This window comes from Danaus plexippus, chromosome 12, assembly GCF_018135715.1.
Source record: "Danaus plexippus chromosome 12, MEX_DaPlex, whole genome shotgun sequence".
Lineage (NCBI taxonomy): Eukaryota > Metazoa > Arthropoda > Insecta > Lepidoptera > Nymphalidae > Danaus > Danaus plexippus.
In genome coordinates, this window is record NC_083545.1 from 2860825 (window position 1) to 3122116 (window position 261292).

At 32.8% G+C, this 261292-nt stretch overlaps 18 protein-coding genes, 3 long non-coding RNA genes and 4 other non-coding genes across 36 annotated transcripts; 14 read left to right on the plus strand and 11 right to left on the minus strand.

Annotated features, from left to right (window-relative positions):
- Positions 1 to 1697: 1697 nt before the first annotated feature.
- LOC133319106 (uncharacterized) lies at positions 1698 to 2649 on the plus strand. The gene is made up of 2 exons (XR_009752811.1): positions 1698 to 1818; positions 2065 to 2649. It is a non-coding gene; the product is annotated as an uncharacterized LOC133319106 (long non-coding RNA).
- An 87-nt stretch (positions 2650 to 2736) lies between these two features.
- On the minus strand, positions 2737 to 2809 carry Trnat-ugu (transfer RNA threonine (anticodon UGU)). Its single transcript has one exon. It is a non-coding gene; the product is annotated as a tRNA-Thr (tRNA).
- A 25030-nt stretch (positions 2810 to 27839) lies between these two features.
- On the minus strand, positions 27840 to 39397 carry LOC116772658 (cubilin homolog). The gene has a single exon (XM_032664908.2). It carries the CDS (start codon positions 39383 to 39385, stop codon positions 28163 to 28165), a length of 11223 nt encoding a protein of 3740 aa, XP_032520799.2. The 5' UTR covers positions 39386 to 39397; the 3' UTR covers positions 27840 to 28162.
- A 14120-nt stretch (positions 39398 to 53517) lies between these two features.
- On the plus strand, positions 53518 to 58065 carry LOC116772439 (protein extra-macrochaetae). The gene is made up of 2 exons (XM_032664635.2): positions 53518 to 53991; positions 56744 to 58065. Exons 1-2 carry the CDS (start codon positions 53611 to 53613, stop codon positions 56783 to 56785), a joined length of 423 nt encoding a protein of 140 aa, XP_032520526.1. The 5' UTR covers positions 53518 to 53610; the 3' UTR covers positions 56786 to 58065.
- A 705-nt stretch (positions 58066 to 58770) lies between these two features.
- Positions 58771 to 58843, minus strand: Trnar-acg (transfer RNA arginine (anticodon ACG)). Its single transcript has one exon. It is a non-coding gene; the product is annotated as a tRNA-Arg (tRNA).
- A 5963-nt stretch (positions 58844 to 64806) lies between these two features.
- On the plus strand, positions 64807 to 64888 carry Trnas-aga (transfer RNA serine (anticodon AGA)). Its single transcript has one exon. It is a non-coding gene; the product is annotated as a tRNA-Ser (tRNA).
- A 5449-nt stretch (positions 64889 to 70337) lies between these two features.
- Positions 70338 to 70410, plus strand: Trnar-acg (transfer RNA arginine (anticodon ACG)). The gene has a single exon. It is a non-coding gene; the product is annotated as a tRNA-Arg (tRNA).
- Positions 70411 to 95455: 25045 nt separating this feature from the next.
- LOC116772258 (splicing factor 3B subunit 3) lies at positions 95456 to 103157 on the plus strand. Of its 2 annotated transcripts, XM_032664361.2 has the most exons (17): positions 95460 to 95621; positions 95873 to 96119; positions 96383 to 96553; positions 96652 to 96846; positions 97056 to 97530; positions 97812 to 97969; positions 98051 to 98227; positions 98649 to 98956; positions 99232 to 99387; positions 99568 to 99752; positions 99941 to 100107; positions 100418 to 100622; positions 100815 to 100954; positions 101305 to 101528; positions 101631 to 102078; positions 102258 to 102532; positions 102973 to 103157. In XM_032664361.2, exons 2-17 carry the CDS (start codon positions 95894 to 95896, stop codon positions 103111 to 103113), a joined length of 3651 nt encoding a protein of 1216 aa, XP_032520252.1. In that variant the 5' UTR covers positions 95460 to 95621; positions 95873 to 95893; the 3' UTR covers positions 103114 to 103157. The 2 variants fall into 2 exon arrangements, with proteins under 2 accessions (XP_032520253.1, XP_032520252.1); XM_032664362.2 differs by lacking the exons at positions 99232 to 99387; positions 99568 to 99752; positions 99941 to 100107; ... (4 more) ...; positions 102258 to 102532; positions 102973 to 103157 and adding an exon at positions 98484 to 98531 and having other exon boundaries at positions 95456 to 95621; positions 98649 to 98787.
- On the minus strand, positions 100478 to 101402 carry LOC133319081 (uncharacterized). Its single transcript, XR_009752780.1, has 2 exons — positions 101273 to 101402; positions 100478 to 101102 (listed from the first exon to the last, which is right to left on the minus strand). It is a non-coding gene; the product is annotated as an uncharacterized LOC133319081 (long non-coding RNA).
- A 1220-nt stretch (positions 103158 to 104377) lies between the features above and the next one.
- Positions 104378 to 111950, plus strand: LOC116772607 (intersectin-1). Of its 2 annotated transcripts, none has more exons than XM_032664840.2 (5): positions 104378 to 104735; positions 107790 to 108186; positions 108742 to 108895; positions 110136 to 110287; positions 110389 to 111950. In XM_032664840.2, the coding sequence occupies exons 1-5, from the start codon at positions 104603 to 104605 to the stop codon at positions 111947 to 111949; spliced, it is 2397 nt and encodes a 798-aa protein (XP_032520731.2). In that variant the 5' UTR covers positions 104378 to 104602; the 3' UTR covers position 111950. The 2 variants fall into 2 exon arrangements, with proteins under 2 accessions (XP_032520731.2, XP_061378289.1); XM_061522305.1 differs by lacking the exon at positions 104378 to 104735 and adding an exon at positions 104795 to 104942.
- A 220-nt stretch (positions 111951 to 112170) lies between these two features.
- On the plus strand, positions 112171 to 113575 carry LOC116772374 (uncharacterized). The gene is made up of 4 exons (XM_032664542.2): positions 112171 to 112331; positions 112402 to 112652; positions 112923 to 113077; positions 113192 to 113575. Exons 1-4 carry the CDS (start codon positions 112188 to 112190, stop codon positions 113401 to 113403), a joined length of 762 nt encoding a protein of 253 aa, XP_032520433.2. The 5' UTR covers positions 112171 to 112187; the 3' UTR covers positions 113404 to 113575.
- A 616-nt stretch (positions 113576 to 114191) lies between these two features.
- LOC116772373 (triadin-like) lies at positions 114192 to 117688 on the minus strand. Its single transcript, XM_032664541.2, has 5 exons — positions 117355 to 117688; positions 116645 to 117127; positions 116388 to 116528; positions 116061 to 116163; positions 114192 to 115979 (listed from the first exon to the last, which is right to left on the minus strand). The coding sequence occupies exons 1-5, from the start codon at positions 117544 to 117546 to the stop codon at positions 115918 to 115920; spliced, it is 981 nt and encodes a 326-aa protein (XP_032520432.1). The 5' UTR covers positions 117547 to 117688; the 3' UTR covers positions 114192 to 115917.
- Positions 117689 to 118297: 609 nt separating this feature from the next.
- LOC116772768 (uncharacterized protein C7orf50 homolog) lies at positions 118298 to 119129 on the plus strand. Its single transcript, XM_032665064.2, has one exon. The coding sequence runs from the start codon at positions 118444 to 118446 to the stop codon at positions 119125 to 119127; it is 684 nt and encodes a 227-aa protein (XP_032520955.2). The 5' UTR covers positions 118298 to 118443; the 3' UTR covers positions 119128 to 119129.
- Positions 119130 to 119131: 2 nt separating this feature from the next.
- On the minus strand, positions 119132 to 120063 carry LOC116772769 (thioredoxin, mitochondrial). Its single transcript, XM_032665065.2, has 2 exons — positions 119764 to 120063; positions 119132 to 119483 (listed from the first exon to the last, which is right to left on the minus strand). The coding sequence occupies exons 1-2, from the start codon at positions 119943 to 119945 to the stop codon at positions 119219 to 119221; spliced, it is 447 nt and encodes a 148-aa protein (XP_032520956.2). The 5' UTR covers positions 119946 to 120063; the 3' UTR covers positions 119132 to 119218.
- Positions 120064 to 120707: 644 nt separating this feature from the next.
- On the plus strand, positions 120708 to 125599 carry LOC116772767 (eukaryotic translation initiation factor 3 subunit L). The gene is made up of 10 exons (XM_032665062.2): positions 120708 to 120847; positions 121090 to 121185; positions 121254 to 121418; positions 121777 to 122000; positions 122253 to 122385; positions 122986 to 123126; positions 123469 to 123756; positions 123992 to 124177; positions 124768 to 125001; positions 125385 to 125599. The coding sequence occupies exons 1-10, from the start codon at positions 120812 to 120814 to the stop codon at positions 125517 to 125519; spliced, it is 1638 nt and encodes a 545-aa protein (XP_032520953.1). The 5' UTR covers positions 120708 to 120811; the 3' UTR covers positions 125520 to 125599.
- On the minus strand, positions 125521 to 128402 carry LOC116772766 (pentatricopeptide repeat-containing protein 1, mitochondrial). Its single transcript, XM_032665061.2, has 4 exons — positions 126614 to 128402; positions 126370 to 126539; positions 125977 to 126148; positions 125521 to 125852 (listed from the first exon to the last, which is right to left on the minus strand). Exons 1-4 carry the CDS (start codon positions 128159 to 128161, stop codon positions 125610 to 125612), a joined length of 2133 nt encoding a protein of 710 aa, XP_032520952.2. The 5' UTR covers positions 128162 to 128402; the 3' UTR covers positions 125521 to 125609.
- Positions 128403 to 128651: 249 nt separating this feature from the next.
- On the plus strand, positions 128652 to 131811 carry LOC116772370 (glutamate-rich WD repeat-containing protein 1). The gene is made up of 7 exons (XM_032664538.2): positions 128652 to 129051; positions 129129 to 129288; positions 129397 to 129615; positions 130049 to 130185; positions 130253 to 130407; positions 130990 to 131207; positions 131651 to 131811. The coding sequence occupies exons 1-7, from the start codon at positions 128741 to 128743 to the stop codon at positions 131786 to 131788; spliced, it is 1338 nt and encodes a 445-aa protein (XP_032520429.1). The 5' UTR covers positions 128652 to 128740; the 3' UTR covers positions 131789 to 131811.
- Positions 131619 to 135604, minus strand: LOC116772369 (mismatch repair endonuclease PMS2). Its single transcript, XM_032664537.2, has 8 exons — positions 135392 to 135604; positions 135086 to 135245; positions 134871 to 135014; positions 134512 to 134713; positions 132970 to 134421; positions 132436 to 132634; positions 132208 to 132357; positions 131619 to 131956 (listed from the first exon to the last, which is right to left on the minus strand). Exons 1-8 carry the CDS (start codon positions 135476 to 135478, stop codon positions 131888 to 131890), a joined length of 2463 nt encoding a protein of 820 aa, XP_032520428.2. The 5' UTR covers positions 135479 to 135604; the 3' UTR covers positions 131619 to 131887.
- A 398-nt stretch (positions 135605 to 136002) lies between these two features.
- On the plus strand, positions 136003 to 141139 carry LOC116772476 (WW domain-binding protein 2). Of its 3 annotated transcripts, none has more exons than XM_032664681.2 (7): positions 136003 to 136172; positions 136793 to 136967; positions 137440 to 137599; positions 138592 to 138722; positions 139011 to 139263; positions 139442 to 139485; positions 139611 to 139671. In XM_032664681.2, exons 1-6 carry the CDS (start codon positions 136117 to 136119, stop codon positions 139444 to 139446), a joined length of 780 nt encoding a protein of 259 aa, XP_032520572.1. In that variant the 5' UTR covers positions 136003 to 136116; the 3' UTR covers positions 139447 to 139485; positions 139611 to 139671. The 3 variants fall into 3 exon arrangements, with proteins under 3 accessions (XP_032520572.1, XP_061378245.1, XP_032520571.1); XM_061522261.1 differs by lacking the exon at positions 139442 to 139485 and adding an exon at positions 140146 to 141139 and having other exon boundaries at positions 136004 to 136172; positions 139011 to 139134; positions 139611 to 139690; XM_032664680.2 differs by lacking the exon at positions 139442 to 139485 and adding an exon at positions 140146 to 141139 and having other exon boundaries at positions 136005 to 136172; positions 139611 to 139690.
- A 242-nt stretch (positions 141140 to 141381) lies between these two features.
- LOC116772483 (uncharacterized) lies at positions 141382 to 143149 on the plus strand. The gene is made up of 3 exons (XR_004353657.2): positions 141382 to 141541; positions 142272 to 142755; positions 143039 to 143149. It is a non-coding gene; the product is annotated as an uncharacterized LOC116772483 (long non-coding RNA).
- An 8101-nt stretch (positions 143150 to 151250) lies between these two features.
- On the minus strand, positions 151251 to 154864 carry LOC116772655 (thyroglobulin-like). The gene is made up of 7 exons (XM_032664905.2): positions 154607 to 154864; positions 154259 to 154355; positions 153971 to 154047; positions 153411 to 153596; positions 152913 to 153084; positions 152762 to 152841; positions 151251 to 151944 (listed from the first exon to the last, which is right to left on the minus strand). Exons 1-7 carry the CDS (start codon positions 154812 to 154814, stop codon positions 151751 to 151753), a joined length of 1014 nt encoding a protein of 337 aa, XP_032520796.2. The 5' UTR covers positions 154815 to 154864; the 3' UTR covers positions 151251 to 151750.
- Positions 153752 to 174430, plus strand: LOC116772653 (uncharacterized). Of its 6 annotated transcripts, none has more exons than XM_032664901.2 (22): positions 153752 to 153943; positions 155401 to 156976; positions 161912 to 162141; positions 162903 to 163060; positions 163877 to 163897; positions 164024 to 164149; positions 164522 to 164780; positions 164991 to 165079; positions 165450 to 165628; positions 165829 to 165965; positions 166442 to 166593; positions 166900 to 167005; positions 167509 to 167661; positions 168043 to 168198; positions 168798 to 168909; positions 169009 to 169339; positions 169481 to 169727; positions 169980 to 170072; positions 170300 to 170393; positions 171089 to 171241; positions 171818 to 171993; positions 172593 to 174430. In XM_032664901.2, the coding sequence occupies exons 1-22, from the start codon at positions 153908 to 153910 to the stop codon at positions 172827 to 172829; spliced, it is 4821 nt and encodes a 1606-aa protein (XP_032520792.2). In that variant the 5' UTR covers positions 153752 to 153907; the 3' UTR covers positions 172830 to 174430. The 6 variants fall into 6 exon arrangements, with proteins under 6 accessions (XP_032520792.2, XP_032520794.2, XP_032520790.2 ...); XM_032664899.2 differs by having other exon boundaries at positions 153753 to 153943; positions 171794 to 171993; XM_032664903.2 differs by lacking the exon at positions 171089 to 171241.
- A 501-nt stretch (positions 174431 to 174931) lies between these two features.
- Positions 174932 to 176463, minus strand: LOC116772636 (p21-activated protein kinase-interacting protein 1-like). The gene is made up of 3 exons (XM_032664874.2): positions 176304 to 176463; positions 175938 to 176229; positions 174932 to 175715 (listed from the first exon to the last, which is right to left on the minus strand). Exons 1-3 carry the CDS (start codon positions 176370 to 176372, stop codon positions 174946 to 174948), a joined length of 1131 nt encoding a protein of 376 aa, XP_032520765.2. The 5' UTR covers positions 176373 to 176463; the 3' UTR covers positions 174932 to 174945.
- A 237-nt stretch (positions 176464 to 176700) lies between these two features.
- On the plus strand, positions 176701 to 184307 carry LOC116772606 (uncharacterized). 2 transcript variants are annotated; one of them, XM_061522282.1, is made up of 9 exons: positions 176701 to 176842; positions 176911 to 177209; positions 177313 to 177475; positions 178531 to 178702; positions 180465 to 180575; positions 180848 to 181025; positions 181248 to 181489; positions 181785 to 181881; positions 182076 to 184307. In XM_061522282.1, the coding sequence occupies exons 2-9, from the start codon at positions 176971 to 176973 to the stop codon at positions 182125 to 182127; spliced, it is 1254 nt and encodes a 417-aa protein (XP_061378266.1). In that variant the 5' UTR covers positions 176701 to 176842; positions 176911 to 176970; the 3' UTR covers positions 182128 to 184307. The 2 variants fall into 2 exon arrangements, with proteins under 2 accessions (XP_061378266.1, XP_061378265.1); XM_061522281.1 differs by having other exon boundaries at positions 176935 to 177209.
- Positions 184308 to 185769: 1462 nt separating this feature from the next.
- On the minus strand, positions 185770 to 221820 carry LOC116772506 (protein-L-histidine N-pros-methyltransferase). 2 transcript variants are annotated; one of them, XM_032664723.2, is made up of 5 exons: positions 221713 to 221820; positions 208002 to 208192; positions 186993 to 187211; positions 186484 to 186659; positions 185770 to 186055 (listed from the first exon to the last, which is right to left on the minus strand). In XM_032664723.2, exons 1-5 carry the CDS (start codon positions 221761 to 221763, stop codon positions 185850 to 185852), a joined length of 843 nt encoding a protein of 280 aa, XP_032520614.2. In that variant the 5' UTR covers positions 221764 to 221820; the 3' UTR covers positions 185770 to 185849. The 2 variants fall into 2 exon arrangements, with proteins under 2 accessions (XP_032520614.2, XP_032520613.2); XM_032664722.2 differs by lacking the exon at positions 221713 to 221820 and adding an exon at positions 220155 to 220676.
- Positions 221821 to 261292: the final 39472 nt, after the last annotated feature.

Genomic DNA, 261292 nt, shown 5'->3' on the forward strand with positions numbered 1-261292 from the left:
AATTTTTAAGCTGTCCCCGCATGCTGACAACATTAAGATTTCGATCAACCCAGTCATTATATTATTATGTTGGTAATTAATTTTGTAAATATATTCGCGTTTATATCATTATCTCAATATTTTAATTTAAAAGAAATATGTAATATCTATTTATCAGAACCAGTATTGTTCTTACATGACTATAATACGTTACCCACTGTTTATGAATTTCATCAATGCATATTTTAAGATGACTATTAAAGATAAAATAATTTATGTTGTATGATAAATTATTCACGTAATTTTCTATCTGGTTTTTAAAACTTTTAATCGTTCTGCAAAATATTTGAGATATTTTTATACTTCACATGTACATACCTTATTTTAATTATATAATTATTTAAGCGGGATATAAATTTCTGACAAGTGATTAACTATTTAGTAGAAGTATTTTAATTGCCATAAAACTCTTAACACTCAGTACACCTGGACAATTTAATTTGTCTGTTTAAGATTACTAAATGTATATTTATGATAGAATAACAAGCTCTATATTTAAACGGTTACTGTCCAAAAACGCTTGCCTAATTAATTTCTTAGAATTTGTTATGTGTTTAACAAGTTTCATTATAGAGGTGTCACATTTAACGTTTTTTAAACTCTACTCTACCTACGTGTGTACTCTACCTATGTGTGTACTCTACCTATGTAACCTCTGTGTTATACTTAGTAGCTATTGGTATACAGTATGTAAATAATATTATAAGTCCGGTTTATTTTGTTACATATATAATATTATATATTAAATTAATTAAAAAATTACAAAATTCAAGTCTTTCAAGCCATGCCTCACTTTAAACTTCCAGCCTATTCTATTCTACTTTATTCTCATCTTCATTACGTAATATTAAATAAGAAATTCATAGATTATAATTCATATAACTATTTAGTACAATAAGAAAGAAAGTGTCTACAATCTTGACATTCGCAGAGACGACTTGTCCACAATAACAACTTAACAAAATATGTTATCTTGTTATTATATTAAAAGAATTAAGTCAGCTGGGTTTTTACCAGCAACTGGTTTGCAAAATCTGCCGGTATTCGGCGTTAGACGGTTCCGCGTTTGGCGACGGCCGGCCAAGGAATGTTGTAAGGAATTAATCTTATTTAGAACCTCCAGCTGTTGATAAAAACTTAGTTATCGCTAGGCGAATACCTGTTTTTTATTGTTATTATTAGTAATACGTATTAGTTTTGATATTCAAAAGATTTATGTAGGTGAATTTATTTATATGTGACGTTGTGAGTGCTCTTTAATAGTAAATAATTATCGGGATTTTCTAAAATAATATATTAAATTTAAATATAGGGTTATTTCTGTATGTGCCTACAGTATTACTGAGAGCAATGTAGAAATTAATAAATCTTAAGAATAAACAACAACTAACTAAATTGTTATCAAAGTCTATGACTTATTTTGAATTAAATATATCAAACAATACACAAACTCTATTTGTTTTGCTTTATCTAAACATTGTTCACATTTTAACTACAAAGTTACTTTATAAGTTATTGCTATGCTATAAGTAATATCTTAAGAATATCATAGTTCTTGGTAAAGTCATGCCGGTTAAGAAAATTAATAAAAGAAATACCATGTCCGAAAGTAGTAGCCTCGGCGACGATGAGGCGGCCGCACACCTGCGACTGCGCATCTCAACGACCGCGAACAATTTTAACGCTTATGACCACTGTATAGAGTTAATAATCGGAAGACCAACGTGGATACTCTCATTACGAATCACGGATGTAACAAACAAATGTATTCAAAACTCTGTGAGTTTACTAGCAAAGACTGCTTTATGTTCAATTTTTTTCTTTCTTAGTGACCATACAATGAAATGTAATGGTTTCTGCTGTATCTTTTTGTTTTTATATCATTGGTTAAAGCTGCATTATAAAGAATAACATGCTTTTATAAAGACCTTTACGAATTGTATTTTCGAATTAAGAGACAGGAAGGATTTACACGTGTTGGTTACATCCTTTCACTTATGCTAAAGCAAAACTTTCTGTTCTCAGCCATTACCAGAAACTTCACTAGATGGCGCTGTATCCTTCATTCCTCGAAAACGAATTTGTTCATCCATAATTTCTATTTATAATGCAAAAATAAACTTTTTAAATAATTAAACACATACTTTTTAAATCTATCTCGTTTTTCTTATAGACATGTATAAATTTTAAGTCAATTAAAAATGTTTGGCAATATAAAAAAATATTATAAATTTAAAATTCTGAATCACGCTATAGAAGTTTTTTCAACAATCTGTATATATAGACAGCTACTTTGGGTTTCAATGGGAGTTCCATCCAGTTCAGCTTTCGGGGTTACATACGAATCTTCTATGGTTCTCTTCACCCTGTGGAAAGTCCCCGGAGACAAGGCGGAAAGCGTCACACCGTGAAGGTGCAGGCCGGTGCGGCGTCGTAGGGTAGGTCGACCTGCGCGATGTCGCTCCGTAGCGTTGCTCAGAGCACAGGGAATGTTGAGAGGACTCTGTCCATAACCAAATGGGGCTTACTCGGAACGGAACTTCTACTTTTTGGACACAAATTTTTGTATAATATCAAATTGACCTACTATAAAAACAAATGAATATTTTTCTTACTTGTAACTTAAAATATTTTTTTATATACTTTTATTTGAAGAAAAAATAAAGAGTGACTAATAAAAACATAGTTTATATTAATTGCCTCCAGAGAGATTTGAACTCTCGACCCCTGGTTTACAAGACCAGTGCTCTAACCCCTGAGCTATGGAGGCCTCGTTCACGTTGTCTGAATTATCAAATGGAACATTTTATAACCCTACTAAAACACAATTGGATATTATTTTAGATAGAAATGATAATTTAGATTATTTTTAGTATATCAACCGAATGCACTACACAGATAACAATTTTTAAAATAAAATGTGATTTTATAAATTAAGTTATCGAGATTTCAATACGTCCATATATTATTTTTGCTAAAGATTTTGCAAGTTTAAATTAATTTTCTATTAAGTCCCCATGCTTGATATAATTCCTAACTATTTATTAGAAGAATATTTTAGAATTATTAGAATTTTTTCCCTTTGCTTCTGTTATTAAAAAACATTTTAATATGAGCATTTATTTGTAAATAATTTAAATATTTTTGTGTGTATATTTCAATTCAATATAGATGCAATTTATTAATTCTGGCGCTTACGTAATACTATTTGGAAAACACACCGCGTGCTTGCGGTCGACTAATGTATATGCAAGCATCGAGGTGTGAACAATTTGCAATTAATCTGCATTTCTCATTTAAATCCTGTGTACATAATATATAAATAAATAAATAATTATACTATATACCTAAGCGATTTTATTTTAAAAATAAAGTAATTTAAAAACTGCTTTAATTTGTATTTATTTTTCATAATTTTATTTATTATTTTGTTTTATCTTAGTGTACAATGTATCTTTAACGTGACATCCTGAGTTTCGTAATAATTCTATATATCTCCAATGGACATATAAAGATTTATGGATGAGATAAGTCCGAACCTTAGTCCGCAGTTTGACAAACTGACTCAGCGTTAACAACGCTACTATGCGCTAACAGTTTTAGAGTTTTTGTTGGAATATGATAATATAAACTTAAGTTACATGTAAATCCGTGAAAAAAGGTAGTTTTATTTTGATATTACGACTTATTACTAAACATTCTGTCAACAAACCAAATCTTTGCTTCCATAATGGCGTTTAAAAATTATTTTTTTTGAAATTATATCTGTGAAATAAACGCAATTAACATCTGTTGTACGCAGACTTTTGATTTTAACACAGCTAGCAGCAGATAGCCGGTAGTGAAAAGGTTTTTACTAAAGGACATGTCACTGCATGTCTTGGAAACGTACCTAACTTGGTAAGAGCTGGCAACCATTAAAACTTACCATATACGCTATAAGCTGTACCAGAGACTAAATTAAATTTTGCAGACTAAAATAAACGTTGTTTATTTGTATGTACGTAAACAAAAAAGTATAAATAGGTATGTATATAAATTTAATTTGATTTATTAATAGAAAGTAATACTTAAAGTAATCGTAACGGATATGCGGGTTTTATAATTGGTGTAAAATATTATCATATATCATCTGTGAAGTTGTTAATGCCAGTTAATTATTGTCTGTTGACAACCGTGACAAAAACGTCGAAAGATTTAAATTAACGGTAAAAATTTAACGACTCATAGAGTAAAATAAGTGAGACAGGTTTAAGGAGTCCATTATATTTGAAATTATTATAATAGATTTGCTGCTAATTATTTTTTTTTTAGTTTTGATCTTTTTAATTATATGAGTATAAATTTTTGTTGACGTCTACAAATAAGAGTTATTGATATAGTTCCATACACGTAAAGACTTAAAATTATTGTGTGCGTAAACTTATGATATAATAATGTTAGAAAAAAATGTTTTGCAATATATTTTTTTTTAAACATTCTCGTATTTTTTCTTATAAATCTACAATTTTGGAATGTTTAATTCGTTTAACGTTTCGAGTAACTTAAATATAACTGTATTTCATTATAATTATTTCAAAGTGATCTCCTTTCAGTGTTGGACGTTATTCCACTTACGGTAACGATCCGATACCAATTTACCGTAAGCCGATAATTTATTTCACTCATTACTTTTTTTTTATTTACTTTATAAGATTTTAATTGACGTTTACTGATTGCTGTCTTGTTATTAACAGTACCGAGGGCAACGTTCTGCGAATGGTTCATTATCGTTTTAATTTGTAATGCAAAATTAAAATGACGCAATTGATAATTATTGATGATTATCTATGACGCAAAATAGAAAAAGAGAAAGAAAAACATTCTTAATTCGAATGGATATAAATTTATTCTAAACATGATTTTTTTTTTTATATTACAATTCTTAAAAAAGTTTGTATATTCTTAATTCTCCTGCAGACTGACGTTAATAAGACCTGCTTTATAACAGGAAGGAGGGTCGTTAATAAGGAAGCGATTCGTTAGGTCTATTACAAATATTTATGTAAGTAATATATGAATTATGATAATTTTCAACGATTAGTTGTGCTTACGATACACATATACATATTTACCAGAAGGAGATAACATATGATATATACTTTTAAAACATTATTAAACAAACTAACATAATATATATTTCAAGTACTAGGTAATGATGAAATAAGGAACAATTATAAGTTACGGCAATGGTTCCTTGAGATTGATCAATGATTTAAATTGACATATCCTTAAGATGTTTAAATTTCGTCTTCGTGATAAGATTTAAGTCATCATCGTCGTCGTCATCATCAGTCATCGTTGACTACAAATTATTTATATATTAGTATTTAATGATCTGTCACTAATACAAGAATTAGGTATGAAAATAAATCCTTTTGTTTTTTTTTTAATTATTCCCTTTTTTGTCGAAGCTCATAAGTCCTGATATGTCGAAGCTCATAAGAAAAGATCTGGCCACCAGAACCAAAATCGATTAAGAAGATGCAAGTAAATAAATATTTAAATGGTACTAATTAAATTGTAACTTAACGTCTTTATTTTGTCTTTTTTTACATTGGGTGTTTGGAAATAATTGACGGATTTAAGCACACTTTAATTATAAGTCTCAATATACGTTCAGAAAAACGGCTGAAGAACTAAAACATTATCTTACAGTAGGAGGAAAATATATGTAGTGTGTATTATTATTAAGCAATGAAAACAACCAGTAAAATGTACTTTAAAAAAAAAAACGTTTTAAAAAGACTAGTTATATCAAATAGTAAAAGCGTTTAATTTAGTGGTTAATTTTTTTTATAAAGTTATGCGAAAAAATTTCCTAGTACTTAAAAAGAAACTCCAGATGCAAACAAAGTTTAATTTTTTTAACTGCCTTTAATACATTTCATTTTAGTTAAATATCTGGGTTTATTATATCAGATATCCGCATATTATCTGACGGACAATTTATACTTTCTTTGATCGACGCTGTTCCAATAATCACAAACGAGTCGGATTTCAGTAACATAAAAAATATAATAAGCATACATCAATATTATCCCAGTGTTGTGATACGAAAAGCCTCCTTTCTTTGATTCCTTTACGTGTCAAAGCCGCATAAAACCTGAAAATGTTATGTTATTTTTCGTATTCAAATATATAACTACAGATACATTATTTGTGGCCTTCATAGCGAGCGTGAAACGTTTAATTCTACATGAATTGCTTTTAAACCGACCAACCGGTCACAGTAACTTGTCGTCCATATGCCAAAGGTTCGGAGCGATTTTACTCTTGACGTGTGCGCTGCGGCGTGACCAAGATTCGGTTACCGTCTGACGCCGTATCATCTTACATTCCATGGAATACCTTGGCGGCGTTATCCCTTTAAAGTGGGTGTGCAAACATCTAAGAGTATAAGTAATTGTGGCATAACAATGTCGGCTGTAAGATTTGATATGTTGCGGCGAGTGCCAGCTGTAGCGAGTATCGATTTATAACGTCCTTTTTTAAATAAATACTCTTTGGTCATGTCAATTTCTTTTATCGTATATAAATCCTTTTTAGTGTGAAACTAGTAAAATCAATCGGTAGGTATGCTGCGTTATAATTTATTCCAATAGAACAACCTTAAAGAATTTCGTTGTAATTAATCAAAGCAAGCACGTTTAATAGTTTTACAATGAACCGCATACAATATTTTTGTTTTTTTCTCTCAACTTCCTTGAAACATTTTATTAATGTCCCACTTAAATATTTAAATAGTCACAATTATTATTATTCAAAAAAAAAATAAAAGTTTCAGAGAAAATTGCATAAACATGTGTGTATAATTTCACTTGTCGTAATCTATACATGATAAAGTTCTTTGAAAAAATAAAAAATAAATATTAAATTCTCCTTTATATTTCAAATGCATTCTAAAACCATGATAATTCTTCTTTAAAGTTATTCTCAGCGATCAGCGAGCTTACCAAGATATGGATTCTGAATCATCTACAACTCTAGCTTGAGTTTGCATTATATACACACGAATCGTTCGCCGTTTCTCATTTTATAATCTACGTTAATATTATAACATGCTTAGATTTATGAGTGATAGTATGACCATGCAAACTCGAGGTAAAGAACCTTACTCCGGAGTTAAAATGCGAGTCACTAAACAGCATTTTGAGGAAATTTGTTTCATAACTTTGTTAAAATTTAAAGATTTTTTAACTTTACCGAGATTTAAATATTAATTTAACATTCAATAGAAAAACGCTCAAATATTTAAATTTTTATTGATGCAAAATGAGGTTAATAGAAAAATAAATAAATATCCTAAATACATAACATTCGGTTTTGATGTACTTAGTTTATTTAGAATAATTAAGATACAAAAAAATTATAACCTTATTCTAATACTAAATTCAAAAATTTATTACAGTTGAAAAAATAAATGTAAAAAGTTACGATTGCTCTTTGACCTAAATAAAATTGTTAAGTGTCCCAATTGTCTGCGCGGGCGCAGATTATTGCGGCTCGTTCATATTTGAATAGATTACATGCATCAACGCCATTTCCGGTGGTCCATTCACACGGACACCCTCGCTTTCAATTGATGTCATGCGACTTGTTTTATGGTAATTATATATAAAAAAAATAACAGGGTGACTTTGATTCATTATGTATGATTCCGTGTGAATTAAACAAAATATTGTAATTCGATCAATATCTTGATTTAACTGACACGTAAACCATTAAACGGTCTAATTAAATAGATCTTATTCCGTCTATGGCTACCGATCCGGTCTAGGCGTCTTTTTTCAATCATAAGGTATCTCGGTTATATTGATAGCACTTACACGGTTTTAATGCAGGAACTGGTTTGCGATGAGCGGGGGCGTGAGAGTGTCCAGTGGAGGGATATTCTCATCGCTAACTTCACCACACCTGCACTCACAAAAGGACAACCTTGGTCATACCTATCTGCAAGTTCAGACAAGTCGTCCAAGCAGTACTCGATATTTAATCGAAATGATATTTTTGTATTTTTATTCGTTCGGCATTATATCTCAGTCCTTTGCTTTATGTGTATAAAAAAAACAACGGTGGTTTGCACACGTCACCTAAAATATTTTGGGTTAATTATCTGACCACACAACGTATATTGCACGAAATCACGATCGGAGGATAATATTTTCAACATATAATTAAGAATCATATTGAAAATTTAAGGAATATTTATACAGAACCAGTCTCTGTTTACCGTAAACCTAACGGTTCGAGCTCCATTGGAATGAGTTACTTGTACAGAGGGTGGGAATAATATCTAGATCCATTTTTAATGCACAATATTCAGAAAAGAAATATATAACTTAAAAAATAAACAGAATAAGAAAAAGTGCTTGATTCTCCTTGAATTTTGTTTTTATCTTTTCTTCTATTGTGCAGTCAAATTAAACCTTAATTCCTGTCTAGTAGGCTTTTTACAGGATTTGCACTGACATCTCTAGTTAGTGAGGCAATCTAAACAATTATCCCATATTCACACTTTCGAACATAAAAAATCAACAGACAAATATAAACGCAACAATGGAATAACATCTCCAGAACCAGATGGAAAAGAAATCAGTTCATATTCAGTGATGTTGTGCAATTAATGGACGAAAATTTATATTGGTTCACTTAAGTATTACGAGCATTAATTTGCATAGATAAAAAGATTGATCGATGAATAGTCATACATATGATGCCAATACTGACTGTTGTCGTGGGAACCGCGGGCAGGTGTAGGTTTTATTATCTAAGTGATGAAGAAAATTCTGCCTGTTTATTTCACATTAACAATTTTTGAGATGAACGCTAAAAGATCATAATCGAATAGATTTTCACGTGTCTTGAGCTACAGGCTTTATATAATTTTCAAAAAAAGTAAAAGTCATAATTATTTTAATAAGGTTAAGTCGCAAAAAGTGTTGATACTTTTTAACTAGCTGTTCATTTCAATTTTTTTTTGTCTTATATTGTACAGCCAATATAACAAACAATACGAAGTCTTTATATCCAGTCCAAACGATACAATATACTCACCTTTACCAAACATTACTCTAGACCAATGGAAAGACAGACGACAATAGAGACAAAAAAAAGAATTAAAGGCTTATGTATGTCACTTGAACAAGCATGAGCCTCTAACATGTTGTTATTTTGACATCACAAAATGACACTTTAATTTATATATATGTATATACTTAGAGTAAAAATTTCATAAAATCATTTAATATAAAATCCATTATGGAAATACAGCTATGTTTTGAGACCTTTATATAATTATAGCAAATAATAAAAGTTGTGTTTCAAACTGGTTTCATTTGTTGGTTGTGCTTATATGATCTTGTAAAGGTCAAGTAATTGGTGCAAAGAAACGAGTACACTTATTATATTAATTTACGATCAAAAGAATTATCATAAGATGATTGGTACATATAATATAATATTATAAAAAATATCCAAATCAAATGTTTTATTTGAATAAGTATTTTTGAATATAAAATACGTAAACAATGTAAAGGATATTAAAACTATTAAAATATATCTTTAAAAAGTATGCATATCTGTAAATCTAAATGTCGATAGATAGTGTACGTAAAGGCTGTGTTTTTGCCTACGAGACTAACCACAGCTATAAAAAAATACATCCTGGTCCGGAGGCTCTAAAAGATTGCAAATGAATAAAAAAGGCATTGATTGTGTAACAAACGTGAGAACGGCGAACAGGTGCGTCGCCTGAGGAAATCTTAAGCGGCTTCTGTTGGTACATTAATATTATATAATATTAATAACTCAGTTCATTTATCGAAACCAGCTACCGTTTAATATTATCGTAATAAAATATTAATTAAATATAATCCAATCGTTTTATAATAACGTTGCTATTTTATGTGAAATATGTCCCATTTAACCTTGTTCTAACGTGTTTTTTTGTATCGCGTTATTAAAGTGCTATTTAAATAACAGTAATTGTAAGATAAATTTATAATTCTAGTTCACAATTATCTGCCAGAGTCTGGCGGAAATCGTGAGAATCTTCAACAGGTGTTCTAAGAGCAATTATATTGTTTCTATCATAATTTTACCGAGTCTGATATTATGTGAGAATTAAATGTTCTGTGATCTCAAAACACTTTTACCGAAGACTAAAACATCATACTCTTAATTCTTAATATCCTATGTTTTGCAAAACTCGCCCTCTTTCATATAATTGAATTAGTTTTAGATCGTAAAATTTTAAATTTTGTAACAAAAGATATGTAAAGATATGTTTAAATTGAAAATTATGATTAAGATAAAAAATATACATATTTTGATAATTTTATTACAAAGAATAATTTTTAATTTATTTCATTATAAATGCAAATTTCAAAAAGGTATCGTAAAAATAATTATTAGCGAGATAATAAGGAACGTAAAATAATGTATTTCGATTATTTCGTAGCGTATTTTCAAATCAAATATAAATAAGACTCGAGCTTATTTAATTAAACACTTAATATACTTAATTAAAATTAATAAATTACTGAATGTTTTTAATTTCATTTAACCCGGAATATTTAATTATGTAAAATATCTTTGACTTTCTTAATATTATTCGTGTATTAAATAAAAGCGTAAAGAAATTATAACTCGGAATAAAATAACTGAGATTGGATGTAAGCGGACAATTATTTATAGATATATTATTATTTATACACTGCACATGCAATAATGCAAAGATAGTGAATGACTTCTTACATAGAATAAATATATCAAGTATGACATTTTATTTTTAGTCTGTATTCTTAATTTAAGTTTGCATAGAAACGAAAAACACTACATACGTAATGTCAACAGTGTCTCATTTTTAAATATTCACACTTTGTAGTATTATAAGTTATTGAATGACGAACGTAAAACGCTTCGTGTGTAGCGTAAAGATGCAAACTTGTGCTAAGCATACAGAAAACGTTAAGCAAACTATAAAACTGCGAAGTGATTGTACGAGAATCCGTGGGAATCTAGGCAGGTGACGTTGACGGCGCGGCGCCTGGGCACGTCATGAGTCTTTTTAGCATATTTAATTAAACTTCCTCATACATATAATTGACCAGATAAAATATTTTTCTTTATACATACATATATTTATTATGTGCTCTTTTATTTTTATCATTTATCGTATATTAGCTATCGGTATAATGTCTTTCATGATCTTAGTTGTGAGATAATAATGACGCCAATGTTTTATTGTTTATTTGTAAACACCGACATGATTTACTGCTCACACTGGGTAGCTGTAAATACGTAGGCTATAATATACAAACGGAACCCAATTCATGTCTAGAACTTACTGTTGTTATATTTTATAAATACTCTTTTATAATCTTATCTGAAACTTTCGCGAGTATTAATTTAAATAATAATCATGTTTTCGGATTTACTACGCGTTTTTTAGTATTCTAAACTACATAGTACATACTCCCGACGTGGGACATTTTCATCTCGTCTGTCCGTGGTCACGGTTGCTAAAAAGTAACCAAAACGTCGGAAGTATGTGGTTTAAAATTAAAAAAAAAATACGCGGAGTAAATCTATGATCGTTTCAATTAACAATTCTTTTATTACAACATGATTTAAAAAAATATTTGATTTTAAATCCACTATTTTAAAGTATGGCTGCTAACATAGTGTTAAGGTATAACCAACCTTTTTTTAAATCTACTTACTCTGTTGTTTTGTTTATGAGACGGTATTTGAAAAGAAAATAGATGACATCTTATAAAAGATATATTACTCGGTTCCATCTAGAAAATTTTAATACGTTTTTAAAATTATTAAAAATTGGAGTTTTTCTCTGTCAAATAATAAAACTCTTTAGTTGCCTAAAAGTGCCAGAATGAAATAAGTACTACATTGAGATATTTATATTCAATTGTATAGTTATTTTAATTATAACTTTTCTATTATAAAAACTGGTAAAGTATAACATATTTCAAAACCAATTCGAATCCAATGTTTTGAATTCAAAGTTTAAATGTTGAATCTATCAACGGCCGCACACAGCTCTATTAATAATTTAACAATTTTCACGTGAACCAAATCCCGTTCAGTTTCCACTGTAACACCGTCTGTTTGTACTGAAAATACATTTACTGTCAGATGTTTGATAGCTGTGTTTTAATGGAGTTGGAAAAACAGTTTCAAGTAAATCACCAGCCAGATGTAATTCGGTAGCTATGGATGTTTTTAAGTTCGTATTTATTGAGTCTCGTGTTCAAACTTTACGATGTTGTGCGGCGTCGTGTTGAAAAACCGACGTTTTATCTCTGTATCGATGGAATGAGATAAATTTGTTGTTTAAATCGTCGGTACTAAACGTGTTTACCGTCAAAGTTGAGGTTTTGGTAATGACGGGAATGCTATGTGAAAGTCGCCCAGATTCTGGTATTAAATATAGCAATTACAGCGATAATCACTCCAAAGTGACTCATTAACTTAACTTGGATGTTAATTTTGAGTCACAACCGGCTACCGTTTACCGTTCGCTCGGACGACATTTGCACGGATACCGTTAACAGAAATTGTGCAACCAACACATCGCCATTTCAAAAACATCTTAAAATATGTGTTTTAAACTTCTTGTAGTCGATAAACAAATGTTGTCACACTTTTAAATATACATATACATATTTAAAAGCTAATAAAACTAATGTAAAGGAAGGTTAAATGGAAACGTGAATAATTCTACAATTATAGAAGTAATATACTTTAAAACTGCTTTATAGTATGCCTGTTCTTTCACAAAAACAGCTAATTGAACAGTTTTTTATAGCAACTTGCTGTTTAGCTTACATTAATTAATTTATTGGCACATCTGACTTATAAACGGTGGCCGAATTAAGTTGCAAGAGCGATTCGTTGTAAAATTAAATATAAATAAAACATAGAAGTTGTGATTGGAATGCCTTGTTGGGTGATGTGTAAATTTTTTTGGAAAAATCATTATAACGAGTTAATTTTACGCAACGTTGGTAGCTTCAATGGTCCGTAGCGATTAAAGTCATCGGTATACAAAACCACGGATATCCTATGACGTTCACCCAACAAATGTGGGAAATCTATAAAAATCCCTATCAGATGACCAATTCAATGATTAGACAAATCTAAATTAAACTAAGTTTTTTTTTATACTACGCGATTGTTATTATTTTATATCTCCACAATCCCGACGTTTAGGTTCCTTTACAGCAATCGTAATCACGGGCAGACAAGATTAAGTCTCTTTCCCTCCTCTTTCATTTAAATGTGTACATGCGATAATCTTAGATTTCATTATTTAGGCAAACCTTTCTGTATATATACATTATTTACTTCATTACTTATTATATAAAGCATTCATACATAAATATTCATGTGTCTTAATGACAATAAAATGAACCAAGCTGTATCTTGTATACCTAGTCCTTAAAATAAATTCATTTATTATTCATAATAAATTCATTAAAAATCTAATTTCAACTTGTACCATTTAAGTATGTTTTACTATGGTATGTGACTCGTTTCATATTTTATCGGCTGCCTTCAAACCAAACCTACCAACTGAATTATAAATCTCTTTTTTTTTCTTTTTTCCGTTATGCAATATGGACGTAGGAAATAAACCAAACGTGTTCCGTGTGTAAAGTACCGCTGGTCGACGGTCGTACCATTTCTCCCTAATTTCATAAAACACAATTGCACTTACATTTGTGTTAGACATACTGCACCAAACAGAAGGTAACAATAGCAAGCACAGATGTGCTATCGCAGCTGCCCAGACGTAGGTCAACAGCTTTAGCAGTGTTCTGCGTTCATAGTTACTTTGATTTAATAATAATTGAACATAAATATTACGTTTCTTTGGTTAAAGAACAAAGTTATCTTAAATTAAATTATATAAAAAATTAAAATTTAATTCCATGATTCTCATATTTCATAATATTTTGATATATATTAGATTCAGTTTTTTTTTAATTCATGGAATATTCTACTAGTTACGCACACAGAGGAATCTTTTTTCTTTTTTTTTTTTAGGCAAAGGTTCTCTGATTCAGCCATTCCAAGACCAAATCTTAATGAATTCATAAATCGGCAGCGTTGACACAATAATAAAATCGAAGTCGGAATCAACGTATTTTAGCATCTGTCGTGAGCAGCCGCCAGTGACATGTGCGAGTAAAACAAAACCTACCCCTCACTGCTGAGGGGTGAGATTCCCTCTACCAGGTGAGTCAAAACTACACATATGTTGCCACGTGTAGGGAACCCCTTTACAGGTGGCTGTATGAATGAACTCATTGTCGACCCATCCATTGAAAACAGCGACGTTCCGCGCAACTTTTGGCGGCAATTCTCATTCATAATACTTTGTTTATGTTCGGTTACTCTCTTTATATTTACCGTTCATTAACGTATAAACAAACATTTGTCTGTAAAATAGTTATCTTTGAAGTTGAATTGTTTCATTTATGCATTGAGTTTTGAGATTTTTGAGATAGTGACGTATGTAAATTTTTTTTCCTACACGACAATTTCCTTAAACTGCTTCATGTACATTTATTACATGACGAAAACATTGAACTTTAAGTATGCCACGAAACGGAGTATGAAGAAATGTAAATATAAGAACTATTCCCATGATTAAGATTCCCCAAGAATTATTACGTTGTTCCCCCAAACAGGTGCTTCGTGATTAAGGTCAAGGAGTTCCCAGTGGAATGGGTCAACGATTGCACCTTGGTTCCGTACCCGACGGACCATGGATGACCGTTGTGATAAAAACAGCTTCTACACTCTAACGATCAGAAGTAATGCTTCAAGGTGCAATGATTTTAATATAAATATTAAGCAAACTATTTAATATCTTGTTACTGGGTAGATATTAATTCGATATTTACGAATGCTATATAAAATTAATAATGCTAATTTTATTTTCCAGAAACTCAGTAATTACAACATCATTACAGGATACGGGAGTCACAACTGTTTCCTCATTAGCGGCGTCCAATCGACGCTTCCGTCACGAGCATTTTATGTATTCTACAGATGGACTGACGACATTTATTATTTAAAAAAAAAAGCTACTTCATATTTAATTGAAAGAAAGCTAAATATTCCTTTTTAATTGAAAGAACGTATTCAAATTAAATATGTCCAAAAATTTTTTTCAATCTTGTTGTTTCGAAAACTAATTTTTTTTTCGTATTCGTTTATTGTTTTATCACATTTAAATATCCTGTTGCGTAATTCTAAGTATTTCGAAAATAACTTTCCGTTTATAGAGAATTGACAGTAATGAGAGAGGTTATCAACAGTACAATCATTTATCCAAACAAATTGTTGAATATAAACTAAGTATTGCTTTAATTAAATAAAGTCCATTCGATTAATTGCTCTTGGATCTGAAGAATTTAAACGAATCTTTCTTTTCGAGTTTAGAGACACGACTTGTAAAACAAAAAAAAAAAAACACCAAAAAAATGTGATTCATATGTGACTGATACATACCTTTTTCCTTATTTGTGAGTAATCAAGGGTTAGGGAATATAATTGCAATGGAGAATATTACAAATAATACATTGCCTAAATAAGAAAGAGAAGCGAATTAAAAAAAAAATTTTGAATGTTAAATAAATTCAAATTTTTTTAGGTTACTTTTTTTGTAATCCATACATTTACTACCTAAGATTTTTCCATCCGATTTGAATGCTTTTCAAATACCTAGCGACAGTAAGAAGCGAGCTTTGTATAGCTCTGTATACAAAACAAGTTTATTTCTCAATTTAAGTCCAAGTCTTAAAATAATGTTACACTCGAATTTATTTTAAACGAAAAAAATAATTTTTATCCTTACTTATATTTTCAGACTTCGATAATGCGAAGAACCTACTTTTGTGTTCAAATTTAACACCTCCTTGTTTGAATCGGTTAAAAACTATGACATTTACAGCCTGAGATCAAGAATTCGCGATATTTACGATCTAATACCGCGCGTGACCGCGGTTCGTGAGCCAGGTGCGCGGACTCCTAATTGGCGCATTCCCAGACACCGGCGCGTAATTGGCCATCGTTTACAGAAATTACGCTCTGATTGGCCGATATAAATGTCAACGCAATGTTCGCTACTTGAAAATTGGTTTATGAATGTTTTAATTGACATTAACCAATAATATAAATAAAAAAAAAGTATTTCATAGATAGTGAAACAAACATATGCATTTATATAAGAATCAGACTGACTGTTTATTTATAGTGATATGATATAAATAAAATAACAGACAATAATACAGATTATAGAAACATAGAAAACTGCTGTCGTAAAAAAAAGACCATAGACAAAAAAATCTCACCACATACATAAATACCATAAACCAATTGTAACGATACAATAATTTTCACAACCGCGTCGTTATAAATAACATAAGTTATCCAGATAAGGATACAGATAATAAAAAAAATCGTTAAGAAAAAATCAGTTGTCCGTTTACATCGTGTTCATTTGCCATGAATCCTGTGATTCGCTTTTTACTCCAACCGGTCATTCACCAAAAATCACTAGAGCGAAAATGAAAGAATGAATAAAAAGGTGTGGCAAGGAATCACGCTATATAGACACCCTACACTAAGACACAATCGTGATTGCTTGAGTCAGTAAAGAACGAAGGCCAAGGAATTGTGGTGGGTGGCCACCCTTGCAGGAAATTTATGTGATTTAAAAGCAAATTACAAATAATTATTAAAATAATAATATATAAAAGAACTTCATCAGACAGCCGTTAAAATTTATTGTATTATTTTTTTTAATACCAACTTCATTAATATTGAAATAGGCATTGAAAGATTAAAACGAAGAACAATTATATTTCAAGGGTTCCTCTTATAAAGAAATAAATAATGTACAATTTTAAGATGAGTGAGTGCTGTCGGTCAAAAAAAAAGTTCGTAACCATAGGATGTGATTTGGATATCTCAATCACATCTTTAATATCACGATATGCAAGTCGACTAATGTCTGAAGGAAATTATTAACGCATACAACAATTTCATATTAGTTCCGCCTTCATGATACCCGCCATTAAAGTCTCGTTTGTGTCGATAAGCATAATAAGTTATTGCACGATTTTATAACAAATAAAAACAACAAATATTGTCTTTATTTTCTCTTAACATTTGAATATAAATAATAATAGTGAAAGTTTAACTGTTAAACATTACCAAAACCGGATCTCATATTAAATTTATATGCAAATGAAATTATTAAAAAGGATTAATAGAAATTAACAAAAGATTTTCGAATGCTCGAATCTATTTTAAAATACTGGGACCTAACAAAAATACAATAACAGTTGTTTTAAAAATATATTTTTTTTGAATTACGAATAAACTAAGTTAAACCCACAGAGTAAAATCTGTCACAAACATATATTTTTTTTACCTGTCTCATAACGAAGTTCACGAGCTGTATATGCAGCACGTATATTTTAAAGGTAATAAAGGAAAAATTATCATCACATCTAATTCCCATCTAGAAAGCAGTTCCAAAACCTCAAGATGCATCTCCAAAAGCGTCATCTCAGGTCTTTTCGTTATTTGTTATTCGGCTTTAACGCTTACGATTAAAAAGTTTAATAATACGTGACAGCAAAATAAAAAGTGTCTTAATTCAATACCAAGATGTCAGATTTTTTTTTCACTATTATTAGGAACTACATATATTTTTTGTCTGTGACTCCAAATGAGTTAAAAATAATTTATATTCAATATATTTCCCTTCACGATTTAGCCATCCTGATTAGTCTGGACAAACAATAATTATATCACCCCAAAAGTGTTCAAGTGGCTCCGAAACCAGTTTCCCAGCGACTTTGGTCAGCACTTCGAGAATGCAATAAGAGAAAAAACTTAAAGCCGACTCCTGGCTTCAGAAAACAAAAGGCTTTGTTAGGTTCCAAGTATCCGCAGTATTGCGTTACGGAATTCTATAACTAATCGAAATACTCATTGTTTTTCGAAATCTGATTAGGCCTTTTGTTTGACGGGCCCTTGATTTGCTGCCGAGGCTTTCAAGTTTTTTGCATTAGTATGATTTATAGCCGAATTGACTAATGTATAAAATCTAATTCCTTTGTTACCGTTTGATTTATTTCGTCTATATTGAATTTCGTCCGATCTTTGTTTTATGAATTTTGCAACTGTACGTACCTACATAGTTTTAATTTAATTTATCAAAATGTAAATTGAGTAATATTAGATTTGACAGTTCTAATTTAACTGTCTCTATTATATGGCAACTTTAATTAGATCTGTCTGGAGTATAATAACTGCATAGGTTCATTATAATTGTTTGAACAACATGACTTTGATTAATTAATAGTTTAAATTTCAGACGTTTCCTTGCGAATTAATATCGATTATTTTATATTAAAGTATTGGTATAAAAAAAACCCTCGCCTCAAACGAATATAACATGTAAACAGCTCTTTGGACTGTACGATAAGTAAACAGTAAACATAATAAATTGTTCAATTAAACCGCTAACAAACAGCTGTTTTATCGAGATGAATGGAGGATGGCGCCTCGCGGGTTATCACGGGTCGCAGCTGTCTGATAGTGACACAGTGGCGTACAGTTCCATAGATTTCGTAATAATATATGTACATTATAAACGATAATTGATGAAAAATTTAAGGAAAACACTCAGATCATAATGAGATCTAAGACTATCGCGGTATTCATTTAAATAAAATTAATATTTTCGGATTACTATGCGTATTTTATTATTTTAAAACTACATACTCCCGACGTCTCGTTTTGCGGACTTTGTAACAACCGTGATCACAACAGCCACAATAAAATAACGTGCAGCTATCCCAAAATATTACTTTATTCTCACAGATCATACATTTTTATACCACGCTTTTTGTTGTATTTTAAATTCATACATCGAATTCATTTTTCAAATAACAATAAATTTCTCCAAAGTCAATTTCATTATTAAAAAAATAGCAAAGCATTTACATCATTACTAATCCTACTAAGTAGTTCGAATTATGAAGATTGTTTCTAACTATCAAGTGTGTACGCTCTCGGTTTGTCGTAACTCAGCTAGCAGCTATACCATCTCATTGATAACTAACGGGAAATCAGTATGTTTAGCTTCGCTGTTAAGTAATCGGCAGGTGACACTGTAACCAGAAACCCATTCATAAACTAGCTTGACTGTATAAAAATATCTTTCATTGATAATATGTTTAATCAATGGCCGTGTTAATGTATTCTGCGTTTTATGTAATAACTGGTTTTTTAAGTTATCACTTGAAACCATTACGAAATATAACATTTGTACAATGTTTTTTTTAAATCGATTCAATTCGAATCATTTGTTTATTCATATAAAGGTTGCAAAGTAATCTGACACAACCTTAACTATTGTTATTGTTTATACGAGAATTTTTTAATTAGAAGATTTAGTGAAATATTTCGTTACTTCGGAGAAAATAAAATCTCTTTGAATTCAATTTATAAAGAAAATCGTTAACAATACAATACAAAGTTAAAATCTCTATCAATCACGCATACTTACTTATAATTTTAGTATGTTTGTAAAACCGTATCCTGCTATTTATTGTGGATACGTATAGTTACTGTCATGTACCAAAGTCGTATTAACTAAAACCTACGGTCCATAGAAAGTGTATGATAATCAAAAATAATCTAAGTACCTACTAATTATTTGCTAAAAATAAAAACAATATTAATTGATATCGTATATTATAGCTATTGAAACAAGTTCGACGGCGCCAGTGTTCTGAGCAGCTGCTGTTTGCGGTAATGTATCTAACACGACAATACCGTTGTGTGACCCAATTACCCCGTTTTTAGAATCGTCAGAGGCGTCACGTTCCACGTCTAGTTGCAATCTGCAGTTGCATAAACTAGTTAACTATGCGGGCTTGTATATGGAACCATGTCTACTTTTACCACTTACGTGTTATGGCTTTCCATTAAGAACATATTTTCATCACTTTTACGATATCCCGATGTTTAAAATACAAATATTAATCAAGATCAGTCGTTCATTTTTATCCATAGCGATCGTCATTACATACGTCCATACGCAAATCACTTGGAAAATACCTGTATTAGAAATAAAAAATCTTTTTTACTGTTTACATATTCATCTTAAATCTGTTTGTGCTCTTCACGTTGAATTAATTTATTTGATAGAGATAATTTATATCAAAGTAAATAGTTATCTCGGTTATCATTGATATATCACAATCATAATGTCCTTGACGTCTTAGTTTTTATGATTTTAAACACAGAGTTCTTAAAAACGATCATTACCTAATACCTGGTTTTTGCAACTGCTCTTTCTTGTGGAACGGACAATATTATTTTATTATGTCTTGAAGAATATTAATTATGTATATTTATATATACTGATACTAACTTGTACACACACACATATATATATTTATATGTGTGTGTAATTTAAAATTTGAATTTCTAATAACATTAATACATTCTTGAAAAGCCCTTTTTGATGCCCTTTAAGATCATTTACAAGACTTATAATTAACATAATTGAAGCCGAAATCTCGTTATTTTTGTTAATTTTTTAATAAATTATGTTACAAATGAATATATTTCAGAAACAAACCATTAATTTCCATCGAATATAAATTTAAAACCAAATAAGGCTTCTTGAGAGCCTTGAAAACATATATATTTTTTCATTGCCTAACCGCTTAATGTACCGCTTTAAATACGAATACTTTTATACAAGAATTGAAATTTTAAATGCATAGAAGGATAGATGTGTAAATATTGGTAACGTTTTCGATCTATACTTGTAAAAAAAATCAATCAACTTTATTTTGTAATCATAGTCATTCCCTAAACATTGTTTGACGTGGCCATGTCTTGATTGCTAGTTATGAATTCAAATCGTTTAAGTGTATATAAAACATATTAATTACTTACCCACTAACAGTGACGTAAGTCTCATAGAATTCGCTTCCGAAGGTATTTAATTATACTTAGATATTAAAGTTCATGAAACACGATAAACTTGCATAGTAACTAAACAACAGCGGGGACAAAAGCAACTGTTTACGAAACGCACACGTGTTCGCGAAGATTGACTTGAAACATGTTTGTAGCTATCCTATTTTTTTGTTGTTTGACCTGTTTTCGATGTTAAATATTTAACGCAATGTTGCACATTGTTTTTACTTTACAAATCAAATTACATTTCTTGTTGTCGTCGATATTTTTATAAATAAATAGTGATACGGATGTCATTTTTTTTCTTTTCTATTTATGGGATAGTCAATATAAATGAAACCAAATATTTGTATATCAATCGTAATTCGTATTACGGTGATATTGTTAGGTAATTTTCCTAACCGTGTATTTTAATGCTTGTATTGTATATACCACACTAATGTGCTCTACCGCTATAATATTTTTGAGATTGGCTCATGTACCAATACATCAAAGTCGTAATAAATGCCTGTCATGTATTTCGATACGAGCCATTAATTAATTCAGCTCATCGCTTCGATTGAATAAAAATGTGTATATTTTGTAACAAAATACCATCGGTATATCGAGGAATTTTTATTGCTCTGTATTTTGTTATTTTGTATACAATGGTTCATCAAATAATAAGGTTGTCCTCAATTGTGACGTCAAAACTTCAAACAGCGCTAGTACAGTAAGATCTTTAGTTGCGGATCTGTGATTTTTGATTTCGCTCTCTTTTACTACTTTTACGATACATTTTATAGAATGGAAAGTGTTGTGAATATTTGTTTCTGCTCTTTCAAGCTTTGACTGCTGAGAAAATTATCACTAAATGTCAAAGAAGACTAAGTTAATGGTTATTAAAAATATTTATCGATCTTTTCAGAATTATGTATCTAAATATGAAATATTTTATAGTGTATATTATGCATTGTATGTCAATAAACTCGAGTGTTACAAATAGGATGACCTGAAAATAATCCCAAATAAAATGGCCCTTAGCACTTACATAACAACATTTGAATACTCCAGATAGCATGAATGCATGACGAATCTTAATATTTTTTGTATATAACCTTTCTTTGTTTTTTAACACCATCATATTATTACATCTACGTAATATAATTTCAATGATAACATCGCTTAAGTCAAGCAATACGATCAATTATACGTATGTTAATACTCGGTATGAGCGTCAGAAACTCATTTACTATAAGCGAGAATAAACCATAGACAAGCACTGCATTAATAGGTCCGCCTTTAATAAATATTGTTACATTTAAAGTATAATCTTATAATAACATAATATGCTTGAAGGATGAGAAACAATGGCGATATAGAGACTTTATATGATCTCGTTATTAGTCCTTGAATAAAACATGTTACGATTTTATGGCTACTTTACACCAGACTATCAGAGGTTATCATACTCAACTGCCAACTCGAACGAATGAATGAACGAATGAAGTATAGGTAAACCCTTCGGTCTAGTTGGTATAAATACAAAATAAATTATTAAAATCATTCATTGGTCTTCTTGAAAATTTGACGATTGGATTTTTTTTTTACCCGCAGGCGAACTCAAGGCTTTTCTTTTAAGCTCGATAAGTGGTTCGAAGCTGACTAATTATTCCTTATCTCTAATTTGTTTTGCCAAAACTAATGTTTGGAGGCGATGAAATCTGTCCTTTCTTAAGTGATTTCGTCATATTCGAAGTGTTAAAAAATGTTTGACATGTGTCGGCTCGTAAAACTTTATTTTTATGGCAAAATATATTCAATTTTAAACGGTGTCGGTGGGAACATAAGGCGTTTCCGTGGAGATATGGCAGATATTAAAATTTACAAAAAAAGGTTTATCTTAGAATAATACATTTATTGGTATGTATTAAGTCGATTACTTTTATTTTAACAGAAAATAAAACAAGTAATTTTTTCATATAAATATTTTAGAATAAAAAACCAATATGACATTTTTTAATACCACAGACACACTTCTTAAAGTGGATTCAAATTACAAAAGAAAAAATGGAACAAAGGGTTATTCAACGAGAACCCATAAAATTATGTTGTATAAATTATGATATTCCTACAAACAATCGCTTGTCCTAGTATCGAAGTGAGAGGAAACTTCGTAATTAGGACTGAGTTGTAAAATAACCATCAAACATGGTCGACATGATGAGTGTGTCGTTGTAAAATACGAAACAACTATACTGTAAGCCATAAAAAATATAATTGTTCTTTAAATTTATGACAGTAAGAACTAAAATTATTTCAAGGGATTGTAATTTTAATGTGTGAGGTGGTTTATGCGTAAAATCCTCGACCGTCCATAAATTACTTGCTGCATGACAGAGAACGTTGTTGCAAGAATTTTTACGATCGAAAACATCGGCAATATGATTAACTTAGTCATTTTTAAGGTCAGCAGGTGTTTCTGTTTCAGACTGACATAAAAAATAGATTATAACATTTTTTGACTCCACAAAACAGACAGGACTAAGACGGTAGAGATGCTTTAGAATCCATAACAGAAAATTAACAAAAAATATTATAAGCAGTTCAAAAATTCATTACGAATACATAAAATATTAAAATGCTTTATTTCTCATAAAGGTATAACTACTTTATAATAATTAGAAAACATTTATATAGACGTAGAATACTCGTGGAAACCACAATCTCAATTGGTATTTTTGAAGCGATCGTAACAAGGCTTTTGGGACATAAATAAAACATAATTTACAATCTCAAAGACAGATCGCTATCAGATTTGAAGCCAGTCGTGTTCCAATGACACCTCTATTTATAGGACCAACATCGATATTATTTGGAAATATTCAAACAACGGAACGAGACAGATAAAAAATACTTTTACAGAGTATTGCGACATTATAAATCAATTCAACGATAAAAGAATATATAATTTTTTAAAAAGGAAAAGTAAAATTTCTGTAATGTTTATATATTTTACAGTCTTATATATTGAAGTCACAGAATATTGTTTTTATTTATTTCTTAGGAATGAATGAAAAAAAACTTTACAATTGATACGTATTAATATTATCGTTCACTTATTGTAAATTAACTTTGGGGTGTTTTACAGAAATTAATTCAAATAAATCAACACGTATTCTGTAATACTGTAATAAAAAAGAGAGACAAAACTTCTCAGCATTCCATGGATTCAACGTGCGGGTACCGGGTCCATAACCGTACATTATATTTATTAAATCGTAAATTAATGTAAAACTTAGATCGCCATCACTAGCGGATAATACAATACTTTACAATTCCTTCCGTAACACTGCACTGTGTTTTTATAGACATAATATAGACGCCTTATTCCGTAGACAAGGTATCTTTTATCTGACCTTATAGTTACCCTGTCTGAAGAAGGTTTTACCTTTGCTGGCTATACTTTTAGCGAACTCCATTTATAGTTAGCGCCATAGAAATCAATAACATATAAAAGCAACAACTTCAGACGTTAAGAAATCGCTGAAGTAAGTATTAATTAATTTTTAATTTATATTCGCTTTTTAATTTAACTGTCAAATTCTTAAAATATATTTTGCAAGAAGCATTTATAGAATTAATGATTTTTTTAAATATTTTTAATACGACTGTAAATCATCAGAAAGACAAAAATCATATGATAAAGAAGAAACATGTAATAACTTTAATACACAATTTCAATCATAAACAATGAGTAGCTTAGTTCAGATACAATGTAATTATGCCAGTGCTTATTATCTTAGGTTTGCTTCTTTTGGTTGGACGGCTCGCAAAAAGAGTTTCCCTGCGTCATCAAAAAAAAAAAATGTTTGCTTATTTTGAAATACATTTTAATTAATTACGTTATTTATGTAATTAATTACAGTCACTTCAGAAAATCATATCAACGATGTTATCGAGATACGAGCCTTTCTTTTGTAACAGTGTCGTATCACGTACGAGCAGCAAAAAGTTCGTAATTGGCAAAAGAAAAAAATTCAATAAATTTTCGTCGTTAAATTTCATTGTGTCTTCATAAATTTAATGTTTTTAAAACGACGGAAAGCTTTTGAAATTACTTAAGTATGTCAAATTAAAACAAATGGAGTTTAAACAGTATTTGGTTGAAATTGTTTCGGCTAAGAAGTTAGTTTTTTTATTGCTCTTAGTAGCAGCAGCTCTGAGAATTTATTACGCACTAGATTACATCATAAAACTTGATACTTCCAAGACAGATTGGAAAGAGTTTTGATAGACGGAGAGACAACACATAGATGCTTTTATAGATCCGTTATATCAAACAAGGAAGAGAAGAAGCTAAGTTAAAAGAAGTCCATTTGATGAACATTGTTTGCTCCATTTAAAATTAATTTCAATAATCAATTAATCATGTGAATATCTTGTATTTATTATATTAATTATATAAATCAAGCAATGACTAATAAGTCATGATTATATGATACTAATCTATCAAACAGGCATCTTAAGTCGTGTGACTCAGCGATCACTCGCGGCATTAGATTTGGTAACACACATACGTCATGGCGTGGTATTCGCTGTAATATAGATCCTTGTTAGCACACCTTCGGTATTTCAATCCACGTCGCTGGACATTTTAATAACGATAAATGTAGGCGAGGGCGGACGCCTGCACAGCTGCTTGGACACGTGCGACAACCTCCAGAGACCTCACGATCCAGCTATCACGATCGTAAAACATCCTGCATATGTTCATTAATGCTTGCTTTGTTCTTGTTTTGGGATTTATTTCATTTTATAAAATAGAATGTCAGTTTGTTTTTTTTTTTTATATAGCAGTTTTTTTTTATAAATTATTCGAACCGAATTTAACTTATCATATATAATTGTGTAGTGTAATTATTGAACTTGAAATGCTATTAATGCAAATGTTATGTTACCAAAGATTTTCGTTTTTTATATATATATTAATGATGTAAAGAATGAAACTTTGGAATAAATCGAAAGGGCGTGGGTCGAAGGTCGGAGCCACAATCGCGTTACTTTATCAAGTTACAAATTCATTCAACAGCTGGCTCTGTCAAAACAGTATTTGGATCGGACTTCACTAAATACATCAAAATGTTTTTAAATTCTTCGCAATTGTATCTTACTTGTAAAAAATATATATAATAATTGTACTATAATTATCTGTATGACTATTTTTCCGTTTAAAAAAAAGCTTAGTAGGACAAACAACTCGTGAAAAATAACAAACGGTTTCAATACTATCACTACTGTCCATGTATATACTATAAAAATATTATTATCAAATTCAAATGAGCTTAAACGAGTATATTTGTAATATAAATTAACATAGAACTGGTGCTGATTATGTTAACGTGAACGTGAAGACTATTCGGTGTACGTTAAAGACGACCCAGCATAGTGTTAGAACCAGACAGCGTCATGTTTACTAACAGGGAGATCTAAATACGCCTGCGACTGCTCAAACCACCACGTGTCCTGACAGTAAGCAGAGCGCTATTTACGTTACATGTCATCCAATGATGCTTTACAGCTTCGGCCTGATGTTAAAGACACGACATATTTTTAGGACAGTTATATGTCATTATATATTAACAGAAAAAAAAGACTAAAGAAAATATTGTAATACGTTATGCGACTGCAAATATATATGTATATAGGTGTCATCACAGGAATCCATAATTTAATAGTTTAGTAGAAGCCATTGGTAAATACAAACATATTGTAATGCGGTCATTGAGATCAGCTCCTTTGCTAAAATGTTAATCCGGAAGCACGTGTCCTGCTTTACATATGACGATAACAATAGAATATGGTTCTGTTAATATTGTATGCGTTGCGTCATTTATTTTGATGGACGCCATTATACACTAAAAATTGTTGATAGAATTTTAGTTTCAATATTGCTATGAAAGGTAAACATTAAAAGACCTACCTACATTCATTTTCTTCGTTATCAAAGAAGGTTAATAATATACAATAAAAAAATAAAGCGTACAAAACGATCAAGCCAATTTAACTAAACATATATATTTATACTTTTAATTCCTATAACAAAATCTGTTAACAAAAAACTACTCAGTTTAAATATAATATTCTCTGTTCGTGTATCGTCGGCGAGAATAAAGCGAAGTTATCAAGATGTCAACGGCTATTGTCTGTTGACTTCATTGAGCGTGCTCAATCATATCAAAAACAGCAACCCTTAGACGTGACGGAGATCGCAACGATTGCTAAGTATTGTCATGACAAGAATTGCGTCATTCGAAGATCGTTTACATCATCATTTAACTATATTATTTAATATTTTTCAAGACAGAAGCGTAGATTTACCCGTTTTAATTTTTCTATTGCTTTAATATAGCCAAGGAAGGGAGAAGTTAAAGTAAAACATATTTACGTTATGACCAGAAAAGTATTACAACTTTTTTAATCAAGACGATTATTATGCTTTCTTTTCGTAACGAGCCGAGTGACTGATAATGATGGTACTTTAAGTTACATATTTTTAAGTTGACAATAGTTTTTTTTTAATTCACACGTAAATGTAACATAAAAGGGTTTAATTAAATGTAATATTTTCTCGAGTTCGATCATAAAGTGAAATTTCTGAAGTAAAATTAAAACAATGATATCTGCAGCTTAACATGCAATTGTTTATTGTGTACATAGTATTGTTATACATTAAAAAGAATATTTGTAAACTTTTACTAGTATTATAAGCAAGAACATACTCATACCTTAAATATATATTAATACTAAATGTATACTAAACAACAATGAAAACTTATAAGCGGAAGTAACAAGGAGGCTTACAATACATATATATACTCCTTAAGTAGTTTACAGAATTTATTCTTAATATTAACACAGTTTCATAGTTTTTAATTTCTTACTTTTTAAATGTCATAAATCTACAGCTATTCGTAAATTTCATAATGCATAGCAAGAGCTTAATATAACAAAGAAGGAAAGCACTATCCTTCAATTCCTTGCCTTCGATTACGATCTAAATGATACCAACAAAGTTCGCGGCCCAACCAGTACCACCATTATTCATGGTAGTTGTAAAAACTATTTTCACATAATTATTTGGACTCGTATAGTCAGCTGGAGTTTCTTCACAGAAAGAAGATATCGTATTACCCTCTTTATCTACAAGACGTAAATAATTTTGTTCGCAAGCCCTACCTAGATCGAATTCTGTGAAATGCAAATACAATCGTGTATTGGATGGCGTTTCTAGCTCCCATTCACAAGTAGCTTTTCTTCTGTACGTGTCCGGATGGAGCGGACTTGTAACCCTTCCTATTTCATTATGTATATAACCCCCACATCCCCTACCTTTGTTCGTAGCGACATATATTAAATCAAAATTCACAGCCTCCTGATCCGCCATATGATTATGTAGAAGCAAATATCTCCCCGTCGTGAACATTTGTGTCACATCTGGATAATCCATCGTTATTTTATATAGAAGAGGTGAACTCTTATCTTTACCGTCAATAATATCCAAGTAAACATTATCATTTGTGTAAGCGGGAGAGATTGATATGAAATAAATTGTTATTGTATAGTTTTCTGGAACTGTTATTAAAGTATAACAGTCTGTGTCCGCGTCACTATCTATTTCTGTTGTTCTAATTATTCGTCCCTGTAATTCCGTATAGTTTCTCCCACAGAATCCAGCAAATGATACCTCTAGTTCTACCCCGCGATGCACTGCTGTAGTTCCAGCTGAAGTTTGTAAATGTATATTTATATTTGAAGTAATGTAATAGTCTAATGATTTTTTTGAACCACACAGTACTATCTCTTTTGGGAACGCTAATGTAGATTCAAACAAATAAGCACTAACGAATATGTTGTCGTTTGGAGAGGCAATAATTAAATCTTTCCCAAAAGTTACATTTGGATGTTGCGTTTCTCCGGTAATAATGATTTTGTCTTTGTCACATTCCGCGTTTTCATTGCTAGCTTCAATATCTAAGTTGTTTATTCTTATATGAACAGATGAGAATGAGCTTCCCGTATCAAAAAAGTAATTACAATGAATGCCACGAGGAATTAAACCTTTGTCATATCCTGGTGACTTTACCCGTTGCATTTTATTTGATACTGTATACACAGATTGTCCACACACAGATGGTTCAGATGTCAACATAATTTCAAATCCAGAACTTTGTATATCGCCATCAGTTGAAAATCTTATACTTAATACATTTCTCGATGAGAAAATTTGTGGTGGCATACTATGTCCACAGTATTTACCTATTAATAGACTTGTTGGATTAAGACCATCTCTAAATTCTAAAATATCACAATCACATTTGTCATATCCTAATTCTGTTTGATTAACATTAGCACAAGGGGCTACGTGGAAGGATGTAAATTCTACTTTAATTACTTTATCAATTGGTGCTTTAATAGTCCAATGACATTCTAAATAATTTTCATACACTGGACTGTTATTGAAAAGTGGGGTTTTTAAAATATGCTGACGGGAAGTGTTTAAGTTAATCATACCACCACACCCTACAGCCTCAGAATATGTAAATAGTACTTCTGCTTTAAAACCCCTATAATTAAGATAGCTGTCAGAAATAAACTGAAACACCATGCTATTTTCATTGCTCTTAAGGATAGTGGTGGTATTAACATGGCCACATAACAATGCTATGCGTTTAGAAGAATTGATTTGTGCTCCATTATATACTGCTATGTAATCACTATAACATTCATACGAGCTTTCTAAATCTATATAAAGGATATTGACAACGACAAGTTTGTCTTTCGGAGCTTCAATCAACCAAGTACAGTTACTGTTGTCACCGTAATTATCTGACATTCCTGATGTTAAAGTAGTCGGCTCCCTTACAATCCCCCCGCAGTTATAAAGCGAGTAAGACATTTTGAACCCTTTCCGTTGACCAAATAAATCTGTTTTAAATGAAACTTTGACACTATCGTAAATTTGTAACGGTGCAGGTTTTTCTTTACCACAATAAACACCATAGAAATAGTTATTATCACTTTGATGTTCCATAGTTATATTATCATACTCACATTCTGGGTAAGACCCTTCGAGTTCAAAGTCTAAAAATTGTATTATTATTTTTTCAGATGGAGCCACTATTTCATATTGGCAGTTTAAAGACGGATAATATTTATTGGGATATCCAGGACTATACAAAAATCCTTCCTTCGGTTTTGCTTCGAGTCTTCCCCCACAAATTGAAGTCCACTGTGCTTTAAAGCCCTCTAAATTTATTGAAGCATCTGTTCTAAAAACAACTTTCATTTTATTGTATGTTGAATTAAATTTAGGAGGAAGAAGACGGCCACATAGTCTGCTCATTTCCTTATATTCATTTTCTATCCAGTCGTAAATTATGATGGCATCTTTGGTGCAGTTCGTTGTATCCTCGATCACAAATCGGTCAATAAATTGTAGTGATACTCTATAGCCAGTTTCAGCCTCAATTTCCCAAACACATTCTTGGTTTTCACGGTAACTTTTAGGATAGTTTGGCGATGAAAATACTCGGTCGAATTGTGTTAGCAAACCACCACAAATATATGTGATAATAGTTGGTATCAGTTTAAAGTTTGTATTGTTTTGTGGCTTTGAATAATATTGAATATACAAATGAGAAAATGCTGTAACAAGTGGACTTTCCTGCATTTTATTTTTACAATAATCTCCTATAACGGGCGAAGTTTCAGTAATTCCTTCTCTAATTTGTAAATATTCGTCAGAACAGTCTAAAGTAAAGGTGCCTTCCAGTTTTAAACTAATTCTAATTCCAGAAGGTGATTTAAGAATCCAGGCACAATTAATATCATCTTTATGGGACAATGGAATATTTAGAACGGTATTACTTGTTTCAACAGCATGTATTAATCCTCCACATGGTTGCAATTTCCAATCAAGATCAAAGGTGATGGGATTGCGCGCATATTGAGTTGCCTTTATATCCATATTCAATGCAGGTATTCGATAGGTCAACTGAGAATGTTTTCCGCAAATATTGCGTATAAATAATGAGCCTAAAGTACGCGAATCCAATACATTTGAAATAATATTAAGTTTAGAATCCGAATAACGACAAATTGCTCCAGCTGATGAAGACATATTAATTGACAAATATATACTACCAAATGAAGTAGAATTTGTAAGCGATTGAAGAAAATCATTGTACTTCCAAGAACAATCATACGATCTATCTAAGTTAGGAAATGTCAAATGGCCTTGAATGCCACTCAATCTTCCACCACATAAAGATGGTTCATCTGAACTAAACCTAGCTTTAAAACGATGTTTCGTTTTAGAAATTGGACCCATCCATACATAAAAAGAGAGTCTATTTCCTGTAGACTCGAAAACGGGAGCTGCTGTTGATAAATTTTTCTCATCGAAATATCCCCCTAAAGAATGCGTAAAAGATAAATCATTTAAGATTCCTAAATTATGATTAGGATCAAAATCTAGAAGTTCTAATCGAATTCTTCGATTTATATTTGGTGTGGTAATGTCCCATTGACAATATAGTAAAGAGGTTTCTATTGGATAGCCTGGAGTAGTTATAAAACCTTCAGAAGCTGTAATGCTTCCACCACAAGATGGACGCGACGAATTGAAAGTTAATTTGAAACCTCGGCTTTCGCCTGTATATGTCCAAGGGCTCGGTTTACCCATATGTAACTTAACAATAACTTTATTACTTAAGGTTTCAATAGGATTTATACTTTCATATGTACCATCATTGCAAATGTTTCTTAAACCCACACTAGCGGTTCCATTATATGAAATTGGTTCTTCAATAGAAACTTTGGTTTGACATGGTTTTTCTGATTCAGGGAGATCAAAATCTTTAAATTCTAACAAAATAACGTGCCTTTCTTTAGATATTATTGTCCACTGACAAACAGAACCTGGAGAAAGAATTAACATATGAGGATATCCTGGAGAAGTTAGCTGTCCTTTTTCAGCTACAATGGTACCTCCGCAAACATCTATAGTTACGTTAGCTTTAAATCCATTTCTGGGTTCGGGTGTTTGTGTCGAATATCTAATGAACATAGTATTACTGGTTGTTTTTATAGTTCCAGGATCTTTGCAAAAACGACCTTTCGATAAAGAAAGTTCAGAAGACCCATCTCTTATTTCTACAAGCTCAAACTGGCACTGATTCGAACTTTCTAAATCAAATCTATCCATGAAATCAATTCTTAAAATCTCTCCTGGTGGCCCAGTAAATATCCAAATGCATTCGGTGTAGGGTACAGGTATTGAAGGATAATTGGGCGAATTAATTATTTCCCACGAATGGTCACTGTCCAGTATAGATGTTCCTCCGCATTCTACATTTAATTCTTCATACTGCAGTTTAAATGTTTGAGAATTACCTTTCGAACCCACAATAGTTTTAACTGTATTGTAAGTTATGTGTATTGCATTTGAAGAGGAAATAATATCACTCATATTTTCATGTGAATAACCACAATATTTTCCTAAAATTGGTGATTCTACACTTTCTCCATTTCTTAATAATACATACGTATTACACTCATTGCTATTATTAATGTGAAAATTAAGGAAGTTAGCTTTAATGGTGCGTCCAGGGCGCACTTTTACTGTCCAGTTACATTTTAATTTATAATTATGATTGTTCTGTATTGTACCGTAATCAAGTGAAGTGACTTCAACAATCCCGGAGGGATTTTCTATCGTACCACCGCATTCAGACTTTACAATAGCTTGAAATCCTTTGCGTGAAGAATATCCATCACTCTTAAAAATTACCTTCAAATAAGACAAAGAATTCATTTTATTAGTCTCAAAATCAGAGAGGCATACATTTTCGTGAATAGGTTGCCATTGTAATCCATTTTTAGACGAATAGATCGATAGATAATCAGCAAAACAGCTTGGAGTTTGTTCCAGATCGATCTCCTTAAATGATAAAGTCAAATGATGTCCAGGTGTAGTTTTAAATATCCATTCGCAATTCAAATCTGAGTCGTAAGGATTAGGAAAATTCGGAGAATTAAAAATAAAATTACTTTGTGGTGTTACAGTTTTAGTCTGATTTAAACCACAATTAATTTTATTATGTGAAGTGGAATCAGGTATAGTCCTAGCCGATTGTGCCCATCGGATATGGAAAAGTGAACCTATACTTGAACTGTCTAATACTAGTTTTATATAGACAACATTTGAAGTTGTTTGTAAGTTACGGTTCTCGTTTTTATAAACTCCACATAATTCACTTAAGAGCGGAGCTTCATCATCATACCCATCATATATTCTTAATTCACTTGAGCATTTGTCGTTATGCCTCGGTATTTCTAAGTCATCAATTACTATAGAAATTGTAGTAGACCCCTCCGTTAAAATACGCCAAGAAAATTCACCACTTCCTTCATATTGCAAAGGATAAAATGGTGAACTAATTTGGCCACTTTGTTTTCCGGTAATTTCATTGCCATGAAGGAACCCATAGTGGAGAAGAAATCCTCTAGAAGGGCTTTTATTACTACTATGAAATTTAATATAAAGTTTTGTTCCCGTCGTCGTATTTGATGGGATTTCTTTGCCACAGTAAACTGCTAAGAGTTCACCTCCGCCATTATTTTCTCGTATTTCTAAGTAGTCTTCATTACAATTTTCAGAATAAACTAAGTCAAATGTTTCAAATGTAATATATACCTTATTTCCAGGTGAGGTACTTAAAGTCCATTCACAGTCGGCATTAGTTGGGTATGATAAGGGATAGTTGGGAGAGGCAACCGATCCTTCTTCTGATGTCAATTCAGCTCCACACGATGTTTCCAAAGAAGAATAGTGTGCCAAAAACTTTCCATTAATCATATCGGTATATGTACCAAGCTGTACTGTGAGTGCTGAACCACGACTAACAATTGTTGGAGGCACTTTGCTACCACAGAACTCATCTATTAATGGCGCTTTGTCATCATTACCATCAAACACTCTTAAATATGATGATGGACAATTTCTGTTTGTCACAATATCAGAATTTTTTGATAAAGATATATGCTTTATCGTTAATTTTACCTTTTCACTGTTTTTCGGGGCAAGAATAGTCCAGGTGCAATTCTGATTATTACGACTGATATATTCGTTATTTGTAATAACGCCGTCTGTGTTAGCAATAATTGTTGCTCCACATGTCATTGTGAAATTAGCTTTAAATCCTTTGGCAGAACCATATGAATCAGTAATAAATTGAACGAGTATATACGGCTGATTCGACATAATCGTAGAACGATTCCAACCAGGACAAAGAAGGTGCGAAAAATTGGTGTTAAATATATTTTCACTATCATATATTTTAATGAAGTCTCCGCAATATCCATTATCATCCGAGGGATGGTCATCTTCAGCAGAATACAAGTCAAAATCAGTAAACTCTAACTTTATTCTATGATATTTAGGTACTGATATAATCCACAAACAGTCCAAATTATTGTCATAATTTTTGGGGTAATTCTTTGAATGAATCATACCAGATGGGGCAACAATGCTTCCCCCACAGCCACCACTTACCGATTTGAACTGTGATTTGAAATAAACGTCATGTAACGTAGAGTGCTTTATTAGCCTAATAAACATGTAGTTTGATGTTGCTTCTAGTATAATTTTTTGTCGATGGCAAAATTTTGATAGTAGAGGAAAATCAGCGCTTTGACCATTATATACCTCAATGGCGTCATCGGTGCAATTTCGTGATTCTAGCATATAAAACTCTGAAAATGATATTGAGACTGCTGTTCCCAATGGTGTTTCTATAGTCCATTCGCATTCTATTTCTCCCGAAGAACTTAATGCTCTATCAAAGAACAACGAACCTGAAGCTTTCTGAATATATCCACCGCAGCCAAAACTCAACCATTCCAAACGAAATCCTTTGTGAGGAAAGGGTGATGTAGATACAAACTTAATCTGCACAGAATTCTTTTCGGAAGTAATAAGCCGCGGCATAATAGTCCCACATAATTTTGGACCGAATTTTTCTTCTGATGTCTCTTTTACTTGAAGATAATCCGCGCTGCATGGATCAGTACTACGTATTCTATTATACGGTCGAAAAATTCTGTAGAAAGGTCTAGAAATTGGACTGAATAAATCAAAATTCGTAAAGGTGATATTTATTTTATTTCCTTTTGGCACCGTGATTGTCCAAAGGCAATTAGAGTTTATTGGATACTTATTAGGATATCCTGGACTTTCAATCACACCATAGGGGCCACTGACATTGTTATTGCATATAGTATGATAATTTAATAAAAAGCCTTTTTTTGTTATTAAAATATCGGATCTAAACTTTATAAAAGCATAGTTGTGACTAGTCATAATATCGTTTAAAGGAGTTATTTTGTGGCAGAATCTTCCAAAACTATGTGAATTACTATCTCGACCGTCGAATATTTCTAGGTAATCGTCTGTACAGCGTTCACTATGTTCTAGATCTAAATCGCTAAAACTAATTGCAATACGTGAACCACTACTAGTAACAATACGATAAAAACACTCTGAATTTTCGTTATAATTTTGTGGATAATTAGGAGAAGCTATCATACCTTGGATACTAGTCAATGTGCCTCCACAACCAAGGATTGTGCCATCCCATTCGATTTTAAAACCTTTGCCAGATAAATAAAAATCAGAGTGAAAATGAATATAAATATTATTAGCAGTTGAAACAACGCGTTTAGATTTATAATAACCACAAATTTTAGCAATTAATGGAGATTGTTCAGAAGATCCGTCTCTTATTAGAAGATAGTCCCCTAAATCACAGTTGTCCCGAATAGGTCGTTCTAAATCAAAATCGGTTATATTAATAAAAATTTGCTGGCCCTTCGGTACACTTATTTTCCAAGTACAGTCACGATTAGATTCATAACTATGAGGCCAACCTGGCGAATATATAAAACCATGAGATTTAACGTATAGTCCACCACAATGAGTTTTTTCGTCTATTAATGAGTATGAAACTGAAAAGCCGGTTCCAGAAACTGTACTATCGGAAATAAAATTAATTCGAAGACGATTTGATGAAGTTGTTAAGGCCGGAGGGAGCGTATCGCCACAGTATCTACCTAATATGTTTTCATCATTATTGTTATCTAACTCAATGAGTTCCACATAATCACTGTTACAGTCAACCATATCTTCGAGATCGAATCTATTCCAGCTTAATTTAATGTGCATTCCTTCAGGGGCAACTACTATCCAGGTACATGATTGATTAACAGTGTACGAAAGATTTTCATCTACGGGATAATTTATAATACCAGTAGCTTCTTTATAGATACCTCCACATTTTATATTTATTGTGGTATAATTAGCATAAAAACCTCTGCCGGTTATACTCATATCTGAATTAAATTTTATATACATGTAATTATATGTTGATGTTTGTATAGGCGGCGTCGATTCCGCTCCTCCACAATATTTCCCAAGTAGAGTAGAATTGACAGTAGGCCCGTCCCGTATTTCAACATGGTCATATAGGCAATGATAATATCGATTATCTTCAATGTCAAAATCTTGAAATGTTAAAACTATCGCTTTTCCCGGAGTGGTATTAATAAAATATTCGCAAACAGTCTGCTTAGGGTAACTAAATGGATATCCGGGAGACTTTATTATTCCACTATCCCCAACAATTGTCTTTCCGCAAAGTGCTTCATATTTAATTTTAAATCCTCCAGAAGACGTAGTTATATCACTTTTGAATAAAAGGAATAACTCATTTGTAGTAGATGTGTACGTTTTTGGATATATGTTACCACAAAATTTTCCAACGAGTGGAGCCTCCAATGATGAACCGTCAAATACTTTCAAAAAGTCGTATCTACACGAAGACGATTTTTCTAAGCTAAAAGTTGTAAATGTAAGTTTAATTTTTGTATCTTGTCTTGTCTTAATTCTGTATTCGCACAATAAATTGTTTAAATAGGCTCCATCAAAAGAAGGTGAAACTATTTCTCCTCTATCCGTGGTATAGAAACCGCCACAACCAGGAACTCCTTCAATAGGGGCGTAAACTATTTGGAAGCCATAACCATTACTAGTAGCGTCTGAATGAAAATGTATAAGCATTTCAGAACTAGATGACTGTATCGGTTCTGGTTGGCTCGAATTACAATATTTATTAATAAGTGGATCACTTGTACTTTCACCATCATATATCGCTATATAATCAAAACTGCAATTAACATGCACTTCAATGTCAAGTTGGAAAAAATGTAATTGAATTCTTTTGCCCAGGGTTGTAGATAAATGCCAATAGCAATCTCGATTAGGGGGGTATTTACCAGGTGATCCAGGTGAACTTATTCTTCCATGCTTACTAGCGTCTACTTCCCCCCCACAGACAGGTGGTATACTGGTCCAATGTAAAGCAAACCCTTCTTTGGCTACAGAATGATCTGATCTAAACCAAAAGTATAAATTGTTATGACTCGATATTATATTGCCACCGTTTGGAAAAGTATTTCCACAAAAGCGCCCAATGAGCTGATTAGCTGAGCTTCGTCCATCGTGAATTTGTACAAAATCAAAATAACATTCCGAATCCGCTTCTATATCAAATTTACTAAAAGTAACATTTATAACTTTATCGGGTAAGGTGTGTATTACCCATGCACATCGGGCGTTATGCTTATAGGTTGTATTTGTTAAAGGATATACGATACTACCTTCTTCAGAATCAAGAACTCCACCACATGGTTGGGAGTGAATTTGACACAGTATTCCTGAATATAAAGCAGAACACTCGCATCTATATCCTCTAGATATTTTTTCATCTGGTCTACAAGTTCCACCATTTTGACATGGATTACTGGAACACAAATTACTCAGCCTCTCGCAATGAGCTCCGGCATACCCTTGCAAACATATGCAGGTATAACCTTCATTCAGTTCATGGCAGTGGCCGTGTTCGCCACATGGATTGCTTCCACAATTTTGCGTACTATTATCATTTGTTTTAATATAGCACCCTCGTAGACCAACGCCATCGCCTTCCATTCCATAAGGACATACACATTGTGCAATTTGAGAACTCGACATGGGATGTTCAATGCACTGGGCAGACGGATGACAACCACCACGATTAATTGCACATGAACCTCTCCAAACGCATGTAACACCATCTCCTTGAAAGCCAGGTGGACATGAACCACAAATCCGTGAACCAATGGTATTGTGACAAGTCACCATAGGATTTGTACTACAACCACCGTTTAATGTAAGACATTCGTCAATATCATGACAGACATACCCATCGCCTTCATAACCAACTGGACACTGTCCACATTTAAATGAACCAGGCAAATTTATACATTCTACTTTTGGATTTGCTGAACAACGTGGCGTTTGACCGGACGCGCACTCATCGACATCAGTGAGGCAAGCAACACTAGTTCCGTTTGTAGTCCAACCTTGATTACAAAAACACTTGATACCTTCTCCCGTTGTAACAGAAACACACGTTCCATGGCCGCACATTTCATAGTCCCCACCGGTGCAATCTTTAGCTTTTCTCGTACAATCCAGTCCATACCAGCCGGGTCTACACAGACACTCATATGATCCCGGTTTGTTGATACAAGTCGCTCCATTCTGACAACCTAAGTCAGTTCCTGCGTAATTACGACATTCGTTTACATCTTCATTACAACTAGCGCCTTTCCAGTTTGATGGACACAAACAGTAAAAACCATTTGCTAGATTTAGACAAGTTCCGCCATTTTCACACGGATGTGATTGACATTGGTCTTTATTTTTATTATTTACCGACAGTTCCAAAGCTCGTATTCTATTCTTCAAATTATTAAATCTCCGTGTCAAATAGGTAATATTAAGTTGCACATTATTTTGAAAATCATTTCGTTTTTCCATACTTTCTCTATTAATTATGTCATTGTTTTTATTGAAATTACTCTGTTCGTCTTTATTTCCGGTCGACACTAAATAAGCGCTGTATTTCGATATATTTTTCAAAGCGTTAATATTTAAATCGTCTAAATAAATGACAGATTTAGGACCGTTTGTTTTTAGGTAAATGTTTCTATCGTAAGCCGATTCAAATATAAGATCACCGTTTTCGGATTTGATTTTTGGACGTTCATCATAGGTTTCACAGTTAACAATCACAAACCACAACACCAATAAGTAATGCAATCGTACGGCGGACATTGTCCACTCGATTCCCGGTTGTGCACTGATTCGAGGTATACGATGTGTTAGCTAAACCAACATCATCAAACGTTGTACCAGACACAGGGGGCGTACTAGCGATAATTTTACCATTTATTCCTAAACGAGGGCCATATGGATATCTGTTCAAATATTTTTTATCAGACTAGTTGGGAGCTGTGACTCTGTTTAATTATAAAATTTATCATCAATATATTTTAAAGTATCAATGTCTGTAAGTTTTATACAGATGGATTTATTTTTTTTTATCCTATAAGTAAAGACTTTATAATATTCAAGTTATTGTATATTTTGTGGAAAGAATTTAAGAAAGCTGAAACTAACCTTTTTCGGATAAACTACGCGTTTTTTTTTTTTTAAACTACATAATCCCGACGTTTCGGTTACTTTTCAGCAACCGTGATCACGGGCAGACGAGATGTGAATGTCTGTCAGTTGGTCCTTAGGTGATAAATAACAAGGAAACGTCAGGATTATGTAGTTTTTTTTAAATAATAAAAATCCGAGTAGTTTATCCGAAAAATATTAGTTTCATTTAAATGAATGAAACTCGCGAAAATCTTAGAACTCATTATTTGAGAAAGCTACCATAACCCGGAATAAATCTACAGTGTTTATTGTCATTAATAGTTGTATATAAATGTGAATCAATCCAAAAGTCGAGGCGACAGATACATAATGCGTATATGAGTTGTAGAGTAATATATAATTTTTATTTTGTTCTTACTATTAAGATTCAAACATTAAATTATTAAGTTTATATATATAAAAAAAAGATTAATGCTTACCATGATATTTTCACTTTTAAAATATGTACAATGAATTTATGATTTAGGCTAAGAACATAGGGTATATATTGTAAAGTAAAATATGTTATTAAAACTGAAATTCATTAAGTAAAACTAAACAGTTTTAATTATAATAAAACAAAAAAAAAAACGATTATGTTGACAATAATATTTTATTTACATATAAATATTATATTCATTAAAATTCTATACAAGCGAAACAGTACAGGAATCTATATAATTCATGCTGAGTAGAGATTTTATATTGAATCTTATATAAGGAAATTTAAATAACAAAAGTAAAGTCTATATAAAGATTAGTTACTAATTAGGAATATCCAATAGACACCTCATGATTATTTCGACACCAGAAACAGCTTTATGATATTTGTGTACGTAATACTAATCAAAGGACTTTATTAAGATGGATCGTTTGTATATTAGCGAACAGTCACGTGGTAGCAATCTGGATAGCACGTGGCAGTATAGCAGTCGCTGAAGCTGAATGAGAGGCCTGTTCAGTCCACATTTGATACGCACATGCTCAGCTTATCTTAGCACATGGCCTCAGCTTGAGTGCAGTTTTGCGACTGGTACACCCAAATCTTTGTGATCGTTTGGAAATTAAGTTTTAAAGCAAAACAAATTAAACAAGTTCACGTGAACGATCCAAACATCAATATTAAAGGTATTATAGATTAATACAAAGTAATTTAATGCACGGATTCTTCGAAGTAATATTTTATGTCATAATAATATTATGACATTATAACCATTGGAGTATGCGTAATGCTTTTAATATTGCGAATTATACTCATATGCAAACAGGACACGGCGACTTCGTCCGCCGGATGCCGCTAGTCTATCATTATATTTAGCAGAAGGCTTTATAGCGTCATTAGTATTCGTACCTACCAATACCGCTACGATACCATTATAAATATTATACTCTTAATAATTTTCATTTATATACCGTTGTGATGAATTTAAAGCCATAAAACCTCTCTTAATATTTTCAATTCAAGTAAAACAACATTAGGTATTTGAAAATAAACTAATACACTTATGAATTACGTATATTTAAATGATACAAACATATTATAAATCAAATTACATTTTTCCGACACAGTGATTACCAAATATTTTGTTTGTTATAAATTACCTACACTTTTCACAATTAATAAATTTAATAGATCGTAAGCTAAATAAAATACGTCTTCACACATATACGTAGGTATATATACTATTGATTACAACATAATTAACTTAAAAAGAGGTTTTATTGCCATACATTTTGTATATTTAATTTTTAATAATATTAATTATTTATTCTGTTTGTTCACACAAAATTCAATAAGGAATGTAACAAATTCGACTTCAAACAGGAATAAAACTAATCTAGTGTCCGCATTGTTATATTTAACAATCAATGGAACATGCATGTATGTAAGCTTGAACAAGTTAACTTCTATTCTAGGTTAATAATTTCCGCCGACATGACGAACGCTGTCACCACTACTACATTATACATTTCCATAATACATAGAAAACAATATTGCTGTAAATACTTTTCTAAGTTGCGACCAACTCACATCTGCATAACAGATTCAATACTCCAAAATCCTGCAATCCAGATGTACGGGATAACTCATTATATTAATTGAGGAGTCTTTATTGAAGCCAACCCAAAACAAAAGACGACTTTCCATGAAGTCCCATTCAAAATTCACATGATACGAACAACCTTAAGTGATGCTAATTATCGTAAATGACACAAAATTTTAATCCAACAACGAACCCATACGTACATCCGCTTACCTGATTTCCGTGAACGACACCACGTGCACGCAGCTGAGATGGGCACGTGTGGACAGACGATTTACATTTGCTATATTCACCATTGTTATGTCAACATGATATTCATTCAAGACAATTTATAAATTAAAATATATATATATATATATATATATTAATAACAGTAATTTTTTTTTATTCATTTATAATCATCATCTGGTCACTTACTGAGCGTTATAAGCTAAGAAATAAAGTCGTTTATATGAAAAAAAAACGTGTCATTTTTAATTTCAGGTTCTTTATTATCTCGGTAATCCATTGTGCATTGATTTTATAAGTTGATATCGTATCGCCGGGAAATCTCATTAGTCAGATAGCTTCCAGGACACTTAACGCGCATCTGTCATCATAACAATATTTGTTTGCGATAAATCCAAAATGAAAACTAGTTTAAATATGCCATATTTCTAAATCTACGTGTCATGTACAGTTTCGAAAATTTCATTATTACCATATAAAACAAATCAATCTATACGAATTGTTGAAATTTCGTTAATATTATAGAAAACTATCAATTTACGCTCGAATAGTCTAAAAGCTTAAATCACATCTAAATCAAAATCTTTAAAAATATTAATTGATTATAATACCCAGAACTCTTTGCAAAATCCAAAATAAATAGTTCTGACTTTACAATACATTAAACACTTCGGTGACATTTATTCTACTGTTTTACATAATATACACATGATATTATAGAAATAATAATTAAAATCACAACTTCATATACATAAATTCAAATAATTCTATATTTCTAGATAAAACATTTACATAATTATTATAATTTACATTAGAAACTTTTTAAATAGAATCATAAACATTAAGCCGAAGCCCCAAAAGCTATCGGTGCGAATATCCAAAGAGGTCCAATACCGTAAAGACAATACAAGACATCGGCATCACTGGGTCCATCAGTAGCGTGATAGCAGTAGGTGGTGAAACAATCTGCCGCACAGATTTGCCGACAAATGTGTGTTTCCTCACACGTGCACCGGTGTGGGAACGTTTGCGACGCACATGGCGTAGATAACAAGTAACGACTGATTTTATGAAATGTTTTACAACTAGCGTATAGCTTTCTAAAGAAAGGTGATCGCCAAATGTGACGGCCAGAACGGTTCCGCTGAAGTCAACAGTCGTTAAAACGTCATAAAGGGGATTACTGAATTTCCTTGTTCTAGTAATGCAATTAAAATATATCTTATCTTGTTACACAGAACAGAAATACGAATACAGACACTGATCAACATCGATAATTTGATTATGAAAACTCGCGTTCGAATAAATTAAATATTCTTTAACTATACTTAAATGTTGGCATATAATTTCCATAAGGTGATTAGGCGATTACTATGAAATCAGAATATTATTAACATATTTATTTTATATCTCTATATATATTTGAATAAAATAATAAATATTTATATTTTAAAATTGTATTTTGAATGTTTTTTAAATTACAATTATTTGCATTACCTATAGCCAACAAAAAAAAAAAAATGTATGTTGTTTATAATTTCTTATAATCAGAATGATTACTATTCTAAATTTAAATGTACCGCGTACTCAGAAATAAGACGGTAATAAATGATGTCCACCATCTATACAAGTAAAGCCGTCATGATCATACATAGTTAAGTGTTTGACAAAACGTAACACTATATTTGAACAACCGGTTCCTCGTACGACGCATTATATTAAATTATGCAAGCAATCAAAACCTTTTCTACAACTCACCCTACTAAGAACGCAATTTTTCATAACATTGTTCGATCATTCGTTATTTCATCAAACGAGATGGACCTGACAATTTTCTGTCAGGGCTGGCACCGTTTACTATTCTAGAATATGAAAATAATTACTAAAGTAATATTTTATACGATGATGTGTCTTTTATTCCTGGAATTTTTATTTGGGAATAAATTTTTCATAATTAATGTCAGAGATACTAATTACTTTATATCTGAAATAAATTATTTTTAATTACACGCCAAGATAAGATTATCCAGAATTAAAGGTCTTTTTAATGTTAATGGTTCGGTATAGCAACGATATCGAGATGTATACAATCTTTGCTTAAATTTCGTATGTCTGTCTGTGTTATGGTCAAAAGTAATCCTCAACATCCGGACTAGAATAGGCTAGGCTTAATTTAATGGGACTTTTACTATATTGTAAGACTATGTATAGATTAATTAGTGGTATCGTGCAATGGCTATTCCTGCCAGGAGAGCGTTCCTAAAGAGAATAAGGAAACAAAGTTGCGCTGAAGAGCTGCTAGGTGAATTGTATTCTACTTCTACGTCAGGAATATGAGTTTTTATGTTAAAGATAAGCCTCCAAAACTTCTATAATTCCTTATAACATTTACTTCTGTTAAATTAAATGAATATTTTACTACTACATACATAGTAATAAAAAAGGCGCAGTTCAAAATACACATCCCTAATAATAATTGTCTTTAATAGTATTAACCGAAGTGTGAGTCAATGAATATTTTTATCCTTTAGTGAAACGGGTCCAGGAGAGTTGTGACGAACTAAGAAGCGACAGTCGTATCCATATTCGTGCCAACCAATGTTAAACCTTAACCATCGGCGATAAGACTTAATCATAATATTTCACAGATTCTGTGAAATGATCAAAGAAAAAAATACATTAAGAGCTTGGGATACAGCATATAATTCCTTGTCAGGCATAAAATCAAACAAAAGACGAAAGTCATCAAAACAGTGGAGCTAACAAGATGTGCGGAATAAATTCGTTTCTTAGCCGATTCTTATGCAAATATTGACGCAATGTTGCAATCATTAATCAGTCAAAATGGCGAGGGTGATACGTCCGCTTCCAGAGCTGAAGTAAAAACGTGAATTAGGATTGATTACTACAACACACGTGTGACTTATATGTCGATCGAGATTATTGACTTAGCAAATTACGTCAAAGACTACACAAGGATTAAAAGTGGAAACACTATAAGTTTAATAAAACATGATTTTTAAAAATAATATAATAAGGTAAAAATGTTGTTGTATTAATGGTAATTAATTATTTTCTCATACTAACGCCATCTATATAATGTATAACATTCGTTTTATGGAAAATAATCATTAATATAGCTTTTGGATGTTTATAAGTTTAGTATTAAGTTAATTTGACTGAACATTTTTATTATTATAATCCAAAGCATTAAAAATTGCTTAATTTCTTTTGGTCGTTATAATATGTAAAAATTTTAAGGATCCAGGTTTAGTTTAAGTATCCTGTATCTCCATAAAGTGACTTCAAACTTCTGTTAAATGTGGGACGAATAATATACGTATTTGATGTGTAGAGACAACTTAATACCTACTAATTTGTAGACACATTTACTAAAGCGACGTTTCCTAAATATTTATCTAACTTTTGCTTGATTTCTTTTCATCTTCTCTAAGTCGACCAATATGCTTGATGGGACCGTCCACCAAAAATAAAATACGACCAAACACAATAGTTCACATAGATCCTGGCAAGTTCCCTGGCTGTATTTATAAAGGTATCTGCTGAATAAATTCCCTGGCCAATTTATTCAGCGTTTACTTTTCCATCACATGAAAGCGCTTTTAAAATTATGTAAAGCGGTTTTATCTCATTAATATGTATTGTAATTTCAGCAGAATATGCTGAATTGTAAGGAAATATTCTAGCAGGACTGCCGTATGACGATTAACAGACGAGATTCGTCGACGTCCAACCAAACCAGTAGGTACGATTTTTACATCTGTAACAACAATATGAACCTGAAACCACTCATTATATATTATTTGGTAATTTGGTAATTTAGATTCTGTTGATAAATGTTGTACCACACAATATTAATAAAATTCCCTATTAACAATAAGAACAAAATTCAAATAAAATATACCGCTTGTTAATCAGGGAACGTTAGAAACGTTTAGGTTATATTTTTCCCGTTTATTGACTTGTGTCTATTTTTCACGATGATTGCAAACACCGCTTGTTTCCATAGTAAATATTTACAAATGCTATTTATGAATAATTAAATCATAGGACATACATAGATATCTCTTGGAAGTTTAAAAATACATTTTTCCATTCAATTATTGGTTGTTTTATTACAGAAATATAATTAAAATTAATTTCAAAAATGTATCAGATTTAGTTATCATTATCTTTATCTTATATAATTCTTTATATAATTCTACATGTAAACGGCTTTTTAGTGATGTATGACAATTTATATGTTTAAATGAAACTAATATTTTTCGGATGTACTACGCGGATTTTTATTATTTAAAAAACTACATAATCCCGACGTTTCGGTTACTTTTCAGCAACCGTGATCACGGGCGGACGAGATGTATAATTTATATGTGTCCATGCAAATTCTTGTAACGTTTTTTTTAATATTAAAAGGAAACAAACAAACTACACATTTTTAGTGTTGACACTTTGCTGAGTTAAAAAAAACCAATCATTACTTCAAATGGAATAACTACATTATAAAAAGAAATGAGTCAGTAAAAATTCAAAAAGGCTTTTTATATGGCGTTAATCTGCCATTATCCATAGTGTGACTTCGCAATTCCACTTTCAGTATATTAAAGTAGACAAACAATGAGCTATTGACGATTTTAGCAGAACTTTAACGAATGATTAAGAAACAGTTAAGATTCCAGATAAAGTAACAATGTCGTCTTTTGATTAAATACGTCCATATAAGAACGTTCTCACCGATCGCGCTTAAATCCCACCTGTTTGATAAACAAGATAAATCCAAATTAACAACCAGTGTGGTAAGTCCTTAGTTAAAATTTTCACGCTATATACGGAGATTTGAAGTTTTTTCATTCAGAAATATTCGCTCATTATAGAATTAACGTAAGTTTATTAGTATCGACATAAGCATCGTATGTAATGTACAAACTTGGCCCATCATAGGGATTCAATGAAAATGTATGCGTCAGTTGTCTTTGACTGTTACCATATTAAACACCTCTACGTATTTGATCTTAAAATTTTATTATAAGACTGCAATTTTGTTATGTTAATAATAATTTAATAAGGACATTCTATCATTTTATTCTAAACTATGATTAGGTTTTCATTAAAATAAAAAAGAATTATATAAGGAATTCTATTAATTCAAGTACCATATTGCTATTTTTATTTATTTATTTTTTAAACTTTCAAATTGTTTGTTGACGAAGATTTCACATCTAACTTTAAAAGAAATAATATTAGAACGTGAGAAATATTATCGATTATAACTTAGCCGTACTTGGATGTTTATTCTAAGAATAAGTATGCTTTTAAAGGCGGAGTTTATTACGTAATTGATAAAATTATAGCTCTGTAACGCCCTTGTTTGTAATACGGGAGCATTTAGCGGATAGTTGGTTTAAAAAGTTAGTTTGTTAGGGTGTTCGCATAAGCAGCTGTGACAGCTGCGTGTATGTGAAAAGCAGAACTCACAGATTCACAGACGACACGGGGTTAGGGCACTAGACGCCACCTTTGCCTGTGCTTTATGGATTTTCTAGAAATTTCAATCAGTGAGAACATAATTATATACTTATAATGTACAGACATATTCAAAGTTCTTAGAGTCTAACCCGCCATATCATTACGAGAGCTGTATAAAATATTTAAATTTATTAAAAATATTACAAACTATTATAATGATTATAATTTAACACGAAACTTAAACCAGAGCAATATAAACACGACTCTGAAACACCAAACAAATGCTTTATATGGAGGCAAAGTGAAAAAAGTGAACAAATAAACCAATAGCGTTAACAATAGTAGCGTATCACATCATCTACACTTAGGGTCGCGGATAATTGAAGCCAGAGGTCTAAGGGCGTTTCTTTCACCAAAAAAAAAAAAAAACCGACATCATAAAGCCCTTATAAGCAATAAACGAATCAAGATATCGGCGCCAACGGCACCTGGCTTTCTCTAACCATTTTGTATTTCAAGAACTACTCGAAATATTAATGACGCTTATACTCCATTGGTTCCGCATATTGCGAAATATTCAATGCAGCTATTGTGTTATTCCTTTTTAATTTCAATACATTCCACTAATACGGGTGGAATATAATAATAATATGTATAATATTTACAATATAATAACAATTAAAACTCAAGTTTTAGGTAAAAAAATTTTATATTATTAAAATTATTTAATGATATATGTATGTAATTCATCATAGATAGGTACATAGAGTTGTATCTTGTGTTGGATTAAAATTAATCTGTCTATAACCGTGTCTCAGTGTCGTACAATAATTCGTTTGTTCCATCACGGACCCCATATCTTTAACCTATTTACGAATCATAATCCAATGTCCATTCATGCCGACAACGAATGAGCAAAACGAATCCATCTAATAGCCCTATAGTTCCTTTATCAGACCCGAGTTAAGTGCCTCCACAATGGAGGCAGCTCCCACGCCGTGTCACAACACCCTAAACACATTTAACCAACTAACAATGACCCCGAAATATATAATTATTGGTATAAAATGTACTGTAGGACGATTTATCAGAGATCTCAGTATGCTGTTTATGTAAGCCGGGACTGCGTACCCCGCTATAATAATGATTCAATCCGTGTCGATCCCCGACATTCATTATTGTAACTATTGTGGGAAAATCGGCAAAGTTTTTATAATAAATCTGTGAGAGTTTTGTATTATTCTCATATATATTCTCTTTGTTGAAAGGCTTGTGTAAAATATTTTTGTAAACACTCTCAATAACAATTGCGAAAGAATTCGTAACAATAAAAATCCTGCTAAAAGCTCGTCTGGTAGGAATATGTTTGTTAGTTCGCACAATGAATGCACACGTGAAAAATTTGGAAGCAATAAGACGAGATCTTAAAATGAATTTCTTACTTTTTTGACATCTCTTAGACCTTAAAGCGCATCTCGTCAGCTATGGATACATATAAATATATTTTGTTGGTATCTGAAACTAACTATGTATGTGAATAACATGCCTTGAAAGAATAATTTGTTATGTAAAATATATTTCATATTACAAATTTGTTTATAAATACTCAAAAAATCGTTGATTTAAGTTGATAGTAAAACTTGAGTAAATTTACTTGGATTAAATTTTATTAAATGTAAAAAAAAAGACTGAATAACGAATGACTAATACTTGTATATATAATGTAATAGCTTTTACCACCCTCGGCCACACGGAAAGAAAAATTTTAAAACGGTCACGTGACCGCCACGTGTTAGTCCCCCTCCCCCTCCCTCCCTAGGATTCATTACGCGATTGCTGGGTATTTGTTCACAGCACGCGCACGCGAGCGCACGTCTGCATTATTAAATGCCTTTTACGCTTATTGCAAATTAATCCCCCCCGCCTACATTGTAAGCATGCTATTAATACTAGTCATGGTCATAAAGAATATATCTGATAAGGAATCGCTTTATAATTATATTAAAATTTTTATAATTAAGTGAAAACCGAACATTGGCCATTGTATTTTACATTAAATCTTCATTGGAACCGTGAATTCCGTAACTAATTGCATTAAAAGGTAATAAAATAGGTTTTGTTGTTTCTTTGAAGGACTTCTTTTTAGTAACACACACATACCGTAACATTATTTTCAATGTTAAAGATTTTAAATAAAAACATTAACGTAGATGTGATTTATTTTTTGTTATACATATAAATATATTTTTTGATACAAATTATACAGGTGTTCACTTAAGTGTGCAGATTGTATGAACTGACTTGATAGAATCAGGATCATATTGTCACAGAAGGTAGAAGTAGTCGAGATAATACAGCTGCGTTTGGTTTCAGGAGTCCTTCTTCTTTCAAAATTACAATAAAGCTCGTGGTGACAACACATCGCGAGCAATAGTTATAGTCGGTCATAAAAGACACCAGACAACTGAGTTATTTGTCGCTGTATAACAAAAAATATATCTTGACAAAAAAATATATATAGATAACTAGAAGTTATCATGTTATTAAATAAAACATATATAAATACATTAAAATGTTCCTCAATTAACCTTATTTTTGATGATTTAAGTTTGATCTAACAGTGTAATGTTATATTTTTAATTTTTATAACTCTTTACCATCCTCGCCCTAATGGAATGCGCGTGCGCATACTATCAGACCATCGCCATTATCCCGGCGACCTCTGACCCACGGCCGGCTTCCCACGCGAGCCTGCTCGGATTCACACGAGACCACAAACCTTCCCATCAGAACGTATTGTTGTTTTATATTGTAAAGGAATTTTAAGAATGTTTTTCTACTGTACATAAATGAACAAACTCTAAAAAAAAGCATGCATAATTTGGTTAATGCTAAGGTCTATAGGTATATAACATTTATATATAATTTCTATTTATATTTAACGTGTGTTGGGGCGTCGCGTATGTGATGTATATAAGTACACGCGCCGCCACGTGCCGGAAAAGCGAGTAATGAGCCCGCACCTGCAAGCTACGAATTAAGGGATTTCTCGCGCCCTCCCGTGGGACCGGGACACGGTATCGACTTGTCAATAAAGACACGAGGCCATAACGGTCAACCAATGTTATCAGAACTGTATGGCTTCGAGACTGAATTATTTATTAGAACACTCCAATAACATTAATGGATGAAATAAATATAAGGGTTTCAGTTTTTTGAGGTCGTTATGAAAATTGAATTTAATAATACATATAATAACCTTACACATAGAACTAAAGTAGATTTTAGTACAAGATATATATCTTTTTGTTATTAAAATTTTGTTTTAATTATACTCTAAGTATTACAGGAATTCGTTTAAATCTGGACATACCAATTAATTATCCAATCTCTAGATACTGAATGCTGTGATCAAAAGCTTAAATTGACAAAAAAAACAATGGTATATCGAATTGCAATCAATCAGGGTGTATCAGACGATGGGAGCGGCACGCGCTCGGCACTCCCACGACGGGCTAACAGGGGGTAAGTATGTAAGCATACCGCCCTTATAATGAACCTCCGTACTATTAAACTTTTACGAACAAAGAACGCTTACAAGTTGGAAGCATTACTGCGTTTGGACTCGTTAATTACTTGTTTTATTAATTTCATCACAAGAACTATGATTGCTGCGCTACATCATAGGAATAAGAAGGACTCCGAGTAAAACACGCGGATAAATATGTTTTTGCTGTAATATTGAAAGTATTCGAAGTTAACAGCAAAGTATGTAGATTGTAGTACGTCGTCTGCAGCTTTTTCTAGAAGATAAACAATTGTACCGCTGTTTGAAATCGGTCAGCCGGTTTTGGGGATCGCAAAGGTAATGTCATTGTTACATCAATACGTTGTACGCTGGTATTGTAACGCATTACCATAAACTTATCATTTCTATGTCAATAAACGACCGATACGTGCCTGTTTCAGTGCGTTTGAAAGATTTCACACTTGAATTATTCAAAAGACAATTTACACCTGCGGGAACAATAATATTCGACGGCAAAAGTTTTTATAACTGCCCTCAACAAAAACACCTTACGAATTGTCTTTGTTACCGATTTTTTTTTTATTATTGTCTCCGGTACTAAGTTACCTGTTCTAAAACAAAAATTTGTAACAAATTGCACTGCAAGGTGCTTTAGATCCGAGATTTGCTGTCGACAAAGACTCCCGTACGTGAGTGGACAATGAATATCCGTTTTTTTTTATATTTCCATGTAAACACGTCTAAAATTCGGTGAGAACTTATGTAAACAATATATTTATCGCTTTTTCAAGACTCATTTTTATAATTAATTGTTTAAACATTTTCATATAATGTAAAATGTTAGCAACTTAGAACAAAATCAATAAGATTCAGAACATTCCCGTCATTCATATATTATATCATAATTCTCCTAATAAACATAATTATCTTAACGATTCACTTTAACATAACTAATGTTATAATTGAATATTAATAAAAACTATTTATTTAATAGTGTATTTGTTAAATAATGACCAGAACCTTTCAAATAAAGCAATTTACTACCTGAGTTCGTTACGAGCCAAGGTGACTTTTTGCTTATGTTTTTTACAATCACAGTTATAACACCGAGGCGGTCAAATCGAAGTTTAAATATAACTTTTAAAATGCCGTTAAAGTTTTTTTTTATGTATCGAATAAAATGAAAGCTTGTAACTTTTCAATTGCCTTAATCTAATTGAATGTAATTATATTAAGTAATAACTTCCATTGTTTAAATAAAGTAAATTATTAATCATTCATTGCTTCTAATGGCAATTTTTTGTTGATAGAAATATTTTCATTTACACAATAAAATTAATCTAATAGTTTTTATAGAACCCCTAGTAATCGAGTGATAAGAAGCCTCTAATAACGATTTTATATGTAACGCTAATGAGAACTTCTTGTAATTAATATTATACATAAATCATTATAAAATAATATGTACAAATATAATTGAATCACGAATCTAGATTACCTGTTACCTGCTAGCTGTTAGTTTACTTTACCTGTTATTTCAGCCTCCATACCTGACGATGCGACAAGTGAATGCCGACACGTACGACTATTGTTACCCCATACGGTTCACAAAGGTCTCGATATTTATAGTTTCATTATATGTTATAAAATATTGAACAGGAATTAAATTGAATTCTCGCCATATATTCAAAAAGGGTTTAAAAAAAAAAACATTTTCGTTGAACAACTTTTTATTTGCTAAGATAAATATATACGTATTTACTCAATTATAAACTCTTATCCAAGGGTAGTAAGTTATAATTTATTATCTTAACATAATAAATAGTCACTCCGGATATAGTGCTAACAATATGAGATTTATGTTTTTGACTATTCTTTCCTACATCGACAAAGATCTACAAAACTTAAGTAAATGACAACTAGAAGAGTTATCTCGATTTAAACCTTGATACTAAACGTGTTAAACAAAGTTATTGCTAAAACCTTTAGTGACGTAGAAAAAACCTGTTAGTATTTAATTAATTTATAACTGCTCCCTGCAAGCGCCATCACACTAGCGAAGTTATTTCATTAAATATTCATGAGTAAGTATAAACGCTGTTTTCTACATTCTGTACAATAATTAATAATCGTTATTGACTATTTATATTTCTTATAACCAGCAACAAATTTATATTATTTATTGAAACCGTCGTATATATAACAAACTATTCTTATATTTTTAATACCAAAAGAGAGTAGTAATTAAGAAAAATATAAACAAAAAAGCTCAGGACAAAACAATAAAGGACAGTTTGTAACACAAGCGCAACGGCCTTAAACAGGGCCGCCCAGAGCAAGGCAGACGCCACCGTCTCACCACGCAACGCCGCCATGGGAAAATCAGGCTCTACCGCCCCCTTCCGCGCGGCCATTGGTCCACCAGGACCGCCCCGCGTCCCACCGGTGCCTATAAATACGACGCCGGGCCGCGCATCTCCTCATTCCACTCTAGCCGCTCGCTCGGAGGTACGTGTCGTGCCGTGTTACTCGTATCATACCAGTGTTCGTGTTTTGTGATCATCACGATGAAAGCCATAACGGCGATGTGTGCGACCGGAGCCTCCGTGCCGGCGATCGCCAGCGGACGTGTTCAGAGACACCGAGACGGCGAAAACGCTGAGATACAGATGTATCTCTCGAAATTACAAGACCTCGTGCCTTTCATGCCAAAAAATAGGCGCATCTCTAAGTTAGAAGTCATCCAGCATGTCATTGACTACATCTGTGACCTGCAATCAGCTCTGGAAAATCATCCAGCGGTTGGACAGTTCGAAGCCGAGGCAGCTCTAGCGCCGACTTGTACTTCTCCGCCAAAACCGCGTCGCAGGCCTCTCGGACCTCGCCCAGCTCCCAATACAATCCTCCCGACTGACAAAGCTGTACCTTCACATCATTCAAATCACACGGTAAGTGTTATTTACTATGTATCCAATAGATATGAAATCATACATTTCATGTTTATACATTTTAAAGTCACGGATAACCCTCGTATTTTATTCCTTAAAGTTTTTAAAATTCTCTATTAACTTTACTCGAATAGAGTATTGCATAAAAAGTTAATGAAATCGTTCGAGTCAGTGTTTTTGCGGCGCACACCTGCGTGTTTCGCAAGCGCGGGAAGGTAAAAGTGGAGATGTTGGATTTTCGCAATCTACATCGACGCACGATCTACATTGTAAACATAATTTTTAAACTAAACAAAATGTAAACAGAATTACAACAGAAATTGAATCTGCATAGGCAAAACATATTTTCCGTAACATTTTGAACGAAATAGTCGAATACGTGTTAATCTGATGTAATAGAATAGTTACGATCTAGACCGCTACTCAACATGCGTGACGGCTGTTTTGAATTTCAGCCTTGAAGTACGGCCACCTGCGCCGGCGCCGCTTAAACTATCATGTACTGATACATAATCTGAATATTCAAGACATTCGTAGCTCGCTTAGCATTCCGATTGACACCTGCGCCAGCTATTATTACCTTATCTCCATGTTATCTTCGGACTGCGGAGGGTTAAACTATCTAGACTATAAATGCACTGGTCTGTAGCTGGATGGCATTGAGTGCGCGGCAGCCGGCAGGTGCATCCCAAAGGATTTATTTAAACGCCTTGTGTCTACAAGCCACCGGCGTAATGCTCGCTCGTTAATACTTGATCGTGCCACGTAAATTTTAATCATTGCCAGTTCTTAGAAACGAGGGAAATGTTTAATCAGACGTGATTTAAGTAGCAAATGTTACTGTCTAGAATTTACTGCCATGACACTCACAAATTCTATGCATCTGCTAAAATTTTAATTTATTACCTTGTTTTCGATAACACGGCCAGGTACACTGACTATTTCTATGAGTATAATTTCCCTCTGACAAACTATAAGCAGCAACCAAACAAAAGCATTTACATATGTGTTGATCGTATTATTTACAAATAGACCGCCTCCGTTATGTAGGAACTGTAGGAATGTTGTCTAATTTAACCACATATCTGAATAAAATTATAAATTATTCATCTAACAAGGACATTCGGCGTCAACTTGATACTTTTCTGACAGCCTGTATTAATTTGTCGTATAAAAAATTACGAGCTATAAACAGCCTCGGGCTTTTCGTGCTGGAATTCCCAGTTCCACTGTGGGTCGTGAGACGGCATTTCACGGCGCTATCGAGAGAGGCATCGAACGCTGTGTGCCACAAACCTCAGTCACGAACATACACCACGCCGACTATAACAATTCAAAATACGCGGCAGTAAATTGTACCTCGCAGCTGACTGCCCCAGGGAACTCACGACTACGAGATGTATCGACGTGTCAGTCAAACGATGAGAACACATCTATTATTATGTTTGCTTTCATCACGTCCGATACTGCCATACTAAGATTTCAATATTAAATATGCTGCGTCGTGATAGTTTATAATCTCTTATATCAACATAATCACGGCCATACAACTGTTAACTTCTCACTTTAGTTATAATAAACAGTTGACTGTCAATGAATACGAATAAGTGTGTAATCTCTCACCCCTCCTATTAACAAACACACACCCTTCAATTAGCTGCATAAGTAAAATATTAAAGATAAATGTTGTTTGTGAAATTATTGTAATCAATATTGAGGCATTGGATTTCTGAAGTAATTTTAAATAAAATAAAGAATGGAATTGAGCGATGCCTAGCTTAGTGCTTAACTTAACCGGATTACTAGTGCGCCTACGCGTAATTTCATCGTTCAAGAGATAATAATTCCGCCAGGTGTCTCCGCCCACACTCGCCGCTCGCCTGCTCCTCTGAATATTTTAGCCTCTAACTTACGCATAAATCGCGAATGTGAAAGTTTTACGATTATATTTACGATTCTCGCAACCAATATACCGTATGAACATCATGGAGACAATACGTCTCTACCGCAAGGCATCTCCGGAGATCTGTAAAGTTCTGCACACGTGCAATGTTTTCGCCGATCGCTTGGATTCCATCGACTATCAATCGAGGCCATTGTGCGGGTAACGGTCTCTCACAGCTGCGTATGAGCACACGTGACGGCGCCGGTGGCCGATAGCTAAATAAATGCAACGCACCTATTCATTATTCGGCCGACAATGCTCCTCACATAAAGGCATTTCACGTGTTCAGTCTCGCAAAGTCCCGATCCGTTCGGGACATGTGCGCTCTCCCTTCGGTATGTCTGTATATAGGGTTTGGCCACGTGCGAGTTCAGCTGGATCGCGGGTGTCCACGGACGGGAAGCTGTAATCTAACGCTCATCCGTACTGAGAACTCGGTACGGTACGAAGGTGATAGGCCATTAAGAGTATAGAACTCGGACTACAACACTAGACCTTTGACCTCCGCTAATGAATTAATATTGTGTTGACATCACATATGTCGGTGACAGATGGCCGGACGCGGGCGGGATCTTCATACGCCACACCCGACATACTGCTGTAGTAATCGGCATCATGATTGCTAGTTATAATGATCGTGACGAGGGTTATAATTGGCTTGTCCCTAATAAATTGAAACATTTTACAAACAACGCCATCACGTGATATTCTTTTACTATCCTTTCATAGCTGTCATATAATACTTAAATATATTATGTTTTGTATTAATATTCTTTTAATTAAATTGGAATTATCTTCTTGTTACAGACGCCGGAGAAACAGGACCAACCGGACAGGTCGACGTGCTAAGTGTTTGCTAGGTTAAAGAACATTTTTATTAATGGACATCAAGTATACCTCGAGGTGCGCGGCGCGCTCTGTAGGTTCGAACTGTGCTAGAAAGCTCCACAAGGGAGCCTCCAGGTCCAGTGAACATCATCTCGTGATGATATCCTAAGCACGATCTCGTTAAGATCATTATGTTTATTTAATTATTTGATGGCATTACGCTAAGACTTGAGCATTGCAATGCAATCGACCGCATCCCAGCGCGCCCCGGCCGGCTGGTCGCTGGCGAGGCGCCCTGGTGACGGATTGTTTGTTATAATGTTAATGTATAAAGCTTTATTAGTTATTAATGTAGGTCGGTGTACGTGAACATGTCTGTAAATAATGTTGAGTGGTTCGCGACATCTTATCTTTCTTAACTACGTGGAACAATTCTAATGGAAATGCAATAAATTTGTCATGAACATAGTTTGATTTGTATTATGTTCTGTGAAAAGATTTCTTTTTTTTTTTCTTTATAATTCGCTTCTAGTATTTTAGTTTTAAAACGATGCTTCCATTTATATCAAAGAAGTGAATCAATTTAAAGTTGATTTACCTATATAGCTTTATTTTAAGTTAATTTCATGAGTGTGATTATGCATGGCGATTTTGTTGCTCTTATAGATTATAAAGAATATATAAGTAAGTGCTAAACGTAATATTACATTTTAACTAATTTATCAGACTGCGTTTAGTACGAACATGTAAATAGTGTATTTAAAAAAAAAAAATTATATACAAGAATAAAAAAAAAATTAGCAAAAATTATCAAATTTGAGACACTTTATGATTTTATATTGAATATAAGGTGAAAATGCTTTAATTATCTTATATGATTCTTATTAATTGTATTATGATTTTAAACAGACTGTTATAGTTATAATTATTTTGGGATGTAGCGGCAACGAATGTACATACAAATAGCTATGTATTACAGTAAACACAAATAGATTATGTAAACCAGGGCCCGTTAAACAATAGCGTACTTTAGTCATAGTAACATAAATCTTGGCAAGATTCTAATACACGGATGAATTAAGAAGACATCTTTAAATACGCGTGTGTGTACCAGCATTGTTTAACGTGCTCTCGTTGGTCACGTGATCGTTCAATCGATCACGTTTTTGGCAGCTTATTGCATTATATTACATCTTACTGATTTTTCATTTTGTAAATCTTAAATCTCGTTTAATTAAATCGCACTGATTCTTTGTATATGGTACCGACGGACGAAACAGTAAATAAAACATTATTACATATTTATTTCTTTTATTTATAAAACGAATACGTATTGTGTATGCGATGTCGTAATTTGAAGTTACTTGTTTGGGAGAATTACTTCAAAAGTGTAATTCATTTAAAAAAAATAAGCTAACATAGCTATTTAAAAATAGCATTAACATAGCTATTTAAAAATAATTAAAGTAATTGATACTTTTATGTAAATAAAACTTTATTTATGTAATTATTCAAAATATATTTAAAATATATATATATGATAAAACATTATACTAAGAAGTAATCGAATATTCAATTATAAAGAACTAGTTACTTTCAGTTTAAACTATATTGTATTTCTAGAAATTAAATTATAAAACTTTTCGTACGTTCCTTTAAAGAGAAAGGAAGAATAATCGTGAAACCAATACGGAACCATCACTCGATTGCATCAGACAATTATCGCCGCTACAATATTTGATCAGGTGCGTTCATGAGACTCATTTCTCAACGCTATATTCAAATACAAACTCAAATACAACATAACAAAGCTTAATTTAATTTAAACAACATCAACATATGACATTTTATTTATGTTGCACCTTATATCTTAAGAAATAAGTATTAAAATTAACTTGACTTATTTAATTTCTTTCTCTTTGAGAGTGTTATTTAATTATTACTCGTATAATAAAAAAGTTAAAAAAATAAATAAATATAATTTAGCAAAACAAATAATATTCACGCGACCCTGCCAGGATTCGAACCTGGAATCTTCTGATCCGTAGTCAGACGCGTTATCCGTTGCGCCACAGGGCCAATGTGTGTCAATGTAAATGTAAAATTCATTTGAGACTAGTTTAATTACAATGTAATATATATGTTAACTCCTGCGCAGGTCCCCAAAGACAGTTAACTTAAAGGCAAAAAAAGTTTATGATTTTATAACTAGTACATATATTTCAACCTTGCTTTATATATATATATATATATATAATTTGTGTTAACAGATAACCTATTTGTATATAACATTTATTATAGTATATACAACCGGTTACATACCGTCACATAAGTGTAAAGGAACCGAAACTTTGCTGAATTAAGATAAGCTATCAATGATAAGGCTAATGCGATTACACAGGTGTACTCGACTTGGTGCGAGTTTAGTTCATACGGTGCTTATTACGATATTTTTAATACAGGGTGTTACAATTTTTAACACGATTTATAAATTTACACAAAATATATGTATGTATCTTGCTGTTTGTAATTTATGTATATAGAGATATATATTTTATCGAGAGATTTATGTACAGTAATCTTTAAAAGTTATAATGGAATTAATACTTAAACAATTTTGAAGTAAACAAAATAAAATGATTTGTTTTATATAGAATTACATATTAAGAATTTTTACACATTTTATTTCATTATACTCACAAATGTTCATAAAAAATTTAAAATAAAAACAACCTTATTAATAACTTATTACGCTCCATAATATTAATTATCTAATTAATTGTATTGTTATTAAAAAATTGAATTATATCTTTATATTTTTTTATATTTTCAAGTACTACAAAATTATTTTATATAATTATTATAAAGGTTTTTTTATCTTAAGGTCTTATTCGACACATTTCAACTCGTTTTATTACAATGCTGATAGAGCTTTTCCAATGAGTTTTTACGATAAACTAGAAAATATATCGGTTTTTTAATATATTGTATGAACTGTAAATCAATAATGTCAACGATAGTCCTTTTTAAAAATCCATAATAGTTAACGCGCTAAGTGTATCAACAATATCTATAGGGCCTCCTTTTTATAACCAGCGTAACATCATCTTTACATTTTGTTTTCATATTAATAATAAATATTTTATGTAAATATAAAATGATCTCGAGATAAACATACGAATTAGTTCCTTGAAGAACTTTTAACTTTATTGAACATATTTATTTAATAGACCGTAAAAAAAATTGGGATGTAGGAAAATAAACCGACACTTTTTTGTCTGAATATAATTAAGTTTTGTTAATGATACTTTAAATTAATAATTTTATAAATCTTCTGGTAGAGTTACAAAAATTAAGATATCGTTGTGTAAATGACAAAAATCAAAGCTGACTGACAGACACTTTCATCTCGTCTTCTCATCACGAGCTCTGTCAGCTGTAATCAAAACGTCTTAATGAGATCTAAGATTTTCTCGAGTTTTATTCATTTAAATGAAACTAATATTTTTCGGATAAACTACGCGTGATTTATTTTTATAAAAAAACTCACATCTCGTCTGCCCTTTATCACGGTTGCTGAAAACTAACCGAAACGTCGGGAGTATGTTGTCTTGTAAAATGTTAAATAAAACATAACTAAACTTAGTTCTGAACATGATATAAAGTGTTAACGTTTGCAAAATGTATTAATCTACGAAGTTTGTAAGCCATGCAAGCGATATCAGATCGAGTGATGCCAGTCGGCGTACAAGGAAAATAATCTTGAAATATGGTTCAAAATATTTATTTATTGTTATATTATCATTATATGTTTAAGATATAGTCCACTGCGTACAGGTGGGCTCAGCAGGTGTTTGCACTTGCTGGCGAGTTCGTGTGTACGGAGCTGATAAGAAATGATAAGAAGGAAATCCGTCGTAGCGTGTAAATCTGAACTATTTATATGACAAATGATAAAATTCCAACAATTCATACATCACAAACGAGTATTTAATACAATTATACCTTCTAAAGATAATGGAGGTGCATTGAATTAATATACATATTTTAAATCATTTTCTTAGACATGAAATTCTATTTTAATGTCTTTGGAAGAAACCATATACCATATGGTGTATACAGATAGCAAATAAAATCATTCATACTACGTACCATAGACGTGTAGAGTCTTTTTTTTTAATCTTATATAATATTGTCACAATACGTCACAATCACGCCGAATAGTTAATAGTTAAAACTATAACAATATTAAAGCATAATAGGTTCAAATAAATTTAAATAAACAAATTTAGTGAGCAAATTAAATATCAATAGCAGGTTATTACGTCACGATTGAAAATTACGTACATTTCAATAATATTGTTTCTTTTTGGAAGCACTTCATTCTAAAATAGAGTGGATGTTACTATAAGCATACATTATAATGTCAGATGTTTCGCCAGTCTATCATGACACATAACAGTCGATTTTCCTACAAAATGAACTGAGAACATTGCAAGGAGCCGTGTAAACAAGACAACAAGACGACGTTTCATGTCTTAAAGCATGTCCATAATTACTTACAGAAAACTACATTCACACAAAAATAAACCTTAACAGCTTAAACTTAAAGTCCTGGTTGTGATACAGAAATTGCTGCTGTATTTACGTGGACTGATTGCAAAAGGTGGAAATGGGGAACTTGGTTACTTAGTCAGAAAAGTTAGTTGAGTATTGTGATATATACATAGTAATCTTTTGGACGTATCTACCAACAATTGTTAATTTTTTCATAGTTTTTTTCCATTAAAATATGCTTCAAACACATATTTTTTTATATATAAGCAATTAACTTTTTAAATATTACAGATAAGATATAAATGTTTTTTTGTCATTATCATTTAGTATTTTAATACAGAAATATTTTTAGAGAGATCAAATTAATAACCTATATTTACGTAATAATATGGCGTGTTTTTTTTTTAATATTCTCGTGACGATTAGAAAAATTTCCAACAGAACACAATGTGTTACACGAAGGGCATGTCAAACTCGTTAACCTTTCACGAAACTACTTCTCATTATTAACAATGATGGGTTAAGTGTAAAAAGTATTTAAATTGCTCCATAGATTATATATATATATACATATGTTTGTATATATGTAGCTAATATTGTTTCTAGATAATAATAGTATTCAATTCTTGGGTGGAAAACAGTTTATGAAAAAAAGGTTTAGTCTATGGAACACTTGATATTCAATGAAGCAATTTTTTTATTTAATTCAGCGAACATTCTAGATTCACCCTTGATGTTTAATATTCAATAACTGAAGTAAATATATAGCAAGACCCCCGCTTTCATATTAAAGAAAGTCTTGGATGTCGGTATGAGTGAAATGTTACATACAAACATTTTAAATATTCAAACAGTGTAAAGGGCAACACCGTCTATATTTCCCCAGGGCGCAAGTTCGCCATTGCTACATATAAAATGTATGCGTCAAAAATATGTTCAGAAATTGTGTTATAATTGAAGAATATTGTTTTTCATAACTATATTTCTTAATTTAAATACATGTTTTTCAAATCAGAAATATCAGATTGTGATGACTTTATTTGTGATTAAATGTTTTTCAATATAAAGTCAGTTATTTATAATGTAAGGTTTCTGAACGAATACTGTATAAGGATAGTAAATTATAACGTCATTGGTCGGATAGGATAGGATAAATTACGTATTTTCATGAATGCTACTAACATGTAGACGGTACAGTTTGTCCCTAATATTATTGGTTGTTATTTGGAAACCTTAATACTTAATAAGGAAACCATAATACTGATGCTATCTGTACTGACATAAAATATTCCTTTTTTTAAGCTTTGACTTCAATCGCACGGGAATCGCGGAATATTGTACCAAATTCAATGGTTTTATTTGTAGGACGAATTATAATGTTGAGCACTGTACGGAGAAAACACGAAGAAGTTTGTCGAATGGAGTAAAGGCGTTTATTTTTTTTTTTTTTTTAAATACTCATATTAAGTACATACGATTTCTAATGTGTTCGATGCACGTGACGTCAACATCAATACGTGTCTGAGTCCGTATAAGTAATAAATTATATAATTATTATTTTTATAATGAGATAAGAAAATGTATAAAGATAAGATACATAAATTCTCTAATATATTTTAATAACCTTTTAAAAGGAAAACCTCTTTTGCCAGAAAAAAAATATGTTTTTTAAATTATTCTGATTGATACCAATAAGCATATATAATCTACAAGCATTGGATTTATTACATTAAGAATTCTGTTACTATCACTCGAACAAAGCCATCGGCTAAACCTAGTCGAGTTTAATTTCACAGTGCACAGTTAGGCTTTCTTGTTATATAAAGCAAGCAATTACGCAAGCACGTTATATGTGTTTACTGTTTTGTTTACTCAAACTGTTACTTTGCGAACAATGTTCGTCTACTGAAGTATACATATGTAAGACTAATAAGTAATGAACCTTGCTTAATATTTTTATAGTGTAGACGTTATTTTATTAATAGTTTCAGATTCATAATTATGTTTCAATAGATCTATCCTTGTGTATGTGCTGTGTGTATGTGTGTGTGAATATATCAGTATATAAGTGTGTACTGTGTGCGTGTCCTCGGTGCAGCGGAAGTGATGCCCCAGTCACCTCGTGCATTGTGTACGAAATAACATCAGTTATCACAATTCTTCTATTTTTAGTTCACCGTCCACTTATAGCATGTCTTGGTTACATAACAGAAAAAATTACTAAATTTAATTTTTTTTATAATAATACTTTCATTCCGTTGAACCCATTTCAAAACTCTGAAAGCTTTTTATATTTGTATTTCATTTAAACAATACAAAAACGATTGTTATTTAAAGTACAAGGAATGTTTATGTCAAGTTACCTTTCTAGATTGCTATTATCTGTAATGACATTAATTACACTTGATGCCGTCAAGTGTACAAAGAACCTACTTCTGTTAAACAAGTAAAATTAATATTTAATTAATGCATACATTTAATAACGTGTAATGCGCATTAAAACAATAAAAAAAATACTGTACATTATAACAATAATTATATGTCTATTATATACCTCATGTATTCCTTTGTTTCTCTAAATCTGAATTTTATTTTAAAGTTAGATATATATTACATAGAAAACTACAGTAAAAGTTTATACTTATTAATAAACTGATGACATTGAATTATCACATGTTCACGTAGTATTTAAAATATAACATTTCCAGTTAGTAAGTGAATAGTGTTGAAATTACAATTAAACAAAGGAATGACATATCAAGGGAACGAACAAGTCAAAGTGAAACACAGTGATGTACAGCAAAAAGGTATTATGCATTTTATTAATGATAATCGCTCAAAATATTTTATTTTTAATCTACAGCTTAATATATCATAAAAAGATTTTAGCGTTTGCAGATTTTAATCAAACTTAGCTTTTTGGATACTATAGGTAGGTTTCTTATTATTTTATATTTACATAATATAGACGTTTCAGTTCATTTTCAGGAACCGTGATGACTGGAAGACGTAAATATACATAAATTAATAAAAAGCGCTCAGTATCGGAAAAACTTAGTTTCGTATATAATAAGGTAGTAAATTACGAAAAAGTTTGCTGTCGAATTGATTTAAACGTTTAATCAAGTTAATATAGCAGTTGTGTGTAATTATTTAACAAACAAGTATTATATATGTGGTACGTCCCCGCAGTTTCTGAAACCGGTCTTCAAACCAAAATAGATAAGACGAACCACTAGTGATTAATTTGGTTGTTAAATACACGTGTTTGCATATATCATAATCATAGCTGTACTGACCGAGGATTTCTCAGACGATATATTTTGTTTTATTATGTACCTTAACTAAATAGACGACGTAACTTGTATTCAATAATTTAACGATCGCTTTAGATCTATTTATACACATTTTATGATGATATTCATAACTCTACGTTCAATTATTACATATAATTTGAGATGGGTTATTTTAGCGTATCGGTTGTAGCAGTCGTGGCCGAGCGGTTAAGGCGTCTGACTAGAAATCAGATTCCCTCTGGGAGCGTAGGTTCGAATCCTACCGACTGCGGAAATGCTTTTTTTTAATTATTGTAACATAAATAGTCTACATAGTTTTTAAACATTTTATTTCAGAACACATTATTTTTACATTTTTTGTTATCACATAGTCTTATATGAATCTAGCTGATGACAACACTTCGTGTTGTTTAATGTATTTGATATATATTCATCCGTTCATAGAACTTTAAATCTTTTTCAGTTCAAAGCCAACGAGCAGACGGCCTACTTGATCGAAGGTAGTTACCGTCGCTCGCCCATGGACATCTGCAATATAATTGGTGTTGCGGATGCATTACTGACCTTAGTTTCGAAAGACGAGGTGACAAAGTAATTCTCTCTCTCTCGGTTTAGATCAGGGTTTGTTCACTTCTTTGCAGATTTCAGATGCCATTTTTGTAGTCTATTCTAGTAATAACTACTCAATTTACCTTGTTAGAAGCCGTCTCTCTACTTCTCTATTGCGAACTATCTTGGTTACTTCAGTTTTCTCTCACCTAAATGTGTTAAGTACAAAAGACTTCAATTACTTGCTTCATGAGACAATCTCAAGACCACATTTACCTTCATTCAGAACGAGTTTTTCGTTAATTTCACTCACTCTTACCTTTTCAAGTTTCAAGACATTTTCAATGCAATAATGACGAGATCACACAAACTATGTAGAGAAATATACTTCAAGAAAGCTCAGATAGTTAGCATGTTTTAAGAATTTAAAATAATACTTATTTTCGTCTATCACAAAACAAAACCAATATAATTAATGAGTAGGTCGTAAAAAAATACAATGACTTTTTCCACTTGGTCCTTCAGCGGCACTCACTGATGTTTTCAAACAATAGTCTTAACTAATATTAGTTTAAATATATATCAAAAGAATTACCTTAAGAATTACTTTCATTAAAATAGAATACGCAAGAAATTTAAATATACGTAGTAAACGTAATAGACGATTGACACTTTTAAAATATATTGTTAAAAACCAAAATTTCTATATGTGCATTCACTTCAGTTCACTAACTCACTACTAAAAAGAATATTAGAATTCACATACATTTGTTTTATTTCAATTCAAGTTCAGTTTATTGCGCTTTTATTTTACCTTTATATATTAGTTATTGTTTATTTGTAGTTGTTAAGTCTAGAAGTATAGTAATACAGAAAATTCAATAGCATGTTCTGGTTTCATCTGAAAAAATGCATTCATTTGAGTGATTTTAAATGTTTTGTTCTCAGGGTTATAATTGTCATTTTATTTAATAGACCAATAAGTGAAAAAAACTCTTGAAAGTTAGTTTATGTGTAAGGAAAAATTAAGATATCTTAATAATGTTCAAGAACAGGCTCTAAGGAATAAAAATAACAATAAACGTACTGATATATCTTCAGCAGTTCAAATGCCTGGATCTCTATAATACTGTTTATATTTTTTTCGTACTTGATCTCAATCGTAAAAACAATATCACTCGTTAAAGTAATTATTTAATAACCAATAAAACGTAAGATATCTTTTAAAGTCGTTATTATTCACGGCCAATAAAATTGCATCCGTTTCAAATACAAAACGAAGGACGCGTTACAAAATTACAAGTCAAATGTATTTCTCGTGTCTACCTTGATATTAAAATAGTTGCACGAACGCATTACAAGTATAAGTCAGCACAACAAAACCAACAAGCCTCCCACCCATTGATCGGTCGGAAGATGGTTGTTCAGCTCTCATTAAGCTTGCACGTGCGACGCCCACGGCATTCGAGACAGGGTTGCGAGTGGCCACGAGGTTTTACCTTTATAATAATTATAACATAATGAAAACATTCTAGAACGTTCCAAGGCAATCTAAAGGAGACTGATCGTCGAATCAACTACTCGATATTGTATACAATCATTAAGTTTATTCAATTTTTATGCAAGAATTTATAAAATACAATACAATTCCACACCGTTTCGTTAAAACGTCAAAACCTCGGTAGATATGAAAAAAAATAATGAAAACGACTGGAAAAAAGTCGCAAATAAAATTAATATGATTTAAGGACTTTTTAATTAAATAAAAAGAAAATAAATGGAAACACTATTAACTCAGGGAATAACGCTAAATCACGTTAGCTCCGGCCAACTGTCACCCCTGTGCGGAATAACCTTTCGCTATGGGATTACGAGTCTGTACCGGGGATTTAAGGTTTCATTACTCCGCTGAACTCCCTTCAACGAACTCACTAAACCAGGACTTACCGACTCATTAAAAACTCAGTACGTTTAAATGAACTTTGAATTAATTATAGCACAAACGTTAACATTATATAACTTTAAAAGTTAATGTAAAGAAAAAAATATACAAATATATATATATACACATATAAAATTTTTAACATGAAAATGAAATGAAACAAATATATCGAACCGTAATGAAAAACATTATTTCTTTTATAAGGGTTAACATAAAAAGCTGTATGTAAGAATCCTTATTTGTTCCCTCATGTAGAGTATAGAAGTCAAGTTAGGGGCAGGGAGAGAAAGGCGAGACCTCTAATGTACAAATATTGCGGGCGAAATGAATATATTCGGGCCTCTCCCCTGGGGCGGACAAGTGCACGGTTTGATTAAGTCGCTGATATGAATGTATGGAGGCACAAATTTGAAGGGGCATGTCTTATATCATTTATGGGTTTTCGTTACGCTATCATATTCCATGGAAAAAGATATTAAAATAAAATATAAACGTATTACAGATTCAATATTCACAAACTCTTTTATTTATGATATTTGATATATAAGTTGAAAGTGAAATCACGATTCAATTTGTTTGTTTTTTTTTACTTTTTATATTTTTTTATATCTAAAATAATATATAACCCATCTAAAAGAGTCAAAAAACTAAAACAATGTTTGTATGGAAAAGTTGACAGTTGTTCCCATTCCGAGCAATCCTTACGCACGTCCCAAGTGTCCCGCTAATACTCCATATGGCGCTACATCGTGCTTCGTATAAATAACCAACATATCCGTACCCACGGATTTCATAATGCCACCCAACAATGGCGACGAAAGGACGGGTCTGTTTATAATGGTTTAATATTCATAGCATCGAAAGGGCGGAAAAACTGATGCAATGCCATGTGCATGCATTAGGGACGATGACACAATCGGACACCAGTCGCGTCTATTAGTTCGTACAACTGGCCACCATTACCGAAAGCTACGTTTATCAGATTAAGGGCTTTTTACATTTAAACAGACAATTGTCACATTAACGCGGGAAAAAAAACAACAAATCATTGACATCAGAGTTTCAAAATTACAAGAATAGTTTTAATTTGATTAAATATTACAAGGAAAATGTTATACCATACGCTTCATATTCCGTGACTGATGCGCATTGATGCGCTCATAATGACTTGTTATGCTTTAAATATGATACTAGCCATTAAACAATAAATATGACAAACAATGCAATTCTTTACAATGACATTCCGCTTCCAAGGGAGCTCTCAGGTTTCCTGAAGAACGTGTCTGGCGCCAGATAGATGATACTCACGTTTAATTAACTACTCGTATTTTATAACACCTACACGTATATTTTCTCAGGCATTTTCTTCAAATTTCATATAAGAACAAATTGAGTTACATAAAAAATGCAAACAAAAAATGCTCAGTAATGATATCGTGAATATCATCAATAATGTTCGGATTAATCCATAAATAAATGTATAAAGAAAGATTATTGCAATAAAAAAATAAAAATAATCGATTTTTTACCCGCGATAAAGACGAAGATGGCGGACGTGTTTAGAATCAGAAGCTGTGTTCCGTTTACGATAGAATATTCTAATTTGAATCACAATTTAACTGATCATGATTACTTTTAATTTGAAGGCCGTGGAAATTGTCACGTTAATGAACTTTTTTTTTAATGTAGTATACATAAAAATCATATAATGTAAACTCTTATATTCTTTATTCAAAATATTTTAATTTACTTTTTTTTGGTTAAATAAAAAAAATAGCCCCGATGTATTGGTCAGTGATTAACTTTTATGTTATACTGTCCGATAGTTACATATATATGTTTACTGCATTACACAATAGTCCAACAAAACGGTCCATTCTCAATTACAAATAACTTAGTACACAGGCTTTATATATAAAAACTAAAACTTCTTTCGCCCATTCTGTAAATCTGTAGATTTTTCACTCAAAAGTAGATATTTCATTTAAATACAGTTGTAATTATTGTAAATATCGCATAACTAACAACTAACAAGTCTTATTAGTACTAGTTTCATTTAAAGAACAAACTTTTCCTTGTAGCGTGTTTAAAGTTTAAAGGTTTGTTTGTAGTTCACACGACAAACCGCCTCACAGTTAACACTTTAGTTCCTTGAAATCTATCCATATTGTTTACGAAAGCCTACAAATTAATTTCATAACAAACGTTCCGTATTAAAAACACTTCAGTTTAGTTATTTACAAATTTTAATAGTCCTTATTGCAATTAAATTATAATATATATATTAATGTCAGCGTATATAAGAATATTTCATTTAGATAGCTAATTTTTATTATTCTATTCTATTATGAGATGCGATGAAAATATATTTTTATGAGGGAAGTGGCGAAAGTGTGGACACGTCAAATGGAGTACCGCCGACAGGTTGATAGTTTTGGGGACCATGTCGCACTAATGTTCATATTTTAAGATACATAATGGTTTCCTTCATATGTTTTATAGCTTGAAAAATAACCACAATGTTACAACTATCGTTAACATTAAATGTGAAATAGAAATCGTGTTATGTTCACAGAAAAAGCACTATATATCATTCAACTTTATATTTAATGCTTCTGTGTAAATCAATAAAATATGTATTTTAATGTCTCTTTTTACACTTTTATCGTAGGCAGATTCTTGCGGAGCTTATTGTGGCTGTTGACAGAATATTTAGTTTTAATAGCGTCATCTATGATAAGTATTTCTTTGATGTTTTGACATTGACAACGTGAATCTGAGTGTTATTGAGTAACTGCATGCTTTGCTCAGCTGGCTGTTGGCCTCGTGCGGGCACAATGTTCACTAACGAAGCCACGCGCCTCGCACACTTCACTTAAATGTACAAGAATATTATAATTGTAAACCATTCATATATATGTATAATAAAATCTGTATTTATGGCTTTATTTCATTATGGTCTCTCTATTCTGTTAAGCTCGTTTAATTATAGTATTTGTTGTTAGTGTATAATAATGTATGTAAACACTCAATCTCCTACTGCACTATATCTCAAAATCTATAGTAAGTATAAAAATTTGATGAATATGAAATAATTAGTATGTTTTAGAATAATTATTTATACCCATCGCATGTAGTCAATTACTTTCTTTTTAGTTCAAAATACTTACATAATGTTTATCAAGACCGACCATTGATAATGTATTACATTTTCCGATCTCTTGTCACAGGCCCTGTGGCGCAACGGATAACGCGTCTGACTACGGATCAGAAGATTCCAGGTTCGAATCCTGGCAGGGTCGCACGTTTATATACTTTTTAAGTTTTTGTTATCATTCATTAAAAATATTTTGGTAATGTATTGGTGATATATTGTTTTATGTATAGTCATAGAATAAATTTTTACAAATTTGTAAGTGCACAAAATGGGATTATACCTACTTTAGAATTTCCATGTTAATATTATGAAGCTGCAGAGTAAGTTTGCTTGAAAGGAATACTCTTAGGACCTAATGGTCCGATTTAAAATGTTCGTTTTAAGTTAGATGGGCTGTTTATTGAAAAGGGTTATAGGTTATACGATCCCTCTACAAGAGACAGAAGTATCAATAAAAAATGTTACTAACATTGGGTTCTTTAAAATACTTATTACTTTAAAGTGATTTTATGCATTCAAATATAAAAAAAAATTAAGTTCTCTCATTGCTTATTATGTAATAGGATAAAACGATTTAATCCCTTGAAAACTATTATCTTACTATTGTTTAGCTAAACAGTTCCTTAGCATATTTATCTTTGAAATAATCCTAGTTTAATATAAACAATCGACTTTTGTCTTAATATATTTTATCGACTTCATAAACATTGATCGTATTTAGTTATTCCTTTATAGTTAAAAAGGTTACATTATATTTGAAAAGGTTACATTTAGGTTAAAACCATTATACAGCTTGTACTGGGTGTCCCATCAGTCCTTTGAACTGAAAAGAAAATACTATGTACTATATGACATTTCTATTTTGTGTTTAGTAATTGAGATAAAAAGGAAATTATTTTTAAAAATGTCTTCATGTGCTCCATTTCGTTCTTGGCACTCTTGTACCTATACGACGATTAAATTTTTATTCCACTTCACGGGAAGTACGCTCTGACATGCTTGACATTACTCACCGGATATATCATTTTAGTACATCAATTGACCGCGGATTTATTACGCAGGCTTTAACCTTATGGTGATCCCCTAAGAAAAAGTCCATTGGAGTCAAGCCCAGGCAACGTATTGGCCAGCGAATGTCTACTCTTTGAGATATCACTTTGTTAGGGAACAGTTTATGGACGACTTGCATAGCGGTGTTAAGGATATGGGCAGTTGCGCGATCCTGTTAAAAACAGATCCAGGGATTGAATTTAGGAAAATTCTGCAATTCTGATGTATAAAATCTTCGATAATTGCCACTTAAAGCTTCGAAGTAACTGTAATCGCAAGACCATGTTCGTTCTCAAAAAAAGTTGAGCCTATGATGCCATGCACTAGGCCTATGTAAGGGCCTTTGATGTTTTCGACTTTAAAATGCGCTGTACCGTCGATCTGGCTATATTTAATTCACTGGAACGCTCACGAATGATATTGAGAAGGATTTTCACGAATTGACTTTTGCACTACGTCGATATTTTCTTCCGTTCGGGATGTCCTTGGTCGGCCCGACCGTTGTTTATCCAACGTAGAACCAGTCTCCTCGAAATTTTTAACCCAATTCGTAATCGTTTGAACCCTAGGACAGTCTTTGAACGTGCGTAAATTGCGATACTCTCTAAATCTACGCCGCGCAATGGTGGCCGAATCATTATTGCGATAAAACTCACGCACACAATAAGCACGTTTCGAAGCAAGTAAAACGCTCTATGGTTACTGAATTCCGAAAGACCATTGGTGATTCCTGAGCGCCATTTGTATGTTATTCGAAATTTAAATTTCAAAGGACTTACGCGACACACTGTATAATTTAATCTAGCACCTATTGACAACCACATAGTCTTAATATTTAAATCTATATAGAAATTCTGGTCACTTGGAGTTAAATTATTTTAAGAAATAAACGTAACTAATAAGACGTAACTAATGCTTTTCATATCGTCAACATTTTTTGAGATCTAAGACTTTCGCGAGTTTTATTCATTTAAATGAAACTACAATTTTTCGGATATACGACGAGACGGCGACGAGACGAGACGGATTTCGACGAGATGTGACTCACGCATAGTTTATTCGAAAAATATTAGTTTAGTTAAGTTAATGATTTGTTATAGTAAAAAAATACATTAAAAAACCTTCCAAGCCAGTATCAAGTGTGAACACTTTAAACACAACATGTTTTCATGTTTCAAACGTTACTTTTATCACTTTCACTTTGTTATCTACACGTCAAAATATTTATCACAAACTACAAAGTTAGGTTCATATTGATGTTATATGTACGGTTTTTTTTTTATTATTAACGAACCGTCAAACACTAATAAGGTTACGAAGAACTGGCATATATGATTATTCTATTGCTATCTTCAACATAAGTTAACATATTTGTTATTTTATATGTTAACCTTCATTATTGTATATAACTAAACATAAAATACGTATAATGTTATAGAAGCCAGCTGTTATATTATTTATGGAACTGTTATCAGCTCGTACTGGGGGTCAAGAGCGCGGCTTCCGCCAGATAACAACGACAGTCAAAACGCAGCATCCTCTGAACAACCGAATATCGATACAATAAAAAGTATCGATAACACAAACATGTCACGGTTTTTGTGGCAACGCGACGTCCCTTAACACGATAAGACGCGTTTAAGATAACGTTATCTGCACAGATGGAAAAATTTAATGTTATTTAAGCGGTTTTGTCAAAATGGGTTAGAATTCCAATAGACATATTCATACCCTCTTCGTAACAGATAATATGCTGTGAGTGTTTTCAAAGGCGAAAGATTTATAAGTTTTCAAGTTAACCTTAGCTGGTTTCTGGGTAGGTCAAACTGTTTGTTCCTGATATTGCCTATATAACAGACAGGGTAGGTTAGAAGCTGGGTTGATAAGTTCCAAAAAATTGTTTTAGATATAAAATAATAATTTATCTTCTATTTCACGATAAAAGCTATAAGCAGACGCAGGGTATTAACATATATCTAATAGATTTGTACAGTTTTGGTATAATTTTACCGAAGATCTTCACTTCATGATTTTGATTTTAAATATTATCTTAGCTCTTAGAACCCTTGGCGTTATTCGAATGGTAAACATCCTGTATGTACAAATATTGGAGTGTCTGTGAGATGGCCGGACGTAGCGGACACATGCTAAACGCCTATCTAGTTTAAACTCATCCTTTTTTATCTCACAGTTTTTTTTTATATTTCACTTACCTGAATTATTAAATGACACATCTCTTACAGCCAATGTGTTTATTTGCTTTTTATATATGCAATTGTTTGATCGAGCTTTAGGAATAAAATACTCATTCTAAGAATACCTTTTATTTAAGTCTGTAGAACTTCACATGATTAAAGTTACGCCGTACACACTACTATGTACACGATATCTATACATGTCATTTAAATAATATTAAATACCTCTTTTACTCCAATAAATAAGAACGTTGACATTGACAAAGTATTCCACGATTCCAAAGCGAATGAAGCCATAGCATATAAAAAAATCTTTGTAATCCCCAGATAAATATTTATTCTCGTGACATGTAGAACTTATTACAGAATTCTATATATCCTTTGTCATGTCGATAAAAAGGAATAGCATAATATAATTAAAAAAAATAAAAGGCCACAAAAACAAACAAGTCGGAAAAGTCTGTATATAAAAGTATTCATAGCCATTATGAGTTCCCCACACGAGCTGGCTTTTGACCGTGTGCTATGAAACGTACATCATTTGATTATACTCGTATCTAACACTACGGACCGTGACGAAATGATTACATACATTTCAAACATAACACTTATTTCTGACTGCGGCTTCACTCGTTTCAAAAATTATTATACCATATAATCCTTTTTCGTTTAAAGATTTACAAAACAATATATAAATATTGCAATGATATTACTTATAGGTAAGACGCTGTGACTTTGAAAACGAGTTTCTGGGCCTTTTAATTTTTAAATGTTATCTAAAATTTTGATTTTCACTTCTTTCACATATTATTTATTGTGTTGTTAGCTATATTAATCATACATTACATTTAAATTTTTCTTCATTAATAACAGTTTAAATTGAAATTAAATCGCTCTCTGATTGATTAAATTTATAATTTTCTCGTGTATAAAAACATGAATCATGAAAATTCCCTGTTGAAATTTATAAAGATAAATCAAGATCTCATATAGATAGCAGACATTTCTTTTTCGCGAACAATGAGACGATAGAGACGCTGATAGGGATCATTGCATCAGAAAAGCGTGGGGAGATATCATGGGGCCTGGAACTTTACATAAAAAAAGAATATGGTGCGAAGTATTTTCTGTATATATATGTACATGAATGAATTTACTTATAATAATATAGTAAATATATTTAAAGCCTACTAGGATTATTACTATTTCAAAATATTTTTTATTACATTATATATATGAATCTTTATAGCATATTTGACTGACGAGAGATAATAGATTTCACAGAAACTGACACGAGACACAGATATGCGAGTATTTGCTGGTTGTTTGTTCGTAAGTAAAATTTATGACGATACACAGACGGATAGGAACACCTAGACGTTTATATCGTATAGCCTTAAACATATTTGCCAAAAACCTTATTTGAAACAAAATTATATCGAAAAAAGTAAAAGCATATCTTAAAATATTTTATTGCGGCCTCACTACACATTATAAATCATGTGTCATTTCATATTTCATGGATAATAAATTTTATGTAAATAATAGTAACTAATATTTATGTACCCTTACATTTATATTTTCGTTGAGTCAACGAAAACTTGACTTCCGGTATGGCACGTGAACTTATTTCCGGTTGAATATGGCGTCGGGACTGAATTTCGTGGGAAAAGTATATTGATTTTACCTCCACATTAAAGTTACTTCGACGTCAAAACAATGCAATGGTTGCTTTTTCTATTACTTATAAATTATTAAAAATACATTTTATATAAGTTAAAAAACAAAATAATGCACATTATACATGGTTTGAAATTCTAAACAAATTAATGTGTAAAATAATTACAGTAACGACTTTTCTAATTTGAGTTGATTTTTTTTATGCTATCGCTTCATTCGCACTAGAATAATGGAATATTTTACTAACATCAATGTTCATTTGTTGGACGAATTGATTAAACTGAGGAAAAAACACGAAGAAGTTTGTGGAATGGAATAAAGGCGTTTATTTAATTATTAATATATATTTATATTTTTTAAAAGAAGACTAGTCATATTTTTACCAGCACCATTAACATCCAAAATGGAAAAGAATAGATATTTAACGTAACATTATTTCACTGTGTCATTTAAAACTTCAATATCTATATAAAAATAAAACTTTATTTGTTAATTAGAATAAATATTTAGTGCCAATTAGTGTTCAAGTAATGTAACATTAAAGTTAAAATACTTATGTATTTTTATGGACATCCGTTTTACGACATTGATTTATTACGTGACCTAACTGAGATATTTAATTACAAGAAATTGACAGATAAAAAAATAATACGTTCAATTTGAAATAGTGTATAAAAATATATAAACTAGATTGCTTATAAAACCTCTTTTTCTTATCCTATCGTAATAAATTGATAACTTTTATTGTTATTCTCCATTGAAGTTATTGTTACTTATTGAGGTTTCTAGTTATTGTGAGGTCTTAGTTTCAAAAATAGTTTTATTATTATTATTATTTATACATTTAATCTGTACAGATTCAAACGGTGGTTATTCTGATTTCAGAATCCTAAAAAGCTATATGGATTAAAATTAGAATAGATTTTGAATATTCATCAAATCCGATTGCACAAAAATCACTGAATATAATACAGATAAACGTTAATAATGATGAGATGTAAGACTTTTGCGAGTATTTATTTACATATATATATATATATATATATATAATACAATAAAATGTAATGTGTTCAAATTTTAGAGACTAATGTCGTGACTTCGAAAAAAAATTACAAGTTCATGGATAAATTCATGGGTAAAATTTAAGTTTATAAATATTTCAGACTTTTCTATCAAATTGAAAAAATAATAAACTAAATCATTTTTTCAAAAGTCGAACGTATAAGATACATAAAAATGAGTACGCTGTCTATATGAAGCTATTACTTTACAGATTAAATAAACATTGTATAATAATAATAATTTTTTTTTCCCAAAATCACATATATAATAAACATAAAGCAATTTACATGCTAGTATCGCAATGTACATTACGTGCGTTATGGCCTCCAGCGATATTTACATCGTTTTCCACTCTGTCCAGTGCCAGCGAAATTACGATAAACGCGTTCACAATTCACAAATATCCGTTTCCCTTCAGGGGCACACACACACACAAACACACAAACACACACACACACATCACGACAGCAACACACACCCGGGCATACGATAACAAAAGACTATGCTTTATTTTGACGGTTTACGTAAAATACCAATCTATTAATGTGTTAATTATTTTAGCCAACCGAAATTAGGTCTTAATTACTTTTATTACAAGTGTTTATCAATTGGGCTGAATGATTTTTTTTAATGAATAGAAAAATAAGTATATATTATATTTTCTAAAGTCGGTATTTTTAATGTCTGTACAAACATTACATAAGGAAGGATTTCTTCGTAAACAACTCTATGAACAATCAAATCTATAATGACATAAGATCAGCAGACTTCAAACATTTTATCCAATACAATTAGGAGTTCGTTTGTTTTTGATGAATGGATATTTTGTAAATACATTCATACTTAATATTGTTTCCGTCCAGTCACTGCCGTTATCTTACACCCTTATTACGTCCAATTTTATAAATCATTGCAAGACGGCTGATACAATTGAGCAAATTAATCTAATTTAAGTAAATCGACTTGTATAAATCATACGGGCGAGGCCTTACAAGTCGCCCAGCTGGAGTGACGCCCTCACCAATTTAATAAAAAGGTTTCCTATTCACTATGTACTCTATATAATTAAACACGGAACGATGCGTGTTTTGTTTGTCACGTGGCGAGAATTTGTATGTAAAAAAAATACCAATATACTATAGAACACAATAAGGAAATGCTGCCTGAAATATTGTCTGTGTTTATGTTCCCAGCTATATACAAGTTATTGTGATACTACTGATATAAATTATTTGATTTACGACACAACTTAAGAGCCATTGATATGTATTTTATAGCAACAATATTACTTATGAAGATGTTTTGATACATTTTCTCAAACAGTTTTCGTTTTAAGATAATGTAAGATTTAGTAAATAACAATTTATATGGAAATATTTATAAATAGGTAAATAATTCTCAATGACTAGAAATCGTTTGAATATAGTTTTTATATTTACTCAATACATGTTCACACGATATCTCACAGGGAAGGGAGATGATTAAATTACTTGACATGCGCGCGCCAATTTGTATCACAGTCCCCCTCAAACTACAGAATACTTCGTCAGTCAAATTACGTTAGCTATAATTAAATAGCTCTTGTTTATAGTAAAAATAGTATGAAGCGCAGATGTTTCGTAACTTTTACTTTCGTTGTTTTACGTCTTATTGAATACGAATTGACATTTTAGGACTTGATGTAAGAACAGAATCTATTATAGTAATAGCATACGTGAAGTCGGTCAGTTTATAAACTCGACTTGTTTGTTTTCAATATACGAGTTCGCTTGAAATCAATGAGCATTCGTATGCCGAACTAAAAGCTTCTCTCATCGGCCCTAATCCACTTACGCCGTTCGTATCATAAACAATAACATTAAAACTTTTTAACACATCATATAGTTTATATTCTAGTTGAGTCGGCAAACGAGGCGAATAATTCGACTTGTTAAGAAAATACGCGCACGTGCAGCCAGTTGCGTGGCTCAAGTTTTGTTTATTTTGTAATATAAAATTAACGAGCACCATGTGAAAAACTCTTTGGATACAATGTGAGTGTTATTTATTACATTCTGTATATAATAAACATATTAACAAGCTCATATTATATGAAAAAATACATTTACATCATAGTTAAAACGTCATTAAAAGATGTAAGTTAATAAAAATGCTATATGAACATTGATATGTCACAGTTAGAATTAATTCGCGTAGTTAGGACCGTTACTGTAAGCCGTCAGTTGGTTTCCAATTTTAATATTAAAACAATGCAAAAATCAAGTAAATCGTCATCATTAAACTTGTACCACTCTGTTATACAAACAGAGGGCGGCGCCGACGCCGATGAGATTATGATCGGCGTGATTAATAATGAACTAGCGCAATGCGCGCGCGCAGCTCTACGTGTACGGACTTCTTGGAGCCGCTTACTTGGTTTAGAACTTTCTCACCATATACGTATATTTATATATATAATATATTTAATCGTCTAAATAGAAACCGTGACTATAAAAGTATAAAAAGTCTCATTATTAATAAATATCACATCCAATCAAAATGATACTATAAACAGAGATGGACCGTTTGCTACGCCAGAGCTTGAGTTTGAGATAATTGAAAGTAATATATGTTGCTTTAAATGAATCACCGAGAACTGGAGCAGCGTCACTTATTGTTTTTAAATTGAATCCGATACAAACAAACTTAGCAAGGAGATAAAAGAGAAGACGAATGCAATAAATCACAGGGAACGCACGCGCAGGCGTCGCTCGGTGACTAGGACGCGATCCGCCTGACAGCGACCAACTAATGACTCATTTCTGATGAAGTTTGCTAGCTTATTATCGCATACATTTGGAGGAAATCAAATCATTAATTGACATTTTCTATAATAATAGCTATATAAAATGTCATACGTACATAAATCTTGTACATGGTACACCTGGCTGTTCATCGTCTATTAAAATTATAATTCGTAGTTAGTCGTCTTGTTAATTACATTCAACACAATCATCCAATCATTTCCAAGACAGCGGAGCGTTGATACTGTAATGATTAAACGTTAACCACATTAGATCAACAATTACACTTGTCAGTTATATCACATCATAAGCAGTGAGAGGCGATTTCGATGACAAATATCTTAGAGCTCTAACGTATTTAATTACAGATGTAAATTTAGATTTTAAATACGCGTAAGCGTCGGTTACAGGGTTCAGATCTAAGTGTGGTTAGCACAAGTGGATCGCAGCTGTCGCGACGAGTAGACAACAGTTGTCGACGGAGTGCGACTTGACGTGTTATGCGAGTGCGCAACGCATTAACCGCGCACAGATTTATTGTTCAATATTTTTTTATTAACGCCCGATTACTCATGGCTAGGATCACCATGGTAAAAGGAAACGCGGGACGTGATTAACCAACTTTGAGACATCATATTGATTTTGATTATGATTAATAGTAAAAATATTATATATAATATAGTATAAGATAAATGCATATATTTAATCTAAGCCTTAACAGTTTAATGCAAAAATATGGTGCCCCTACAAGAAGATTTAGTATTATTTATCCTTATTAATTGGAAACCACGTCGTTGTCCAACTTACATAGCAAACAAATGTAAATGTATAATAATATAAGCTGTTACAAATATGATCGATGTTTCTAGATTATTCTCACACATTATTGTCTATGGCTGTCATGTCTGAAGGAACGACATTCAACATCCAAATCCACGAAGACTGTATTTTCATCCATCAAATATAAATATGCAGATTATATTAAAAAAATATATAAACAAATATAAAAAAAAATATCAACACAGTTTTCGTTGTCTAATTGAAATTGTAATTCAATTAAAAACGATATGATTTATACTTCTGAAATATAGATCCGTTTATCTGCATATTTAATATTAACATACAGCTAGCTACAATGCCAACTATAACATATATTGGTATCTAAATGATACAAGTGAAGCTATATTTTAATTATTCATAAGGTAATACATTATGTATATAGAACATTTCCTGGTACAATAATTTAAAACAAAACTAATATTATTTTAATTTGTATAGCCATTACTATTAAACCGGTCGCATAGCTGAATATCGGACCGTTTTCCTGTACTTAATTATTATTAATGTCCTGAACGATACAAACCTGGCCGGGTTTTATTTATTGTTTTAATGTTATTTACGTTTATAATAAATGGTGGTATATATTTTTCGCCCGTCTCTCTTCGCGGTGATTAGTTGACGGTGAAAAACAGCGAAACGTGTGCTTCGTTTATTAATCTTTTTAAAAGACAGTTATTAGAAAACCTCATGCCAGAAACTTGTAAATAGACAGAGTAAATTTAATATAAAGTAAATTATCATATTTTCGTAAAGGTGTACGTACGTACGTCGTTTTATAAATTTACCATCAGCATTGATTATTACAAAATTAATTTATTTATTAATATTTATATATTTACGTCACATAATTTTCTTGGGTACGTGAATGCAGTTTTTGACTTTAAGTATCACTTAGAGTGAGACATGTGTAATTTGTAAATGACTTTATATTGCAGTGGACTCACTTCTTAACTTTATTCTTCATACAAACTATATTTACTCTACATTTATGTTAAGGAAACTTTTGCTGTATATTCAGAAGCTGGATAACATATCATTGTATATTTAAATCAATCCCCATACACCCATACTCAGTTTAAAATTAGAAATTAACATATCATAAAGATAAAACGCATTAAATGTAAGGAATATTTTCAAATTAAACTATTATTTCGACTCTTATAATATGAGCATGGACGCGGACCGCGGTATCAAAACGTGAGATGTATTTGGAGCGACATTCTACGAAACAGGAGTAACTTTTCCAACGGAAGCACGCTATACGGGCGAGTGATTAAGCCAACAACTGCCGTGATTTTTAAAGGAAAATGTCCAGATGAGCGCTGTATCTTGTGACACGAACGAAAATAATTTGACGCAGCCGTTCGTCGGGCGACATACGGGGACACGTGGGCGCGATATATTACACGCGAGCCGCACACTAAAAATATTGTGTTGGCAAATTAATGGGCATTCCCGACGGTGGGTTGTGGGATGAAAGGAAGTGCCTTTTATATGTGAAACGTTGCTTTTGTATGAAAATGTACAGCAGCCGTTCGCACCTGTCCCAACGCTTCGGATAGCCGCTGATAATATAGGGATGGAGCGTCTAATGCTCAACTAGAATATTATTATAAAGTTACCACACTCACTCTCACTGGAAATTCTTACAGTTGAAAAAAATTAAAACATTATTCTATTTATACTTGAATGCTCCTAAAACATGCCTGCTATAATCGTATATAGATATATGTGTTTACACAAGGCAAAGAATTACTAATAATAATTCCCACAACGTACCTATTGTTTTAGTCGCCTAACATGTGACTTTCATCTCGTCTGCCCGTGATCACGGTTTATATAGTTCAGAAAATAATAAAAAAAAACATAGTATTTGAAAACCTTAGTTTCGTTTAAACGAGTACAAGCGAAAATCTTAGATATTATTATATATTCATTATTATTGATTATTGTTTTCTGTGCCAACCTCAGCCCTGCATGTCGGACACAAAGAAGTCATGTTAGTGTGCGTCAGTTTTATAATAATTGAGTAGATTAATAACCCCTCAGGGTGTTCATATTTCGCCGTCTAGCTTCTGTCGTCTCCTTCCGCCAGCTCTCGCTAGCGGCCTTTTTTATATTATATCTATTATACTTATGTTGAGCTATTGTCATATTTTATAATCCTTTTACCATATCATCTTTATATATCTCGTTTAACTTGTGTGTTGAAAAATTATGCAAAAAATATTGGTTGGCTGCAATGAAGAATTATATTCTAAACTGTTGTTTATACTAGTTGTTGAAGTTAAATTGCATATCATTACTAGATGTACAAACTGATCTTTCATCATGAGTTATGATTGTTTTGAGTCTAACAAACTCAAGACATAACATAAATTCTATTTTTTATATAAGATATTTTATATTAAGGTATTAAGGTATTTTATATTATAGTTATAAGGTATTTGTTTATTTAAAATATAAGGTCTTAATTGAATAACCAATTTCATCATTTGGAATTTCACCTACCTGGAGATGCTTATATATGTATGTATATTTATATCTACATATGAAAAACGAGACGCTAGTACCTACTGCGCTTCACGGATTAAAAAACACTTACCTTCCGCCCACGTACATTCTGCATTAAGTATCTCAGTCGATATACAAAATACGACTTAATCTGTTACAATGATTACATAAAAACATAAATTTAATATCAAATACAAACACACTTAACATATTGATGACTTACATAAATAAAATCATTTATAACTTGATGTATTACAAGATACCGAATGGTTGTTAACTCTAACTTTCGTCGACGCTTTCCCGTATTATACATTATGAATATTTATACTCATTAATAACTGAACGTGCCGTTAAACATGCTTTATTGAACGCCGAGTGAGCGCCAAAACTGATCTTTATAATACTAATTACAGTTATTATATTGTAAACATGATAATCGAATTATAATTTTAATATAAATAAATAGCTTCCGCGTTGAAAAAATTAAACGGATACGGATTACACTTCAATGATAATGAAAGTAAAATGTACAAAAAAACGTCATCTTTTCTTTCATATTTCTTCGTAATCTTCCCGAATTAGGCACGAAAGACATAACCTCCTGAGTAATGGTATTATATTATTAAAATAAAACCGTACCCAGGAATACCGTCAAAGAAATAGTTAAGCATCGATCTAATTATAACAACTTAAATCAGTACATATTGCCATTAAGAAAAAGTAGCAAGGATCCTGGCGCAGGGCGGGCGGAGTAAAAATACACGGGCACGTGCGCCGGCGCAGCTGCCCGACACGTGGCTATAACACGTAAAAATAGATCATTGTCTCGAACACAGTGGACACGCCCACCGACCAGATAAAACACCACATCAAAAGATAAGCCGTAAATCCAGGGTTTATATAAGCTACGGCGGTTACCTACTTGTTAGTAAATTTTTATCTCATCCCATTTTATTGATCAAATGTTTAGACATGGCTTCGACGTGTGGCTAAAAACAGGAAAAGACCGCACCAGATGTAGTCGGCTATTTTCACTATTCATCCATTTCCTTGACAATAAAACTTTGAAGTTAGAAAAACGGGAATATAAATTTTAGTCAAAGAATAATGTGGGATTTTTAAGTATACTATCCAGAGAACAAGACATGTGAGTGAAGTCCCCTCTCGAAAGGAAGAACAAAGACAATTGGGTCTACTTCCGCAGCAAAATGCTTACTCAATGACAAGTTCTCTTGACGCACTTACCTCCATACTAAGAAACGTGGAACTGATCAAGGAAATCCGGGGAATCAAGAAAGCAATAGATAAGTACAGGATCAATCTGAGAGTGTAGCATTTTTAAAAGCTGTCACAATTAGAAAAGCCGTATTTAGAATATTTCAATGGCTTGATTATATAATTTTAGCTGAAATTCAAATACATTGTCATATTTTCATATAGCCGAAAAGGAGACTGAAGATTTTAATATAACAAAAAAAAAATAACCAAAACAATCGTCAATAAAATCACAAATAATACCTAAAATTGTCCAATAAAATTAGAATAATTGCTGTGCAAAGCCAAAATCGTTTTGTAAACATTACAAGTATTAGTAGCACCTAAATGTCAAATTCCAATATTCGAATAGTTCATCAAATGTATATTAAAAGGAAGTCTTAGCATTTATAGCGTATAACAATTACAAAATCATATGGCGTAAAATTAATTTTCTTATATTCATTACACTGTAAACGCGTTACATTCGACATGCCTGCACAAGGGTAAGCACAATTTTAGTACGCCTCGCCTCCCCTTCACCTCCCCTGGCGATCAATAGCGGTCGCCATTTTGAATTTTCCGACCAATGCGCGTAGCCATGGAAAGCCGTTGTCATGGAAACGCGACGCCACCTCATCGCCTGAAGGGGAAAGTGGCGGGAAGGCTGCACAGTCATTTGTTATCGTTTCATGTCTCCATATATACTCACTTTCTACTTATACACATAGATCTATTATATAAAACCACTAATTATATAGTAGAAATTCATTACTTATATTAATTAATTATAGAAAGCTTTGTACAGCGTAACATTTATAACATAATTACGGTATACGTTATGAAAGATTATCTGTATTGAAAATGCTGTTTGAATGCGAAATCACTTACCGTGTTAATAGATTGGTGTGTAATTTAGTTGTTACACCTGTTTCTTTCTTCATTATTAATTGCATCGCTGGGCTGGAGCCAATCAAAACATTATTCAGAAGCTCTCGCTATCGTTATTTACACCGATGGTTCAATTTAATTATAACGTTACAATCAGAGTTTATAATATAATAATTAATGTGCTCTAATCTCAACTAAATTAATCATACCTTAGTAACTATTCAGTAGTCAATAAGAGCGAGTCTGGAGAGAGAAAATTTATGTTTAATATGAAACAATTCTTCTAACAATCTCTTTTTCGTTTAAGGAACGAGCTTGCTTATAAAAAACTGTGTAAAGTACTGTACTGTTTATATGAAATGTGTATTCTGTATATGTAAACGGTATTGATTATTTCTACACATAATCAATTTTTAATATTCTAAAAACTTGATATGACTAAGAGAATTCCTCTGCTTAAAAACATTATTGCAAGGCGATACATCATAAACAATAATTTTCCTTAGCCTCTCTTTATAAATAATGTATAACGATAGTGATTTTCAATCATATGAAGGTTTATATATAAACTAATATATATGTATATACTAGGATACAGCAGCACATAGTTAATGCTTTTATAAATTACGGTAACAAACTTTCAGCTATAAAAACTAAGGTCTCTCTTGCATGCGCTCTTGGACTATAACCTTTATATTAATAAACAAACAAGGAATACCGACTCACTAATGTCATTGTTAACTAAAGTATGAATCACACTTAGACATATTCAAAGTTTTTGCCAATCCTAATACTCAATCGGTCAGTACAAACATGTAATCGTAAAATGACCATTTACAAACAAAACTCTCGAGTTAACACCGAAAAGCCTTATTATAAGAAATTCTCAAGAACCGCAGCAAAGTTTCTTTCAGGTATTTAAAACCACGCATTTCTAAGAGCACGTATTGTATTGTGTTTTGCCAACAGCAACGTTTAAATCACAATAGCAGCGTCGTGCTAATTCCTTTATACCCAACTAAATTTCAACAGTACGGACAACTTCCTCGTCTTTCTTAGTCAGTAACCGCATCTATGGCTCTTTTATGAGCAATCTTTACTATCCATATCCTTATTTACAACTCCAATGAATCTTTGTTTAGTTCAGACACCTGCGAAACTCGACCTACCTGACTGTAAAGCGTACTTCAACAACACTTTCAACTGTACAGTTTCCTATGCCTGAGCTCCAACAATAAACAATAACAACGTTGACAAGTGATGCCTTTATACTGTTACTTTATTCAGGGGAACTATTCTCGGTCACTCGCACGCTGTATTGTATGAAGATATCTTAGCTAAGAACCGTAAATTGTTAGAATATTTCACAATTAAAACATAAGTACTGTAAACATCCAATAACTGTCTTGTAAAGCTTTTATCGTCGGTATCAAAATTTTAAACGGCCATCGGTTCAATTTTCATCATATGATTTGTTGCAGCATCAGCTAGAAGCCGCTATCTCAGATAGTTAGAATGTTTTCTTTGAACAAACATAAGAGCGACATTAATCTGTTATAATAACGACAGCTATTCCAAAAATCCGAAGACCTACAGCAGACTGCCATTACTATTATCAGCGAACGGTTAACTTTAAATAATTACATAGTTAACTTCATTTAAATAATTACAACGACTGATGTTTTATGTAAATGCATGACTTTTATGATCATTCAGATTGAATTTATATTTCTATACCAATCTAACTACTAAACTTGATGTTACAATATTATTACTGTTTAATATAAGAGTATTTTATTGTACCTTTTAAATATTTTATTACAAAGTCATCGGTTTGATAAGAAATTTATTGATATATACATAATTAAAGAACTAATTGCATTAGCATCGTTATATTTAATAACAAAGCTATTTAAAGTTTACCTAATGCTAGTTAAGTTGATGACGCAATTATAGGTATAGCGAAGAATAACTGTTCTGTCATTCGTATATACTGACGCTTACCTTTAACTTATAAGTGCTTAGAAAAGAAAGAAATATTTTATTAAAACAAACAAATAGAAGTGTATGGCATTATTAGGTCTGTGTAAATAGTTTTGTGTCGAATCACAATATTTCACCCTGAGCCGTGGCCGTAGTTATCGTTAGGGCTCTGCCCACACGAGATCATTGACTCTGCAGGTGTCGCATCTGGGTGACGTCATCGAACGTTGCCTTCGCCTTTAGGGCATGCGCATAAAGAAATCAGGGTAAGCTGAGATTTAAATGACAATATAATGTATTCTTGCTCCGAGCGTGACTGTATCGACCTTAATTTTATTATTATGGAGAGAAAAATTCTTATCACTCTTATTACAACGAATTATGTTACATGTATGTACATCGGAACGTCTGGTTGAATAAAAATACCTGCATTGCTTTGTGTTAAAACGACTTCAAAATAAAATTTTTATAATAATGTAACTCTGAAACAACTGAGTGGGTGAATGTTAATTGTTATGTAAATAATATCGTAGAATGCAGTTTGATATAGTCATTTATATCTTTGATAAGTACAAGCTCCAAGTCTATTCGAAAGCCCTTACAAGACTAACACTATTATGTTAGCGCCCTAATGCGGCCGGCGCCGGCAACAATGCGCATTATGCTTTGATTTACGTTGGTGTTGCCATATAAAGAAAACGCTATGTCCAATGCCGTCGATTTGAATTTAATGAGGCAACATTTTATGTTATTAGTGATCATACGCATATTATATTCATTCTATAATAAAATATCTCGCAATGCTCAGCAAAATAAAAAACTTTAGAAAATAACCTGAAGGTTGTATTTAACACGCCGTTATTATATTTGATCAAAAAAAAATAGGTCGGTGTACTTTTTTAACACCTTTTTTAAAACAGTTTTGAATTAAAATTAAACCAAATAATATACTGACAAAACATTAAATAATTCTTCAAACATCGAAATATAAATTTCAACGAATACAAAAACAAATCTTTCGCAGTTTAAAAACTAATTGCCACCATTTGAAATTCAAGCCATAAACTGATTTTAAATCATTTACCAAAGGATGAAAATATTTATGGATCGCCTTAAGTACACTCACGTTCAACTTTCGTCTTACCATATACAGCCTCTTTTAAAGGAACTCTTTTTATATCTAACTCAGCAAGGAAAGTTGTCATTGCCTTAACTTTACACATTCAATATAAGTCGTAGATTATGTTAGTTTAAAATTATATCTATGATGACATCTATATAAAAAAAGGTTATATTAATTTTAATTTCATATTATCAAGTTGATTTCCCTCTTAAGAGGGCTACATAAATATATAGTTTGTTTAATATTGTCAGTAGAGTCCAGGTATAAACTTATAGCGGTTTGTTTGTCAGAAATCACTGCGTGCGCGTATATTGTCAACCATATTAGGTCTAAATATTCAGACTCGTTTCTTGATCACTGCAGGTGTACTGAAACTTTAAATGGTTGAATTTTATGAATACGCAACAAAAAAAAATGTTGCTCTGACCAATTAAAGAGAATAGCAACACTTTTGGCTTAATTAACGCCGTTCGTTTAAAATTTCCGTGAAAATTAACGAACTTTAATGTTGTTTATAATTAAAAAGTATCTTATTTAATATAGTTTTAGTGAACGTGGTCCGATTAAATATTCATTATAATGGGCAAAGTAATACATACGAAACGAATCCAAATATTTTTTTTATAAGCCTTTAAAATGTTTAAAAATAATAATAATAATACGAGAAACATATTTTGTTATATTAAAAATTTTTAACAGAAATAACATGTACATTTTGTATTAACGAATACAATACCGTACGCCTGTATAATCCTTTATATTATCAAATAAGTATCCACTTAGATGATTAAGATTACATTCAAGCTATGTAACATACGCGAGGCGATAGATAAAATATGGTAAGTGGTATAACAAGCGAAATATTTCGAAACGTAACAGCGGTCACAGGTTATCGTGTCGTCAATGCGGCGCCTTATCAACCTGAGACGGCCATTACTCAAGCTACTGTCCATAGAACAAGCCATTTGTCGCGCTGACATCATACATTCCGAGCATAAAATTAAAGACAATTAAAGAAACGTTGTTCATTAAATTGCATGTGCTACGTTCTCGTTGCGTTGGTTTAGCTTTGTATTTATTTTTATATTTGTTACAGAGTTTTTCGAGTCAAGTCATTAGATTTTAGGGATTTTTAAATGTCGTACCTTTCGTTTTCTTACCAGATATACATCTGTAATCGTCTTTAGTGTTTATGTTATATATAGAGTTGAAGTCAGGGTATATATTTATACGTAATTTAATAACCAACTTGAGGTGAGGTGTTTCAAAGTAAAATCTGTGATGTTATCAAAATAATTTCGTGTTGAATGAACAGGTGTTAATTGCATGGGGATGTTCAGAATATTCAAAATGATTGATAAATTACGTAGCTTTTAAACTATAACTAATATGATTCAACGGATTAGAAAAAAAGGCCGGTCACTGGAGAAACTCCCGACCCAATTTAAATTCCAGAATAAATCATAAAATTATAACGACTTAAATGACTAATCAAAATAAAAATTTTGTTCACATACAGTTATATTGGTTCTGCATAAACTTATTTATTACTCATATAATTGAGTCGTACCTACATGCGTCTTATGATATATACGTAGATTAAAAAAATTACAGATTAAAAATATTTAACTTGCGCCTTCTAAAGGGACTTTGTAATTCTAATTACCTATTTCTGTCCTCTCTGGCCGCGTTACGTCTATTATGAATCTCATTTGTATTTACTAATTCCTTCTAAAACATTGTTAAACATTTTCTATATAGACTAAATTTATATCTAAACGTTGCAGCTTTTAAGTTATGAAAGCATCAATTTAAAATTAATAAATACATAAACCAAATTATAATTAATAATCCTTAAAGAACCCTACAATGACTTATTAACAAATCTTGGGAAACTTCTTGACATTGTGAAGGCTCTTAAGACACAATAAAAAAAACACACTCGTTCCTCAATACAAAAATGCACCTGAGAATGAAGGCGGGCCACTTGACTATTTCGATTATTATGAAACACAGATTAATGAGAAGCCAACCTTTCCTCATATCCATTACTCGATACACAAAACGAATCATCAACGCAAGCATATAAATGCATCGATGGTTTTAAAATATGTCGATGTTATCGTGAAAAAAAATCGTCACTAAAAGGAAGTCGCAGGTAGTGAATAATTCGTTTAGTCCAAGTTGCGCCCACACTTTTTTTGAAGATAGGGCCACACAGGTGCGTCAGTCCTCTAATTTACTATTCCCGATACGGTATAGCCATGGGACCACGAGATTTAATAGCTCTTTGTAACTTCACTCGTGATTGGGTTGCGTTATTACGTATATTTTAAAACACGTTAAGTATACATGCAGTCATAACGCTCATGTACATTGCATGCATGTAAGTAGAGAAATATAAATCCTTGAGCAATATAAATTGTCACATTAAATAAGAAACATAGATGTGTTTTATATATAGTATTGTTTTAAGACTACACTAAATGATAGTCTTTATCAACAAATTACACAAACAAGATGTCGTGTTATATATTTTATGTGTGTAAACTATTTATTTAGTAATGAGATCTAAGATTTTCGCGAGTTTTATTCAGTTAAATGAAACTACGTAGTATTTTTCACGGTTGCTGAAAAGTAGCCGAAACGTCGGGAGTATGTAGATTTTTACAAAAATAAATCACGCGTAGTTTATCCGATAAATACTAGTTTCATTTAAATATTTATCTAGTAATCATATTTTACTTGTACTATTTATTGTACATATTAAGTGTTATAACCAATCACGATCACCAGAGTGACATCACAGGCTACAATGACATTTGTGAAACGAATAGTAAAAGTTCAACAATCTCAACGTATAAGCATCAGATCGATTTGTCAGTGAGATAACATCGAAATATTGAGTTGCTAACACAAATTGTCTATCGGTTACCCAATTACCAACTATCTATTAGTTTAGAACCTTTAAAATAATTTTATAGATGTACTATTAGATGTAACTATCTTCAAAATTAAAATATTAATCAGATAGCGCATCAAAAATGCTATCTTTTCAGAGTCACACTTAAAAAAATTTAAACAATAAATTAATCCAACCGTATTTTATATTCATTATTGATATTGGTTCAATTATTATCAATCACCCGGGGTCGGTCGTGGACCCACGAAACGACTATTTTATTTCACACATCGGCAGCAATGAACTAATGACTATTTATTTTTAGAGCGGTCAAACGTTGTTCTAATTTCGCAATTTCTTTGTCACGTTGTCTGTGGACGTTTTAATTAACATTATCTAATGATGTATGACAAAACTGAATTCATATATATTATTATATAAAAAGATACACCGAGAACATTCTTAACTGTTATATAAATTATAATAAATTGTTTTTTTATTCAACTAAACGTATCGCATGTTTCAAAGATAGTCTTAATGAAATACATTCAGAAGTTAAAGGTTATGAATAATATGAATTTGTAATTCAAAGTTAACAATAATGCTTATCGTGATCAAATGTTAATCGTACCACGTAACCAACGGGAAGTAGTTGAAATAAAACCTCGCTTACAATGGCGGGAGGCTATAAAGTAAGGAGGCGCCATTTTGAATTCGTATTGACGCCGAAGCAATCGTATTGTCACTGGGAGGTCTGTATCCGGCGCCGGCCATTTGCATCGAGCGAGACTAGAATCGATTATTTGTTTAGAATTAATTTGTGCCCATTAGTTGTGACGCTGGCGACTCCGTCTCGATTTCCAACCATACTAGGTAGTCGCTTTATAACTCTGTACCTTTCAATATAATCTCGACTCTGAAAGGATTACTTACCTCGAGAATAACTTGTAGGATCTAGTGTTTTCTTAACTCGGTAAGACGGTACTGGTTTTGATTTAACATTGCAACAATTTTGTCCATACTATTCACTTTAGCCGCAACAAATTCAATAAAGTTATCATTTTTACGTGTTAATATAATTAAGGCAGATAATATATTAAAATAATTTCCATGTTCTCATTAATGTAACAAACTTATAAGTGCAGAATCGAGGACAGGTGGTCACGCACGTGCCGGCTTCAATAAAATGCAATGAATGTCAAACGAACTCGCGAATATACATCTATACCCCCCTTTAAATTTTATATAAAACAAATATCACCCTTATTCATTATAACTTAACGATCAATTTCAATGTATAACTTTATGGTTGATACGTCGTTTTGTATATGTATCACAAGAGATACTTTCTGATTCCATGTCATTAGGATATTTATTGCGAATGGTGGCCGTGCTATCGTTTTATTTTCTCTGTTCGGATCAAGTCCATAAAAGACAATTTCGCTATAACGCGGCCCATCTCCGGTCTGAGGGTTAAATTCCACCCTCTATGACTGTCTGACTTTTCATTATCGAGATGTTTTATTAAGGAGGGGCAGGGCTGGGGGAAAATAGGGTTGCGGATAAGTGGAAATGCGGGTATGGAAAGCATTGGAAAATAAATATCTTGGTAATCACGTACGGTAGTAGTTAAAGTTCTAAAATCTAGAACGTATTTGACATTAGAGAAAGTTGAAAATATAAAAAAATCGTTAACACTCTATCGGAATTTGAAATCAAAAAACCATCAATCAATTTAATTAAATTAGGCTACTTTAATAGCACGTCATCGATGTTTTTGAGAATAAAAAAAATTAATGTTTAATTATACAACCCTATAGCGGATCAGCCACCAAATATTGAGTTACCCGCCAGTAGGGAGGGGGTGGAATGTTTACACAGGGATTTAGGGCTGTCTATATTGCATTCCTCAACACAAAACGTATTTGCAAATTTTTAAAGAAAGACAAGGTACCTCACTCACTATTGCCATTACGTATAATGGAAAACTTAATGTATACAGTATGCTATATGAAGAGCTAGGAACGATCAAAACTGAAAACTGTAAAACTGAAAACTGAAAACTGACGGTTTTCGTTTAAGTTTAACTTTAACTAGCTCAACTCGCAACAGTCGCCTCGACAACGGGCAATGTGTTGAGCTTTATATATTTGTTATGTCTACGGTTATTACAGCGTATAACGTTGTCTATCAAAACAGGACATTCGGAAAATTAAACAATCAGTGTTATAACAGTCACCGTGATTCTACGAAACTGTTTAACAAAACATTATGTACAATGCCACGCGCCAAAACCAAACATAATAATGTTGCCTCAATGCTATTATTGACAGTAGTTGTGATCGTGTCTGTTTGCATATAAATGCATGCATCCGTACGTAATTGCATATGAAACCATTATATAACATACATAAACCAAAGGAAAACACATAATATTGAGTATTTTGAAAAATCATTTTTATATAATTGCTAGATAAGACTGAATCCGTATTTATCTGGACCTTGGATTCTGCTGTAGGAAGAAAATTAAATAAAAAATACATAATTTGTGACTAATGTACCTATAGCATCAATTACTTAGCGTCCTCGGCGGTGGTCTACGGACTTATACCCTGTGTTTACGATCTCTAGGCTCGAGCCCATGAGGACTAATTGGTGTAATCAAGATCGCAGCTGCGATACAAGCCGCTTAATTAGCTATGCCTGCCGCTGATTTAAACGCCACTGCTGATAAAAATATATGCTGCAAAAAAAAAAAACAACACGATAAAAATTTAAAGCACATTTCCGATACGCAGTCGTTAATTTAAAAACGAATTGTAATCTGACGAATATTTTTAGTTGTGAATTATTTTAGTTGTTATCCTTCACAGAACGCGTCTTATTCTATGGAGCATTAAAATCAATACCATCTAATGAACACAAAATAGAAACTCCAATAAGTCTTTATAAGTCTTAGGTAAGTGTGAGTTGAAAACTCTTAACCTTTGCTTTTGACCTTCATATATTATTATATCTTCCTATATCACTGGTAGATCTAATATATATATATATATTTTTTTTTTATTTATTTTTTTGTTAAGAAGGTCGTTTTGTTTCAGTATCAATCTTTTTCCATCTGATCAATAATTGGCTAACAACTGATAGTAAAGTACATAAAAATATATATCCAATACAATTTAACGTGTACTTTTAAATATACAATGTACGTAAGCCAAATTTAAAACTATAAATAATCATGATTATATCATTAATTACTATAGTAGAATAATAAAATATGACTAAAAGCTTTATATGTATGAGTTATACATAATAATTCAATATAAAATCCCTCAAAAATATACATGTTTGTCAGTAATTGTGAGATTTTTCCCGTTGTGGAGGCGCACACGTGCAGGTTGCAGGGTCGTCGGCTTTGCATCGTGATTCATGCTCAGGTACACAATAAGATTGCCAGCTAACTTTATGTTGTCTCTCCTTTACATTTAAATATTAAATGTTAACCTTACCAGCCACGGCTTCTGTTTTAAAACTAGACTCTATAATATTTTCAGAATAACACATCTATTTTATACTAAAATAAATATAATAACGTAAAAAATATATATAAAATAATGTTATACTGTTTATTCATTTGAATATGTAAAATGTATTACATTAGATACAGTATATGAAAACAAAAGTCACCAATATAGAAGCACGCCAACATCTAGTACAAGGTTAATATATTCAAAAGACGAAACTCAAAAAATACATTAAATTCAACTGATGATCCAATATAGAACGCGGCGTCTCAAAGTGAAATGGGTCCGAATACTCAGGTGCGCTCGCGCAGCGATGATACATTGTGATGCCGCGCAGCAAAATAGAATTAAAAGAAGAATGGACCGGCCCTTACAATGCGCGTACAAACACGGAGCTAAATCCCACCGAAATGCTTCAGGTGTTCGTGGTTAATGCCAAGGTTACAAGGCAGATAATAAAAATTAAGTTACTTTTAAAAAGTTTTATATAATACACGTATAAGTATATATGTAATAGTTTTTCATTGTGCTTTTTCTCTTTACAATTTTTTTTTTTTTGAAATTATTAACTATTCATTGTATTTATTTATTGTTATCATTTACAAGACACGCTACACAAAACTTCAAAATTGTAAACGGAAAATTTTATACTTGTATTATATATTCTAAACGAAGTATTATTTAGATTGTTTATATTATGTTAAATAATCGCCTAAATTATAATGTAACAATATCCAAAATCAAAATCAAAAGTAACAGTTTATTGACGTCACACTCTTGAGTGACGATAAGTGTAAGTTTAAATTAGTGCCATAGAAAGTAGTTTCTAGTCACCGTCATCCATGACAACCATATTGTAGTTGCAGATCAACATTTAAAGAGAAGAATATAAAGAGCTTCAAGCTATTTAACTTATCGAATGAAATTAAGCTACAGAAGTAGGTATCTTCTGCTTTCTACTTGACGTAATCATATGTCAGAGAGTACATTGTACTATCTTGAGCTCGTTAACTCATATAGGAACTGCTGTAAGTTGACAATACAACTAACATCTGGTTTCTTAAAATATTGTATTTTTCAATTCAACGGCTTCGGTTTTCATAAGGAATTTCAATAATCAGAAACAAAGCTAACATAATACTTTCGACTACTACAGACATCTATGTTTTAAACATGTCAAAAAAGTTAATACTTGTGATTATAGATGGCAGGATTTGGTATCGTGTAAAACAGTTATGCGCCATCTGTTGTCCAATAGCTATAATGTTCCAACCTAATACTACTAGTACAGACTATAGAGTTGTAGCATGATAGAATTTCTTCCAAATACTGTTTATGGCAACACTACACCTATATAATGGGTCGCCATATCGTATTTATCTCTATTTTGATTGGTCACTACAGTTGGCGCTCTTCATCTATTCGTGAATGAAAGATGCGTGCATTAGCATCCAAGCCAGCGGCGTCGGCCATTTTGCCGTCGCATAGGGGTGCGAGCAGAATTACAGAAACACATCCAGCCGCAGTGCGGCAATCGGTTCCTTATTCAGTACAAGTAAGTGTTAAAGAGAATTATCTAATAATAAACGAGATCTTGTATATTGTATTTTGCACCACGTATCTCCACCATAGATTCTTAAGTATTTATTGTGGTCGTTTTAAGGTGCAAAATAATCAAGCTCACCCATTCGAAAGCACAAAATAATTCTGTTTTCGTCAGTTACGAGCTTAACATATTAATTATTAAAGACCATTTCCAGATCCACGTGCTTCTACTTGAAATTTAACTTCATCACTTTGTTCCAGAGTGGATAAGACCGATTCATAATGTATCTTTACAATTTAACGCTGCAAGGCTCAACGGCCATTTCGCACGCCGTGCATGGTAATTTTTCTGGCACGAAACAGCAAGAAATAATTATATCTCGAGGCAAAACTTTAGAATTGCTAAGACCTGATCCAAATACTGGAAAAGTGCACACTTTAATGAAAGTGGAGATTTTCGGCGTCATTCGTTCTATGATGTCATTTCGACTCACCGGCGGCACTAAAGGTAATTAACCTTAATAACCACGTGGTCTCTGACGTTATACAGGTTCAACGCTTTGTAACTTTAATTTGCATTATCTTGCTCCATAGCCTTTTAGAAGGTATGTGGTATAACTAGATGCATAGAGTGAGACCAACGCGTCGCACTTGGTAATTTTAGTAATTGCTGGGATGTATCTCGTCTTGGTACAATTAAATATACTTACGTAAAGATGTTACTAGCTTATTGTATATGAATTTTGAACTAAAAATACTCTTCATTTACAGATTATATAGTTGTTGGATCTGACTCGGGGCGCATTGTTATACTTGAATATATACCTGCTAAGAACATTCTCGAAAAAGTACACCAAGAGACATTTGGGAAATCGGGATGTAGAAGAATAGTACCAGGGCAGTACCTAGCAATTGATCCGAAAGGCAGAGCTGTTATGATAGGTATGTTGAATTTAAATAATAATTAGTCTTATACATATGACATACTTTCAACTTTATTCTTTTTAAAAGCACGAATGATTAACTTATTCTTATTTTAGGTGCAATTGAAAAGCAAAAATTGGTATACATTTTGAACAGAGATGCTGAAGCTAGATTAACGATCTCGTCACCGCTGGAAGCTCACAAATCTAACACATTAGTATACCACATGGTGGGAGTTGATGTTGGCTTTGAAAACCCCATGTTTGCTTGCTTGGAGATAGACTATGAAGAGGCAGACTCTGATCCCACAGGTATGTGTATATATATATATATATATATATATAAAAGAATAGAAATTATACATCTTAAAAAAACAAATATTTCGATATTAGTGTGATTTTTTTGAGGTCCGTGTTTATGATTGGCAGTGACTTTATATTCCTCATCATATGATATCATCTTCATTAGATTACAATATTTTTCTTTTTCATCTAAGTCTGACAGTATTGTGTTGTTACAGGGGAAGCAGCTCAAAAGACACAGCAGACATTAACATTTTATGAGCTGGATCTGGGTTTAAATCATGTAGTAAGAAAATATTCAGAACCTCTTGAAGAACATGCCAATTTCCTTATAACGGTACCTGGTGGTAATGATGGCCCGTCGGGTGTACTTATCTGTTCAGAAAATTATCTAACCTACAAAAATTTGGGAGACCAGCATGATATTAGATGTCCTATTCCTAGAAGGAGAAATGATTTAGACGACCCAGAAAGGGGTATGATCTTTGTCTGCTCGGCCACACACAAGACAAAATCAATGTTCTTTTTCCTGGCACAAACTGAACAGGGTGATATATTTAAAATCACTATTGAAACTGATGAAGATATGGTGACAGAAATTAAACTGAAATACTTTGATACTGTACCAGTTGCAACTGCTATGTGCGTTCTGAAGACTGGATTTCTTTTCGTTGCTTGTGAATTTGGCAACCAGTAAGTTATATTTTTTTCTATAAATATATATCCATTATATGTCTATGCATTGGAACATGTGTTATTAGACTGTTCTAAAGACACTGACAAAAAATGCTAGAGCATATATCTCTGAACCAAGGTCCTCCCTTTCCATATGAGGAGAGTGCACACTGATATGAGACGAACAACCGTTACTTTCAACTTAATCTATACAAATTTTAAAGTTTCGGAATTGTATATACGTAACTCCATTGCATAGAAATTTTGCCTTTTTTCTATATTGCTGTCTTGCTTTGCAGCTACTTATACCAAATTGCACACTTGGGTGATGAAGATGATGAACCAGAATTCAGTTCTGCAATGCCATTAGAGGAAGGAGACACATTTTTCTTTGCTCCCCGACCTCTCAGGAACTTGGTGCTGGTTGATGAATTGGATTCCCTCTCACCCATACTAGGTATGGACCTAAATAATGAATTTTTAATATCAAGTGTGAATGCAATATCTTGATTTTTGTCTAATGATTATATTATTTTAGCTTGCCATGTGGCAGACTTAACTGGTGAAGATACACCTCAAGTGTATTTAGCATGTGGTAGAGGACCAAGATCTTCACTGAGAGCCTTAAGACATGGTTTAGAAGTAGCAGAGATGGCTGTATCAGAACTACCCGGTTCACCAAATGCAGTATGGACTGTGCGACGGCACAAAGATGGTGAGTTACATAACTATAACAGTAGAAATGTTGATAGTACAAGCTAATATATACGACTAGGTCTCCAAAAAATTGTGCTTGCTATCATACATAATAAAGCTATATGGAGCTTGATGATTAAAATCATTGGTCCGTGTTACTGATATACTGTGACGCTATCCAAACAACCACATATGAAAGCTCCTCATTATCAACAAGTTACTAATAAAACCCTGGCTGTTTGTCATACATAAACACCAGTGGTTTTTCTTTTCAGGATCTACATGGCGTTGAACATGTCAAATGGAACTCCTCAATAGAACAGGTAGGACCAAGAAGACAATGCCATGCTGCCTGCTGACAACAAATTTTTGGATTTTTTTTCATTAACAAAACAACCCATTAGCTTAGGTTTTACCATCCTGTTTTCTTTTGGTTACAGATGACTATGATTCATACATCATAGTGAGTTTCGTAAACGCTACGTTGGTGCTATCTATCGGTGAAACTGTGGAAGAGGTGACGGACTCTGGTTTTCTTGGAACCACACCGACATTGAGCTGCCACGCACTTGGAAGTGATGCATTGGTTCAAGTATATCCTGATGGTATAAGACATATCCGGGCTGACAAACGAGTTAACGAGTGGAAGGCACCCGGCAAGAAGTCTATTGTGAAATGTGCCGTCAATCAAAGACAAGTTGTCATAGCACTGACTGGAGGTGAACTGGTGTACTTTGAAATGGACCCGGTGAGTGTTTTTTTTTTTTTACCGACGTGTTTATAAGATTCGGCTTTCGGGCAGAATCTTATGAGAGTGGTGTTTAGCTGTACTATGCAGTGACAGGCCCACAACGTCGCAAATCATGCTAATTTCCCACTAAGTGGTTGAGGTTCGCACTTGGCATATTCCATAGCCAAACTGGAGTTACTTAAACTTTGAAGGTGGCAAAACCATGCCATGGACAAAATAAAATTTATTGTTTTATTTGTGCAATTATTTCTAAATTTGTATTTTATTTGTAGACTGGCCAATTGAATGAGTACACTGAACGAAAGAAGTTATCATCTGATGTATCCTGTATGGCACTGGGATCAGTAGCTACTGGAGAACAGAGAGCTTGGTTCCTAGCTGTTGGTTTAGTTGACAATACTGTCAGAATTATTTCACTGGATCCTGCTGTGAGTTACATGGATTTCTTATACTAATAGCTTATTTTTCTTGTATGATGATAAAAGGACACCCCTGACATATATGATTACAATCACCTAATATGCGTTATTCTCAAATATCTGAAAATATATTGCAATTGAGGCATACCTCTTCTAGAAAACAACATACTTAGCTCATTTATTTTTCAGGATTGTCTAGCACCTCGTTCAATGCAAGCCCTGCCTGCCAGCCCCGAGTCCTTGTGTATTGTTGATCAACCCTTTGAGTCTGGTGCCAAATCTGCTTTACACCTTAACATTGGCTTAAGTAATGGAGTATTACTACGTACAACTCTGGACTCTGTTAGTGGTGATTTAGCTGATACGAGAACAAGGTAATTTTTGAAAATTTTAGTTTAGTAACACTAATTATTAAAGCAAATTTGTAATGATGTAAAAATTACGCTCCGTGTTTCATCTGAAATACTTTGACGACCCATTAACCAGATCTGAACAAATATACTCGCATAATATAGACTTATCAAGCTGTAGAATTGTTTTTACATGAATCATTTCTTTTAAGATACCTGGGATCTCGCCCTGTGAAACTTTTCAAAGTTAGAGTGCAGTCAGCGGAAGCAGTGCTGGCTGTGTCTTCGAGGACATGGCTCGGTTATCAATATCAGAACAGATTCCATCTAACGCCATTGTCATATGAATGTCTGGAGTATGCTGCGGGATTTAGCTCTGGTGAGTAAACTCATCCTTAAATTTAAAACTAATATTATCGACGTATTTTCAAAGCGTGGCCTTCGGGCTGTGCTTTGTTAATAGTGGTGTGTAGCTGTACTATGCAGTGACAGGCCCACAACGTCGTAGATCATGCTGATTTCCCACTAGTGGTTGAGGTTGGCACTCGGCATATTCCATAGCCAAACTGGAGTCACTCAGACTGTGAAGGTGGCAAAACCATGCCGTGGACACTCTTAATTGAATTCTTTCTTTAGTGTATACCATTTTAAAATGGATTTCATATTAATAATAATTTTCTTAATTTCAGAACAATGTACCGAGGGTATAGTGGCCATTTCATCAAATACACTAAGAATTTTAGCCCTAGAAAAATTGGGCGCTGTATTCAATCAAACATTCCAACAATTAGATTACACACCAAGAAAGTTTGTTATAAATAGTGATAACAATCACATAATAGTTTTGGAGACTGACCACAATGCTTACACTGAAGAAATGAAGAAGCAAAGAAGGTTAATATATTATTTACATAGATATACATTAATTATCTATTAATAATACATTTCTTAATGATGACAAAAAATCACACAAAATACTACTGAAATTAACTGTTGAATAACCTGCAGTACTGATCCTACGTTCTAGAAATGTTTACGCTTTAACAAAAAAATATATATATTTAACTTTATATATATTATGTTTAGAGTGCAAATGGCACAAGAAATGAGAGAAGCTGCTGCTGGGGGAACTCCCGAGGAACAACAACTAGCAAATGAAATGGCCGACGCGTTCCTTTCAGATGTGTTGCCAGAAAATATATTTTCTTCCCCGAAAGCTGGTGCCGGTAAATATTTTTTTACGTATAACACGTGGCCACATTCTCTGGGCAAGAGCGGAATAAGTCTTGGAACTGTCCGACTCTAATCGGGTGTGGCCAGATGAACTCCGTGCGTTAATCCCAGACTATTTCTGTGAGTGGTTTGATTCAAGCACTGGAAACAATATTAAAATTAAATTTCTTCTACCTATTATTATTAAACGGGGTTAACATGCATCCATGAGTGTTGAAAAAAATTGCCCGACCTTGCTTCTCTTCAACAAATATTATTTCTTTCGAATTACTTTGACCAGTGAAAAATTTTTAAGTGAAACTCGTTCAGACCTGAAATTTAAAGCTAAATAATTTTCCATCAGGCATGTGGGCGTCTCAGATCCGTATACTGGACATGAGTGGCGGCGTGGGCGGGTGTAGCACTGTGTGTCTGCTACCGCTGGAACAGAACGAGGCGGCCGTGTCTTTGTGTGTAGTACGATGGGCCGCTCTCACTGACAACACGCCACATCTAGTAGTAGGGGTTGCCAAGGACGCTCTGCTGTCACCACGTAGCTGCTCTGAGGGCAGTCTACATGTTTATAAGGTACTGCCATACATTTCAAGTTCATAGTATTAAAACTCACAATAATATTGAATGTATGTATATTTCTAATGACTTCTTATATGAAAATTTTCACTTTTCTAGATTTATAATACTGGGAAATTGGAATTGGTACATAAAACTCCAATAGATGAATACCCTGGAGCGTTGGCGGCATTCAATGGCAAGCTGCTAGCAGGAGTGGGGCGGATGTTGAGGTTGTACGACATTGGTAGAAGGAAATTATTACGGAAGTGCGAAAACAGACACATTCCAAACCTCATAGCGGATATCAAAACTATAAGGCAGAGAATATTCGTATCGGACGTCCAAGAATCCGTGTTCTGTGTTAAATACAAGAAGAGGGAAAACCAGCTGATTATTTTCGCCGACGACACCAATCCCAGATGGATCACCAACACTTGTATCCTAGACTACGACACGGTCGCTATGGCCGACAAGTTTGGCAACGTAGCCGTTTTGAGACTGCCTCAGTCTGTGAGCGACGATGTGGATGAGGATCCGACTGGAAACAAAGCGCTCTGGGACAGAGGTTCGTGTCACAAAAATGATTTCAATATTTTTTGTGCGATTTAAATGATGAGACGAATTAAAATAACACATGCTAGACTTATGAAAACATTTGATTACCGTATTCTAACTCTGAGAAAAAAAAATTTTACCAGCGATGTGTGATCGATATTTTGTTTGTTAACCGGAGTTTTCTCGCAGGTCTTCTGAATGGAGCGTCTCAAAAGGGTGACATCACTGTTAATTTCCACGTTGGAGAGACTGTGACGTCTTTGCAAAGAGCTACTCTAATCCCGGGCGGTTCGGAGGCGCTGTTGTACGCCACAGTGAGCGGAGCACTGGGAGTGTTCCTACCGTTCACCTCCAGGGAAGATCACGACTTCTTCCAGCACCTTGAAATGCACATGAGGAGTGAAAACTCACCTCTGTGCGGACGAGACCACTTGTCATTCAGAAGCTACTATTATCCAGTAAAGGTGAGATTACTCTATAAATATGTATATGTATGTATGTTTTTTTTTTGTGCACATACTAATACATAATCTATATTGGGCATAGTTTACATTTATATAAGTAAAATAATGAATACCATAAAATGTACTTTTGTATAATCAATAAGAAAAATGTCTGGTGGACTGACTGACTGACTGGTCAGTCCAAAGTTAAGTCAGCAGCTGTCTGTGTAAGGCAGGTGTGTTACAACTTTGGTAGAGCAAGTAGCGGCTCCCCGCGACCAAGCCGGCGTCGGTCTGACGCTGGGCGGGCGCGCCCCGCGGACGGTCCCGAGAGTCGGCGGCGGCTGTACCGTCGCCGTAGTCTAGGGAACGGACAAATATCATGAACGTTTCGGCTATATAAGGAAGTTGTTTCAAATGTAATTATTATTAATGCCTTATATTCTTTTTTATTTCAACAGAATGTGATAGACGGCGATCTCTGCGAACAGTTCAACTCGCTGGAGCCGGCGAAACAGAAAGCCATCGCCGGAGACCTGGAGCGAACTCCGGCCGAGGTGTCCAAGAAGCTGGAGGACATCAGAACTAGATACGCCTTTTAAGTTTTGTGTGCTAATAAGTTCATTAATAAACATTAAAATAAGAAGACTCTTTTTTTTGTCAAAACCAATATTCATTTTAGGTCTCTTATTCGCTGATTCATATATGTATATACATACTACAGGCGACGTTTTTGGTTGTTTCGAGCAAATGAGTTAAGAATTTTACCAAATATTAAGCAAGATAAAACATGTCCGTTATTCACAAGAAATAAGCTAGGTCAGCATAAGCGTTATCGGTTACAATACATGTACGTGTGAACATTCGAAATTTCACTTATCTTAGTCGCAACATAAAAGGAAATTTTAGCAAAATTACGGCAATTAAAAATTAATTTTCCCGGATGGTAAATAGATTACAATTCTAAAATAAACAAAAAAAAGCGCAGCTCAGTGAGCTGAATAAATGGGTACGCTAATATTAGGAAGACGTAAAAGGAGGAACTTGGGTAGATATTTGTTACAAGTGGCGTCTTTTAATTATAATGTACTATAATTATTATTATGACTAATTATAATTAATAAAATTAATGTCCCTATGAATGGACGTCGCCGGGACAAGGTTGTGGGAACCTAATACTAAATTTAAGTGGCATAATATAAATAGCTATTAATTATAATGTAACAAATATTTATAATACTGAAACTATATTAGGTTAGGGATTGCAACGTCTGGGTATCAACTTTTATTTGAGAGCTATAATTACTGGCTTCAACCATTTTGCAGGAAACTACTAGAAAAAACGCCGAACTTTAAGAATCAAGACTATAATAGCGCCGAGGTACACAAAAACAAACACCCTAATTCGTTTTTCATCCCATTATTCTCTCATTGTACATTAAAAAACAGAAACCAAATGTGATTTGAAGATGGAACAATAATAAATCGTACACACTTCATACATTATTCCCTGAAACATTTATAACAAGTTCTTTAATAAACTCGTGTAGACAAAAAGTACTTAATAATATACAACTAAAAGAGTGTCATATACTATGTAAATCCATATTTCACTTTTATCGGCTAAGTTAGAAAAGCATAAAACACTTGTAAATAACCGGCTTGGCTTTACTGCAACAATTAAAATAATAAAGGAATAGCAATCACACCAAACCATAATCTGTGTCATAAGTGGTGGCCTAAATGTAAATTAGAAGAGTAACATTTCCTTTCATAAACGTAAAACAATCGTTACTATGACGATAATATCGACCGTGGGCCTTTCTGAGGCTTTCGCCTGAAGTTTTCACATAGCGTGCTAACCTCTGAAACAGTAATGGCTGAAAACGTCTAGACGACGTCGGACGGGGGCGGGCGGTTTGTTTTGGGTCAGACTTGTAATATTTTACATACGAACCAGTGAGACTGATGTAGCTCGCCAACGATGAATGCGAGTGAATCGAACCGCGACGCCCAGCCACCTGTGCGCGGGCGTCTGCTCTTAGCCTTTTAAAAAGCACTCCGGAGCACTCATTAGCCGGTGCATTGTAAATGCGGTTGGTAGGAATACAGAGTGCAATACGAAATATTAGAAAGTGGAATGTATATTACTGTGCAATGCTATCTGTCGGCAAATCCGTATCACTAGTTCAGCAGAAGAAACAGCAGTGGGCTCAGGAGAGAGGTACGTATCTCGCTTATGAACGGTCCGTGGTCGCTCGTTGCGTGGTTGACCATATTATATTTAATTGCGTGGTCGATCTAAGCACGCGCGCTTGCTTTACCGCAGCATTTTTGCAACGAATTGCGAAATAAATTCATTTCCACAAAGTGTTTCTTATATTAAGTTTATGTTAAAAATAACGCGTAAGGATTGTTTATGTGAAGTGCGGTACGTACTTATAAAATATACTTACAAATGTTTCATATATTTATTAAAATAAACAACATCTAAAACCATAGCATTAAAAATATAAGCTTTACATTCTGTAGTACTTAATTTATATATTTAAGAGTTATTTATTTATTTACCTATTTTTTTTTTAAATTATTTAATTGTTTTTGTAGACTATAGATTAATTTTATTTTTTTTCAACAACATTGATATTTTTTATTATTCAATTAGACATTAATATTATTAGAAACTATTTCTTAATAAATATCATATGACTGGAACACGAAATGGATTCAAATATATTAACTATCGTTTTAGCAACGAGCAATTAAATTTTGTTTCGCAGTTTAGAAATCTATACTATTTTGATCTCTATAAAAATTTTCTGGTAAAAGATTCGAGTAATTGTGTGATCACGCATCCACAACACTATATGCTTCGTAATTAGAAAGTGTATATAAATATATATTATAAGTTGTGTATACAAACAATTTCACCGTACAAAATAAAAGCCAGGAGTAACCAGTTCTCCAATTATAAAGGTAATAATACTATTGAAGAGACAAAAACGCTATTGTGTCATTTCCTGCCTTGTTAAAATACAAATGGTCAGCACTTGTTTCCGGAATGGCAGTTATAAAAACCATTCACTGAAGCAATCCACAATTTAAAGTTACGAAAGAGGGAATTTTTTTGCTTTTCATTTTAAGAGAACGATTTATCCAATATAACCAATATTTCAGGTGGTTTTTGGACTACGTTACCTTATAGGAAAACAATAGCTTACATAAACTATTTAGTATTTAATAATTAATTTAAATAATTCATGACATATGGTTAAAGTGATAAACAATTACAAGGAAGATAGTTACGAGTCTGTTATATTCATTACACAAAAGACATTTATGATTTATTCACAGCGAACACCTCATCCACATTTATAATTTAATACCATTTAGTCAAGCTTAGAGCCATCTAAATAAAAAAGTAAAACAGTCTTCCAACTAAAATTTAGTATATTTAAAAGCAAGTCAAATAATAGAAGTTTATCGATTTCACCATAATGACAATTAATTTTTTATCTGCTATACTTTTGTATTTTTTTTTTTCATTACACCGTGACACATCAAAGACAAAACCTCACCCGCTATATATATAATCTATGGAAGTTCAAGGTTTACATCAAAGGTGTTTTGAATATCGATGACCTTAATGCCAATGAACTAGGAGCATTAATGAAATAGTAATGGATTTGCCGCTAGAACATAACGGACAGTTGATACTTGTTCCCGCTATATATACATACATAAATTGCTAAATATATTGTATTTATAGTGAGATAATGACTTCCTTATCTAAAAACGTAAATGTATTACAATTAAAACATTTTTCAAAATATAATATTACGTCAGATATTCTGACAAAATTGTATAATGTGTATCAATACTAAATATATATACTAATTAATATTAATGTCAAGCCTTCCATGTTTAGAGCAAACTGTCTATTATCTATGGATGTTTTTCTAAGAACGGGTTTGTTGAAGAGACTAAAACTGTTTGTGTCACTTTTAACTTATATTATATAACGTCATATATGAGCGTCTGTGAAATGACATAATATATTTATAATTTCATAAATCAATGTTATAAAAAGTATATAAATAAAGTAATAAACATAATTATTGTTTTATAAAATATTGTTCACATAATTAATTTATTCCAACGAAATTTATTTTACTTATATATGAAATCCTGGCAGTATAATAACAAACACTAGATCATGTTTTCATCGAAACCTAAAACTTTATTTTATCCATAAATTGTCAGCGATATGCATATTTTCTTCAATTTATAGACTAAATAAATCGTTTAAACTTTAGGTAGGGGTTTAAATTTAAGATAAAATCTTCCGTAAACCGTACTAAGGCAATTAAAAAGCGAATTACATAATAATCTTAAATGAGACTTTTTATTTAGATTTGGCTGATGTGGGAATGGCTCAATTAGGTCTTTTACTTAAGGATTATATATAACGCTAACCATTTTATTTAGATATATGTGTTTATATAAAGAATTTTATTTTTAGTAGAATCTCGTAACAGATAAAATAAAATTAACATTTATCAGACATTCGTATAATTTATCCACATATATAACAAACAAAGTGACCGTTAATATTATATAAAAGCTGACGTAGAATTAATATAATGAATTAAAAACATCACACTCGTGAATTTATTGCCCGTGAAAGCGTATCGGGTAACGAAATATGCAACTCGGCTCGGCGTTAAGATAATCTTTTTGGGTTCTTATATGCCTGCTAATTAGAGCAAATGCGCTAGTTAAGAGTATATCATTATTAATATTTATTTTTCCTGGTGTATTATTGTTAAAAAAATATTTTATATAAACAAAAAAATCGATTAAAACCTCAAATATATGTATGAAATGTCAATATTAAAGGAATGCAATTAGCTAGGGAATTCTTGAAGAGCGCGAAAAGACGAGTTTAACGAACTAGAATTTCTAAGAACTTTTTTAATCAAATCACAGTCGAACACGTAAACGAATTTATCGGTATATGTATTTAATTATTCTGGATAGGTATCGGTAAACTCATCACTATAAGTCTACATGTTCATATTATTTCTTTTCCTTGCTCCACTTACGATCTATCGACAAAACTTAAAGTAGGTAACGTTGTTAAAGGGGATTTCTTAGAGGCATTCTTTACCGTTTAAAGAAATGGCTCATTCTAAAATGACTTGTGACACGAAATACAGCTAACATTGCATTGACTTTTAAACTTATTTTTTTTAATACAGTTGTAATTTTTTATCAGAAGAGATGTCACATCTTTACCTTCCCTGGGGCTCGGGAGAGCGGTATGCTAACCGTTTGCAAATACGAAATCAATTTGCGAGTTCGCTGGACCTACATAAACAGTCTTCATTCGAATACCAAGAGCCGATCCATCGACAGAGAAGCCCCAGTCTACCACCGATCCATAACGTCCAAGTCAAAAAACAAGACGACACCAAAACAGCAAAAGAGACGATAAATCGTAATGTTTCTGCTGCAAAGAGATTTGCATTTTACGACGATGACGCGGAAGGTGACACCTCTGGTTACGGAAGTGAAACTGTCAATCAACACAACATGAACCAATGTGGAACCTTCTATGACATGGGCAATAACAACCCCGTGGTGGCGTGGCAGCAAAATGGAAACGACAACAGGTAATAAGGATTAAACTCTGAAACCAGTGTTAGAAGTATAGATTAGAATACTCACGCTAATATTGGCCTATTGCGATAGGTCAAGCATTAGGTATATTTTTAAACTTAACCGCAAACATTACCAAGAATAACATTATAAATCATTCAGTGGTTATAACTTTTTTTCATATTTTTATATTCAAATAGAAACTGTATGAAAAGCCGTGTCTGGAAACCTATTTATTTTCCGAATCGAGGGCATCTTACTTTTAATTTTCCACACGCAGCCCGGTGGCGACGCCGCGCCGACGGCGATTATACCTTGCCGGTCGGTCATTGTTCGTTAACAATAGCCACCGACAACCTTAATACCAATTTATTAATCAAATAATTACTTAATTGTAATACGTACGTTAAGATATATTCGTTATCAAAAGTATGTATTCGGATAAAAATGTTTTCTTAATTCGTGCAACATAATATACATATTATAAATAAATCAAAACAACTTAAAATTCCCACACATCAAAAAAGTGGTAACGAGTTACTATTGATTTAATTTAATATACGACATAGGAAACCTTCAAGTGGTCGGTCTGGTATGACAGACGGGGCGTTGTCGGCTCGGAGTACGTCCGGGGTGGACGAAGGAAGGCCTCGCTGGGGAGACCGGGGGGTCGCCACAGGACGACTATGGGAACCGACAGCCCCCACGGCTAGATTACCACAGGTATGTTACTATATACAAGCCACTTAACTCGATACACCTTGACAGTTGATACATTGATATCATTAAATGCACCTTCAACATTGTCATAATATAATAATATCGTTTAGTAGTCATTAATCTAACAATAAAGGAAATTAACAAAAATATTCAATCTCATTCTGATCTGTAATCGAAAAAATGTGTCGTTTAAATACACGAAGAAATTTATTTAAGTTGTACAAAATGTCATCGACAGCATGATTTACTTAATTTAAAGAAAATTATAAAATAATCTTACTTATAAAGCATGCAGTGATTATTTCATCCCATGAATGTTATGATTCCATTTAAATGAATCACGTGATCACGGTTGCTGAAAAGTATCCGAAACGTCGGGAGTATATCGTTTTTTTACAAAAATAAAGCACGCGCCGTATATCCGAATAATATTAGTTCCATTTAAATGAATAAAACTCGCGAAAGTGTTAGATCTCATAATGTTATGATTTATTGGCCCACTAAGTTACAACTACCCATAAAATGAGTACAATACATAGCGAGGTCTAATGTGTTATACATATGTACATACAAACTTCAAATTCTCATCGTTATCAAACTGACATTTGACAGATACATTCTATAACTTGCTATGGAAAACCCTCGTGGAGTAAACGCGACTTGATTATTTAGTAATCGCTTACTTATAAAATTACATTAAAATTGCGTACCATTGAAAATTTCAGAATATTAATAAATCACCCTTGCAAAATTTATTTATAATAAACCGTTAAATCTTCTTTATAAAATTAAAATTTTCTTTTAATAATAAATGCAAAACTTTGTGAGGAAATGCGGAAGTTTATTGCACTTTTACGCAGAAACAAGTTAACGGATTTTAATGAAAATTTCAAGTAACTTGTAGTTTAGACATAAGAATGTTTTTCTTTCTAAACTACAAATTATAGGTTACAATTTTTAAAAATTCTGTGTAGTTTTGCAAGGAACACTATATACTGTTTTGTCTAAGGTCACATGTCAGTTGTCACAGACTATATATGGCGCTGGCAGTTGGTTTCCATAGGTTTTTGTTTTAAGTATGACATTATTAACGAATCTCTGAACCAAATACCGATATTCACGTGGACGAAGCCGTGGGAGTAAACTATTTTTGCCAAACATGTACATTCAAAACAAATTATGTTCTACTTTACATTTCAAATATTTAATTTTGAAGTATAAACTGATTTTTTTTATATTTCAGATGCCGAATCAAAAAAAAGGCACTCCATCGTGGTTGGAACGTGGCCTTAATATGATTGAAAGAGCATCTGATGTAATTATTGTCGACCAAAGCTCTACAAATTCAGGTTTAGACTGTGATCGATCTTCTTTACATGGAAGTGATGAAGGAAGGTATGTTATAAGTTATGATATTTAATGCTATGTGTTGCATATACATTGCATATATTTATGCAATGTATAAACAAGTAACTTAATCATAGATGAATTTTTAGATCGTTTCTCAGAGGACAAAATGTACCAATTGAACCTGAAATAAAAGCTCAAAGAGAAAGCAAACGTATGAAAGCTCTTGAACTACAATCCGCAATATTAAATCAACTCGAAGAACGGGAAAAACAACGCCAAGAAGAGAGGGAGAGAAAAATAAAAGAAGAGCGATTAGAGGAGTTGAGAATTCAACGACAACAAGAAGAAGATAAATTAAGATTAGAAGCAGAAAATAAGCGAAATATAGAAAAGCAACTTCAAGAACAACGTAAATTAGAAACGCTTAAAAAGGCCCTTGAAGATGCTGAAATAAAAGCAAGACAAGAAAAAGAAAAAAGATTTAACTACCATAGAAAAATGGCGTGTTTAAATAATTCAAATGAAAAAAGTAATCCAAGTGACAAAGAGAACGAATCACTTCCACCAGAAGAATTGCCCAGTCCAACTAAGTCATGCAGTCCCACAAAATCACACAGAACTTATAACGTTCAATCAACAACTAGCGAAAAGAAGGAAAATAATTCTCAACAAACTTCAACTTTCAACTCTCCCAGGTCACTAACGGCGAGCAATTTGAATTTATTTATTCACAACATGGCCCCTTTATCTTTAACAGAAAATCAATTTAATATTGTGCCAATCGGAATTACTAATACCGCTGATATCGTTAATTGCCAAACAAACAATATACAACTAGCCGTTTTAGTACCTCAAAATAAAAATATATGTACCATGTCATTATTAAATTCATCGCATGTCGGTGATATGGGAGAAATTGAAAAAATTCTTACGCCTAGGAAATATCGAACACTTAGAACGAGAGACGCCTATACTCAAACTGATCCGTATAAGCTGTGCTCTTCTGCCTTTGGCAAAGACAATGACGAAAAAGAAAGAAGTATAGACAAGGATTATCCTAATATAGATGAAAATGCTCCTCAAGAATCTCACCGCATTTCCACCAAAAAAGAAAGACGTCTCAGGTCAGAGGAAAGGTTTAAAAAAGATATAGAAAGCCGTCCAAAATGGGGAGCCAATAAACCTATAGCGCAATACAAGAAACAAAGTGAGAAGGATCCGTTCTACGTACAAAAAAGAAAGGTCCGACATTATTCGTCACATTCAAGCGAGGATAGCCGATCACCGAGCCCGCAAACAAGAAGCGATAAAACATTAAGCGTCAGCCTGAAACAACGTAACTCATTGAGCCAGTCGCATTGGAAAAATAAACGCGTTAATCAAGATCTCTCAGTAACAGCTTACAAGGTCTCAAATAAAGGAATTCCAGAATTTACATCCCTGAGTCAGATAACAGGAAACGATAAAAGTGCAACGAAGGAACTCTCTCAAACGAATTCCTTAAAAAGGCTTACTTTGTCCCAAAAATTTATAAACGACAAGTATGGAAGTAGAAAAATGTCATTCGATGATGTACACGACAGAACCACAAGATGCAGCTTAAGCGACTTGGATAACCCAAAGAGAGATAATGATAAGTTATTTTTTAAAACAAATGTTTCCCCTAAAGACCAAGCGGATATTTATAAATCGAAAATAAGATTGTGAATATATATATATATATTTTAAACAAGCTTATCTAGTATTAAAATCTAGCTTAAGAATATTGCGTGCAATAATACAATAAAATCAAGTGAATAATATTGATCCAGCGGTTGGTATCTATTGGAACCGTCAGCTATTTAATCGATGTTCGCTATCACTTGTGTCGCGTCGTAGTTTCTGTATAGACTAACCCACGTTTTTCGTAAAAGCTGGTCTCATTGTGGATAGATAGATTCATAAAATGTCATCAAAACTTGACGATTTATTTGATAAAAAGAAAGATGAGGCTCCAATGCTAGATTTATCCAAAGTTACAATAAATACTGCAGAAGAATATCGTGCCGTTTTGGACAAAGTTCCAGACTTTAAAACAAGGCCGGAAAAGGTTGGATTTTAAAATCTTATTCATAAAAAACTTGTCGTTATGATTGATATTATTTCCGATTTATTTTTAGGTACGGCCGGAAGATGTCAAAATAAGAGATAGACCAGAAGATCGGAAAACTAAAACACCAAAAAAGGAAATTCGTGCTTATGAAAAATTTGGTACACGTGGTTATGAAGAAAAGCACTTTACTTTTATGGACCCGGTACCCGTGGAAATGCGAGGATTGAAATTTGAAGAACTCTGTGCAGTGCCAATTGAATGGCGGATGCTTACATCAATAAGACCAAAATCTAAGCTTGACGAAGAGTATTTCAACAGGTACGATCATGATAATTTGTGTTTAGATAAGTAGATTGTTTGTATTAGAGAATCTAGATTAAATTGTGGTAAACGCCAATATAGGTAGATATAAATTTTTAGCGATGAACACTAAAATAATGTTTGAAAGAGATTATTACTTTTGCCATTTAAAGCGTAAGTTTGAAAGTATAACATCCAATATTGAAAGGATTTTAAATTGTAACAAAAAGCTTTTTCGGTTCGATATTATATTCATAAATAGGTGGATTGATATAGCATATTTTTCAGATTAATAGAACTTGGAAAATCTGAATTGAAAACTAAAGCCAGGGAAAAGAGGGAGCATGCGAAAAATAACATGATTAGAAAAACTAAAACTCGCTCGGGTGTTACGGAGACACGCATCGTATCGTGCGCAGAGTGCGGGGAAGAGTACTGCAATGGTATGTTTACTGTTATCAAAACCATTTAACATATAAAGATAATTATAATATCAATTCTATTTTTTCATAATACGTACATCAAAACCTTCTCATTTAAATATATCATAATTTCAGGTAAAATGTGTATGATAACAAACTACGACATGTTCGCGCGACTTAAACTAGAAGTTGAAACCAAGACTCGCACTCAAGCACCTCCAGCGGAACACAGCAAGTTGCGACGAGTACGACGACGAGTGAGAAGGAAACGCACTAAGAGTGCTGCACCAGCCTTCACACGGAATACCACAAGAAAATCTGGCGCCAGAAGCGACACTGAACATTAAACATAACTGTAGTCAATAACTGTCATCGAGGCTATAAACTTTTGACAGCTATGACATTTAATATTGATTGACTTTTAACGCTATCACTTAAATTAATATGGCCGATTTCAATCCGTTTCACTTTTCCATTAATAAGATATCAGATAATTTATTTGACACGTATAATTAAAAAACTCTCAAGCTTAAAGCTATTTTGCACTATATGCATATGGAGTCAGCCCCAATAGTATGTAATAATTTTTAATCAGCATTGGTTTGTGAACTCAAATGTACATCTCTATCAAGATAATCTTATTATACATATCCTGCCCGTCTTTTCTTCTAGAAACTTCTCCTAAATGCCGAAATGATGATATTCATTTTATATGCTAGTTTATATATATTTGAATACAGCCAACAATTTAAAACATATACATATAATCTAGTCGGTAATATATAGGTATGTAATTTAAGTTGAATCTCTTTGTATAAGCTATTTGACTGTTGGTTATTGTAATTTTTAATAATAATATACTAATTTATATTGCTTCGTCTTTCCCTTCTTTCCTTTATGCCATCACTAACATCAGTATATCTTTAGATTTTAAGTTATACTTGTATTTTTTCTATTACCATTACTTAAAATATATTGTGATTCCTTGAAAAAGTATACTTTAAACGATGCCTAATCATCATGAACGATTATTTTTAATTGAAATTAATTCCAAAAAAATAATAAATGGTTTTCAATATTAAAATCAGATATGAAAAACGTACTAAATGAAGCCATTTGAAATAAAAAGAACAAATTAATATCACTCTTTATTGATTTTAAAAAAATATTTATATTACAACGTTTTAGAGCCTAACATACTCAAGATATTTCCCTTATCAATTTAAATCTGATAACACTGTCGCGACACGAACAGCTGACCTACAACCGACTTTTATTGCTAGAAATATGAAGCCAAAAATATATTTTATCCATAGAGAAATGATGACACTATGATCGTTACATGGGATACCTATCCGCAACTGTGATTATTAATGAACCTTTAGGCCCTAAGTACAAGATGTCCAATAAAAATAAATAACTGAGCACAATAAGAAACACAAACAAATGAAAATAAAACTTTTCAAATATCTTCCTTACAACAAACTCACCTAAAGAAATAGAAATAACAATATAAATTATTATGGTCCAAACACCACAAGTCCGGGTAAAGGAATTTTGCTTTTATAATATACTCTTAGAGACTTACATATAACATTACTATTGCAACAAAAAAATAATAATATTATTAAAAATTACCTCCTGACACAAACATATCACAAGATAGAGAACAAAGTAAAGATACATACAAACACTCCGGGCTAAGATCAAAGAAAATGTTATAAAAGAATCCTGAGTTCTATTTCTCGAGTCGAAACAGCATTCCCTACACAGCCTACACAACCCATTATATTTATTTATTCACCAACATAAAAAAATCCGAATTACAAATGACTTCAACGTGATGCTGGTTATTACTTAGAAGATGCTCCGAGACTTAGACTATTCATAAATAATAATGTTAGTTCAGACATGTTATACCCAAAAAAAAAAAAAATTATAATCTTAATTTAAAAAAATTAACATTTCCAATTACTTGATATTTTATTCTTACAACTAGTATACAAAATAGGAATCTGCAATAAAAGATCGATGTTCATCTGAGCCAGCAAGGTTATGTGATAAATTATTATACATTTATATAAATTCAGCACAAAAGAGCATTGACTTAATAAACATGGACGGAAAATCCACAAGCTGATAAAACAACACATGAAACAGATAAATAATCGGAGACTATGATGTTGGTCCAAATTTAAAATTTTATTTTGTACCCTCGTATATTGTTAGTATGACGTCATAATCACAACGAATAAAACAATGTGATGGAATAATAATTAAAGATTTACGCACAAATGGAATGGAGTCAAGACACTTATTCTACAAGCACCAGAAGTTATTTTTAGAACATTTATTTTATACATAAATGTCGTATTAGGAAACCTACAAGATAAAGATTATACCTTGGCCCTTATTATGCTACGAAACATAGTCCACGAAGCCAAAGCAAAAAAAAAAAAAAAACTAACACCAAAAAATATTGCAGATTCCGAAAGTTTTCCTCGTAAAAATATAATGACTCTTCTAAAATATATATAAAAAAAAAATATCTATTATGCATTAACGAAAACAATATTAAATTCAAAGTCATAACATAAAATATGAAACTAGGTAATCATGGACGTAATCGAAATGAATGTGTTGAATTAATTAAATGTTAAATTCTCACTATAAAAATCTACAAATGTAATGTCAGTCCCATTATAATTATTATTCAATCGTTCTATTTTATGACAGCGCATATCTTATGGGTTAAAGATCGCTAAGAAATTTAAGTATGTCATATAATCTATTAAACATTTTAGAGTTGTAGTTCTATGAGGCATTGAGCTAGGGTTGACAATCACTTCACATTGTTTACTTCACTGGTCTTTGCGAGCCTTCTTTTTGCCCTTTTTGGATACTTTAGCATCTGTCCAAGTATCTGGAAGTTATAGAAACACAATACAATACTATTCAAATGGATAATTAGATCAAAACTATAATTTAAAATTATTTAAAATACCTCCAAGTTCATCAAACACTGGGCCGGCTGGTTTATTCTCTTGTGGTTCGGATGGTTCCACACTCTCTTCCTCCACTTTCTGTGCCTTGGCTACAACGGAACCCTGAAAACAGTTTTAATAGTGACTTAAATATATTTGACTTATTATAAGGAAGCTTTATGAATCATTAATTTTACTGCAGTAATATAGTTTTGATGTTAACTAACAAATTTTAAAAACAAAAAGTTTTACAATAAAAATAAATAATAATCTGTATAAGGACATGGAAAAAAATGTTTAAAATAGTAATGGAAGTTCACTATAAAAAGTATTGTGGCTATTGTTACCTCTGAAGCCTTTTTCTTGTTTTGTTTCTCTTTGTTTTCCTTCTTCTTGTTACTTCTAAGATCTTTGACCTCAGTCAACTCATTTTCTGGAACCTCATCCTCCACAACTTCACCAGACGCTACTTGGTCCAGACGCTCAGCCTGATTAAGAAAAATAAAATGTTACTGTTATGTGAGCTACATTTTATAAAAATATTTTTGAAAAAAATTGTTGATGTCTATGGAAGTAATGATGGAAGTTATTAAAATAATTGTACCTCCTTAAGGACTCTCTGCAACTCTTCCACTTGCGCCTGAAGAGCTCGGGCAGCCTCCTCATCAACACCTGGACCTTCGACACTCAACACCTTAATAACTTCTGAGGACTCCTTCACTGGCTCTGGCCGAGGAGCAACAATTTCAGTGTCCTTAACCTTCTTCTTATTCTTCTTTGAAGGACTTTCTTTCTTCTCCTCCGAGCCTTTTACTTTCTTCTTATCACTCTTCTTTGGCACCTCCTCCCATACACCCTCATCAAAGTCTGCAGGCTTCTCAGCATCAACAGCTGATTTAGCTTTCTTGCCCTTTTTCACGTCAGCAGCTGCCTCCTTCTTGACAAGTTTGACTTCAACCTTTTCTTTGGGCTTTGGTTTCTCAACATCTTTAACTTTCTCCTCTTTTTTCTCCTTTAGTGGAGATTTTTTTGAAGTCTCAGCCTTTGATTTTGAATCATCATTAGATGTTCTAATAGGGGACGACTTCTATAAAACAAGACACAAATTTAATAAGTAGAAAATATATATATATATATATGTAAGTGGATAAAATCCACGATATATTTAGAATATATCCAACGGTGTAAAATTATTTAACGAATTTTTCATTTTATTTTAAAGCATATGTTTAAAGGTTAAAAATAAAGTGAGCTGTTTCGACCTAGTTGCTTCCTGAGGTTCAGAACAATACTATTTATGTTGTCGTGACATACCTTTTCCTTGTTTTTCCGTTTCTTATTTGAAGATTTCCTGTCATCAAGTACCAAAGGTAACTTATCAAATTGCGGTTGCTCCGCGGTGTGGAAACCGAATATAAATACGAGAGTAGCACATATTAAAACAACTGCTACTGCCGCCACGGGGAACAAAAACTGTGTATGAGACACTTGCCTTAGCAACTCCATATTAAAAAATAATTTCTGAATAGTTTTTACTTAACAGTCCACATAAAAACGTTTCGATAAGGTATGATAATGTCGAATAAATTAATTTCAAAGTGATAAAAGCAGACACGGAGACATGATGACGCGGCTGTGACGTGCCAAAAATTGCAATCTGACAGTGTGACCATATTTTACTGTGTATTAATATTAATTGATTAAGACATGTCTTTTAAATATTTTTAAAAGAAAACATATAATTTAAAAATCAAACTCAATCTTAAAACTATCATCCGAAACTTAAGATACCAACAGTACATGGTATATAAAAATATAGTAAAATTTTAATTTTTTTGTTAATTGTTGTTAAATTTTTACTGTTGAAGAAATTTTCTTTCTTGTATCTGAAGAAAGATCTAACTTTCCTAATTTTTAAAAAGAATAACTTATCAACAAATTACAACTTTATAGTTATGTGCAACATCTTTAATAATTAACTGTCCCAAAGTTTTCGTCTCATTCACTGATTTATTAATAAGAAAGTAATTAAAACAAATTTTATTAATATCTTTAGTTAATCACGCTTTATTACCCTTAATTCCATATCATATCTGTTAGGAAAAATATTAAACAAAACATATTATTCGAATTTCAATTTATAACAACCAAATATATAATTATGTTATAAAATTATTGTACAAATTTATTTTTTACTTATATCAGAAATTACTTTGGTACAATGTTTTTAACAAACTTAAAATCTAAAAGAATCGAGACGAGTCTAACGCGGGCTCTGTCGACTGTCACATTTATAATTTTAGGTTATGTTTATTTTTAAAGCACGAAGTGTTAATTGATATTATACTTAGCTTGTTAAGTTTCATTTAGCAATTGAAACAGTAAGAAATAAAAAGAACAAATATGGGTGGTAAGAAAAAAAAGCAAAACAAAAAAAAACAAATTGCACAGGAAGTTGAAAATATTACCCAAATTAATACTGAAGGGGAACCTAATGCAAACGATCAAGAAAATGATAACGAAGATGAGTTAGAAGACGAAAGAGGTACTAAAAGACGGTTCATCGATGATGATGATGATGATGATGACAACAAGCCAAAAAAATCAAAAAAGAAAAAGAAGCAACCAGCTCCTACAGAATCTACTGAAAAAAAAGGTAAGAAATCAATACGTCAAATGAAGAAAGAAAAACATGCGCAAAGGCAGGCGGAAGCCCAATCTGCTGCTAAAGATCAATTAAAATCACAATGTATCACTTACCTATCACAGTGGAAACATGACAGGGAGAATTGGAAGTTCATGAAAGCCAAACAAGTATGGCTGTACAAAAACAAGTTTTCTTCACAACTTCTCCCAGATGAATCCTGGCCAGTTTTATTGGAGTATTTTGAATCAGCTAAAGGCAATATAAGAAACATGCTTCTGACAGATGCACACAAGATTATTAAAGAAATGGATGATTGGACTGCATCACAAGACAAAGACGGCGACAACGCGGGAGACACTGATCAAACACCTGAAGTCCGTAAACCTGATCCTTCAGTGTATAATAGAGCAAGAAGTTTAATACAATGCTTAGAAGAATAAAACCTTTGTTTGATTTCTAAAATTTATTGCAACTATATTGCATCATTGGTAACAATAACAATAATTTACATCACACAAATATCAACAATGTCTAAGCTTTAATTTTAACTTCGGAATCTTCAGATGCAAATTGTTCAATCCATTTCCTTAGCTTGTCAGTATCCTGCAGTCCCACCATTCGTTGTTGAACCTTTCCATTCTTGATAGCTACTAAAACTGGTACTGAGCTGACTTCATAATCGAGAGCTAAATCAGATTGTTCATCAATATCAACTTTAGCCAAGATTACTTTTCCTTTGTTCTCGGAGATTATAGACTCCAATCTCGGTGTAAGAAGTCTGCATGGATTACACCAACTGTAATATATAAATATCATAAAGTTTATAATATATATTAATATCCAAGGCATTACAAGGATAGTTAATATTATTTGACATCTGATTCATTGGCTGATGTTTATTATCCAATTTTTAAACCTACAGATAACCTAAAACCTAATAAAATAAAGGAAGACCATCACAACGTCAGATATCCGAGTATGAAAATAGAACTAAATATATATAATTATACATTTCTCTGTTTTGAGCGAATTTATAGACAACTTCTAAAATATTATTTTCAAAAACTTATACTTACGTAGCAAAGAAGTCTACCACAACGGGAACCTTGCTGTTAATAACTTTATCCTTAAAGTCATCTGTACTTTGGATTTTTATGATATCATTCTTCGACGCAGAAACTGACAAGTTTCTAAAATAAAAAGATGGCTTAAGATAAAAAGGACTTCTCATTATCAGAGTAGTGCTTCGGCCGATCATTTTGGATGTGACTATGACTGCGACGTCTTGCAATGAAGATGTAATAGAAACAACAAATTTTATGAATTCTATTCGCAGTATTAATGTGTATTTGCTTATGTCAATAGTGGCATGTGAACTGTCAATTTTACTGCTGGCAAAAGTGAGAGAATTCTAATAAGAATTTTGAAGTTAAATAAAGATCACTAATATTTTTTCCAGCCAGCTTTCAAGTATATTACATTTTCAGTTAAGGGCACTAGATCATCCCGTAGAAATAAATAATAAAAGAAACTGATTTTGAAATTTGAAAAAATTAAACATTTATCTTATAAAACGTTGATACTGTAATTTTATTTTCAGATAATTGTTTAAATCTTCTATCTTGTGTTCTTGAAAACATTAAAACATATGATTTCAAATTTCGTAAAGTACTATCTAGTGTCTGCTACCATTCACTAATAAGCTTTACGCTAAATTCTAAATATTCAAGCCTGTTGTAACAAAGCATTTTCATATTGTTTAATCGCACAGGAATCAGTAGCATTTATAAAAATCCACAAATAGTAGTTACTGGCGAGTAATCATGCTTTTAAAAGCTAAATTCTTTTCTTTGGCAACAGTAATTTAATAAATAAAGTTCTCAAATTTAATTAATGATAGTTAGCAATATTATTAGACTAATTTTGTTTTAAGTTGATTGTTAAATATGTATATTGTAGATTATACTCACATTCACAGCAAAAATAATAAACTTTTTTGTTATCTACCTCTGCTTTTAACGTTTTGACATTTGACAACTTGATTCTTTCATGTGTCTCGCTTGTGCCTTGGTAATCCATGGCATCTTAAATTTGCCAACACGGCTTTTAATATAAATAAAAGTAATGTCTACAATGTATTCAAGTGATGACTACAATGAGGTTTGTTATAGCTTTAAGGTCTCGTTGTGTAGTAAAAATATATATTCAGTTTAATTATTATAACCTATGCTTACTAACAGCGTATAGAATGTTGAATACTTTAGTCATAGTTAGTAGTAACTCCTAAATTGTTTCAAATTTTAATTTACAGTTTTTGTTGTTTTCATAAAGAATTGGTAATATATTTATGTTTTGGTTTCAGTTATGATTATAATCGTTTTATTTTTCTATTTATATTCTAGGGTGGTTACGAGTCCTATGGTGACTACGAACCCCACACTGGAGACCCCCAGTATGACTTGGAGTATGACAGATCTTACTATCAAATGCCAGATATGGTATGTTTTTATTAGAATATAATTTTTTTCTTGAAAAAAGGTATGATTTCTAATAACAATGTTTATAGGTCAAGAAATTTTTGGTGTACTTCCGTAACATGATCACGGAAGGGGTGACATTTGAGATTTTAAACCTCTATGAGAATACCTTCCCAAAGCTCACTGAGCAATTTTTTGAAAATACACCTTGGCCATCAGAGAAAGAAGTGGCTCCGGTGGTAGATAATGACCATGTAAGTGTTTGGAAATGACATTATATCAGTTAATCACTGTTAACCACTTTAAATATTGTAATTTTAAAGTTATTTTAGTTTTAGTAGGATAAAATTATTGTTTTTTTCCTGTTTTCAAGCCTTTCCGGTATTACTACTGTTGTATTGTGATCCAAGTCTATTAATTTTTTTGTAGGAAAATGTTTTGCATATTAAAATGCAGTAAAAAATTAAGTTTGTGTACATCCATATACATATTTACATTAATGAAGCACAACAATATCTCTTTTATAGTTTCGCAATCACAAGTAAAAAAAAAATGAGATATAGGCAATTACATAAAATATATCCTTGAGAATTTTTATAAAATGTTTTCTAGGTGTTCATGATCCTTTACAAAGAGTTGTATTACCGAGATATTTATGCTCGTGTGCCGGGCGGGCCGAAACCTGAGCAGCGTTTCCTATCATTCTATAACTACTGTGACCTGTTCAACTACATTCTCTCTGCCGAGACACCCGTTCCACTGGAACTGCCCGACCAGTGGCTGTGGGAACTCATTGATGAGTTTGTCTACCAATTCCAGTCTTTTGCTCAGTACAGGTAATGTTTTATTGTCTTTGTATATTATAATATGCATTTATGTACATACATATATATTTATATATATTTGATTTGTGTATTTACTAGAAAATATGTTTGGAATTTTTCAAGTAAGTAAGTAAGTAACTATAAAATTCTTACAATACTTTGTGTAATGTTAAATTTTTTTTTTTTTATGAAACTGTATGTGTTATTTATTGTAAATATGTATTTGTATCTGGTTATACATAGATATTTTTTTAATATTTTTAGGTCCCGTGCAACCAAGCTTAGTGAGGCTGAAATTGAAGCTCTCAACACTGAGAATAAGGCATGGAGTGTGCTGGTCATACTCAATGTATTGCATTCTCTTGTTGATAAGTCCAATATCAAACGCCAATTAGAGGTAATAAAAATGTTTATTAATGCACAACAGATGCAAAATAAAATTTTAACTATTAAAACTTATTGAAGCTTGCTATGTACAATTTATCTCTTTGAGACATATTTCCTAGCTACATATAATGTAGGAAAAAGAAATTTAAGGTACGGTAATAAATACTCAAATGTTTAAAAAATAATAGCATAGTGTATCCCAATTAATAAAAATTTATATTATAAAATATTTAGGTATACATATAACATGATAAATATAAATTCATACATAAAAATATTTAAATTAATGATGATAGGTACATATAAAAAAATTATAAGAGGAATAATAGAGGTTTAAACTGTTCCAAAGATGAAGGGGTTGTTGATTTTGTTAAAATCCACATTCATTATTCGTTTAGGTTTTAAATAAGTGTAATACATATTTCATTATGTGTAAATGCAAATATCTTAATTCTTTTTTATTTAACGGATAGTTTCAGAACTGATTCCATATAAATTTTATCAAGGTAATAGAGGATTATGATTGTATAAAATCTGTCACTCTGGATAACTAGCAAATATTTTTCTTCTAGGTTGAGATTGATTGATTTTGTTGTTTTCGTTATAACAGGTGTATGCAGCTGGTGGTGATCCCGACTCTGTCGCAGGTGAATTTGGTCGCCATTCCCTTTACAAGATGTTGGGTTACTTTTCCCTTGTGGGCTTGTTGCGTCTGCACTCACTGCTCGGAGACTATTACCAAGCTATTAAGGTAAAGTTTCAAAATTTTTGATATCATAAAAATATAACTAAATAACAAGGAAAGTATTTGAGTGTCCTTGCTGTTATTTTTTTAAGTTTGATTATTAAAATTTAAAAAACATATCTACTTGGGTTTTACTAGAGCTTGTTTTCCTGTATAGATTTTTAATAAAATTATACTTTGTAGTTATATAACGTAAGGAAAGTAAAAACCAAATTTTGCTATAAAAAGACAAAGAATGTATTATTATTTGAATTTACTTTGAAAACATAAAACTATATGAAAAGTTTTAATTTAGAAATAGAATTCCAAATAGTGAATTTTGAAAATAATATAAGCTTTTACTTCCAGGTGTTGGAGAACATCGAATTGCACAAGAAATCCCAGTATTCCCATGTACCGGCCTGCCAGATCTCTACTTCATACTATGTGGGCTTCGCATACATGATGATGAGGAGATATGCTGACGCTATCCGCACTCTGTCATCAGCACTGTTGTACATGCAGCGTACGAAACAGCTGTTTTCATCGCGTTCATACCAGAATGATCAGATCAACAAGCAAACTGAACAGATGTATCATCTGCTGGCTATATGTCTTGTATTGCATCCACAGTGTGTCGATGAGTCCATACAACAGGTCTGTTAATAAATGTATTACTTGGGTATAGACGGACATACCTTCACTTTTGTATAAGAGCACAAAACGACTAATACATTTATTTATCAAATTTCGCTTATTTGGCCGAGCTGTTCAAATAACTTGAATTAAATAAATTTATGTTTCTCAAAATAGCATAATAATGAATAGTCTATAATAAAATAGTCCATTATAGAAATCTGATTGTTATATTACAAACATATATGCATTCCAGGTGCTCCGTGAGAAGAATTATCACGAGAAAATGTTCAAGATGCAGTACGGTGACTTGGGCGAGTTCGAAACATGTTTCACATTCGCGTGCCCTAAATTCCTATCTCCTTGTCCGCCGCCCATCGAGCCGGGCTCCAACTACGGCCGGGACGCCGTCAAGCATCAGACGCAGGTGTTCATGGACGAGGTCAGAATTAATATTATAAATGAACCTTTGTAAGGACGTTCTGATGTATGTTGCTCTTTCCATCATACCGTCGGTGATAGTGCAAATATGCGTAACTAGCATTGGATAATTCCGCGTATCTGCATTAGAAGCAAATTGACAGAAGAAGTTTTAAACTTAATAATTTTCTAAATAAATGACTTTTAAGATTATTTTGTTCATCGTGAGTAATGATTTAAGTCATAAATTAGATATATAGAACGAATTTTGGAACAAATTTTTGGTTGACGATTTCATTTCTATTACTACCTCAGTGGTATTATTAATTTTTTTTTTTTCATTATACCCCTATAGCAAGCTTGTCGATGAGCTTTAGGATTTTACAGCTTTTAATAAGGTGTATAACCGAACATGTTGTTATTACCATTATAAATTATGAATTTACAGTATGTTCTTATTTAATTGATATAAAACCAATATCACTGTTCAAAGTTTCAATCTCTCAACCCCAGTGCTCGTCATTTTCAATTTTCATTATACAGAATACTCTTCGTAGCAGCAAAATAATTTCAACTGATAATTTATATGTAAATAACTGTTTTATTAAATAGGTTCGTCAACAGAAGATGCTTCCGACTATCCGTTCCTACCTCAAGCTGTACACGACTCTTCCTTTGGCTAAGCTGGCCGCCTTCATGTCCGCTGCTCGCGGCGGGGAGAGGGACGCAGTTCGTGAACACGCCGCTCTCGCCATACATTTGTTGTGCTTCAAACACAAGATGAAGAACGTGGTCTGGACTAAAGGACCTAGCGGTTTGGATGGAAAGTTCCAGAGCGGCTCTGAGGTAAATATTATACTCCTTTATTCATTAATGTAAGTATATATTTTGTTATCAAGAACTCAATAGTTACGTCCATACTCAACACTTAGAAAAAGTTTGTCATGACAATAAGTTTGTTACGACCGACAGTGAAAAACCTATTACAGAAGACTTCTGGTTTTCGTTTAGAATATAAGGCTATATCCAATATATATAATTTAAGCGTATAACACACTTTGCTCTGACCTTAGTCGAATTTTACTTTCTTTAGACCAAAAACTGTGAACTATCTGATATAGTTGAAATTGCTGTTAATATTCGTGTATCGTATTATTCATTACATTCTACTTTAGTTGTATTTCTATAGATCAATATAACCCTAGCAAACAAATACGTTATTCTTCTAGTTGGACTTCTTTATCGACAACGACATGATCCACATCGCCGACACTAAAGTGGCGCATCGCTACGGCGACTTCTTCATCCGCAAGCTTCTCAAATTCGAGGAATTGAACCGCAAGCTGCACCACATTAAAATATAAATGTCTCTGATGGTACATATATTTGTATCTTTTTCACAAATGTAACAGAAAAGCAACAGCAAATAAATAACATGAATAAATATTTTTGTATTATTTCAACCTTGGCGTATATGGTTTGTAGTGACGTTTTTTCTTATAAAACCTTTTTGGTTCAACTATTTGGAAATTTTCTCTCTGTACTGTAGCGGGATGGGGTTCTGTGAATTGCTTCCATGGATTTTCAGGTTTCAAGGCTTCTTCCACATTCACATCTTTTATCCAATTATTATAAATGTCACTAAACCTGTTGTAAGCCGCCTTGAGTACTGGACTGTCCCTCTTCTCTTTTTCATTCTACAAAATAAAAACAAAAATGATATAAATAAACTTAACATAGCTAAATAGCTTATTTATATATTACCCTGTAGTTTATATGATTATTGTTACGGATATGGAATAATTGTTGAATCAATGATACCTTCTCTATACTTCTTATACATCTGTCATTGAAAGTCTCCAAATGTCTTAAAAAGGCAGTGTTGACCTTCAGTTTTTCTTGTTTAACTATATCCATAACATAAAATACATATCCAAATTGCATATTAATGGCGGCATTTTTTAATAATGCTCCTAACATTTCAATGTTAACTCTGAAAACAAGGAATTTGAGGTGATAAGCCACATCTAATATTTTTAATTATTAGAGAATAATACCAGCAATCATTCTTTAATCAACAGGCTACAGCAATATTTATCACCAGAGACAAAGCAGAAAAAAAATCAAATATTCTTGTATATTACAAGAATTGTAATAGTACATTAAAGTTTTTTAATGGCAGTTTTAATGGAAATTTTACAAATATATCCATACTTCAATTGTTTTTCCTTCATCTCGTTAAGTAATTTGTCGGCCATTTCCCTTGTAGTGCACGCTAAAGCTAAAGCGCCATATGTCATTACATCAATTTTTAATTTATGTTTTTTATTGAATGGATGTTTCCGCACACTTGAATTATCCTCTTCTATCAAATTCCTGACCATCTATGAAAAACGGAATATTATTCAAATGTAAATGTAGTAATTATTATAAATAACAAAGACTTTGAAAAACTTACAAAGGCACTGTCATAGTCCTTTCTGAGACACCTTTTCTTAATTAGCATATTATAAAAATCTATATCCCTTTTAATTTTCAATGTTTTCATTGTATCTATTAGTTTATTTTCAGCTTCTGTACTGTTTTCTATAAGAGGCAACATCTGTGTGAAGGTTTTAATGTCTGGCTTAATAGAATAAACTTCCATTTCATTGAGAAAATCTTCTTGTCCCCCTATTATTGCAAATTTTTCTTGTGATGTACTGACATCTTGGAACGCTAGCACCTGATCTATTTGTACGACTCTTGAAAGTAAGTTGGGTGCATATCTCTTAGGCAGAGGTGTTGTTTTTTTATAATTTTCAATAACTTCTAATGTGTTTTGATCTTGATTAACTACTGCTAAATCTGTAGGATCTGTTGTTGATGAACACTTTCCATCAGAATGGCTTTTTGAGAAGTCTGTTGGTTTAACATGTTTTACATTTGCTTCAGTGATAATATTCCTTTCCGAATCACTAGATGAATAAACAAATGATTGGTCTTCAGTCATCTTTCTATCATTTGGAGCACCAGATAATAATCTTTGTTGCTGTCCTTCTAGTTCTTTCAAATTTTCTACAGATCTTATTGGTAAACTTGCCTGAATGATTCCAATAACTTCTAGAAGATCCTCTTTAGTACCAACATTACAATCTTTAACACATCTCAGCATTAGATTAAATGAATATAGATTAGGTTTCTCCTTCATGTTCAACATTTTCCTCCAAACGATGAGAGCATATTTCAAACCGTGATTTTTATCTGTAATACAAGCCTGCAGCAGGTGATTGAAGGTGTGGGATCTAATCTTAATTTTTTTTGATATCATTTCATCAACAATTTTGAAAGCTGTTTGTAGATCTGCACATCTACCAAATGCTTTGATCATAACATTATAATTAGTTAAATTAGGCTCAATATTTTTTTCTATCATAAGGTTTCGAAGGTGGGTAGCCATTTTCAATCCATATGTGGGATATGGGCTATTTATGCATGACTCAAAGAGACAAGTGTATGTATCACCTGTGGGGCGTAATGCGCGTCGTTTCATATCATTATATAGTTGGAATGCTTTCTTCGTATATCCAACCTCAGCACATGCGCCAATAAGTATATTATAAATGTAATTTTCGGGTTTAACTCTGTCTTCTTTAAGCATACGTGTTTCTAAAACATCAATAGCTTCTTTGATCCTTTTATGTTGTAAATATTGCTTTATTATGTCTGCATACTGTTTAATAGTTAACTTTTGAGATTTTAATGGTTGTTCTTGCAAATACTTTTCTTCCTGTATATCTCCTTCATCTTCTAATGATTCTTTGATGACTTTTTGTCCAGACAAGGTTCCAAAGGTGTCTGGATCTTCTAAATATGTGATGTTATTTTCAGTTTTATGTTCTTTGATGTTTTGTATCTTTTGTTGAGTTATATTCGTTATAGTAGTTGTAGATAATAAACTTTGTCGTAGTAAAGTTGAACTGTTGTTCTTTAAATTTCTCAGTAAGTTTAAGCAACGAAATGCCATAATTTTGTTATATACTATATACTATATGTTATATACTATATACTATATTTCGTTTGAAAATTTTATGAAAAGTTTTATCAAAAGTACTTTTTTTAATTGTTTAAAGGCTAATTAAAACTTTACTTAAATCAAGCAAGAGGTACTTAAAACTCCAACCTACAAAATTATTAATCTAACCTACATCTCTTATTCTGTTTATTTACTAAGTATTTATCACGAAAGTGTGGATCGGTATCAGTCACCTGTCACAAGATATCGGAATATTAGTTTATACTTTATATTATAATTAATAATCTATGGCGATATATCTTCTAGTGAAACTGAAGAATAAGACCTATAAATAATTCTACTTTTAAAGGACTAACAAAAAAGTATTTTTAAAATTTCTTCTTTGGATTTTTTAAATAGTATAATTAAATTTTGAACACTAAATTTACAAGATCAAACTATATTATATGAAGTAAACAGTAACAAATTGTCACACTGACATTTCCAGAAGTCAATTGTGACTAAAGTTGGTTTCATGCGCACGTGTTCGTCTTTAGGATATATTCTAATTACTAAAAAAATATATTAAATATGTCAACTTTGGAGAATGAAGAGCAAATGGAGGAAACCTCGTCTGAAAGCGAAGATGATGAAATGGAAGAAGGCGACCAAACCGAAGAAGATTCACGTCCTAAGACCTATCTTCCCGACCAGCCTTTACAAGAAGATGAGCATTTAATTTGTGATCAATCAGCTTATGTTATGTTGCACCAAGCACAAACTGGTGCTCCATGCCTTAGTTTTGATATAATCACAGACAACTTAGGCAATGATCGTCAACAATTTCCCATGACAGCTTACTTGGTTGCCGGTACACAAGCCTCGAGCGCTCACTTAAATAAGTATGTATAACCTTAAAATATTATACCTCCGTCTTCACTATGTTAAAGTAGACCTTATATTTATCTAAGATCTTTAGTGTTTTAGTTGTAAAAATGTCAAATTTACACACCACCGCAAAACCAGAGGATGAAGAAGAATCCGATGAGGATGATGATGACGAAGAGGAAGATGAAGAAAAGAAACCACAAATGACTTTTGCATTTATCAAACACCAGGGCTGTGTGAATAGAATAAGAGTAAGTGAAATTCACCTAAACTAATACCATAATTCCATTCACACATATTTAACATTATATAAATTGACATATTTTAGTGATAATTGTTAATCATGTATTAATTTTTAGACCACAAACTATAAAAACTCAGTTTTGGCAGCAACATGGTCTGAATTAGGAAGGGTGGATGTGTGGAATATTACTCAGCAATTACAAGCAGTTGATGAACCAGCATTACTTGAGAGATACAATCTTGACACTGTGTCTAATCCAGTGAAACCATTATATTCATTCAATGGACACCAACAAGAAGGATTTGGCATGGACTGGTGTCCAACTGAGCCAGGAGTAAGTAGTATTCAAAATTGGTGTGCTTACCTTAATAGAAAGTGTTTTTAATAAATCCTTCCTAAATAAGACTCATATTTTTTGTATTTACTGTGTTTATAATTTTGTTTTAGCAATAAATTCCCAACGTTTTGTTTATTTTGGAGCAACTGTGATCACAGGCAGATCTCATTTAATCTTGTCTAAATATGTTTTTTTTTTTTTAATAAAATTGTCATTTTTCCAATATTGACAATCTGTATTCAAAAGAGAAATTATCTTTACATTTAATTTGTTGTATAGTTAAAAGTTTATTTGACTTCTGTAAAAATGTTAAATAAAAAGATATTTATAATTAAAGTGAATAATTCATGAAAAAGACTTATAAGTATGGTAAAAAAAAAGACTATTAATTTTATGTGTTGCAATGTAAATATTTAGGAAATGTTTTCAGGTATTAGCAACAGGTGATTGCAGAAGAGACATTCATATATGGAAGCCGAATGAGGCTGGTACTTGGACAGTGGACCAAAGACCCTTAGTTGGACACACAAGTTCAGTGGAAGATATCCAATGGTCACCTAATGAAAAGTATGTGCAGCAGCAAACTTTGTTATTATTTTCTTAATGAATATGTTAAAATTATATACTTTTTCAGAAATGTCCTGGCTACCTGCTCAGTTGATAGAACTATCAGAATATGGGACACAAGAGCACCACCACACAAAGCGTGTATGTTGACAGCTGAAAATGCTCACGAGAGAGATATTAATGTTATATCTTGGAATAGAAAAGAACCATTTATAGCTAGCGGTAAGAAATTTATAATTCTTAAAAATTGCAATCAATAAAAATGTATGTCCACAGATATTCTTTGTAGACAGGTATTTGTTGTTAAAACATGAATAGGATCACCCTAATTTACTTCATATGTGGGAATAATTGATCTTACAACAGTCATGCACAACACTCGAGGTTTTGTGAAGCAGTATATATATAAATGGATGTTTGTCAGTTTTACATACAATAACTAGTTAAGTTTTTGATTAAACTTTACAGTTAATTAGCTCAAAATCAGAAAAAGGCTATAAATTATCCCTGAATTCCTTGTAGTTCAAACGTGATCACAATTGTATTTCGCATTAAGTCACGTGACGTGAATATAGACGTCACTCCCATTTTGTTAACATATTTATTGTGTAACATATTTGAAAGTATTAGTCCTGAGTTAGTTAATTAGTTCCAAAGTCTATCCAAAAATAGCACTTCATATCTCTAGTATGTATACCAAAATTAATGAGACCATACCTTCAGCAAGGCCTGTAACTTGCAAACAAAAAGAAATCAATTGTCAAGAGCTATCTAACCATACTAACACTTTTGGTTTTAATATAGGTGGCGATGATGGTTTTCTCCACATATGGGATCTCCGACAATTCACTCGCAGTACGCCTGTTGGTACTTTCAAACATCATACTGCGCCGATCACATCAGTTGAGTGGCACTGGACAGAGCCCAGTGTGCTTGCTTCAGCGGGAGAAGATAACCAAGTCGCTCTGTGGGACCTTGCTGTTGAAAGAGATGATGAAGAAGTAGTGGAAGAAGAGTTAAAGGTATTTAATTTTTTCCTAAATTTTTTTACGCGATAATTATATATGTGAAATATAATTTAATTCTTATTGATAAATCAATAGTCAATTCATTTATAGTTTTTCAAAATTTTGTAACAAGATATTTTTTATTTTGAAAGTTAAATATTCATTTATTCCTTTATCATTGTTGTTATAAAAATGGCGGTTAAAATTAAAAAAACAAAAGCATTTTATATCTGAAAAATTTAGGTTTATTAAATTTCAAATATAAAGTTCTATTCTATTGACTATTTTCTCAATTTCCACAACATCTTACTAGTTCATAAATATACCTAACAGAAGGAACAAAAAAAAAATGATGTGTACATGGCACATTCTTATTTTAAATTGAATAGATAAAGTAGGTAGGTTATATAAATGAAACAAATTAAATTGTTATCATATAAGCACATTTGTCTTTACAGAATTTACCACCACAATTGCTTTTTATTCATCAAGGACAAACAGATATTAAGGAACTTCATTGGCACAAGCAAATTCCTGGCGTCATAGTGACAACTGCACATACAGGATTCAATATATTTAAAACTATAAGTGTATAATAAAAAATATATACAAACAACAATTAGCTTAATTTATTAACTATACTGGTATACTTGTTGAACATGATTTAATCATCTATAAAACATTTTAATAATTCTTTAGTCAACAGTGTGTACCATCGCTAGATTTATGAGATGCCGTATTGTTGGTCTTCCGTGAGGGCAATTCTGAAAAAACAATTCAATATTACTTAAGATTAAGCTACAAGTTTATATGCAAATCAATATGGACTTCTTATTGTATATTTGAGTCTACTGTATTACCCTTATGTTACGTCAAATAAATACAATGTACTATAAACCCATTTTAAAATTTCGCTATCGGGTCCCGCCTTTGTTGGGACAATTGCTTATTTAATACCTAAATACCGGCTTATCTTGTACCAGGAGTAAACGCAAAGTATTTTTTTTATTTATACCCAAGGCTTGTCTATTTCAGCCATGTGGTCAACTAGTTTTCTCATGTCTCCCTTACTGAGCGCCGTTCCGATCATAACAGACTTTCTGCACGCTCGGGACGCGAACATTGCTCTTACTCTGCTCGGCCTACAATATTCTGAGTGATTTTCCTGCCCAAGGACAAATGTATTCGTAAAAATCTTATAAACATATTATTAAAAGCAATTGCATATGTGCTTTATATCAACCTTCAGCATAAATAGGAGTTCCTCAATGTCTTCTTTTCCAAATATCCAATTTTTGGACATAGGAAGAGTTAAAAGTTTAACTCTTTTGGTAGGGGCAGCAGTTTCGTCTATTGCAAAAGTAAAGCCATTCTTTTTGAAAATATCTAGATTGTCCATTAATATTTGTTCATTGACCCCAGTGAGTTCAAGTTGCTGTGGACTATAAAATATAAAAGCATTAACATATAAATAAATATTAAGCTTTAATAAATTGATTTTAATAATAATATAAAATTAATTTTTCTTTCATATTGTTATTTGTTTTATATATTTCTATAAAGACTGTAAAATTATGATTTTGTTTGGCTTTACATTGTGTCAGTAAAATATTATAAAGATTATTATATATTATGTAAAAGATAAAAATCATGAGAAACTACATATACGAAATTTAAATATTCATCTTAAAAAGGCTACATACGATTTTTGTTTACTATCATAGTTTTCATTAAATTTTTGATAGGCAAAGATGTTAGAACAGGATTCTTCACTTACATAACTAACTTTTGACTCGTAAGTTCTGTAGTTTTCTGTAAGGTTTCAAAGTTATATATCTCATCCGTAGCATGTTGATCAATAATAAAAAGATCGTCATCAAGTCTAGTTATTATAAAGCCTAGATTAAACTGACCAATAATTTTCATTTTGTTAAAAGATTGTTTTTCTATTTCCCTACTTAATTCTTCTTCACATTTCTTATTAAATATTGGATCTATTTTAGTCTTGAATCTTATTCTATCCGGTTTTGAATTGTCTTTATTTTTTTTATATGTATCAGAAAGTTTTTTTATTTGTTCCATAGACGTCTTTAATGTGACTTCCATTCTCACAGTCTTGCCTAACTGTTCTTTATCTGTTATCACTTTATTTCCTTTAGGTTTTGTAGTTTCTATACTTTTAGTATTGCAGTAAATAGTATGAGATTCTTCAACAATGGTAGTATCTCTATTTTCCAAAGAATTATTACAATTTCTCTCATTAGCATTTTCAATATTTTCTTCAGTAGATACATTTAGTATATTATGTTCCTTATTTTCATCTAACATACATTTTTCTTCAGTTTCCTCTTCAATTAAATTATCTTCTTGTTTTGTAACAAGAGTCTTTTTTATCTGAATAAAATTGTCCAAAACTGAAGATGATTTCCTTTTTAATTCACATTTATCAGGGTTGTTAGACTCACTAGGTTTGATAGAACTTGATTTGTTGCTAAATTGTTTGAGAAATGACTGAAATATCCTGGGCTGAGAAAGTTCGGGCTCAGTTTTCACCGCAGCGACAATGGACGGAGCCTCGACTTTAACAGATCTAGGAATATCCTCAAACATTTTCAAAAGAGAGCATTTAACAACATCCAATATAGCTTTCTCTTTGGTTAAAAATACTTTCCTCTTATCAGGAGTCACATTTACATCAACTGATGTTCTTTCAATATTAACATTTAAAAATACAAATGGATACTGATGTGGGTTGTATTGTCGATATATTTCATTGATCAGTTTAATAATTTTCACCGGCTCACAAGGCCTGGAGTTGACATAGAAGAATTGTCTGTCTGTACTTGATCTTCCACTACCATGAGCACATGAAGAGATATATCCTGTGAGCTCAACAGGATTTGGTATATTTTTGTAACCCTGTGATCTTTGAGATAATGGTATTTGACTTGAATTATTTTCATCAGTTTGGGCGTCATTGGAATCTTCAGATAAATCAATTTCAATGTCTTCTATATTAATACTTTCTTCATTTACCTTTGCTTCTCCCGATAGTCCTCTGAATATATTATCTTTGATATTAGAAACAAGCTCAGTTTTAACATCTAGAATACTTTGTAATTGCTTAACTCCAAACACACTTGCAATATTATCCTTATAGGAATTAGAGCCTTGGGTTGCAACAACTAGTGACTTAGAATTTGAGTTTGTTTGATTACTACATGTTATTCTGTAATTTAAATATATAACTTTGATACAGATATTCAATATGAGCTAAATAAATATTTTAAAATATATAGATTTTAACTATGCTACTTACTTTACCCCTTTAGAAATTAAACAATATGCATATAAAAGACTGGTCATTTTATTGAACTCCCGTTTTGCATTTTTATGAAACTCTTTTTGTCTTACTGGCAATGTATAGAAAAGGTTGGTTAAAGTCACTGTTGTTCCCACTTGACGGGAGCAAGGTGTTTTGCTTGATATATGGCCTTTCTGATCATATTCAATTTTGGTAGCTAAAAAAAAAAATTCAAAAGGAATTATCATAACAAAAATATGAAATATTAATACATTACATATTATTATCTCCCTACTATTTATGCTACATAATTATTTAATCATGTAAGTAAAATTAAGGCAAACAATGGTGATTATCCAATAAGTCCTACTCACCATGTTTACTTGTTTCATGTCTGGTTGTTACTGTAAGGTTGGCTAAAGAGCATAGTGAACTTAAAGCCTCTCCCCTGAAGCCAAAGCTAGATACTCCAAGCAAATCTGAGTAATCGTTTAATTTTGATGTATGATATTTTAAGGCTAAAAAAAAGGTAATGTTAGTTAATTGCCGATGATGAAAAATGTAGAGAACATAACAAGGATATACCAACTCAAAGCTTCAAAATTATCCTCAGTTACACCAGATCCATTATCTGAAACTTCTATTAATTCTGTGCCATAGTTTTTAAGTCTGACTTCAATATTAGTAGCCCCAGCATCTAAAGAGTTTTCAACTAGTTCCTTCACTGCTACTGCTAAACTAAGAACCACCTATAAATAATATAGGAAAATTGGCGAGGCGACAAAATTAAATTATAAAATTGAACTTTATTAAGAGTCACAATATTTCATTTATTCTTGCCTAGTACTAGTAAAATTAACAAATGTAGAATATATAGGGTAAGTATTATATTTACTTGATCAGAACATATTTTGTGAACAGCATCCTTGTTAATTGGTTTAATAGTATTGATTTGCTTGTTTTGTATATTTGTTTCTTCCATGATTTACCAATTTAACGTACATCTATTTTAAGTTTCAATTATATTTTATAACAACAGTTTCTAAATAATTGATAAAGATTAAGGAGTAAAAAATTGATTTCAGATTCCCGCCAGTTAATAGTTATAAAAATTAAAACATTCAATTGACAACGCTATGTGCACAGTTAAAAAATAAGTTACCACCTATTTATATTTTGTACTAATAGTATAACTTTTTATTTCTCAAAACTGATTAAAAATTTGAAATTCAGTGTAGCCTATGACAAATGGTAATTTCTAAAACTGGTCAAAAAATAACACAACTTTATAGAATCAAGATCATAAAAGAAACATTTTTTTCTTTTTTAATAGAAGTTGCATTTAAGGGTTTAAGTGCATCTGATGTTTTTTACGTACTGAACAGGAATTTTATTTTAGTAATAGACATTATTTATTATATCAAGAATATCAATAAAATTATATAATCATCATTGTTAGGTATCTGTACTAATCGTCGCGTAAATCAACTTGGTTTTTGTTAACAGTAGTTAAAATTGACTTCTGTCAATTGACAAACTTCGAGAGAGTACTTTTTACGTAGTTTTGTTATTGATTTGTTCTGTAGGAAGGAAAAGATTTTTGTCATATAAGTGTTTACAATGTCACTAAATACAGCTCATGCTGACCATGGAGTGCTTATTCACGCTGGAGAGTGGTAAATAAAGTTAATTAGTAATATTTGCATCCGAGACTTGGTATTTTCTAGTGTTTTATGAAAAATTTTTCATGTACGGCAATGAGTCATCCTAGGGCTTATCAAAAGTTTATAAGTTTTAAAAAGCAAAAAAACATTGAAACCTAAAGATTTAATTGAAATTAAACAAGGGTGCATCTCAGTAAATTATAAAGTACATTCTATTTTGAGTAAATACATCTACAATAATTAAAATTAATAAAAACATATTCAAGCTATTGTCTTTGTGGATCATATTTATCTTATGATATTATATTGAAAGTATAGATGCTCTCATAGTTGAATTTGGTGAAAAAATACTACATTCCTATATATTTCTATTTTTACCAAGTCTTTCAGGATAATTACTCTAAATAACTATATGTGACCCATATAAAAGTTTATGATTGATTTTTTTATTAAGTATACAATCTGTAACTTAATTTATAGGTCTGAATTAATTAAATTTTGATCAATTTGATTAAATTGAAATAGTTATTATATTTTATTATAAATCGAATAAATGCTTTGAAATTGTGAAGTGAAACAATATCAATTGTTATGCAATATTTCTATAATACATAGCACTTTCTTTTTTTCAGTATCATTTTGTTTTCTGATAATGTATTAGTAGAATTTTATGGGAATGATACACCGGAATTCAAAGGATCTAAGAATGGTCGCATGTACTTGACAACACATCGTATGATCTACAACTCGAAGAACACATCTGATAATCTAAGATCATTCAGCTTTCCATTTATTGCACTACAAGATGTGAGTTGCCGGGCCAAAAAATACTGAGATATTATTTTTATATATTATTCATATTTTCCATAGCTCCATTTTGCTTATTTTCTCAATGGTAGTATCTTTCCTATCATCTATATTAATATTATGAACTTGTGTTTGATTATGCATATTGAAGGAAGTCCTGGTTTCAATAATAAATTTGTTAATTTTCGATAATGGCTGCTAATACTATGACTAATAGGAGTAGGGTGTTCATAAAAATTGCGATAAAAAATCAAAAGAATACTATTTTTGGTAACTTCAATTGCTTGTGTTGCATAATAGTTATAATATAATTTGTCAAAAAACTACCACTGAAATATTTTAAGTCTTTTTTATTTTTCCCATTCATTGAATAAAGCCTTTGAACGAAGACTACTTTCAAGTGTTGTTTTGTAGCGAGATTTATGAATTCTACTAGGGCTTAATTGTTTATACATCCAATTAACTTTTATAGGTCACTGTTGAACAGCCAATGTTTTCTGCAAATAGCATTAAAGGAAAAGTGCGTGCTCAACCTAATGGTAATTTCATTGGAGAAGTTAAATTTAAATTGACATTTAAATCTGGTGGTGCAATTGAGTTCGGTCAAGCTATGCTAAAAGCTGCACATCTCGGTGAGTTATTCAATTATTTTACCCTACATCATTACCACTAGAAGAAATTTCCATAATTTTTTCTAATAGCATCACCTCAATGACACATCGAAATATTTTTGAAGCAATTGTGTGCTCTACAAATAGTGTTATCTTGCAAAGGGAGTTATCATGTTTTACAATCGTATGCATCACACCAAACACATACAACTATCTGCAGACAGAACAGCGATCATTCTAGAACAGACCTCACATTAAATTTATGAACATGACAGAAGTGGTTTAATGGCATTATTAAATTAACCAAATTACGATGTCTGGTATGAAAGTTTAATTAAGAAATTTAAGAAACTATAACATGTTGATGTTTTAAACATTGTTTTATTAAGCTCTCATTGAAATTACGGAACAGGAACAAATTATTAATACATTTTAATTAAAAAAATATAATATTATTTTAACTTTCATTAGGCTTTAAATATGTTTGACGGTTCAGTTATGTATCATATAAGGTTTAAATGATTAGAATAACTATTCACACTCATGTGTAATGGGACTTATAAATGTAGTGTCTCAGTTCTAATATGTATCCTGAAAAATTCAGCCAAGTTGAAACATTTATTAATAACTTTATTGCTATCTATTCATTAACTACATATAATGTAATCTTCTCGGCTTGTAATCATGAATATCATTTCACACATTTACTATGGTAATAGATTACAATTTTCCTTTGTTGATATGCACAGTAAACCAAAAAATTAAGGTTTTTTTATGTTTGCTGACTCAGTTGTAATTATTGTAATGAGATGTAAGACTTTCGCCAGTATTCATTTAAATGAAACTGATATTTTCGGATTACTACGTGTTATTTTATTATTTTTATAACGACATACTCCCGACGTTTCGGTTACTTTGCAGCAACCGTGATAAGAAGTGAGAAAGGAGATAAATAAATAAGGCGTAGCGAATAATATTATTAGTTTGATTTGTAATTATTTTTCTTTCTTCAGCATCCCGTCACATGTCAGCGGACGCACCTCCTCCACCGTACATGCCACCGTCTGGCCCGTGGTACGCCGCTCCCCCTCCCGCATATGCACCCCCTCCTCAAGGATATTACGGATGGGTACCGCCTTATGCAGTGAGTTTTTTCTTTTATATGATACTTTCCAACTTTGTTTGATATAAAAACGCTATGTTTTAAAAGCAACATGAAAATCATTAAATGTCTTGTGACATAAAACAGACATCTATTAAAAACTTGCCCACTTGTTTTAAGAAATATAATATAACTTGTTTTAATAAATTTCAATAAAACATTTTTGCGAGAAATCATTATATTATACTTAGTAAAAAGTTTTAAATATTTTTGTTTGAAAACTATAAGTACGTTTTGCTTTATTAATAAATAATACTTTTATTTTAACAGGCTTTCCCTGATCAACCATCGCCAAACTCCGTTTTCGTTTCGAACAGTCCCCCGCCTTACCCTGGGGTAATGGGCGTGGCCTACCCTCCGGCGGGAGGAATATCCGGTGCGACCAGTCCTACAGGTGCGCTGGCCCATGGTTATCCAAACGCTCCCGGTTACCCGGGTAACAATCCCCCTGGTTACCCGGGTAACATGCCTCCCCCCGGTTACCCCGGGGGATTCGCCCCTACCTCGGGAATGTCGTCAAGTGGTAAGTGTATTGTAGTAACATAAAATTATTGACAATGTTATAAATTAAGATTGATTAATTCTCATACAACTATATTAACTGAAATTAAAATATCTAATTATTGTTTTTTATATACATTGTCTATATTTTTTATTCTTTAAAACATCATTAAAACCAGTTGTTATTAAAATACTTAAAGGGTAAACGACATTCGTCTCTGGAATAATGACGCCGTCTTGAAAGGCAAGATTTTGATTGGTTACATATATTATTAGTTTCATTATTGTAAATAATGCGTATAGTTATCATATTAATTGTTGATTTTATATGTAATTTAGTTGGTGTAGTAGTTTGACTAACATTTTCAGATGCTAAGGCAGCTGAGGCAGCCCAGAGCGCCTACTATGATCCCAATAAACCACAAACAGCCTATGTCCCACCACCATATGTGAGTATACTTAGAAAGCATAGAATCAGCGATAATTATATAGGGTAGCAACCAGAGATTCCAGGAAAACTACGAAACTTACTTATAGGTATATTATAATAAGAATAACTTATTAAAACTATATAACCTATACCTAAGACTACATGATTGCCCCCATGTTAGGATGGTAACACCATTCCATTGCTTGTGTGGTATCAGGAATGTTTTGGTTCAATCGGCTTGGTATTCAGTCCGCAGAGTCAGTAACGTCACTCGTTATATTTCATCCATACAACGTTGTTGCCCCGGCGATGTTCATTTATTTTTTTAATATGTTGTTGTACGTAACACCATCAACAATATTATTTACTATAAGATTTAATGCAAATAATAATATATTAATTAATAATAATTAATAAGCTGTAGTCCTACATTTTTATACAAAATCTTGCTTATATTCATTTATAATTTTCCAGGATCAACCGCCAACCTACCAGGAATCCTTGTCCAAGAAAGAAAACTGATGCATTGCCCTCATTACCACATGAACCCAGACATTAAACACGGTTTATTCAACTGATATAAAGATTATATTAAAACAAACTATTTAATCATATAAAATTATTCTTATTTCTATCATTCAATAATACAACTATAAAAATATGTAATCAATAAAAATCACTTCTTACAATATTCAATCATTCCAATTGCTATAATGAATTTTACTTTGAAGGTATGGTATTTGCTATTAGTTATAACAATATTTGGCACAGATGAAATTGATAAAGAAATTAATTGAATAAGTAGGTTGAAAAAGAAGCGTTTGGTGCATACAAACTCTCAGGCCTTAAAACAATTAAATTAATTAGTTATAATATGGTCATTCATAAATTCATTGTATATAAATTTTTGGGTGAGATCCTAGCAACCTTAGTGTATCACAGTATTGTGATTCAACAACTTGTTAGTACAGTCGCCACAGATTTATTCGTACATATTAATTTTTGAATGAACTATTTGTTTCCAGAAGAATACATAAAATTGGAACCCGTTTGACGCATTGTGTGACCTCACCCTTATAAGCCGTATAACAGCATTCATATTGACTAATAAAAGTTGTGTCTTGAATTAAGCTTTAAAATTAATTTCATGACAGAAGTTCCATTGAGTGCTTATACATGGCAATTGTACATTTTTTAATAAATGTTTTTGTAACAGAGTTTTTATTATCTGTGATTTGTCATAGAATAAATAGTGTTGCTTTATGTTTAAAAAATATAATAGCCGTTTCACTAGAGAATTAGATGTTATTGATATTTACCATCACTGTATTAATATTTATATGTGCAAAATATAGAGAGTGTATAGTTATTTTATTAATTATTTATACAATAACATTATAAAGAATAAAGCTTTTAAAATTGCAATTAAATTTTTTGTTTTTGTTCAAATAAATTACACATTATATAATGGATATTGTTTTATTTGTAATTAATACAACCCTCTTACACTAGCAGTGTAATTAGCCCATGAAGCTATTTGAAAGTGTTACTGCCCATATATATAGCTTTTTTTTGTTGGTGATAATGTCTGAAAGAATATTTATATTAAATATATGCATTTCACCACAATGGTAAAACAGTATGTCTTTTGCTTTAGAAAATGTCAAAATTGTCTTCCTATACTTGACCAGAAAATTGTATAAAAGTAATAAAAGAAGTTGATGACCTCTGTCAGTATTGAAAAAAGAAGATCATTTAATGTCAAATATGAAAATTTAACGTTTCAGTTTAAAACGAAATACTTAAAAAAAAATATGTTTTAATAGACATGAAATAGATTTAGATATATATTTTTGGTCTATTATTATGGGTAAGTTTTTAACTTATTTATGTATGGTTCACATTTATACATGTTTTATATAAGAATTGACAGCTTTGTACAAAAGCCTAAAAGTGTAGAATTATAGTAATATGGAAGCCAGCTTAAAGCATTATAAAATTAAATTCGTCTTATCGATGAATCATTTAAATGTATATACAAAAGTTCAATCGCAATTAAAATTTTATAAAGCAAAAAATTTATATATGACTTACAAAGATATTATAAACCACACATTGAACTTTTGTACAAAGTTGTAAATTATTATAATAAAGTATTAATGGGAATTATTGAGATTTGTATATAAAAGAGAAAATAATATAAATGTATTTTTTCTTTTATCTTAGTGTAAAATTGAAGCGGCCGAGAACACTAAGTAACAACCGGAAGAAAGTAACATGAACAAGTACTGTAAGTATAACATTCTGGTGTTAGGTTTATTACCAAGGGATTTTGCGTTTTCCTTTTTTACTTTATTCGATTTAAATCGGACGCGATAATAATCCTTACTTTGAAGATTGAATGTTTTATTATTTGACTCCCGGTAAGTTCTTTTAAAATAATATAATACTTGTATGTTTTTAAGCTGGCTTCTTATGTTAGTTTTCTTAATCACTCTTAATAGTTTTCGAAATTTCGAAACATCTTAATAGTTATAATAATCAAATTTCGAAACATCTTAATAGTTTTCGAAATCATTGTCTTAATCTTCACTTTTCAGAGTAAAATAATACAGAAATGGCCCCTGCAATACATCCACCGTGCACACCCACCGCTTCCTGTACACCTGTCAGGTGCCACCCTACGCCGCCTCCATGTAAAAATCCAGAAAAATGTTTGAAAAAAACAATTTCGAAAGGCTTAAGGCCTTGTCAAAGTGCTTTATCAATTATGTCAACAAGATCCAAGTCAAAGTGTGGCAGTTGTGGTAAATTTAAAAGCAAAAATTCTGATTCAAGAAGTGTCAAATCAGTTGAAAAATTCCTAAAACAAAAGTCCAAAGAAGCAAAAATGCAGAAGAAAGATAGATTAACAGGAAGTAAAAGTTACGAAAATTATCAAAGGAAAAAGGGAAGTGTCAGGGGAAAGACAGATTGCTGTGCTGGGAAAGGTCACAGAGGACGCCTCAAGAGAGGGAAGAAATGTTGCGAAATTCTTTAGTTAACGGAAATCGAATTCTAAAACACTCGTAATCAAACTAAAAGGTGACGTTAAAATATGACAAGAAATATTTTACTTAGTTTGTCTCCATATTATACAAACCATAAAGTTTTTTTAATTATGCACCTTTCATACATGGAAATGTAAAACAAAATGTTATAATCATTAAACCCTGAAATAAAGCAACATTTGTTTTATTTTAAACATCAAAACAGTTAATTAAAGGTAAACTTTTTGAATAAGGCTCTGCTTTGCTCGAGGTTCATATTCTAATATGAATATATTATATTAAACAGAAGGTTCCTATAATATTACTTTTCTTTTCAGCTGTTTATTCAAATAAAAGTCTAAAGCCATGTGTCTCTGCACCGACATGCAGTGTACACAAACATAGACCGAGACCTGCTCCGTGTCCGGATCCGGATAAGTGTTACAAAAAATGCATTAGAAGTAAACATAAGTGTCCCAGCGCTATGGATACAGTCAGCAGAATAGGATCACCTTGCGAATGTGCTCGAGTACAATCCAAAGATTCCAGATCTAGTCATAAGTACACCAATAGGACCCATAAAAAACGACTTAAAAATGCATATAAACAACGCTCTATGGAGTCGCGGTGGAGAAGGAAGAAGAAGTGTTGTACAATTTTATAAATCGATAATAATCAAAAGTAAGCTTTTTAAAATTTAATATGTTAATAGACCAAAAAAATAACCATTCACTATATGCCCAATAAAAAATGTTCAAGTAATTGTCTTTTATTGAGAAATGAAATCATTGTCATAGACTCTATAATTAGGTTTTTTGTACAATTAAAAACAATGTGAATTAAAGTTCACAAAAAACGTAGGAGAACTGCTGAGAATAGTGATTTTTCTGAAATATGACCTAACACTTCTATAAAACTAGATGATCATTATTGCTTTAAGCTTAATATTTCTTTTCCATTTTCCCAATATCTTAGTTAAATCTTTCATTATATTCTTTATGTATATCAGAGCAAGTAGTAGGAAAAAAAGATAATATTGATTTTTTATGAATATATTGCAACCAAGTGTGATACTTTTGAAGGAGATTGTTCACTAAGTCAACAGAATTTAATCTCCTCTTATTGACAAAAAAAACAATATGAACAACGGCTTTAACATTTACATGCAACAACATGAACAACGAATGGAAAAAAGCCTTCAAATTAGCAAAGGCCAATATGGCCTTGCCAATAATTCGAATTAGTTAAATGTCTTATATTCTAAGAAGTGAACCGTCCTATTTGTTTTATTTAAACATAAATTTAAGTAATTATGTATTAATACTTCAAACATTCTTTTTAATATTTACTCCAATTTACGAATAATACTATACATTTGTTATTAATATTTATCAACAGTTCTGGTGTAATTTAGTTTTTCCTTAATAATTCCCATATTACTGTAACGTAGTATTTAATTAAAATAGGAAAACAAATAAAACAATGAGCGGTTTAGATGACATATCAAAATTGTCTATTCTGTCAAGCTGATTACATAGACTATATACTAACATTTTTATTTGGTTTATGGCTTAGGACAGATGCCTATAGATACTTTACATCTCCCTTTCTTTATAAACTAAACAAACTTAAAAACGTTTTCTTACATTTTAAAACTAACTTATTATTCTTTAATTAACATGAATGAACATAATAAATTTTATATGACAAAACAATGACTTACTATTATGTGAATAGTAAACTAACATTATTCATCTGATAATTAATGTTGCACAAGAAAATATAAAATGATTGTAAATTTACTGAGCACAGCTTTAATAAGTACTGATTTAAGTGTTATTAAAGATCAAGTCTATTTACTGGTTTTATTATTCTACCATATCTTGATGATCTAGGTGCTGTTGATGGTTGAGTGAGTGTTGACTCCAGCATGTGATTAGAACTACTTGGTGATGAACTTGTTGATGTCGGTTGAGACTCCAGGGCAGCAGGTGATTGTGGTGATGGAACCTGTTGTGTTGTTGGTTCTTCTGTATATTTAATATCAGGAACTACCACTCTGTTTCTGGTTATGTCTGCTTGAGTCTTGTGCAAATGACTGAAGTTTCTGCGTAGTATTTGTCCTTGATCAGTTTGGATGATAACGGATCTTGGTAAACCTTCAGGCCTTTCTAACACCCTTGCCCCCTCCCATTGACGGTGGGCAACTTTGTGTCTGACCTTCTCATTAATTTCAAAAGAATCTGGTTTTTTAGTGTGCCTATTACCATATTTGGCTTGTACTTCTCTTAGTCGTTTAAGCTCAGTGGTCACTCCTGTTATTATTTTTGGTTTTAAGTTGTTGTCGTTTATAGGTAATGGAGATCTGGTAATTCTGCTGTATAGACGTTGATTGGGTGAGCCTAAAATATCATTTCTTGGAGTATTTCTCCAGTTTAATAAAGCAAGTTGGACATCAGACTTGTCCATACTGCATTTTTTCAATATGTTCTTGACTACTTGAACTGCTTTTTCAGCAAGCCCATTGCCCTGAGGGTGATGTGGACTGGAGGTGACATGGTTAAATTTCCACTCTTTTTGAAAGGCCTTGAATTCTCTGGACATGTATTGTGGTCCATTGTCAGTTTGTAGCTCTTCTGGTACTCCATGCACGGCAAACCATTGTTTCAATTGTTCTATAACTTCATACGATGACTGACCTTTTAGCTGTCGAAAATCCACATATCCGGAGTAGCTGTCACAGATTACTATGTAAGTTTTACCTTTTAGTTCAAACAGATCAGATGCAACTATTTGCCATGGAAGTGTAGGAAATTTTTTAACTAGCACTATATCTTTTATGTTATCTCTTTGTGTTTGTTCACAGATGGAGCAGGTTTTGACTAGTTTTATAATGTCGTGGTACTGTCCTTTCCAATAGAAAAGTTGTCGTGCTCTTCTTAAACAGCTGTTTATACCTAGATGTCCTTGATGAATATTCTTTAGCATTTTGGGGATCTGTAATTTAGGTACCACAATTTTATTTCCTTTAAAAATTATACCGTTCAGATAGCTTAGTTCTTCTTTAAAATTAAAATAGTGTTGTAGTTCTGTAGGAAGGTCCCTGACTTTGTCTGGAAATCCTTGTATTATTGTCTTAAGTAGTAACTGTGAGTGTTGGTCTTCTTTTGTGGCTGTAATTAACTCTTGTTTAGCATTTACTGACATGGGTAGTATAACTGCAACTTTCAGATTTTCTTCTTGTTCATATTTTAGATTAGAGGCATCACAGTCTCGACTAAGGAAGTCTGCCAGTGGTATCTCTGTACCTTTTTTAAATATAACTTTTGGTGAGTATGGTGTAAGATTAAATAATATCCGTTGCAATCTTGCTGGAGCAGATTGTATGTTTTTCTTGAAGATAGACTCAAGTGGCTTATGGTCTGATTCTACTGTCAGTTCTTTGCCGTAAACATATTCGTGAAATTTCTTACATCCAAACAGTATAGCGAGTGCTTCCTTTTCGATCTGTGGATAGTTCTGTTCACATTTGGTCAACGCCCTTGCTCCGAATGCTATTGGTTGTCCTTCTTGGAGGAGTGCAGCACCAAGATTTTTTGAACTTGCGTCTACACTTAATGTTACAGGTTTATTTACATCATATAGTCTTAATACTGGAGGCCTCTGGAGAACTTGTTTTATTTTGTTCCATGTTTCTTCGTGATGAACTTCCCATATAAAGTTTGTATTTTTGTGTAGCAAGTCTCTTAGTGGATTTGTTAGGTCTGACATATTCGGGATGAATTTATTTAGGTATGTGATCATTCCTAGTAGTCTCTGTAGCTCCGTTTTATTTGTTGGCGTCTTCATTGCTTGTATGGCTTCAACTTTTTCTGGGTCTGCTTCTAGTCCATTAGCTGAAACAATGTGCCCCAGGAATTTAATTCTTTCTGATTCAAAAATGCACTTATTTTTATTTAGTTTGAACCCTGAATTCTTCAGTGTTTCTATAACTTTGCTAACAGTTTTCTTAAGTTCTTCTCTACTTTTTGCATAGATAAAGATGTCATCGATTGACACTCTTGCGTTTTTAAATTTACTGAGCAAATTTGTTAAAATTTCTTGGAATATTTCAGGAGCCGATGATACTCCGAAAGGAAGTCTCTTGAAAGAATATCTTCCCCATGGCGTAGCAAAAGTTAATATCTTTTGTGTTCTTTCAGAAAGTCTAATCTGCCAAAATCCTTTTGTACAATCTAACAATGCAAAGAATTTAGAACCTTTAATGTCTGCTGAAATTTCTTCTATAGTAGTAAGTGGAAAATGACGTCTAAGAATGTTTTTATTTACATCTGACGGATCAATACAGATTCTTATTTTACCTTTTTGTCTCACAATTACCATAGGACTCACGGCAGGGGTAGGCTCTGTTTCTGGTTTAATAACATCTAACTTAACCATTCTATCAAGTTCTTGCCTTACCTCGTCTCTTATAGCATGTGGAATTCTTCTTGACGGTCTAATTTCCAGTCTCGGGTTCTCAATAAGGTCAATATCATATTCAAAGTTTTTATAACATCCTAAGCCTTCGAAGATATCATTTTTACATTCACTTTCCTTCAGTGTTTTCACTCGTGCAATAAGTTCTAATTTTTCACATGTATCAAGTCCTAGAATTGGTGTAACTTTTTCTTTAACTATCTTGAATATTATGTTTCTTTTTCATTTTTTATTTTACATAGTAACTCTGCTTCACCTAGAACTGCCATTTTATCTTCTGTATAACTTATTAAATTTTTTGTTCGGCTTGGTTTCAGACTTGCCTTTAGTTTGTTCATCAAGTGTCTCGGTAACACATTGCATTGTGCTCCTGTGTCTAATTTGGCAGCAAATTTTATTTTACCAACTTGTATTGTTTCTGTCCAGTCTTTCTTATCTCCACCACTTACAGCTGATATATATACCTCGTCTTCTGAACAATCTGACATTTCTTCTACAGTGTTCACTTTATTTTTTAATTTAGGATTATAGTTCTTTGTGCGGCACATTTTGGCAAAGTGACCATTTTTGTTGCACTTGGTACAGGGTTTGTTAAATGCTGGACATTCTCTGCGTTTGTGATTTGAACCACACCTTTTGCAGTCAAAATTTTCATTTTCTTTGTTTTTGACACTTTTGTTTTTGACTACTAGTACTTTATCTGTTTTATTTTTGCTTTCAAACTCATCTAATTGTTTGGACGCTTGTTCACTAGTTTTACAGATATTAATAGCTTTGGTTAAGTCTAATTTATCCTCTGTCAACAATTTCTCTCTGACTTGATTGGATCGGATACCAAAAACTATTTTGTCCTTTAACATTTCGTCCAGTAAATTGTCAAATTCGCATTTGATTGCCTGAGTTTTTATTCGGGTTAAAAATTCGTTAAAATATTCATCTTCATTTTGTTCAATCTTAAAAAATATATATCTTTCGAATGATATATTTGTTTTTGGTGCAAAATACTCTTTGAACCTGTTTTTGATGGCGGCCAGGTTTTTTTTTTCTGTATCGCTCAGATTGAAACTATTGTATATTTCGATCGCTTCTGGGCCTATTACTGCCATAAATGTTGCTGCCTGGACATCGGCTGGCTTTTTATCTAGCTGAACAGCGATTGCATACCACTCGAACTGTTGTAACCAGTTTTTCCAACACGTTGATTTGTCCGAGTCAATTTGTAGGTTAGCCGGCGGCTTTATTCCAGATACTGCGTCGTTCGTAGCCATTTTACAACTTTCTCACGAATTTCTTCGTTTCCTTTTTTTAACACGTTTTTAAATAGTTCTGACACCATGTAACGTAGTATTTAATTAAAATAGGAAAACAAATAAAACAATGAGCGGTTTAGATGACATATCAAAATTGTCTATTCTGTCAAGCTGATTACATAGACTATATACTAACATTTTTATTTGGTTTATGGCTTAGGACAGATGCCTATAGATACTTTACAATTACAATTATAAAGTTGAGATTAAAAATACTATTTTAATATTTTAGATCACATAATTTCCGAAAAAAATTAGTTATGTTCGTTGACGTCCAGAATAATGGTAAAAATACATATTTTTTGTTACTTACGTAATGGTTTGTTTTACATGTCACAAATTAAACAATTACCAGATTAATACTCGATTACTTACTATTCTCGAAAACTATATTTAATAATATTAAATATATTCCAAAATGTGCCCAGTAAAAGTACCCAGTTAATTTTAAGAGATTATATATTTAATCTGTGGTGTTGTGGATCTACTTTAACATTTACGTTGTCTGTGAGCTTCAAATATGAGCACTAAGCGCTCAGCAGTCAAGTCATATTAAATGTGTGAAACTAGCTTTAGAAATTTACAATAAATTGTGAAGCAATGGCTCTAAGCTACAAGATTTGCAGAGAGATAAAATTTTGAAAAATAAATATAGCAATACGACGAAATATTTTATACATATTATAAGTGAATGTACTATTGATTTAGGTCTTAATAAATTGAGTAACTGCTTTACTAGCAATGTACATTTCTAAAGCATCTATGCCAAAGTACAAGTTAGCTGGCCCGAATTATTGACGTTTTGCGAGTCTACAGGAGCAGGCTTCTGCTGTTTGTATCGGTCTGTTTTGTGGGTGTGCGACGTCGCGGGTGTTCAGTTTAATTATAACATCAATTAAAAATATACATAAGATTGTGTGAAGTGTAATAAACTGTAAAGAATTGTGTATTTATTATGTGATTCAAATTAGCACTGATGTGGCAAACCGGATCGGATCTTTCTAAGGCGGTGAAAACGTGACTTCGATTTAAGGTCAGTATCAAGATTTCTTTAAAAATCTTTAATAGTTATTATTTCTTAAAATATGCAATTAATTTTCTCTCATATATGAAGCCATTAACAATATATTTCTCATTTTTAAGGGTAATTTAAAGAGATAACAGATTTCATTTTAAAAATTATATTATTTGTTCTGCTGTTTCAAGCTGACAAATACGGTAAATTGTTCCGAAATAGCATTTCACTCAAGAAAGTTATTTAAATGTTATTATTATTATTTTTTTTTTGTTTTTTAATACAAAAATAAATATCAACCATAAATTGTATTCTCTTTTAACCCCAACTCTCAACAAACATTACTTATTTAAATATTAATTAAAATTTCAGAAATATTATTAAATATCAAAATGATCACTAATACTAAAAATTACCAGAATAAATAAATTATTTTGAGACACAGATCCAATTCTGGAAATATTTGAGTTAAATATTATAATGATTTATAATTTAATAACTATATTAAAAATGTTTTCTCTATTAGAGTTTTGTTTTTAACAACCTCTTAGGGTACACATATGTTGTGAACTACTTATACCATAATATACCTATATTAGAGACAATCTTCACATTTCCTTTGCATATAAATGTAACAAATGTTAAAATGTTAAATGTCTGTGTGCAGAGTCTGTGTGCAGAGAATGTAAACAAAGTCTATATTCAACTTTTTAACATTCATGTAGGTTTTTTCCTTATTATCTATAGGGCTTCATATAGATAACAATATATTCTATTCTTATTAGATACATTTATAAATTTAAGAATATTATTTAGGATTAATTCCATATTTGCAGTAATTATATCTTATGTTATTTTAAAGATATGGAAAACTGTGTCAAAATTACCAATAAGTAAGAGCTATGTAGTCTTTGTTGTATCAAGAGTGGTTGGAGATATCGTGTCCAAGAGGCGAGAAGCCCACACTTGTTATACCCCTCATGAGTACCTCTTTATAACACTTAATAGACAAACTGTTTCCTAAGCAATAATAAAAAAAGATTATAATTATTTACAAATAACAGGCTTTGACTATTATGTTGTTGAAATGACAATTTAATTGATCTAAATGATCATGTTGCATAGTAAAATTAGGTAATTTGAACAGGAAATCAGTAGTGCAGCTGGTATCATTTAAATATTATATTCAATGAAGTAATCATATTTAAATAATGTTAAGTCCTGAATTATTTCATTGTTAAATTTATGATAATGTTTGTGTTTTTTATCTATTTTGTTTATTTTTAATAATGCTGCCATTTATATTGGAATATCTTGTTTTTTTTTGTCAAGCACAAAATCATATTACAATTAATATACTAAATATTTTTTGTTACCAAACAATTTCTAAAACAACCCCACATATCTTTTATAAATTATATATTGAACACTAGTTTCAATTTGCATTTCTTTTGTTATTTTCTGTATCGGTTTTTTTCTATGTCCTGAAATGTTTATCACAATGATATCTTTAAGGAGCAGTCAACATTGTATAGTTATTGGTGACAATATCAGCACGCATGATTGATTTCCCATAAAACATATCCTTGCAAACAGATATATTTCAAACAGCAGGAAATAAATTTATTGACAGACTGTTCACTTATCATATTCATTATAATTGTGATATTGTTGAATATATTGATCGGGATTAAAAAATCCTTGTTACATAATATCACCCATAGAATAAAAAATAAATAACATATGTATTTGAAACTGAATATATTGGTGTACTGTTACAAATTATGATAAAATTTTGTCAACTTAGAAACTGGATATCGTAAAAAATATCGATTGTCGAAGGTCGCCGTTGCGGAAGTGAAGTGCGGTTGCAGCAGCAGTAACCTGAGCCGTGTTTCAGATGGGTGGGCGCGCGCGGCGTGTTGACAGCCGCCCGGCTTACGGTGACATGCGTTGCGCGACGCTAGCACCATACAACTTTACGTTTGTAATGTACGTATCAATGGTTTGTGAATTTTAATAATATTAAGTAGTGGGGAGAGAGGTGATGTATATTGTTTATAATGGTTAAATATATAAATAATTTATTTTATTAATGATTAAGGCAATAATAAGGCTAGTATACTATCTATTTCAGTACTAATATATATATATATATTTTAAACTTATTTTATATTTTATTATAATTTGTATGATATACGTAACGTTATATGAAATAATGAAGGTTTAAGATATATAATTTTTTTCTATTGTGGCGCCGGAGTATTATTGATGCATTCTCGCGGCCACTGGTCTCTTTCGATGGGGTAACCGTCGGAGTCGACACAGTATGGAACATCTCCAGCGTTCTGATAAGCGCGATAGTTGCCGTTCGGTAAACAAACTTCAGACACTGTCATGCCTTTTTCTGGGAGGTAAATCATTGTATCGCGAGCGCAATCTGGAGACAAAAATGAAACAGATTTCAATTTACTCACACATTTTTACGTTATATCATTGGTTCCATATACGGGATGTATTAAGTTTTATAAATGTTTTAGTAATCCCCACTGAAAGCCAATTCCTACGTAGTGGCAATAACATAACAGTACATTTGGTGAATGAAGTAATTATCGATTTTTAATCGCTTTGTTGTTAGGTTCTGATGATTTCAATTATCGATTACACCAAATCAGATCCAATTTTATCATAAGCTGTATTATATTATATTTTTCTTAGCCTTATCAATGATAGCTGTCGACAAAGTAGAGATATTCTAGGAACAGGTTGCACAGTTATGTTATGGCATGAGATCCAGTCGTGGGTCCAGCATACCAGAAGTCGGATCGTTGAATGGATGTTACAACAGGTCGGTAACAGGGTCACGGTCGCAAACCGGTCGTCGCAATGCGTGTTCACTAACGGTACTACAATACGGTCCACCGTATTTCAACTTATTAGCATACTTAAATACCAAACTAATCTTACGTTAATCAGTACCTAACGTTTGTTTTAATCGAATATTTTTAACATTACTAATTTCTTAGTGAAGGCCAGTCGTTGCTGTAATTACACACGGATAACAATTTACAATGAAATTTTATCATAGTCACAACTTAATTTATTTTTAGTTTACATTACGGCTTTGAAAAATTTATCATCTTAGAATTTTTTTTTTTTTGGATTTAGAATTCGTCAATTTTGTTTATTTATGTTTGAAATTATCAAAAAGAGTATATAGTATGCAATATATATATAGTTATGTATGATAATCTTACTGCAATTCATTCCAGCCATTGAGCTTGAGACTACCTGCCAAGATCCCAGGATTTTTCCGTCTCGCCCCGTGCAGTAAGCACTGAAACACATGATTGAGTTATTCGTGTTCAATGTAATGATTATTTCAATATATAGTTTTTGCAATATTACATTCCATTTTGTATCTGATATGGTCCATAGCTTCCGTCGTAATCACAGAAGGTAGTCGGATTTCCTAAGAAATTTGTTCCGTGTTCAGCTTGATCCTTTGCAATACCAGCAAGAGCGTTTACAATACTTTCGCATCTTCTCAAATAATTTTCTCCAATCAAACCAGCGCTGTCTAATGAAAGAAAGTTTTTTTAAATATAAAATTCAATTGAATACTGTTTATAAATAACTTAAATAAATCTTACATGGGAGACCTTTCATTGTCTCTCCCCTCGTCACTGCCGCTACACTGAACGTGAACGTTCTATTTTAAGAAATCATTTTATTTAACCAATATCATTACGTTACAGACTTATAAAAATGTACCTTTGAATAAAAATTACATTTACTATACTATTTCATTTCCTTTTAAAATGTAAGAATAGAAGTAACAAATGTAGACAAAAAGATTTTGATACGGTTAACGTAAATGTTGATTTAGAAATAGGTGATAATTACGGCAGGGTAATATCTTCATATCTTCTTGTGGTAGTGGGGGTGCTGTCGGCTGGCCTGTGGACGGATCAGCACACCAGCATATGCCGTTATCGCATTGTAGACGCTCATAGTCACCGGAGGGTGAGCAGTGTAAAGTTGAGATACGTTTTTCGCTGTTTTCTATCTCATGTCTCCTGCGACTGCACGCTGAAAGTAACATTATATTTATACCTCGTTTAATATACATATAAAACCTTTGTGATTTCTACAACCGGTTTAGTTTGACATAAAACATCGTCTGGCGTTGATTCAATTTTGGTTTGTGACAAATTGGTTAAACATTTTTTTTTTTATAACGAATAAATTTATTAATATTATTCCAATTTAAATTATGTATGAAATATTAAAAATATAATTAATCAATAAAATTTTTGCAATTATGGTGTAATTACAAATTTCTGTCATATCTATGTGATGTGTGTTCAAAGTTTTTAGTTTAACCTGCAATAGATTCGACCATGGTTATTCCGGCTATTAAAATGCATAACACTCAGGTAAATATTATATATTATAAAACTTACCACATTTCATATCTTGCGCCTCACTCCTCCACATTTGTCCAAATATTCTGTTTCCCTTTTCGTCGGAACAGAAGCATCTGTTTTGGGTAAACAATACAAGTTAGTGCAGACAAAGTTCTCGGTTACGTGGAATATTTCAATTCCAATATTCATATAAATTTAAATTAATGTTTATATATTTTTCTGTAAAGCAGTCTTTGTGTGTAGTTACATAAAAATAATTTGTTTTGTAATCAATGAAGCGTATTACTTTTTATACTATAATATAATAGGCAAGAGAATAAATACCTTCCGGTAAATGTATCACCTTTGCATTGCACTGGTGCGTACTGGCCATTTTCTAGACAATTAGATGGCGGTCTGCAAACTTCCGTCGGATTAACATCTGGGTAATGTATTTTTTAGCATTACTATAACGTTCACAAACTTAAAAATTAATATCGAAACTCAGCGGCGTGAAAAGAGTCAAAATGATATGATTACGTAAGTATTATAATGAGCGAGAATCATAACAATGAAAATGACTACTCAGCGAAAAAAATATTACGTTCCTAACAATGAAGTTTCACCAAACAAATACTACATTAGCATCATGGGCTTTCTCCTTTTTTTTGTATAGTACTGTGTTATTCTCACCGTCGTCGTCCTCGTCGCCTCCATCATCAGGGTTTGTGCAGCTGGGGCAGCAACCGTTTATCCAGGTGTTGGGAACCAAAACAGAACCTGCATCACAATCACTCTGCGACAAATCAGTTATACACGCCTGAGCAATTTTACATTTAGAGGCTCCCGCCTGTCCATTTATTGTTAAATATACAAACAATGATATTATAAAAAAACTCATTTTTAATAACGCATAAAAGCCGATAGACTCAAACGTACTGTAATATAACTAATATTAATTACTTATCGATCGATTGCTATCAATGTTATCGCCAATGTATTATGATTTCTAGGAAATTATTAGCAATCCATACTCATAGCTTATAAAGGATATATATAAACATATATTTTTATTAATAACTTTCCAAGTAATTTTCACTTTAATGACGTAATTTTTTTAGTTAGTAATTTGTTATGATCAAGGTATTATTCATATGAATATAAAAGTATATTTCATAATAAAATAGTTTTTCATATCTTGTGATTTGATATACAGTGATAACTGTTTGTAGTTGTAATGTGTGTAGGTTATTATCAGCGTTATCGCTATCTCAATTTAAATTACAGGACAAACGAACATCTTAGACGTAAGCAGTCTCGTAGCCCTCTAGCGTTCGGTGCTAGCGCCGTATTCACCTGCGACGCTAGCTCCTTATCTCTTACTATCAGCAGTTTTAACATTTGAAAACGCGTCCCATATTTTATATTTGTATTTACGTGTCGTGAAGATATTTCTCGTTTATTCACAGTGGATATATCCTTTACAGGTTATATTGAAGCGGCCGTACCCGGCTAGTATGGAGGAGTGCAAGAAAAGAGCACAAGGCACGAAAGTTTCTAAGATAGCGAATATTTTTCAAGGAATGCCTTCAAGGGACGACGAAGACATGCGCGGAAGTGATGTGACAGTTGTGCGAACTGAAAGCCATTTGGCGAGATTTAATAATGCTAGGGCTCTATTTGAAAAATTAGGTGAAGAAAATCGTAATTTTCGTATTGAGAAGTCTCCATCCGCAGCCGCCAGTTTTGCTGGTACTCGCGGTGTTCTGCCAGTGGTACCATCTCGTTCACGTTCAAGTTCCGCGGGATCTGTTAGCCCTACACGGAACACAGCGACTGGACATGTGAGTTTGGGCTCCACCGTTGTAAACGGTGATCGACTTTCTAATGGTGCTGGTCAACAGCCTCCCCCCAAGCCAATTAAACCTAGTGTTCTTCCAAAGCCAGAGAAACCAGATAGAAGATTTAATAAAGAACTCATAGAAAAACAAAGAAATTGGACGGCGCACTTTAATAAACAGCGGCCGAGTAGACACGATCAAGATCAGAGAATAGAAAATAGATCAACTGCTTTCCAAGATAGAAGATCCCCTGAAGTGTCGGAGAGACATGTGGTTCCGTCACGAGTTTACTCGCCTCCTCTGTCACCAGGCGCTGGTGATACTCATATAGAACGTCCAAGTACTCTTCCTTCTGCTTTAGTTAGTCGAGGTATACATGTTGCGAAATCTCCTAGTCCTAATAAAAATATTGCTCCTGTATTACCTTCGCCTAGATCTAGTAATGTAGTATCACCTACACACAGAACAGATGTCCTCATTTCACCCTCAGTAAAACGAGACGATCTTATCTCTCCAGTCAGACATAGTCCGCAAAAAAGTGATTCCTTAGAAAAACCGCAAGTTTATTACGGCAGGGGATCCATTTCACCTGATACAAAAAAAAGTATTATAGAAAAAGATGAATTAAAAATAGAAGCAAGTTCGAAATCTGTAACGCCGACAGAAAACTTGTTCCCTTCAGAAACTCCTTCGATACCTTCAATTGTCGATGATAATTTAAGTTTCATTTACAACAAACCGTTACCATCCCCACCAATTTGCGCACCGAGATCTCCACCACCGCCGATACCGGAAACGAAGACCATCGTCACTGGCTCCTTAGAATCTGTTACGGAAGTTAATGAGATAACCTCTTGTATATCAAAAGTGAACATTTCAAACGATGATGTTGATTTCGTTAATGATATCATAAAGGAATCTCGAGCCATTTCGTCTATAACACCCGCTGATAATGAAAGTGAATTGATTGCATCAGAAGCATCTGTCATACAAACGCCGGACGTGGATGTTGTTCCTAGATCGCCTCCGAAGAGCCGAGATGATGATTATGAGACGGTGAACTATAGTGATTGGGATGACAAGATTAAACGGAAATCATTAACTTGTGATTCAAATAGTGCAGTTCTTGAGGAAGAAGCCCCAAAGTCGCTTGAACCCGAATTGGCTTCACCGGGACGTGACCCTGAATTTTCACCGTCGCCCGCACCAACCCCTGTTCAAGGTATGTATCTTGTCTCCTATATTCGTTTATAACTATCACGATATTACATTTATTATTCAGGAATCGTTACTTATCGTATTATCACTGCCAGCAAATAAGACTTTCGGATTAAATTCTAAATTTATTGGGGCTTTATAATGCGGTAATGTGTATGGTTTTATTTTTATAACCTAATAGACATTGTTGCTATTTACTTTTCATTTCATATATAGATGTATTATCTGAGGTATTAATTATTAAAAAAAAATATATAATTGTACATTCTACATCGCTTCAAAGCGACCGGGCGAGGACGCGTACTCTGTTAAAAACTCAATTGGCTTTAATATGCATTCATTTAATGTTTGTTGATTTAATAGTCCTCGTTTAAAATTCTTTATCATCTTTCTCTGTTCACTAAATATAGATTGTTAGGTTTCTGAATAGCTAGACGTAAATTATCCTGAGATGATTATGTCGGTGTAAGTGGGCGTCGATTGACGTACGTTTGGCGGTCTCGTGCTGGCTGGGTTCAATGTAATATTGAGGAAGTCAAGGTATTTGAGTCGTTGCGAGACTTGCGAGTCGTTCCCGATTTAGATGCTCCGGCGCCGCCTCCTCAGCGACGACGCAGTAACCCGACCGACGCCGTCCCATAATCTCGCCTTTTAATAATAACTATTGTAACAAATTATTTGATACACACTAACGAACCGCTAGTGTAACACATGTGATATTTGTGTAGTGTTAGTGCAAAATGAGTTAATTTACAAATGTTCTATTGACATTCGATTCGTTTTTAAATTTGAAGAAAAAATATACATTGGTTTTTTATACGTACACATGAAATTATCAAGTCTTTGTTAATTTCGTAATTTGTTATTTGCAACGAAACAATCGAGACTTTCTGTTTAATTTCATATATTAATGAAACATCAAAATTGATGCAAACAGGACAACGATACTAAGAAAACAAAAATACTTTCTCTTATTTAAATATCGATGAAAAATGCTTCAACTTACAAAAAAATACAATAAAATAGTGAGATAAGATTCTTAAGAACTCAGTTGATTGAATGAGAGACAATTAATGCGTTCAGAGTTCAGACGAGGGATAGGTCGTGTTCAGTTGAAAGTTAGTGTGAGTGTTGGGGCCTCGGGTTGTCGCGGGGGGGTATGGCGTGGAGATGAGGGCCGGTGCCAGTGTGGACACCAGCCCTCGAAGAACATGCGTCTGTGTGGATGCTGTATCGGTTAGTTCTGACAAATATTTCATTCTATGACACACCCAACTTTAATTATACAAAATAAAATTGTTTCGGACTGTTTCTTATAACGTTTACATGTCCACTAATTAACCAGATCGATGTTTAACAAGATCTTATTATATGTATCTCGATTGGTACTTGAATTTATTATGTATTCAGTAATGATATGGCCTCGATCGCATCATATATAGGTAAAGTCGATAAACACAACCGGTGTTGGAATAATAGCGTCTTATGAATGAACATTGTCCTATATAAAGGACGAGCGTTGGCTTTATCAATCCCAATAGTTGGCACGTTTGCCATTCGGTTGACTGAACCCTATTCACTACACTGTTTATTTCGATACAATTTTGTATTTCGTAATGTTTGTATCGTCCAATGTTTTATATTACACTATATTTATAGATTATTATTTTTGTAACAATTACATATATTACGTAGTACATGTTCGTTTTTTCAAGTAGGTCATTGATATATAATTCTGTATGTTTAGTCCAAGTTTTCATCTTCACACTACATACTAAGCGTTTCCCGTTTCCTATTCAAAAATGTACATTATAACTATAATATGCGAATATTTGGGAGTGTGCTGTTAACGTTTCTTACGTAGCGTGATTATGCGGACTAGAACTTCATTTTGAAAATTGCTCTTCCTTATATTTTTTTTATACGAACTTTTTATAGATTATAGGCGTGTTTTCTATTTTTTTAATTTCATGGTTTTGTATTATTTATTTATAAATAGTTTAACAATCTCGTGATCAGAATACTACTTTTCCCGTTTCGGATTAAATAATATTAGTCTATCGTGTCTTAAGCATTGAGTCCACCTGTGTTTAGGGTTAATGTAATTAGGTGAGCGATGATATAATTTTGCACTTTAAAGTTAAACATACTTCAGCCGATAAGTCCAGCAAAGAATACAACCTCCTTTGTGATTGTAAGGAAAGAGGGATTTAAACTCTAAAAGCGACTCCCACCTATTTCATAACCATGAATCATTTGTAACCAAAAGTTTGTTAACGAAATGAAAATTGTTCCGATTTATATAAAGATCAAAATATAATCTAAAAAATTATATATAAATTAAACAATTCACAAAAGCTTACAGTTGAATTGAAAATTAATATTATACATTTTTTTATTTAACATTAGAATTCAATCCGCATTTGTTGTTTTTGAAATAGGAAAAAAAAAACCTAATTATACTTTCGTCTAGCTCCTTAGATATTGTATAATATTTCCTTTTAAACGCAGAATTTGTATTGCAACCATTACAATGTTTGCCAAATTCTCATTATAATAAAAGAATCTACTGCATAGTGTTGGACATGATACCTAGAAATTTGAATTTAGAATATTTAATAATATAATAATCTTTTAAAAAATTACAATATAATAATCATTCTTTCGAATCTAAATCGGATAAAATAAACCAAAGATGCATTTTGTATTGGATCTTTACCCGAATGTTATTATTGTAAAAAGTATATTGTTCAGCCATTTAAAATCCATATCATGGACATGCAAACCTGTAATTAGCGTAGCCTTTTGAACTTAAATCAATGAAGTAATATATGGAAAAAAAATTATAAATGTCAAATGAACGCTGATGCAGTGTATTCAACCGCATATCGAATTCTTTAGTAGTGATGTAAAAACCGATTAAAGAAAATAAAAATATTAATTAATAAATACGTGTCTCCGATAATTTTAGTTTTGAACAGCGTATAATATGTTGATCGAAATGCCTTCATCAATAGTATCGGAAACACAATTCACATATATTTAATAGCCATTGTTTTTAAAGTTATTATAATAATACGAGTGTATATCATGAATCGTGTTTAAAATAAGTTTTTCTATTGTTTATTTTTTGTAAATCGTAAATTTGTATCAAATTATACATCAAAGTATATCTAGATGTGACTGAATAAAAAGCGTGGGAAGCGGACACGTTCTCATCAAATACAAGAATCATCGCCCGTTTAGGAAAGTCAACTTGAAAATTGTACGTTAGTGTACAAGGATCACGGAAATGTACGAATTTATAAAAAATTAAATGCGTTGCAAATATACTTCTCTCCTTATAAAATATGTTATTCGTTTAATGAATCTGACGTACAATAAATTTTTCGTTAGTTAAGAAACTATTTTTTTTATGTCCCTATACATATTTGAATGTATCTACGAAATTGTAAAGGAATTCCGTTTGTTTAATTCAAACTTGTTTTATGTTCTCTTTAACAACACCGTAGACCAATAATTTTGAATAGATTTTAAAATGTAAAAAATACGTACAATATTTTTATATAGTATAGAAGTCGAAAAATATTAATATAATCTTAAATCTTACCTAATACCAATATTTTCAATGTTAGAAACACTTTAGAACGATATGATAAGTAAAGCAATAAATGCCTCTATCAAGCGATGTTATTTACATATTCATATAAAATTTTGCACGAATATCATCAGCCACCTAAAAAAAAAACCACTATCAATTATACTGATGTGAAGCAGACTATGTCAGAAACATCTTAATATAAATATAATCGCTTAAGCGAGTCGTGCTTAGGTGGTTTTAGAAATTTTCATATAAATATTATTTAGTTTATATAAGAGATACATAATTCTTTTTTTTATATTAAACATATCTTATTTCAAAATGTTCTTATTACTAGTAAATATAGTCTTAAATGTACTCTCATCTGTGGTCATTATTCAATGTATCATTAATTAACAAGGAGGTTATTCAGTCTCAATAAAACTGTTAAATTCCTTTCGCGGATTTTGTTTCGACTTTTATTATAATCCTGTCTTATATTGAAATTAAAATGAAATTTGACACTTATCATACAATATAATAATGTATGTATGTATGTATGTATGTATGTATGTATGTGTGTATGTATGTATGTGTGTGTAGTTTTCTTTGAGTATATTATTATATACCAGTATCCGTAACTTGTTTACGGGAGAGCTGGGTTGTTGGTGTTAAAATTAACATTATTAACCCACTTCCATTGGTCTTGTTCGAGCTCTCCGACTATTCCTATGCGAATATCAGGTTTTACAAAACACGATTTATATTATGACTAACTTTATTGTTATGAAACTTCACACAAATGTTGTATATAATATAGAAATAGGTCAACGAAAATATAATAAGTATTGAGAATGAACAATTAATATAATTGATGCTGTTTGGTTATATATTTTATAATTACGTGTACAAGCGATTTTCGCGGAATAGTTATAGTTATATTATGTAGGTATTTCAGCAATATAAAATCCCAGAGGATATATGTTCGTCAATGTCCAGACCAGATATATTTATATATTCGCAAATTTTGAAGTGCCTTATGCTAAGCCCAGGGTTCCTTGGAAACCCAACATCCCTAAAGGCCATGCTATCAAGATCAATAAGCTTACGAGCTCACTAACGAACTCACTAAGAATAGGTTCGTTGTAAATCTGTACGCGCTAGAAGTAGGTGCGAGAGGTATAACAGCCAAATCTTTCTACAACCTACTAAAAGACTTGGGCCATACGTACGTACATACGTATGCATTAAGCAATTGTGTATATTTTAATATTATATTTATTTTTATGGATATAGAATTTGTTTTTGCTTGTATGGAAGAGATAATACAATTTGATTACTTATACGAACAAACTCCAGTGGGTGTCGGTGGCAAGTCATCGGAGGCGGAGGAGACGGTGGTGAGAGGACGTTCCCGCGCGTCCAGCGTGTCGGACGAGGGCGGGTTCAACGAACCCTCGCCGGAGGTGGTAGCGAGACTTCGCCCCGCCGACTACCGCGACCCTCACCAGCAGCCGCAGCTCACTCACGACATACGGGACGCCGAGCGGGCGAGATCAGACCCCGACACGCTGTCCGTTCTGCAACAGGTATAACTTAACATATTAGATATTTGCATATTATATATTCCTTTTTCAAATGTACCAACCTCACCATATTTTCCTTTTGTTATAAACATTCTCCCAATGTCTTAAAGGTATGAACAAAATGATCCAATGTCTCGAAAATTTTATCCCGGTAATGAAATAAAAAAATTACATAATTTTTTCAGTAGTCGGTTTTATTTACAATACTTAGATAATAATTACAAAATGTATATATGCATATAAATTGTATCCGTAAGAAATCTGTTCCTTTAATAATAGAGATTTATTAATCCTATGATGCGGATGCATGCATTTTCGTCCTGGAAGCAGTCATGAATTGTTAATTTTTATGATGAAATTGTCCATTTAACTACAACCTACTGACAAGGTCGTGGCGTTATGTTTACATTAATGCATTTAGTGCTGAACAAATGTATTTTTATGCGCAGTGTACTGTATGTTGAAATATAGTTACATTTTGACTGATATGATATAATTATAGTCATAATGTGTTCACAATGAAGCCAAAACATTGCACGGTACCTAATGGGAGAAAAAAAATTGTCGGCATTCATTTACATCATTTTTATCATTTAAAAATAGAAGGGTTTTTATTTTAATTTGCAGTTTTTTTTTAAATTTTATTTAATTGGCCTTCGTTAGAGGGATATGTAAGGAATTTTAATATGAATATTTTTGTATATAAAACTCAAAGATTTTATGACAAATTTCATTAAATAAAATGTTTTAAATATTTTATTTAGGACTCGGGTGTCGTAGTGAGCGAAGCGAGCCAGGGCTCCATCGAGGTGCTCGACAAATCGACCACCAGCCAATGGAGTGTGTCGGAGGAGCCGGCCGACGACGCCAAGCAACCCGACAGTATGACGCCGGACGAAGCGGAGATCCTGCTCAGCTCCAGGTTATATTAAAAATCAAATATGGAATGCTTAATAAAGTGTTGCCAGTAGATTTATTTAGAGTTCATTCAAAATTAAATTCTAAAATAAAACACCCAAATAGTCATTAATATAAAACGAGTATAGCATGCTTTACATATTGTTGCGAGTAGGTGTAGATAATTAGAATTATTGATATTAAAAAATCGAATTTAGAATGCTTAGTTGCGAGTGGACGGTCTAATAAAGAAATAAATTCAAATGTCGAATGTTAAAAATATAAACAAATAGCATTTGATACATCAATTAGATTTTGAGTTGCCAAGAGGTTTTGTTTTTAAAGAAAATATTAATAATAAATTAATACTAACACCTTCTCTTGGTTCAGTTTTCCGTTACGAAAACTCACTATTAAATTTCAGTTAACATACTGAGAATGTGTCTTAAATTGTTCCTGGGTTGATGTTTGTCGAATAACATCTTGAGTAAATTATGTACGTGTATGTACCTAGCTTTTTTCTGTGATTGATGTCATTTAAATATATTGTTTACTATGATATAAGAACTTTTTTATACAAATAATTCTCTGTCGATGTGTAGTTAGTATGAAAATCTTCCCCACTAATAGCACGTATATATAAATGTATTTATTTTTTGTTGCACGCGTTAACTGTTTACCAATATATATATTTGTGAGTATTATTCTTTGCTTTTTAGACGAGAAAAAAATATATTTTTATTTCTCCGTAGCTTCTCCATCTAATTGAATGTTTTTTTTTATCATTTTATTTGCATGCTGCCTGTGCGCACTGCGCTTCAATTCTTGACCACATTCGCAGTATACTGGAGAAAAAACTTAGGTAAGCTTGCTTTGAACGGGTACGCATGATTTCCATAGTATAATTGCAGTTTCAGTTATACTTTTTATATGAACAATTATATGTGAATATATGTTATTGATTACAGTATGTATGTGTATGTTCCAGGCAAGAAGCTTTGCTGTCGGACGAGCAGGCTCAAGAGATAGTGGCTCTTCTGTCACCTCATGCGATCGCTCACGACAATGGCGTGTCCCTCAACGACAGCTACCAGTCCGTGCTCTCGTATGAGAGGTAACTGTGGAGGAAAATATATTTATATAACTATAATCTATAATTATGAAAACTACGATGACGTCATCAGTAGTCGATAGTTATTGACTTTACTGTACTCGTTAAATATATATTTTTTATATTATTCACAATGAATCTGAATATATAAGTGATGACTTAGAAATAATTATCTTATGACTGAACATAACGTTCTATCATATATGATGTCTACAGTAATCTGTTTTCAGTCGAAAAAGATTTGTTTTTGCAATACATACACATATGAAAGGATTAACACACACACACACACACACACATACATACACACGACTGTCGATGAGACTTGATTTAATTTATTATATATACATATCATATAATGTTTTATGTCTCCAGCATGCAGTCAGTGGACGAGAGCTATGAGTTCGTATCATTAGAGGCGGACGCGGGCATGGCGGGAGGGGACGCGCCGCAGCTCGAGCCCCGAGCCGAGCCCGAGCCCGAGCGCGAGCACGAGCCACAACACGAGCCCGAGCCCGAGCGCGAGCCGCAGCCCGAGCCCACAGTGTTCGACCACTACCCACCGCACTCGTTACGAGAACTCGCAGAGGAGAACGGTATTCATTACTTTGAAGACGGACACTTTTATACAGAGGTATCAAATATTCACTGATATGTATATATGTATATATATCTATTATTGTATACGACAGATTTTACCAAAACCAAAGAGGTCTCATTTCGTTAAAAACTCATTTCATGTCACATGTGAAAGCGGTCCAACAGACACTCCTCTAATATATAATGTATTAATGAGTAATTATATTAATATTGTATTTTTATGAACGTGTCTACACGTCCCCAGGTCGCCGGCCTGCCGCCCATAGAGGAGGACGACGACGATGATTACTACCCACCAGTATTTGTTAAAAGAAATACCAAAGTTAAATTTAGGTAAAATATTAATTACATTAACTGGAAATATTTTTTGCTCGTATATAATAGTACAATAATTTTATCTGTCATACGTCTTGAAAGATACCAAGGGTTTCAATCGTCAGAGTAAACAGACAGTTTGACGTTTTTTTATTCTTCTCTATCAATACTACTATGGACTTAGATTTTTAAATGTAATTTAAAACTACTTATTGTTAGTTTCGCAATTGAAACTTGTCGGAAGGATAGTTGATGTTTATTATTATCATGTTTCAGATCACAATAGGAATGTTGAACATCATTATTCCTTTATCCGTAAAATGCTCGTCAATGGTGGAATTCCTTAACTTTTTATATATTTTTAAAATGTTTTTCTTTGTTTCCACAGCACTGATCCGATGCGAGTGTTCTCAACGCACTCCGTCCGCGAGTACGATCGCCGGAACGAGGACGTTGACCCCGTGGCCGCCTCCGCTGAATACGAACTGGAAAAGAGAGTTGAGAAGATGCACGTCTTCCCTGTGGACTTGGTGAAAGGAGCGGACGGACTAGGGCTGTCTATTATTGGCGAGTGCATTATATTATGTTTTAATTTTACGAATAGTAGAATACGTATTCCAAATTTAAAATTAAAAAAAAAATCCATTTATATTTATGGTGTTTAAATCATTGAAGCTTAAGTTTACATTAAAGTGATCAATTGTTGATATTGTAAGAAGAATCCATTAAAATTATTTAATTATATAATGAATATTATTCGACGGCAGGCATGGGCGTCGGAGCTGATGCCGGTTTAGAGAAGTTGGGTATTTTCGTGAAAACGATCACAGAGAGCGGAGCGGCCGCCAGAGACGGACGAATACAGGTCAACGACCAGATCATCGAGGTTGACGGGAAGAGTTTGGTGAGGAAAATACACGTGTACTATATACAGTGATGATAAAGTTTGCGTTATTAACATTGATAAGGCAGTATGAAAAATTGATCGACACAAACAGTCTGAATCCGCAACCTTCAGAGTTGTTTCATGCCAGTTGACCTTTGGCGTTATTCTGTATATCCCGGGTTCGATCCCGCTCGCAGTGTTCATCTCTTACACAATGCATTCCAGTGTACTTTTAATCAAAGTAGAAATTGTAGAGGTAGGTAGAGGTAGTAGGTAGAAATTGTTTTTTAAGGAACTTTCAGTGTTTTATTGAGGTAAACTTTATTAACATTACTTACAAGTCACAATTGATTGCCCGCATGCGTTGGAGCTTCACGCATTACCTCTCACTCTGTCTCTTTTTATCCCCTCCTCATAAGCGTAAACGTTTAACGTAACCTGGCTGGAAGTATCATAAGAAGTTTCACTTCAATACTATTGATTTTTTGTTAAAGGTGGGTGTCACTCAAGCGTATGCGGCATCAGTTCTTCGCAATACATCCGGTCCCGTCAAGTTTCTGATCGGTAGGGAGAAGGATCCTGAGAACAGTGAAGTAGCGCATCTCATACGACAGTCTCTAGCTGCGGATAAGGAGAGAGAAGAGAGGTGACATATAACTATTCATGTTACAGAGCATTTAATTCGGTCATTTGACGTAAAGTAAATGCCCTGAGAGTAAACGTTCGACCGTGATATACTTCACATGCTTGTGTAAGCAGTTCTCGACTATTATATTTGTGTTGTTATAAAAGAAAAGTGAATGTGATAGTGATAGAATAATTTCATGATATTCTTATAAGATCTATGACTGTGCTGTATGTTCGTATATACTTTTAAAACCGTTACATTTTTTAATAAGATTTATCTGAAAGGTATGAGACATTGCTATATTTTTAATGTACATGGTTTCAGAGCTTCTCGCGAGCGACAGAGAAGACAACAGACGGAAGAAGAGGTCAGTCCGCCAGCTGATGTGCGGCATCCAGATATAGTTGACCTGAGGGCGTTACTCAATGAGGTATATCACTTCCGAATAGCGAAGTACGAATGTATATTGTACCAGAGTCAGCCTGACGTGGGTCAGGATAAATTGGAATACATCACTATATAACTCAAAGACCAGAATTACAATAAGGTGGCTATAGTCATGAAACTTATTAGCACGGTGATAAAATGTAGTGACCTTTAGTATAGACTCATCTAAGTGACACTTTGTGTTCATACATTATTTTAATATTGTAATAAATCATACGAGTTTATGTATCGCTATAATTAATGAAATTTAAAATATACAATATGGTCTTGCACCTTTTAGGAACCCTTTATTATCCAAAAGTCAAAGTTAGACTTGGGTGTCATAGTATTTGTAATTTTGTAGGACGATAAAAGATACAGCAAATCTCAGTGTTCACATATTTTGTTATTTTTTTTTTTTAAACTTAAAAATGTTTCCATATTATTATAGTTTATTTATTTATTCAGTGAATGTAATTACTAATATACAGTATGGCATTGTTTCAGGTGGTGGGTATGGAGGCGGGCGGTGGTAGTGGACAGGAGATTAATGCTCGTGTACGTGAGTGGTGCGCCGCGCGGGCACCATCCGACCAGTTAAGAAGAGCTCTGGCAGCGGCCGCGGACACGGCACACAGGGCTCATCGGAAATATGATAAGGTATAATTTGTTAAAGAAAACTATTCATATGAGAGATATTGTGAATGAGGTCCACATAGAGTGTAACTCAAGAATATCATATTATATCAGAGCCATATAACTGTTTCAAATTATATAAAAGATACACGTATATAATGTTTGAAAAAAATATTTTTAATGAATAATTTACTACAATCAGCATTATTATATTATTTGTTCATAATATTATTCGTCTTCATCAATAACCGTAAAAAATTAAAAACAGCCTAAAACTTACACACTATTAGATATATACCGGCGTTATTGTCGTAATATGAATACCGTTCTATAAACGGTATATTCAGTGTTTGTTCGTTTTTCTCTCGGGTGATATAATGCTACCAATATAAGTGTATATTTAAGGCTCGTCGCGCTCTCCGTGAGTGGCGCCGCACGCGGGCGATGGTCCGCGCTCGCGAGGAGTGGTGGAGCGGCACTCTGAGGGACGTGCATCGTGAGTACGCCGCCGCGCTCTCAGCACTACACGACCGAGTCGCCCGGCTGGAGGTGCTGCTGCTGGTGAGATACGAAGCAGTGATATCGCTTTAACAACACACGTGATCGATACGGGGTAGTAAATACAAGTTAAGTTTCATTGAATGCGGATAGGATTTGCAATTCGATCAAATGAATGAAGGGAACATTACAGCTATGTTTAGATAGTAAGTATCGTGATTGTAAGTCTTAGTATGTCTCATTTCCTTCAGTTCCTCTTATTTTTGATCTCTCCCTAATGAACTCCATTTGTTCCTAGGGCTGTAAACTAACTAGAATCAAGAACCACCATCCAAAACAATTCTGAGGAAGGATATTTTCTTAATAGTAAACCATCGCTAGATCCAGCGATAGAAATTGCTTAGCAATTAATGTAACTAGTAGCCTGTAGGGCTATAAAAAGCGAGGACCGTACATTTTTGAAATAAATTTTATTCTATTAACTTATTTTGTCTTTTTACTTGAATGCTATCAAGTTAAAATCTTTATTACATTTAACATACAAAAACCGCCCAAATATTATCTAATTCAGATTTATCAGTTAATGTAAAAAAAACATTATATTTTAATACATTCATCCGGAATACTATATAAATAACACTGAAAATTGCTTACAATTACAGGAAACTCAAAAGAAAGCCGGTCTACCCGTTATGTTACCGCACGAACCCTCGGCCCGACGTGAGACGCCGCCGCTACCTCGCAGACCAGACCCTGATCCTCTGCTCATAAATGGTACACGATCTGTTTACAATCTTTAGTATAAATAATAATCAAAACAGTCCTTAAGCCATGTCCATGTTATAATAATAATTATAAAAACTCTTTTTATAGACCCTTGGAGTTCAGACAGCGATCTTTCGGACCTCTCTCCCATAGAAGATGAATATGCCAAAGTAGACAAGTCAGAAAAAAAACCGCGAGAAGCGCCGGATATAGGTGACGTGACAGTGACCACCACCAACGATATCAAACCTACAACCACCGACAACTCAATATACAGCACCATCACGACGGCGGCGTACGCGGTGACGTCTACGACAAACGTCACGGTGGTGACGTCACAGCCCCCCACCCAAGCCCCCGCCCCCGCACTACCGCCGACGAATTCTATTAGCCACGTGTCTGTAACTACGGCAACACCAACTACAGTCACGGAGAGCTTGTGAGTAGGATGTTTCTAGTTTCCCTGGATGTAGTAAATTTAGATGACTGCTTTATCAATTAAGTGACAACGTGTGTTATTATGAAATTAAAATGCATGCCATTAGTATGGATTAGAATTCAGTCATATCAAAAATTTCAGGAACGGTGCAAACGCCAGCGCAGTGTCCACTACGACCCTAACGGCGACATCCAACACAAGTTCCAACGTCGGTGCAAACGTGGGTAGTGTGGAGGTGACGTCACGAGAGCTGGACGCGGCGGTGCCCCGCGGCGCGCTACTCGACACGTCCGCACACCGCGCGCGCACAGACCTCGCACGGCACAGACACCACGCGCCGCTCTCACACTCGGCACACTCGCCGCACTCGCTCAGCAATGCGAGCTCTGTGAGTGAGCTGCACTGTAAAAATAGAAAGCTAAACAACAAATGTATTGTGTATATTTTTTTTCGAAAAACGGAACTACTGTCAGCGATGTGTCCTTGTGATTATTTATGTAGAGTTTTCACTTTACAGACGAAGGGATCATTCTCAGTTTGTGCGTGCGAAAAAAGGAAATAGACGATTCAAATATATAATTACTGCCTCATTGATTTTTATTATTGCAATATTTTTAATAACATTATTAAAACATTTCAGTACGACGGGTTGGATGATTCATACAACGACTCCGCAGACGAATCGCTGAGCGAGTCCACATCAGGGGCGCCGCCTCATGCAGCACATCATATTGTAAGGACAAATATTACCTTGATTGAATATTACCATAAAAGCCAAAGACAAATTTAGTTTAGTTACTTTCTATCGCGAGAACACAAATATGTATATAATGCAATGAATGTTGCCGTGATTAAATAATTCAATATAATTTTTTTTTGTCATTAATGCAGATGTAGATTTTAAATAATTTTCTGATTACAATGGACTGCATAGATTATTTTTGATTTCACAATTTTCAGCAGCGAGACACTCGACAGAGTTGTGGCAGCTCAATTGGCAGCGCAACCGACGACGGAATGTACACGCGAGATACAAGACATCACCCGCTCTCAGGTAGTGTGATACAAGCTTAAAAGTGTTAACATGGCAGTGTTGCTTTATATAATAATAACATGTTTGTAACTGCTTTGTTACTTTGTCATTTGTGTCAAAATAATTGTTAATAACGGCTATACTGGGAAGGAGCTTTCATGCCAGTAATATTGAAGGTTACCTTTTGAATTGTTCATGTGAGTCTCCGCATATGTAGTACGCAATGAAGGTTAGATAAGAATGGTATTCAGGTATTTTATTTGTAAATGTATAAGATAGAAGTATTATAGTAAAAAGGCAAATCCAAATTATTACTTAATGGACTGGTTTAACTTAATCTTTTATTTTATAGAACTGAAAATTATTTTCATGAAACGCAGTCAGCCCAAGAACACTTATTTCCTAATCGTGGATGCACTACTAATTTTTTTAGGTTGGAATTATTACTTCGACTGTGACATGCGATAGATGGATGAAAAGATTTAATAGAACTTTAGAAAAGTTTCATTTTAAATATAATATTCAAAGTCCATAAAAAATTTGCTTGAAACGTTTAACTGACTCAATTAATCATTTATACATATTATAATTATAATTCCAAGTTATAAGAAAAAAAGGGCTCCTTAAAATAACATAGCATGTAGATAAAATGCCTCTACATAGAGAGGCAGAAGCCGTATGTTGTTGTGTGAGCGCGGTGGTGGGTGGCCCGGTAGGTCCGCCGGCGTCGCTGGCGGAGCAGCTGAAGCAGGTGTTGGCGGAGCGCGAGCGGCGGCTGGCCAGCGGATCCCCCCACCCTGACCCCGTGCAGCTCACCAACGACCTCGTGGACGAGATACGCCAGGCCGTCAGCGAAGCTAACGCCAGAGGTATACTACACCACGGAAACAAAATATATATTATACGGACAAACTATTATTGTATATTTTATAGTATTGCTGTGTGTTTGGCAACTAACCAGCTGTTTGATCTGAATTAACTATATTTATAATTCCTTCCATGGTAATGGTGTTGTATGCAATTTCGCTTTCAGTAACCTTTATGTGTGACTAAACGTTGCCTTTTATTTGTAAGTGTTTTTCTTGTATATTTTTTATACATTTTTATGCTCGTGTATCTACATAACATACATACAGTTATAAAACATACCAAAATCCAAATGTTACTTAAACTTTGGCCATTGTAAGATGGACGCTGAATATTAACTTTGAGAGTTGCGAACATTGCGAGACAACGAGCCTCAGCGTGTGGAGAAAGTTCAATACATATATTTTAACTGTCGTTTATGATTTGAAATATATATAGTTTCCTCATTTTCACAAAAGTTCCTCTCGCTCCGTCACACCAACTACGTTTGGAGTACAAGTATCAGTAGCTAGGCTATGTCGTAAGCTGTATGTGACACGAGGGTGTGGTTGTAGTGAAGAAAGCTCCGGCTTGTGTAGTCGGCGGCGAGGTGCCGTGGCAGCCGCTGTCTGCGGGGGCTTCTGAGACCAGCCTGTCGCCGGGTCCCCACGGCCCGCAAGGCCCCCACGGTCCGCAAGGCCCCCACGGACCACACGTGTCACTCACGTCACTAGTCGCCTCGCCCCAGCCAGTCAACCTCTGGACTAAGCAACAGGTTATTTATTGTTACTTTAATTTAAGAAAACCTTTGCTCATTATCATGCCCTAATAAATAAAGAGATGTTATCAAAAATATAAATATTTAATTCATTTATATATACTTTTGAACACATCTAGAATAATATCGTGAAAATAAATAATTTTCATGATGAAAGCACAGCAGCTACAAATATAAATTAAAACTCTGCAGGCTTCAGCCAATAACACTGTGCTAGCAGTTTGTTTTGATACATATAAATTCTAAACAAAACGCAATATCGTATATTTTTTTACAAAGTTATGTCACGATTGTACACATAACGATATCTAATATTTCCCCGTGATCTCATTTAAACGAAATCAAGATAGGATATTTGACATCTTTTTATTATTTTATATCTACATAATTCTGACGTTTCGAATACTTCACAGCAACAGTGATTATGGGCTGACGAGATGATAGTGTCGAACACTTAATATCGGGAACATTCAACTATAAAATAATAAAAAAACGCGTAGTATCCGAAAAACTTAATTTAATTTAAATTATTTACATATTTTAACTCTAGTTGTGGACAACTATTCATTCTCATAATATTGTGACGTATGTTGCAGGTGTGGCAGTGGGTATCGAGCCTGGGCGAGGGTCTGGATCGTCACGCGGGTTCGTTCGCGACGCGCGGCGTTGATGGCTCGCTGCTGTTGGCGCTCAGCTCCAGCGACCTGAAGCTGCTGGGTCTGGCGGGGGACGATCGCCGCCGTATGAAAAGACGCCTCAAGGATCTGCGGGCCTCGCACGACAAGTACCTCAAGGCGGTCAAGAAAGCGGAGAAGAAAGCCAAGAAGAAGTAACCAACCAACGACGTCTGTTTCAGAGAATAGTTCCCCTTACTGTATCTATATCTGTATGCTTTGATTCTTGCCCGTCTTACTCGATGATGTCCTTTCGACGCCTGGTTTTTATAACAATATGAACTTTCTCTGAACAGATAATAACCAGTAAGATCGATTAGTCGCTGTAGTCATGAACTAGATAACAATAGATTAGAAAATAATCAGTGTGAAATCTCCCGGTACTCATGAGAGCATCTTGCTGCCAGTACACGTCTGCCGTCTAGTCGCCATGATTGGCTAGTAACGTTTGCCAGCTGTTAGACTGCCATAGAGAGATTTGGACACATAGAAAATAAAAAAATTGTATATGACTAAAGTGTAAAGGCGATGTAAATCAAAGCTGCCTGAAAGCCTAGAGTGCCATCTGAAATATAGCCGTTAGTGAGTAGAGACGATAGTGACGCTATGAACGAATAATCGAATCGTTTTGATCGAAACTAGTATAATATAAGTGAACGATATATGACTATCCCGACAAGTGCTACCAAAGTAACAAATACAATTAATATATTTTCAACACTGAATTCTTTTGTTCCTACATTTTTTTATAATAAAACATCTCTTTCTTAATTTTCCTAGTTATGCGAGTGGATGGTTCGTCTGATGATACTGGCTCAATCTAGTCATAAGATCAATTTGTAAGCTGTTCGGACTTTATAAACTACTATTGCATTTTATCTTGGAATTTTCAAATTTTTAGAATATATTGTAATTGTCATGTGTAATATCTTTAGGACTATACATTATGTAATAAAACAGTAAATAAATAGCCTTCAGTATTTGTATCTCAATATATAGTTAACTACAAATTCATTCAAGTTAAAGCATTTATTTATATTATTGTATTGCACAAAATGTACTTAGTCAGGTGACTGAATTTTTGCATCATTATAAACCGATTTCTTAGTACTATGTATATCTAAAGTATTCGTTAAAAATCATTCATTACATAGTGTGATCTCATAGAAAACAATTCTAATCGATAATCATTATACTAACAGTATTTACTAGAGAACTGTTTACATCCCAGTTCCTGTATTGCAGACTCCACAATATCTATTACATTCCAATGACTTTCTCTTAAAATGTTTTTTCTGTGTGATTCGAATGATTTTTTAGGCGCTTTATAGTTTTCTTAGGCAAAATATTAGGGTTTATATAAGTGTCTTTCAGTCTGTGGTCGCTGTATTCATTGAGTGTCTGTTTCTGTAGCTACATTAGCATGTAAATAACGTCTCGGGGGATCTGTTGGAGGTGTGCAGAGACTGTTTCGGTATGTTTCTTGTGTTTGTGTGCCTGATTGTATATCATTTAGAATATTTATTTCGATTAAGGTTTAACAGGTAATATAAGTAAGACTCCATTAACGATTGCCAAAATTGATGAGTACTTTATAACATTGTTGATTTTATTATTTTACTTTCCCTTAAATTATTTAATATTTATTTTGGGACCAAATTAATTTATTGTAACCTTACAGTTTATTGTTTATGTATTTTGGGTGTGTTCAGAAAAGAATTTTATTTATAAATAAATAAAGAAACCAAAGTCTACAACAATTTTCTTTTTATTACTATTAATCCCTTTTCATTATCAAGATAGGAGGAAAACATTAAACAAGTTCTGTGAAAAGATTGTGTTCATCAATAAGTAATGTTCTCAATGCTTTTAGTATCAAATAGAATTCATTTCTTGTTTCTTCCGCCTGTTGTCTCACTCTGCTTTCTGTTGTGTATCATGGGTAGAGTTTTAAGACTTTTTTTGACATCTAAATTAAATGTGTATAATATATTATTCTTAGTTTTTAATGACCATGTGATGGAGACCACATGAAACCGGAGTACAGCAGTGGACTTTAAAGTGGATGTTATTTAATTAGCATATTGTTTGTTATGTATGTTATTAAAGCAGTAATTTTAACAAAGCCACAGATAAACTTGATAAGAAAAAAATCTTTAAAAAAATATATATACTAATTTATTAATACATTAAAATTAATTAATATATGCTACCATAATGTAAGTTTGTCATTATAGGGCTACAAAATGACTAAGCATAAAAATGTATAAAATATTTATTCAGTTTTATTTTTCTTTTTGTTTTTCTTCTTTCTCTTAGTTTTCTTGGCTGGAGGTGATTCTATGTTGTTCTCGTCATAACTGATTTTCACAAATGCTCCTGGCTGCCTCTTAGCTGGTGGCCTTTCTACAATTTCAGAGTCATCACTTTCATTACTCTTATCTTCGTTATCTGACAGCCCTGAAGCCTTACCGTCATCTTCACCATTCTCCTCCTTCTTTATTAAATGACGTTGTCTGTTTAAGGCAATACAAGTGACTCTACATGATATATTTGTAGAGCATATCTCTTGTAAATTATCATCATCAACATGCCAAGCTTTTAACACTCCGTTACTGGATGCAGAGTATAAGTTGCTATTTTCGTAATGCATACATTTTACTCTTTGCTTGTAAGCCTGATAAGTCTGTGCTTTGGTTTTAGATATGGTGAATTTAATAATATTCCCATTTTCCAATCCAACAAACAGTTCATCGTCATTGGTCCATTGAGTTGTTGATGGTTTGGAGTTGCATGTTAAACGTTTTTCCAATCCTGCCTTACTTATAGTCCACACATCAACATTTTGTAAGGATATAAGGGAAAATCTATCACCACTCGGTGAAAACTTTATCTCTGTAGGCAAACCAACTCCTTTACTTCCAAGATTAATAGTAAATGCTGGTCGACCTTTAATTAAATTCCATGTTCTCAGGGTCTTATCACCTCCTATACTTAATGCTAACTTGTCAGAAGGATGAACCACTATAGTTGTAACTGGTTGACCTGCAAGTTCAAAATAGATATCATTTTTCATATACATTCATCTATATGAGCAATAACTTAAATGTTTTAAATAATATGTAGCATTGTTTTCCAATTTCTTAAACATTATTTATGAATAAGCATGTACAGATATTTAAGAAAATAATTTAAAGTTTGTTGCATTTACTGTGACCTTATAGTAACAGGGTTTATTTAACAAATCTTTTTTTAAAGTAGTCTAACCTCCATGAGCCTTTTTCCAAATTTTCTCTATCTGCCAATTGCCAGTTCTAGTAACAATAACAGATCCATCATCACTTCCAGTTAGTAGATGTGTCCCCCCATTTGTAAATGCAACGGTGTTAACGGTTCCATCATGATTCATAAGAACAGTGTGTTCTTTTCGGGTTTTCAGGTCTATAATTACAACCTTGTCATCTGTTCCACCCGATGCTAAAAATTTTCCAGCTATAGATAAACATCTTACGGCTGCAGTGTGGGAAGAGGTTGCGAAAGTTTGTTTCAGAATAGTTCTCTGGAAAATTAAATAATATAAGATATATATATATATAAAAAACGTGTTATTCACGGTTTAAATTAGTTATTTACATCGTCCTCAGGTTGCAGTGAATATCCTAGTAAAAAGCCTTCATAGGTGCCCACGACTATTTCATCCATTTTATTTTACGTTATAAAGTTCTTAACCACAAACATAACCTTTAAGGCAGCACAGGCCCGAAATCTTAAAAAATCATCAAAACTTCAAACTTCAAATTTGAAGTATGTACTATGTAATACTACAGATTTAACAAATTTATAAACTTTAATCTTCATCGTCGTTTATTTTAAGATTATTTAAGAAAAAAGATATCTAAAGGATTAATGTTAATAAAGAAAATTATAAAAATCAGAGACGTTTATTTATAATAAAAAAAATAATATATATTTATTTTTATATCTGCATTAATTATGAAATACAGATTAAATACAGTGTAAGTGCAATAATGTTGACAGCGTCAAGAAGAAACAAGCTTGGATTAGTTTTGTAATTTATTTAATAATTTAAAACAAAAAATCCTTCATGTATTTATTTCTTTGTCAGATTATTAAAATCGTGTATCTCAGTTGTTGTTAATATATCCATTCTGGTGAGTTTTATGTATATTAAAAATATTTTTAAATAAGTATTGTATCTTCTTACTATCGATCTAAAAAGCTTTTTTTGTGGTCGTATAAACAGGATTCCCAAAAGAGGACTTACTTAGACATCTATAAGATGGATTTAGCGGAGACCATGAAAAGTGTTTTGGCTAAAAGTACGGGAAATGCAAGTGGTGCTTCAAGTAGTACTAGTGCGGCCGCCCCGCATGGCGCTGAAGGCTATGTGACAGAAAAACTTTACATGTTATTGCAGTTGTACTTGCAAAACAAAGGATGGAGTCCTAGTATAGAATTATTACAGTGCTTTAGTGATCTCAAGGAGTCTTCAATGTTGCCAAGTGCAGCATACTTACAGTAAGTTATTAAATTATTTTCTATATTTAAGTCTTGTAAGATTCTTAATAGACTCATAATAGATTTAATATTGTGAGTAATATAATTAATTGTTTTATTTTAGAATGATGGCTTCAAGGGTGGGTCTTGACGCTCAAGGTAGACTTATATACAGAGAGAATGGTAAAATTATATTGCCATATGAACATTTTGCTAATGCAGTTATGCTTAAACATATGAATGGACCCCACGGTTTGCATCTCGGCTTGGAAGCGACAGTGAGAGCTGTAAGTAATTAATTAGTTTATATAGTACATTTAATATTTTATTTATTCTAGAAAAAAATTATAACTTTAAATATTGTAAATATACTGAAATAATTGTGAATGCACTTGATTTTCATTCTATAATATGAGTGCAAATACATAAATATATATGTATTTTGTAAAATAATAGAACCTATGTGAAGTATATAAAAAGTTATAAGACCAACTCTGGTGATATTCGAAATGAGATGAGAGAAACTTGCGAGGATTCCTGTTTGAATGGATATTTACTAATCTTTTACTATAAAAATATTGTATACAACATTGGCAGAATACACCATGCACATCTTTGCATAGATTAAGGCCATATTCCAAACAAACAACCATAAATATTTTATATTTTTATAAAATTAACAGCTAGTGATGAAATATAATTAAACTTTTATCAGAATAATGCTTAAAATAAATCACTAACACAAAGCTACTACTGACTATTTTGTTTATTCCTTAGTCAACCTTCATCAAAACATATGTATTTAATACAAGGTTGCAGTATACTCATTTCAATATAGTCTTGTCATTCTTTGCTGTTATTAGGCATAGCCATAGTATGGTTAAGGCCCTTTGTATATATGTATGTACATTGACTATCATGTGATAAATTGTACAGTAATAATTGAAGTCCCATTGAGTTTTTTTTATTCAGTTTCTTAATTTGAGTTACAGTAACTGTGATGGTGCCTCTTTTTAAGTATTCTGGATACTTGTGTTAAGAGAGCACCAAAAGTTATATGGACTTGTTACTTGCTTGTTTCTTTAAACCTAAATCTTTATCAAATTTGTTAAAATGTTTAAATAATTGATCTTTACTTTTAAAAAGTACTTATAATTGTACTTCCTTGAATAAAAAACTAATGGAATCACTCACAAACTACAAGTGTTATATTGATATATATGATGAACCATGTATGAAATATTGCCAATATAATAAACTCGTAATTAAATCGTAAATTGGCTTGAGTAGGATCATAGTTTTCAATCAGCAGAGAAATTAAGATCCCGATACATATTCTTAGGTTGTGGAATCATATACCATCGGCCGCGATCAATTTGGAATGGAAAAGGAATTTATTGTTGAGGTTGTCCAAAACTGTCCGAACCCTGCCTGTCGTTATTATAAGAGCCAGTTGGAAATGACACAGAAATCTATACAGCAACATTTGTCACAACAACCCACATATATACCAGGTGAAATTTTAGATTCATATACAGTGGATTTCGGCTATAACGACGATGAAGGGACCACTGTTATTTCGTCGTTACATCCGGATGTCGTTACAGGCAAAGGCAAAAAGATACAGACATGTTCATGGTTTATATTCATTTATGGCGTTAGCTTAAAAAACAAACCTGTCTCGTCTGCGTTCCATATTTGGCTATCAGTGTAACCTTCAGTCAATTTTGGGAAAACTGTTTTTAGCCAGTTGTCACAGTCACTATGCGATACGCTTGCGGCCTCTCCACAAACTTTGCCTACTACAATATCGTGCCGTTGACGAAACCGGTATATCCAGCTTTCCGAACACTTAAAATCTATTTTTCCAAACAGTCTGGCAAAATGATTAGCCTTTTCTTGCAGCAGAGGACCGCTCACAGGTACGTTTTGGCTTCTTTGAGCTTTGAACCACACTAGAAGAGCTTTTTCAACATCTTGATGCGTCGGCTTGCGGTTTTTCTTAATTTTTAAGGATTTGGACTCAAAGCACTCTAATATTTTATCACGGTTTTTCCACATCGTAGATATTGTTGAATGCGAAACTTTGTATTCTTTGCACAAATCAGCATTGTTTGCACCATTTTTCAATTTTGAAATGATTTCCACCTTTTCTTTAACAGTAAACGTGCGTCTAGGAGCCATACTTATTCAAAAGTTTATTATACACAGTTGCTACTCTGAATACCAATTTGTAACTGAATCATTTAAACAAAAGATAAGAAAGCTCTTTTGTGTCTTTGGCGGCCGACTCCGGTCGCAATATCTGCTTGGGATTTCCAAGAATTTATTACAAACTATTCAATAAAAACAGTCGCTACAGCCGAACTCGACGTTACATCAAAAGTCGCTATAGCCATATGTTTGTACAGACTAAAGTATGCTTTAATTCAAGGGACTGAGATTTAACGTCGATACAACTAACCTTGGTTGTAGCGACCATTTGTCTATAGCTATGAATAAGTATGGCTCCTAGACGCACGTTTACTGTTAAAGAAAAGGTGGAAATCATTTCAAAATTGAAAAATGGTGCAAACAATGCTGATTTGTGCAAAGAATACAAAGTTTCGCATTCAACAATATCTACGATGTGGAAAAAACGTGATAAAATATTAGAGTGCTTTGAGTCCAAATCCTTAAAAATTAAGAAAAACCGCAAGCCGACGCATCAAGATGTTGAAAAAGCTCTTCTAGTGTGGTTCAAAGCTCAAAGAAGCTAAAACGTACCTGTGAGCGGTCCTCTGCTGCAAGAAAAGGCTAATCATTTTGCCAGACTGTTTGGAAAAATAGATTTTAAGTGTTCGGAAAGCTGGATATACCGGTTTCGTCAACGGCACGATATTGTAGTAGGCAAAGTTTGTGGAGAGGCCGCAAGCGTATCGCATAGTGACTGTGACAACTGGCTAAAAACAGTTTTCCCAAAATTGACTGAAGGTTACACTGATAGCCAAATATGGAACGCAGACGAGACAGGTTTGTTTTTTAAGCTAACGCCATAAATGAATATAAACCATGAACATGTCTGTATCTTTTTGCCTTTGCCTGTAACGACATCCGGATGTAACGACGAAATAACAGTGGTCCCTTCATGGTCGTTATAGCCGAAATCCACTGTAGCTAATACATTTAATTTAATTTCTTTGAATGTATATCATGAAATTTATTTGTAGTTGTTCATGGTCTTTGTCATGGTAGCTTTATTCTTATGATAGTACTGAGACTGTGTGGTGTGTGTAGAAGCGGGCGGTGCTGCTCTTCCGGACAACGCGGCGGTGGAACGTCTGCTTCGAGGCGCCGCCCTGCCTCCTGACTATCAGCTGCCACTGGCACCACACCTCGCCGCTCTCAGTGAGTTGTTATGTAAACGTCGCTAACATTGATTAATGTCACTGATTTTATGAAAGTAAAAAATATATATTATTTAAAATATAAATATATATATTAATATTAAAGTTTTAAAACAATGTGAAATACTTTTAGGCGAAGATGAAAGCTAATGGATTTGTAAATTGAATTTTAAAACGAAGGATAAACATTCAAGCATCATAATAATATTTTAAATAATTAACTGATATGAATAGTACATGTCATGATTAACAATAAATTAATAAAAATTCCAGCAAACCTCGCCGGTGATAAGTCAGAGCGTCGTGGTGATAAGATGTCAACGCAGCAGATGCTGTTACATCAGAACCGTTCCCTCGGCCACGGGGACAAGTACTCACACTCGAGGACTCACTCCGGAGACAACAAGAACAAACATCACTATGATGAACATAAACTTACTGACTTTTTGAGGTTCGATATATAATTTAATTTAGTTTAATAAAGAAAAATTTAATTTTTAACATACATGTAATGAATTGCATTGGGTGTCCGGTAGTAGCGCATTTATTATATGTATATATATATTTAAACCTATATATATTTAGATAAAGCTCCAAATATTTTTAATTACGTATATATGACGTCTTAATTTCAAATAGAAACAAGTAAATAAATATTTCCTGTCGTTTCCAGAGCCAATCTAGAGAGTTTGGAGTCTCTATCGAGCGGTAGTCACGAGCGCGGTTCGGGTGCGTCGGGTGGTGGCGCCAGTGTGAGCGGTAGCGGTAGTGGGAGCGGAAGCGGAGGTGGAGGCGGACAAGAGCGTGTGGTGCGAGCGTTCGCGGAATTGGCGCGGAATTTACAGCGGATGAGACCATGTGTACGACCAGCCATGTGCAAACCGTATGGGAAGCAAAGTGAACAGTTACAGAAAAGTATGTTTATATTAGACATATATAAAGATTATCTTTCCTTTTGTCGTGTTGAAGTACAAGCTCATATCACACTGCGGATATGATATCAACCACCAGATTTATCAAGAATTCAAAAACGGATTTCTGATACATTATATTTTGTTACTTAAAAAAAAAATCTAACAATTTTATCCATAAACAAATGCAACTTTCATATCGGTCCATAAATTTACAGTATAGTCAAAAACTTATATGTTATCGATGAGAAGAAATGACAGATAATAATATAATCATCAATGTCTCGTATGTTTGTCAGTTCTACTGGACACGATTCAGCTGGTGCAATCTCTCCGGAGCTACCTGCCTCCCCCACACATACAAGTCACCTCGTGGAAGAATGATGACAAATTACGGTGAAATTGATTTTCATTGCACTATACTATTCATTAATTCTAGTATTTTTTTTTCATACTTAAAAACCTTTTAATCTAATATCGATTTTGTATGTAATTTTCTTGACTGTAATGTTGAAAGTTACATAGCTAATAATACTTGTTATAATCAAATTGTCCATATATATAAAATACTATTAATGTATATATTACAGTTCCAACAACATGGATGACCTCGAGAGTCGTAAGATAGTGAGCGGCAACTGAGAGGGCAGCACTGTGACAAACAAACAAACACACGCTCTTCCGTACTATTGTACTTTATATTCGTTTAAGTATGTGTTTAAAATTTTTATATATACAAATAAAATTATTTACTTCATATTTTTGATGAAATTAAAAGAAATTTATTAAAATTTCTATATAATTTGATAATGTATTCGGACTAATTTTTTTTGTGCTATAAATTTTGTTGATTCAAAGTCGTTCCGCCTGATAATGACCTATTTAGATTTGTTTTGTGATTTATGTCATTGTCATTACCGCGCAGGCAGCGTGTTGTACGAGCACAAACGTTGTTTCTATGTACTAAGCAGTTCATTGTTTGTAAGTGTTGCTTTATACTTGTTGCTAGTTAGACTTACTTTATCCCAAACTTTTTTTATGTATTGTTACATAATACGTATGTTTATTTTTTATTTTTTATTATTATTTCGTATGAAGCCGTCGGTTCAGTGTTGTAAGTGCATTATTTACACTGTGATAGGAGTGTAAAAATTCAGAGTGAGCGGAGTCTTGACATGAATCTGATAAAGTATTATGTAAGTTAAGGAATTTTAGGCTTTTCTAAAATAAATTATTTTGAAAGCGTTTCGTTCGATATACCAGTAGTAGTTTAGGCGTATGTGTATTGGAAAAAATATTTATAAAAAAATAATAATTATCGCCATTCTTGTCTTGTAAAGTGATAGAGGTATTGTATCGTACTGAAGACTGCAAGTTTTTCACATCGTGTAAGCTATAGCCGAGTGCGCGTTTGATGTAAGGTTATGATTATATTAAGGAAGTGAACTGTTGTGAGGAATTTGTTCCGGACATATATACATACTCCCAACTTGCCCTTGTCTCTCCCTTATGTATTATGTAATTTTTTTCTCGCATTACTTGAGCTTCTCTTCCAAATAGCATGTTTTTTTTAATATAATAACGTAAGATTTAAGTGATTTATAGATTTTATTATTTCTATACTATATTATCACACAGCTTCTACTCGTCATATATTCGGCTTCGTAAGTTCGTTAGTGCAATAAAAAGGCATAGCCTTCATTATATTTTATATCTTAGTACTATTAAATATATACATATAATATAAGTTTAAAATTAAGAGTGAACAACTCCGAGTCTCTTTTTGTCTTAGTGTCAATATTATAAAATACAATAATGTGTATGCAGCTTTATTTTTAGGTCTTCATATGTTGAGTTCGGACATTAATATGTGTTGAATGTTCGTGTGACGTGGAGAAAACGAGGCTATATCATGTTAAGGAACTCACACGGCTAGTATTAAGATACTTTCCACTTGTCTTCGAAGTATTAAACGACCGGATGAATCTCTCTCTGTATTAGAGTTAAGCTTTCTAGTCAAAAGTTAGTATCCAAAATTTGATTTTATTGGCAAAATTTGTATTTTTTTTTGCTGAAGCGAATTCGTCCGCGTGGACTTTGACTTTCTCGTTTCGAATATCGACTTATTATTTCTCATACAAAAATCCTTGACACGTAAATCTCAAATAGTATTTATCATAAGTTTCATGTTTCATGGAATCGTTATTTCTATATAATTTTTATAATAACGTCTTTATTGTATTGACCAGGACCTCTGTATTGTTTTCTTTATGTCTTATCTATTTCAATGATAATTGTATTGTACATAGCACCGCAGGAGGGAGCCACTGTCTTTATTGATCTCACTTCCACATCACATTCAATAGTTTAATTTATCCTTTCGAATTTTATTTTTGTATCCGGATGTAATGCACGCATTTAATGATTTACATTAAAACAATAGGTATCCTTAGCATGAGTTTGCACACTTAGACTGGACACGAACAGTTTTTCAGTCTCATTCATATTTAACATTTACAGGACATTAAACTGCAAACTATCCGTTTTAATTTTGACGATGGCAACACGTTATAAGCGCATTGTATACCTTAGATATTAATAAAACCTTCATAATGTAAATCTGATTATATTGTTTTGTATTATTTAATTATTATTTTATTTTTTTTGTTACGGCTTGTTTTTCATGTTCGGTGATTATGTATTTAACAGTTGTTCTCGCTCGAAACTTTGCCGCGTCGTTTCTTTTATGAACTTTAAACTGTAAAAATAAAATATTGTGGATTGAGAGAATGCGTTAGATTTAAATAAAGCGATGCAACAAATGTATGGGTTTCTTTTATTCATTATTATATCGTATAAAATATTAAATGTGTGTGATTTTTTCCAATAAAACGATTATAAGACTTAGAAATGTGTCAATGAAACAATGTGACGTTGTAAATAGTTGTATTAAATACACTGAAATACAAATAAATAGAAGAAACGACAATTTTTAAGATATTTAAATTCTTACGAACATTATAACATTTCAAAGTCACATCTGAGAATTAATTCAAAATTGTTATAAGAAAGTCATTTTTTTAAATTCATAAGTACTTCGAAAGACATCACATAAAAATTACGAACATTTATAATACAAAGGAATGATAACGAAATAAGTTTTAAAACGCCTATACTTTTATTTTTTGTGTTTTCTAAAGAAACATATTATTACCCGATACATATATATTTAAAAGATCAGTATTAATATGAAATTTAAACATTAGTTACATAAATAACTTTTTTTATTTTATTTAGACGACCTCATTTCGTCTGGCACAAAATATGCCGGCACTGAGTTCTAAGTTATGCCGCAATATTTAAAAAAATGTAACATTTTAGAATAACATTAAATCGATGAACAAAAGACAAAATAAAGTAAAATTAAGTTATATGAATATTAACTTTACTATGGAAAGTAATATAATATTTAGAAAGATTTTTTATACATGTTAAAATTTAAATTATGTAAGATTTGTGAAAATGTCAGTAAATTTTAATTGGTGTTACTTTGATAATACCCTTCAAGAGGCATATTTTACAACTGATTACATCACAATTATTATTTTTCAGTATAGCAACATTGATGACGTCATCGTTTGTCACTAACTGTCAAAAATATTTCTATCAGATTAGGTACACCCAACACAAGTGTTTTGAAAAGAACTATTTTTAGAATAACAGGTGATAGCTGGAAATTTAGAGGTGGGCTTATCGTTTATGTCCAGACAGATTTATAACGAAATTTTTATTATAGCACAAAAAATCAACTTAGGTATATAATAAAATTATATAAGAAAATGATTTTACATTGATTTTCCTATACTTAGATTACGACACCGAGATGAAAAAGCTACTTGTATAAAGTTACAGCCATGTTGTCTTCGGACATCAACATTTCGATGCCACAGTTAACTTTACAATTCGTTAGTTATCACCGACGAGCATCAATAGTATATATTGGTTAAAATATTCATAAAGGTATATTAAATACAATACGTGATTTTCTTACATTCTGCATATAAGAGGTAGAGATGCGGTTTAGATTAGAATATTTAGTAAAACCTACTTAGAGAGTTATAAAAAAAAAAAAGAATTTGGAATGTTCTAATGCAAGTCTAAATACGGTTTTAATAAAAAAAAAATTAAAAGAGTTTCTCAAATATATAGACACCGACACACGGTTTGTGTGACACCAGCATAATTATAAATATAGGTTTAAAAAATTGATTATATAAATAAAGCTTGGACGTAAAAATGTATTAAATTATTGTTAATTCGATGGTTCTTTTTGGAATAAAATGGCGTGTTTGAATGTTTTTTTTTTAAACGGGTGTGAACACGTATACCGAGTCGTCCAGCCAGTAGTAGGCTTGTGCGAAGTCTCCCTCACAGAGGTAAGGCGTCCTCGACCACGAGGACAGTTCGAAGCCGATCTCATCCTTCATGAATCTGATAAAAGACGCCGCTTGTTCTTCGAATGTCGCCCCCGCTATAGGAAGACGCTCCTCTGGTTTGTGATCTGTTGTAACTAGAATTCAGATACGTTTGTTTTTAATTACAATACTTAGATATTATTTTTAGGATAACTTGGTATAGTTTGATGGTAAAATTTCATACGTTTATGAGGACAGTATTGTAAATGATAAATGAGTGTTGATATTAATTGTTAATATTTTTTGCATATTTGTCTCACGTTGATAACAATAAAGAGGCCTTAAAACGCCAACGAAATCTGTTACTAATAACCAAATATTTTTTCTTATAGAAGAGCCCTATCTAGTATCTATCTATCCAAAATTTTAGTAGCAGTGTATGATTGTGATTATGATGGCTAAGTAAATTTCTTAGCTAATACCCTCACTCTTCGGTATTCTCGTGACAATCAATTTGTATTTACATATAGCTTACATTATATATTCCATAACAAAATCTTTGCCACAATCTTCGTCAGCGTACCTTCAACATATGGCTTGAAGGGTAACACGAGGGCGAGCAGTAGAACACCTCCTTGCCTGATAGCTGATCGCGCCTCACGCAGCATACTCCGAGGCCGAGCACAACGGTCCAGCAAGTTCAGCATACACACACAATCGAAACTCTGTCCCTGCCACCAACTATCCGTGTCCAATAGTCTAGAATTGTGGTTACAATATTTTCATTTATATGTAACAATTGAACTAAGTATTTCTTCTTAAATTAAAGCAAAGTGATGTGTGATATTAATTATTTGTTAAACAAATTTCTACTGAACTCAGCTGTTTCCTGGCCTTAACCTGAGATTCGCGTTACAAGAGACAGACTGACATTGACTTATTCTCCAACATATTCAATAAAAATACAAGTTTACTTTTAAAATGATTTGAAACTACAGTCGTGAAATACAATACGTATTTTCTTAGGGGTATCGAAAATACTTTCCATATGCCTTTATACAGAATTAATGACCTTTTGAAACGTTTACTCACAAGAATCCCTTACTGCTGAGCGACTTTCTCATGCTGGCTGATAACTCCGTCGCATATCTCTCGTCGAAGATGTGAGCGAAGCGCCGGCTGACTTCACCGTCTCCCGCGCCGACATCTACAAGAGTGCTGAGCCCACTCGTGCGTGTACGAGTAGCGTTGTTCAGTAGCTTGAGCGCCTGTGCCTCAGACAACACGAACATTGAACCCCGACCCAGCCATCTGAGAATAGAATAGAATAGCTCATCTATTAGCATGTTTTTGGAACAATATAGATAAGCTATAAGTAGCAATAAACTGGCAATTTAGACCAAGGCAGTTCTTTGTAATATGCACTACCCGCTTATTACATAAGGAAGCAATAACATCGAGGCCCCATTAATCGCATCTAGAATAATTGTTTAAAATAACAAGTTGAGTCGCGGCTGCTTTTCATTTAGTTGGAAAACGTTTTGGTGGGTCGGGTTAAGCGGATGTGAACAACAATAGTGCAATTACCCTCCACCATCGGTTGTGGAGGTTCGAAGGCGAGTCGCGTTAGGTTAGCAATTACTGAGGATAAAACACAAAGCAAGTTAAAGGCTGGGGCCAACGGCTTGGTGAAGTTGGAGATCGCAAATTGTGCGCTCGCGGCCAGCGCGACGTCTTCATCGCGCCCGGGGCAGCCGTGAAAGTGGATAATGAGCGGTAAATCACTCATTAGTTGGGAAGCAGAGTCGCAGCGATCGATATTAGCCGTGTTTCAGAAAACGGATAAAGGCCGTAAGAGCTCAGCTATGTTATTAGATGTTGTTCCATATATCACAAGTTGAATAACTACCGCCCTCTGGCGTCCGACACTATTATTGACGCGAACGGTGTACAATACAACATACACGTACGTTTTAAAGTATGAAGCATTTCAATATGATTTTGTATGAATTGTTATTTGTGATACTTATGATAAATTATTTTATAGGAGACTGTCATAAAAAATATGTATCAGTATAATTGATTCTTTCTATATACATCATATTTTTAATTTCCGATACAATAGATAACATTAGACAATAACAAAAAGATTTTATTTAAACAATTGAAAATTTAATGTTCTTGTTAGCACTAAATGGAAGCTGTATATTTTTTTATAGTAAATTTATTGGATTTTTATTCTTAAAGTTATAGTGAACTGGCTTCAAGCTGAATGGAGGATGTAGCGGCAACAGGAGTGCGAATTGATTGCTTTATTGTCCTTTGGTTTGGTTCACGACGTGCAATACATGATACATGAGAAGGTTTTCATGTAATGAGCACTCATCTTCACCCTGTAATTGACACTAACTATGACAATGGACTGTACCACTAGGGTAAGCAGTGTTTACGTATTTTAAAAGGAAATTATATATAAATTAAATATATATATAAATTTGTTAACGACAGGTAAAATATATAATTTTTCGTGTTAGATCCCCACATCGAGGGTGATATCAAAGATAAATCGAAAATTCTCATATAGACTAACACCCTCTATATCTACTGGTAGGTTGTTAGGCGTGTATCGAGTATCTATTTCAATAGAATTCGGTGGCTTGCAACAAGGAATTCGATGCAGTTATCGAAGACGGAGGTGAGAGATGTGTGAGGCCAGAGGGGGGGAAGGAGGCCATGGAGGGGGGGGGGGCAGGCAAGGCTTGTATCGCGATTGCATCGGAGAGCAAACAAGCGGGCGGGGTGTCGCCGTTCAAATCATATTACCCCCGGGCCCACAGCCCACCACCACACACGTCATTTGTGAGTGCGTTTCTATGGCGACGGCCCGGGCTGCGGGCCCAGAGCCGCGGGCCGCAGGCCGTGCATGATATTAGTACGTGAGACTCATCTCCGGCTATTTAGAGTGAACGGGAGCGGCTCGCGCGGGAAATTAAAAACTACACGGAAGGATGTCCAGCAGCCATCCCGCTACGACCCGTACCGAACCTACGTATATCATAAGAGTTGACGTGCTCACAATGTTCTTATATGGATATATTATTCTTTATATCTTGTATATATGATTGAAGAAATGGCTTACAGCGAATATTAAACACTTGTATACAATCTGATCTAATATAATATGTGGTTAACCTTTAGTGTCCTACAAGATATCTAATATTTAAGACTATTGACTAAAACATATTACATATTCGATATAGTCACACTTTAGTGTGAAATTATTATAAGACCAGTAAAAGTAACTAGAAGAAAACATACTTCATTATAAAATATATATACATATAATGAAGTATTGTAGTGTACGTATGAGGCGATGTGAATAGAGATAGGAGGAACTCCTCCCCTACGTATGTAGATACCTACACATTTGCTTTCCTCAAAGACATTGTCGCTTTCAGGCACCTCATTAGAGAGCTTCCCATGTGCCTACATCCCCCACCCCGGCCGCCCCCCTTACACCCCCACCACTCACATACAAAGGAGAGCAATTCTTTTCCTGAGCTCGCAAACTTGGATGGATAATTACAGTTAGGTACCTACCCGCCAACCCATTCTTTGTTTATCGTTCGTATTAAATTCCACTCGAATAAATTTAATAGACTATTCAGTATATAAAAATTATACGTAAGTAAGATACGATGATATACTTTCGGTGTTACAATATGAATGCTTGCTATATTGCTTGACATAGTCAACTTAAAGAATTTTAAAGAGCATCAAGGATAATAATATTCCAATTTATCGTATAACATCCGCGGAAACTTACGCGTCCCAGCGGAAGCGAGTGTCGCAATAAAGAAAAAAATATATAGACACCAAAATGATATAAACAATGAGAGAAACGCTGAAACGTTTTAGTGTTGAGAGTGGTACTATGAAACGTTGACACGCACGCTATAAAATATTAACGATCGCAACGAGAAAAATGACGTCTATCAATGTACGCAGCGATTTTTGGTCGCGCCGAGCCGTTACAAATAATGCCCGGACAGAATTTATACGCGGACCCAATTGCCCCGATTGAATATTTTACCACGTCACGAATGCCTCCGACGATATTTTTCTATTTCACCGCCCATTTCCACTATCAATTGCTTAGTTTCCCCTTTAATATTCCGAGGTGAAATATTGCAAACTAGTTGCAGCTTTCAGGCTATAAATTAATCGATTTATTTAAAAAAATGTCTACGACATCGAGTACCGTTTGAATGTTGGAGTATTTAGATGAATAATTACGTGAATTACGACATTTACATTTAATAGTAAAATCTTAGGAAGTCGGTCACGATTTCTTCGACCTTAGATTCTAAATGGAGAAGAACAATCATTATTGGTGATTATCGTACTAAATTTAAGATAGTTCTATCACAGTTAAGTGTTCTTTAAAACAGCTAGCAATAATCAAAAGTTAGGAAGCGAAATGATGTTTTAAATGGTCGAGATTTTGTATAGCAGGAATTTACTTTATTTCGCTTCTGGTAACGAGTTTAATGGGAACAGAACAAACTAGCCAGCGTTCCTTGTAACAAGGGTATCATGAATTATAACAGTTAGCAGAGCGACCCGTGCTCGCCGGCTACAGCTTTGTGCACTGAAATAAAATAGGTCGCTAATATATTTTATTCACAATTATTGTCGTAGCTACATTTTTTTACAATGACAATTATTTTTAAGTGGCAGCAATGTATTGATCTATAAACGACAGCCTTTATTGTTTCGCACGCGTTATAATATAATAATTTGTATTCTAAGATATTGAATGTTGAAATAACGACGTAAATTTTATAATGTGCTAAAATGGTAATCCTTTATTGTTCCCTGTTACATTATGTTTCACAAATATGAAAGCAGATGTACGAAACGACTCGGAGCGTTTAACGTTTGGAGAACACAATAACCTTTAAAGGCGTAAAGAAACATCCCAGTCAGAGTTTAAAATAACTTCTCGGAGGCGGATAGTTTATTGCTTATTGAGTAGCTCTGACGAAATGCGAAGGAGATGCGAAAACATTCCGGTGTTGGAATCTCAGTCAATATCACAATAAACGTGGCGACATTGAAATTATCGCTCGGTGGGAGGCGCGGCTCGCAGCCTCCCGATGAGATTGAGCGGAGCAAAACGAAATGAGACTTGTATGAAACAATGAGCATTGTCGCGATGTCGTGGGGACACGCGTGCGCGGAGCGGGAGCGGGAGCGGGTGGCGGGCGAGCGGACACCGAGGCCCCATTGGACGACCAGCTGTGGGCGGGGCGAGACAAACTGCGCACACGCAAATAGCGCACTCGCACACAAATTAAAATAATAAAATGAAAGTAATAAAACTAAGTAAGCAACCGAAGAGTTGCCGCTATCGACACTTAATGGCCGAGCGGAGGCGACGTACTTAATATTTATTGAGTGATGAGGTCTCACATCGTCGTCATCGCCGGCGTTAGGAGAGCCGATGACAAAAAATATAAAGGACTCAATATCTATAAATGTATATAAAAGAACCTTTCATAATAAACTAATATGACATTAAACTAAAATAGTATCCTACTAGAACTGTTAACGAATAAAATCTTAAAACATTTACTGAGCCAAATATGTCCTAGCTTGTATCATAATCGCTCTTATAGCTGTAAAGGGTTCCAGTGAGCAATATTAGCGAGCTTGAAGTAACGGATGTCGTCTCATTTACTAATGTGTCACACACAGAAGGCGCTGTGCTGGCTATCGAGTTCGACAACCGGAGAAATTGTAACAGACTTGAGAACATTTAATTAAAATATCACAGAGGAGTTCAAACTCGATGTTTGTGAAAATTAAATTATCGTTAAATTTGAAAATCGTAATATAAGTTAAAACTTCATAAAGCCGTGTTTCATTCGATGCTGTGTATTTTCTCTCGTCGTTTGATTTGTTTACAAATTGTTATGTTTTTCCTCAAGGAGGAGCGTTGTTAGTTATCCCGCTTGGTGGAAACATTCAACGTCAAAGCGTGATTGTGAAAAGGATCGTGATTATTACAGTGCTCGTAGTTAGCGGAGGCTTCATTAGACGAGAGAGCAGGGGGGGTGTAGAGGGAGGGTGACTACGGGTGATGTGGAGGGTGACGGAGGGGAGGGTGCTGAGACTCATCTCGTCGGGTGCATCGCGGCTGCGCGCGCAAACAAATTAAAAACGTAAGACGCGCCCTAATCAATAGCCGACTACGCCGCGAAGCCGAATTAACTCGCCCGAATGAAAAAATGAACAAAATTATATTCGCGCGAGAGCTCGATCCCCTGTCTCCCCCTCCCCCTCCGCAGCACCTTCCCGCCGCGCCGCCCGAGGAAATTGCTTTTCTTTCAGTGGGCGCACACACACGACCGTCAGGCCGGCGGGACGTAGTCACGTGAGCGCGAGAGGGTTAGCGCCGACACACACAATATTATAATTTACGTTTCGTCGTATATCGCGCTGTAAGTAGGTACTTTACCTGGGCGTTTCACGCCTGCTCAGCCCTCGGCTCGGCTCTCTCTAAATCTGAGCTTTATACGTTCACTTGACGCAACGAGAGCGATATTAGTTTCGAGCCAACTTCTCCTACTACGATATTTATTAATGTTTTAAAAGGTTACATGTACACGTACCTGACTCTGTAGAAGAGATTTTTTCATAAATCATACATCTCGAGGACATTTCAGTGTAACCGTTCATTGTTTGTTTCAGTTATATATCTACGCAGTAACTTAATTTACCAAGTAGAAGTAGGTATAAATTAAGTTCGTTATGTATGAACTATGTATAGCAGGGTGTGAGAGGAGTCTCATTAAGCCTTGGCGCTGTTCTAATCGGAGCTTTAGTCCGCCCAATTAACGCGTGGGCGAAGATCCGCCGCCCAGCGCCGGCCAATGGCGGCAGTGCGGGGATTAATTAAGTAACTTCCCGTCAGTTGCCTGCTGGTCGACCTGCTCCCCCCGCTCCCCCTGCCTCATCCCCGCGGTCGTCTCATACCCGGGCACCACCACCCCGCACGTCCGCAGACTCCGCGGACACGCCCGGAAAACTAACCACCTAATGAGGGGAGATGACCTCACGTGTTTGTGTGCTTTGTCTGCCATGTGTACGTACAAACTGACCGGATACACTAGTGTTAGCCTTTTGTATACACGCTATGTATTGTGCATGCTCGTCCCCATTAGCTTGTATTTGATACGACCAACTAGTAGCACTTAAATCACTGTCGATGGTAAGGCTCGAGACGATGCTGCAGAGATTTACCGAGTCTCGAAAGGTTTATGAACCGCTAACTTTTGAAACTTCAGATATATTTAATAATAGTAGCGATAGATATTCTTAAGTATACGTTGTAAATTATTGTATTGTATCCCTAACTACGTATGAGGGCTATGGTCATGTATAATAGCACTCACTTGCATTAACACATATCTTTCAAAACATATAATACTTCGTCCTGTATATAAGATCAAAGGTCAATTAAACAAGTGTCTGCGCTATGACGGATGGATGGGACGAGCTGTTTGTTTGTCCTCTATGATGGAGCGATTTATTTTCACCTACATTACAGTGATTCCTTTCGAAGTTGATTAGTTTTAACCAAAACTTGGCTATTTTGTTTCACATGAATTACCGGTGTCCATTAGAATCGGTTTGTCATACAATTATAATTGATCGACAAAAAAAAAAGGTTTATTTTTTTTGGTTTTTCATTTTTATTGTATTATAAGAATAAGATAAGTATAACTTTTTAGTAATGTAATTTGAATCTTCATCCAATAATCAGTCATACCAATTCAATCCTTTCATTTATGGCCTTAAGAAATATGACTGTGCTGTATTTATAATTATTATCGTCTATGATAAATTGTGAATTCTCTTTATTGTCTTACTCGTCAGTTCCTTTTGTATCTCATGTTTATGATTGACGCAAGTATTAAATATGTAGTCGACTTCATAAATAAGTTAACAGCAATGAAAGTTTTATGGGCCATATTCTTTGCCATGCTTTGAATTTCATCAGAAGCTATGATGCCAGATTTTATCGTAAGTTCCTTATTTCGGTGCGATTCAAGATAATAATAATAACTACGTATAATTTCAATACAATTGATAATTTAAATTCATCAATTCGACCAAGCCGTCTTTAAAAACTTAGAATTTCATACACGGATTTATTTGATAGGAATATCTTATACTAGATGAGTAACTTCTGGACTTCTCATGATGATGAAATTTCGTCTCCGTAAAAAAACATAGAGCTATAGCAGCAGTAAAAACAAACGTTACCGTATAATCGTCAGGGGTGCCAAAATAACTAATAGTTTTCGCGGGGGCGTGTTAGCATTTTTCTTCTGTCGGTGACGGGCGGGCGGTGTTCCTGGGACGGGGTCTGTGGTGGTGTTGGGAGGGATGAGGGGGCTGAGGGGGTGTTCAGGCACGGGGGGAGGAGGAGGTCGAAGGCTGAGGCCGACTCCAGTGGCCCCGCGGATCATTTACACTTCATCGGCTCTCTTAATAACATGTTGGTATTGACTGCTCGTTGAGATCAATTTAAACTAACATTTCTAATACGTTAGGAGAACGATTTTGCTAACAGAAATTACTAGATGCGATATGTATGTTATAAAACATCGTGTTAACTAAACGGTTCAGTCAGAAAAGATAAGGAGAGATATCAACCTAACTGAGAATATAAACTTAATCACAATGGCTGGGTCGCACAGTTTAGGGAGGCAAAAAGACGTCTTATTTATATTTCATATAATAACAAAAAGGCTTGTAGTGCAGTACGTTCATACGTATAGTATATTAAGTTAACAACGATAGAAATGTTTTCCATTTGCATATGAGAACACTGGATTAAAATAGAAATTGTATAACAAGAAAACTTCGAGAAATAATGTACAGAACTGATTCTGAGTCAATATTATTACTATGATAGCCATAAAATGCTTAATTGTAATTATATAAGAAAATTCATTGAAAAGCAGGTATGGACCAAAAGAAGCCACATTATTTTCTGCAAGTCAATCTACATAAAAGCTGGAGTGCCTTCTTTTCCTTCATTATATAGACTCTATATAAAGCACCCGCGGGTGTTATTAATCAACGCCCTCGTTCCCAGGACGCCCGGGAAAATCAACCCTTTCGTCTTAATTACCACGCCTCGGAACACTCCAAGTCTCCCATTCGCCAGTTTCCGTGACGCTCTAACGCGCCGCCATTTAATTGGACGCCCGTAATTAACGCCATGTAATCACCAATCGTGGTTGGGGACTCGTAATTTAAAATTTTAATTACTTAGCGGCGAGAATTTCCACGTCTCCCATTGGTCGCTTTTCCCTTTGTTTCATGGGAAAATTAATCGTTTCTCCGTTTTGAACTTGCATATTATGTATTCATAATACCTTCTTATTTTACTACCTAGTGATATTATTGAGTAAGATTATTGATTATTAATTTTTTTTCTAATTAATCGAAATTTACGCAAAATAAATTTGTAATGTTTCCGAGAACAATTGTCCAACGAAACAAATATTTCTTAGTGTCCCAAATGACTCAATAGAATTTAATAAAAATAAATTTGATTATAATAGCGATTGCAATATTCGAATATAAATTATCTCTTTACTTAACCTTCGTCTCCCCGAGTATTAAGACCTCCATCGACTTGGCCAATTTGAATACTTCCAACCGCAACGTTTCATTGGAACTGAATTACAAATTGACCATCGAGTATTGCTTTGGGAAAATGTTATATTTTATTTACATTGTGAAATAGGAAATTTTCAGAACATCATATCAGATAGAAATAACTGTAGTGGATTTGAAAAAAATCATCGGTTCGTATTCGATCGGAGTGCTGTACAGAATTTTGTATTTTAAATGTAACAGCGTATGGCGTTTGAGTATGACTTGTTATAAAGATTATTTAAAAAAAATTCATATCCAAAAAATAAAATGTATTGGATCCTTTCGATGCATAACTATATTTTAGTTTTATGATATTAATTTATCAAATATATGTAAAATTACACCAGATTAAAACTGGTTAAGATATACATTATCGTCTTCGTGAGTAACTTTTTTAAATATTCCTATTCACATAAATGTTATAGTAATTATACGGTAAAAATTGTTTTAATGGGACCTTTATAATATAAGTACCTATCTATACGTTTCTTCTAAAATAGAAAATTCTATTTACTGTACTCATATTATATGTAAGTCAAAAAGGCTTTAAGGCAATGAAACTGGGTCCAACTTATGTACGGTCATAATAAAATTTGACTGCGTATGTATTTAGGGTTTACATTTTGTGCTCACATTTTTAGTTATTTTGCGTTTTTCTTAATTAATTACTAAGTTTTGAACTTTATGCATCTTATACGGATAGTGTTATGATCGAGAATCGACTGTACCTACAAATTCGTTGGTACTCGACATAATAACAATGAAAGTCTTAATATCTTGGTCATATCTTTTAGCCATTATATTTTATGTTTAATCAATTATTTATTTATTTAATCACCTGCTACTATGACAATACCGGGTACGAGAACTCGAATATCAAATTGCCTATAATTAACTTTAAAGTACTTTTTTTGATTCTCTTGGATTGCATTAATGTTGACATTATTAAAATTGAGTCATTTGTACTTTACTTAGAAAAATCTTACATATTTGTGACAATTTATTCTAATAAGTCCTGAAACAGATTTTTCATTGTGACATTGATTATTTTCAGTTGATTAACCTATTAATCACTGGTTATTTTTCCATATGTTTCACTTTATTTAGTATGAATATGTTCTATTTCGATAAAAAGAAAGGTTCCTTAATCTGAAGAAGCCTTTAGTCCTTTAAAAAAAATTATCTTTAAAAGAATTAAAGTCTTTTAAAATCTTAAAGATTCATGTTACTTATTGTACCTTCCAAAATCAGAAACAACGTCCAACACAATAACACATATAAGTTAAACGTGAAAAAAAAACTCACGCAATGTTTATTACAAAAATCTAGTATAAAGTAAATCATTGGAGGAAAATTGTATAAAAATTATTTTAACAGTACTTCCTTATCACAGTTGACACCGCTGAGAGGCTGCCATCATGGAATTTAGTTATAATAAACAAAAAATAATAATAATAACTTCAATCGCATTTAGATCGCTAAATGGAAACGTGTCCGACGACTTTTTACCAAATTAAAAAGGCCTGGTATATATATTATTAGTTTTTATTAAACTTTTTTCCGGGGCACGGGTCAAGTTCCCTGAGACAATGGTCATCGTGGCGACATCGTCGTGAAACACGTTTAGTTCTGCGTGCCTTCGTTATGTTGGCGTTAATCGCTTCATTCACTGCTGCCGAGTGCTTTTTCCCTGCGATCGGTCATGCATTCCGTGGATCTGTGGAGCAATCTGTCGCCGGCTATCGATGTGGCAAATTACTTATTACGCGTTCCATACCACGTTGGCCGTTTTTATTAGACAATCATTAAAACTGTTTACTACTACATTATAAATCATCCAGAAGTTTTTCACGATCCAACTAAAGTGAAGAATCCGCAAGGAATGTCTTTGTTATTTAAAATATCAAATATATAAGAAAATCACAGAAGAGATATAAATAAATATAAATGTATTTTAATATTTCATTTAAAATTCAAATATTACTTATGATAAGTATATCAGTTACTACCAGTACTTAGTACAAACATTACACGCACCATTGACATTAGCAAGCGAGCGCATTAGAGGCGATTTATAATATTGCAATATTTATAAAATAACATTTAATTTAATTTTTATTTTAATAACTCAATCTCTATATTATCTATAGTAATGGGATTCCATATTTTTATTTATTTTGTGATGCTTTAATATATGACCGTGACCCTTCTTCAACGTTAAATTAATAAAGGCAGCCTCCGCCGAAAATAACGTACAATTTTAATAAAATTTAAATAAAAAAATATAAGTTAATGTAAATTGTTAAACATAATTATCTTAAAAGAAATCTGTCGTACTTAAATATCATAAAACATTAACCTATTTGGATGAAAATTGACATTTAATTCTAAGATACTTGCACAGTTATCGCCTGTCATGTATTTCTTTTAACACAGCAATTGAAATCTCTGGTCTAAACTGATAGGTAAAATGAAATAAATAAGTTAAAAGACGAGACATAATATTGAAGAATTTTACGCTGTTTAGTCACGGTTGCGATTGTAAATTGAAAATATTATATCTTTATAGCACTTAAAATGGTGTATTCTTTAAGTTACCTATTTATTAAAAATGTATGGAGAATAAATGTAGCAACTGTTGAAAGCAAATACGAAGCCGGATTGTGAATTTTTAAACTGTCGCTTTATTTACTTGTTTTGAGTTTTAATGTGACGAGCAATTTTGAAGTTCTTTAAGTCCGGATTTAAGATTAATGAGATATATTAAAACATATCAGAACTCACAAGAAGAATAAATATAATAATTTTAAACACGATGACGGTATAAAGTTGTTTTTATTGTTAAGCCCGATCTATTTAGAGCAACAATTCAGTCGCATGAGATGAAACGAATAATGGATGGTAAATTTGAAATGATTACAAGCAAACAAGAAATTCTGATGTCAAGTATAGTGGCTAGTGGCGAGTGTCCGCTAAGTCCCCGTGAAATAACTATGATGGAATGAATAAAATCATTACTGTGCCACTTAAATAGTCACCCGCTTTTTACTCTACACTCCTATCACGAAACTTTCATTGCTTAAATGTATTACTAAACATGTATTGTGGTTCTAACTATACAATTAATTAAATAAATATTATAATGAAAACCAATTTTTTTTATATAATATTAGTTTTCAAAGCGAAATTGTTATCAATTTTATAATAAGTGCACCGTTAATAATGCGACCACGCATTTATAATTTAATCGCGTAACGTGCATTCATGTAACACGATGCGGTTTCTACTAGACGGTAGGAGGTAACACATGGCGTTAATGTAAGGTCGTGGATGGAAAAAGAAGTAGTCACGACGTACGACATCTAGGTGGCAGCGGAGCTATCCAGGTGACTCATGCGCTTGTAACCCAAGTAACCTAAGCCGGCCTGTAGCTCGGCCGCGCCATAACATAATTAAAAATGATTTAAAGTATTCGCTCCGGCTGCTTTGTTTCGCGCGTTATGTTACACTTGTTCGCGTTACCCTCGTATACGATTTTTAACGGTCCACTCTTAATTCTGTCACAGTTTTTATAACCCTTTCGTATTAATGGGCTGGCTCCGGTAGCGCTACGCTTCTCGGAAAACAGTTTGACGCGACATTCCTTAGAATCGACCGTATCCCTGAGTTAATGAAGCATCAGATGGCAATATAAAACCACTTCACATATATGCAACTATTGGCTGTATGTAACGTTATATACAAAATGATCCCACATTAACAATATCACCTACCAATTCAGGAATGACCTCAATATTTTAATATTAATATTAAAATATCAAGGTGAGGGCGGTAATAAAATATTAATAGTGGCCGCGGAACAATAGCCGTATTAAGGAGGCGAGCTTTAAATACGTATGAAAAGGATTAACTCCGGCTTGTTGACGGCCGGTTATCGGGTTTCGCGAGCTGTTTACTTCGGCAAACCGTGTCCTCGTCATCCGAAAGTAAATTATCACGGGCCGTACATTTTCGTTGATGACTATAAACTTATTTATGCAAACCATAACCACATACTTTCAATCATGATTACAATTATTCGAGGTGAGAATATGAATAACGTATTCGACAGTCTTATCCTGAGTTATCACTGTATGTTTAATATATTGGATTGATGCGACAAAGAAATTCAATCTGCTACTGGTAAAGTATGGAAAGACCGCGGTCAATGCGACTCGGCTATCAATAAGCTCTAGGTCTTGTCATCTATCAAGTTGTTCTATCATTCACTGGCTCGTTTCAAAGACGGACAGACGGACGCTTGTTATATATGTAACAGCTCGAATAAATACAGACTGAATACATGCGTTTTATAATTGTTATTGCTTAGTACTTTAATCCGTAAAGGGAACGCATCCGAATACCCAAAAAAAAGTAATACGAACAAAAATATAAAAATTAGACTTTAATTTACGTCGCGAATGCATCGCTGGCAGCGGGGCTTCCATCTTTGTTAATTAGTTTTTTGTGTGTGAGGCGGGGCGCTGGACGCCATCAAATTACGATGAGTCGGCCTTTCGGCTACCGGCGCCGTTCATAATAATTATACACTCGTTACTACCGTGCTTCTGCGCCTCTATCTACGACTCTCGATAAATTAAAAGAAATCACTCACGGCATTGTGTAATTGATTTATGAAACATTCTCTCGGTTAACTCTTAAGTTTTAGGTATTTGGAAATTATTATATTCGTATCGTAAATCTAATTAAGACGGTTTAAGGAACATAAAATATTTATATCACAATTAGTTATATTATGCAGATTACGGGATCCGAACCGAATGACGCAATCAGCATAACAGTTTTTTTCTTCTAATTAAGAGTCGCGGGCGTGAAGATCATAGTCATGTGCATCTTAAGTATCGACGATAAATTCTATCGATAAAATCGGCGACGTCGACAGCGCGCTCGGTAATATCTTAACGACAGCGTAACCCGGTGGCGACGCGTGCTCGTACGCATTTTATTTCTCTCAGATCAAGAGGCCGACACGGAAATAATCTTCATCCACTCAGCATAGATGGTAATCAAATCGACTATTACGGTCATCTTAATTTAACTTTTTTGGACATCGAACGATAGAAGATCGGATCGTTGTTATCGGTACACGTGTTCCGCTTTTAGTGAGTTGCTAGAAACATAAGATTGGTATCTGAATTTTATTTTTTTAATGATGATTTTATTATGACATATTACTTATAATATTTGAATACAATTTCTTTAATAGGACATCTTATACTTAAGATCGATGGAACACAAGACGTTCCACTTGAGGCGGTCGTTATATAAATTAACTTAATAAATTTAAGTGATGTAAAATTTTATTTATGTTGGTTAATAGGGTAACAGGATTTTTTTTGTATCTAATAACAAGCCACTGATTCCGAAGCGTTATATCTTACAAAATTACAATACGATTAATATTATACATAATATTATATATTTTCTATATATGTTCATAAGGCTGAAATATTACCAGTGAGATTATATAACACCGGTGTACTGTAATAAAAATTAAATCAAAGTGCGCCGTATCGAATACAATGCAGCATCACTGTGTGTCTTAGGTGATTGCTATAGCATGAGCGGTGCTACCGTCTCTGTTGGCTCCAATCACATGACTCGTATAAGCTTCCTACTAATTACTACAAATGTACAATGTCAGGGTTGCGTGCATTAGAATTTATATTTAAAATAAATTGTGATGATTGAATTTGTTTGATGAAAGTCGGTTAAAAAAGTTTCTTTCCAAATAAGAAATTTTTTTTACGCTTTGTAATAATAAAACTTAAATTATTATGTTTTCAAGTATTCAATTTCTATTAATTTTTCTTAACATTTACTTCGTGATATTTGATACAATTATTTACTTTTTTTATATGCTAGTAATCATCATTCATCGAGTTATTGTAGGAAATATTTACTAGATGTAATTTAAAAGAATATATATATATATTAATTTTGATTAACTAAAATAAATTTATATTAATTTTAGTTAGAGCCTGCCCTGTTGGCTGTATATGAGGTAGCTGTGGCCGTGCTGCGTGGAGCTATGTTACATTATCTTTAATTAAAAACTGTAGAGAACATCACTAGATTAGTCGAAGCGGTCACAAAAAGGGTTACGAGGGAACGCGATTCGTCACGAATCACAGCTTTATTTTTATTTGAGCGAGTCCTTTGTTAGAGTTAACCGAATTTGCTGTTCAATAAAAACAATCTAATTAAGAAATGGTCGGACTGCCGTTAAAATATTTTTAAGAGTTCTCGTTTTCCGAATACCAGAACTAAAGTTTTATTGTATTTAAAAATATTTAATTAATTAATTTTTTGAATACTACCGTTTGCTGTTCTGTTGTTGTTTTTTTTTTTGTTGAACGAACATGTTTTATCCGTAACACTCTCAAATATTTGAAGCGCTTGAATTTTCGAGAGTTTTTTTATGTAATTATATTAATACAGATCTATTTAAATACATCGTACGTCAAGAATAACGACAACGCTCGTCCGTGGCTCTAAATTGTGGACAATAGCTGGTTTGTTACAAATGATAAGCCTACACGGATAGTGGTTGATATATTTCGAAGTGTTACTATTTATTTGGAATAGAAATGACTGGGTCTGTAATAATATTTGTAAAGCTATTTTCATAAATATTATAACCACATGATACTTTGAACAAATAATGCTTTCTGTTAAATTTTTTCTCGTGTTCGTTTTAAAAAGTATTTATATTCGTAATACCGGTAAAAGTTTAATGTGATAATTGAGTTTGAATAAATTTAATGAGATTTGGGAAAAACAATTGTTTAAATGAATTATTTTTGTTGCAATTTAAATATCCTTTGAATTGTAGAATTGTTGCAAAATCAAAATAATAATAAGGATGTGAATCATGATGAGATCTAAGGCTTTCGCGACTATTCATTTAAATGAAACTAATATTTTTCGGATTATACTACGCGTATTAAATTATTTTAAAACACTACATATTCCGGACGTTTCGGTTACTTTGCAGCAACCGTTATCACGAGACATCCCGTTTGCCCGTGATCACTAGTACCTATAATCCGAAAAATATTTGTTTCATTTAAGATATGAATTGATTCGCATTACAACTTGAGGCACTGTGGATATTAGTGTATTATGTATATGTAATCTTTAAAAGGCTTTTTCTTTTTTTATTTGAATTTTGTTAATTTTTATCACTTTGGACACGAGATCATCATTAAAAGATATATTTGGTTTTATTTGTAATTGTTCATAGATTTTTGACATCGTAGTTCTTAGAACACATTTATAACAATAAAAAGATTAAATTACCTCACAGACGAAAACGTTGTTTAAAGATTTCTTGTAATGGAAAGGAAATATGATTAAAATAGTTTTTTTTAAGTCACTCAAAATAAGTAAAAAGCCTGTAACTATAAATAAATTGATTATAATAAAAATTTCTTTAACATCGATATGTTTATAGGGTGCTAAGTAACATTGGGCATCAGAGAAAACTTTAGAGGACCTCGTTACATCAAAGCGGGCCGGTCGGTTTCATTACTGGCTGAAATAAATCAAAATAATACGTAGCAAAGATGGCGCATGGAAAATCAGCCCATCCCCGGTGCCGCTTGATTTATGCCAGTAATTTTCCGGACGTTTACGAAAGTAACCTGCAATTTTTCTTCTCACACACGTAATTAGATAATTTTCTTGTACTTGTTCTTTTACGTATCTAAACTTCATTAATATTAAGATGAAAAGGGAAAAGTTTTTGTTTGTATGATAAAAATGATGGGTTTGTCTTAGAGACATTAACAATTTATTGTATAGTTCGAGAAATATTCACAAAATAATAAAAAAAAAGAGACATACAAAAATAAAGCTGTGTAAAGCTCGGACGGAGAATTCGGTTCATTTTATTAAGGTTGGTATTAATTTCCGTCACAGACTTAATTGCTGTCTTCACGCTTAAGCTTTTAATAAATTCAGGGATAGTCGGCTTAGCTCTCGATGACTAAAAAATACTCAAACAGACACCGAGCAGCCAAAAAAGGACAGATTTTTAATTTATAAGAGACAGGACAAACGATTAATAATTTATTTGTATCCTCCGTTTGTTGCGAAAGAGGGTCGGAGCGTTAAAAACAACCGTTAAAACCGGCGACTTTGTATAGTCGCGCTTAGCCCGAAATGCCAATTGCGGGTAGACACAAGTATACAGCGAGTCGGAATGTCGCTTTAAAAAACGTCGCAAATAAATAAATCGCGTCGCACGCACCGGCCCCACCAAAAAAAAAAGACACCTACCATATTCGATTCTTTAATGTGATTTTAAAAAAATAGAAGTAAACGGAGGCTGGTTTCGATTGAAAATGAATGAGGGCGAGCGCGATAGTGGAAATTAGCATTGAGCTGGAGCTGGGATTCAGAAGCGGCTTTTGTGAGATCATATCGAGGTGTATTCTTTGCGCTTTTTACGGCGACGAGAGCGGCGCGTTAGCCATCCTTTACTCCTATTACCTGACGACTTTTTCTTCCTTATAATTACAGTTAACTCTAATCAGATATCGGTATTCGATAGGTGATGCCATCTTAAAACAGTTACATACAATTACATCAAATATGACAACTGATAGCTAAATCAAATAACGTTAATAAAACGGTCTACTAACAAAACTAGTGTATATAATTCAACATTACAATAATAGATACCACGCTGTGTATCGCTAGTTTTAAGTTTTATATCATTTTTAAAACATCATCTCATAACAAGGAGCGTAAATATGAAATGTTTGGAGTGCGATTTATAAATTAACTATTACGCATATCGAATAATAAAGGCAACAATGGGATTCAATGCAGATGAGCTGAGCCGGCGGAGGCTGCGTTCCGATCGACATTTGTATGCGATATCTAAACTCACAATTGGATGCCGGCGCGACTCTTCGCACTAATGGTACACTATCAAATGATCGCTCGAACGCTTGAAAAGTGGAGACCGCCTCGAAAGACCACACGGTAGTATACGAGCAATAAATAAACACAATGCACCCATGTGTTAAACAATTTAAACAATATACACTCACTAAATTTCCATTTATCAGTTATATATAAATATATCTTTATGTCGTCTTCATGCATTATCAATAGATGTAATTACAGAAATTTTATATATATATAACGCTGTTGAGATATTTTTAAACAGCAATTTATCCATCAAACAGATCTCTTTTAATGAACCTTACGGTCGGTTCGCGCAACATTAAAAGGTCGAAGTAATTAAAATGTCCAAACAGCAATTTTATTGATGCGAGACCTTTAAAATTCGTGTTTATTAATTATACGTACCTTTACCGTAATCAACGGTTATGGTCTTGACACAGAAGAATGATTCATTTCTTAAAATTTTAAATCAGGCAGGTTGAAAAAATGTACTCAAAAGATTGAATTAGAAATCAGAATGCTGGCTGTTTCGTAAAATGAAAGGTTATTATTTATCTTAACAACTTATTAGTTCTTATGACTCGTTACTCTTGCTACCATTTGACCATGATATAATGAACCTGTCCTGTGTATCTAACCCTCATCTGTTATAGTCCTTGTTATTTTTAATAGAGTAAAATCTTTAAAGATATCGATAGATACTATGAAGAGCGTTTTAAATCTACGTCATGTAATTAGTCGTAAATGACTCGGGGACCGATGTAGTCTGATCTTAATATTTGTATGCCGATCGAGTGCTCATAAAACTTGAATGAGGTAGCGGATTGCGACTCAGCCACTGTCATCGAACTTGTCTATATTATGAGGTATTGTGAGCGTCGACTCAATGGCGATGGTTGAAGTCATTTTTTATTTTATTTATTTATCTGTATAACGTCGTATGACCGTCTTAAAGAATTAATTAAAGTGGGCCGTTTAAAAGTATTTTTAAACGGCCCACTTTTGACGATTCGAATTCGTTTTGCATTAATTCTATTATTTATATATTTTTCATATAGTTGCCTTTCGTATTTGAGAGACTTCTACTAAAATGTCGACGAAAATAGAATGAGCTATAAATCAATAAATTCAAAGTCGTATAAATATTATTATATGTTGTAGTTTGGATGCTTTCCGTCAAAAATAAGGTACAAAAATATATCAAAAGGCGGTTTTGTCGTCTGGTGATTTCTACGAGATAAAAATGACTGTTATCTCTATAACATTTTAAGTATTGGCGTAGTAAGTGGTGGTATAGTACAGTTTAGGAAAACAAAAGAAAAATGTACAGTCACTTACTGTATAATATTAAATATTTTTATAAATAATGTCGTTTTTGTGATGCCTAAATAATTTTTATAATAAGTATATTAGGAGTAGTTTGGTATTTATAACAGATAATTATAAAATTTATATGCTCCGGGTTTATATTTTACAATGAGCCTATTCTTATCGAGAGCCTTATTTTTATTTATATTACGATACATAAAATTCGGTTCATTAAACCTTGCTTTTATGTAATGAAGTAAAAACTACAACGAACAACTGTTTTAATGTGACGAAAACTGTAAATATTACCGGTCCACGTGTGAACCATCTCATAACAAGATTGCAATGACGTCACATCGATGTCTCTGATAAAAAGGCCACTCCACTGCCAGACTGATGCCAATTGATTTTGGCATTTTATTGGCCATCTCAATACCATCTCGATCGAAGCATCGATTGAAATGCTTTGTTTCCTAACTATAATACACGAAAGAAATGATTTATAAACGACATAAATCTGTGTGATAAAGTTATTAAGTTACTATTTTAATATATTATAAACGGATTGCTGACCAATTATTTTATATTTTTACTGTTTATTATAATACGATTTAAAATTATGTTAGATTGAAATTTATTGAATGTAAATTAATTTGGTTATTTACACCGGAAAAGTTAATAGTTATAGAGGCGAACGTCCATTGAGTCATTTATCCTAGCTATGGGTGCAATGATTAATATCCCGGATATTTTGCTTATGAGGGTTCCAACAGCTCTGATTTCCGATCATATATTATCAGCGATTTAATTAAAAGTTTCAATATCTCGAAATTTCTTGAAACGTTTCCTACTAAAAGATTTTTTTGTTAAAAGTAAGTTGTTATAGTTACTTTCATTTTAACAATGAAGACGTCCTGAAGGTAGACTTGTAAGCTTGTGTTGTTAACAAACTTTCGAAACAAAGTGATTTATTTAGTTCAACACTTTAAAACAAAAGTGTAATGGAAAAAAACAGATTTTTGAATTACATAGTGAAGGAGATGAACCCAAGAAGCGTAGCGTTTTTTTTATCGAAGGTTGGAAAACAGGGAATATTTATCACCTAAAGCTGGGGGACAATGTCGATTTCATCTGCAACAATGTAACCTTAAAAGTATCTGCAGAAACGAAATTACCGGTTAGCGAGTAATGCCAACGATTGCGTAGCGGTGCGGTTTGCTCGACAAGTAGTAAGTGATAAATAAAGCGTAATTGAGAGACGGAAACAGCCAATGAGTAAATCTCGTCCGTCAATTTATTTAAATTATTTATTAGTGCCCGGCTATAGACACCCAGAGACGCGATCGTTTACAGAGCGCGTTCACAGAGTACGCTCCGGACGTAAAGAGGGTTTGACTTGTTCGTGTTATCGATGACAATAACATTGACGCATACATTACACTGATTAAAGGTTTCGATAAAAATTGTATGAAAAATGCAAATACTCAGATAGTGATGGAATTAAAATAATTAACCATAGACATACATAAGTTACTTTATATTAATGATAACAAGTACTTTAAAATTCGGTCTCTTCTTATCGCAATAGGGCAAGTAGAAACTCATGATATATGTTCATATATGCTAATGTTATGCTAATAAGATTATTATATAAATGAAAACTATTAAGATTGTTATCGATAAATATATAAAAAAGCATCCCCTTACTAGTGACGATTCAAATTAGTTAATTTGTGCAGATACGATACAATGGATGAGGAAATAATACACTCGTATGTACCAGGAGATTGTAATTGCCATAATTGGACAAATCTGGACGCACTTAATAAGTTGCCATTGTCGTGATTCAAATGGCAATTCATCGTTTGTGTAAGACGTGAATCATTAACTACCAAGGTTAACGTATTAATTTCAACCAACGACTTTTTAGGATGTTATAAATTTTATTTAATTGCAATGTACCAGAAATTGTTACCTAGTATTTTTAATAAAGTTGTCAGTGTTGTAAAGGAGGAAATTTTATCATAGCTGTTATTAAAATGCATGAAATATTAAGTGGATATGTGTACTCACCCATTTATATCGGTTATGGTCCAAAAGTGTTTGAGAACAGCCTTGGCGAGCATGTACCAGATCTGAGTCCACACCCAGGAGGATTTATCAATGGAAGACGATAGGAACTGTTTCGTTTCTTCATCAGGATGTAATTGAATGAACTTCTTTTGAAGGTCTTCGCTTAGGAGGCTTTTATCAACACGGTACCACTACAACGACGTAAAAAAGAGACATTAATATTTAATTCATCATTCATTAAAAATTTAAACAATTTTTAATACAATTAAGAGAAATTTATATATTTTGCTCTCAAAAACTAGAAGTGGATAGGTTATATAATAGGAATTACACATGTTGATGTTAAAAAACATCACGACGAAGAGAAAGATTTTAAAAACGATCGTTAATACACCAGTAGAGATATTCTTAATGGTAGATCTCGGGTGCGTAATCATAAATTGATGCTTAACAACTCCGGATCAAATTTTAATGAAAGTATATAAAAAGAGTAATGTAGTGCAAATACGAGTGGGCATCAGAGGCTCGTCACCCGTTGTGTGTTTAAGTCAGCCGACGCGGACCTACAAAAGACCGTGCGCCGGCTGTTAATTTCACGCTGCCTCAAATTAACATTTCTTTACGCCACAGAATAATAACAAATTAAAAAAAAACTTCTCGCTTCTACATGTAGCTGTAATGACGTCGGCTGACGGACACGAACTCATCAGACCGACTTAATTAATGCTCGATCTGTCTTTATATTAAAATCGAATACGGCTGCTGTAAAAAATTATAAGTTGTACACTTTAATGATGAGGGATTACTATTTTTGTTCTTGCTAATAAACTTTAAACATAATTATATCTCTATATATTACAGAAGCAACGAATACATTATGTCATGAATATTAATTGAGTGTCAATTCTTTAAAATCATTCGAGATACTATGTTCTATAGGACGTTATAATCACATACAAATTGGTTAAACAATATTTTAATTCATCTCTACAGTATTCTAATCATTAAACGCGTATTATAATTTTAGATTATTCTTCTTGTTGACCAAAACGTCAGAAAGATAAATCAATGTTTTATCACAAATTTGAAATTCTGACCCGTGAGCGTTGTCTTGTGAACAAATACATTAACGAATGGTAACGGCTCTATGGTTAGAGGCACCGACACCAAACTACGAGATATCGTAGATTTCATTCGATAAACGATAAATAAAATATGCACGTGATATTTTCTATCGAAAAACTGTTCACAGTTAGATTCTCAGTCATCCTCAAATCTGGGACGAGAAAAAAATATATTTTCCTTAACAGTTATAACATATTAACGTTTCATATTTAATAGATGTTTTAAAAGTCGAGACAAATAAATATTTATTAAGGAATAGTGATGCCGTATCACGTTGGCGATTATGCAATGCGCTGTCTTTACATTTAAAATAAACCTGCATCGGAACTACGGGTTCCGATGAGGCGAATTCTCCAGACGGAATACAAATCGTGGAAAATTTTGAATGCCGTAGTCATTGATAATAATATTCTGTTCTGTGATCTGTAAACAGTGTTCTAATTTTGTTATTTCTACTTTTTATGTAACTGGATTTCGTAAACCTGGACACTATTATGTCTGACCTATCTTACACATCTGCGCCACATTAAATATATTTACTATTCGTTTAGATAAGTTTTACGACAAAATTTATGTATTACGTCAATTAAGCCGTCATTAGTACGTCATTCGTTAATTGTTGTTGCTTATTGATGTTGATAAAAACGTCCTATCTGTAGTATAATAATCAATTAAATATGTAATAGACGTATGAGATAATTAATAATGTCTGCAATAAACATATGAACCAGATCAAACACGTGCTGAAAAATGTAGACGATAACTGTACCTAAAATGACTTCCGCGTCGTTGTTTTCCTTCAATATGTAGTCTTACAGGCGCCCAGCTCGATTATTTATGAGACCCATGTTTAGAATTCAATTTCTGCTCGTGTAAAGCTAGGTTTTCATGAATAAAAATATATGTATTTTAAAAATCTACCTGTTAAGGAAGACAAATCGAGAATGATTTATTCAATTCGACGAGCTATCGAGGCCGATCGACTCTTGTTTATTTTAAGGTGTTTATGTGGGTTACCGATTTTTACAAGCTGGTCATCGGGTCAATTGGTAAAAGGATATATTATGTTTAGTGCTCATAGACTTAATAAATTTGTCATATTGATTTGAATACGATCATAATCATGTGTTGACTCGTTAGCGCTCAGGTCGACGGAGGTGCATCGATAGAACGAATGGAGGTATTCAGATCCTTTATCCGACGGTCGTTAACCTCTGGGCTAATGAATCAAAGACCTGTGACTATATTGTCAATACGGAGCGAAATATTAACTCTGAATGCGCTCAACCTGCACAATGCCAGATTAATTCCCATTTAAGTGTGTGAAATAAATGGTGACGAGCGGCAATTCACAAGCGATGCGGTCGACGTATTGCGAATTGCGACTTCCAAGCTCTAATGTCCCATGAATAGCGTTGCAGCACTATTAGCCACTAATGACTCTTTCTCAATACTTCTTTATTTTACTTAACGTAAATAAATCAGCACGGTGGATACTCGCAATGCTTTTTTCAAAAGGATTTCTTCGTTTTTTTTACCTTATGCGAATGAATCTTAATAACACTTTTTATAATTCTTAAATAACAATTTATTGTTACAGTTTTTGTTCGTTTACATGAAGAAACTTTATTTTTCTTATACTTATAAATGCGCCGCGTTACTTTTCAGATACTCTGTTTAATGTGGTCGTAAACGTTAGACTATTTAGACATATATTTAGGTTATAAAACATAGCATGTTACGGCTAAGTGGCGCATAGGATCTCCGTGGATTTGCCGGTAAGCGCCTCGAGAGCTTGTTTGCCGGGCGCTCCATTAAAATGGGATCAGCCGTGATGCAGATCGCCCGGACGCTGAGGCGCATGAGCTACATTATAAGCAACCTTACAACATTTTTAGCCTGTTCAAGCATGTAATGAACAGAACGACACATACTTCACAAAGTAAATAATAAAAATCTTTATAACAGCTAACACATACCAATTTGTATACATAAATTCCACAGATCTACAGCGTAGATGTTACTGGCGTATAAATAGGCAATCGTAATAGCCTTGAGGAAACGTATACGTTTGCTAGTCTCAATTAAAGATTAAAATGACTTACGATCGTAAAACAATTGAGTTCGATTAACACTAGACATAGCTACCAGGAGATAAAACATTTAAACAGAATGCCATTGATTCAAAACGATTTATATGCCTGCGTTGTCGTAAGAATCGACAAAGAGTAAAAAAACAAATAAATAATGGTGAATTTTATTCGGACTATCCATTTTGTATCTAAATGATCTTAAAACCTTAAAAGTCATTCAGAATGTTTGTTAATAGTATGTGCGTCGTGCTATTTAAGGTGGAATATCTGGAATGTACCAAACTAACATTGAAGTAATTGTTAAATGAAAGAAGTATTATTTAATGGGTTGGCAAATTAAAAGCCTTTTTTTTTCTAATTTCATTGTTTATCCTCAAGACGGTTAAATATGCTAATAAAACGGGTGGAACTTGAATAAGAGCCATGCTCTATGGCATCACGAGCAGCCCGAGGGCCACTGTTGCGTAATTGTTTTCAGCTCGTCTTTTAATTGTTCTATCGAGGGATGGGATTTATGGGCCCACGTGACCTCCAGCCACGATGCCGCTCGCATTCATTTTCACCATTATTTCCGCACGAACCATGGGAATGTATCCCAACAATAGCAATTTTAATCAACGAACATCGAACTCTCTTGCCAAATAGAATTGAACCCATTGTTTCTGATATAACTCCTTGCGGTAAATTGCATTTTGTAACTTGTGTTTAGAAATTTATAATCTGAATTAGATTTAGATCGGAACATGCTTTTGAGTACTGATTAATAATGTTACGATATAAGTCAGCTTTCAAGTATTGCCTCATCTCAAACTTTATTTATACAGCTAGCTTGGTCTCACTCATCCCCTGTTAATATTGTTTGGTAGTACCAATAAAGCAGTATAGGAGTGTCGCATATATACTATGAGATTCATTGAGATTTGAGGCGTGGGCACGCGTTCGAGAGATTTACGAGTGTATTTAAACTGGTTTTACATTAAGCTCCAACTGAGGCGATTTGATCGTAAAATCAGCCGTTATGTCTCGAGACAATATCGTAGCTGCTTACCACCCAAGCAGTCGAATGTTAAATTAACTCCAGGTTAACTATAGGTCAGGTATACGGCCCAATTGATTTCGCTTTTTATAAACATGATTTATATCTTTCTGTTTTATCGCATTACAGCTAACAGTTACCGCTCTTACTGATGTACCCGTGGCATTGAGCGGATTAGTCTGTAAATTATTTATTGATTTTATTTTCTTTACATTGAGAAGTTCTTTATAAGAATTAAATAACGTCCGCATTGCTGGATTACTGTGCAGAATTAAGAAAATAATAAGCAGATAAAGGTTATAAGGGCATAACACACACAGGTAAATTAAACAAAGGTAATTTAAATAAAAAGTTAAAGATATAAGATTAGATTAGTGGTCTATTAGTGTTACAATTACAATATACTTAACATGTAATCGAAAGAAAATAATTTTATAACAATAGCCACTTCTTTCCAGATTTCTAACCGATTTTTGACTTATGTAACGATTTTTACAATTTAAAAATAAAACCTTAATTCATTGATAACATGGAAGTCGACGATATCTAAGTAATAAAGTCGTTTAAATGTAGAACCTAGCTGTAGCTAAATGTCTACAGCTCGCAAATGGGTCGAACTATATTACAACCTTCTACAGACTATACACGTATCTATATCAAAATAAAAATTTATAATCTTCTATTTTATATATCGAATATTAACGAACTTTTATAAATTTAAGGGCCTCCAATACATTATAATATTATAAATGTATAGAAAAAATGTGATTCCAATATGGATATCTCCAAAACATTGTATAAGCTAGAACGAAAATCATTTACCTACAATGTAAGCAATTAAACGACTCACACCAACCGAGCTGACGAGCGGTCCATTGTCAATCGAAATTAACAAAAGTGACAAAAAGCGAATGATTTCCAAGTCATCTCTTGCATTAAAATAACAAATAAATGAGAGTTTTTTTAAGATGCAAGACAAAGGCTATTGAACCTATTTAGGATTGAATGGAAATTTCCAGATAATTTCTCTGTCCTGAATATCAAAACAAAAGTGTAGCCGCAGAAAAATGAGAAAAATTACATTTGGCTAATAATTGATAATACAATTTTCAATAACACTGGAATTATAATGAAAATTGTAATTTCAATGTTAATATTAAAAATGGATTGAGCAAATAAGAAAAAATAATATCAGTGATATCAAAATATTTCATTGTAAGGAAACAATCGGCTGGCAGTTGATTGAATTGATTTTAAGAGAAATGCTGAGGGGCGTCCGGTGTTATTTTTATAGCCTGTACGCGTTCAGAACCGCGCTGGCGACACATTCCCGACGAGACTTAGTTTTTGCATCGACTTTCATTAGTCATCAAGTTGAAAACTGCTTCCATTGAACAAAACATTTTTAATGTCTAAAGGAGATATCATAAAAGATTTAAGATTGAAAAGGATCAGTAAACATAACTTTTTTTTTTATAAAAAAATTTTCACATAACTGTCTGGTTTTTAAAGAACAATATTGAGTATTATATAAGTTTATATATGTATACATAGGCCCCTTCCTCATAATTATTTACTAAAACTGTTTAAAGGTATATGGTTAATATAATATTTAAAGAACTGACCAAACGACTGAAACCCTCTTTTTTTGTAATCTGGACAGCTAAAAGCTAAAAACCTTCTTATTTTTAAACATACCTTCAAGCATATCAACTAAGAAACTGCAGACTGGTTTCGTTTTTCAACCAAGATTTATATTCTGGGACTCTTAGGAAATAAAATAATCACGGCGGTGTTGATTTGCATACAATGGTAAAATAATTTTACGCGCGTTTCGCCGCGCTTAATTTTACTTTTTATTCGACTTTTCGCGTCCTATCTATGAATCAAGAAGGCTGGACCAGGAGAGTTTAAGTGTCGACAGTTTTAAGTAAATTGAATACATTTATAAAAGCTTAGTAATTGTATTATTTAAAAGAGAAGGAGCTCTTTGCGAGTTAAGTTGAAAGATATTTAAGTGAACTTGACTTTGCCAGTATAAAATGGTCCGTGTTAGCAAATACCGTGTTGGAGTAGACTGCGTGGCGAGGTCGTCGGGTTCACGGGCAACAGCAGTCTCTCCGGCGCCACCTACGTACACATACATGAGCCGCTTGCAATTGTATTTAATATATTTAAAGTCATAATCGCATGGATTAAAAAATATATGTATGTCTTCCGATAACTTACATTCCGGGCAAGGAACTTTCGTCGTAAATTCAGCACAAAAGTGCGACCGAAGGCCAAGAAGTAACAAAGGGCCTGACTTTTCCCGCAAAAAGATGATCCTTAATCTGATTAAATCTCCATCGCGGAGGACGTCGAGCCGTGAAAGATTAATGAATATTTGTGCGAGGATTCCCCGAGCTGGGTTGGCACGTAGCGTTGTCATAATCATATTAGCTACGTCCGGAGGTCGCGCTGGCACGCACTCACGCACGCATAGACCAACAACCCTGTACAGTATCACCATAGGGTTGCCAGTCTCAGTGACAACTGGCTTCCATTCAAACTTTACTACACGATAGCCTTTACATAAACGAATAGTTTTACTTTTATTTCGTGATTATATTTATATTTTGCATTCTTTATAGTTATATAATGCAAGATTACCTTTTATTTATAATGTAATTTTATTTTTCGTCAACATCTTACAATGAGTTAGTAAAAGTAACAATAATAAACAACCGACCATTGTATTAGTAAGTTGATAATTCACGTGTTCACGAAAAAGGGTATCGCAATCAACATATCGCATATTGAGAGAATAATAAACACACTCGTAAAAATATCAATTGAAATTAAACGTGAGAATGTATTGTTTCATACAAGCGTGCACAAAACAATAAATTGAAAAAATCACCCATTAACCAGGGTCTCAGTTCGTTTTCAAGCTTTAAACAAAATGCGGTTCAAATAATATTAAGACTTTACGATTTTATATTGAAAATGATCCTTTTAATGTTGCAGGATTACTTCATTTAACTTGGTATTTTTTTTAATGATTTATTGTTTTACAAGATTAAACTTTTATACGACCATTGAAGAGCTTTGTTGTTATTTTAGTGTTGGATTCGTCAAAGAATTTTAAAGAGGCTATAACATAAGTCTATATATAGTTGGGGCTATATTTTTTTCTATAACTTAAAAATTAATTAAATAATTTAAATTAACCTCAAAAAATATTAACACTGGTGCCTGAGTAGCATTAATTAAAAATAATGACCACAATAAAACCTTGACTTTTGATTAACTTATGCAGCCAGACCACGTAGTTTTTATTCAGGTTGCTTCGGACGAAGGTAATTAATTATTTGACATTGTTTGTGTCGGCAATAAAGGCTGCATCAATGATTCATGTTGCCGAGCGTGCAACGAGAACATTAACCACTGTGAGACATCATAAATGAACAAACATCATCTGATCTTATAAAAAATTCATACTCATCACAAAATTTCGTTGCCCCTCTTAATTTCGTGAGCTTCTTCTAGGTTCGTGTAAAAACTTCGGGTGTCTTTTTATGACTTTTACTGCGGTATAATTGGGAGGGGCGAGAGCCGGCGTCCCCGAGGTAACATAAATACACCCCCTGCACTCCAGCCTTTCAACTACTCCGGCTTAATCTCATGTAAGACTATAAGGTATGAAATATTTTGGCACTAAACCTTAATTTTACTAAGAATCAACTTGGCAGAGTTTCATGTGCAGAGAGTTAAAATATTTCAAAACAACAATACATTTTTACAAAGTTTTTGTAAGGTAGCGTGATTTTGTGGATACAGCGACAAGTGAAAATCTTGCGTACTATAATAAATAACTATGAGAGATATAGTTTCAATGTAAATTGAATTTTAGAATCCCTTATGTAATAAGGAATCCACAATATTCACTAAGGCTGTAAGGTACGTCCTTGCCAATAACAAAGAAGCCATAGCTTCAAAAGACAGACGCCAAATGCGATTTCAATTTTAAAGGCAGAAGTGATGCACGGGGCGCGGTGTTCGGCGTCGAGTGCATGTATTTATTTGCAAATTCCGAATAGCTTTCAACATGTAGGTGCCACTGACTCCCACCCGTCGATCTCTTCCAATATCCTATCCAGGGACGACACGGGAGCGCCTCGGTAATAAGACGTGGCGATTGAATATTACGTACCAACAGACGGATGATAGATGAGCGTGAAACATATCCGTAATTGAGATTTCTACTAAAATTGATAGCGTCCGTTGTTTTTTCGTTGTTTGTTTATATAATATGAGTGCGAGTGGCGGCGCGCTATCGCGTTTCGGAAGCGCCAACGGACATCAATTTGTATATTGTCATTATTGGAGTCAGTACGGAAAGTTTGGTTGCGTCCATCCATCATAGTGTGACGGGTACCGCGGCGAGTCGATATCACGCCTAATATGTATTGATTTCCCACTTAGCGTTTTTCTTGTAAGCCGTCCGTGTCGCTCCACCCTTCTATACGTACGCCTAACGAGCTGTTTGTCCTCCACTCGCGATGAGCTTCGACACTACGCCTTAACTAATACGCTTAACAAGCTGCGTCCGATCGAAAATGACAGAAATGTTAACTTTTAATAAAGTTTTTTAAAATTAAAAATTTCATATATTTTTATGTATTTTAGCGATAATAAGTATTGTATCTGAAATTATTTATCTTATAAATTAGCATTTTTCTGCTTTTCACAGTAATTCTATTAACATTCAGTTCATTTTAACATGTTAGAAGAATTAAAGAAAATAAAATGAAAACTTTTGATAAAAAAAGTTACGAGTATTTAAATACTATTACTGTGTATTATAATAAGTTATAATTATATAATCCTCCAACTTTCTGATTGCCAACATTCTATGACCGGTAGGCAACGTATAAGAAAAATACAAAATTTTGATTTTCTTTATATGACATAATCTGAATATCTTTTGGTGGAGTAATAAGTTCTTAGATAGTAAACATTTATGTAAATGTTGAAGAAAAAGATTGCGTCACCAAGGTCCCCCGTGGGGGTGGAAGCGAGAACAATGGTTTCGGTTCTCACACGTGTGGAGGATTATTTGCATTCGGAAATAAAGAGAGGAATGATAAAAGAAAGGCGCGAGAGGTCCCACCGCCCCGGGGTAGGGTGGATAGGGTAGCGGGGTGCTTGGGAGGAGGCGGGGGGGTTCGGGAGGAGGGGGGGAAGAGCTCGTTACGCGAACAATGGAGAAATAATGTACAGATTGCAGTGAGCGATGCGCCCAGCGAGACTCAGGTGTCTTAGTTGTGTGCGGACATCACGCCTCCTGTATCGATGTATGCTTTATGTACCCAAGTTTGCTATATGTCGAACATATTCAATTTTCGGTAGCAGAAATACAATATTGTGAAGGAAATTGTGACTTACATAACCTCATAACATAGCAGAGACTAAACACTTTTAGAAAAATGTTTATGAACGTCTTCGAACGTAGCCAGAGCTCTATATTTTAATCCAAATGTGTATATTTTATGACATAATATGCGATACTCGCGACTTCGTCCGCATTGCATGACATGATAACCAAGTCATTTGTATGAGCAGGGAACGCAAATCTCACTGATCACCAGAGATAAAAATATTTTTTCTTAAAACCTTGATAATTCTATATTAAATTAAGTTTCTATTATACTTCATCTGTAAAAGACAAATATATAAGAAACAAAAATTTAATTGGATTCTATCCAGAAGTTTGAAGTGATGCTCGTACATCTAGGGACCACTATCGTTATATGTGGATGGATTACAGAAATTGTATTCCCTCAGGCATATGTAATAATTCAATATTCATATATTTTAAAGCTATTTCAGCGTTGTTATTCTTCCAAATTTAAATCAGATATTGTTTTATATTACGATATATAATAAAACGAATTATTTGACACAACGTGCCTTTATCTAAAACTTATTAGGAGCTATCATACGTCGAAAATGTTAATATTATAAGATGTATGAATTAATATCTCTAATTGCTTTATCATCGGCGAGTATTGCCTTAAGGGTATGTATTAAATCATTTCCAACGCACATATTTACAATATGATGATTGCATTAACCAAGTAGAATCGCTGCCAAAGGATGCTTTCATAGGAAGCAATCACAACACAATCACCCTATCCTTGCGTGACACCGAAAACGTCCTCATTCATAAGTATAAATTAATCCATTTAGAACGAACCGCCCGCCACCGACCGAACGGCGATTAACGGAAACGTCTACTTAACTAATTTATTCTCGGGTGGTTTTAACAGAATGGGTAGCGGTGATTACTGCGTGGCGATCGTGTGACGATACCAGCAGATGCAAATATTATATGATAACAGACGCTTAATATGTAATAGGTTAAGTGAAATAAAGTCAGCCTGTATTATGGACCGGCGTACATGTTGGTAATCCCGCGAGCCCGCGACATTTTAATAACATTGATCAAATAGAACAAAAGTATGTGGACGGAGCACTCGACAGAGATGAAAGTTAAAAGGGTCTAGGGGTGAAGGGGTGCGGGCGAGGGGGAGGAGAGGGTTGAATGTCTTATTCCCTCCACATTTCAGAGGTATTTCGTGTTTTTCATACGCAAATATATTCTCGTTACTGAAGCACATGTGAGCCCCGATTGCATGTACGCAAGATGAAAACCCTTGCTACCTGATGCCTGACGCGCTCTATTGAATTATAGCATCTTTTTGGGAAATGCTATATTATTGCAATTACATTTAAAAAAATTATCAACATGAAAGATATGTTTATTGTTCCACAATTGTTTTTTTTATTAAATATTATGTCTTTTAATAGTTGAATATGTTTAGACCCATTATATTTTTCTACTAATAATTTTTTCTGTATTAAATTATTTAATGCCATTGAGTCCGACAACAGTTACTATTATGCCAAATTAATTATTTAACATAACACAGATATTGATATCAAAACTTTTACTTTGTTATGTTAGGTATATCATTTACTTTTTCAATATGACAATAATTTCAATGTTTAGAGCTCAGTAAATTATATTTATATTACATTTTAAGTGAAACTTGAAATTACTTAATATTTTGTTTCAAATCTTTTATTGCAATAAAAGAAAATAATTGTTACAAACCTTACATTGTCTAATACATTAAAATTGTATTTTATATATGGCAACATTAATACACAATTCAAAACAGACTTTTAATTTCAGTAAAATGAATATTTCATTAATGCAGGATGAAAAATAGTACTAATAGGAGGAGTCATAATAAAATTATGTAATTCAGTCAAAAGAAATGTCAAACTGAGAGTTAAGTTTAGTTAAGATTATTAAGTGATATTTACAATTTAATATCTATTATTGAAATAACCACAGTAATGTGCCAAGTGAAATTTAATATGTACCTTTAATTAAATACATGTGTGACGACTGATGCATAGTAATCTTGACACACATAAAACTATACCAATTTGAATAATTTTATAAATTTGATGTTGGGTCAAGGTCTTCAATAAATTAATAAACATTCTTAGAATTAGTCAGTAATGGCCATCAGTGATATGTGAATGAATAACTAATAGAACAAATGATACAAAGTAGGTTAACAGTGTACGAGCGCACTGAAGCGCACTGAAAAAGTAACCAGAAACCAAGTGAACAATTACCTCCGCAACAATTATGTATTTTTTCTATAATAGAGTGCAATAGACAACTTGTTTATATTTAACATGTGAATAGATTTTGCTCTCATCCCTCTTGTAAATTAAATGTCTACCTATGTATTCAATGTAATTTTTTATTTTTAATCTAGAGTAAATCAAGTTTAATAATTTGAAAGATACTTTTTTTTAATATAATTGACTTACCTCATGTTGGTCAAATTCTTGCAAATGTCTATCATTTCTTTGCTTTTCATACAAGGCCCGAGCAAGTGCACTTCTTGGCCGATACAATCCATTCAATCCAGAATTACTGGCCATATCTTCATCATTTGGTAAATCACTTGATATAAGTTTTGATCTTTTAGTATTTAAATGAATTATTCCATGCTTTGCACAGATGTTATGGTTTTCCTTATAGTAAAAAGAGGTTATGTAATACTTTGGACAGGTATACAAAGGATTAAGTAAAACCACTTCGCATATAAGGGCGAAATACAGGTTTATAAGGAAATATATTGACATTGACCACGACTGTTTAAAAAACAAACAGCTTATTTTTAAATTTGAACTATAACCTTAATATTTCTCTTTTGTCTTATCGTGTGGACATACTTTATGTAACTTTTGTATACAAAATTATATAAATCTAGACGCTTAGAATAAAATCAATCTTTAAATTCATCGTTTTATTTGGCTATTATAAATTTCACATATTATGAATTGTCACTTGTCAATGTCTATTGGAGCGTCAAAAACAATGTCTTATGTCAGATACGATTACTCCATAACGTTCCTTTACGCGAACAATATTGAAAATTTACGTTGAAATTACAGTTATTTTAATATATATATATATATATATATATATATATATATATATATATATATTTTATAAGTATTTATTTTAATTTTATTTAAGATTTTGAAAAAAAAAAATTAATATGTATAATTTTTTTATGAAAAATATATGAAAATTCAAATAAAGTTGATTCTTTTTATTCTTTTGAAACATTTTATAAAGCAAGGAAAGCCTAAGCATTGTCTATTAATTTTAGCTACATATAAAAATTACCTTATATTCCTTTGATTCGCCTGACGCGCTCATAACTATTTCCCTCAAAACATTATTCATCATTTTCCTTTCAGAAAGTGGTCACCGTTGTCAATAGTCAGTTATTATTTGGTAAACCGTTTTACTGTATTAGTACTTAGCTGATAAATTGCAAAGTAAAAGCACAAACACAAATCAGGTATTTAACCACTGTTTACTTCCTAGTGTAGCTATTGTTTGGTGAGAGGTAATGTTCTTTATATTTTTAGCAGCAGTTTTTTAATAAGAATTTTCAGTTTGGCCTTGGCCGTGACCGACCGTTCACTTTCTCAATACTAACTGACGGGTTTAAAACCTCTAGCTATGAATCAAGAGATAGCTATAAAAACCAACGTTTTTTGTTAAGTCGCTGTAATACCATTTATTTAGTAATTGAAAATATTTCAGAATGTTATTAAATAATCGAAAACAAATGACTTCACCAATTAATTTTGATAATTTTTAAATGTAGTGTTTTAAAACATAGTATAGTATAAGATAATTAATTCATATAATGAAACAATATAGTAAAATATAATTATATTTTTTTAAGAAAGCAATATTTGAGCAGATCACGACTAATTTCTCCGAATTTATGGACGTGCAAAATATTAAATAAATTATAATTTAAAAAATTATCGATTTATAAAATAATTATTGATTAATACTTACATCTTCTACTATTTGTGGAACTTTTAACTGATGGAGACTTTCTATGCTCATATTAATAAAATTAAAAATAACTCTGAAGTTTTTTCTTAAGACTTGAGAATTATGAAGTGAGTTACAAGTGTACCTATATATGAGATTTGATAAAGTTGTATCCGTTGATATAACAAACAGCGATAAAATAATGTTAGATAAAGATTTAAGCAGAACGATAAGAAACTGTATGAATTATTCTTGTTGTTCAAAAATAATATAATAAATATCCTGCATTTTATTGTGACGAATCGGAATGAGTACTTTTTTAAATAATTTAATTATTATTTACAAATGCATAGTATTAGAGAACTACATAACACTATGGTTATATATAAATATTGTGCGTATAATATATATCTAAAATAGTACTTTTCATAATACACTTTAACAGTTATAATTCATTAATTATTTATTATTAATGAACGATTTTGAACTAAGGGAATATTGCCACAAAGTTGTGAAGAGAAATCTGCAGCCTGATTTAAAAATATTTTATTAAGTAAAATATAACTTTGACATTAATATCTGGCTTTTTTGAATAAAAAAAAACAAATATTTAGATAGTGTCAGTTCAATAAGGTCGTATTATTGTGGACGGATTGCCCGAGGCGATGCTGTTGCCAGCGCCAGCGCACGCGGGACATTTAAAATAATTACAAGCCATCGGAGAAACGTAACAGCCAGTGTTTTGAGACCATTACTTACTTTTTAATTCAAAAAATATTTTTAAAGCGCACGTTTAGTCCCTTAATAGCGTTATGAGGAGTAAAACAGAAAATATCCTCTAATTTTGAAATTATTTTCGATTATGTTTCCTTAATAAGTATATTCAAATTACAATATGGACGATTGATTGATATATTAAGCAAAGGATTTAGACCAACATTTTGCTGTAACTGGTAAAATTTGCAGTTCAATGAGGTGTCTCAAAGCAAAAGCGAGTGGTCAGTTTAATTTAAATTCGTGCTCATAGTTTTTGCACCCCCAACCGCATTCTCACAGCGGCGAGACTTGATGCACTTCAGTTCTGATTGGATCATTACCGAGTTCATCATACCCCAAGCGATCCGCGGGCAACGACAGAGAAAGGCATACCCATCACCAGTAAGATAGAGCTGCACACAGCATGGCCACATTGCAAAGGAATTATTTCATATCATGATTATTGGAACTTTATTGCACTCTGTAACTAACAATTGACATTAGGAAATGCAATTTCATATTGATTTCGTAATCTCGCAAGTCGTTTATTTTTATCAATGCAGCAAATCTTTCTATGATTTGCGGCTAACCATCGACGGTCATGTTTGTTGTTTTGTTGTGGTGTACGTTCGGAGAAAAATGTCATTAAAAGCTCGATAGGGGATTAAACTTGTTAAATTTTCACGTAGCTCAGCAGGAAATCGGTTTAACCGTCACAAAGGGTGGGAAGAAACCGAGAAATTATCTTTTCGTCGAAATATTAACCGCTAAACAGCCAATTACACGTTACAGATTGGGATATTGAGTGATCAAAAAATAATAATTTTTCACACCGGCCGGAAGGTGTCGCGGCGATCACGTACGACGGCTGCAATGTTCTGGATCCTCTTTGATTTCGGTAGGAATACAGTCATCACGTTTCTAATAAAAATCCCTCAGACATCTGTTGTACTTTGTAACCGCATTTGTTTCCGTTAATGGTATTTTCTTTCGTTAATTTAAATTGGCTAAGGCCCTGCAACCATAACTTTTGCTTGTTATCTTCAAAATATATTTCCGTGCGTGTCGTTTGTGGGCAATATTATCTCTTGTAGCACTTCACAGTTGTATTATCTGTAATTATTGCGTGAAGCGTATTAAAATATCGCTTTTGAAAATATACAATCATAAAGTCGTAAAGGTATAAATGGCGGTTTTTGTACAGGTACTTACTAGAGCAATGTAGGCCATTAGTGATTACTATTGAGATGGATCTGAATTAAATATAATTCGGATAATCGTAGGCCGGGCTGGAACAAAACAAAGCATGAGCGAGGCCGGTACGGGACTAAGGATTTCAATTTTGAACGTGATGAGGCGAGTTTTCATTTACGTATAGAATTGTCGATGAACTTTATTTTGTATTTATGAAGCCAATTTTATAGATGACTTCTTTTATAATGGTGACATGGTTGGAACTTGGATGTAATTTAAATGTCTTTTATATAATTTAGAGTTTTTTTAATTAATTTCGACCATACCAAATCTTTTAACACATACAATATATCAATAATGAAACGTATAACTTAACGAGTTTTTATGTATGTATCTCATTATTTCACTTAAACCCGATGATCGCCGACAGCCTTCGTTATGGAAAATATTTATTATTTTTTGGAAGACCCCGATTTTTCAATAACTAAAGAAAAGATACACGTACTAAAGAGTTAGATACGGTGTATTATAAATTATTGAAAGTCGGATATTCAATTAGTTAAATTTAAACATAAAAAATATTAACTCATATTAAACTGTCATTGAAATGCTTTTATATTTAATGTCAAGTAATAGTATCGTTAAGGCGGTTAAAATTTTTGAGTAAATACCTCATCGAGATTCCGATCATAAAGTGTTGCTATAATTATTTTGTCAATTTTTAAATTATTATAATGATTAATATTGTACGATCCTTAAACGCTCGTAACGTAAGCACTTTCGGAGCATAAATCGAGATTAACATGAATTTTAATCTCGGCACATAATTCCCGCCGTCGTTTAGATTACCAAAACAAATTGCCGTGCCATTCCCCACGCATCACCTCCATGACCGGCCAAATAATTAAAGCCACTAATAATTACCGGCGAGTGCTTAAAATGCAAATGTTGGCGCCCGCAGAGTCTTCAAGTTGTAATGTATGCGAATTGGGTACAGATAAGGGCATGAGATTTACACTTCGCCGTGTCATGTCTTATACCGTTCGTTGACCGATGCCATGGATTACTTTTTAATGTGTCTGAACTTGTTTATAGTGTTGATAACGTATAATTTACAATCACTCAAAATAAAACTAATTATATGATAATAAATTATGGTTATCATTTGTTTTATTCACGGTTGTCAATTTTTTTAAGTTTGAGAAAACAAATACTGATAAAAAGTTCAGAGCTATATTTTTTTATCTGTCTGAAAACTAATGTAATTAATTTAAAACAACGTAATATTAATATTGAGAGTATTTTAATATTTAAACTATATTTAATAATTTTATACTCTTGTAGGCTGTGATTTATAGTAATAGTGCACCCGTATTGGTACCTACATAATAATGTTGAAAAGGTAAAATATTTTTTGTTGTGGAGGCTAGCGTGTTGTTAACGCGGTAAACGAAAGATGTTCAAATCGAATTAATTTGAAAAATAAAGGATATAAATTGTCGAGGCAATTTTTCACCAACTTTATGATTGAAAACGCAACTGCAATTCGGTTGGCACGTTACTGTGACTTAATAATGGGAAATTCGTCATTTGGACGCTATTATTTCTACAGCGATCAGTATTCCATTTTGACAGTTAAATGCCATTTTTGAAAGTGCCATATCTGTTTATTTTGTTTATAAAATATTTTCAGTTTGTGTCGTTCAAAAATGTTGACACATAATATCACAGCGGGTTAATTTATTGAATTTTGCAAATGCCTATCGCTTATATTTTCGACCACAATATGCACATATTATATTATAGCGGGGCCTTAATAATATCCATAATTCAAAAAGTATAAAAACACAATCGAGGCAAGTCCTCTCGTATTTTTCTCAGCATCGTTTTCCGCAATCGAAGAATACAAGAAAAGGGAAGATACAACAAAAGCTAACAAATCCTGTTTGTCCTGTGGGAAGCGTCTGTGATTTAATACAAATTATTATTAGACGACATAAATAACGTTGTACCAAGGCAAGGCCGGCAGAAGCCTCTTAATAAGTAATAAAGGGGTCATCGCTCATGGCGTGCGGGGCGGAATTAACCCGTATGTCCATATGGTGTTATTATTGCCAAGGGCATTATGAACAAGTATATCGGACAAAAGCTAATCATAAAAGGAAGGAATTTTTGCTAATAAATAATAATCCTTCAATGTTTACAAGTCTATGAGAAATGTAAAGAAATGTAGTATATACTTATTAATTAATTGTGTTTTTGCCCTTTTTGAATCACGTTATCACATTTTAATTTTGAATAAATTAATGAATTCAATTATAACTAAATAAAACTACGTTCGGTTGTACTTTCTAACGAGTTCATAATAAAAATCTGTTAAGGTTACCTCATAACATACATTTGATATACAATATCATAGTAATAATGAAGATTATTATTGCAGGTGTGTAACTGGTAGTTGTTTATGATAGCCCCCAATTCATTCATCACTTTATTAGCGTTGTTCGTGAGAGGCATGCAGGGGCAGGTCGGCTGCTCAATTGATTTGTTGCAACCCTTTAGCGATCTTATCAGAGGGATTTAATTGGATTCCTATAATAATTGTTGATGTTTGATACCTTTGTTGTCTTTTACTATATTTAAAGCTTTATCAATGACTTTAAAAGTAATGTTAACGTTTATTTAGTCTGTGCTTATTGTCAATTAGTTTAAGTATCGTCTGTTGAATTCAATTAGTGAGCTTATTATTTATTATTGAAACACATTTAATCCAATAGAAGATCTTAGGAGATTCTTCCAAGTTTTCAAAACAATTTGTTCAAACGAAAATAAAAATAATTGTATTTTTACATAAGTTTTGGTATACATTTAAAATGAATTAAAAAAAGGAACCACTTTTCAATCAAGGAAATGAATATAACTTCATTTCAAGCTTCCGTTAAAATAATTTTGATATCATCGTATTGAAAGGGTTAGTTACCACAGCTCGCCGCTAAGCGATGTAATTCCTACAAAGCCTCCCTCGTTGCCGCACTAATCGGCAAAGTGCCGATGCTCTAAATATCGCTTTACGCATATTTATCGAACCATAAATAAAAACTCCATGAAAAATATAAATGCTCCTTTTTTTCTATCGTTTTCCGAGTATCGCTTTTTTTCATAGAGTCAAAAGCTTGAACAGACCACTTTCGCATTATGGAATTGCCAAAACTCCATTTGAGACTTATTTTTAAACAGCTTACGTTCTGAATGATGTATACGAAAATGAACTTTATATCGATTTAAATAGACGGTATTTTGTGAGAGGATTATGTCGGTAGGTCTTTTTAACATCGTGTGTCGGCAGTGAGCGTAGAAATGAGATATTTTGGCAGTATTACGCAAATTGGATAGCTTTCAACACTCAACGGAGTAGGTTCCGAACTTTCGCGGGCAAAATTGAATTAAAAATATCATAAGATGTAAATATGTATGGGATCGTAATGATGTTGCTTTTGCAGTAAATTCGCGGTTGGTCCGTTTCGTACAGAACGTAACCGCAATTCTCAACGATTTATATTCAGCAAGTTCAAACGAAAACATCATTTGCATTTCGGTAATAACATATTTTGAGATGTAAATCACATGTATAGCGCAGTATGCGTAACAATTGTTTTTAATTGACGTGAATAACATGCGAATTGTCTCTCAATTAGGAATCTCACTAATCATGACGTTTCCAATTGACAATCAGGCCAAATCTATTTTGACAGCTGAATTGTTCTTATTTTACTTTACCCGTTATCTACTGCGCAATACGTTGTTTCTTTTGTTTATTTCGTAATTTTTGTTTAGCCCTTGCTTTTTACAGTGAATTATGTTTTTGGAAATAAATACGTGGTGTGCTTAGCAAAATTTATTTTTCTTTCAAAATATAAGGCGTGAACTAGATTGCGAAAATGTCATAGTTTATATAAATAAATCGAAAGTAGAAGGTTCTTAAATAGGTTCTTTACAGTATTTAAATTCCTAAACAACGTCTGTTCTTGTAATAAGAAACAGAAATTTTGGAGAGAAAATTATTGTCCACCATTTAATTACAGTGTTGTCAGTTTTAAAATATTATTCAATAACATGCTATACATATACTTGTTTCATTTACTTATGTAATAAAATATGTGATTATCCTTATATGTGGTTGTCTCTTTCATACGCTAGTTTTATGACGTTAATATTTCTAATGTAAAATGTAATGTACAATGATTTGACTATACATGAAGTGGAGATATACTTCCTAGAAGCAACCATTATACAAACTGTCAAATTAAATTGAACACGTTATATGACGATTTTGAGTTTTGAAAACTTATTTCCACTTTGGTTGAAAATAGTATATTCATAACATTTGTTTATGGAAACGTTTTATTCCGGTTGGTTTAAAAAGCTTTATAAATATAAAAAAATAATTCGAATAGACGCTGTTGTGTTTGCTTAATGTTTCAATGACCATATATAACATATAAACTCCCCCATCAATAACATGATTGAGTTTATTCCCTTTCTTTACTGATAAAGATTGATTGTAATAAAGAAAGCAAAAGTTATTTAAGGATCAAATTATAATCTGAGCTCAACTCCAGAATTTCATAATTATTCTTTAACGTGTTTAACCCCCAAATCTTTGTAAATTATTATTGTATGTTAACATTATTAAAATAATGAAAATGATAGCTTGCGGCCTCCATGCGTGCCTGGTTGCGAACATAAAAACCACTTGAGGCGATTAAAAATAAACAATAATTGGGGCGGCCATTCACGCATGTAGGCTCATTAAAACAATTAAATCTTGATTGAACAGAAATTATAGCTGTCGATTCTTAAACATAATACGATGGTGCGCCGGAATCTGCCCCGAAAAATATTAACGTTGATTTTAATAAGAAACAATTATTTACGTATGTGCTTCTTCGTCCCACGCTCAAGTAGTCCGTTTAATTTTATGCTCTGTAATTATCAAAGATTACGTACGACCTTTTTTTTTTTGGTGATGATTTCTTAGTTTTTGTGGCGTCACCTGATCATGAATAACAGTTGACTTTTTTGTTTTTATAGAAATAGTCACGAGATGTTCTCAGAAACAAAACTAGAATTCGAGAAATGACATCAAAGTAACAATGATCTGTTACAGATCTTTTTATGACAAGACGAAATACTAAAGAAGCCAATGTCAAGGAATTATGATTTCAATAAAGAAGAAATATATAAGGAATAAGATAATCTGTGACATGTTTTGATTTCTGACTGACTAAGATTTCATGTAAACAAATTTTGAAAGCGTATAACGCACTAAGTAACTAATTTCGATATTCGCAAAGGACGAATCTTAATTATTGGGTTCAGCTTTATTTTACTCAGAACATTATAGGGATATGTCTATGTTTAATCTGTGCTTTTAACTAATAATAAAATAAAATAAGTATTTTAACAACCACCTTACTTAAATAAATTAAGAATGTTTGCATATAAAAGCTACTAAAATAAAAAATGTAAAGCTAAAATATTATACATTGCAATATTATTAGAATCGGATATGTAATTTTCATTCAAGTGTAGTAAACAATTTGGAAATATTATGAAAGCAAATGTAGCTCTGTCTGTTTGTTACGTGTTTACTGCTAAACAGCTTAATCGATTTTAATTGTATCTGGAATATATGGAGATGGATCTGCCAAGAAGGATATAGGTTTGTCTTTTGTATCATATCAGACAAACAGGCAAGACAATCCACAAGTCGAAGCTACAGTGATTTTAAATCACATTCGCCACGATTTTTTTCAAATCTACCTATTTAGTTCTATCTATAATCTATTAGGGAGATAAAACTGTATTTATCCTGAATTTAATTTAAATCGATCTTTAAAAGATAAATTAAATTATAAGTTAGAATTTTATGTCTGGTCTGTAATGGTATACGAAGTTCAGTTGTAATTATTTTAGTTGGCAGTAATTATCTCAATTACAAAATTACATCTTAATGTTGTCGTAATTATAGTATATAAAATTTTTAATTGTTTGATTAACTTGATATAACTAGCAGATTTACGTAGTTTTTGCTCGACTAAGTTCAATGTGTGTTACAACCCTCGACACAGCTCCTTAAGTTTACAAATACTCACTTACATTTAATTATATATGATATCAATTAAAAATCTTTCATGATATACAAGAAGTTAAAAATTAACTGTAATGGTAAAGGGTAACATTCTCCAGAAATCTTTATACCGTATTCTAAGTAACAAGTTAATACAGCCGTGGGCGAGAATGAAGTTTGTATCGCGCTTTGTATTATGGTTCATTATCTTAGCAATTTTTGCATTGTTTCAGGGTTGTGGTACCTGAGACGTATATTGAAACAATTACTACAACAATACATAACATATATACGGTCATTTAGTAGGAACAAATTCGATGTTCTAATACTATTAATTAAAATTCAATGAGTATTAAATTTCGGAGGTGTAAATATTTTTTTTTATATTTACATTGTTATTAATTGTTTTATGTGTCAACCCTAAGGCTCGCAGGTGAACAGTGGGTCGCCATCGGCGTTGCGGACGCTGCACCGCTCTCCGCGCCCTTTGATCGATCGCTGTAACCAATAATTAGTCTTGCATCTTATACTAATAATTCAGATGTATCGGCTTAGAAATTAGGCATTAACTTCACTAATTTTGTATCGAAAATAAAGTTTGAGTTTTCTTTTTATTTTGTTACGGATTTTTTTTTATAAGAACGTGTGTAATTAAATTCCTATTTTAAAGTTAGTATGCTATTAAGATAATTATGTACTAAGTGGAATTAATGAATTAATTAAAAAATTGTTCTTAAAATGATAATTTTTATTCTTAATTTTCAAGAACATGAAATGGTTTGATTGATTTAAAATTCCAGTGAGTTTTAATGATCTGTTATTATCATTATTATAACATCATAACGAAATACTTTTAAAATACATTTAAAGAGAACAATTTGATCCCATTTAACAAATAACAAAGAAAACATTATAACAAAATTGGCCATTTTACTAAAAGCGGACAAACCTCAATTAGATAAAATTGTAATAGTGACGCCGCAGATATAAATAAGAGTTGCCTCCATTAGAGTAAAGTTAATCTCGATGACGGAACACATTACTGTTGTGGTAATGAGCGGAGCGTGAACTACGAACAATTTACAAACTCCTAAAGGCATTGGAAGTACGGATAGGAACCGATTTCGTTGGCCCTAGCGCTTAGATAATAACTAAACAACACGCTGCCATTGTGACGGATATGCAAGCCTTTTGATTGTTCTCTCTGAAACCACACTACGGTAAACTGTGTGCTTTGTCATAATAAACTAATGCACGTTCAATATATTGCTTCTATTTTTATATAGCTCGTACTTATTCACATTCATGTATTACATTGATTTAATATCATTGTAATCTTAAAGATATATGACTGTTAAATCGCTATTCACATAAATAACAATATTATTATCGAAGTCTTTATTCTCTTCATGTAAGCTGTTAGTGTTATTAAATGTAAAATATTTCTAAATGTTTGATATAGGTTTATATTGAACTATACTAGGAAAAAATATGTTAAATTTTCGTAAATTATAATTAAATTTAATGAGATCTAAGACTTTCGCGAGTTTTATTCATTTAAATGGAACTAATATTATTCGGATATACAACGCGTGCTTTATTTTTGTAAAAAACGACATACTCCGGACGTTTCCGACGACGAAAAATAAAGCATGCGTAGTATATCTGAATAATATTAGTTTCATTTAAATATAATTTAATTTGTTTTAATACATTTTGTTGATATTTAAAATGTTTTCTAAAATGCTTTTATGCACATTGTTTTGAAACAAGATAACGTGAAACGTTGCTTGAGGCTATGATTAGCGGTTTTATAATGTTGTTTTGTTCTAGAGTGGTTGCCATGCAATGGCAATAAATACGATGCACTGACACCTCAATTTCAAAATCTTTAACTCTATAAAATGTGCCGTGACCACAAAGATAGAAAATTAGCGACGTCCCAGTCGAGTCGGGTTAAAGAATGACTGGCCGGCGGCGGTGCGATATTGTGTGCAGTTCTGTTCCTACCATACGGTATATTTGCATAATTACGCTCCCGACACATGCATGTAGTGTGTACATTTCGCTTGCTCGCTAACTGATCCTATTTAACAGTCCATATCGTTTAAACGGAACAATTATCTGAGTCTTTTTATCCTCAGTTATGATATTACTATAATTTATCCCATTACATCAGTTTCTAAGCGGTGACCGCTAGCGCTGCGATTGATAATAATCGCTCGCGAAGTATAATGGCGTACACCCACGGGTAATTATTGTTGTGCAGTCGTGAGATCGTGAGCTGGTGGAATGCATCTCCTTCGGGGGTGCTCTGTAAACCAACACGGCTCAGCCCGTCCCGCAAATAACTGATCGCTTTCCCGTGCTAATGATAGTGGACTCGCCGTACTTACGCCATACCGATAATATAATTGCAGGTGCTTATTGGTTTGTTATGAGTCGTTGATTGCGATGACCCTCTCAACCCGTATGGGCCGTCTCAATTCCTTTTATAGTACAAGCCTGCGCCGAAGCCATATAATTATAATGCGTAAGGGAAATAACTAACGTTCTGAGAAATACAATAAAAGTTTCCAGTACAGCCGAAGTTACAATGAAGTCATTCCTTTGTCCGACACTAGATCATCTCTCCTCGGGGCATATCTGAGGATGCAAACACGCTGAGGTTGCATTGACGTTTGGTCACGGGGCATCGCAGTACCTCTTGCAACGTTAATGGGCCATAGTGGCCGACGGCTCCGTTATCCCTTGTAGCTAATGATTGGCCGGCATTAAGTCCCGACCGTTCCGTGCGATTATTGGATCTAACAGATAATTTTATATCGTATTGTCCCGAAGCATAAAATTATCTATTATTATGACGTGAACGATACGAGATTGTCTATTTTGTGTCCTGTTAAAGGCTTAGAATTAAGACGAAATAACTGGAAAGAAATAATTGCATAAAAACTATTTAAATATTACGACTACATTATAAAACTGAATTCTTAAGTGCGTAGAATAGTTCTATGAATTTTGTTTATATATTAGATTCGAGGATGAACTTCGTCTTGAAACATAAAGATCTCGTTTCTATATATAAAATAGATTTTTAATCAATAAGAGACTGTGTGTTTTTTGACTCGAAAAATTAAATTTCTTACGCGAGTATCACCTACAAACAAAATAAAAATGTCATAAAATGTAGATAAGATCTAAACAACTAAATCTTAATTCAAATATTATTTAGTACTCGGTACATTGAGATTAATATGAAATTATCTTTAATGTTAACTGATATTAAGTTACACCTTTAGCATGCTAACCTGTTCCCGCGCTGTAATGAGCTCTCTAAATCAAACAATAGCATTAAGGTGCCAATACAAAGCGATAGCACCTCGTCTTCTTTTGCAGAATTATAGTTATAAATCTGTTGAGGACATTTCGAGGCTAAAATACACTCATTTATGTTGTGTAAGAAACAGAGCCACGTTTTCATGTCTTGAGTTAAAAGATAAATATTTCCTTTCAAGTACACGTCGAACCATAAATTGTTAATTGTACTATATTGTTTATTTTTTATTTTATTCTAAAGTTAAAATAAGTATTAAGAATCTTTTAAGGTTTAAAAGTAAAAATGTATCATATTACTCAATCAATGCAGAAGAAATGATCAAGATCAGAAACAACGTAACAGTCAATCGGGATGCTGTAAGGGTTGATAAACAGAAAGGGGGATGGGGTCGAGATAAACATAGCCTCAATTTGTACAGCTACTAAAATGCACAACCCCTTCTAGGGTCAATAATTTCTAAGCAGATTGTATTCCAATTTGCTTTTTATTGTGTTAAACTTTAAGTACAAGTTGCAATACTAAACTTAAGTGAATATGGTAACGTGAGTGAAATATAAAATCATTTGGTACCCTGGTAAGGAGTTATAAGAGCTCAGTGACAAGATGAAAAAATAGAGCAAAACAAAATAAAATCTTATGTATCATAACTTTGTTTACATTTAATCATCTGTAGGTATAGTTATTTATTATGTTAAGCCTTTATAATTAGACTACAACATCTTTATGCCTAAATATCTTAATGGAACTGTACCTTTATATGCATATTTAAGTCATGTACTCACTATACGGTAGTTTCATGAAGTAATATTTTAAATACTTACTTAACATTCAAATTCTGTAATCCCTATTAAGAATTATTTAAACAGCAGCTCTCATTAATCACTCCAACTTTGTCTATTCACCAGACTCCACCTGACTCGGATATTTTCTTTTAACTTTTAAGCTTTGTTCGAAACTTTTGATGGACTTTGAGTTTTAAGTAAGTTGAATAGTAATATATCTTGCAGTAGACGGCATTGTGTTATCGCGTTTAAGAACTTGGCTCTGATAATAGGATTGTGGATCATACCTGACTACTGCTCTTACACGGGAAGTTTTGAATAAATTTTAAATTTTTAAGTACGATCTTTTAAAAGTCTTATATTCTTGGTCATGTTAGGAAGTATAGTTTTTAATATCTAATACCGTATTATTCTTAGCTCGAGATTTGTAGATATAATATGTTATTAATCTACTGGATTTTAGACAGTCTACTGGACATTTTTAAACGGTTGGAAATTAATAATATTTTATTTATCATCTTATTGAAACACTGCATGAAATTTTATAGAATTTGTATAAAATAATAAACTAATATTATTAAAAAAATATATTTTGACCTTTTGTATTCAAGTACATTATTTATTAACTCGTGTAAGTACCGATGGGCTCGCTGACTTTATGTGAAAATATTTAAAGTCATTCGCGTGTACTCATTAATAAACATTTGGATGATCGCTATGAAAAATACCATTACTAGGAATTAGTTCCACCTTATTGCCGACTTGAGAATTTTTATCACAGCTAAAGCAATCAGAGCGCCAATAATTTCCCTCATAATGACTCGGCGGTCGTAAAATTTGAGCATTGCGCCAAAATGGTGGCACATTAAAATTCTCTCCCCATCGTTATAACGAGAGTTATCGGTTCGGTGCGCGGTTCGGACTTTCTGCAATAGTATGAACACCAAAAGGCGATACAACGAAGTTAGCTCAAACTAAAGCCATATCTAAAATATTGAAAATCACTAAAAGTTTGACAGTAGTGTTATACAATTTGATGTGTATTGTGATGTGATCATATATTACACTTGTATTTACCTATTACACTATTATATAAAGACGATATGGATGTTTCAATAATGATTGCTGGCAAATATTTTTAATATCAATCTTGACAGCCCTGCCAGTTTCATAAAAAGATTTCATATGTATACATATATGTATGTATGTTTATTGGTTTATAACTCAATCAACCAAAAAATATATTTTATATCGACTGCCAGTTTGTGATATACAGGCAACACTTCAGACCTTAAATCTTGTAAGAAGATTTTGTAAGAAGATGCTGTTACTATATCATTTTAGTAATAATCACTATCTCTAAGAGCCTCTAAGTGTTATATACTTTTTTAATCCAACGCCTTTCCTATAAAGTCGTAGATTGAGGACTCGGTGTGAAGTCGTAAGGGTTCTTAGCCTCTTTGCTCCGCAAATTTCTTTCACGGGATTTTATCTATCGCATTAAGTATGTATCGGTAAAGAACTAGCATGTATGCACCACAAGACTTGTAAGTCTCAGAGTCAGTATAAAAGCAATTATTTTAATACCGCCCATTACTTTTCCTTATGGGATCATATTTTCTTGGTCATGAATACTACAAAAAACCTGTACATATTTGCATCTCCCATATATAAACGTGCATCATTTTTGATGTTTATTTCCATGCTGTATTCTAAATAAACAACAATACCACGTCCACACTTCCGTAAATCTCCTGAGCGAGATGTCTCATGTATGTAAAATAATGCCGATATTCTAAACCCGAGGGTGTGGGGTGCCCCCGCGACTTATTCCGATATAATCAATAACTTAGTGAGATCCCCTTTGCATCCGGCCGTGCGACAGTTCCTTCTATCTAAAGGGTAAAACTCAGACGGGCGACTAAAATGTCTTGATCTGATGTTATAAGTCAATTGGAATTATTATGAACGTTTATTTCCGTTAAACATGCGAAAAAACTTGTTAGTATATTGATAACTCAAAAAAGCTAAAATATATATATAATATACTTTATTATCTCTCCAAAATATAGTTTTCAATAAATAACTGTTTTGCCTTGTGATTATAAAAGTGGAGAAAGGGCCTTATATCAAATTGACACCTAACGAGGTAATCCTCTCTGAAGTGTGAGCAGATGCGAATATCGTCAGTTTTTTGTTTAAACATCGTTTGATTAGAGGAGCTTCTGAAAGAGTTTTGTTGTTGACGTTACTTAACGAATTGATCATTTCACACTTGTTTCTTTATTTTATTACCTTTGAAGTTCAATTTTGCACTCAAAAGTAATGTTGTGCAAACATCTAAAAATGAATGTCACAAATTTAAAAAGACATTCCATTTTCGTAAATATAAATAATAAAGATTCACTTTGCTAATACTGTACTTAGGGAAACATATCTTGACTTCTTCTTCTTCTTCTTCCTGGCAATTATCCCAGCATTAGCCAGGGTCTGTCTTGCTGCCCAAACTCCTCCACTTTGCACGGTCTTTAGCATCCTCGGTGGTAAGTCCATTGGCTCTCATAACCTGCTTCACGGTGTCCAGCCATCGCTTCCTTGGGCGTCCTGGGAGTCTTTCTCCATATCTTGACTGTTTTAATAATATTGAGAATTTTTATATTAAGTCTATCTTAACAATTCAATTTAATTTATTGTTCTTTTTACACAAATAATTTGTTAAAAATTTTAAGTTAATTTTTATCGTATTCCTAAAAACTGATATAAATATATTGTATACTTTCATAGTAATTAAAACTTGTAGTTGGATATCTTTCTACTATTGATTTCAATATCATTTTAATTTTTTAATTACTTAATTAATTGAAAAGAGATTTTGATTTCTCAAATAAAATAAATTTTAAGATATACATTTGAACCGGGAACTATATACAAAATAGGAAAATGCGTATGTACATATATACGTATAATGTTATTAATGTTCAATAATATTAAGTCGAGTTACTACTTTGTTCATGTTAATATAAAGGAGTTGTTGAGTTCAATACTGTTTCTTTTTAACAGAATATAACTACCAACTTATGTGTCAAAGTAAAGATTTGTACAAAAAAAATCTTTCTTTCCAATTTCACTATTCTCAATATTTATAAAATTATGATTAACGTGACTTAATTTGCTACAATAATTTAATTGTAATTTATATAAATTGAATTATATATATATATTCATTTAGTGTTCTTATGACATATACGAAATAAAGTATCTCAAAATTTTATACACACTAAGCTTAAAAGGTAACTTTATAATGATAAAAAGATCGAGAGTTTAACAAAGGAAGCTCGATAAATACAAATTTTTAATGAAGAAAATTTATTCAGTCAACTGATAAGTACATAACACTTTGAGGGTGTTCATTTATTAAGGAAATGTCTTTATGGAATGCACAGCTTTTTAAAATAAATGCAATTTATATATTTTTGCTTCAACGCATATTGTTTGCTTACAATTTTAAAAGCTTGTGATTTCTATTTATTTGGTTAGAAGATGGTTATTTAAATAGAGGTGATTATCAAGATGAATAAAAAATGACGATGTATTGGTAAAAAAAGATGTGCGTTAAGATGAATGAGTGTAGAGATGAGGAATAGATCGAAGCGGACAAGGAGAATTTACTCTGCCGACCTCACCTAGTGTGAGATCAGAGATGGAAGATTATGATTAAGATTGTTAAAAAAGTAGAGGGACTAAAAAAAGATCCCTAATAAATACATTTTTTTAAAAAGACATTGATGAAAACGATCACACTTGCAAACATTGTATTGTATTTAATTTATATCTCAGTCAAGACATTATAGATAAGAAAGAACAAGACATTCAAATAAAATAAAACTGATTTCTTAGTATTTTTTATTTTCTATACTTCATCATCAAATGTATGACATAACGATACGAAGGATCACAAGCGTCTTAATGAATCGTGTGATTTATGATATGATGTCTTTGTCTTTCCAATACATATTAAGTAATAGCAAAATCTCTAGACGAGTAATAAAGCCATAAAGACAAACTTATATCAAACGATTTTGGAATATATATAATGTGCTTATTTTAAAATGTGCTTTTGAAGCGTATGTCTTATATCAATCAATAATAATCAAACCAAAACAAACATATTTATAATGTCCGAGTCATTTTCATCGTATTTTCTAATCGTATGACTCACCAAGTCATCAGTTTAACCTTCATCAGTGTTTTTTGTACCAAGCAGTTATATTTAGAAGATATAGCAAAAATACGCTTGATCAATGAAGGTCTTATTACAATGTGTATGCTAATAGATAGTATGTATTTTGCATAAAACAATTAACCTTCTCGTCTGTCAGAATCTTGAATCGTGTTAAAGAAATGGCTGTTATATATTATCATTTCTATCCTGGTATATATTTTTTTATGAACAGTCCGAGCTATTTTGAACTCCTTAAGCCCATAGTGAGTTATGTTGTTTTCCAGATACAAAGATATGACAAGCTTATTTATGGTGTTTCACCTCTTACTTTTATTTATCTGATATATAATATCTCACTGGTTTAGATATTATTTTAAATGTCTACCTATTTAATTTATACAGTATAAATTTATGCAATTTTTTTATTTACCTTAATACAGATTCTATTAAAAAAAATCATTAAGATTTTTAAATGAAATAAAAATAAATTTTATACCAAATGTAATTAATTACATACGTTATTTGAAAAAAATTATATATTTTTAAAGTCTATTTCTAAAGCGAAAATATGTGAATTCTAATAAAATAATAGCTTTAATATTTGTTTATAGAATGTATATTTAATGAGGGGGTAACATGAAAATAAAACTCCAGTTTCTGATAAACTAACTTTGAGTTTATTTTTACCATTTACACTTGACAATGTATTCGTAATCTGTTGTCGGCTACGGGTGGCATGCGTCGTAGGCGCGTAGCTCACGCGTAGCACACCTACGCACGCTCTCACGTACATAACTACTTGATGAACAAACAATACTCAATAAAATTGACCTCACTTACAATACACAGATAAAAATTAAAAATGTTAAACACATGCAATGCATTATAATACACGGTTTTATTACAGATAACATAAAATTTCATTAATGTTAAGAATATTAGGAACGGTGTATTTAACTATGAAAGAATTTTAAAATAATTTAGTATTACGATACAGTATAGGAACTATGATAGACGCGAGTGCTACCTTTTACAAACTTTAACTTATATTTAAAATCGTTTACACCTAAAGACTGGTGGAGTTGACATACATAAATAATTTTCATAATAACAAAATTTCAATAGACACTAATATAAAAGTGATGAATATCCTTTACAAAAATATCGAAACAAATAAAAACATCCTGTATAACTAAACAATCAACGTGGCCGCGGCCTCACCTCTAGTAGCAGATACAACAGACAAATCCGAATTAATCTTAAATATTAAAATTTGTATTCGGAAAGTATAGTGAAACTCTAGATGCGATAATATTGAAATATACATAGGAACCATGATTCATTCCGCGGGCTGTCGTCCGCGGAGACACATCGCACTACCGACTTGTCACCTACGCTAACTCAAACTTACAGTATACTCCCGATTACAAACCGATAAAATAAATATCTTCCTAAATACTACCGTCCGTACGATACACTAATACGCGTTGGAGTGTTGCGAACGACTCAACAAACAATAGGGGTCACTATCAATAAACATTAGACAATCTTTGTAACGCAGAAAACAAAATAATCATGTAGTAGAAACGCGCGCCGTCAGCGTCGCGTCGGTAACATGCGTGCGCGCATTGCTTCACTCACGCCTGAGGCTGTGTCTATGAGATAAGCTCCGTATACTCTGTATATATTATGTTTAACAGTAGGTACGGTACGACTTGATTATACTATGGTATATTTATCTAACATTCATTTCGGTACAGTTTCATTAATCGAATTAAGAAGGGGATTTATTTATTTGCTGTGTTTTTGGAGATCGTATAGCGATCGGAGGGAGACGCATCGCGCGCAAGCATCGCCCCATTACACATACACATAACAAGAACCGCCGGCGACCGGCGGAATAAAACATTGCACTTTATAAAGAACAAACTCAATGTTGTAGTAGGATTCGCTCGAAGATAAAATATTCTATGACACTCCGTAAGATAAAATGTAAATATGAAAAATATTTTTAGTAACGTGATCTGTGCCATCGAAAATATAAGGGACTTCACGCACACGTAAAGTGATGAATATACATGCGGGTGGGGTGAACGAACACCGTGCCGCCGCAGCATGTACCTCCATGACTTTCACTCACTTACGCAACTACTAATAATCATTACAATATCAATAAAAATTCAAGAATCACACTTAGTTCCAAAATAAACTCACTTGTTTGCGAGGTAGGCTGAGCGCTGGCGCGCAGCCCGAGTTTCGAGTTCGTTCGTTTTGGAAAAGTTTGCTACGATAATAATTATTATAATTAATCGTTACCAATAAGCCTACGCGGTGTCGTCGCGTCTCCACGGGCGGCTCCCACGTCTCCGATCCGAAGTACATCTGTACACTGCAATGGGATACCCTTGTACCCAGAGTTACTTTCGGCAAAAGTTAAGTCACTCTTCCTATACGGAGGGTCGCGTCTGATTCTATTTTGTGGGGACACGTTTTCTATGAGCGTAAAAACCCGCGCGAGAGGACGACCGCACTACTGCCTAACATACGTACCTAACTTCGCCTCACGTTTAAAAAATCATATACGTATATATATCTTCATACATTTACGATGCATCAGGAACTTCTTATCAGAACGTATCTATGCCTAAAATTAGAACGATTATATGTATGTATTACATAGCTTTAAACAATAATTAAATCGTAATTATCAATACCGATAATATTATATGCCATAAAGATAGGAACTTGTTTACCTGGGAGACGATGGTAAAGAACGAGCTAGCCGACTCGACCGCAAACCCCGCACGGCCGCAACGATAAACGTATATAATAAAACCTGTCTAACGTATGATATGAAGAGCGGCGGCCTGGTGGCGTGGTGCGGTCAGCGGGCGCCGCCACAGCGTCCCAGTGCGAGGAGGCGGCGCGGGAGCGAGCTGCCTTCATTGTGTTACGTACAAAAACTTACAACGAGGGCCAGCTCCCATTAACCTACACTTAACAACTACAAGCTTTAAACGTATAACTAAGAAAGTGTTGCTTTTGCAACAACATTCATCAACGAAAAGAAGCATTAAGAGCTAATAGTGAACTGTTGCGTTGTTGAACAACGAAGAGAGCGAGAGGCTCTAGTAGTAGTAACTATACATTTCTTAGTTAGGATTAATGGCCAGCGCTGGCGAGGGGTAGTTCGCCAGGTTGCGGGAAACGCGGACCGGGTGCGCAGAAGTTGACATTCGGGTCCTTGGAAGAGGTGGTGTCCTGCGCAGCGCGTGCTGCTAGGAGGGTTATTTGGTTAACAACGTCTTCCATCTCGTGGCTGAGAGGCTCTGATAAAGGTGGTTGTTGCTGTTGCATTGAATTATGCATATGGATTTCAGACTCAGCATGTCTGCGGAACTCCACAGCTGTGCGAAATCTTTCGCCTGGGCAGGACCTGCACTCCAGCGCTGGTTGAACAACGCGTATCACCCCACGCATAGCTTCACGGCCAAGGTAGCAGGATCGCGCTTGATGTGACTGCAAAGGGGCAGCCGAGGGAAAAGCTACTTTACAGTGTTTGCAAACATAGCACAAATCGAAGTCAGTTTCTCTCGCGCCAGCTGGTATTTCTGTAGCTGGTGGTGGCAGGCGGAGAGTGGACGCCCCCGGATCCGCAGCAATGTGGCGGATTTGATCCAGTGTTGTTGCTGGAAGTTGCAAGACGCTCGCACCGTTCCCCGTCTCCACTATTAGCCCTTGTGGCTGCGGTTGCATGGTGTTAAGATTGATACCTGAAACAATAGACAAAGACATTAAAGTTTGTATACTCAAATTACTCAACAAATCTCGAGCACGATGCTCAGTATTTGCAATAGATATTAAAATAGACAACTTAAAGTTAAAAGTTTCGTGATCATCAAATTATTTCATTTTAGTAATATAATTTTACCATCAGAAGCCACTATTATTTTCATCGCATATATACTTATATTTTTTGTTGGACCGAATTCACTCATTACGGTCATATCATACACTTGTAAGTCAGAAGCTGTATCGTAAAATACCTAAATTATCATCGCAAACACATTGGCATGTATCACGGCCTCGAATTGATAATACAAAGAGGCATCAATCAGCTACCTTCCAACTACGAACTCCTAATTTGGGTGTCCCATTGTTTTCTGAGTCTTAACACCAAATAAACGCTGTTTCCCGTACTGCATTCGATTGAAGATGCGTGATGCGTTTCTAACGAGCTCAAACCGCCTCTGTAATTGATTCGGACTCTGGTTTATGCGTCTTATATTCACGAATGCATAATACATGGCCTGGATCCTGCATAACCACTAGACCACCCTAATCAGTTATCGTATAAGCGTTTAAACAAAGCAAATACTTTCTGGAAACGGCTCATGATTCATCAGTTTTATAAAAATGTTATTGTAATTTAGATTTGAAAACGAATATATCTTGTTATGATGGCATAGAATATCGAAATAAGTTACAAATTATTACCAACTTCAGTGATTTTGGTATATGAAATAACTATGTTTTTATATCTATATCTTATATTTATTATTGTAGGTTCCTACTTGATTCCGTTCAATTTAATACCATGCAGGAATCTATTTGAATAATGTTGTACGAAACGGAGCGTAGCTTTCGATCTCTCTCAACAATCGCTCTCTTGATTGAACGATCGTGTTTGTAGTAATGAGACCTTACCTATTGAGATTGTTCGAACATTACGTTTAACAATGTTCACTGTAATGAATCCGACATGTCCAAGAGGTTAAATAAATATTAAAATGGTTGCCTTAACGTATGTTGATGCTTTTTGATTTATGCGTGTTTGTCAGTATAAGAATGTATTTGCTTATGCTATATGATAGCTAAGTGGAAAAGAGTTGAACGATTCAACTTGACCAGCTATAAATAAAAGTTTACAATCGAAGACACAATCTGGGGACTTTCATAGAATCAATATTATTCAGTATAATTTAAAGTAAAGAATCTTAGCAATATATCAGGCTCCTGCGTAAAGCCGGTTACTCCATAGCTCGCCGGCCGTGACGTTCATTCGCAACCCTCTCTGCCAATTAGTTTCAAAATATCCACACTATTGTATTGCTAACACCGCCGCGCGCTTAGTAATTAGCATAAGGTACGGAAAAATGAGCTCTATAATAATATATTTAGGACTGTAATTGTAATAATAGTATTAAATAAAGGTTGGCGATTTCACTAGATGCCTAGGTTTAAGTCAAAGGGCTTCTTAATCCGGACTTGTAGGTCGTTACGCGTTATTATAACGCGAACGGAGTCGGCTACTTCTTCGCTCATTTACATCTCATTAAGGATGCTATTATTGGACCAGAAGAGGACTATACATTCATATGTTTGTCCTTTTCGAAAGGCTGAACTTCTAGAGCTCGACAGCTTTTACTTTACCAAAAATAAATAGCAAAATTAATATATTTATGAAAAAAAGTCTCCTATTTTCAATTTGATATTATAAATTCTTCCTTTTATCAACATGTCCGTGTTCAAACGAAGCTTATATTAGTAGCATCAATTACGTCTCAGCCGTATTCGGTAACTTGTATTCAAGATGAAAACGATACTGCGTCCGTCAACTTGATGGATGGTAATTAAAGTGGAACATGTGGGAATCCACGGTGACCTGTTCTGATCTAGGGTCAAGTGTTGCCAAGTTTTATCCCCTTGTGTATATTTGTATTCGTATTGACCACTCTACAACAACACTGACAGCGACAAATTGAGTTATTTTTATAGTTTACTATTTGTCATATTAGTTATAAAAAAATATGAGAAGTAATTTAATATATATATGTATATAAATGTTATATGTATAATGGTGGTGATTTGTCATTATTTTAAATCGTGCAGCAGAATTATACAGCCGTTTCTATAATCAAATCAATCTCTTAAGGATTATCAACTGGTCAGTCACTGCTTTTCAATAACAGACGTCGATACAAAAATGTTTCTTAGTGTACCAAAAATAAGGTTCAATTTTTAAAACATGTAAAGAAAAGTCGATAGTACTTAGATAGGGGAACCCACTGTCTCATCAGCGTCGCAAGTCAAAGCAATTAGAGAAAAGGTACTATAAAAGGATTTAGTTCGCAGACAGTTTATCTCCAGAGCTTTCGAATACAAAGTGCTCACAAAATCAATTTGAAGTAAATACTCGCTTTAAATAAATACCATTGACAATTAGGTTAAGACCTCTAACTTTTTACTTCGTAATATATTATAAACAATTAATTACTCGGGATGTTTACAAAATTTCCTTTATAATTTTATTAAATTTATTACACTTTCAAATGTATAGCACGATGCATGATTGCAACGCTTTTTCTACTTGTATAACCTAAGCAATGAACTTATACCATTAATTCAATTTATAGATTAATAGAAAAAAAACGCCGGTGTAATAACATAAAAGTAGCAAATTGTATTACACTAGCACGGGAAATAATTACACTGTTTGCGGATAGTATGTTAATGCTACTTACATTAACAGCTAATGCCATTACTCTAGTTCTACGCACGCAGAGTAGAAAAGTATACACAAAGTTAATATACATTCTACTTAAGTATATTTAATGCATTATTTATTAACGATACATTTATGTTTATAACAATAAATATAATTGTATCAAACATGCTCTTATATTGATAGACTGGTTTTTTTATATACGTAAATAATCATAATAAATTTAAAACCAACGCATATGCAGTAAGTTCAAATAAGTCGTGTGCAAGCAAGGGTGAAAATTGAAACCCTAGGTGTCGGCCGTTTTCCTAGATCACGGTACCACGCGCAAATACTAGAATCCGCTTTACCACAGTAATAGAATTAACAGTCATTCTACTTATACGAGGTGACTTTGTTTGCATTTATACCACTGTGTAGTGGAATATGCCTCAAGTGATGTAAGTTATTATATTAATGATAATAATATTTAACTGAAAGCTTTTAATGTACACATAAATTAATTAATATGTAATGTTAATAAGATTAATATTTATATGTTACGAGATATTTTTGGTATCTTTACTAAAGAAATCACATTGAGCCATTGTTGAATTAGTGTTAGATCAGTTATATATATATATATTTTTATACTTAAAGACTCATCGTTATTTATTTTTTATTTAATAAACGTATATTTGTAAAGGAATATTAATTTCAACTTGGATTTTGATTAGTGGTTTCTGTCATCGTACAAAAGGATGTATTCGATTCACGTTTTACATTATTTGAAATAAAATCCCACGAATGTAAACGATAGTTCGTGGAAGGACAATCATCAATCAGTCGGAGGGTTAGCTAGCGATTAGTTTTTCAGAGTGCAAAAGAGACTTGATTGTAAAGGTCCCGTGAGTTTCATAGATATTGATTTATTGTTTGTTTAAATAATGTTACATTATGTAAATTATTCACTTATAAATTGTACACATTGATTTTGAATTTTTTTTAGTTCATTACATAGCTCAATGCTTCTCTAAAGCTCAGTAGGTACACTTATAACCTTTGAAAATTAAAATAATTTCTAAAATATGCCTCAAAATGAGATTCCCTATAGTAATTTGATCTTGCATTATGCGATAATTCGATCGAATTTTATATCCATCAGGGCGCCGCGCGAGTGGTTTGAAACCTCCATTATCTCAACTTCCTTCCTACTCCCCGCGGAAATCTCACCGCATTCAAATATTTAATTACTTTAGCTCTCGATCATTTATAAACTTGGGCGGGAGTGGTATCATAAAACGCGCTAATGCCTTATAATTAAAATATTCTCAACAAGCCGTAGCGTAATGGCACCTCCGGCGATGGTTTCCTCCGATGGAAAAAAACGCATAAAAAATTACATTCACCCCACAGAGCTCACCCCTTGTGTCGGAAAAATCGATTAAAAAGAGGAGTCACGGGCGAAACGGCGCGGGCGGGGGACAGCGGGGTTTAATATGTAAGAAAAAATGCACGACGCTGTGAGCGAGGGAGACTTCCAAGGAGCCTTGAGTTGCGTTCAATTTTTATAATTACGTTCATACGTGAGCGCGCTACTCAGCCTCCCCCCACTTAGTTATTTAGCATAGCCACTCTACAGAAAGTAATCTTAAATGCATTGTAGCCTCGGGCATCGTTTTTAAAATTTTATATAAAAATTTGTCTGTAGTAGCCAAACTTGAAAATTTTAATTTTATTAATTAATAGAAATTCAATAATCTAAATCTGTCTGTATGTGCCATACAGACAGATTATAGGAATACCCATTCAAAAGATAAACCAAAGTATATAATAAAACGTTTTTCTTAATTTACCATGCATAGAATATAAGGATTGACAAATATTGTCTAACATCTTACACAACTAATTTACATGAGCAAAATGGCTAAAAGTTTTTACATACATAGCAATCATGAAAGAAAGGAGGCAATAAGAGCGGGATAACCGACTGGAGGACGTTATCTCAGGAGACGGTTTGCAAATGAGTTGGAGACGCACACATGTATGCACACACATACGCTAATCCTCGTTTATACTCGTTACGTACACGCTTGCGTACATTTTATAAATAGATATCGCTTTTTTATCCGGGAACAAGAATATAGGGGGGGGGACGCCACCCGGACGGGGGACCCTTCGGGGGACGTGTTGGATTTCAGATTGCTACGAACTGCAAAAATGAGGGATGAAAGAAATATAGCTTAAAACGCAGATATTTCCCGGCGTCTTAAGGCGCGGGTTAGGGTGGCGGGGGTGTGTGTGGAACAAAGTAGAGGCGATATTGAACCAAAATGAAATGGTAAACGAACCGTGCGCGTCCGTTCTAATGCGAATTTATAATTTGGACATTGCCCTGCACGGTGTGCTCTTTGAACTTTTGGAGGGTCGGTTATGGAGGTGAATTTATAAAGAACTACGTTATTCTGTTAGGGGAGATCGAAGACGGTGGTCAGTTTGTATGAGACGTTATTAGCGCGAGCGGTAATAGAAGCGCGGTCGTTTTGACTCAATGAGCGAGTGTTTAGGCGTATCCTCATTGCAGGTTAACGCGTATGTCCGCCGACCTAATTGCCGTCGCGTCGTCTAATCGGGATATGCGCCACGCGATAATTGCGACAGATTACTGTTATGTAGCAAACATTACTAATTCATACAGAAGAGTCACTCAACAACGACGTTGTTTGACAAAGAAAATATATTTATTATACTGTAAGAGAGTTGCAGGGACTAAAATCATATTCTATTAGTGTGTTTTGTTTAAATTGACTGCCTCGTAATTGATTCCAAGGCATGTGTTTGTAGGTTTCACTTGAATAACATGTCACATCTGTGAAGTTTCATTATCTTTGAGCTTATTACAGACGCAATTGCGACTCTTGCTAATTCACTAATGAGTTATGTAGGTGTAGCGCGGGCGTCATGAACGTTTTGCTAACAATTGTCACACATTAATATTAATCACGTTAAAAAATCTCATTATGAGTAACAGACATAATTAGTTTAAAGTTTTTGATAACTTATTTTTCTATCCTTAATATGAAATATTATTATGTATGTAAGAAAAAAATATATTGAAAATTAAAGAAAACGTGAAAAATTGTGAGAGGAACGCATGTGTCGGCAAAAAACGCCTCCCCCAATAGGCACGTGCGAAGAACCTTTACGGCTCTGTTCGGCTGCTAAGTTAAAAGTTCTCTCGGACAAACAGAGGATTTGTCACAATTACGGGCGGGCGGTGCGTCCCTACTTGATTAAAACCTAAATCACGTGACGTGTTTACAGCTTCGCCCGAGGTGTTTTCAATTTGCCGACTCCTAGACTAGCCATTGGCGTTCCGGACACGTCTCGACGCACCTATCTTGAGCCAGTCCGTTTTGAATTTGCTCAAATTATTGACGGTCTAATCGCTCGCACCCCTGGCGTGTTTCAAACAACTTTAATAATACGCTTAATGGTCACGATTACTAATTCTTTTAAAAGACTACTAAATGTAGTGAACAGCGATATTCCTTTCTCCACGGTAACGATTTGGCTATAAAAGCGAGATGAGATTTACATTTGAATTAATCGGGAGATTAAACATAATGAAAGAAAATCTCATTATCACCCGTATAATGGCGGTGAGAAATATCTTAAAGCGAACGGATAAAAAAACGCAGCGGATGAAAAGAAAGATCGCTTCTTGCAAAGAAAATTAAAACCTGGAGCGGAATTAAAAAATGTTGAAAAAATGTAATCGACGCCGGGGCTTGGGGGAGTGAGAACAGAAGTGGAGGAGTGAAAAGTTCTCAATTAAAGAGCAGCTAAGGCAAGTCTTCTTGTAATTAGATTTTTCTCATCTCCTTAAATCAGCTCAGCGTCTAAACGTAAAATGGACTACGTAATTTGTAAGCGAGACTTGTTAGCGTTCTATTTTTTACTTTTATAGTACTCATTGTGAAGCAAAAGTTGTGATGTTAACAAATTAACTCGAATATACTTGCAATACATGTATAACCATAAATTATTGTTACATAACAAAAAGCTTCTCTTTGTTCTATAACTATTTGTATATGTTACTATGAAACTAATCCTTTTTATTTAACTATAATAATTATTCTTAATAGTCATATTGTTAATCTAAAAGCAATAATAATTTTTAACATTGTTTTGTATTTAGTAAAATGTGGCAATAAAAGACTTACTTTACAATTCAAAAAGTTGTAATGAAAATAAAGTCTCTTTTAATTTTCCTGTACTCAGTGAAAATTCTTTTTAACCCTCCTATTTCCAAGTTAAAATCCTAATTAATTCGCCGTCCAAGCGTCGGAGCGTAATTAAACATCTCGCCTTGTAATTACGGACGCTTAAACTTGTCGGAAGTTGTCGGAAATTGTCGTGAATTGTCGGATTTAAGTGGTCGGTCAGTAGGCAATTAAAGCCAGCCAACGTAGGCGATTAAGCAATTAGCGGAGTTGGGGCGGACACTTGCTCATTTAGCGGCGGTTTTCCTTGACTTTGATTGTAAGAGGTTTTCCAAACGCCTCGGGGGACGTTTTGTTTGCTTTCTCTTTGATTTAATATTCTTTAACGTTTTAATTTCAGTTTAAAATGTAAGCTCTGTAACTTTCTTTTGTATTAAGCAAATCTGCTTTGGATATTTTGTCATTGTCGATAGGCATAAATATAAAATGTTTTTTTCATATTATTGTGACTTCAAATATGAAACAATAATTCCCAACGGTGTTGCTTACGTTTTCCAAACAGAGTTAAGTGATACAAATCTGATGATCGTTAGTTAAATATTAAGTGTTTATTTAACAGCACGTTAATCAAAACTCCGATTAACACCCTGACCTGCTACCCTCTATAATTAAACTTCCAACAACGGATAACGACAGAGCGGCAAAGGGTTAAGTCATTAATTAAAACGCGGAATCTCCTTACAAACAAGATATCATCCAACCCTTGCTTTATTAAGTCGAAGTTGTGGTTCGCTTTAATTCAATAAAGCTTTGTAAACAGTTGGCGGAAAAGGGTTAATTTGCATGTCGGTGTTGGCAGGGTTAACCGAGGCTTCGTTAGGGCTTTACAATTAACGAAGAGGGAGGGAAAATCATGGGAAAGTCGAGGCAGGTCAGTGATGGTAATTAAGGCTTTAAACGTTTAGCGTTTATTACTGAGACTGTTTTCATTGAGGGACGATTTTTTTTGATAAAATGTGACCGTCCTTTTTTGTAACTTTTAATATACTTCGATAATATATTAAAGAAATACTTTGTGAACATTTTCTTCGACTAACAATTATTATTGAATCGTCTTACGAACCCTACTCTGAATTGGTACACTATTTAATATACCGAAAAAGATAAATACTTTAACCGAATTGCTACTTTGTAATGGATATTTTGTAAACTATAATTATGGTTGAGTGAAATTTATAAAAAAGAACAATAAAAGTGAAACCGGACGGCCTTTTAAAAGACAAATGAAGAAATGGTCCCGAACACGCGGTGGGCGGTACTCATGTATTTATAATTCACTAATTCGTTGTTTCCACTGAATGAAATTATACCCTTCTTATAGCATTAGTACTAACAGGGTTTGTATTCATACAAAAGACGAATATCTTGAAAATATCAAGAATTTAAATTTATTTTTGCAGATGATACTTTAAATTTCACGATGAATGTAGTGCTTATGTAATAAAATAATATAAATGATACGTAAGCTTATTTTTTTGTTATATCTTTAGGAATATAAGCAAGTGTTTCTTTCTTTTTCTAGCAAAATAAAATAGATAAAGTTTGGATAGTAATTATAGCATTGTTCTATTACAAAGATGTTATCTTTTAAACAGATCGTGTAAAGGTCTTTTTGTAAACATTTCACGCTCGGATTCCTTCGAGATACATTGTTAATTGTCGTTAAACATGCGATCATTTTAATTTGTTATGACAGTTTCATTGTTCTTGTATTGTCATGAGCCTTACTTTAAGTTCCTCTAACCGGTTTACTGGTACGTATATTTTGGTTCGATATTTTAAAACATTAATTGTATAAATTGTAAATGTTGCTTGTTTCACGTATTCAGTTGTTCATTTCTTAGGATAGGAATGTTGTAATGCATTTCAATGATATATTATTTTGTATTTCTGTGTGTAAATATATATATTGAGCTGGAGTCGATGGCGCGATGCAATTTTGATTGATTGCGCTGTTTAGTGTAGTGTAACCAATCGTATTGAAAACTTTTATTGTCCGCCATCGGAAAGGCCACTGCGAACGACGCTAGCCTTGTCAAATGGTTTAAATTGAAAAAAAAGGGGACAACCCTAATGACGATGCGCCTATGACATTTTATATTTTAGGGAGTGGTAATATTTGTGTGAAAAATATTATTTTGTTATATATTTTGTTGGAGTGTTCTTTTCAAAGACATATGGCAAAACTTACTATATATAAATACCAATCGAAGAATAAAAAAGGATTCGGTAAGAAAATTAACATAATAATTATTATAGAAGGACGTTTCACTCTTCGATATTGAAATGTGAATGAAAATTTGTTACAGTTTATGTTAATGCTTATCAGCAGAAACAAAATCTTGTTAATTTTGTGGATAAAGGCAATTGACACAAATAAGTTTTGCAAACGACAGCAATGGCTTAAAGCACGTCAAATTCAACTGTCGATATATTTTCAATTTTATTCCTCAGGAGGGCTTTTTTGTAGGGGTTGTACCGTTGTACTCGTATTGATTTTTATACATCAAACGGGATTAATTAGATAGGATTTCATGGGCATGAATTGAAAGGAATCAATTGAAAATATAGGCACGAACTTCCAACAGATTTAAGATCATTGAAAATTGAGGAGGATGTTATAAAAATATAAATGAAATTTATGATAAGCTTGGAGAAAACAACAATTAGAATAGCCAATATTGAATCGCCGCGAGCTCCCTTCGATCCACCTCGACCTCCCCATTATTTTATCTAATCAAAAAGTTTTAAAAGGAAAAATTATGCTGGCCTTTATTATGAGTCAACTTTCTTAGAAGGGGAGACGGTATGTTTTAATAACGAACTAAACAAAGTCACCGCAACAACAACCTGCCTAAATCTCATCATTGTGCGAAATAGAATATGCTTTCAAATATTTAAATTGAACTTTCTTTTGCGTTTCCACAAAATAATTTACTGATGTTTCTATAAAGAGAATATTTAATTTTAATAATATAAATTCAATTTATACAAAATAATAAAATGTGAATTTCAAATTGGAATATTGTAACATACGGCAATGTTAGGAAATTTTCGTTCAAACTGAATTATTATGAAGTCCAATTGGAATTCGATCCGCCTTATTGGACTCAACAAGATATGCAGATTTTATTTTTTAGCTGATTTTAAATATTACTCAAAACGCCATAACGATCAAAGGCGCCGTGAAGCAAACCATTTCTATATAATTAAGAAGGCGCAGGAAAAATTGTTGATAAAACCGAGGGTCCGGAGTGGTGAGACACCCCAAACAGTTTCTTTTCTGTAAATACGGTTCTTTTTTACGTTTTTTTGCAAAATAAACTTAATGTCGAGGCGTCAAAATACACTTTACCGCGTGAAAGATCTACTGATTATATTTCACGAGGTTCTATTATTGCATACCTTGTATGCGTAAATCAGCGCCGGAGGAGAAATATTTTTTAGACAAAAAGATGCAATTACACGTAGAGGGTGAATTTTCCCTGTTAAACCAGTATAGCCAGTATCTTTTGGTTTTTATCTTTTGAGTCTCCATTTCTTTGTATAACATTCAAATAATAAAGGATCTCTTTGGATTCATTTATATATTTCCATTTTAAAATATAAAAGACTACAAAGCATGTCGTACACAGTTTAAGAATATAAAATTTTAATTTTAGTAATGTCATAACAAAAAACGTAAACATTAAAACGCAGCATTATAAAGGCACGCGTTCGCCAAGTGATATGTAAAACACTCGAAATTCAATGAATAGTTGCAAACATTGGGTCAAGGTTTGTGACGTCTCAATGTCGTGCAACGGGACCCCGCAAAAAATGGATGAAAGCGTTCCGCATAACGTATGATGGTTTTTTTGAACATCACACATCTTCTATATCATTCGTCTCAACTTAAAATTATAACAGCTGATATTAATGTTACAGTGTATAATTTACAAATTTCGAAAAAAGTCATAGTAACTAGATATATCGAAGATAACAAGACATTCAAATTTCTATCCAGGCGGTAGAGGTATTTATGTTAATATTTTCGAAATAATTTTTTATACGGAACACATAGGTGTTGATTTTTCCAATAAGACTTGCGATTTCAACCTCCCCAGTCTAACTAGCATAACATACATAATGTAACGTTGTCGTTCAAGGACACCTTATGTGACTACGTCGTTTTGTTCAACAATCATTTATGCATTCAAATTCTGATAACTATATAAACATAACCGTAGAGGTGAACTGCTTCAACAAAATCCTATACGACATTTATTTTTGTCCCTTTCCTACTCATCCGTGTTTGTTTATCATTTTTTACTGCATGAAAGAAACGCAAGAGGAACGTGTAAGGCCCCATGCTGCGCTCTTTTACGTCCGCAAAAACACATTTCCGTAATCACCTTATAAAGGGATTACTATAAATAAAAAGGAAAAAGGAAATTAACCGCATTACGCGAGGAAAAAATCCAACCCCCAATAATATGTGAGCTCCCTCCAGCTGACAAAACACTATGTACCTATAGTTTTCCCGTGAATGAGACAATGTGTTATGACAATTTTTTATGACAAACGAATTCGATTAGGAAAATAAGACTTTACGTCGTATAAATAAGAAAGAAAACTCCAAAATTCGGCGAACCTAATTTTCTTAATTTGGTAAAAGAACATTCAAGAGAGCGTATGAAACTTTTTTAACAAGTTTTTAACTCGCAAACGACATCATTATGTACTAAGGGTTGCTTGGATGAGGTAAAATCCTTAAGGATACATAAAAATATGCAGTAAGCAACCCCTATGTAAGTTTATACCCGGGAGGCGCTGTGAGTAGGGGATAAAAAAGAAAATGAGGAGTTATGTTTTCGGTAATAAAGGCCGGACGAGAGAAATCGTTTAAGACGCCGCCAAATGAGATGGAACGAATATATTTGATTATTTTTATGGCGTGGAATGGCGATACGGTACGGTCTCGGACTTAATGTCTATTTGTTTTACTAGAATGCCATATTATATTGTTTATGGCTTGCTTTTTCTGAAAAACTGTTTAATTTTTTTTAAATAAATATTACGGTATTTGATCGTTTTCTTCACAGGCCAAAGACTGGAGTGAAACAACGCCAAATAATCAAGTTTATACGTTATGTATAATACAAAAAAAAGGAAAAAATTCAAACAACGATATCCCCTTTCAATTTATGATTTTAATAATTGGGAGACAGTCGTTACTTTTATGGCTTCTGTAAAAAGGACATAAATCAATACATGGGACAAAAAGTATCATTTATATTATGGACCTTCGTTTAATTGCATAAAAAAAAATATCTAAATAATTCCATATAGGATTAATGTTATATTATAATTTTTAGCCTCTACATACAAAAGTAGTTATTTAAAAAAAATATATATTGGAGTTTCTAAAAATATTTAAAATTTCTAATATTAACTTAATTAATTTGTTTTTATTCTGAACTAAAATACTACTTATTGCGCAAAGTTAAGGGTTTAATTCTTTGATAATGACTTGTATAATTATTATAAATACTAAAATATTTTCTGAGTAACATATTTGCAAAAGTGTTAAAAAACTTCACAGAAGCACACATTCATACCCTTACCCCAGCGTCACATAATGAGGGGAAGGTTGGGTTGATATAATGCAGTTTTTTATTGCTTTCTCTATACCCACAAGTAAAAAAAACACTACGCTCGCATTATACATTTTAACTATTACAATAAGAAGGGTTCGGACTTAGGGCAGAGGGTAGGCTAGCATGGTTAATAAAAAATTTACCTCCACTGAGTTGTCGTTTACAAGAATTTTCGCTTAGGGATTTAGTAGTGTGAAAAACAAAATCATTGGAAACTTTCCAAATATATCTAATCATTAAATTAAAAATAGCAGGATCCTTTTTTATAACTAATGAATATATTTAATACCATTCGAGAGATCCTGTTGCTTATGTTTTATCGCCAGGTAGCTTCTTGTTTCTGAGAAAAAAAATATTTATATCTCCTTCTATTAGAAATCCCATTGTTCGCACGGGGGCATGTCAGCACGCGACAAAAGGAACATTAATTATAATATCCGATTAAAAAACGCCATTTAGCTGCGCGAGAGACCTTTGTTTGAGATGATTGAATTTTGAATTACCAACATTAGATATCGTCTCTGGGGAGAGGCTGGATCTAAAAAGTTACCTAATCTGCATATACAACAGATTAAAAATAAAAGATAACACAATAAACCGGTATCAAATAATGTTAACGTAACTAAGATACTGATAAACTACTGATAAAAGATAAACAACGAAAACCGCCGAAATATGAGAATCCAATTCCATAAACCACATTGGAAGGAGGAAGCACGCGAGTTATGTTCGTACGTGCCCACACATAGTAATTAGATATTACCGTTCCCGGATAGTAGTAACTTGCACGGGTGTTGTTTTAAAAGGGAGAATAAATCACAAACACATTCGATACAAACACTGCTGTAAAAAAACATAAAAAGAAACAATGTCAGTGAGCGGAACAAAAGAAATTATACCGACGCATATCCATCGCGAAAAAAATCGTTATAATAAATAAAATGGTTAAATGAGACGCAGTTATAACAGAGAACAATGGCTGCATTTTATGTGTTAGGAAATGAATCAAGGTTTGTTTAGTTTAGTTTAGTTTGGCTTATAGATACTTTTTGACATTTCCCTCTGTACCGGGGCAGCTGACATAAATTTTGGAATTAAATTCGGTCTCGTGAAGCACCGTATTATAATGAGGTTATTTGTTTCGCCTGTCTGCCTTATATTAACTAAAGCATTCATAAGCGTAGATTATTTGCAATTATTATTTAAATTAGACGTTAGGACGGATTAAATGAAATTGTTCATGTTATTGGAAAGTTGCTTTGTGGTTAGTTCCACAGTAATAGGAACGCAGCGTAATAGACCAACGGTACGACCATATTTTTATAATAACGCACGCCACAGATGCACTATTAATCTCGAAGGCGATGTGTAGTTATTAAATCTTGGAAGAGCGGCCGATGTCGTCCGACGTAATATTAATGGAAGTGTATCACGGTAGCCATTACATACATAATTAACATCAAGCCTAGTGGTTAAAGAAAAAAATGCTCTCGACTGCTCCAGAGAGAGGCGACGCGTCACTCCTCTGACGAATAAAAACGTCATTAAAGATTGATCGCCCGAAGGAAGTATCATTAATATTATTCAATTAATAAAATGTAATTTCGCGAGGTAAAATGCTCACCCCGAGGAGGAAAAAGCAATTAGTGGCTAGATTGCAATCCGTCAAAACAACTGCGTCGAGTATTAAAAAAAAGCGACGAGCGTTCATTAAATATAAAATTTCGCGAGGGGTGAATACGTAAGAAGTTTTTTACAGAAGACGGAGGCGCCCCCGTTTTATAAGTTTTTTTGTCGAAAACAAACTATGTGGGTGCACAGTAAGCGGTTTTCGTCACAGTCGCCCAGAGTAAGTATGGGTGAAGTTTTTTTTAATTGCGCGGGTAATGACTGTTGTTATGGTTTTATGGTGTAGTAATGAGCGCAGTTCGCGGTGACATTTGCATGTGATCGCGGGGCGCTTTTTTCACTTGACACTTTTGTTGATGAAGTTTTTTCTAACCGTTTTTTTTCTCGTTGTTTATAGTCAGCGATATGGCTTTATTTAGAGTTCTGTGGTTAAACATTTCAGAAGCTACTTGTTTATAGCTAAGGGGTGGTTTATTGTTCTTTTTAAGTGTTTGAATTTATCACGTTAAAATTTGCATTTCACACGCATTATATTTGCTGTATTTAAGTATGTCACTTATAAATGTAATTAATATCATTATGACCGTGAAATTTAAGTTAATTTTGTGCATAAAAGAGGTCGATGATACTAAGGACTGTTAAAGTGAATACAATGGGAATTTTCTAGAACAGATACATAAAACTATCCATCGAAAAATTCGTAAAACGATACTAAAAGATGGTCTGACGATCGAGTGACGTGCCGACGGGATCGATATAGTATTAGCAATCATTAAATTGGAAATAACGCTACATCGGCGATATACCGCTTTTCTTTTATAAATATCTCTCACGTGATACCGTGCCGTCTCGTGTCACGAACATTATGGAACGATAGAAATATTCAAATGGCGATATAAAAAAGACAAGTTAGGTAGCATTTAAAAAGCTTGTTTGTTTTACGACGAATCGACGCTAGACACGCGGTGCATCGTATCCAAAAGTATCTGGGGATAGTATTTAGTTTGACTCTTGTTTTTATAAAATCATTTCAACATCTTCAATGTTTTCATTGTAACTATTTGATACATTCATTCGAATCAATTAATTATAGTTTAAAGTTAAATAATTATAATTAAATTATTTAATTTATGTTATACAGGAAAGATAGCAATTACTAAAATTATTAAGAAAAAATATATCTAATACCATAATATAGCGCGTGTTATCAATACGGCTGTTAATGGAATGCCATTCTGTAAATCGTTTTCAATTTATAATAAATACAATTGATAAAAAGTATAAATTTAAATCTATATGAATATTCATATTCCTCAGCGTTACCCACTACTAACAATGGCACATTTATAGCGACGCTATTTATTTGCTTATTTAAAAAAATTTGTTACGCGTGTAAGTTTTTTTTTGATGACATAAATCTTATTTCTGTTTAAAGTTTTATTTGTTATATACATTTTTGTTTAAGTTAGACAGGGATAGCTATGTTTTGATGGTGTGTAGCTCAATCGATAGATTTCCGTCATCGAAATGGAAGTCATTGATAGGTTTTTTAATGGTTTTAAAAACTCGTGACAATGGCGTGGATTTGATTTAGTGCCCATTATTTATTGCCAGTCGTAAATTGTAGCCGAAATTAAATCGCTCCTAAATCCGCTTTCTTTTTCCCTCCATAATGACATATACTATATATTTTTTCAATAATTGCTATAAATCAATTTGTTACTCATTTATCAAAGGGAAATATAGTCGGTTTTAAAATACAACAATAATAATTATATTATTTTATGAAATACCAAAAGGTATAAAAGATACTAGATTATATTCTGCTTATATATTATGTACTTGATTATATAATATGCACTGCTTTTTTGAAGGTTGTTTACATTTATTTACATAAAATATGTTGAATAAAGCAATGGGGAAATTAAAAAATATTAATTTGCTCAATTTAACTACGCATTCGGCGACCACAAAGAAAAACAAAAGGCTGGCTATAAAAATCTCGAAAATACAAAAGAATCTTTGAGCTATATGAAACCGCAGTGTTCAGAGGTGCCAAAGACAATGATAATTGTTCCACGTGAAATATAGTGTTGCCACCGACAAAAGGAGCATAGAGAAAAAAAAAATACATTTCTCATTGTAAGCTCGGACCCATTCAGTACAGGTGGGGCGATGGGTGGGCATGGACAATGGGCACCATCAATGGACGATATGAAAGAATTTTTTGCCAAAAAAATTTTAGATATAGAGAAGGTCCCATTAATTACTATAGTCAAAAGCACGACTAGTAAATTTGAATTGCAAAGGAGCGTCTGAAACAATTGTTACATTAGACCTTTGATTTAAAGTAAAATATTGTTGGTTTTCCATTAATATACTCTTATACTATAAGTTTCTGGATCTTATAATATAAATACATACATTTGTTGTCATTAACAAAAGGAAACAATAATTAAATTATATAAATTACTATAACTTCAAATTATATTATCACTTTTATAATTATTTTACGAAAAAAGGGATTTTGATAATTACAAAAAAAAAAATAATAAACATTAAATTCAATGAATAGGGGATTAATAGAGGAGCCGTTTTATAATGAGCAGCTGCGTTTGCGCATCTCACCATAGAATAGACACCGATGACAAAACGTGTCCCTTGATGGCTACGGAGATAACAGTTTTGCGAATCGCTATTAGGATTTTTACCTCATATCTATAAAATCTACATAGATGTTTAGTGCTGTCATATTAATTTTATTTCATGTATTTTTCCTTCTTCCAAAATTATATTTGTTTTATTATCTGCCCACGTGCCTTTGAAGAGAGATCGGTATTACATAATTTATAACCACTCTAAAAACAAAGGACCCAGGTAGTACTTCGAGAGCACCACCGAAAGACATTGTTTACAGCTTGAATGCAAAAAAAATAATAGAATTTTAATCCAGAAACAAAAGTCGGTTTACGTCACGGCTTTAAAATAAAAGGTGCCGTTTGTTAAGGGATTACTACCCTCGTGGGAGAACCACAATATTGTGTTTAGACAATACATTCAGGTAGCAATTTCTCTGGGCGAAAATGACAGTTATAGATTTATAATTACATAGTTTTCTTTAATTTGTACCGTAATTGGTAGAAGCTAAGGTTTATATTTATGTGAGTGTCATTATGATCTAATATTTTTATTGATTATAATTCTCCAACGGTAGCCAAAAAATTATTTTCAATCACGGACTATTTTCGGTTTTATTTTATAGGATAAACAAGTTTTGGTGATTTTTTATATTTTGTTAGTGGATCATAAAGAAAGCGAATTCGTGAGAAATTAATTGTATTAGGTGCAATGAAGTAGGCTTTTAGTATATAAGTGAATAGTTTACCTTGGCTTTTCTTTAACCTTTGGAACCGGATACATCAGTGCGGTTCAAAAATCAATAATTATTAAGGGATTTAATTCCGCGAAACTATTTGGTTTAGATAACATTTACTCTGAAGATGTTAGCTTTACATATCTTTACCAATAGACAGGCAAACATGGCGACCAATAGCCTTATAAATTATAATATCATATCTTTTAACTTCGGGTAAAAATGCTAAGAAAACTATTGACGCGACTTCGGCAAACCGAGATAAAATAAATATTTTAGGGTGGGCTCGACCTAAACAAACACAGCCGGGATTTGCTGACCGTCGATATAGTTTCAATTTATTACTCCGAAATTTTATCACTTATAATATGCCAAGTCAGAATATTATCCTCCTTTTTAGGCGCGGTTAATATATACCAAGTATGTAAATTAGATCCGATGAAACAAAGCAGATTACTGAGGTATATGATGCGATAACAAAATATTTTTACTATATGCTTTTGCTGTTTTATATTTTTATTCTATCTTTGATTCATAAAGGTAGATTCCGAAGTGACAAATGTGTTGGTTGTGCAAATAAGTTATACTATCGTATATTTTAAAGGTGGCTCTCTTTTCACTGGCAGAGGTACCATCTGATAAAAAAATAACTTACGGAACAGTTTTTAGTGAGTACAATTAATATTGTTGAGCTCACGGCGCTGCGCAGGCGCAGGCAAGGTGCGGTTATCGCGAGAATTATCAAAAGCTTGCAATATTTCTTCATTAACGACGTGCCAGCGCACAACTCGTCATCTTATAGCCTTTAACACACCACTATAAGCGCCGTAAGTGTGTGAATTATGAACATTTTATTGCATCCTCACATATGGATAGCAAGGGTTTAAGGCATACCGTTAATTAGCCATTTAATATTATATTTACATTGTGTTTTTGGAGAAATGGACCGAACCTTTATAAAACGTGTGTTTTCATTTTTTGGAACTAACATATAACAATACACTATTGTTCATTTCCTTTTAGTGTTAAGATAGACGATCTTCTTTTCCTCGATCTAGAAGTTGGCTCCAAGAAATCTTAATTTCACACTAGGCACGTAATCCGCGAGACGTGAAGTATACGTTCCTAGAAACCAAAACAGTAGCAGTAAACTTTAATACGGAAAGCAATACAAATGCGTGGCCAAAAGACGATTTTTTACTGTTAAACAGAAGGCCTACAAAAAATATTACCAATTTATCAAATTATATGACAGCATTCAAAAAACATAATTTTACAAAAATTCTAAAGAGTATTGTGTTTCATAATTAATGAAGCAAGGCTTTCTCGGTAACGAAATATCCCCGATCTTAGATTTGGATCGTCATTACTTGTCTCTTTGTGCGACATTCTTTTGCGCCCAGGTGTTCCAATAATTATACTGTACGGCGAAGAAAAAGACAAATAGATTTAAAAGGGAGTTATCTAGAAAGAGAGAACACGAGGCCCCTTACGTTGATTGATAACTGTGACAAAATGTAGCAGATGAAAAATAATAATTATGAAATCTTTTGTTAGGGACACATAACCGTAAACAGGGGTGAACTTTAAGTCCTATAATATAACACCCATATCAAAGATAATATATTTTATTGAAAATCGTAATATTTACAATAAATCTTGTAACCGTGAGAGATACAATATTGGCTATACTCCTAATAAAATTGCTAGCAGCCTATATTTTCCCAATAATTGTTATGTGTATATATTTTCAAGCCAACCTATACCTA

Excerpts from the sequence above, each read along its gene's own strand:
- LOC116772658 (XM_032664908.2), bottom strand. The coding sequence starts at position 39,385 with ATGTCCGCCGTACGATTGCATTACTTATTGGTGTTGTGGTTTGTGATT.
- LOC116772439 (XM_032664635.2), top strand. The coding sequence starts at position 53,611 with ATGAAAGCCATAACGGCGATGTGTGCGACCGGAGCCTCCGTGCCGGCG. Across the intron at positions 53,992-56,743 it reads CACATCATTCAAATCACACG|ACGCCGGAGAAACAGGACCA; the intron begins GTAAGTGTTATT and ends TTCTTGTTACAG.
- LOC116772258 (XM_032664361.2), top strand. The coding sequence starts at position 95,894 with ATGTATCTTTACAATTTAACGCTGCAAGGCTCAACGGCCATTTCGCAC. Across the intron at positions 97,970-98,050 it reads TTCCCTCTCACCCATACTAG|CTTGCCATGTGGCAGACTTA; the intron begins GTATGGACCTAA and ends ATATTATTTTAG. Across the intron at positions 99,388-99,567 it reads TTATTTCACTGGATCCTGCT|GATTGTCTAGCACCTCGTTC; the intron begins GTGAGTTACATG and ends TTTATTTTTCAG.
- LOC116772607 (XM_032664840.2), top strand. The coding sequence starts at position 104,603 with ATGCGGTTGGTAGGAATACAGAGTGCAATACGAAATATTAGAAAGTGG. Across the intron at positions 108,187-108,741 it reads CAAAATGGAAACGACAACAG|GAAACCTTCAAGTGGTCGGT; the intron begins GTAATAAGGATT and ends TATACGACATAG. Across the intron at positions 108,896-110,135 it reads CCACGGCTAGATTACCACAG|ATGCCGAATCAAAAAAAAGG; the intron begins GTATGTTACTAT and ends TTTATATTTCAG.
- LOC116772374 (XM_032664542.2), top strand. The coding sequence starts at position 112,188 with ATGTCATCAAAACTTGACGATTTATTTGATAAAAAGAAAGATGAGGCT. Across the intron at positions 112,653-112,922 it reads GACGAAGAGTATTTCAACAG|ATTAATAGAACTTGGAAAAT; the intron begins GTACGATCATGA and ends CATATTTTTCAG. Across the intron at positions 113,078-113,191 it reads CGGGGAAGAGTACTGCAATG|GTAAAATGTGTATGATAACA; the intron begins GTATGTTTACTG and ends TCATAATTTCAG.
- LOC116772373 (XM_032664541.2), bottom strand. The coding sequence starts at position 117,546 with ATGGAGTTGCTAAGGCAAGTGTCTCATACACAGTTTTTGTTCCCCGTG. Across the intron at positions 117,128-117,354 it reads AACGGAAAAACAAGGAAAAG|AAGTCGTCCCCTATTAGAAC; the intron begins GTATGTCACGAC and ends CTTGTTTTATAG. Across the intron at positions 116,164-116,387 it reads ACAAGAAAAAGGCTTCAGAG|GGTTCCGTTGTAGCCAAGGC; the intron begins GTAACAATAGCC and ends AACTGTTTTCAG.
- LOC116772768 (XM_032665064.2), top strand. The coding sequence starts at position 118,444 with ATGGGTGGTAAGAAAAAAAAGCAAAACAAAAAAAAACAAATTGCACAG.
- LOC116772769 (XM_032665065.2), bottom strand. The coding sequence starts at position 119,945 with ATGATCGGCCGAAGCACTACTCTGATAATGAGAAGTCCTTTTTATCTT. Across the intron at positions 119,484-119,763 it reads GTGGTAGACTTCTTTGCTAC|TTGGTGTAATCCATGCAGAC; the intron begins GTAAGTATAAGT and ends TATATATTACAG.
- LOC116772767 (XM_032665062.2), top strand. The coding sequence starts at position 120,812 with ATGTCTACAATGTATTCAAGTGATGACTACAATGAG. Across the intron at positions 121,419-121,776 it reads CGGTGGTAGATAATGACCAT|GTGTTCATGATCCTTTACAA; the intron begins GTAAGTGTTTGG and ends AATGTTTTCTAG. Across the intron at positions 123,757-123,991 it reads TCGATGAGTCCATACAACAG|GTGCTCCGTGAGAAGAATTA; the intron begins GTCTGTTAATAA and ends TATGCATTCCAG.
- LOC116772766 (XM_032665061.2), bottom strand. The coding sequence starts at position 128,161 with ATGGCATTTCGTTGCTTAAACTTACTGAGAAATTTAAAGAACAACAGT. Across the intron at positions 126,149-126,369 it reads ATGAAGGAAAAACAATTGAA|AGTTAACATTGAAATGTTAG; the intron begins GTATGGATATAT and ends CCTTGTTTTCAG. Across the intron at positions 125,853-125,976 it reads GTATAAGAAGTATAGAGAAG|AATGAAAAAGAGAAGAGGGA; the intron begins GTATCATTGATT and ends TTTATTTTGTAG.
- LOC116772370 (XM_032664538.2), top strand. The coding sequence starts at position 128,741 with ATGTCAACTTTGGAGAATGAAGAGCAAATGGAGGAAACCTCGTCTGAA. Across the intron at positions 129,052-129,128 it reads TCGAGCGCTCACTTAAATAA|TGTTTTAGTTGTAAAAATGT; the intron begins GTATGTATAACC and ends TAAGATCTTTAG. Across the intron at positions 129,289-129,396 it reads GCTGTGTGAATAGAATAAGA|ACCACAAACTATAAAAACTC; the intron begins GTAAGTGAAATT and ends ATTAATTTTTAG.
- LOC116772369 (XM_032664537.2), bottom strand. The coding sequence starts at position 135,478 with ATGGAAGAAACAAATATACAAAACAAGCAAATCAATACTATTAAACCA. Across the intron at positions 134,714-134,870 it reads ACATGAAACAAGTAAACATG|CTACCAAAATTGAATATGAT; the intron begins GTGAGTAGGACT and ends TTTTTTTTTTAG. Across the intron at positions 132,635-132,969 it reads ACGAGTCAAAAGTTAGTTAT|TCCACAGCAACTTGAACTCA; the intron begins GTAAGTGAAGAA and ends TATATTTTATAG.
- LOC116772476 (XM_032664680.2), top strand. The coding sequence starts at position 136,117 with ATGTCACTAAATACAGCTCATGCTGACCATGGAGTGCTTATTCACGCT. Across the intron at positions 137,600-138,591 it reads GCTAAAAGCTGCACATCTCG|CATCCCGTCACATGTCAGCG; the intron begins GTGAGTTATTCA and ends TTCTTTCTTCAG. Across the intron at positions 139,264-139,610 it reads CTCGGGAATGTCGTCAAGTG|ATGCTAAGGCAGCTGAGGCA; the intron begins GTAAGTGTATTG and ends TAACATTTTCAG.
- LOC116772653 (XM_032664899.2), top strand. The coding sequence starts at position 153,908 with ATGGTTATTCCGGCTATTAAAATGCATAACACTCAG. Across the intron at positions 153,944-155,400 it reads TTAAAATGCATAACACTCAG|GTTATATTGAAGCGGCCGTA; the intron begins GTAAATATTATA and ends TATCCTTTACAG. Across the intron at positions 165,080-165,449 it reads AATACCAAAGTTAAATTTAG|CACTGATCCGATGCGAGTGT; the intron begins GTAAAATATTAA and ends TTGTTTCCACAG.
- LOC116772655 (XM_032664905.2), bottom strand. The coding sequence starts at position 154,814 with ATGAGTTTTTTTATAATATCATTGTTTGTATATTTAACAATAAATGGA. Across the intron at positions 154,356-154,606 it reads AGGCGACGAGGACGACGACG|ATGTTAATCCGACGGAAGTT; the intron begins GTGAGAATAACA and ends TACATTACCCAG. Across the intron at positions 151,945-152,761 it reads AATGGCTGGAATGAATTGCA|ATTGCGCTCGCGATACAATG; the intron begins GTAAGATTATCA and ends TTTTGTCTCCAG.
- LOC116772636 (XM_032664874.2), bottom strand. The coding sequence starts at position 176,372 with ATGGATGAAATAGTCGTGGGCACCTATGAAGGCTTTTTACTAGGATAT. Across the intron at positions 176,230-176,303 it reads CACTGCAACCTGAGGACGAT|AGAACTATTCTGAAACAAAC; the intron begins GTAAATAACTAA and ends TTAATTTTCCAG. Across the intron at positions 175,716-175,937 it reads TTGGAAAAAGGCTCATGGAG|GTCAACCAGTTACAACTATA; the intron begins GTTAGACTACTT and ends TTGAACTTGCAG.
- LOC116772606 (XM_061522282.1), top strand. The coding sequence starts at position 176,971 with ATGGATTTAGCGGAGACCATGAAAAGTGTTTTGGCTAAAAGTACGGGA. Across the intron at positions 177,210-177,312 it reads CCAAGTGCAGCATACTTACA|AATGATGGCTTCAAGGGTGG; the intron begins GTAAGTTATTAA and ends GTTTTATTTTAG. Across the intron at positions 181,490-181,784 it reads AAGTGAACAGTTACAGAAAA|TTCTACTGGACACGATTCAG; the intron begins GTATGTTTATAT and ends TATGTTTGTCAG.
- LOC116772506 (XM_032664722.2), bottom strand. The coding sequence starts at position 220,472 with ATGTCAATATATTTCCTTATAAACCTGTATTTCGCCCTTATATGCGAA. Across the intron at positions 208,193-220,154 it reads AAGAATTTGACCAACATGAG|TGGTACCGTGTTGATAAAAG; the intron begins GTAAGTCAATTA and ends ACGTCGTTGTAG. Across the intron at positions 186,660-186,992 it reads CTCAGCAGTAAGGGATTCTT|ACTATTGGACACGGATAGTT; the intron begins GTGAGTAAACGT and ends CCACAATTCTAG.